Genomic DNA, 288358 nt, shown 5'->3' with positions numbered 1-288358 from the left:
ACTCACAGTGTGATTCTAGACAAGCACCACTATCCCTAGGAGTTTACCAAAACTCATTCACTACTCTGGAAGGGGTAAGGGTACTGCACACAATCTATATATTTCAGTACTGCACTTTAGTGTCAAAGCCTGACTCATTTTATCAATGCATAAGCAAAGACTGGCTTCTAATGCTACTAAAACTTTATAACATGACAGGTTTTAAAACAGTTATCTGTCAGCAAATACACGATGTTACCAAATGCTTCTCTCACAATCCTTACCCAAATGCACACAGACTCACAGTGTGATTCTAGACAAGCAACACTATCCCTAGGAGTTTACCAAAACACATTTGTTAATCAACGAGTACCACATTTTAGTGTAGAAACATGACTCATTTTGCAAATTCATAAACAATGACTGGTTTCTAATTCTACCAAAATATAAAAACAGCACAGTTATCTGTCTGCAAACACATGAAAAACACAAATGCTTATCACAGAATGGTTTCTACATGCACACACACTGTCAATAAGATTGTAGACAAAAAAAAGTACTCCTTGCACTTTAGAAGGAGAAATACATTAGTCTGATTAAAATCAAAATAGAGCACATACATCCCCTCGCAATTAAATAACTCACCTTTCAAGTTGTTTTGTAGATTAGGAAGTATATCAGTCACACAACAGATATTCTTATACAGAATCTCTGCACTGTGCACCTGTCAGCAAAACCAAAGAATGGCAAAGTTTCCCTCTCATTTTGCACACATATACATGTAAACATCAAATCACATTCCTTCCCACATTAATTCAAAAGCTAACACACATTTCTATTGGTTAAACATTTCAACCCTTTCCAAATGACATAAATTTGAACCCTACCCCCAATCTGCCTTCTGCCTGTTACCATAGAAACAGGTCATGGAACACTGAACTGAGCACACAGGTCACAAGCTCAGCTCACAATGTTGCTAATCAAAACAGCAAGTGCGCTTGACTTTTCAACATATCAGCTTATCATATATAATGTTCCTTTCAATCAGTTTTTGTTAACCAATAAGAATCATGCGTTTAAAAAACAGAAACATGCACCCTACCTTTCAGTGTAGAAGGTTGTCAAACAACCAATGATTTCTTGTCTTTTTTCAAAACTGCATCTTAGCCACCATTTTAGAAAAATCTTACTTTTCAAACTGCCATTTCATTTACATAGACCATCTGAGTGCATCCAGACCTCCCTTCAAGAGGCTTAGAGTGTGGATTGTGGGACACAGCTATATTTTCTGGAGCCAAAGGTATGCGGAAAACAAAGGCATTCACAAAGACCTAGGTTTGCCTGTTAGAGCTCTCCCTAGAGGGAGGACTAGGGCTGCGAGCTACTACAGAGCAGCATCGAGTCTCTGCCTTTTCAGCGCTATTAATTGTGATTTTTAGATCGTGTTTGTGATTGATGCACTTTTTTACTCAAAGGGGGGGTTTTTATTCCTAGAATTAAGTGGGAATTGTTTTGAGGTACTCTGACACCCCTACACACGCTACTCTCTTCGCTGACAGCCTCGCCCAGCCGTTTTTTACTCCCGGTTGAGGCGGCGGCGGGCGCCATCTTGGGTGTGGGCAGGGGCTGCGCTCTAGTCGCGCCGGCCTCCCGCCCTCCCAGATTATTTTAGTAGGGTTCTGTCAGCTGCTCGCTGCCTGTTAGAGCTCTCCCTAGAGGGAGGACTAGGGCTGCGAGCTACTACAGAGCAGCATCGAGTCTCTGCCTTTTCAGCGCTATTAATTGTGATTTTTAGATCGTGTTTGTGATTGATGCACTTTTTTACTCAAAGGGGGGGTTTTTATTCCTAGAATTAATTGGGAATTGTTTTGAGGTACTCTGACACCCCTACACACGCTACTCTCTTCGCTGACAGCCTCGCCCAGCCGTTTTTTACTCCCGGTTGAGGCGGCGGCGGGCGCCATCTTGGGTGTGGGCAGGGGCTGCGCTCTAGTCGCGCCGGCCTCCCGCCCTCCCAGATTATTTTAGTAGGGTTCTGTCAGCTGCTCGCTGCCTGTTAGAGCTCTCCCTAGAGGGAGGACTAGGGCTGCGAGCTACTACAGAGCAGCATCGAGTCTCTGCCTTTTCAGCGCTATTAATTGTGATTTTTAGATCGTGTTTGTGATTGATGCACTTTTTTACTCAAAGGGGGGGTTTTTATTCCTAGAATTAAGTGGGAATTGTTTTGAGGTACTCTGACACCCCTACACACGCTACTCTCTTCGCTGACAGCCTCGCCCAGCCGTTTTTTACTCCCGGTTGAGGCGGCGGCGGGCGCCATCTTGGGTGTGGGCAGGGGCTGCGCTCTAGTCGCGCCGGCCTCCCGCCCTCCTCATCACCTATAATATGTGTGTAGGGTTCAGACGGCGCAGCGGGCTGGCGCAGCGGGCGCGCCGGACGCGCGCCGAAGCCGCGCCTAAGCCAAGCCCGTCTGCGCCCGTCCGCGGCCGACCGTGGCCAGGGGCCCAGACCCCTACATCTCGGGCGTGCCGCGGGCAGTCCTACACAAGTAAGAGACTGCGAGACCTTTGTCCCGATTCACTCACGATCTGTCGCCACCTGATGGAGCCACTTGACCTGGGTCCATGCCCTCATTGTACTTTCAGAGGGAGGTGTCTTTCGCCTGCCGTCCCTGACCCTGAAGCGATTATTGCTAAAGGGGGGCTCCTAAATTGTAGATCCTTCACCAAACATTCCCTTCAGCTGTGGGATCTCTTACTAGATGAGGACCTGCATATATTATTCTTAACCGAAACCTGGTTGGGAGAACACTCGGATCCAGATATAGTGGATACCATTCCGCCAGGTTATACCCTCCATAGAGTGGATAGAGAAAAGGGAAGGGGAGGTGGCATTGCCATCATTGTCAGACAACCTTTTGAGTGTGTTCTAAAACCAGTAAAAATTGATAACTGCGAAGCTGGTGAATTTAACATCAAGTTGACCCAACACGAGGCAATTACGGGCATCCTAATTTACAGACCTCCTGGCTCTCTGGGCAACTTCCGAAGTAGTTTACTGGAAGGGGCTACTCAATCTGCGATCAAACACAATAAAGTGTTGGTGTTGGGTGATCTGAACTTACATCTAGAGGATCCCCTACAAAAGGAGGCAGAGGACGTCCGTCTAGTCCTACAAGAACTACAGCTGGACTTGATAAGTGTTGCAGCCACACATCAGAGGGGTCATTGTTTGGACCCTATCTTCGCGAGCTGGGACTTGATAAAGGCACTTACACCGTGTCAGCTCCCTTGGACAGACCACTTCTTGGTCCCTTTCCAATGTTTTTACCAACCAGCTAGGGCCATTGAGAATGGGTTGGGAAATATTATGAGGCGGAAATGGAGACAATACTCTCAAGAAAACTTCATATGCGCCATTCAGAAAGCGCAACTACCGCATGCTATGGACAGTGATCAGGCGAATAATGAATTGAATCAGCTTGTGATTGCAACCTTGGATGAGATAGCCCCCATGAGTAAAGGTAAAGCAAGGGAAGGCAGACAACGTACTGCCCCATGGTTTACTCCAGAACTCCAGCAAATCAAGTCTAATTGTAAAAAACTTGAAAGGAGCTGGAGAAGGAACCCGAGCGAACAAGGTAAAAACAGTTATAGCTTAGCACACAAAAGCTACCAGTATGCGGTGCGTAGAGCTAAAGCTAAATATTTCCAGACACGCATTGAGGCGGCCGAGAGCTCCTCACGCAAACTGTTTAAAATATACAAAGAAATATCTTTAGTCTCCAGCTCTAACACCCCCCTACGGGCCACCGTGGAGGGATGCAATAGAGTCGCTAACTTTTTTTCTAACAAAGTTAAAGCTATTTATGCCTCCTTCACCCAACAACCAGATAAGGGCATAGATTTTATAGCAGGCAGCTCGCCTGTGGCCCTTGACGCCTCGCTGCAAACTTTCGAAGTTCCCGCCGCTGACAGGCTAATAAAGATCTGTCGCAGTGTGAAGTCCGGTTCCCCTAATGACCCGGCACCGGCCTGGGTCATCTCAGAGGGTCTGGCAGCCCTGGAACCATACATCAGGCATGTCTTACAGACCTCCTTTTCCACGCAGCGAGTCCCTGAGGAGTGGAAGAAGGCCATAGTACTGCCAATAAGGAAAAAACTGAATGTAAGCATGGAAGTACTGGAAAACCTAAGACCAATCTCCTTATTGCCGTATGTGGCGAAAGTGGCTGAGAAGGTGGTCAATGCTCAGCTTACTGAGCACCTGGAGAGAGGGAACTTACTACATCCCTCACAATCTGGTTTTAGGGCAGGCTACTCTACGGAGACAGCGCTCTTACGGGCCTCTGAGACTTTAAGAGCTGGTGCGGATGCAGGACACACAATGGCCCTGATCATGCTCGACCTCAGCGCGGCTTTTGACACCGTAGCTCATTCCATCCTGCTACGGTGTCTGAGCGAAGCTGGGGTAGTGGGCCCTGCGCTGTACTGGTTACAGTCGTTTCTCACTGAAAGATGTTTCCAGGTACAGCAAGGGACATGTCGCTCGGTCGAGATGCCACTAGATCAGGGAGTGCCTCAGGGCTCAGCATTGAGCCCTACTCTTTTTAATCTCTACATGGCCCCCCTGGCGAAGGTTGTACAATCATTTGGGGTAGAATTGGTGTCTTACGCCGACGACACCCAGCTGCTGATTTCCCTTTCACAGGACACCGCCAATACCCCCACCAACTTTAAGTCCTGTATGCAGGCACTAGCGGAGTGGATGGACTCCCACTGCCTAAAACTCAATGGCTCTAAGACTGAGGTGTTGGTGGTGGGGGGAAAAAGCGAAAATTGGTCAGCCGAGTGGTGGCCTCCATGCCTTGGCCCTACCCCCATACCTTGTGAGGAGGCCAAGAATCTAGGAGTTTGGATGAATTCCTCTCTCTCCTATGATGGCCACATAAGGCGTCTTGTGGGCAAATGTTTTGGAGTACTAAAGACTCTAAACAAAACCTTAGACCTCCTACCCATAGCGGCCAGAAGGACATTGACGCAGGCACTGGTGACCTCTCGGATGGACTATGGAAACGTATTGTTCCTAGGGGCCACCGAGGGCTGCCTGGGTCGCCTGCAAGTTATCCAGAATTCCGCCGCTAGATTGGTGCTAAGAAGACCTAGGAGGGCTAACTCTCAAATGGCACTGGATGCGCTTCACTGGCTGCCGGTGAAGAAACGTGTGCGGTTCAAGTGCCTCCTCGTCTGTCATCGAATTGTCTGGGGCAGGTCGCTCGCCTACCTTAGGGATCTAGTCAGTCGCTACGAACCTACAAGGACCCTCCGGTCGGAGGGTGCCGGGCTGCTGACAGTCCCCAGGATAAGGAAGGCTAGAATGGGCGGTCGATCTTTTGCGTGCCAAGCAGCTCAACACTGGAACAAACTTCCTCCTGCTCTGAGGCTGGAGAGCAGTGAAGCACTGTTCAGGGCTAAGCTTAAAACACATCTATACACTGGGTAGGACACAGGCTCTGATGGTGATCGCTGGGAGCTCTAGCGCGGGGACACGCCGAGATGGCGTTACTGAGCGCTCTATAAGCTTTAATAATAAAATGTAGACATTAAATGGATTGGACAGAGAGGGTTAAAGTGGCACCAAGTGATGCCATTGGTAAAATCCTTTATGCATATCCAACACCCTGACCTCATAATAGTGCACTGTGGTGGCAATGACCTAGGCACTTTGACTGGGGTAGGTCTGGAAATGCTTATGAAAGACACCTTTGCAGAATTGATTTCACTTTTTCCCAAAACTGCCTTTGTGTATTCTAACATATGCCAAAGGCAGAAATGGAACTGGCCCAATCATTTTTGTCCACAGATTGAGAAAGCTAGGAAACATGTGAATAAATCTGTTTCTGCTTTTCTCAGAGACTATAGAATGGGGTCCATTTACAATAACAATCTGCGCTTTCATATGCAAGAGATGTATAGGAGAGATGGAGTACACTTTACTGATGAAGGAAACAGAGTCTTCCTCAACAATTTTAGACTCTGTATAGGTACTTACTTATAAGTACCAAGAACTCTCAATGAACACAACGGCTCTTTTTAGAGCTACTCAAGAACGAAACCTTAAGCTTGATGTTTATCTCCAAAACATTTCAGTTTTTTTTCCCTTGGATCCGCGCACCCAACGCGCTAGGAACCGCGCACCCAACGCGAGAGAAAACGTGCACCCAAAGCGTTAGGATGCGCGACTCCTAATTTTACCGTAAAAAAAAAAATAGCCCCTATCACTAATTTTTATTATCCCCGGGGACCCCATCCCACCGGGGTTTATTAAAAATCGTTGGGGACCGTGGGGGGAGCCCCAACCCCCCCACGGTCCCAGCCGGCTCCTCGCATCCTTCAGGAGCCGGCATTGCTTTTCCACATGGGGAGCTGCTGACATGCAGCTCCCCGTGTGGAAAAGCAATATCGTTTGGATTTTGAAAGAGAGAGCAGGTTTCCCTGCTCCCTCTTTCAAAATCCTAACGAAATTTGCTATGGGAGGGCGGGAGACTCCCGCCCTCTCATAGCAAACAACAGTGTCCTGGGGTGGGCACCCCAGGACACCGTAGGAGCCGGCCCTGGGGATGGCGGTCCCCAGGGCCCTCAAGGGCTCCAGGAGGGAGGCCACGCAGCCCCCCTCCCTCAAACAAGAAAGACTGGGAGCCTGAGTCTGCTCTCTCCAGCCCCAGCAACACAGCTGGGGCTGGAGAGAGCTTCACTGCACATGAGTGTTTGGCCGACCCGAGACAGCCAGCCAAACCCTCATGCACATTGAAAGGAGTGCCCACCACCGGCAGTGTCGTTCCCTGGCTCTACCCCAAGACTGGTCCAGGGGATTTAAATAAAACGATAGTAAAGCAGGCTTAGTTAAAACCCATTTTCTTATTGTTTTGTTTGGTGGTGGTGGTGGGGGGGTGGGGCTCCTCCACCCTAATGGAGCGGCCGCCGCTGCCTATTACTATAGGAAATAGATTTTTTCGTTTGCTAGTAACTTTGATGCTGTATGACGAATATTCACAAAACCGTTCACAAGAAAAGTTCATCTACCGCAACTCCTTCCAAGAACATTTTGAGGTGATTTTGGGAGTGCCCCTGAGGCTCCGGGGCACTCCCAAACTGAACTATTGGGGGATTCCTTCTGATCCCTCCTTACGAAGGCGCTCTATTCTGGGGGCATTTCGAGGCCTGACTTTAAGATGGTGCCCGCCCCTTGACTTCGTTCTTCCCGCAGTTTTCTCTGGTTCTCTGGTGGCTGCTTCTCCCAGACATCCAGCTTCCTGCTGATTGCGCCTTGATAATCATCGAAACAATAACCCCATCCACACCTGGGTTTTTGATCGGACTGCGGTTCCTCATCTCTCCAAATCCCTCGTTTGATTTCGACATTCTCAGATTAAACCTGATCGTTATCCTGACAGCGGAGTCCGAGCATTATGGCCGCTGCTTGGTGGAGCTGCCTAGACAGCTATAGAGGAGATCGTCCTGGGTTCACCCCCTCGGCCGTCACCTACCCAGCCGGATATTGGGCACAGTTTCTCCCCGTCTCCCTGTTATGTCTCCTTCTTCCCCCTCCCTCCGACGAATTACCATAACATTGCTTTTTTATCCTATGTTTGATTATGCTCTTGAAACAGGTGTAACTTGTAACTCCTTGATCCTCATGTAAAGCGCTCTTGATACCTCCGGGTCTAGCTAGCGCTATATAAAACTTTTTAAATAAATAAAATGATCTGTCAGGCTTAGGCTTGAGAAAATACAGGTTTCCCAAAACACAATTGCTCTATGCAATTCCCATGGGGAATTTTAGACACCGCTGTAGCCAAAACATCTGAACAGAATTACATCAAATTAGGCAGAATGCTAGATCTTTACCCCGAAAGTGTGCATTTTGTGATTTTGTGAAAATCCATTCAATAGTTGTTTGGAAATGAAGGTTCAAAATGTATGGATTTCTGGATCGTTAGGCTGAAATTCAAAAATGCAAGCCCTTTGATTGGTTGAGGGGGATTTTTCAGATGAGAGCTATGATTGGCTGTAAAGAAAGGTTGTGGCGGCCAATACAGGACTCAAGGATTTGGTCCCCTACTTTGAAAAGGTTTTGGGAAAAGGCCATAAGGTGGCAGGCTAGGGATACCTTGGACCCTAGATTTTGTGGGGGAAGGGACCCTGAGCCAAAATTCCCCAAAACAATTTGGGGTGGCGCCAGAATCCCCCAGGAGTCTCAAGCGACTCCCAAGGAACTGAGAAAATGAATTACAAAAAAGCATGCAGGGTACGTGTCCTTGGTGGGTTGGCCGCCCAAGGTGGCGGTGATGATGCTTGGCCAGAACCTGCAGCCAAATCCATGACGTGCACGGCCAAAGGCCATGTGGGTCGAGGCTTTCGCCACCCGCCTGGGCTGGGTATGGTAATAAGATATTACTTTACATTAGAGAAACTCTAGAATTCTCTGAAAAACTAAAGGTTATAGGAATGTTATAGTTAGGTATAGTAATATTATCTTACTTTGCATTTACAAAAACTCACAAATTCACTAAAAAACAAAGGTTAAAGTGACGTTATAGAGAAGCAAAGATGTCGGTTAAAACCTAACATTTAAACAAAAAAACACTGAAATTCATGTCATAGCTCACCGAGCTAACTAGAACTTTTGCCTAAACCATGCTCTGCTTATGACCTCACAGATTGCATTACTCATGACATGTTCATTTACATAATTGATGACATCACTAATAACATATCATATGACATCATTGATGAGAACTCTGGCCATGGTGGGGGCTGACATCTCACCAATGAACGACCTTTGGCCAGTCCCTGAAATCCATTCCCTCCCTCCACGAGTGACCGTCCCTTCACCACACAAGGCCTTCAACAAGGTGAAGGCGGTGTGTGGTAGGGTTTGGTTAGGGTCTGGCATCTCAGAAAAGAGCTCTATACAGGACGATGGCTGTACTTGGTAGAGTTAGTTTTTTTTTTAGCTGTGAGTAGTAGGGTTTGGTGAGGGACTGGCCAGTCCACAAAAGACCTCTGGACGAGGTGACGACTGTAGGTGGTAGAATTTAGTTTTTTTTTGTCCTATGGGACGCCCACAGGACCACACTGAGGCCACGCTGAGTACCATGAGTGACCCACAAGTCCATGATGAAACTTTCTATTTAAAAAAAATAAAATTGGCACAAGGGACAGTTGATCAGGTTATGCCCACCCTACCCTCTTACATCCCGATTTGTTCAAACTTTCAGGACTTGGTAACCAAGTCCTGTAATGACCTCTGCAACATTTTTGCTCCATTGCAGCCAGCCAATCACATTGGTCAGCCCTAAGGGACCAGCCAACCAAATCACGTTTTTGTCTGTGTGGACCCACGGACATTGCGCTGGAGTACCTCCGGAGTACTGCATCCCTAGATATCTATACATTTTTAACCTTAATTTCTCAAAAACTGTAGAACGTGCTTACACCAAATCCTAAAAAGTGCGCTTTCTGGGTAACGATCTAGCTTTTTGCCAAATTTGACATAATTCCATTCAGCTATTCTGGCTGTAGGTATATCTAAATTCCTTGAACATGAAGTTTGATTTTAACCCCTTCGATACTCATGATGGAGCGGTTCCGTCATGAGCATCGGTTGGGCTGTGCTTATGACGGAACCACTCCGTCATGAGCGCAGCCCCTGAGGGAAGCACTGGTGCTCCCCCGGGGCCTCGATCTTGCCCCCACAGAGGGGGATGGCAGTGGAAGAGTTTCCGCTGCCACCCCGACCCCCCCACGCTTCCCCATGACATCAGCGCGCACCGACGTCATCAGGAAGCGCTGGACGCGCTGGAAATCATTTCTTTCCAGCGCGTCCAGAGGAGGAGGTAGGTGTTTTGTCTCCGGTCGGGCGGGGTGGCCAAATCAGGATGCCTTGAGGCATCAGGGGAGAGGAAAGAATATTTCCTCTCCCCTGATGTTTCAATGCAGGGCATTCCTGCTTCACGATCGCGCACAGGAATGCCCCACTGGACACCAGGGATGTTTTTTTTTGGAAAAGGAAGCGACCCCATGGGCAAGGGTCGCTTCCTATGGGGGCCATTTTAAATGAAGACTTTTCTGCCCCCCATGGGGACAGATCGGACATTTTTTCGGCTGTTTCTGGACCCAGGGGGGGGCAGAAAAGCCCACTAGACCCAGGGATTAGCTTTGTAATTTAAATGGAAGCGACCCCTTGGGCAAGGGTCGCTTTCAGGGGGGCAATTTTCTTTGATTGGATATTCTGCCTCCCCTGGGGGCAGATTGCCCCATTTATTTGGCCTTTTTGCCCCCGGGGGCTCCCACAAATCTGGAAGAGATGAAGAAGTTCTTGGGTTAAACTTTTTTGATGGGCCTGCTAAGGAAGCCATCAATGTCTTCGTATTGGTCTACTAGTCCCTTGATGGCACCTGCTATTTTTCCGGCAGTCATGAGTTGTGATAGGTATTTGCTTCTGCTTTGGATGATGCATTTTGTCAATAATGGTTTAGCGTTGCCACAAGATCACCCTGATTGTGACCGTCTTTTTAAGATTCGGCCTGTCATTGATCACTTTGTTGATCGATTTTCTGAGATCTATGCTCCAGGGAAAGAAATTGCAGTGGATAAGTCTTTGGTGTTGTTCAAGGGCCTCTTGGTTTTTAGGCAATACATTCCTAGTAAGAAGGCACGCTATGGAATTAAGATGTATATGCTGTGTGACAGTAGGAATGGATATGTCTCTAATTTCACGGTGTACACCGGTAAGGAATCCAGGATTAATCCCCCTGGTTGTCCGTCCACTTTTGGAGTGACTGAGAAAATTGTGTGGGAACTTGGTAGAGGATTTTTTAACAAAGGCCACCATTTATATGTACATAACTTCTACACTGGTGTGCAGTTGTTGAATTGGCCAAAGTGGACACTGTTGCTTGTGGCACAATCCGCTCTAACCGTAAAGGTTTCCCAAAAGAACTTGTTTGTCAAAAGCTTGTGCGGGGACAGTGCAGTGCGTTTCGTTGTGAGGAGCTTCTAGCTGTGAAGTTTTCAGACAGGAGAGATGTCTACATGCCGACTACCATCCATGATGAAAGCACTGCACCTGTGACTGTTTGGGGTCAGGTTGCTGAAGCGCGCAAACCTGTGTGCATTTTAGACTATAATAGGCACATGGGTGGTGTTGACAGAGTAGATCAGAGGTTGGAACCTTACGCTGCTCTTCGTAAGGCTTTTATTTGGTACAAGAAGTTGGCTATCCATCCTTTCCACTTGGCAACCTTTAATGCTTTTGTTGTGTTCCAGGATTCTTGTCCTGAGTCAAACATGACTTTTGTTAAGTTTCAGGAGTCTGTAATAGGCAGGAGTCTGTAATTGCCTGTTTTAGTGGAACAGGCAAGTGTTCCTAGAGTTAGAGTGGTGGAGGATGTTGCTAGATTGAAAGATCGTCACTTTCCTGATCACATTCCTCCCACACCCTCAAAAGACTTTTCCAGTAGGAGATGTAGAGTCTGTTGGCGAGATGTACACGGAAGGAGACTTGTTTGTACTGCCCCGAGTGTCCTTCTAACCCTGGGCTGTGTGTGCCTGCTTGTTTTCGAATGTACCTCACGCAAAATAATTTTTGGGAGCATCCATGAGTGGTAAAGTGTACTGCCTGTCCTCTATTGTTTAATATTTTTTGTTCAGTTTCTAGGTTGGCATTTGTGTAGTGTATTTAGTTTCAGTGTTTGTGTTAGTAGATTTGTATCTGTTTGCAATTTGTTTGTGTTTTCTTATTTATATTAAAAAAAATCCTAAATGTGATGGCGGTGTGCGTGGAGTGGCGCTTGTCTGGCGGTGTGCGTGGACTGGCGCTTAGCTGGCGGTGTGCGTTGACTGGTGCTTGGCTTGCGGTGTGCGTGGATTGGCACTTGGCTGGCGGTGTACGTGGATTGGCGCTTGCTGGTGTTGTGCGTGGACTGACACTTGGCTGGCGGTGTGCGTGGACTTACGCTTGGCTGATGGTGTGCGTGGACTGGCGCTTGGCTGGCGTGCATGGACTGGCGCTTGGCTGGCGGTGTGCGTGGACTGGCGCTTGGCTGGTGGTGTGCGTGGATTGGTGCTTGGCTGGTGGTGTGCGTGGACTGGCGCTTGGCTGATGGTGTGCATGGACTGCTGCTTGGCCGGCAGTGTGCGTGAACTTGCACTTGGCTGGTGGTGTGCGTGGACTTGCGCTCGGCTAGCGGAGTGTGAGTAGTGACTTGCTGCTGGTCACTACACACACTGCTAGCTGAGCACCACTCCACGCAATCCATCAGCTTGTGTGGTTGCTGTGTCAGGAATGTAGGCATGTGAAAGTAATGGGCCCTTGAATGGTGCTTGCTGCTGGTGTGAGTGTTGTAATGTGATGGGCCCGCGGGTGCCAGTGTGAATGGTTTTGTATGTGTCACACGTATGAAAGGTGTATGAATGGCCTGTAAAGAGGTTGGGGCCTTGTCGTGGCTTTACAGTTCATGAGCTGTGAGTCAATGGTTCAGTTTCTCATCCTTTCAATTAACAGTGCATTTCATTTTTGTGAAATCACTTGCTAATACAATTGTACATACTGAACCATCACTCACCTTCATGCCAAATTCAACCAGTATGTGTGTGTGCTTGAGGATTAGATGGCTGTGCAGTAATATCTTTTATTTTTGTCTTTCTGAAGTAGGGTGTACCTTGTCCCTTTTTGTGAATGTTGTAATGTGTTGGTTTCGTGCCTGGTGGTGTGTATGGTCTTGTGTGTATCACGTATGAAAGGTGTGTGAATGGCCTGTAAAGCGGTTGGTGCCTTGCCGTGGCTTTACAGCTCACCAGCTGCGAGTCACTGGTTCGGTTTTTTGTCCATTTAATTATTGACAGTGCATTTCATTTTTGTGAAATCTCTTGTTAATAAAATTTTATATACTGAACCATCACTCGCCTTCGTGCCAAATCCAACCAGTATGTGTATGTGTTTGAGGAATAGATGGCTGTGCAGGAATCCGTGTCTTTTTAGTCTCTCTGCCAAGGTGTACATTCCATCTAAGAATAACCTACCAACTGTAGATATTGTTGTAAACCCATGGGAGTACATGGTGATGTCGCTCTTGTGAATTCCAACAAGTTATTTTATCCACAATGTCCTGCAAACCTCAAAATGTCTGTCATATTTTCTTTGCAATATTTTGCCAAAATTCTCACGCTGCAGAAATAAACAACTAATTATGTCAAAACGATCTGGTTTTGCAAGGGGGGGTCACCTGTGTTTTTGGCCCGTGCTTGGCGGCCATCTATAGACACCTACCAAACCCACACATTTCTGAACAGTAGATACCCGGGGGCTTCCAGGGAGGTATGGCTTGTGTGTATCCCCCAAAGTTTCCTTACCCAGAGTCCCCTGCAAACCTCAATTTTAGCTGAATAAATCACTTTTTTCACACATTTTTGTGTGGGAAAGTGTGGCATCACCGGGCTCACACAAATTTCCTACCACCCAGCGTTCCCCCAGGTCTCCTAATAAAAATGTTGCCTCACTTGTGTGGGAGGCCCAAGTACTCGAGACAGGCAAGGGCCCAAAACTTAATGAGGTGACATCAAAATTGCCTATCTCAAAACCACCTGGTTTTGCAAGGGGGGTCACCTGGGTTATTGGCCCCGTGCTCGGCGGCCATCTATGGAAACCTACGAAACCCACACATTTCTGAAAACTAGTAAGGGTGGGCGGAATTTGAAAAAGTGCCTTTCGCAAACTGTCGCGAAACGGCAAAAAATCTCCACGAACACGCGAAATTTCGCGTGCTCGCGGAGATTTTGTGCTGATTAATGCGTTACTGAATTTGACATTCAACTCGGGCACCTGCTTTATTTATATCTCTAAGTGCTTCCTGTTGAGGTTTAATTTTTGTGACAGGAGCATCGTGCCAGAAGGAATCCTGCCCTGCATATTTATCCAAGAAGATGCCACCGTTTTGTGCAATACCTCTACTCAACTGGAGTACTTTCTACTGGCTAATCAGTAAGTGCTACCTTGATGGGTAAATGTATAGTGCTTTTTTTTAAACTACAGCTGCGTAAAGGGCCAGAAGAGTTGTCCAGCGACCATGTGTGTCTGTAACTTTTGCCACCACGCCGATGGGCGCCGGGGTCCCTCGAGTGAGCTGTCCATCATAGTGGGGAAAGGGCGGGAAGACGTTGCACACCGCTGGTGTGTGGGTTCGGGCCAAACGGCGAGGCTTCTATGCAGTTCACATGCCTCTTGTTTATTACGGGTCAGAGACCGACCAGCGCAGCAGATGAGGAGACAGAACCTCCTGGTGTCAGGAACTACACGGGGATTGCTCTTGAGAAACTCATGGATGCACAGACCTCCATCAAGGATTACAGCAAATTGTTGACAGTAGATAAGGGGAGAAGCACACCTGCCTAGCCTCCACCGTGCTCACGAATCTTTTGTGCTGATTAATGCGTTACTGAATTTGACCTTCAACTCGGGCACGTGCTTTATTTATATCTGTAAGTGCTTCCTGTTGAGGTTTAAGTTTTGTGACATGAGCATCGTGCCAGAAGGAATCCTGCCCTGCATATTTTACAAGAAGATGCCACCGTTTTGTGCAATACTCAACTGGAGTACTTTCTACTGGCTAATCAGTAAGTGCTACCTCGGTGGGTAAATGTATAGTGCTTTTCCTATACTACAGCTGCGTAAAGGGCCAGAAGAGTTGTCCAGCGACCATGAGTGTCTGTAACTTTTGCCACCGCGCCGATGGGCGCCGGGGTCCCTCGAGTGAGCTGTCCATCATAGTGGGGAAAGGGCGGGAAGACGTTGCACACCGCTGATGTGTGGGCTGGGGCCAGCGGCGGGGCTTCTATGCAGTTCACATGCCTCTTGTTTATTAAGGGTCAGAGACTGACCAGTGCAGCAGATGAGGAGACAGAACCTCCTGGTGTCAGGAACTACACAGGGATTGCGCTCGAGAAACTCATGGATGCACAGACCTCCATCAAGGATTACAGCAAATTGTTGACGGTAGATATGGGGGAGAAAGCACACCTGCCTAGCCTCCACCGTGCTCACGAATCTTTTGTGCTGATTAATGCGTTACTGAATTTGACCTTCAACTCGGGCACCTGCTTTATTTAAATCTGTAAGTGCTTCCTGAGGTTTAAAATGACAGGAGCATTGTGCCAGAATGAATCCTTCCCTGCATATTTCCGTCCCCCCGCGGGTCGCGGAAGTTTCGACATTTCCGCACGAAGGCCCAAGTACCCGCGACAGGCAAGGGCCCAAAACGTAGTGAGGCGACATCAAAATTGCCTATCTCAAAACCACCTGGTTTTGCAAGGGGGTCACCTGGGTTTTTGGCCCAGAGCTCGGCGGGCAGATATGGAAACCTACCAAACCCACACATTTCTGAAAACTAGACACCTGGGGGCTTCCAGGGAGGTATGGCATGGGTGGATCCCCCAACGTTTCCTTACCCCGAATCCCCTGCAAACCTCAATTTTAGCTGAAAAAAATCACTTTTTTCACACATTTTTGGGTGGGAAAGTGTGGCATCACCGGGCGCACACAAATTTCCTACCACCCAGCGTTCCCGATAAAAATGGTGCCTCATTTGTGTGGGAGGCCCAAGTACCCGCGACAGGGAAGGGCCCAAAACATTTTTTGATAGGCAATGTTGATGTTGCCTCAAAACGTTTTGTGTCCTTGCCTGTCGCGGGTACTTGGGCCTCTCACACAAGTGAGGCACCATTTTTATCGGGAGACCTGGGGGAATGCTGGGTGGTAGGAAATTTGTGTAACCCGGTGATGCCACACTTTCCCACAGAAAAATGTGTGAAAAAAGTGATTTTTTCAGCTAAAATTGAGGTTTGCAGGGAATTCTGGGTAAGGAAACTTTGGGGGATCCATGCAAGCCATACCTCCCTGGAAGGGGGGGGAGGCTTAGCAGCGAAGGGGTTAACCCAGCCACCAACTGCAAGTCTTCTTTCTTTACTCAAAGAGCCTCCACACTCCCACTTTTCTTTTTCTAAAATCTTAGATTTCGCTCAATCATAGATTAATTTGAGATAAACAATGGGTAATTCTTTCTCTGCCAAGTGGGATTAAGTTTCATGCGAAGTAACCTTCCCTTTAACATATGAAAGGGTGTGAAGCCAGAAGTGATTTGAGCAGTGTAAGAAGTTGGCCTGGCTTATGCTGTCCACTAGTTATAGTGGGCAACTTGCACCAGTCCAAACAACCCCTTATTGAGGATAGGTTAAATACAACCTTTATTGAAAGCTATCCTAGTGGTAGCTATGGAGAGCAGCCTTCAGGCTAAGTCTTGAAGGAATGCAAAGCAGCTTGTTTTACCAGTCTATAATCTCTTGAATGGCTAAATGAAAGGCAACCACACCAGATATATATATAAAATATATGTATTTATTACTAAACACACCCTACTAGTCTCTTTATGAGGCTAGAGGTCTAAACACATAAGTTACACTTCAAATATTACAGTAAAATAGCACATATACACGTTAGGCCCTAGGGGCGAGCTAAACCATATACTAAAATAGTGGTCTAAGAACCACGACTTTTCTAGACACAAGGCCTAGAGCCTGTAGAATCGCTGGGACCCCAAAGAACCACCCAAGGTAGTGACAGTCGCGAGCTCCCGTTAGCTTCTATGGGGAAAGTCGCGGTTAGATTTTTAAAGATTAGGGACACTTACAGATGAGCTAGGACCAAACCCTTTTGGACTTAGGAAGTTCTAGGGTCAACACCCACGGGAGCACCGAAGTACTCGAGTTACCTCACCCAGGGAAGCCCGGTGCATAGGTGTCAAATGGTGTTGGGTTTCAATGGAAGATGGCGAAGAAGTACTGCTGCCGGGAAGATGTGAAGTGTCCGAAGAGATCCAAGCCTGGATCAAAGATGAGAAGAACCTGAAAGCAGAGGGCACAGAGTCTGGGTCACTAGCCAGTGACCAGGGGCACGATAGACGAATGCCCACCAATGTCGGGTGATTTCAGGTGAAGGAGGTGAAGCTTGACTCTTCAGCCACGAGGACCATGAGGTGTCGAGGACAACCAGGAGCTGGATTTGAGCTGTCGCACAAAGGATGTCAAGTGCTGCAGTGTCGGTGCCCGGATTGGACACAACAAGCCTTGGCAACAGCAACCCACGCAGAAAGGAGAAAGATGCTTTGGTGCAGACCAGCAAGGTCTGAGGGACTCCACCAGCAAGGAGGAGTGAGGGCACGTCTGGAGCAACCAGGGAAGCCCAAAGAAAGTCAGAGTTACCTTCACAGGGACCCACCAGTCGATGGACCAGGGATCGCAAAGGGACCTCAAGAGGAATCACAAAATGGTGGCCCACGGGTCACTTGAGGTGACTAGGCAAACAATCTGATGTGTATCCTCTGCTCGGGGTGTGGGCTACAAGTAACCCAAAGCACGACTTGAAAAGACGTCAAGAAGTCAATGCACTTGCAAATGTGCACGGTGACCAGGAGTTCCGATTCCACGTTACTCACGAGGGCTGCGTTTCTCAGCTTTGCTGGGGACTTGGGTCGGCCTTTGAGAAGTCTGGAAATCCTCTTCCTGGGCTGCAGATACTTTAGAGTCCGGCGGGAGCTTCGGAGATGCAAACCGGCAATTGCTTCGTTGGTGCCTTCCAAGCAGGGGAGTCACTCCTTGACCCCAAGGGAGATTTCTTCAGTCCTCTAATCTTGAGTAGAGCGTCAAAGTTCCAGGATTCAGTTGCAGAGTTTCGTCCAGGGATATCTAAAGTCCTGTTGCCAGGGGTTCCTTACTTATACCTAAGAAAGGGGTTGGACTAACTCAGGGGACCCACCTATGGAGGGTTTGGAAAGAGGGGTGGCTACACCCATTTCCTTTGTCCAGTTTCGCACCAGAGCAGGGGCTGGTAGCCCTTGCAGCCGGTTTGAACTGGACTATGCACAGGGCCACCAAATGTGCCCCCAGTGCAGACTTCAAAGCACTCTTGGAGTGCTCCCACCCAGCCCCAATACACTAAAGCCTGTCTGGGAGGTGGTTACACCTCCCTGTGACAGGAAACCTATTGTCCAGGCCTCCCCTGCTGGAGTTTCGTCCAGCAACAGGAGGGCAGACTCGTGTCTGTGGCTGCAGCATCCATTTTGTGATGCCAGGGCTCTGTTAACCTGGTATCGGGTATACCGGTGCTGTCATGTCTCTCGCTCTAGAAGGGTGGGATCATATTCCCACACCAGGCATTGATGTGGGGGTATGATTCCAAGGTGTTTGACACCAAACATGACATGTTTCCGTGCAGCCAGTCCAATGTTAGCATTAACTGTTTTAGTCATAATGCTCTTAAGAGTATATGGGCAGGCTGCACTACTGACAACCCTGGTGGATAGATTACAAAGGCTGCAGAGGGGCTCAGCTCATGCCTGGGCACCCTCTCACATATAACCAAGCACCCTGCCCTCAGGATTGATAAGGCCTGCCATAAGGGTGACTGATAGGTTTCTATGTGCAGTGATAGGTGAGATATAGTGAACCTATATCTCTGTAAGGGGTGCATGCACCACCTTACCCAGGCTGCAGTAGCATACCTGTGGTGTCATTTTGGAGGGCTTTCCAGGGTTGACATAATACAAGCTTTAGCCCCTGGTAGGCCTCTGGGGTACCTATGCCCTGGGTACATAGTATACCATATAGTAGGGACTTATAAGGGCACCTCAGAATCCAATCTGTGGTGTACCTAAGGTACTAGGAATCAATTTAGAGATCAAGCAGCTAGGCTGGGGTCCTGAAAAGCAGGGCCGCAGCCAGACTAAGGTCTAAATACAGTGAAACACCAGCAAAAAGTGGGGGTAACCATAAGAGGCAGATCCTACTCTCCTACAAGCAGAACAGTAGCAAGGCCAATTATTTTCCGCCACAAATCTCTAAACATCGCACCTATTCGCCTAGTCAGCCTGATCAGCTTTAACCACAACTCTGTTAACTCTTTCCACTTTCCATAGAACCATTCATGTGTGGCACATACAAGGCTGTCTGATGTGCTGATGTACACCACAGTAGAGGTCACGAATTGCGGACACAAAGTCGATGTGAAATAGCAGAGTAGTTTATTCCATAACATGAAGCTCCTGTCACTGCACAAACCAGTAAGCTGTTACTCATACTGCTATTTTCATCCCTTCGCGCAACATTCTACAGCAGCCCTTTCCAACAGCGAACATAGGAGAGGGGAGAAAAAGAACATACCATTCTTGAATGAATAAACCAAGAATACCACACACCTACCTCCCTAACCCAATGAATAAAAAAAACTAAACAACATGAGAAAGTTATACAAATAATAATACAGAAATAAAAAGCAAATGTATAAGTAATAAAGTATGCACATTCTGCATTGTAGGAATAGTACCTGCAAAATAAAGAGATAATGCCTATCTTTTTGACAGCAAAACCACGCAATTGAAATTCCAAATTCTTCCATCATCTACGTTTACTGCCCCTTTAAAGATTTTGACTGCCTTGCAAGGTTCACTAGAGAGGAAGAGCTACCAAAATATCTTGGCAGCTTCACTTTAACCATATCTCTCACTCTGCCATCCATTTGTTTGACTGCTTTACAGAGATCACACCTTGCTTTTCTGTCTATCTGAATGTGTGATTCTCTCACCCTGCTTTCTTTCATCAGATCAGCTATCACAGGATGAGACTCCTGATATGCATTCCCCCTTGGTGGGCACACCATGGTATGCGGATTGCATTTTCTAAATTGTACAAATGGGCTTAAACCTGTGGTGGTTTGAAATGTATATATATATTCTTCCACTCTGCACCTTTTCTCATCTATCCAATTTACCCCTTTGAGTTTGGCTATCTGAATAGTCTCTTGTAAAGTTATTTTAAACCTTTCACCTATGCCATTTGACTCAGGGTGGTACAAGCCACATTTCTTGTGCCTTTTTCCTCATGAATCCAAGAACTCTTCCATGACCTTAGAGGTAAATTGCACACAATTATCTGTAAGTTTTTGCTTTTGGTTGCCCTCTCTAGCAAATACTTAAGTAAGGAACTTCACAACAGAGGTTGTGGTAACTTCAGTTGCGACCATAATTTCAGGCCACGCTAGAAAGCTTCTCAATCAATACAAGTAAATATTTACAGACAGAACCACAATGTATTGGTCCCAGTATGTCTAAAGCAACCTCCTCCCGAACTTCCTTAGGTATTTCACGGCAAACCATGGGAGGTGTTCTTATTTAATAACACTTGTCTACCAATTTGCATTCCACACACTCTCTAACCATTCTCTCAACTAACAGATCCATCCCCGGCCACCAATAAACAGTTCTAAGCCTCTCCTTGGTTTTATATATCCTTCATGGGCCAATTTTATGAGATGCTCCCTTAATCCTAACGGTAGTACTAATTTGCAACCTTTTAACAGAATATCATTGGCAACAGGTAACTCTCCAGAAACTTTAACAAAGCCTTTATATTTTTCTGCATGGGCCCAGGTACCCAACCCTGACAAAACACCATCATGTACTCCTTTCAGAATCTCATCTGTCTCCAATCCTTCCAACCATTCATCTTCAGAAATGCATCCATCAGTAACAGCGCATACTAAAATGTTATCTTCCATCGATCACGCTTCTGTTATTAACTCTGAATCTTGTAAATCACTTTGCAAGCTTTTTTTTTTTAGTTCTGTTTATTATTTTTTTTCCAAACAAACCATACATGAGTGTCATGTGCACTTAAAACATTTGGCACATTATCAGTACATCTATTTCACAACGTCCAAGAGCAATGGAGTACACACCGTTGTTTAGGAGAGTACAATAAAGTATTTACATAGACATCGAGGAGTATCTTACAGTTGGTCAAAGCATCACACATATCCACATTTAGGTAAGTATTACCATATGCTCACAACACAGTCCTTACAGGAGGAGCCACCATCCTGCCGCCCCTGATACAGTCCAATCCGGGGCGCACCCGGACAGCCGAAACCTGATAAATTGCATTATAATCAACACAAAACCATAGCACCACCACCCTCAAGTGAATCCAACCCCACTGATGTTGTGTGTGTCTAGAACCTCCCAGGGGAGCAGGCACCTCTTACTCTGTTGCGGGGTCCGCCCGCGGGTGTGCTAACAGATAGCACGTTAGGGGGCCCCATATATCCTTGGGCCTGGAAGTACTCGGTAACAATTCCGCGTATGTAGTGAGTTGTTCCTGACAATACACTAAGTCGTCAATCCAGACTTTGAACTTGGGCGCTCGCCCCCTTTCCTAGTGGCACTCCACGCGCCTTTTTGCCAGAAGTAACGCAAGGGCCACATATTTGCGATGCACCGCCTAAAGCGGTTTAACATATCCTAGTAGGGCCAATAGGGTTGTGGGCTCGATATGAGTATCCACCATCAAGTCCAGGGCTTCAAAAACATGTTTCCAATAATCATGTACTCCCGGGCATTCCCAGGCTAAATGCAAAAAATCTGCACGCGGTGCCCGACACCTGTCACACCTCTCTGTATCCCTCAGATTATACCTATGCATCCGGGCCGGGGTGTAGTACAATCTATGTAGGAATTTGTAATGTATTATACGTAGCCTACTGCTAGCCGATACCTGCGCTGTCTGCAATGAGCAGTATTCCCATTGTTCATCTGACAGTTCAAAGCCCAATTCCATGTCCCAGCGCGTTCTAGCTAGTGCAGACAGCTCCTTTCTTTGTTTGTGCACTGTGCGGTATATCAGTGATACTAGTCATTTGGCTGTCGCGCTTTTAAGAGTCAGTTGTAGCGGAGCAAGTACTGGGGGCTCAGCCGGGAAGCCCGGAGTGAGGGAACGGATGCCCTGTCTGAGACGTGTATATATAAACACATCAAGCGGGTCTGCTGTAAGCTCTGAAAAACATGCTCAATCTTTCGAAACAGGCCTTCATGAAACAAATCCCCCAAGTTTTAACGTGCGTACGCTCCACGAACTTATGAAATACTGTTTCTTGAAGCAAGGGCATGTTGGGATGATATGCGAGAGGCAGCAGCGGAGAATAGAGCAGGGGGGCATCCAACATACGACCTATGCGTTGCCACGCTGCAACAGTGCAGGTATCAGTAGTCGGCGTCGTTTCCCTGACAGTAGATACGTCATACAGTGCACCCTCAAGCGTATCAATTCGGACTTAAGTGTTTTTAAAAAGTAGTTCCCTGGATAAAATGGTATATTTAAAAACAGATAAAGTAATTAGGGCAGTATCACCATTTTAATTAGGGACGCTCGCCTCGCCATAGAGAGAGGGAGTGTGATCCAGCGGGAGACACAATCCGTTATGCGCGTCAGGGCCGTTCCGTAATTGAGGCTCATTAGCTCATCCCTATCCCTCGTAACACGAACGCCCAAATACCGCAATTCGTCCTCACAACACTCCAAGGGATAATCCAGTGGGAAGCGGACCGCTGCAGCCGTCAGAGGGAAAATACAGGACTTACCCTAATTGATTTGGATCCCGGAAAGTTTCCCAAAAACAATGAACTCCCTGAGGATTGGGTTTAAATTGTGCTGCGGATCGCGAATGTATAGAGTAATATCATCCGCATATAAGGATATTAATATTTGCCTCATATTGCACCGCAGTGCTTTATCTTTATGATGTTGCCGCAGTTTCACCGCTAATGGTTCAACCGCAAACGCGAAAAGTAAGGGGGATAGAAGGCATCCCTGCCGGGTGCCCCTTGTGACCGGGAACGCCTGGGATATGCAACCATTTATGAGCACCTTAGCAACTGGCGAACAGTACAGTAGTTTGATCCAGCAGAGAAAGAGTGGGGGAAAGCCCATGCGCAACATCACCCCAAAGATATAGTCCCACTCAATTGAGTCAAAAGCCTTTGTGGCATCTAGAAATACAGCCGCCAAAGGCAATTCAGAAGAGACATTATTTAGTGCAGTGAAGAGGGTTCTTAAATTGTGGGAATCAGCTAGTCCGGGCACAAAGCCAGACTGATCAGGAAGAATTAGGTTTTCCAGCAGTAGGCTGAGTCGGTTGGCTATAAGTTTGGCCAGTATTTTTACATCACAATTAAGAAGTGACAATGGCCTGTAAGAGTCGCACTGATGAGGTGCTTTCCCTGGCTTTAAAAGCAAAATGATTAGGGCCGCTCTCAAGGAGGGGAGGTAGGTGTCCGGTGTCTAAGGCATCTTCATAGACTACACGAAGTATGGGGGCCATCTTATCTATATAAGTTTTGTAAAACTCTATGGGAAAGCCGTCTTTGCCAGTAGCCTTCCCCAACTGCAGGTGCGTGCATAATTGCATCTCTTACCTCATCAAGCTCAAACGGCTCAGTTTGGTGCCAGTCCAGAGCGCGCCCTGTATCTCCAAATCATCACGGGGTTGGGCTGGGGCACAGTCACTGCTCCCTCCCCCACACCCCCAACAACTGCAATATGGCCCACCTTAAGGCACAGATGGAGGTTTCCGGACTGCCTCGCCACCAGGCTGCCCCCAAATCACCCCACCACGGCAGCGGCAAAGGAGGCCGGGCCCAGGCCAGGCACGCGATGAGTCAGAGCAGCTGGGCCAACGCTGAGTCAGAGCTGCTGGGCCGACGCAGCCGCCACAGCAGGCAGGAGCAGGCTCCGATCATCCAGACACCCCCCGGGATGGGAGAGGCGGAACCACACACCGTCCAGTGTCCTGTCCCAAGGCGGGCAAGGCAAGCAACTACCCGCCAAAGCCCTCAGGGCGTCCGCGGTGCAGGGCAGGCAGCGTCTCTCACCTCCGCTCCTCAGCAATGCCGCGGCAGTCACAGCAGCTCCCAGCCAAGAAGCAGGCGGGGCCCTCCTCATTTACTCCGCAGTCATCACTCGTGGGGACAAGGGCATCAGCTCTGGCCCCTCCGCCAAGTCTGTGTCGCGAGGCCTGGGCACCTTGTGTACAGCATCGGTCTCGCGTAGTTCTTAAGGCCGAGTTAGGGCACCACGCCTCTCCGTCCCCCGCTCCGGCTGGATCTTCACGGCGTGACAGCAGGAGCAAGAGTGGCTCAAAACAGCTGATCTTTTCAGCGAGTCTCCAGCAAGTCTATCGCTTCACCAGGCCACAAATTAAAACAGCCATCGGGTCCTCTGAGCAGGATAAATGAAGGATATGCACGCAGGGCTGCAGGAGCCTCACAACAGTGCGGCCATTTTGTGTGTGCGCCACCTAGCGCACCCCATCACTTTGCAAACTTGACAAGCAATCAGGAGATTTATTTTCCACACCAGGAATATACTTTACCACAAATTGAAAATCTTGTAGTCCAACAATCCATTTACAAATGCGGGAAGACAGACAATCTAACCCTTTCTTGCAAAAAGTTTTTGGGAGCGGTTTGTGGTCTGACTGTACTACAAAACGAGCACTCCACAAAAATTGATTGACATTTTTGAGGCTCCAAAACACAGCTAGGGCTTCCTTTTCTATGGCAGAATACTGTGATTACACCCCTTTAAGAGATCTAGAAGCAAATGCAATGGTTACTTTTTTCTATCTTGCAATTGTTTCAGCAGACACCCAAGACCTTTGTCACTGACATCTGTTATTATACAAAACAGAAAACCTGGTTTAAAATTCTTCAAAGATTGTGCTGACGATAACGCTCGTTTGATGTCATCAAACTCCTCTTGACAAGAAGTCCACTTAAAATGACTACCTTTCTTAAGTAGCCCCCTGATGGCACAAGAATGAGTAGTGAAATTTGGAACATAGCGAGCATAGAATTCTGCCATCTCCAGAAAAGCTTGCACCTCTTCCTTTTTCGTGGGTTGCACCAGTTGCCCAATTTGTTTTTTGTTTTTGTAAACAGATTTTATTAATTAATATCCAAGCATGTAGGAGTAATACAATGGGATTCTAGAGCTTACATCGTGTTTTTGACAACAATTATCGATAATCATGTCTGACGGTCGCACATTACCAGGTGCAGATTCTCACCATGTGTGGTCCCTTCACAACATGGTAACAGTATATATTGGTCAAATCAGAGTTCTGATGGGAGCTATGCTCTACATCCCTGTGGTGGGAGATCGACTGTCCGTTCCAGTACGAACTCGCAAGAATCACAGCAAACAATAAAATAACGAAACCCCCTCTTTCCCCCCCTATTCAACTCCTCCCCAACCCTCCCATCATGCAAGGCATCAGGCACAATAATTCCAGTAGGAAGGAATCCAAAAAGGGGAAGCCGCTATGCAACATATGCTTTCAATCCCCCAGACTAAGTGTCCAGAGAGGACAACGTTTCAACCCCCACACACAGTTCTACTCATTCAAGAGGTGGTTTGTTATCATCAGTCGGGTGCTTAAGCAACTCTACTAACGCCACCCATGCTCTCGCCGTGTCTAGCATATTTTCATTGACTATTCTCTGGGCCATTTGCAGTCTAAGAATCCCCTTCACAATTTGTCCATTTTAGAAATTCCCGCAGTCACCTCGAGACACTAGGGGCACTGGCGCCTTCCAGTGACTGGTAATTTCTCGTTTTGCGAGGACTAACCCCGGATCTATAAATTTGCTGGTAACTTTATTCCGGGCAGTGTGAGGAAACCAGTGTAGTAGGCAATATCCCAGGGTCAGTGTGCTGTCTCTTTCCGTTATGTCGCCTAGCTTAGTCGATACCTCCCTCCAGAACCCCTCTAGTAATGGACACTCCCAGAACATATGTAAAAATTTGGCATTTTCTAATTTACCCCACGGACAGGCTGACCGGACCCCAAAATACTCATTAATCTTGTGCGGGGTGAGATATGCTCTGTGGAGGACCAAAAAATGGACATTTCTGGAACTTTTCCATGCTCTGTCTACTAGTGCCTCCCATGGCTTCTCATCTATGGGCATCCGGAGGTCTGTCTCCCATTTAAGATGCAGGCTCTCCAAGGGACTTCTTATCTCCTGGGTGAGCCGCCTATAAAGGCAATTGACTGCTTTGATCGTCCTGGCCACTGATACTACATACTGGCATGGTAAAGAGATCGGCGGTTCTACCACCCCCGTCTTCCAATGCTTACGGATGGCTGCCGTCAGAGCGGCATGTAAGAGAAAGTCCCTCCTGGGAAGCTCGAACGCTCTAATAAATCATTAAAGGGTATCAGGGTATTGTCTTCGTAGAGGTCTCCGATAGTGGAGATCTCCGCCTCTTCCCAGATCCGTAGTCCCTGCCAGTCTCCCCCATGGGGTAGTGCCTTGCAAACCAGCAGCGGAATCTCAGGCGCATATGGGGGTCCCTGCTGGACTCTCTTACCAGCCCGGTTCCAGCATTGGCGCATTGCCCACAGGTCCCCCGGAGCTTCTCTTTCGCTAAAGGGGAGCCGCAGCAGCACACGAGAGAGCTGTCCCAGATCCGGATCTGTACCCCCATGACCCTCCCTATTGCGAAGCCTTCCCGCCATCCATTTTGTGAACCACTGCAGTTGAGCTGCGTGGTAGTATGCCTCAAAATCAGGCACTGCAAAGCCCCCCTCCCGTCTAGGTGTCATGTTGGTGGCGAGCGCTACTCTGCGTCTCCCAGAGCCCCATAAAAATCCTGTGATCATGGTGTTAAGTTGGGTAAAGAATTTTCGCTGGATCCATAGTGGTAACGAGCCAAAATAATAGAGCAAGCACGGTAGTGTGACCATCTTTAGCAGTGCCACCCGTCCTGCCACTGAGAGCGGGAAAGTCCCCCAGAATTCAAAGTTACTCTTGGTGGCTCGTATCGCTCGTCCGACGTTACCTTCCAATAAGTTGGCGGGTGTGTGATAAATACGTCCTCCCAGATAAGTCAGACATCTGCTTTCCCATATTACATCTAACGCATCCGGTGAGTCATTCCTTCCACTTAAAACAGGGAAAAGGCACGTCTTGTTCCAGTTGACCTTGAGGCCCGCCACTCTCCCCAACCTGGCCAGTAGGTCCTTGGCACCTTGCAGATCTTCTGCAGAGTTGGCGAGGAACATTAGAAGATCATCTTCATATAATGCAATAAATTTGGATTGGCCCACCCCGTCTAGTCCCCGGTAATACCGCCCCGACCGCGCATGAACAGCCAGAGGTTCCACTGCCAGCGCAAACAAGAGGGGAGGCAGCGGACATCCCTGTCTCATTCCTCTGCCCACAACGCAGGCCTCTGAGATCACACCTCCCATGCGCACTATGGCAGTGGAGCTCTTATACAGTATTGCTGTACAGGCCACAAATCCTTCTCCTAGCCCAAAGGCCCTCAAAACTCTAAAAAGATATGGCCATTCAAGGCTGTCGAAGGCCTTCTCGATGTCAATCGATAAGATGCATGCCTAATCGTTGACACAAGTGGGGGCGTCCAGCAGCCGGAGCAGTCGTCTTATATTCATGGACGTGTTCCAGGATGGAATAAAACCCGCTTGATCTATGTGCACAAGCGCCGTCATGTGAATCATCAGGCGGCTAGCTAAGATGTGGCTTAATATCTTATAATCTAGGTTGAGCATGGCGAGGGGACGGTATGCAGTGCGATCCCAGGCTGGCTTATCCGGTTTTAGGAGCGGTATAATTACTGCTTCCCTCGTTGTTCCGGCAAACACCCATCTTGCTTCGATGAATTGTAAAGGGCCATCAAGCGGGGAGCCAAGGCATCCACATATGTGGAGTAGAACTCGATCGGGAGCCCGTCCGTACCAGGGGTTTTGTTTCTGGCCATGTGTTTTATGGCCCCCCTGATCTCACCTAGTTCTATATCCTGGCCTAGGGTCTCCGCCGCGTCTGCATCAATTTGAGGAAGTTCAATACCATCTAAAAATCCCTCGCCTTCTAACACCATTGGGTCCAGTTGACTCTGGTACAGGGTAGTAAAGTATTCCAAAAACTGTGTATTGATATCCTGTTGTCCATAATGAGTCACACCATCCCTCCGCCTTAACTCTAGGATCGTTGTCCCTCTGCACGCTGGATTGGCCAGCCAAGCCAGTAACGCCCCAGACTTGTCCCTCTCAGCGTGGGCCCGGGCCACATAGGCCTTGCGGTCAAAGCATCTCAGCCGTTCCACCTGTACCGTGAGCGTTTCGCTGGCTTCCAGTAGATCTGCTTGCCTGTCCACTCTTCCCGGTCTATCTCTTTCCACCTCCCGGAGCCGTTGTTCCGCTTTCTGTACATCACTTCGGAGGACCCTCCGTATGCCCTCTGCTTCGCCAATACAACGACCGCTTCTGACAACTTTGAAAGCATCTCAAACAAGAAGGGGGAAAGGAGGGGCTTTTACAATAATAAACTAACTAAATACTATTGCAGGTCCAGCATACATGCCCAACAATCAATACTAACAAAAGGGTATGCAGTTCCTAATAATAACGTTTTGTGTGTTAGAATCACTAGGTCCCAAGGTGATGGTGTGAAAACGGTCTGGTTAAGCGGAGTAAAAGGTACTCCTTCTGGAAATGAAGACCCTCACACACCCAACAAGCGGGTGTCTTGCTTCATCACCGGGTCTTTGCTCCTTATCGGGCCGGCGGTGCAATGCCCGATCAGGCACCCCAAGGGGGCCTTCCTGTCGGAGATCTTTATTTCCAAACGCCGGTGAGTGAGGTGTGTGGGGAAAACGGTTAGTTGATATAACTGGTGTAGGTGCAAGTGGAGTGAAAGGTAAGTGTACTAAAACAGGGTAGGTGATCCACTTCAAACAAATTTAATAAAGTATGGTCAACACCCTGATTAAAAACAATCTGCACATCTCTCACCATTAGGTGTATGAGTGATATGTGCTACAAATAAAAAAGGTCAACATGTTTCTTGCCTGGGTTTTAATTAAATGGCAATTCTTCAGGACCAATATATACGGCTACCTGCACCTTTTTGGTGGTGGCCACAACCTCTAAGAGGTGTCAATGGTAGCCACACGTACAGCACCCTAAAAACGTGTGGTGCCGTGTAAATCAAGAACACACAACCTGTGAAGAAAAACACACAATTTTAAAAAACATTGTTATTGTAGGTCGGTTCGAGGCATCTGGTTCAGTTAAGGCAACAAGTGATGTCAAACATGAAACCGTGGCATGCGTCGAATGTGAGCAGATATTAAAAGGACTTTATCGAGGCAAACAGCAGCTTCTTATAGGAGGACTTAATCTACACTTCTTAGAAAACATGATACTATTGGTTATATACAAAACTCACCCCATTAGGCTGTGGAGACAATGTGGTCAGGGTAGGAACACACTAATTGTTAGTGTCCTAAAAAGGAGGAAGATAAATAAAAACAAAAACAAACAGCAAATGCGTCAGATAAATCCGCGTTAAGTGCACTCAAAATCAGATGGAGAACCCATATGGTGATATATCTCATGGGGAACAACAGCGTATAAAGTTGTTTGATGCGTATAAAGATATATATTAAACAAACTACCGGAAGCACACTGGCAGAAGCTTGCCACAGTTATCACATACACTTGAACATGTTGAAACAGTGCCAGCCAAGTGCTAATAACGTGGGTGAAATCCCTGTCAGTGCTACTTATATAGCAACCCCCATGCATGGGACTTGAACGTGGCAGAACTGGTCTTCGCGTGTGTCAAGGAGGCATACAGCGGTTGTAGCAGCCAGTTATTCATCAGACTTGCACAAGAAATTGGTGATGGGAAAGTAGAGCTGGACTAATCTCAGCGCGAGACACGAGAGCGCTGGTGAGACCGCCGTCAACAAAGACTGTAAATGCTGTGTACGATCAGTCTCACCTATGAAGCGTGGTAAAAACTAGGCTCAATGAGCCGCATACCAACTCCCTCAATCATGCAGTAATTGACGAGTGAAACGAACAAAATATACTCACGGTTGCGTCGAACTAACGTTACCGTAAACCTATGACCCCGCCAGCCGCTCAAGTCTGGTGAAGGTCCGGTAGGGAGGCTCACAGATATGCGAGCCGTTCAGCGTGTTTCGTCACTACGTATCGGGCGGTAACCGGTGTGGGGGGCGTGGCTACGTCCCAGCAGCTAGACCACCACCCGTTACGCCTCTACAGGATGTCCGAGACGCTGAAAGCGATACTCTGGGGATTTTTAATACAGGAAGGCCTCCCCATTCCTCGGCGAGCATGACACGTGAGGGCGGGGACCCCATTAACCAATACGGTGGTCCCCTAAAAGATTATCGAAGAATGTTGATTGATATGATGTTATCATGTGAGCGTAGGGATGATGCGTGCTAACAATAAACAGACATTGCACCCAACAATAAGGTCTAATGATGTCTAACTGTGCGCTGCAGTGCTCAGTAAGTATTCTGCGCAACATAATCTGATGGAGCGCAGAGTGGAATTCGCACCCAGTGTTGGCAACCCTAATATTCGGGACAGGGCTTGCGGCCCCTAAATATGAATATTAATATCATTCTTTATTGTATGACCACTGACCGACTCAAAAAAGTCAAAAACAACCAAAATCAAGGGCAAGCTCAGCAATGGTTGTTAAAAATATCATAATGGCCTCAAAGAGTATGCATTATGTTGTGCAGAGGAAAGGCTCGTCGAGCATGGATATATATAGAGTAACATGTCAAGAAAAACTCGTCTAGGTCAAGTTAGACTACTCCACGGAATGTCCTCATTCAGGCCAGTTGTATCAGCTGTCAATCTCAGGACCCAACGTTGTTCAAGTCTGAAGAGGGCAATTTTTGACATGTGGGGGTTAGATTCCAGGACCACCCATTTGAAAGAGGTGGGTGCATGACGTACCAAGTTGTAGTGGGTCGTCATTTTAGTATTGGTCTTGGCGCATCTGAAATTACTTTTGTGTTACAGCATACGCGTTTTAACTGCACGTGTGGTCATACCTATGTATGGTAAGCCACACGGGCACGTCATCAAATAAATGCAATTTGTTGAGTTGCAATTTGTATGCTTATTGATCTGCCATGTCTCGTCATTGGGGAGTACCAATTCTTTACTGATTTGTGTCTGAGGACACATCGAGCACATCCCACAGGGGTAATGACCCTTAACTGGGGGTAGGTTCCATAGTAGTCTCTGAGACCCAGTAGCTGGTTTCTTAGGCCTAGTGTGTATTAGAAGGTCCTTAAGGTTGCTCGTGCGTTTAAACGCAAACCTGGGGACTTCCAAATCTAGATCTCCAGTGTTGAGAATACCCCAGTGCTTTTTAATGATCGCCTTAATCCTGTTCGAATCAGGGGTGAAGGTGGTAACACAGGTTAAGGATTGATCAAGTTCTTTAGTGTTAACTTCCAACAGACTCTCTCTGTTGTTATTTCTCGCTCGTTTGCGAGCACGAGACACAACCTGTGAGGGGTAGTCGCGCTTGATTAAGTCATTCATAAGCGTTAAGGACTCTTTCTGATAATCAGCCACAGAACTGCAGTTCCTTCTGATTCGTAAAAACTGACCAAAAGGTAAATTTTCTCTTAACGCTTTGGGATGGTAACTGCTGAATAAGAGAAGGCTGTTTCTGTCTGTGGGCTTGCGATACAGACTCGTGGAGATTGTACCCCCTTCCAGGCGGATGAGTAGGTCCAAGAAAGGTACTTCTGTATCAGAGATGGTATGGGTGAATCTCAAATAGGGATTGAGAGTGTTGATCCACGTACAGAATTCTGTGCAATTCGTATAGTCTCCCTTCCACAGAACCAGGATGTCGTCGATGAACCTTTTCCAGAGCAGTACATTCGCAGAGTAGGGGTTGGAGGGATGATGTATCACCCTACTCTCGAAGGCTGACATGTACATGCATGCCAGACTCGGCGCGAATGTACTGCCCATGGAAGTGCCCTGGGTTTGGTGGTACAGTTGTTTGTTGTACTCAAAGAAGTTTTGTGTCAAAGCCAGGCTTGCACATTCCATGATAAATGATACTGGTGTATTGGAGCTAATCTCACTGCTGCTTAATGCATCCTCGATAACTTGGAGGGTTGCTTGTTGGGGTATGTTGGTATACAATGCCTCGACATCTAGTGTCAGCAAGAGATTTATTTCCTGTGGGTATTGGAACCCTTCCAGAAGTCGGAGAATATCAGAGGTATCCTGGATGTAGGATGGGGTTGCTTTGACCAGGGGCTGGATAAAATGGTCAACAAATTGTGATAATGGTTCCAGAATAGAACCTATACCAGAAACAATCGGACGTCCTGGAACAGGGGATATTCCCTTGTGAATTTTAGGCAGACAGTAAAAGAAGGGGATCACTGGTTCTTTAGCTATAAGAAAATTAGCTTATTTTTTAGTAATCCACCCTTCTAACTCAGCCGTAGAGACCATTGAGCCTATGGTTCGAGTAAGGCGTGGGGTGGGGTCTTCTTGGATGGGTGTGTAATATCTAGTGTTGGTAAGTTGCCTACGGCATTCAATGTCGTAGTCAACTGCAGACATGATAACCGTCGCCCCACCCTTATCAGCTTGTTTTATGACGATGGTGTTATCGTTTGCCAGGTCTCTTATGGCTGCCTTCTCACTCGTGGATAAGTTCTGAAAAGGTATGGGACCAATAACTGCATTGAGATCCTTCAAGACTGCCTTTTCAAAGGTCAGTACTTCCGGTGGAACCATGCTCCTTGTGGGCGTGAAGGTAGAAGGCCTATGGAGGCCAGAATCTTCGTGATTGGGTGGTGGATGATCTTGAAAGAATGCCTTTAACCTGATTTTGCGGAAAAGGTTCTGGATCTCACACGTGTCACGGAATCTATCTGTTTTGGGTGTGGGGACAAACCCCAGCCCTTTCTGGAGCACACTCACTTCCACTGGGTTGAGTGGTCTAGAGGACAGATTCAGCATCAGTCTCTCTTGTCCCTGGTTTGGCTCCTGGTTTCCACTGTCCTCGGCGGTTGTTCCTGCCATTGGACTCTTTTTTGTTGTCGCCCTCTTCTGCGCCCTCTTCCTCTGCCCCAGCCTCTGTCTAAAAAAGGTTGTTCGTTCCTGGGTTGGAAAAAGGGCGGAGGGGGGCCTTGGTGGTACATCGTATATTGCCAGAAGGGGGGTGGTCCCTGAAAAGGAGGCATATTGTATGCTGGGTAGCCTGATTGCTGGAAAGGTCTAGTCTTCCTATTGTTGTTATTCCAACTACCTGTACTTGAGTCACTGTTGGTTGAGGAACCTCGTCTAGAAGGTCCTGAGTTTTCATCTGATGAGTAACTAGTGACTGTGGACGTATAATCTGCCTTCAAGTAGGGATATACCTTTTCTTGCGAAAACTTCTTGATGTCTTTTTGAAGTTTAGTTATTTTCTGCTTCATCAGATATTCCCTATTTTCAGCAAGTTCGGCGTTGATCTCAGCTAATTTGGTCTTGTATGTGGTTGTTTGAATAATGACTTTAATAGCTCCCTCTGCTGTTTGGATCTTAATTAATAAAGCATCTGCTATTCTTTTTGCTGTATTTATTATAAGAATAAGCCAGTCCCTGGTGCATTTCCATGCTACCAGGGACCACTCCTTCTTAAATAGTGCATCTTCCAAAAACAGGCGAGGAAAATTGTTTACAATGAGTCCATTGGGAGCTATGTTTGCCCTTAAATATTCCGTCATCATGGCTCCATGGAGTGTTACTTTAAGCCACTCATGTTTGAGGTTAGACAGTGATGTCCAATCTTCTGTATGGCTCCCAGAGGCAGCACTGCCATCGGCAGCCAACAGTGATGGTGTTCTAAGAATTGCTGCTGCTGCTTCATCATCGAAGCTCAGCCCTTGAAACTCCGCTTAACCAGACCGTTTTCACACCATCACCTTGGGACCTAGTGATTCTAACACACAAAACGTTATTATTAGGAACTGCATACCCTTTTGTTAGTATTGATTGTTGGGCATGTATGCTGGACCTGCAATAGTATTTAGTTAGTTTATTATTGTAAAAGCCCCTCCTTTTCCCCCTTCTTGTTTGAGAGTCATTGCACGGGTCCGTCCCGTGGGAAATTTAGGATACCAAGCAGCTGAATGTATCTGCGTGGACCATTTTATTAGTAGGCAGAACTAAATCGTGTCCTTGTCTTCTTTTTTAATAATATCGGTCCTTTCGGACCCTACCCCGCAGTTTGCAGATGGAGGACTTTCAAGGGCTGAGCTTCGATGATGAAGCAGCAGCAGCAATTCTTAGAACACCATCACTGTTGGCTGCCGATGGCAGTGCTGCCTCTGGGAGCCATACAGAAGATTGGACATCACTGTCTAACCTCAAACATGAGTGGCTTAAAGTAACACTCCATGGAGCCATGATGACGGAATATTTAAGGGCAAACATAGCTCCCAATGGACTCATTGTAAACAATTTTCCTCGCCTGTTTTTGGAAGATGCACTATTTAAGAAGGAGTGGTCCCTGGTAGCATGGAAATGCACCAGGGACTGGCTTATTCTTATAATAAATACAGCAAAAAGAATAGCAGATGCTTTATTAATTAAGATCCAAACAGCAGAGGGAGCTATTAAAGTCATTATTCAAACAACCACATACAAGACCAAATTAGCTGAGATCAACGCCGAACTTGCTGAAAATAGGGAATATCTGATGAAGCAGAAAATAACTAAACTTCAAAAAGACATCAAGAAGTTTTCGCAAGAAAAGGTATATCCCTACTTGAAGGCAGATTATACGTCCACAGTCACTAGTTACTCATCAGATGAAAACTCAGGACCTTCTAGACGAGGTTCCTCAACCAACAGTGACTCAAGTACAGGTAGTTGGAATAACAACAATAGGAAGACTAGACCTTTCCAGCAATCAGGCTACCCAGCATACAATATGCCTCCTTTTCAGGGACCACCCCCCTTCTGGCAATATCCGATGTACCACCAAGGCCCCCCTCCGCCCTTTTTCCAACCCAGGAACGAACAACCTTTTTTAGACAGAGGCTGGGGCAGAGGAAGAGGGCGCAGAAGAGGGCGACAACAAAAAAGAGTCCAATGGCAGGAACAACCGCCGTGGACAGTGGAAACCAGGAGCCAAACCAGGGACAAGAGAGACTGATGCTGAATCTGTCCTCTAGACCACTCAACCCAGTGGAAGTGAGTGTGCTCCAGAAAGGGCTGGGGTTTGTCCCCACACCCAAAACAGATAGATTCCGTGACACGTGTGAGATCCAGAACCTTTTCCGCAAAATCAGGTTAAAGGCATTCTTTCAAGATCATCCACCACCCAATCACGAAGATTCTGGCCTCCATAGGCCTTCTACCTTCACGCCCACAAGGAGCATGGTTCCACCGGAAGTACTGACCTTTGAAAAGGCAGTCTTGAAGGATCTCAATGCAGTTATTGGTCCCATACCTTTTCAGAACTTATCCACGAGTGAGAAGGCAGCCATAAGAGACCTGTCAAACGATAACACCATCGTCATAAAACAAGCTGATAAGGGTGGGGCGACGGTTATCATGTCTGCAGTTGACTACGACATTGAATGCCGTAGGCAACTTACCAACACTAGATATTACACACCCATCCAAGAAGACCCCACCCCACGCCTTACTCGAACCATAGGCTCAATGGTCTCTACGGCTGAGTTAGAAGGGTGGATTACTAAAAAAGAAGCTAATTTTCTTATAGCTAAAGAACCAGTGATCCCCTTCTTTTACTGTCTGCCTAAAATTCACAAGGGAATATCCCTTGTTCCAGGACGTCCGATTGTTTCTGGTATAGGTTCTATTCTGGAACCATTATCACAATTTGTTGACCATTTTATCCAGCCCCTGGTCAAAGCAACCCCATCCTACATCCAGGATACCTCTGATATTCTCCGACTTCTGGAAGGGTTCCAATACCCACAGGAAATAAATCTCTTGCTGACACTAGATGTCGAGGCGTTGTATACCAACATACCCCAACAAGCAACCCTCCAAGTTATCGAGGATGCATTAAGCAGCAGTGAGATTAGCTCCAATACACCAGTATCATTTATCATGGAATGTGCAAGCCTGGCTTTGACACAAAACTTCTTCGAGTACAACAAACAACTGTACCACCAAACCCAGGGCACTTCCATGGGCAGTACATTCGCGCCGAGTCTGGCATGCATGTACATGTCAGCCTTCGAGAGTAGGGTGATACATCATCCCTCCAACCCCTACTCTGCGAATGTACTGCTCTGGAAAAGGTTCATCGACGACATCCTGGTTCTGTGGAAGGGAGACTATACGAATTGCACAGAATTCTGTACGTGGATCAACACTCTCAATCCCTATTTGAGATTCACCCATACCATCTCTGATACAGAAGTACCTTTCTTGGACCTACTCATCCGCCTGGAAGGGGGTACAATCTCCATGAGTCTGTATCGCAAGCCCACAGACAGAAACAGCCTTCTCTTATTCAGCAGTTACCATCCCAAAGCGTTAAGAGAAAATTTACCTTTTGGTCAGTTTTTACGAATCAGAAGGAACTGCAGTTCTGTGGCTGATTATCAGAAAGAGTCCTTAACGCTTATGAATGACTTAATCAAGCGCGACTACCCCTCACAGGTTGTGTCTCGTGCTCGCAAACGAGCGAGAAATAACAACAGAGAGAGTCTGTTGGAAGTTAACACTAAAGAACTTGATCAATCCTTAACCTGTGTTACCACCTTCACCCCTGATTCGAACAGGATTAAGGCGATCATTAAAAAGCACTGGGGTATTCTCAACACTGGAGATCTAGATTTGGAAGTCCCCAGGTTTGCGTTTAAACGCACGAGCAACCTTAAGGACCTTCTAATACACACTAGGCCTAAGAAACCAGCTACTGGGTCTCAGAGACTACTATGGAACCTACCCCCAGTTAAGGGTCATTACCCCTGTGGGATGTGCTCGATGTGTCCTCAGACACAAATCAGTAAAGAATTGGTACTCCCCAATGACGTGACATGGCAGATCAATAAGCATACAAATTGCAACTCAACAAATTGCATTTATTTGATGACGTGCCCGTGTGGCTTACCATACATAGGTATGACCACACGTGCAGTTAAAACGCGTATGCTGGAACACAAAAGTAATTTCAGATGCGCCAAGACCAATACTAAAATGACGACCCACTACAACTTGGTACGTCATGCACCCACCTCTTTCAAATGGGTGGTCCTGGAATCTAACCCCCACATGTCAAAAATTGCCCTCTTCAGACTTGAACAACGTTGGGTCCTGAGATTGACAGCTGATACAACTGGCCTGAATGAGGACATTCCGTGGAGTAGTCTAACTTGACCTAGACGAGTTTTTCTTGACATGTTACTCTATATATATCCATGCTCGACGAGCCTTTCCTCTGCACAACATAATGCATACTCTTTGAGGCCATTATGATATTTTTAACAACCATTGCTGAGCTTGCCCTTCATTTTGGTTGTTTTTGACTTTTTTGAGTCGGTCAGTGGTCATACAATAAAGAATGATATTAATATTCATATTTAGGGGCCGCAAGCCCTGTCCCGAATATTAGGGTTGCCAACACTGGGTGCGAATTCCACTCTGCGCTCCATCAGATTATGTTGCGCAGAATACTTACTGAGCACTGCAGCGCACAGTTAGACATCATTAGACCTTATTGTTGGGTGCAATGTCTGTTTATTGTTAGCACGCATCATCCCTACGCTCACATGATAACATCATATCAATCAACATTCTTCGATAATCTTTTAGGGGACCACCGTATTGGTTAATGGGGTCCCCGCCCTCACGTGTCATGCTCGCCGAGGAATGGGGAGGCCTTCCTGTATTAAAAATCCCCAGAGTATCGCTTTCAGCGTCTTGGACATCCTGTAGAGGCGTAACGGGTGGTGGTCTAGCTGCTGGGACGTAGCCACGCCCCCCACACCGGTTACCGCCCGATACGTAGTGACGAAACACGCTGAACGGCTCGCATATCTGTGAGCCTCCCTACCGGACCTTCACCAGACTTGAGCGGCTGGCGGGGTCATAGGTTTACGGTAACGTTAGTTCGACGCAACCGTGAGTATATTTTGTTCGTTTCACTCGTCAATTACTGCATGATTGAGGGAGTTGGTATGCGGCTCATTGAGCCTAGTTTTTACCACGCTTCATAGGTGAGACTGATCGTACACAGCATTTACAGTCTTTGTTGACGGCGGTCTCACCAGCGCTCTCGTGTCTCGCGCTGAGATTAGTCCAGCTCTACTTTCCCATCACCAATTTCTTGTGCAAGTCTGATGAATAACTGGCTGCTACAACCGCTGTATGCCTCCTTGACACACGCGAAGACCAGTTCTGCCACGTTCAAGTCCCATGCATGGGGGTTGCTATATAAGTAGCACTGACAGGGATTTCACCCACGTTATTAGCACTTGGCTGGCACTGTTTCAACATGTTCAAGTGTATGTGATAACTGTGGCAAGCTTCTGCCAGTGTGCTTCCGGTAGTTTGTTTTATATATATCTTTATACGCATCAAACAACTTTATACGCTGTTGTTCCCCATGAGATATATCACCATATGGGTTCTCCATCTGATTTTGAGTGCACTTAACGCGGATTTATCTGACGCATTTGCTGTTTGTTTTTGTTTTTATTTATCTTCCTCCTTTTTAGGACACTAACAATTAGTGTGTTCCTACCCTGACCACATTGTCTCCACAGCCTAATGGGGTGAGTTTTGTATATAACCAATAGTATCATGTTTTCTAAGAAGTGTAGATTAAGTCCTCCTATAAGAAGCTGCTGTTTGCCTCGATAAAGTCCTTTTAATATCTGCTCACATTCGACGCATGCCACGGTTTCATGTTTGACATCACTTGTTGCCTTAACTGAACCAGATGCCTCGAACCGACCTACAATAACAATGTTTTTTAAAATTGTGTGTTTTTCTTCACAGGTTGTGTGTTCTTGATTTACACGGCACCACACGTTTTTAGGGTGCTGTACGTGTGGCTACCATTGACACCTCTTAGAGGTTGTGGCCACCACCAAAAAGGTGCAGGTAGCCGTATATATTGGTCCTGAAGAATTGCCATTTAATTAAAACCCAGGCAAGAAACATGTTGACCTTTTTTATTTGTAGCACATATCACTCATACACCTAATGGTGAGAGATGTGCAGATTGTTTTTAATCAGGGTGTTGACCATACTTTATTAAATTTGTTTGAGTGGATCACCTACCCTGTTTTAGTACACTTACCTTTCACTCCACTTGCACCTACACCAGTTATATCAACTAACCGTTTTCCCCACACACCTCACTCACCGGCGTTTGGAAATAAAGATCTCCGACAGGAAGGCCCCCTTGGGGTGCCTGATCGGGCATTGCACCGCCGGCCCGATAAGGAGCAAAGACCCGGTGATGAAGCAAGACACCCGCTTGTTGGGTGTGTGAGGGTCTTCATTTCCAGAAGGAGTACCTTTTACTCCGCTTAACCAGACCGTTTTCACACCATCACCTTGGGACCTAGTGATTCTAACACACAAAACGTTATTATTAGGAACTGCATACCCTTTTGTTAGTATTAACTTTGAAAGCATCCCATTCAATGTGGGGTTTGGTAGCCGTGTTAGTATTATTCTGGAAATCCTCCTCTATAGCAGTGCCTATTGCGGTTCGAAATATCTGATCCTCTAACACCTCCAGTCGGAGACGCCAGCTAGAAATTGTAGGTCTAGTCCGCACCCAGTTCAAGGATACTAGTAGGGGGTTGTGATCAGATATCGTCCTAGCTAAATACTCACTCAAAGTGATCCCTACATGTACGTCAGGGGAGCAGAGAATGGAATCGAACATGTAGCTCATGTAGAGCTGAAAAATAAGAGTAGTCCCTCTCCATTGGATGATGGGCTCTCCAAGTGTCTGTCAGCCCCCAATGTCGCTGCCAATCCCGCCAGGGCTCTGCAACCCTGTGCGTAAGAGCGTCAGGGAGTGGTGGGTGTGAGCGGTCCAGATTGACATCAGTAATGCTATTGAAATCCCCTCCCAGGAGTACTGATCCAGTCAGAACCTGCGCTAGTGTTTGTGACAGCTGAGCTAAGAATGCAGGTTGGTCAACGTTAGGGGCGTATATACTCCCTATAGTTATATCCTGGCCATCTAGGCGTCCCAGCACCACCACAAACCTGCCCTCTGGGTCTATTATTTGTCTGACACATTGAAAGGGGACTCCCGCCCGCACCCATATTAGGGTCCCCCTAGCAAAAGCTGAGTACGTGGTGTGGAACACCTGCCCTCTCCAGCGGCGCTGTAGTGCTGTCCCTTCCTTCTGCGTTAGGTAGGTTACTAGTAATAATGTAATTTGCACCCTTCTTCTTACCAGATAAGCATGGATTTTGTGCCGTCGGCTCATGGTGTGCATCCCCCTAACATTCCAGGTTATGCATTTGATACCTACAGTGGAACCCATAGTACAATCTCCAGTCCCTCTCCGTGTAACTCTCCCATAGCGACATGCCTGGCCCCGAACCAATTTCCCCCAACAATAAAAACAACCCCCCAGGACAGCTTTACACAAACAGGTCTCCATCCAAACTAAGGCACTCAAACAGTGAATCATGGAAGTGGCAGAACGTGTTCCGATACCATTGGTTCAGAACCTCCCACAGACATATAACACTCGGCAGGCCCCAATAATGCAAGTGTGTCCACCGGCAGTTCTCAATCTGGGCCTCTAGACACCAAGGGCCAACATTTATCAACAGGCGATCCTCTGCACATACGACCTGTTGTCTGGTCAGCCGAACATGCCATCCGCTGTTTGTGGTGTAACGTCCGAGAGCTCAGTGTCTGAGAGCCCATGTACACAGCTTGATCTCAAGCTCCCAGATCTGTCCCGTTTAGGGTCCATAGTATTGCTGGTCGGGCTTGCAGCTCCATGACTAATTTCTGCCACTGCTTGCACCACTCTATCTCATTCCTGGCGCCTTCCAGCAGGCCAAGGGGCCCTCTGAGGAGGCGAAGAAGAGGTTGATTGCCGTCGGGGTGAATCTAAGTGTCGAGAGCGTGTTCCATTACGGCGTCGAGTTTCTAGCCAGTCCCAAGCTTCTTGCGGGGTAAGAAAGAAATGTGTCTCCACATCTGCAGTCACTCTAAGGTGAGCCGGGAACAACATGGCATAGGGGAGATGAAGCTGGCGTAACTTTCGCTTAACAGCCAGGAATGAAGATCTCTGCCGTTGCACCTCCCTAGTGTAGTCCGGGAAGCTCATCACCCTGCTGTTTCCGATCTGTAGGAACTGCTTTTCGCGGGTTCGCTGTAGGAGGAAGTCTCGATCCCGATAATGTAGCAACCGCACCACCAGCAGGTGGGGCGGGGCACCAGGTTTAGGTGGCCTGGCCGGGACCCTATGGGCACGCTCTAGAGCATAGAAGGGGGAGAGGCCCTCTGGGGCCACCTCCTCTTTTAGCCAAGCCTCCAAGAACTGGACAGCATCTGCCCCCTCCTCACGTTCCGGAACCCCTACTATGCACAGATTATTTCTTCGTGAGCGCCCCTCACTGTCCTCAGCCCTCACTTCCAACACTTTGATCCTGGTTTCCACCGCTTTCAGGGCATATCGTAGGGTGACGTTTCCGGAATGTCCTTCATGGTGTTCTCATTGGCAGTCAGGGTGAGATCCATCCCTATGGCGTCCATATTCATCTCCAGCGCTTCTCTCGAGGAGGTGATGGCCTGCATGATGTCGGCCAGGGTAGGGTCCTCGGGTGTTCTCTCTGCTCACCCACCAGACGCACTTTCATCTTCGTCAGTGGGTTGCTCCGGCTCGTCCACCCGCAGGACCTCAAATCCCTTTTTTCTAGACACTCTTCCCATCATGAGGCTTGTTGGAAGAAGTAGTGGGATGGCGCAGGAGTCTCGTAAACCCTAAACCCCCGAGCCAGGGTATGGTTGGTCGTTCGACAATGGGTGCAATACCGTCAGTTCTCTAGCACCCGTCGACGCCCCACGGTAAGCGTAATCACACCTCTGTACAGAGGGCGGTGGAGAAGCCTCTCGCACACGGACCGGAGGGATATCTTTGATACGTAGGGTCTCTAGGCGGTCACCTCAGGTCTCGCAGGGATATGTTCCGTGGCGTTGGCCAAGTCAGCAGCGTAGGTCTAATGCCATGCAGGGGTTGAGCAACATGCCAGCAGCACAGTGTCACCCTTTAATCGCCTCCCTTCAACAGTTATCTGTGTATGAGGCTTGGGCAAGGGCCAAAGCACTCAGATTAGCAGTCGCCAGCCTCCAGGGTGTTGCTTAACTTGCACCCCAGGTAGTCCAATGCGCCCCTCGGTCTCCTCTGATTGCAGGGTGTTTCTACGCCACGATCAGCCTTCCGCTCTAGCAGGGAGCGAGGTGTTTCACCCAGGGCCTCTCACCGGCACGGGCAAGTTCTGGGCTCCACGTGTTCCACCACCTCGGTTTGCCGTAGGTCCGCGTTCTCCCTGGTCTCTTACATTCACTATTGTTGAGGCTCTCAGCCCGCTCCGATCCCCCGCCGTCACTTAGGCATCCCTGAATCCAGGTTCTATGGGCAGTTTACAAAGTGCCTTTTCGGGGGGAGCAAGCTCTTCTCAAACACCACTCCAGATCGGCAGTTGACAGCACTAACGCATCCCGCCAGGAGCTCCCCGCGCCGCCATCTTAGAGTCAGGCTTCTTCTGCAGGGCGCGCTTGAAGCCTCACCTCGCCTCTGCTCACACTGTTTATCTGTGTTGCGGGTGGGTTCCCGTAATTTGCTAAGCCCCACACACCGCTCCGCCGATCAGTAGGCGCACCCAACGCATCGGCCTCCTTCACCAGCGGGGGTTTCTGTTGCAAGTCGCGGCTGCCATTTTGTCCGCAATCCAGCCGGAGTGCGAGCAGGGAAGAAAGTTGCTGCGTTCTCCGCACCACAGCTTCCCAGCGCCTCTGGAGTGTGCCCAGAGGGGCACCAGGTATTCCGCCACAAGTTATGGTGCCAGGGGCCACCCCAGCTTATCAGGAGTAATTGCGGTGGAGGGAGGCCACGAAGGAGCTCCGCGGTCCGCTGCTCCCTACATCGGCGTCAAGCCATGCCCCGTTGCACCAGTTGCCCAATGATGTCAACTAATTCATCCAAGGGTTTGACAACTTTTTTGCTAATGATGTGTACCAAGTAAGTTTTTTCTAAACAACAAAATGTGCACTTCCCAGACTTGCGAGTAATCTCTTCAGAACGGAAAATATACAAGACCTCTATGATTTTAATCATATTTTCCTCCAAAGAATCAGTGAAAACAAGGACATAGTCCTGGAAAAATCATATTACTGAAACTCCTTCCAACAACCTGGTCGTAAGTCTCTGGAATGCAGACACTGACTAAACAGCATCTTGTTAAACCTATAAACACCAAATGGCATTATGAATGGCGTTAAGTCTTTGGACTTATCCCACAACTCCACTTGATGGTAGGCAGAGCTAAGATATAACGTCGTAAAAGAATACTTGGCTTTTCCAAGTACACTAATCATTTCTTTAATGTTTGGTAACAGGAATCTGTTCTCAATAATGTCTTAGTTCAATGGGTGAAGATCGGCACACAATCTGATGTTGCCTGAACTCTTGGAAGCAATCATCACAGGGGCAATCCATGGGGAGGACTCAACAGTTTCTATGAGCCCCTCTTCCTGTAACCTTTTCAACTATATCTCAACAGCCCCCTGCAAACTAAATGGAATATTCCTTATTTTACAAGTGACAGGTACTGCATCCTCTTTTAGATGGATCTGATACTTGTGCCCTTTAACTCACCCCACTTTAACAGAGAAAACATCCAGATACTCCTTAAAGAGAATTTTACCAAACGTGTAAACTGTCCTTATTTGCACCTGGGGATTAACATTTGATGGGCCCAACTTAACACTGTGTCCCCCTTCGCAGGCACATACACCTTGCCAAAGGTTGATTTTCCACAAAATGTTATGTGGGCATCAAAATACCCCACTAACTCAGTGGGTTTTCTACCATAACTGTAAGAGGTCACATTCAGGTCAGATAACTGAACTTTTCTTTCAAAATCTTCAGAAAATCCAGAGTGAGAAATAAAAGATAATTTTGCACCAGAATCCATCATCAAAATGAACAGCACTCGCACAGTTGGTAGCATACTAGCAATCAGTCATACCTATGCCTTTTTTCGGGATACACATTTAATGTTCTTAGTACATCCCTCACATCTGCTAGGCACAAGTTAAATAGCATGTTGGTGAGTATGCATCCCTATTTTAGTGCCTTCTTGTTAAAGATTTAATCCAACACTACAATTTCTGTTGTTAGTCGTACCCTTCCCCGTGTTTCTGTGTAACGTAAAATGATAGCGGTCAACATAGGCAACGGGAGTTCCTATTTTCGAAATTTTCACCATAATCCCACTGTGTCTATGCTATTGATACCTGTTTTCAAATCATTGAAGGTGGCATTCAGAGGATTCATTTTGGGAACAGTTGATTTCCACATTCTTTCTGAAAGAACATTTAATATAGCCGTATGTCCCCTCGTAGCGGGCTATACCAGCCACTAAAGGCTCACTCCAGTATTGGACGAGGGCCTTTAACAGTGGAGTGGGATTTAAATGGTACAGAGGGCTATAAGGCTATTAGAACATTCTGCCACTAGAGGGCTGAATGTTCTAACAAATAAATCAAAGGCATCTCGGAGCCCGAGGGAGTTTAAATCCCCTTGGGCTCTGAGAGGCCTTTGTAAAACAACATTGGAAGGTTGCTTTGCGGGCTTTTACCGGCCCGTAGGAGCTTGGAGCACTCCATTGTATTCAATGGAGTGCTCCACATTCCAATGTTCTAATAATGTAGAATAAACCCTGTGTTATTGGCCTAATGTTCCGCTTCAGCTGGGGGATTTTAGAGAAATATTTTTCCTCATATGTCTAACAGGGCAATCATATGGTAATTAGCTGGCGAGGAGTAAGAGCTTTTTTTGTGAATTGCCATTAATATAGAGCCCCTCCAACTACCAGGGACAATGTTATTTTTGCAGGGAGTTACAATATAGAAGTGTTAAGAACTCTGCCCATAAAGATGGAGTTGCCTTAAATATTACTCGTGGGAGACCATTCGGACCCGGTCTCTGTCGGTTTTAATAGAAGGCAGGATCGTCTTTAGATGTAAAGACCATTATACCTTTTTTATAGGTGGTATGCCAGGCAGAGCAGGCTGGTCTGTTGGGATGCCTGAGCAATATAGTGATGTATGTAAGGTGTCCATTCTGACATAGCTATGCTGTTAATTCCCATTCTTTTATTCTGTAACAGCAGTTGGTCAACATTGTCTCCCACGCCTACACGGATCATCTGACTTGCAGATTTCATATAAATGAACCCAGATAAATTTGATTGAATTCTGTTTTTCCTCCTAAAGGCTTTTTCTGTAGGGGACACAAATCAGCCTTATTTCGTTAGTGATCGTTTCCTTAATTCTTCCATTCTTCCTCTTCTGTGCTAGTTAATTACATCGTATTTTTCAGTGATATTGTCGCTAATGAACTAGATCTTCTTTCCTTCCCCATCAGCTTTGTTTATATTGTGGCGTGATTACAGAGAGAGCACTGCAGTAGATGAATAAATGCCCACCATGCTGCACTGGAAGAGGGTAGTGTTCCTCTGCTCATACTTTTTTCCCCTCCTCCATTACATCTTTTAAAAGGGCATATAATCGCATTCACTCTTTTTACAGATTTGGTGTCAGTAGGGCTTCCCAGCATAACTAGGGTATTGTGTGACACCAGTTTGAATTTAAGTGGGCTGAGGAAAGTGGTCACTTCCTAGCAGTGCTCCACAGTATCAACGAATTCTACCCTTGTAAGGTTGTACTCTAATACCACCTGTCGCTGTGGTGATAGAAGGGTGTAACTTAGTGGTTGATTGTGTTTTACACTCTATTTTAATGTCCGAAAACCCAAGTTATGCAGGGCTGTTATATAGGCTGTGGCCCTAGTTTTCGTCTGCCCCGGGTACGCAAGTGGAAGGGTATTCCAGAAGAAGTCACCTTCTGCTCTCTCCACAGCTGTTTCTTTTGAGACCAAGGGGCTTAGGGCCTGATGTATCAAGCCAAATTGCGATCTCTGCGAATTTCACCGTTTGCGATCTCAAAATTGTAGTGTGCAATGTAGGGAAGAAAAAACCCACTTGCAAAATAAGGAATGCAAAATTTGCGATGCCCTATTTGGGGCACGCATTTAGAGGATCGCAATTTGCGATTTCCTAAATGCTATTCTAGTAGCCATTGTAAATTGCGATATTGCTTTAAGGAATCGCAAATTACCACCAACTTCAAGTTGGTGGTAATTTGCGATTTTCTAGAAAAATGCACCTTTTAGCATTTTTCAAAGTGCCATGTGGCTCACATGCATGCCCTTAGGGCATGTATGTGCGCCACATGTTCACACATGCAAATTTCAGGGGTGCAACAGGGTGTCCTTTTGGAACCCTTGCATCCTTGAAACTGCATGCGCAATTTGCAAGTACCTATTGGGTACTCGCAAATTGCTCATGCAATTCGCATTCATTCCTATGGGCCTCTTGGCCCATAGAAATGAATGGGAAGCCATTCCTTATTTGCGACTCACAATTTGAGTCGCAAATAAGGAATGCGTAGAATGGCAAAGTATTAGCAGATTCCTACGTACATTGCATTATGCGAGTCTATATTAGAGAATTGGTCAAATTCTCTATTATAGACTCGCAAAATGTAATGTTGATACATCTGGCCCTCTATACGATGCCGGTCGGACTGGCTTCCGCAGTGCTGTCGGAGGCGTACGGACCACTGCGGTCATGTAGGAAGTGGTCGCTCCACCCACCGGATTGAAATGGAAGCATATGCACAGAAATTCGACCACTGGGGTCCAAACTGATAGCCTTCCGACCGACGAACTCCAAGCTGAGGGCTTTCTGACTGCTGCAGTTGGAGGAGATGCCTGCATGCATTGTTATACAGCGAACATTAGTTTGCAGTCTTGGTGGCCCAATTGGCCCGCAGCCATGGAGGCCGGACGGTCGGTCCGTACGGTATTGTAATGAGGTCCCAAATTTGCAGTAAAGTCACTTGTCAGAATCCACATGCTTTGGGGGTACTCTGCTTTCAGCACACCAAGCAGGTTAGGGAGGGAATTCAATGTTTTAAACATATTCTTAGAGAGGAATTTGAGTCTGCCCCTTACTCATGATTGGATAGATTTCTTCACTGTGGGACTGGTCTGTAGGGCACTTTGTCACTCTGATACTGCCAGATATGCTGGCTTTAAAGGGCGAGTCCTGTGTGAACCATGTTATTTAAAATTCTGTCATGGCCCATGGGACCAAAACAACGACCTACGGACCAGCCCTTTCAAACCTGCTCGTCTGGCAGTGACAGTGTCCAACAGGCCAGTCTAACACTGGGTTTCTTGTTTTTAATTTTCTTCTCCTGATTCTATGGCTTTTCTCCTTATTCTTTTATTTGTTCCACAAAAATTCTATACAACTGAGCTTTCTCAGGTATTACCCTGAGAATGTGGAACTCTCTGCACCCTGAAATCACATTGAACCCCTCAGCTCCATCATCATCATTCAAAAATGCAGTTAAAGTGTTTTTAATGAATACATTTCTACTCTTGAACCCACAGACTCTGTGCTCCAGACCCCATTAAGGTACAGAAGCTACATCCATGTGTATCACTCGCTTGTCATAATTTTGTTTTGTTGATTTGTCGGCTTGGACCTTGGACCTTGAGGTGGTCTCGTTCCTCCACATCGGGAGCAGCCACATCTTGTATCGTTGTTGAGTTTTTTGCTGTTTGCCTTACTTGCTTCTTTTTTTCATGACCATTTGTAAAGCGCTCTGATACCCTCAAGGGTCATGTTGGCGCTATATAAAGCTTTATAAATTAATAAATAAATAAAATAAAATAAATGTTTCATTTATCCTTCTGGGACTTGGAATTGCGTATATTTTGCAAATGAGCAGGCTTTTGATGCAATGATCAGAGGTTTGCATGAGGTGTAATTTGATTATCAGGTGTGGGTTCAGTTCCTCCTTCAGTACCCATGTTAATGAAACTTTGTTATGTATGTAAATTTATGGTCTTACCCAGTGCTTAATTTGAGACGGTGGTTTCCAGTGCTTTTAATTGCTGGAACCTGCACTTATGACAGCTACTACATGGTGGTGTTGTTTGTGCAATTTAAAGATGAGCAGAAAAGCAATTGTTTGTTAATTCAATATACATTAAAAACAACTAATACCTGCCACCCAAGCCATTCTTAAAGCTTTGGCGGCCTTGAACAGTCTGAATTGTCACACTTGTAGCAGTGTGATGGTTAGTAGTTGTGTAAGTACAGTGTGTGGTGCAAACTGCGGTGGCATCCTGGCGAGGGCCCGGCACCTATTTGTTTTACAAATTAAGGGACATATTTATCAAGCCTTTTTCCCGTTCGCAAATGGTCCGATTCTCAGAATCGACCCGTTTCTGAACGGGAAAAAGTCTTTGGGGATGTATCATCCCAAAAGGCCATTGCAAAATAGGGAATCGCAAAATTTGCGATTCCCTATTTTGAGAATGCATTTCAGGAATCGCAAATTTCAGGAATCGCAAATTGCAATTCCTTAAATACAATTCTGGAAGAACCCAAGTTGTGCAAATTTGCCTTAAGAAATCGCAAATTACCACCAACTTGAAGTTGGTGGTAATTTGCAATTTCCTAGAAAAATTCACTTTTTTGCATTTTTCAAAGTGTCATGTGGCGCGCATGTGCGCCACATGTGCACACATGCATATTTCAGGGGTGCAACAGGGTGTCCTTTTGACAGCCTTGCACCTTTAAAATTGCATTCGCAATTTGTGAGTACCTAATGGGTACTAGCAAATTACGAATGTCTTTCCATTCATTCCTATGGGCCTTTAGGCCCATAGGAATGAATGGGAAGGTATTCTTTAATTGGGAATCGCAATTTGCGATTTGCAATTAAGGAATGCATAGGAATTGCAATTAGTATTGCGAAACCTACATACATTTAATTTTGCGAGTCATTAATAGCGATTCGCTAAAATTTGCCATTAAGGACGCGCAAAATATTTTTTAATACATATGCCCCCAAGCACTGGTCTTCTCACAGTGTGCCTTGATCTGCAATGTTTGACAGTAGATTCATAATGTTCACGAAAGCCCACTTAGGGGCTGTCACTCCTGGCCCAGGTTAGTTGGAGGCAAATTATGTCCAAGAATCAATTGTTATCACTGAGTGCTCTTGAGCTTCTGTCTTACCAGGAGTAGTAATTTCAGGAAGGTAACTCCCAGCACCATTGCTTGAATGATTTTAAATTTCTCCTCTGCTGCTTCGGCCTATTGTATTTTATCGTTAATTTAGTTTAATTCACAGTGGCCAGAGGCGGATGTTATGGGCCGGATTTGTTTGTAGGTCCTAATGGGAAGCTGACCTGGTGAGACAGGTGCGGGGTTTTGCATCTTCAAAGTTGTTTTATGTACTTTAGCGAAAGTGCCTAATATGGGAGAATTCAGTGTTGCCATGTCAGTTGGACTGCTGTTTTGACACTTGATATGTTCATGGAGCTGATCAGTTTGTTCCATTTGGGTGTGTTGTTGATTTTTCCTACTCCAGGTGCCTTATTTGGTACGTTATTAGGAATCTTCTCGAACAGTAATCCTTTCTACCATGCAAACTTCAGGCTACTTTGTAAATAGTCAACTAATATGATACCAACATCAAACTAATAAGCAAGACTGAAAAAGGCCCAATGATATCCTAAAGTCATCCATGGACCACAAGGTGCTTTAATTCTGTGCTGATTCAGGATTGCACACCTGAGCTGGTTTATCACTTACATAACAGGACGTACACTGCCCACCCCACTGTTATTATATTATCCATTCCCAGCCACCAGTAGTGTGATCAAATGCATCTTTCAATCATAAACATTTCCAATTGTCCTTCATGGGCTATCGAAAACATCTTGCTTCTTAAACTGTCAGGTGAAACAATTTTGTCAACAAGCATGATTACTTCTTCCCCACATACGACCTCTTCAGGCCGCCCCATTGTTCAAATATTTGAGTGCACATTGGAAAATCTTGTCTTTCATGCTTTCATCAACCCATTCATCAGAAGATGAGGCCTCTTGGGCATCTTTACATACATCAATCTCAGAAAGCACAACTTCTCTTTCATCATTTTCATTTTTATTGCATATCAAAAGGACAACTGAGACATAGGATCTGCATGCACATTATTTCTCCCTTGATCAGACTTTATACCATACTGAGATGACTGAAGTTTGGCAGCAAGTCTCGCTGAACATGCTGCCATGGTTCTTCCACTCTCTGGATCTAGTAAATTAACAAGGGGCTTATGGTCTGCGTAAAGTACACACTTTGTCCCCCCAGAAATATGTTGTGTATTCGGCTGCACAGCGCAATCTTTGATGCGGATACTCACACGCCCCGCAAACCAGGATTTAAGGTACTCTGTACATCGGTTCTAACTGGTACTTTGTAGCCAGCCCATGCTCCATTGCGGTTGACCTGAGCTTGTGACTTTGTCCTGGTCCAGCACCACCAGATATCCACAGTTGGTATATTGTGCTTTTGAGCACTATTTTTACTGAAACCTTTAAAATTGAAAAACTTAATATCTCCGGTTCTATTGATTGGGTTTTTGTCGTTTTGGTACTATTTTATTTATTAACAATGACTCTATTTTTCTTACCTGGTGTGGGATCGTTTTGTGGTGTGTTTTCTCTGTGTTAACGTTTGAAGTGTTGCACAAATACTTTACACATTGACTGATTTAAGCCTGACTGCTCTGTGCCAACCTTCCTGAGGGTTTGCTTATGATAGAGCAGGAAAATGTAGATTAAAATAAGTGTCCTAATTTGCACAATATATTAACATGAGAATGCTTAATGAGTGAATAAAACAAAATGCGATCTTTTCTTAAACGTGCAAATTAACGTGTAGCATGTTTTTTTTTATAAGTAAGCACTAATTTCTATCGTAATTACATTGTCAAGTCAGACTAGACCTCATTTATTTCTCTAACCATTTCTTTACTTTCATTTAACTTTCTTCTTCAATAGATACTGAACTGTGCTGTATTACATAAATAATTCATGTTTGACTTCATTAAGCATGTCATCTTTGTAAAATGTGCTGACTTTAAAACTGTATTTCTTTCCTTCCTAAGCTACATGTTCTCTTCCTATTTAGTTAGATTTTAGCTGCCACATATTCACTATAATGAATGCAAAGCAGTATGTTAAAACAATGGTACCTACATGAAAACGAGGATTTCATGACTTAATTCAGTAAAGTTACCACTAGAATCTTTCTGCTTTAGCATAGTTTGTTGTCACACATGGAGTTTTGAATAGCTAACAGTTTAGACTACAGGGTTCTCGTGGGAACTCAGAGTGTATCTAACGCACATGAATGTTAGCAACTAAGTAGACATTATGTAGATAATATCTTGCAGAATTCGTACGTTTACCGTGGGAGTGAAGAAAGAAGCAGCAGACCATCGAATGATCCTTTTCCATTGGTTTGAGATGACCCACCACAGGCATGGATGGATACATGTGTTTTTGCATTTAATCTACATGTTCCTAGTTAGATTTACAACACTTCTTCCTTAGAATACGTTCTGAGAGTTTTATGCAGCCCAGGTTGTTCCAGGCTATTTGTTCTACGATCAATCTTTTCCTTAGCTCTTTGCTCTATTCACTGTGAGCTGCTGCTGACAGTAATTTCTGTCACCTACTGCTTTGTGGGTGTTTATTTTTTTTAACAGTGCTAGCTACTTCTGTGACTACTTTCCTAGTTTAGTTATGAATAGTTGTTACTGCCATTGTTTGCTGATGCTATTTGGAAGAGTAGACTCGAACGCGTTTCCAGAATTACTCTTCATGATGAGTTCAACTACAATCGGATTATTTTCAAAGCTCCTCTATATCTCGCTCTTTTCTATGGATTCTGATAGGTTAGGATCCGCTAGATTGGAATAGGGACTTAGTTAATATTTCCTTTATGGAACATGCTGTCATTTTTCTTGTCTGCCTCTAACCAGAACTTTCTTGATTTTTTGGTAAACTGATTTATGTAATTGCTAATTTGAATAAAGATACCAAAAGGAAAATACTAAACTCTTAATGATGGATAAATGTTTTTGAACTAAATTAAAACTCTTATTATTGACTGTACATAATAAATAGTGTTTATTGAGAAGGTGTTGACTTATGCTGCATTTCTAAAACGGTGGCAAAGATCCAGTCGACCTGAAGAAAAACAAGGCTTGCTGTTGGAAACTTATTAAGATCGGCACAACGGAAACGTGAGACTCAGAATAGTGCGAGGGTGAAAAAGGAAAAAAAGGCCCCCGCAGATTAAAAGAAACAAATAAGAGATGACTGAAAAGCTGATCAATTTGGAGAATGCCATTTAATAATTAACAAGTTTGGTTTCCTGTGTATCCAACAAGTGATTTTTAAGGTCCAATGCCAGGCAATCGAGACATGAGTAATTAGGGATTCACCGCTGATAATATAAGGGTGACCATTCAAAAACAAATTCAATCAAGGGGATCATTTATTTGAATGGAGATAAAGGAGGTGAACTAATGCGTAATTGATAAGGAGCCAAGGAAAATAGTCCACAGTGACTCATAGATACATTTTTTTTTTTTTTTAAACCTTTATTACAATTTCAGAGAAATACAAGTATGGGCCTACAACCAACAGGCCGGCCGCTAAAAATGCAGTGTAGCCCTAGGCACAGCTGAACATTCAGATCGATGAAGCAACAAAAAAGGGAGTCACTGGAGAGTTAATCATCGCAGTCGGCCGCAGCCGCAGTCCATAAACAAACAAAAAAGGTTTCATATTTTTAGGAAACGAAAAACAACAAACACACAAGGCAGAGGAAATTAATAGCAGTAGCATGTGCCCCTCGTATCGAGGGAGTAATCCAACCCGGGGAAACAGAGGGGGGGGGCAAGGCCGAAGAAATCGAATTCGCGTGTCGCAGGAGCATACAGGAATGCGCGGGCTAGGGAGACAGAGCGGCATCTATCTCACGCGTCTGAGGCGGGGCGCATATACCTCCACAATAGGAGTTCCAGGGACCCCACACCTTAATCCACTTCCCAGGCTTGCCTCTCGCCACATACACCGTTTTCTCTCTGAACATACACCAGTCCATGTGTTCTTTCCACTCGGAGACCGTGGGTGGCCTCTGGGAGCCCCACAATTGTGCAATGTCACGCTTCGCTACCATATAGCCCAGAGTCACCCATTGCGTCTGCGTCACATTGTAATCAGTCGGCTCCCAGACATTCAGCAAACATCTTCGTGCCTCCGGCAACAAGGCAACATGCGTGACTTCTTCTAACACAGCATGCACTCTGCACCAAAACCGAGTCACCTCCGGACACTCCCACAGGATATGGAGGAAACTCTCCAGGAGTCCACAGCCTCGCTTACACAAACCATCCACCGAATACCCCATACTCATCAGAGCAGGGCCCGTGACGTACACTCTATGGAGTATTTTAAGCTGGACGAACCGCAACCGGGCCGGGATAGCCACCTCTTTCGGGGAGGCCACCGCCGATACCCAATCCTCGTCATCCAGTTCTAAGCCGTCGGCAATCCATGTCTCCCGCAATGAAGCCAGCAAACCCATCCGATCATTAATAAGCTTCTTATAAATCAGCGAAATTGTGCTATCCGGCACATAGCCGTCCAATATCCTGTCCTCCAACGGGGAATGCTCCGGAATAGCCGCCACGTCCGAAAACACGGAACACAAGGCATGATGGACCTGAGCATACCGATAGTATTCCCTATCATTCAACTGGTATTCAGTTTTCAGCATGTCGAATGTCTTAAATTTCCCTTTCATCCAGAGATCCCCCACCGTGCTGATACCAATCGTATCCCACTTATCAAAGCCTTTCGTAGTATACAGATAACCCAAACGCTGGGACGCATACAATGGCGTGGCCCGAGTCAAACGATCCCTCCACCCCATCGCCGCATTTGCTGCATGCCACACCTGTACCGCGACCCGCGTCGGGCCCGTCAACCGCGCATCAAGGGACCCCGAGTATAGCGCTCGATTATAGTCTCCGCCCGGCAATAGCAATTTGTCCATCTCAAAAGCCGGGTTCAAAGCAGGGCCATACATCCCGTGATTGACGGCAGCCAACTGGGAGGCCCAGTAATATCGCTTAATGTCAGGGAGGGCGACCCCCCCATCATACCACGGTAGAGTTAGTTTGGCAAGAGCAATCCGCGGCCGCCCATCCCAAAACAATCGACGCTGGAGACACTCCACCTCCCGAAAATAACGGGCCGGCACTACGTCCATGGTGTTCTGCAGGGCGTACAAAAAGCGTGGCAGCGACATCATTTTGAACAGTGCTGCCCGGCCAAGTGGCGAGAGCGGCAACCGCCGCCAACCCGCCACATCCGCCCTTAGGCGCTGAAGGGGGGGGGAGAAGATTCCGTTCGTAGCGGGCCACCGGGTCCAGTGTTATAAAAATTCCCAAATACGTAAATCCCGACGGCGCAATCTGGATAGGGCACCCCCGCGGAAGGGGGGGGGCCTCCCCGGAAAGAACGTATACACAGGACTTAGCCCAGTTGATGACCAATCCGGAATTGCGACCAAAGGAGCTCAAAACATCCACCAACACAATGAGCGATTTGCGCGGTGATGCAAGATACAAAAGGATATCGTCCGCGTATAGGGAGACCCGATCCTCGTATTCAGGCGTCCATCTAAGGCCACGCATCGAGGGTTCCCACCGCAACCACTCCGCAAGGGGCTCCAGACAAAGCGCAAAAAGAAGAGGCGACAGTGGACATCCCTGTCGGGTGCCCCTACCCAAAACAAAGGGAGCCGACACACGTCCGTTGACCACCACCTGTGCCAGTGGATTGTCATAAAGCAATTTCACCCAACCGATAAAACCCGGGCCAAAACCAAACTTCGCCAATGCTGCCCAGATGTACGGCCATTCCAAGGTATCAAACGCCATGGTAGCGTCCAAGGACGCCAAAATGGCCGGCTCACAAATGAATGGAGCGCGAGCAAGGACGCCATGCAATCGCCGCAGGTTCAAAGCGGTATTGCGGTGGGGTATAAAGCCGGATTGATCCTGATGAATCAGGTCGCCCACAACCCGGATCAGACGATTGGCCAGTACCTTGGCGAGGATTTTGGGCTCCGCGTTTAACAAGGAGATGGGCCTGTAAGAAGTACACCGATCCCGCGGCTTCCCCTCCTTATGGATAACCACAATAGTAGCAAGACGTTGGTCAGGGGGGAGGGAGCCCGCCGCCTTAGCCTCAAGGAGCATGTTTCGGAGATAAGGCGCAATCACATCTGGGCGCAACTTGTATAATTCGATGGGAAGTCCGTTAGGACCCATGGCCTTACCCGAGGCAATAGAGCGAATGGCCAAAGCAATCTCATCTGGCGACAGGGCCGCATCCATCAATACTTTATCCTCATCAGAGAGGGAAGGCAGAGCGATGTCTCGAAGCAGCAGTCGAGAGTATTCCTCCGAGCGCTCTGAGACCGGAGAGTAGACCCCATGAAAATACTCCGCGAAGCAATCAACTATATCACCGTGGTCCGTCACACACACACCGTCCACCCTCTCAACCTCCGGTACCACTCGACTCGCTCTCTCCTTCTTATCCAACCAAGCAATCAACTTCCCGGCCTTATCACCCATATCATACAAACGCCCCTGTTGCTCCCTGCTCATACTCCTAGCAGATTCAGTAACCAGCGCCTTATAGTCGGCCTGCTTAAGCTCCAACACATGCAATCTATCATCCGTAACACCTTGCTCCAAATCACTCTCCAACTCAGTGATCTCATCTTCTAGCCGAACAACCTCCTGCGCAGCGCATTTTTTGGTGTAGGAAATGAGAGATAGGGCCTGGCCCCGGAGCACCGTCTTAAAGGCCTCCCAAAGGGAGATGGCGGAAGACACCGACCCCACGTTGTCATTAAAGTAGTGCTCCAGAGACTTAACCAGGTCTGCACGAATCATGGGGTTTCGTAGGTACCAGGGGTTGATCGGCGCCACCCTCCCCTCCGCCCCCAGGGCGATATCTAGGTGTAACAAGAGGGGGGAGTGATCTGATATACCGCGTGCCAAATGGAGCACCTCCCCGATCATCCCAGCTTGGGCCGCAGGCACTAGCATATAATCAAGCCTCGAAAGACTACCATGGGCCCCGGAATGGAAGGTATACTGCGCCTGTCCAGGGTGTTTCAACCGCCAGCAATCTATCAGTCCCAGGGTATCCAGAAAGCCCCCCAGCCAGTTCTGGGCCCGAGGGAGGTCCCTAGGGGGGTATCGATCCTCAACTCCGGAAACCACAGCGTTAAAGTCCCCCCCAGGACCAACACCCCCCCCGGAAGCCCAAGCAGCAGGCGTCCCAAATCGGCATAGGTGGCCGTCTGCAGGCCCGGCGGCACATAGACAGTGACCAGCGTAATCAACCTACCCTCCCACCTCCCCACCAGTGCAGTGTAGCGCCCTCTGTCGTCGTGGAGCACCTCATCCACCACCAACGGGAGAGAGGTCCTGACTAAAATGCCCACTCCCCTCGAGCCAGAGGTGAAACCAGAATGGGCCAGAAGGCGATACCCTCGTCTGTTCATGGCATGGAAAGAGTTCCCTATGAGGTGCGTTTCCTGCAGGAACACAATGTCAGGCGAAATACGTTTCAAGAACTGCAGGACTACCCCCCGCTTTATCCTGTCCCCCAGCCCATTCACATTCCAGGAAAGAAGTTTCAGCCCCCTACCCCCCATCCCTCCCAACACAAAACATCCCTCTCCCGGGGAGCACAATCATAGTAGCACAACATGAAATATTACCCCGCCTTGTAAAACAAACAAACAACCCCCAACCCCACCCCATCAACCCCAACAAAACTCCCCCCTCCCTGCACCCCTGCGTGAGCCCGAACAGCCCCCCCAACCTGCAGTGTGCCTGTCGCCCCAATATAAAGTTCACTACAGAAAGGACAAAAAAGAACCCCCAGAAGGAGGAAAGGGCCCCAGCAAGCCCCCCGCAACCTCCAAACACCACGGGGCAAAGTGTCACAAACTGGAGTCCAGTGCAGCCACAGGTGCAAAACGTTACCAGTGCAGTCCAGCGCCAAAATCACTGTTCCATTCCTACTCCGTCAGACCCTCTCCGCTCTCCGTCATCCGACCCTCCGGCTCCCGACTCTTGGGCAGGGCATCCAGCCACTCTCCCACCGCCTCCGGCCGGTCGAAGAAGTGTGAGCGACCATCTAGCTCATAGATACATTTATTGATTTTAACACTTTGTCCTGAAGAAAGGAGGGGGGAGGTAACCCAACTGCAGACCACAGAAAAGCCACGTCGACAACTTGTGCTATATAATTTGACAATTTGTGATATACAATTTTTGTTAGTATTGATATATTGTGATATTGTCTGCTTTGTATTGTCAGGGGATAGTTAGTAATGGAATGCTTATTCGTACGTAAATAATGAATTCTTGTTAATACATAAACATAGAAAAGAACCAATATTGTTCTGATATAAGCAGAGAAGGTTGTGTTTTAAAATGATATGATGATCTGTGTACTATGAACAATGTTTTAAATTACTCATTTTGATGAGCTTTTAGATTATTTGGGACATATCATTGTACTTTAATGTAATGAAAAGAGAAATTTTTGCATCAAACAGGTTTCAGTGCATAGGTAGTGATGTGTAAGATAGATGTATGAGTGCTTCCGTATAAAAAGGTGAATATATTGGTGTGACAATATGTGTGCATTTTACAAGCGGGATCTATTATTGTTGATGAGTATACAACCCTGTCCCTTTTGTTAGAAGGGTACCTCTCTCATAATTGTTGTGTTGTATTGACCACCTTTGTAGGTCATGAGTTGAACTGATTTAAATAAAAGTACTGTGAATAATGTATTTGTAATTGACAATGAAAATCCGTAAGATAGTAGCCTAATTTTGATTGGTTTATTGAGAATCAATGTATATGGAACAAAACAATAATATTTCAATTGAAATTTCTTGTCTCTCGTATTTAAAAAAATAAATGTTTTAAAGAATTTAAGAGTTTAGTAAGAGGGGGTGTTACTATTCCAGTCCAGGATGGTGAAGAGGCACCTCCTGAGGGTACACCTGCACAGTTTTTTACAACTGAGCATGTGTTGCACATTTGTTCTTGGCTTCGCCAACGGAGTAGAATCGCTGAGAAAGAAGGTGCATTGAGCTTTCCTAGATATGGGACATTTGATACCAATAATCTTGATAATGTGAAAGGAAAACTGCACAAGATGAAGCCACCACCGAGACCTACTGAATATGAAGTTCATAATGCACGGGAAAAAGTTGTAAGGGAAAAGGAGAGGGAAAATACTAGAGAAGGACAAAAAGAGCAGTGTAACATTATATGGATGCTCGATGGGATGAAGAACAGTGCAGATGGAGAACTATACTATATCCAGCTATTATTAAATGACCAGCTAAGAAGGGAAGTGAAAAAGAATGCCAAAATAAAGATGGGGATAAGACAGATACAGGTTTGGGGCACGAGATTTTAGTACAGCTGAGAGAGCTGGGCATCATCCCTTGCAGGAGGTAAACAGGAATCAGCTGGGCTGGAGTTCCAGCATGGGGCGACCTAAAAAGCGTCAATGAAATGCTCCTCTGTCTAACAAAGGAGTGATGTTGACTCCAATAGAATATTGCAAGATTGATGAGGGTCACTTCACCTGTCCCCTTGTCCTGAGGAAGATCGACATGGCTGAGGTATTAAAGTCCCTTGGTTGCCGATAAGCCGGATCGAAACGTCAACGCTATCCCCCACCGCACCAGGACCAATTTCCCCTTCCCCATTACCCCTGTTTACAGCCTTAAGGAAACTCTCCTTACAACTTTAGAAAATATAATTCAAATGAATAATTTGCATGTGGTCAGGTTGCATCTAACTGTTTATTGGATATCAGTTCTGTACAGTCTTGTAAATATATGCCCTTTACTTTTCTACACACTTTGAGCTCTCTTGAATCCTTTATATACGCTTGAGCACTCTTTCTTACACGTTCCCTAGAACATTCTCCTGCCTTCTTGATCCTCTAGTGATTGTTCCTTTAAATGACTAAATAAATATATTGTAATAATACCTAGTGGTTTTTCTGTACATTTGTTTGTTTTAATTATTTTCACGATTTACAGACGTTTGTGAGCTGATTAATGTAAGCTCAAATAAGTTGATAATTCTGCTAAACTAACTCTTCCTTGAATAACTGGTCCAGGACCATTGTTTCTTTATGATATGTTACAAAGAGAACAGGTCACTCTGTATGATGTTGATAGCAGACAACACAATCTTACCCAGAGAATGTCTACTACTGCTAGAGCCTTTTTCAAATTTGCTCTGTCAATCTCACACAGTCTATCAGCAGCTTCCTGCTGTGAAACTTTCCACAACCCGTTGTGTATTGCATACAGAAAGCGCTTTTGATGTGTTTCTCTAGGACCTAGTGAAAATCCTGTTGACCCATGACATCAGAAAGAAGGGACGAGTGCTGTTTCAGTTCAGACAATGTTGAATGTTTTAGCCACTGTAGGCACAACTTTCCAATGCTGTACGTTGTTACCACTCCTGCATTTTAGGTCTACACTTAATGTGACTCTGGCCTACTTACCCGAAACCTTTTGTGTTGTCAATAAAACTTGCCTTACATCCAGTAGTGAGATCCGTTAGTGACTAACAGCCACACTAACCATCCCTCTTGATTGGAATGTGAAGAATTGTATGTCCCATTCCTAAGCATGTTGTCCAATATTTCCTCCGTGTAATTTGTGAATTGTTACCAATTCTCAAAAAGTGCAAATGTGGGAATATTTGGTGTATTGAAATCCTTTATCTTGGTTAGGCCAAGACAGGACGTTTGTTGCACAGTTTTATTTAGGAAAATAAGTTGCTGTGTTATAATGCATGCTCTAAATAAAGTTTTGTTTCCCTGAACCTGCCAATCTTTTGTGCCCCATTTAAAGCAATAGTGTCTCTCCTAAAGACATACCCTTGTGTCTGCAATTGGTAAATAAAAGATGCAGAATAAATCATCATTGTATCAGTGAGCACAATTTTCTTCGCTGGAGAAGATGTTCATTTGTAAGAATATGACTCTGGGTCTGCTGAATCGTGACCAGACAAATATGCAAATTTTAGTGCAAATGTTTTCGAGCTACTCTGTGGTGGAGTAGGGCAGTGTTCCCATTGTGTGCAATTAAATACTACATGAGGAGTTCTTGCTTTATGTAAATAATGGTGACAATAATGGTGGAAACAGAACATTTCATCATAAGTAGATGTGCCATCATACAGTTCTTCACTTTTGAAAACAGTATAATTCTCTAAATCAGCAGGCATTTCATGTACTGTGTGAATGTCCCAATCATCAGAGATAGTTCCAGGAGTAATAACATCATTCAAAGATGTACGAAATACATAAGGTATTTGTAAAGTGGCAGTCGGTCCAAATATATCATATGCTAATTTATCCAAAACAATTCCATTGGGAACTGAAACAGCTGAAATGTTCACCGGGGAAAGGTCTCTTTGTCCTTTGTGTGATGAGGAATGGGGTTTCTAAACCAGCAGAGCGTTCTGGGAGATAGTGTCTGTTCAGAAGTAAGAAAAAGACTGCCATAAAACCAATCCAAAGGAAGAGGAAAAGTAACAAAATTGTAATCTGCATGTATATTAATGGAGGGACAAAGTATGTCTTTTTTAGACAAATATCAAATTCATGTGTTCCCCTTTGTGAAGGTGGATCTGGGTCGCACGAATCCAAAGAGAAGTCCTCAAAGTCGAGAAAGTAACCAGAGATTATTTGTTTAAAGATGGGAGACTAGTGTAGCTGTGTAGAACTGGTAGATGACTCTAATGGTGGTACGTTGCTGTAGAAACCATCATTGTCTGCTGGCAAAATTGAAATCTGTGTTTCTGTTCTTGATGATTGTATGGCATTTGTTGATGTAACAGGAAGATGTGCTACTTCGGTGTTAGTTGTCCCCAGCCGGGAAGAAGAAGCTTAATGACCAGTCAAAGTTTGTGTTGGGACTTCCTGTAGGGTAGTGAGAGGAGGCAGGTAACTACCCAGAAGCCCTCGAGGCCCACTATTTAGGACCGGCCACATGATGGGTTTTGATGAGGTTGATAGATACAAATCTCTTGTGTTTTCTACCAGCAAGAGGCAGTAAAAGTACAGTTCTGGTACTTTCAACAACTGGGACAGGCCTAAATTCCTTCTTGTCCACAATTTTCTCCCAGACCAGATCACCAATCTTTGGAATCCAACCAGGAGTTGCTGGTGTTTCCTTTACTTCACCAGTGGTCGATCGTTTTTTTTAACGTTGCTCTGAGCCTCTCTTAACTTGTTTGGGTCCTGTAAAACATCCAAACATTCACTGAAATCAATAGGCATTCTCCCACCACTGTACTGGAGCTGTCAAGGTCTGGAACCCACATCTTAACCCCAAACAGGCTCTCATAGGTTTTCCAACTACCCAGGGATTTTCTAGGCAGATTGTTTAAGGCTCTCTGACCCCCATACAAGTGGTAAATCCAAATGTGACCTGAACCTAGTATTCTGGCTGTTAAAGACTGCTTTAAGTCCAGGTTCTTTCTCTCCACTACCACATTGCACTCAGGATGATAGGGGGAGGAGTACTGGACAGTCAAACCCAATTTTCCCATGGTGTCTCTGTAAGCCCTGGAGGCGAACACTGGACCCTGGTCCGATTAGAATGTGGCTACTCCATATGTCCCAATAAAGACTTTCAAATCCTTTATAACAGTTTGAGTGTCAGTCAATTGCTGTGGCCATACCCATAGGAATCAAAGCAGGAATCCACTGCTACCATGATGTACCTGTAAGTGAGAGTAAGGGTCCGCCGTGGTCCAAATAGACACAAGTCAAAGGATTGTCAGAGATCAGTATAGGTGTCAGTGGTGGACGAGCTATGGTGGAAACTTTCATCTGTTGGCAAACGCCACATATATAAACAAAATCCTTGGTCTGTTTGTTTACTTTTTTATTTTATTTTACAGAGTTTTATATAGCGCAAACTTCACCCGAATCAGGTATCAGAGCGCTTTACATAGCACCAGTTGCATTACATGAGGACACGTTCATTTATTTTTTGTTAGGCACGGGAAGATTGAGTGATTGCCGAGACTCGTACCCAGTTACCCAGATTCGAGGGCAACCGCCCTAGCCGTTAGGCCAACTCCTCTCCCAAGTTTAGACCTGGTCACCAATAGCGTTGCTTCAATAGTGAAATTGTAGCCATCACCCCTGAGTGAGCAGATGCTAGACCCTCATGTGCTATGAGAATCAATCCTAACCTAAGATCTGAATTAGGTATTACTCTATACCCCACTACAGGAATATGAGCAAATGGAAGTTCTGTGCACTTAACTGGTATGAGTATTTACTTGGAAAGCCTTTCGACAAGAAGGTACCATCGCGCGCAGCACTGACAGCTGTCCTGATGTCTCCATCTACCCTCATACTAGAATGAGTAATTGTAGTGACTGCAGCAGTTGGCAGTATTGCTTTTGCGGTTTCGTCAGCCATTGAATTTCCTGCAACGTGTATTCCTACACACTGATGACTCAGCATGTGAATCACATGAGTCCGTCGCAAACATGCTTTCAGTTTGACCTCTTGTCCCCAAATCATCTTGTGCTTTATCGTGTACCGTTTGGAATCTCTGAATCCCTTCTGGCTTCAGTAGTGTAAGTACTCATCATAAGACTGGACACAATAATAGGAATCACACACAATGAGTGTGGGGAATCCAGGATCTGTATTTTCAAGTGCCAGGACTAGAACTTTCAATTCAGCCAGCTGTGAAGTGCAATCACCAAGTGACTGTGTATGTTTTATGAGGATGGAATTCTCCATCCTTCATTCTACACTTAACCGCTGCGCAAGTGGCACAGTATTGGTGTTTTGTCCATACTGCAGGCTGAGCAGAGCCATCAGTGTAGATTATGTGATCATACTGATCTAGAGGCATACCTTCCTGGGGCAGAGGACATTTGTGTTCATATTGGAGATATGCTTGTGTTAGTAATGTAGAGTCAAATATGTAATCTACATCTGTTGCTGTGAGAGAGTTGGCCCAGTGTATCCATCTCTGATGTAAAACTTTCACGTTTGGAACGCTGACCTTTGTAACAGCTTCTAAGGCCTGGAACGGGAGTCACAATAATTATTTGTTTTCCCTGAGGCAATGATCTTTCTTTCACGGCTGCAGTCTGTACCGCCGTCAGGATCTTTTCTGTTGGTGTAAAACGCATTTCTGCACTTGTATATAAATGCAAGTTATATATGCAATAGGTACAATTTCTCATTCGATGAACGTGATATAGGTGTTTCCTGATTCACCCGCAATTATGCGGATCACCAGATTTGTGGTGTTAACACGTGTGTGTAAGTGTTCTGAAGCTAACATGTCAGCTTATACTGAACATAAAATCTGTGTGTGTTCAGATGTACATTGTGATGTTGAGAAGTATGTATGAATAAGGTCGTAGAATGGTTTTACCCATTGTGTATGATTTGGTATGTAAGTTCTTCCAAAATTCAGGGAACCGAATATTGATTGGAGTTTCGTCAATGTGTTCAGTGGTTGTAACAGTGCATACTTCCCTAGGAAATCTGTTTTAAGACTTCTGCTTTTACTTGACAGCTTGTATCCTGAGAACAGGCCACTTAAATAGGCCATTTTTGATTTTCTGAATTTACATTTGTAGCACACGTGAGCAAATCCCAAACCTTTGTGATCTACTCTAGCCAAGTGAGTTGACAGGTCATCATCCATCAAGTATATGTCATTGACATAGGACAATTCCTGATCATCGAATTCTTGTAACAGTTCCGTTTCACAGGCTGAAAAGAATCCTGGACTATACTTACACCCTTGTGGCAATCTCTTACAGAACTGTTTTTGGGAACCTAGAGCTCTGAATGTGGTCAAGAACCTGCTTTAAGGAGCTATATTTTTGCAGAAAAATCCATTTGATATGTCTAATATGGTTTTGTATTTTTTATGTACTATATTGGTCATTAGTGCCGCGCTATGCATGTTTTGTACTGCAAATCTGCACCTAGCAGTGTTCAAGTGTCTATAATATAAGACTAAACAATATGAATGGTCTGGGTTAAATACTAGAAACAAAAGATTATTCATTAGTGAGGTGCCACTTTCTATTACAGCTTGGTATTCAAGTTGTGTGAGTATTTCTCCAACTTGTTTATTAGACTCATGTTTAATGGGGTATTGTCCTTGGTATAATGTGATAAGGGGGTCCGTTATCCCAACCCACATGGTTGCAGTATAATGCTGGAGCTTGTTCTAAAGCCAACTCCTTGGAGTAAGTATGTTTAACTGATTCTGGAACGAGATCGGAAAAAAGTAGTAAGATTTCTGTATCTCCTCATGGGCACTCCATAACAATTCTTTTCAGTTAAAGAGAATGTCACAGCTGAATGACAAGTTCTCTCAAAAGAGAACATTTATGCTAAGTGGTATATCCTACTACATCTGGAGTTGCAATTCATATGGTTGACTGAGAACACTCAGTCTCTGGTCTTGTGTTTCTACCTGGACATAGTCACTGTTAGACCTGGCATCTTTGGCGTGGTTTCCACAGACGTTTTGCCTCTACAACCTGTATTTTTGACCTTGTGCTGGATTTCGTTTTTGCTGGTTTAGATGCTTTGGGCACTTTGCCACTGCTGATCAGTATCAAAGTGCAAGTGCTCCCTTGGTAAATTGTTATATTGATTGGTTATCCCTGATTGGTATATTTGTTTCACCTGTCAGCCCCTAGTAAAGTGCACTGAGTGTGCCAGGGCTGGTGATTCAAATGCTACTAGTGGGCCTGCAGCACTGATTGTGCCACCCACAGGAGTAGCCCTAAAATGGTGTCACAGGCCTGCCACCGCAGTGCCTGGGTGCAGTGCTAACTGCCATGCTGACCTGGCCAGTTTCCACACTGGCCAGGCCTAACCCTTCCCTTTCTGTACACATTGGGCACCCCTATTGAAGGCCCTATGTACCCCCTGGGCAGGGTGCAGTGTATGTGAAAGGTAGAGCATGTATTGGTGTAGGTGACATGCTCTGGTAGTGAATTATAGCCATTTTCGTTTTTCACTATTGAAAGGCTATCTTGCCCATAGGCTATAATGGGGAATGCTGAGTATAATGTTTACCTGCATATCTTCCCATAGGAGCAATATAGAAAGCTAAAGTCTGGTATCCCTGAACTCAGAATTTAATAACACATCTTTTAGGAAGGATGGTTTTTAAATCCTGTGTGTGGAAACAGCACTTTTAGAAGGTGTCTGTTTTCCTTTTCTGCCCTTTCTGTGTGCCTTGGCCTGTTTGTGAATTGACTGTCTGGTTTGTGAGTGACAGGGACAGGGGTGGATCTCAGAGGCTGAATGAGTCAGCCCAGGGCTGAATAGGGAAATTCCCCTGTAGATGGGTGGGAGGAGTAGCACCTGGGCCTGAATAGGGCTGTGCCTGCCTTCCACAATGCTGGCTCCACCCCCTGCTGGGCGGATGACGACCCTGCCCCTCTCTCTCTCAAAGGAAAGAAGAAACCAAGTAAACAGAGTGCTCCAGGACTGGCCAGAACTGGTTCTGACTAGGCCAAGGCCCCTCTGCCTTCAGAGGACAAAGGATTTTGGGGTATAAGTATTGGGACCCAGACTACAGAACATTAGATCATCCTGGAATCAAGAAGGAACCTCTGCCAAGGAGAAAGCTGGAAGACTGAAGAGGAAGGACTGTCCTGCTGTGTGCTTGTGGGCTGACCTGCAGTTGCTTTGCTGCCAAGGAGAGGTAAAGGACTTTGTTGTTGCTGTGTCCCCTTGCTTGAAGAGATCTCCAAGGGTCTGAGGAGAGCTGGCCTCCTGTTAAGAAGTCCCAAGAACAAAAGGACTTCACCCCCAGCTTCCCCCCTGAACTCTGCTGAGTGAGTTCTGCCCTTCCTAGAGTGCTTGATCCAATTGTGGGGCCTCTGGAAGTTGTGTCTGCTGTTTGGGGAGCTGGACAAGAAGAAAAGAAGAAGATCTGCAAGTTTCATGCATCGCTCGCTTGCGGAGCGCATCGTCGACAGTGCGAGAAAGTTCCCGTCGCCGCGAAGATCGTCGCAGCGCCTGTTGCTGCTGCAAGAGCCGACGCATTGTTCACTTGCGGAGCGCATCGCCCCGATGCGGGAAGATTCTTGTCACTGCGAGTATCATCGCAGAGCCTGTCGTCGCTGGGTGAGATCGTCGCACCGCTTGCTTGCGGACCGCAACACGTCGCTGCGAACATCGTCGCAGAGCCATCGCATCGAGGGGCTGTGAGAGAAGATCGACGCTGCGCCGCGAATCACCGCCGCACGTGAGATTGTCGCCGTCCCGAAGATCGTCGCATTGTGCCTGTGCGAGACGCTTCCTACCGAACCTGTGCACCGGAATCCATACAAGGTATCGCCTCCCTCCCCATACAGACCGGAATCGTCGCAACACATCTGCTGCGTGCAGCGGGGCTGTCGCATCGCCTCCCCAGAGTCTCAGGAGTGACGCATCACTTGTTTTTCAACCCTGCAGCTTCCATTTGGAACTTTTGTCGCATCTACAGGTACTTTGGGCTAAACATGACGCTACTGTGGATTATTTTGACGCAAACCCTAGAACTCTTTAAAAATCATATTCTTGAACTGTGTATGTTGGATTTTTGTCATTTTGGTCTTGTTTAGCTTAGATTAAATACTTCTATTTTTCTAAACTGGTGTGGAGTCCATTTGTGATGTTTTCACTGTGTTACTGTGAGTGTTGATACAAATACTTTACGCATTGCCTTTGATAAGCCTGTCTGCTTGACCCACAGTAATTGGTGTACATCACTAGTTTAAGTGCAGACTACTACGCAACCACATACTGTTTTTTTTATTCTATTTTTGAGTAACTCTTCAAAGCATCATGTCTCAGCATGGGAAGGCAACAAGTGAGCCAGCAGAATTGGAGTTTTGCATTGAGGATCTGTATTTATACAAAGGAGCTCAAACAATTCTGCAGAGATCGTGGTTGCCCTGTGAAAAGCAGCTCTAGAAAGGATGAGTTGCAGAGAGCCTTGAAGGCCAGGTGGGAAGCCCAAGATGGAAATGATGCAAGTAGAGGGGATGGTTTTGAACCCCACGATTTGCCTGTGAGCAACCCAGGCTCAAGGCCTGGCAGCACCCATTCCAGTAGGGGTCTCACTCCAGAAGAGTTAGAGGAGAATCAAAGAGTGAGAAACCATGAATTGGAGATCATGAGAATGAAGATGAAGCAATTAGAAGTAGAGAAAGTAGAGAAAGAAAAGGCGGCGGAGGAGAGCAAGAATTCCCATGCCTTGGAGGAGAAGAAATTGCTTCTGGCTCATGAGTTGAGCATGAGAGAACTGGATATCAAGGCCAAGCAGGCGGAGTCCGGTTCAAATGGTGGCAGCGCACAGCCAGTGCATGGGGGTAAAGTATATATCCCCAAGGATTTGGTACAGAATTATAATAGGAGTGAGAATATCTATGCCTGGTTTACCTTGTATGAGATTGCTTTGAGAATGAATGGTGTGCCTGAACAGCATTGGGGGGCGGGCCTGTGGAAACATTTTGAGGCTTCCGGAGGAGTGCTCTAGAGCCCTTAGAATTAGCAGATACCATGACCTATCCCAATATGAAGGAGGCCCTATGTCTCAGGTATGGACTTACTCCAGAACAGTATAGACTGCAGTTTAGGAACTCCAAGAAGAAAGAGTCTGAGACATGGATGGAGTGTGTGAATCTGTACTCACGTGCACTGGAAGGTTGGATGAAGGGCAGCAAAGTAACTGATTATAAGGGGTTGTTGCATTTAATTAGTTGGGAGCACTTAAGTAGTCTATGTGTTCCAGAGCTGTGCCAGCATCTTTTAGACAGCAAGCTGACGGACCCCATTGAGCTTGCTAAGGAGGCGGACCGCTGGACCAGTACCAGGGTCCACAGAGGAATTGTGGGTACCACAGCCAAAGGTGGGAAGGATCCCCAGCAGAAGAGTGGGGGGGACAAGGGTAACCAAAAGGAGTTCTCTCAAGGGCCCCAAAACAGTTCCCAGGGAAAGGAGTCCCAACCCCCCAAACCTAGACCAACCTGGCCCACTAGGGGCAGGCGGGACAACAGGGGTCCCCCTACCTGCTATCACTGCAATGAGGTGGGACACATTGCCCCTAGTTGCCCCAAGAAACCTCCAGCACCCACTGGTGCTCCTAAACCGGGTTTAGTGAGTGTAGCTTTGAGGGAGGATTTAATTTCTAGTGAAGGGGAGGGACCAGCAGTTATGACCCTTGTCTCTTTAGGAGACCAAGAGATGGTCCAGGAAACCAACCTGCCCGATAACACTAATAAATACGGGCAGTGAGTGACCATCAATGGGAGGAGGGTGGAGGCTCTGAGAGACACAGGAGCCAGTGTGACATCCGTGAGGTGTCAGTGGGTGTCTGAAGAGCAGGTCATTCCCAATGTGCTTCACCCAGTAGTTGCAGCTGACAACTTGGTGCGCCTCTGTAAGGTGGCGCAAGTTCCCTTTCAGTGGAGGGGGATCTCAGGTCTCTTGAAGGTTGTTGTGAGTCCATCCATGCCTGAAGACTGTCTGCTAGGTAATGACCTGGAGAGTTCCCCATGGAAGGAGGCGGAACGCCAGGCTCACATGGAGATGTTGGGTTTGCCTGAGTGGATCTGTGTGACCACTCGGTCTATGGCAGCCAGTAGGGGTGATTCAGCAGACCTGGAGCCTGAAACAGTGGCCCAGGAACCTGCCCAGAGAAGAAGCAGCAGAGGGCGTGGGAAACCAGCCCCCACCGTTCCCACGGTCCAGGAAGGAGCTGAACCTGAGGGGGATGCCCTGGAACCTACAGGGGAACAGGTGGCCGACCTGGGGGATCTACCTGAGCTGATCCATTGGCAGCAAGAGGGTGGTCCCTCCAGGGAGGAATTCTGCAAGGCGCAGAGGGAATGCCCTTCTCTCATTGGTGTGCAGCAGCAGGCTGCAGACCAGGCAGCAGGTGGAGAGTCCAAGGATCATCTCATTTACTGGGAAGATGGGTTACTTTATAGTGAGCCTAAGGTCGCTGAGCCCGGTGCAGCCCGTGTGCTGGTGGTACCCGAGCACTTCAGGGCCTTCCTAATGGGTCTGGCACATGACGTGCCTCTCGCAGGACATCTGGGGCAAGACAAGACCTTCCAAAGGCTTGTCACCCACTTCTTCTGGCCCCAGATGAAGAAGCACATTGGTACATTCTGTAGGACTTGCCAGACTTGTCAGGCAAGTGGCAGGAGCAGAGGAAAGTGCAAGGCACCCCTCCAACCCTTTCCGGTGGTGAGCACTCCTTTTGAGCGGGTGGGCATCGACATTGTGGGGCCACTGGACCCCAAGACAGCCTTAGGCAACAGGTTCATCCTGGTGTTGGTGGACCATGCCACCCGGTACCCGGAAGCTGTCCCTCTCAGGACAATCACAGCACCCGTGGTGGGCCGTGCATTGATAGGGATCTTTACCCGTGTGGGGTTCCCCAGAGAGGTGGTCTCCGACCGGGGTACCAACTTCATTTCTAGGTACATGAAGTCTCTGTGGGAGGAGTGCGGGGTAACTTATAAGTTCACCACTCCTTACCACCCTCAAGGAAACGGGTTGGTTGAAAGGTTCAATCGAACTCTGAAAGGTATGATTATGGGCCTTGCGGAGCCCATGATACGAAAGTGGGACGTCTTTTTACCATGCCTGTTGTTTGCCTACAGGGAGGTGCCTCAGAAGTCCTCAGGGTTCAGTCCCTTTGAGCTTCTGTATGGCCAACCTGTTAGAGGACCTCTCACTCTGGTGAAGGAGGGGTGGGAGAAATCCGCCAGGAAAACCCCCCAGGATGTGTTCAGCTATATGCTGGCCTTCCGCAACCAGACACTGCGCTTCAGGAAGCTCGCCCAAGAGAACCTAGAAGCCAGCCAGGAAGAAATGAAAAGGTGGTACGACCAGAATACCACTCTGGTCAAATTTCAACCTGGGCAGAAAGTGTAGGTGATGGCGCCAGTGGAGCCTTGTGCACTCCGAGACAAGTGGACTGGGCCATATGAGGTGGTGGAGCGCAAGAGCGAAGTAACCTACCTGGTTAACTGACAGACTCATAGGCAGCCCCTGAGGGTCTTACATGTGAACCGCCTCAAACCCCACTTCGAGAGGTCTGATGTAACCATGCTCCTGGCTACAGATGCTGGAATGGAAGAGGACAGTGACCCTCTTCCTGACCTCCTGGCAGCCAAGGAGCAAGACGGGTCAGTGGATGGTGTGGTCCTCTCGCCCACCCTGACCCTAGAACAGCAGAGGGACTGTCGCCAGGTGCTGGGTCAGTTTTCCTCCCTGTTCTCCCTGACCCCAGGTGTCACCAACTGGTGCGCCCATGATGTGGACACTGGAGATAGTCTACCTGTAAAGCAGAAATTCTACAGGGTAGCTGACAAGGTCAGGGCCAGCATCAAGGAAGAAGTTTCCAAGATGTTGGTGCTAGGGGTAATTGAGCCCTCCAGCAGCCACTGGGCTAGCCCAGTGGTCTTAGTCCCAAAAGCTGCTGCGCCCGGTGCCACCCCAGAACTCCGGTTTTGTGTGGACTACCGTGGGCTCAATGCGGTCACCAAGACTGACGCGCACCCCATCCCCAGAGCTGATGAGCTCGTGGATCGGTTGGGAGTTGCCCAGTACCTCAGCATGTTTGATTTAACATCTGGGTACTGGCAGATTGCCTTAACTGAGGGGGCCAAGGAGAGGTCTGCGTTTTCAACGCCAGAGGGGCACTTCCAGTTCCGAGTTATGCCCTTTGAGTTGAAGAACGCCCCTGCCACATTCCAGAGACTGGTCAACCAGGTACTGTCCGGGCTGGAGGAATTCAGCGCCACCTACCTGGATGACATTGCTGTGTTCAGCTCCACGTGGGAGGAACACTTGCAGCTCCTCTGTAAAGTGTTGAAGGCTCTGCAAAGGGCAGGCCTCACTATCAAGGCCAGTAAGTGCCAGATAGGGCAGGGTTCTGTGGTGTACTTGGCACACCAGGTAGGGAGTGGCCAGGTGGCGCCCCTTCAAGCGAAGAATGATACCATCCTGGCTTGGGAGCCCCCCAAGACCCAGACAGAGGTGAGAGCCTTCCTAGGACTCACCGGGTATTATCGCCGATTTGTCGAGGGATATGGCACCATTGTTGCCCCCTTGACAGAGCTGACTTCAAGGAAGCAGCCCAGGAGAGTGAATTGGACCGATGCCTGTCAAACTGCTTTTGATGTCCTGAAGACTGTCATGTGCATGGCACCTGGTGCTCAAGGTGCCTGTCTTCTCCAGTGAGTTTGTAGTGCAGACAGACGCTTGGAGCAACCTGTAGCCTTCATTAGTAGGAGGCTACTTCCCAGGGAACAGAGGTGGAGTGCGATTGAAAGGGAAGCTTTTGCTGTGGTCTGGGCTCTGAAGAAGCTGAGGCCCTACTTGTTTGGGACTCACTTCCAGGTTCAGACAGACCACAGTCCCCTCAGATGGTTAATGCAGATGAGGGGTGAGAACCTAAAACTGTTGAGGTGGTCCATCTCCCTACAGGGAATGGACTTTACGGTGGAACACCGTCCCGGTACAGAACACCCCAACGCTGATGGTCTGTCCAGGTTTTTCCGCCTTAGCGATGAGAACTCCCAAGAGGGTGGGTAGTTCTCCCCACTTTCAGCTAGAGGGGACACGTGTTAGACCTGGCATCTTTGGCGTGGTTTCCCCTGACTTTTTGCCTCTACCTCCTGTATTTTTGACGCTGTGCTGGATTTCGTTTTTCCTAGTTAAGATGCTTTGGGCACTTTGCCACTGCTGATCAGTGTCAAAGTGCAAGTGCTCCCTAGGTAAATTGTTATATTGATTGGTTATCCCTGATTGGTATATTTGTTTCACCTCTCAGCCCCTAGTAAAGTGCACTGAGTGTGCCAGGGCTGGTGATTCAAATGCTACTAGTGGGCCTGAAGCACTGATTGTGCCACCCAGTGGAGAAGTGTGGCTCAATGGTTAGAGCAGCAGACCCTGATGCAGATATCTGGCCCAGGACCAGGGTTCAATTCCCGCCTCGGCGGGTCTTGGGCTCAATTTCCTCAGACCTGATCATTCTCGCCTCGGTGCCTACTCTAATCATGGGTCCCACTCTGCAACTCTGGGCAATAGCTTGCTTAATCTCCACAACGGCCCCAACAGCGCTGGGGATGCCTGGCTTCACCTTGGGGGTGCCCAGGAGTGGACATTTCACAGGGAAAGCCAGGAAGGGTTCCACAGCGGTATGAGTACAAGCGCCAGGACGCCCCATCGCTGGGGCAGCAGTGCACTATACAAGTACAAAATTTCATTTCATTTCATTTTCATTTCAGAGGAGTAGCCCTAAAATGGTGTTGCAGGCCTGCCACCACAGTGCAGTGCTAACTGCCATGCTGACCTGACCAGTGTCCACACTGGCCAGGCCTAACCCTTCCCTTTCTGTACACATTGGACACCCCTATTGAAGGCCCTAGGTACCCCCCTGGGCAGGGTGCAGTGTATGTGAAAGGTAGAGCATGTATTGGTATAGGTGACATGCTCTGGTAGTGAATTACAGCCATTTTCATTTTTCCCTATTGAAAGGCTATCTTGCCCATAGGCTATAATGGGGAATGCTGAGTATAATGTTTACCTGCATATCTTCCCATAGGAGCAATATAGAAAGCTAAAGTCTGGTATCCCTGAACTCAGAATTTAATAACACATCTTTTAGGAAGGATGGTTTTTAAATCCTGTGTGTGAAAACAGCACTTTTAGAAGGTGTCTGTTTTCCTTTTCTGCCCTTTCTGTGTGCCTTGGCCTGTTTGTGAATTGACTGTCTGGCTTGTGAGTGACAGGGACAGGGGTCTCTCCCAGAGGCTGAATGAGTCAGCCCAGGGCTGAATAGGGAAATTCCCCTGTAGATGGGTGGGAGGAGTAGCACCTGGGCCTGAATAGGGCTGTGCCTGCCTTCCACAATGCTGGCTCCACCCCCTGCTGGGTGGCTGACGACCCTGCTCCTTTCTCTCAAAGGAAAGAAGAGACCAAGTAAACAGAGTGTTCCAGGACTGGCCAGAACTGGTTCTGACTAGGTCAAGGCCCCTCTGCCTTCAGAGGACAAATGATTTTGGGGTATAAGTATTGGGACCCAGACTACAGAAAATTAGATCATCCTGGAATCAAGAAGGAACCTCTGCCAAGGAGAAAGCTGGAAGACTGAAGAGGAAGGACTGTCCTGCTGTGTGTTTGTGGGCTGACCTGCAGTTGCTTTGCTGCCAAGGAGAGGAAAAGGACTTTGCTGTTGCTGTGTCCCCTTGCTTGAAGAGATCTCCAAGGGTCTGAGGAGAGCTGGCCTCCTGTTAAGAAGTCCCAGGAACAAAAGGACTTCACCCCCAGCTTCCCCCCTGAACTCTGCTGAGTGAGTTCTGCCCTTCCTAGAGTGCTTGATCCAATTGTGGGGCCTCTGGAAGTTGTGTCTGCTGTTTGGGGAGCTGGACAAGAAGAAAAGAAGAAGATCTGCAAGTTACACGCATCGCTCGCTTGCGGAACGCATCGTCGACAGTGCGAGAAGGTTCTCGTCACCGCGAAGATCGTCGCAGCACCTGTTGCTTCTGCAAGAGCCAACGCATCGTTCGCCTGCGGAGCGCATCGGCCCGTTGCGGGAAGATTCCTGTCGCTGCGAGTATCATCGCAAAGCCTGTCGTCGCTGGGTGTGATCGTCGCACCGCTTGCTTGCGGACCGCATCACGTCACTGCGAACATCGTCGCAAAGCCATTGCATTGAAGGGCTGTGAGAGCAGACGATCGACGCTGCGCCGTGAATCACCGCCGCACCTGAGATTGTCGCCGTCCCGAAGATCGTCGCATCGTGCCTGTGCGAGACGCTTCCTACCGAACCTGCGCACCAGAATCCATACAAGGTATGGCCTCCCTCCCCATACAGACCGGATTCATCGCAACACGTCCGCTGCATGCAGCGGGGCTGTCGCATCGCCTCCCCAGGGCCTCAGGAGTGACGCATCACTTGTTTTTCAACGCTGCAGCTTCCATTTGGAACTTTTGTCGCATCTACAGGTACTTTGTGCTAAAGATGACGCAACTGTGGATTATTTTGACGCAAACCCTAGAACTCTTTAAAAATCATATTCTTGAACTGTGTTTGTTGGATTTTTGTCATTTGGTCTTGTTTAGCTTAGATTAAATACTTCTATTTTTCTAAATTGGTGTGGAGTCCATTTGTGATGTTTTCACTGTGTTACTGTGAGTGTTGATACAAATACTTTACACATTGCCTTTGATAAGCCTGTCTGCTCGTGCCAAGCTACCAAGGGGGTGAACAGGGGTTATCTAAAGAGTGTATCCCCTTACCCTGACTAGAAGCAAGGGTCCCTATTTGGACAGTGGTACCTACCTCTGCAAACTAGAGGCCCCCAGATCTAACAGTCACTCATTACTACTGCAGCCAGACACTCCATAAGATTCCGGCGAACTATTGTGACTTCTGCCGCCCTGTCCACCATGGTCAGAGCCCACTTTCCGTTCAGAAGCAGTGTCCTCAATATCCGTGTTTTACTTGACTTTGATGCCAGCTACTATCTTCTTTTCGAATGTAGGCTTGTACTGTTTAGGTTTGTCTTCCTTTTTTATTATGAAGTCAGATGAGTGATGAGAATCCTTCTTCTGTTTCACGTATTCCTCAGATCTGCGCTCTGATTATCCTCCTCTCTCTGAGCGTCTCTCGGATAACTCCTGTAAGTAACGAGAAGAACATGTATCAGTATACTGATACCTATCCAGCATTTTAGTTGTCTCATGGTTGTGCAGATTTTATCACTTGTCTGAAGACTCCTGTTGAGGAGATCCGCTCCATATTTTAGTCTTTTCTTTATTTTTGTTATTATCCCACTTCTTCTTAGAAGACTCAGGTGCCTGCTTTGAGTTATCCTTTTCAGTATTATCCTTAATCTGTGGTTTACTTGGTCTGGCTACCAAGATATCTCTACCTATTGTTACACAGGTTTCCTCAATAATTTTAGGTAGTTTGCACTCCTGGTCTCCCGGAGCAACCTTCGCAATTTGCTGGTGATAACGCTAAATAATTCAAAAGATACTACATGACAAATTTGCTGATTTTAGCCATGAATGTGCAAATTACATGTGCTGAATGATGTCACTCAGCAGTTGAGACAAGTGAAGTTCAAGCACCATAAAAGCTTGTTGGGAAGTGTTAGAAAAAAAGAGAATTTCATTACTAACTGATTATAAAGCTTATTTATAGGTTTTCATATCAATATTACCTTGGAACAATGATGTTTTATTATTCATTTAGTGATGAAACTAATTATTCTAATGGTGTGGCCTAAGCATTTCTATTGTCATACATTGAAATACATCATGAATAGATTGTGGTGCAATTATGCAATAAATTATGCAATAAAATTAGTTAGGAAACTGAAATTTACAATTGTGATAGTAGAGATCACAATGATTCTAGAAAGCAAGAAACAATATTAGTTCAATGATTTTTAAGAATCATTTACATGTATGGATCTTGAAAATTATGGCAGTAGGCCATAGTTAACAGCAATCAACTTAATGTAATCATATATTGGTGAAGCATTACTATGTTTCTTTTACTGTCAAATGATGATTTAATTTATTGTATTTGATTTTAATTGAGTTTAATTCATTTAAAGCTGACATGCATTTTAAGGCATTTTAAACATGTTCTTTTCTAAAGCTGCGTTTTGTACCTTAGCCCAGTATAATGGTCCCTTTACATTTCTGCAAATGTTACCTTATTTGTTCTGTGTATCATATTACGTTTAAAGGACATTCTTTTGGAGTTCACTGTAAAATAGTCCAGTGAGAAAGTGAACCATAACCCGATGTCATGGAGTGATACAAAGTAAACTTCTTACCATTGACAAACCTGTGAGGCCGGGAAAGCCAGTGCTTTCTCAGGATCAGCATGGGAAAGTATGCAGGAATAACCAAATTGTATTTAGTGTTTTCATACGTAAACTAATCATACAATGGACTGACTAGTGGAGTGATACTACATCACCAAAGCGTCATAAAGACTAAAAAAGAAGAAACGCCATAGGAGGGACACCACCAGTTGCCATACCGAGAGGATTGAATGCTTTCCTATGATTTTAGAAACCATCCTTAATCTCATATTTCTGACTGCCTTTTGCTGACACTGCTGCCAGAAGCAGTAAGCTGGAATCCTTCTTAGCCAAACTCCTTGATTTTGCCTTATTTACCCTTTTTCGCTCATGCTTATGGACTCGTCCTTAGTGGACTTTAATTTGGTTCCTTTTTGCTTTAAAACCTTTGGATGCTTTTAGAGAAATGAACTACCCTTTTGCCTTTAATAGTGGTAGGAATCTGTGACCATGTTTCTGATGATTTTTTTTAAGCAAAACCTTCTTTGGATTCACATCTGTGACTAAATATGTAGTCTTGTATTACATGCTGTAATATTCCTGACTGAAATGCTTAAGAGATTGCATATTTGTATTGATTTCGGATCATTAATACAACATCCAAACTATCAAAATTGTCTCAGACTATTATTATGTTCTGATGTTCTTTCATTGAACTGTGCTATTTTCCATTTAAATGAAATGCATTGTAGGGAGAATCAGCTAATCTTTTCAGAATATCAAGTTCTGCCAATTGTATTCTGTGTTGCTGTAGCAGAGCACCTAATGTGCATAAGTTTAGTTAGACTTAACTGCTTTAGGAGGTTAGGTTTCACCATTGCGATACTTTATTTCTATAGCATGTTCCTGTGAGTGATGTATTTGAACCTGGTCTCAAACTTTTGAGTTAGTCACCAATTATTGGTCCTCATTGGAAGGCTAACATTGTGTTTTGCACACCCTAATTCCCATCCCTCCTATCGGCGGAGAAAGATCCATCAGAGGACCATTCGCCTCTGTGGTAAGGGTAATGCTGCGATCCTTTCAACTGTAGATGGTCCAGTATGGTTAGAAGGATAAGTAAGTAAGTAGCGGAAGTTAGAGACTAAATTAAAAACTATTATAATTCTTCACAGGATCACTGGCATATAGCCAATGCTTCTCCTTCCCTTATTATATTGCTTAGTATGATTGAGGATACTGGGGCAAAATTGTCCAGCCCCAAATCCAGGGCAAGGGCTGACCCGTACTCATTCTGAACCTGTTTAGGCACCTCTGGCTAAAAAGCTAATGAGGGTCTACTGTGTGTTCTGGTATATACTGCAGCAAGTCTGGGTCCAAAGTGGCGCAGTCTTCTATTGGGGGAGCCATCCCTGTTGGCAAGCATATTGTGAGAATTCTATGTTTTTCTTGGCGTCCCGTATGGGGAAACACTGCTTCAACTGATTTGTTTTTTGTGCAATCCAGAACGGAATCTCTTCCTGTCTGATGGGAACCTTACCCATGACTGCATTGATGATCACTGGACTAATTCCAGTCCTAGCCAACTGTGGTTGTGCAGTTTTAACAGCCTTTGCTGGATTTATTGTCATTGTTCGCATCACTTATTGTGTCAAACATCTATATATTCAGACCAGTCCTGTGTACAGTGTACGTAGCTCTGCTGCTGTCAGATTTGCCATATCTGGGTAGGGTGTGTAACTGGCTAAGACTGACCATGTCACTCCCTCATTGCTGAGGGAATCTAGTCTGACATTGTTTCTTAAATGTGGTAGGACGCTTTCAAACCAACTTTGGCGTTCTTGAAATGCTAATGATATTTTTAGTGCTTCATAAGCTGTGTAGTTGTTAGGAACTGCAGCTATCGTATAAGCATAAAAAATCTTGATTGCACATTTACTGCTGGGAAAGTGACCCATGGATAAAATACCTCTGTCTTGTATACTTCGTGGGCCTCTGCCACGAAGGTCACATATCCACCCGTAGGGGAGATCCCATGTTGTTGTAACATCTGTGTGAATATATGTCTGTAGTTCACCGGTATGTTAACTGGTACTGCATTAGCCATTTGAATAGGTGTAATCAGAGAGGGTACCTCTGTGGGGTGATCCCTTTTAAAGGTTCAGGCTTCAACAACTTACAGCCAATACATAGGGTTTCTGTACTCAGCTGAAAAGGATTTTTTCCTGACATCACAAACGTCTCCAGTAGGTTGGTGGTTAGGAGCTGTGGGTACATAAAAGAAAACTACTCGGGCGATCCATTAGTTAAGAACCGAAGCTAGAACGTTGGCAGCGCTATGTCATACGGTTCACATTTTTCAGTAAAACTGTGCATTTGTTGGACAACATTAACATCAAAACCTGTGCAAGACTGATTTTCCGCACACCATCAGGATATATTGGCCTACGTTCTGCTAGTTTACAGTGCACAATCTTTACCCCTAACCTGGTAGGATGACAGGTGAAATGTACAACCACATAACATGACAACTCTGAGTCCCCATACAAATCGCGGAAACAGATCTAGTATCCCTTCTTTTGGAAGCTTTTGCATACCCAAAGAGTTCCACATGAAAAACACAGCATGGCGTTTCAATATTTATTGTCGCAATATGATTCTTGTGTAGAATACGTGCACTGCAATTATTGATAGAAGAAAACAATGCAAAGTAATCAGCATCACAAGAATGGTAAAGAAAATTAACAATTCAACCATTGTGCTGTGTATAGATTATATACGTGCATATGAGTACTATTATATTTTGTGCTCCTAACTAGCGCTTCCTATCCTAGTATGTCTGGGACCGGTGAATCTGCCAGAATCCCTGTAGGGGGCTCTAACTCCCCCATTACCTGTGGGTAAGTGTCATCAGAGAGCCTGTCCTGGTGGAGAGCTGGGAATCATCCCTTGGTGGAGTCCTGGGCATCATCCCTTGCAGGAGGTAAACAGGAATCAGCTGGGCTGGAATTTCGGCATTGGGCAACCTCAACAGTGTCAGCAAAATACTCCTGTGTCTAACAAAGGAGTGATGTTGTTTATATTATAAACTTCACTCATGTAATCATGCCGAAACCCCAGTCAGGCCGCTATTGTTGATTCTTTCATGATAGCTCTGTCGCTGTGTGGACATTATCAAATAACAGCATTTTGTGCAGTGGACTTAGGGTCAGATGTATCAAACCTTTTTGCGTTCGCAAACGGGTAGATTTGCAGAATCTGTCCGTTTCCAAGTGCAAAAATTACTTTTCCAATGTAGCAAACCTAATTTTGTGATTCGTGAACCTGTTACCAAATCCCAAAATGGGTTTGCAATTCGGTATTAGGAAGGAGTGTGTTTAGGGCATCCATTCCTAATACGGAATCGCATCAGTATGTATGAATGTTTTGTGACCGAAATTGCAGTCACAAAACAGTCGCATATTATCACCTACTTCAAGTAGGTAGTAACCCATTTGCAAATGGGAAGGGGTCCCCAGAGGAAACCTTCCCCTTTGTGAATGTTTGGAAAACCATTTCTAAGAGCAGGCAGTGGTCCCATGGACCACTGCCTGCTTTTAAAAAAATGAAAAGAAAACTTTAAATTTTTCGTTTTGTAAAGCATCTCCTTTTCCTTTAAGGAAAACTGGCTGCTTTACAAAAAAATAAAAAAAGACTGCTTTATTTAAAAGCAATCATGGACATGGTGGTCTGCTGAGCTCAGCAGGCCACCATCCCTGTGATTTTTGCAATTCCAAGGGGGTCGCAAATTGCGACCTACCTCATTAGTATTCATGAGGTAGGTCATTTGTGACCCCCTAGGAATTGCAAAAGGTGTACTATACACCTTCATACATTGCATTTTGCAATTCCCTAAATGCAAAGCCTTGTGATTCGCAATTAGAGAATCCCAAAATACTACTTTCATGCATCTGGCCCTTAGCCCTTGTACTGAATGTTCACGGCACTCGGTAATATGCCTATGAAGAAGTAAACATTTAACTAAAGCCATTTCCGAAAATGTTATCCCTCACAGGCACACATGCAAATGTATGTCAAATGTCAGCATTTAAGAAAAGATGGCAACTTTAAAGCATGTCCAACAAACCAATAGAAAAGGGTCTAATGGAAAAGTTTTTTATGACCTGCCCAAGTCCTAATCCCCTATTCAAACTCAATAAACACACAAAAAGAGAACTGCGGGTCAAACAAAAGAAGCACGTAAATAGATGAACACAAATGCCAATAACCAATTGTGATACCACCGATGTGGTGCAGTGCAAAAAGTAAATAGGTGAAAAAAAATTTAAAAGGTTGTGTGGAGAGACAAACTACTCTGCAAGATACCACCCTTCTCACACCTAATAAAAACGGTGCAGAAAGAACACTAGCAGTAAACCCAAGTGACTGCTATCTTTAGGTCAATTTTGCACTGCACCACGTAGGATTTTTCCATTATTGACATGAGCATACCTTCTCTTTCTTTTGGTATGGTCCCGCTAAGGCATTTACTCTGAGCAACTGAGCTTGCCAGCGAAGCAGTCCTTTTTGATCAAGGGACAGACTTTCTATTTCTGGCGGATGACCAAATGATGATATTGATCATTAGAGCTTGACTGACTCATATCCTTGCTCTACTTTGAGAGGTAGATTGATGGAAATCCTTGCTCTGCTCTTAATGCCTATGTGGTATCACAATTGGTTATTGGCATTTGTGTTCATCTCTTTACGTGCTTCTTTTGTTTGACCCCCAGTTCTCTTTTTGTGTGTTTATTAACTTTAAAGCATGAGCATGTAAAATGGTGGTGTACCTACTTGGGCCTAATGTGACCACATGACACCCATTCCTTGGACGAAAGGTGAATAAAAGCTTCCTGAAATACACGCTAAAAAAGATACAGTCATGAAAACCTACAATCCTAAAAAGCATTGTGCTCGTTAATATGTGACCACATGACAACAGTAAGCCTGTAATCACATACCTGTGCCTAGGCTTTGTACCCTAGCTTGTCTTATTGCATAAGCGTAAATCATGTTTTGTTTTTCAAAAACCTCCAAATGGACCTAGAATTCCTTGGTTCCTGATCGAATGAGTCTATTGATATTTTTAAGACAAGTGATTTTCTTTTTTCTGTTATCATTGTATATGCACATTCACTATTACGCAAAAAAGCACTCCTTTAAACTTGGAATAAAGTATTTTGCTTTATATACTCTAGGAACTGTGGAATGTGTCTATAAACATTTGTATTGAATTACGAATGCAGCATTGAAGATGAAGTGAGTTTGTCATGTTAACCCTTACCCTCCCTCCACCGTGAAAAAAATGAAAAGTACAGATCACTACTGCCTTACAGCAGACATAACTAAAAGCACATTTGATCCATATCTTGGAAAGTATCATGCAGATTTGTCAAGTGTGAAACAGCTATGGGGGAGAGGGTGGAGATAGGTCCCAAAAGTTGTGCATTTTATTCAACATCTTAATGGTACAACCACACAGAGTTTTTTGATCTGAGTTAAAGGATACACTTTGGTGTGTGTGGCATAGATGTAAATTAACCTAAATGGCACTTGTAGGGCAAGTGACATTATTCATCCTTTGACCCCAAATGATATTATATGATAAACTTTTTGTCTCACACTTGAGGACTAAAAAGCTTCCTCTTTGTTGCTGGAGGATTAGAGCAATAATTAATACCATAAAGGTAGAAAGTAAACAAGGCTTTTAAGCCCTGTGTACATTCTATTGCTGTTCCTGCCGTCGTGACCTTTGACACAAGAAATAACAAGGGCACTCCTGGGGTACCGAGGCCCAGGTCTTTGATTTATTAATTTGTTTATTTATTTAATAATGTATTTATGCTCTCCATGCCACTTGAGTCAAGTTAGCCTGGTTGATGAGGGGTGAAATCCCGAAACTGGTCCTAGGATGCTTGTTTTCCAGTCCAGGGAGAACCTGGCCTGGTAGTTCGGGCTGGATTGTTCCCTTGCGGTATGGGGTCAAGACTGATTTGCATATGGCTGGGTTTAAACTGGAATGGCATGGGGAGCAAATAAATTGGATTTAGGCCCAGATCTCTCTATTGGGGTTAATATTTGACATTGTTCAACATTCTGTCCATCAATCGTTCTTTTTGCATTTGTCACCCCGAGTGGGACGGCTATGCCCAGACATGGGTTCCGTGCTCTCCATGCCACTGGAGTCGAGCTAGCCTGGCTGATGAGGGGTGAAAGTCTGAAACCGGTCCTAGGACGCTTGTTTTCCAGTCCAGGGAGACCCTGGCCTGGCAGCTCAGGCTGGACTGTTCCCATGGGGGACAGGGTCAAGACTGATTTGCATATGGCTGGATTTAAACCGAGGTGGCATGGGGAAGAAAGAAGTGATGGATTTAGACCCAGATTTCTGTACTGGGGCGAATGTTTGACATTGTTCAACATTTTGTCCACCAATTGTTCTTTTTGCATTTGTCACCCTGAGTGGAATGGGTATGCCCAGACTTGGGTCTCGTGCTCTCCATGCCACTGGAGTCAAGGTAGCCTGGCTGATGAGGAGTGAAACCCCGAAAGCGGTCCTAGGATGCTTGTTTTCCAGTCCAGGGAGAACCTGGCATGGCAGTTTTGGCTGGACTGTTCCCATGGGGAACAGCGTCAAGACTGATTTGCATATGCCTGGGTTTAAACTGGAATGGTATGGGGATCAAAAAAACAATGGCTTTAGGCCCAGATCTCTGTACTGGGGTGAACGTTTGACATTGTTCAACATTCTGTCCATCAGTTGTTCTTTTTGCATTTGTCACCCCAAGTTAGCCTGGCTGATGAGGAGTGAAACCCTGAAACCGGTTCTAGGATTCTTGTTTTCCAGTCCAGGGAGAACCTGGCATGGCAGTTCAGGCTTGACTGCTCCCATGGGGAACAGGGTCAAGACTGATTTGCATATGGCTGGGTTTAAACTGGAATGGCCTGGGGAGTAAAACACAATGGATTTAGGCCCAGATCTCTGTACTTGGGTGAATGTTTGACAGTGTTTAACATTCTATCCATCAATTGTTCTTTTTGCATTTGTCACCCCGAGTGGGTCCCGTGCTCTCCATGACACTGGAGTTAAGCTAGCCTGGCTGATGACTGGTGAAACCCTGATACTGGTCCTAGGATGCTTGTTTTCCAGTCCAGGGAGAACCTGGCCCTTGCAGTTTGGGCTGGACTGTTCCCATGGGGAACAGGCCCACAACTGATTTGTATATGGCTGGGTTTAAACTGAAATGGCATGGGGAGCAAAATAGCAATGGATTCAGGCCCAGATTTCTGAACTGGGGTAAATGTTTGACATTGTTCAACATTCTGTCCATCAACTGTTTTTTTTTGTATTTATATGGTGTGGGCATTAACCAAAGGTGGTAGAGTGCTTTACAGGAGAAATATTTTGTTACAAGGAAGTTAGTGATGGTTTAAAATAGACAATGCAGCTATAAGTAATTACAAAGGTTAAAGTACAACAAGGTAGATTATTACAGAAAACAGAATGTACAAAAGCCATAAGAAGGTTAAGGTAGCATACAGAGTTTACAAAAGGTATGTATAGCCTTAAAAAGGTTTATGTAGTATACAGCCGTAAAAAGGGTGAGGTAGTATAGAAGTCTGTGCCAAGAGTCGATTACAGTGTTTTAGCTAAAATACCCTTGGAAGAGAAGGGTTTTCAGGTCCGTTTTGAAAGTCTTTAGCAAAATAGTTGTGCGCAAATTTGGTGGTTGTGAATTCCAGATTCTAGTTGCACTTCCTGTTAAGGAGTTTGCCATCATTCATTCCCTTTTAAGGGGCAGAGGTTCAAGGAGCATTGCTTTGGCGTTTCCCGATCGCCTTGAGCCCCCTGATAGGTTGAATATATCTGCCACGTAAAGGGGAGTGGATGTGTGCAGGGCTTTATGAGTGATGCGGCAAGTTTATAGATAGCCCCTGGTTCAATTGGCAACCATCGGAGAGTGATCAGCAGAGGAGTAATGTGGTCATTTCTTTTGGCTCCATAGATAAACCGGGCTGCAGAGTGAAGTAAATCGTATTCAGGGGTTTGAGATGGGTTTTGGGGAGACCAGTCAGGAGGGAGTTACAATAGTCTATACTGGAGGGCACCAGTGTATGAGCAAGAGATTTAAGATCTTGTTATGGAATGTAACTGCAGATTCCCCACAGAAAACATAGTTGATAGCGAGCGCTATAGCCCATGGTGCTTATTTGAGAATGTAGGTTGATGCTTTTGTCTAGGATGACTCCTAGAGACTTGATACTGTTAAGAATGATGGTGTTGTGTGTGTCCATCCAGGATTGCAGTCGAGGTGTTAATTCTGAAGGGGAGATAAGGAGAAATTCAGTTTTAGAAGGGTTTAGCTGTAGGTTATGAGAGGTCATCCAGTTGTGAACAGAGTTTAGGGTGATGGCGAGAAGCAGGATATCGTTGTGTGAGAGGTCCTTTAGATGCAGCTGCGTATTATCTGCGTAATGGTGATGAAAGATCCCTGACTTCCGAGTAAGGAAATCAAGTGGCTCGATGTATAGGTTGAATAGGGTTGGGGGAAGGGTAGACCCTTGGGGGAACCCTTGGCCCTCCACCAAGTTGGGGAGAGATGGTCATCAGTTTTCACTTGCTTTGATGGAAATTCCTGCTTCCAGCTATCCGCAATTGATGTTTATGCAGTGTAGCTTTGCCCCGTAGTATTTATAATATGTCAACCCGCTAATCTACCCTGCATCCATTTCAATGGAGACATCTTAAAATGTTGTAGCTTCTGATATTTGTATTCATATTTTGCCCATCCCTCAATTCCTCAGGCACACATCAATGAGCTTTACCTGATCAATGAAACCGTTCTTCAGTGCGCAAGTCCAATACCTTTTTGCCAAGAAATTTACTCAAATGTGGGACAAGTATTAGAGACTCTTTCCCCCAAGGCATCAGGTGTATTTAATCTAATTAGCATATTTATTAATCTTTCATGCAGCACAGGGCAGCAAGCAAAATTGCTACTCTGCGTTGCTTGAAAGAAAGAGAGCAGAAATCACCATATTTACAAAGGTATGAAGCATTTCTGCTTTGTCCTTGCACTGATGCACTGTGGGCTGCCTAGCGCAGCAAAAGCATCCTTGCACTGTGGTGCGAGGGTGCCTACATTGTGCAGGAAGGGGTACCTTACTACACAAAAACGATCCTTAAAGGCATTTTCCTCTTTCTATGTTTGATGGGAATGCATCACGCATTGAAAGTAGAAGTAACAAGGAAAAATAAAGATATCTCTCCTAATTATGCCTCACTGGGGAATGCATAGCATTTTGACCCATTCCCAGGTTTGCTAGTTTCAGTAAATCTGGTTATGCGGCACAATCAATGGGTGAATGCACGGGTACACCCATGCACCACCAATGGTACGCCTCCCAGTTTGAAATGTAACACAATGCACTGCTGCGTTAAACAAACGTGGAAGCCACTGCGCAAATCTCCCCTTGCGTGGCTTTGTCAATATTACTGAAGCCTTTGCGTTGTCCTTGCATCGGTTTGTGAGATGCAAGGATGACGTCAAGGCTTTATACATCTGAGCCAAAGAGGGTCTGTTAACCTACAGCAAAACGTGCGTATCATCAAAAGCGCTTCGATGACTCGTCAGGGGTAGTAAGCGCTATATAAATGCAATTACAATACAATACAATCAACGCACGTAGGACACAACAAAAGCACACAATCTCCCCTCTTCTAAAGAGTTATTTAAAGATATTTGTTTCGGAAATAATTAAGCTTTGAAAAACTGTCGACATGCAGGATTGTCGAAATACAGATTTGGTGCTCCAGTCTGCATATGTCAGCCTAGCTAGGCCAAGTTCTGATAATACTCTTCCATACTTTGGCGCCGGGCCTGTGAATCCCGCCATCCTCACTGAAGGGGACGTGTGGCGGCATGGCAGCTTTCAAGGTTTGGAGCTCTGCCCCTCCATCTGCTCCTGCACGCCGCCCAGACGAAGGAGGGTTTTTTTTTTTTTACACCAAGGCTTGTTTTCTTTTTCCTTTAGTCCTCTAATAGCAGACCGCTCTGTTTCATCCAGTTCCTTACATTGCGTACAAGCCTATACACTGTTTACTGCACGCAGACCGGTTCAGAATTGGAACAAGGTGAGCTCGGTGGCCAAGAAAGAACTTCCTAGACCTAGAGTGTGTGTGATTCCTGCTGTGCTCTCTTACAGAGCCCACCTGGACACGTGCCTGTTACATTCTAGTCTGATCTGTCTACGGTTTAATATTTCACATATTTTACTGCTCTGCTTGCAGCTGGCGGTGGACTTTAGGTTGTGCTCTACTGTGATTCTTGTGGTGGTGTTTAACATATTAGTGTTGTTTTCCGTAAATCATGACATTTGGAGCTAAAGGTTTATTCAATGTCCATGACGGTTAAATTCCTCTGTTGAGGGCATTAACAACTGTTAATTGTCAAATCCCAAACTATGGCTCTAAATCGATTTGCTGCTCTAGTCCAGTTTATGATGGAGGCTAAAACAGATGTGCACAGTGTAATATGCTATTTATTCCATTGTTCTATGGGGGAGAGACCATGCCTTGCGAGAAGCGAAGCCTTGAAAAGGTCATGATGCTCTGCTCCTCTCCTCCCTCAGCAATGATAACATACATATATTGTGGAAAATTGTACAGTGCTTGCAAGATATGCAGATTTTGAACACCTTAGAAGAGTGCAAGACCCAGCAGTGTAGCGTGGGTTGCCAGCCCACGAAGCAACATTTTAAAAGTAAGTATCGCGCCCCCTAACCCGTGAACCGTTAGGTCAGGAAGCGCTAATTGTCCACGGGTTAGGGGCACAATACTTTCTTTTTAAAAATGTCACCCCCTAAGAATTTTGCGCCCAGGTCAACAACTCCTGTGGACCCCGCACGCTATGCCACTGCCAAGACCCACAACGTTTGGTGCTTGTTGTTAATTTGTACAACACTGCAGTATCCATTTGGCCCTACACATCACAAAAGACGTACTGCTTGTCCTAGGGAAAATGGTCGAACATTCACTCTTCTCTACTTTGTGGTGTGAGTTATCCGGCCCTGGCCCAGTCTCCCAGTTCCACTTGTATTTTGTGACCTCTAATTCATGATCTTTCTATTGATTATGCTTCTTCCTTCTACTGGCGCAATCTGAATGTCTATTGTCCCTGGGGTCTCTCCATGGTCCCCATAGCCTCTACATTATCTTCATGTTGTCTATATTGGTAAAAGGGTCTCTAAGGTGCCCCTGTGGTCTCTACATTATCTGCGTGTTCTCTATATTGTGCCCATCGTCTCTATATTGTGCCCGCGGTCTCTTTATTATTCCCATGGACTCTAGGGTGCGTCAAATCTTCCAGGCTGTACAATTGCTTCAGTGGCTCATTAGGATAGTAATCACTATATAAATATTAATGCCAACGCGTACCATGTTCACATCAAGCCATGCTCACGGCTCACATACCACCCCAGGAGGAAGATCCCTTTCAGAATGATCCAATCTATCTTCATCCATCCAGAGATGTGCTGTAGCTCTTCCATCAAAGTGCTTGAACAATCCTTCTCATGATGTCATACTGTAATGAATTTCAGTGTTTGGAGTTCGGTAGATTCTAGTCTCCACCTGGCCTGTGGAGCACGGCACATTCAAGATTTGACGAGATTGAGCCCGCATTTTCTCTGAAGCTTCCCAGACTGCTCAGATTATAGAAGGTGAGGAGAGGGAGGTCACTATATTGTGGTCAAAATGAAGACCTACAGAAACATTGCTTCTACAATATTAACTATCACTACATCGTGAAGGTAAGTAGATGCAGAGGTAAAAATAGTAAATCTTTACTTTCCCTATATATGATTGCCTTTTTGACTAAGGCCTTCATTATGAGTGGTCCGGTAATTGGGCTGGATTTTTCCCACCCCCAGAGTTACAGACACCAGGGATGAGACATTCTGGCCCATTACAAGTTGGATCCTAAAGGTTCACTAACAAATGAGGAATTACAGGGAGATTGATAATTCCAGGTCTGATTTTCCTGGTGATTTCGCTTTTTGGGAGGGACTTTCTCCCCAGGATTGTGTGTGCTTTCCAGCACTATGGTAAAAAGCAGTCGAAATATCCGGGTGAAAGTTAAAAGATCTGCGGTGTTCCTACGGCTCTAATAATTCCTTTGCAGCCAGCAGCTGCTGTTTCAAGCCCAGCGGAATTAAAAGGCCAGTGTAATGAGGGCTATAGTGGGAGTTGATACTGGTGATGGAATAATTTTTTGCAGCTCGCTATTTTTCCCCCAGAGTTTTATATAGCGCGAACTTGGCCCCAAGGTATCAGGTGGGCACCAGTTGCATTACGGAAGGACACATTCATTTTTGTTAGGCACGGGGATATTAAGTGATTTGCCCAGAATCACAGGATGTTGAGTGTCCCTGCTGAGACTCGAACCCGGTTCCCCAGCTTTGAGGTCGACTGCTCTAGCCCTAAGGCCACATCCCATATTGTGCTATATTATACAGCCATTAAAAAATGTCACAAAGGGTAAAGGAAAAATTAAATCCCAAACTTTTACAGACTTGTTGACCAAATGGCATTTTCTTCATGTAGAGGCTCTATGCCTCTAGGAAAATCAGACAGGCCGGAGTGGTTGAGGAAGAGTCAGTACCACGTCAGCAATCTGTTTTGCGATTTGCAAGTCAATCCCTGCATCTCTGGAAGGAAAAGAAGCAGCCATGAGGGGACTGAAGAACTCTTCCACCTCTGTCAGCGACTCACACTGGGCCTGGCTGAGACACACTGGCAGGAGAGGAGCGGTAGAGAAACAGGCCCAGTCAGATCCTAACTGTACTGGATCCAACGCGGGGCTAAACCATTGCAGCATTGTTGTCTGTGCCACCAAGCCCACACCTTGTATACGCTTCACATCTACAGAAACTGAACAGAAGGACACAGGCTGTAATTCACCCTGAACGCTCGTCAGAGGAGTCCAAATGAGTCCTCTTGTACAGCATCCAAGGCGATTCTGGCCTTTCAGCAGGTGTCGATGTAAGAGCAGCACTTGTACTTGGCTCAGTCCAACTCCCAGCAGCCCAGCGAGCAGGCGCGCGCGCCAGGAACCCCATCCAAACCCTCCTCTGTGGAATGCAACGGAGCCACCGCGCGACCCGTCTCTCCCTCTCGCGCCAGCTTGCTTCTAAGCCGAACTCTTGCAGCCTTGTGGCTCTGCCATTCCATGTACAGACGTCTGCGTCCCTCCGCCCAAGCTTTACAAATATGGGTGCCTTTGTGGAATATTAATGAGGAAAATCCACCCGAACCCTAGTCCGAAAAGAAGAAGCAGCAGTCTCCAGAAAAAGAGGACAGTAAAGTGAATAAAGCCAGTTGCCTGTGACACTTATGAAAACGTGAGTGAAAAAACGAAGATATGAAATATTTAAGAATCTGAATTTGGCACCAATATTTGCTTAAATATGAAAAGTATCAAAGTTGTCAAGCTCTGAAGTAAATGCAAATATTACTCAACATACCGAATATTCCCGGTATTTTCCAAGGCAGGGTGATCCGAACCGGTACTAAAGGCAATAAACACTAGCTGGTTCTGTATTCCGTAACATTGGGAAGAGCTAAGATGAGGCTGCAAGTGCAAAGCAGCTGAGCCTCTGAATACATGGGGCTACATTCAGACTTATGCAAATATGCGGACTGTGTCGGATCATTTCACTTCATTTGGGAATGCCATTCGCGGGTGCGCGAATGTGCAACCAACCCCCTGCTTAATCATTGCACACAATAGGGCGGAGTTGTGGAATGGTCTGGTCCAACAGCAGAAAATCCATCATTCAAAAGGGATGCACTACCTTGTGTACTCACAGAGCCCATTTTTAACAACCTCAAGTCCAGACAGCCAAGAGAAAGAGCAAATGAGCACGTCCTCCCCACACATCCACAGATCTTTGCTTTGTGTAAGGTTCCCTTGATGCCTTGCACCGCCTCAGAGATCTTTGGTAACATCTATAGTGTGATAAGTTCCAGCGACTCACGCTACCTACTACATCTACAAGGAGGTAACAGCCAGCGAACCACCCCACTCCAGATCGGGTATCAATTTTCTTCCTTGCCCGAAAAAAATATAAAAAATAAAAATAGAGGCCCAAGCTGGGGTGGTTGGAATGGTGGGGGCAGCGGGGATCGAGTGGAGGTGAAAAGCAGTGTGGAGTCAGTTGTGAAAGAGACAAAGCAGCACACAAGGAAAAGCAACTCTGTGGGAGATGAAACAAGCATTGGCATAGCCAATAGGTCTCGCCTTTGGGACCTTATAAGTGTTTAGCCATGCAACAGTTGCATAACTAAATACTTATAAGGTCCCAAAAGCGAGACCTATTGGCTATGCTAAGCGGCCTCGAAAGTGATCGCGGTCAAACATCAAAGCGAAAGTAAAAGTAATCGCGGCAAAGCGCTGTGCGCGCGCCGCGCACATGCACTGTAGCTCTAGGCTGGCCTGGTAGCACTTTTTGGAGCCCTCTCAATAAGTCTCGCCAGACCAGGGCATGCGCTGGGTCAGGCGAGACCTAAAAAGCAAATGATGGCGAAAGTAACATTGAGCAAGGGGGAGATTGGCGGCGGGAAAAAGCACACAAGACGGAGCTTGCAGCATACAAAGGAGATAGTAGCTGAAAGAGCGCTTAATATGGTGGACAAAAGCACAAGAGGGCGAGAGCTGGAAAACACATGCACTCTCAAGCAGTGCTAAGCCTAAAAGAAAAAAGTAGTTCCCTAAAAGTGAACACTGGAAGGACATCCAGTCCTTAATTTGTGCCAGTGATTTCCGGTGCTCAGCACTGGCACTTAATTGTCAACACTGGTGCTTGTGACAGTCTTCCACAAGGTGACACTGTCTGGCTAATTTAGAGATGACCACAACAGTCAATTATTCAATATTCACTGAAAATGACTGTTTCCTGCCTCCCAAGCCATTCTTAAAGCTTTGGGGACCTGGAATAGTCTGAATTGTCATACTTGTAGGAGTGTGATGGTTAGTAGTTGTGTTGGCAGCGCTGGCAGGGGCAATATGTGGTGCAAGCTGCAGTGGCCCCGTGACGAGAGCCCTGGAACTTATTTTTTTTTTGTTTACAAATTAAGCTCTGCATAGGCCGGACAATCAGAGAGACGGCGAAGAGGCTGTGTTCCAGAAGAGGGACAAACACAAGATGGTCAAGCTGGAACAAGGAAAGCCATCAAACAAGAAGCAAGAAAATGAGAGTGCCAATCAAGCCAATCAATGGTAAGCAATGGGTGGGCTGTAAGCTGGTCTAAACTCTTGGTAAGCTCACAATAGATCTTTTGCTTCACTGTCTGGTAGACTTGATGTAAACATTCTGGGGTTAAAAGTAGAAGAACTGTTGCCACTACCTCGGCGAGAGTGGAGGAACAATGGTCACTTAGCCACAATCATGCATCTCTGGGCAGAAAAAGGAATAACAATTGCCACTCTCACACACCACTATAAATCCCTTGGTGGAGAGTGGCAAAACCATTGCCACTCACAGCTACTACCATACATTTCTAGATGGAGAGCTTAACATCAATTTTCCCACTAAGCCACCACCGTAAAATCCCTGGAAGAAGAGTGAAAGACCATTGCAACTCAGTCACCAAAGAAAATTCCAGCATGGACAGCAGAAGATCAGTTGGCACCCACAGCCACTACCGTAAATCTCTGAGCAGAAAGTGGTAGAAAAACTGCCACTTATTGTTCCCACGATAAATTCCTGGGAGGACAGGTAGAGGGAGGAAGAACAACTGCTGCTCGTCGTCTCAAACCTAGTAAAATTTATGTTTGATAAAAGGAAACGTGCTGTTGTCTTTGTTCCTCTTATCTTCACACAGCGAACCAGAGAGACGTCATCTGTTCTGGTGTATTTTATGCCTTTTCCTAGGTCAAACATTGAAATGCCATTTCGTGTTAATCTTTCCATTTTTTAAGGCCTTCCTTTTTAGTTCTGGTTATAGACAGCTTTAGTTATTTCTAAGACCTCATATTACCAATCCATATGTGCTAAGTACAGATTGGCAGTACTACAGAAAGACTTCTATTTAGGCCTGTTCCCTTCAGCCACGAGTTTTCTTGAAATTTTTTATTGACATTTCAATTATAAAACAGGACATGTTCAGCAAAAAAAATATAATCATTCTTAAAATACAAAATATATGTGGGAAGATAAATCGAATTTAAAAAAAAGGGAGAACAAAGAACATTCAAGTATGTCAGTCACATGCATATGAAAACAATCATCTTAACATATCTTTAAATATATCAAATAACACTTAAGTGAATGAATCTTTCAGGATAGATATATTCCTAAATATATATGAGGTAACAACGTGATAATTGTCAGAGTTCTAGAAAAGGGCACCAAATACAATCACATTTTTGCAAGTTATCATTTAGGTTATACATCTTTTTCTCAAATGTTGCCACTTTCTAATACCCAAAAGAAAATAGCCCATCCATACTTAATGAACTAACCCTCCACAGGACAAAGAAAATACTTGGTTTTCTATATAACCCTCATCCACCAGTGCTACCCCTTGGTGGCATGCTTCCTCCTAGAGTTTCTCCCGATCCGCGGTGGAACGGGGCATGCTGCGACCCACGAGTTACGTGGGAGCAATTAAAGATATATTCTAAATGATCAAAGAAATGATGGTTCATGCCACCAAGGGGTAACCCTGGTGGGTGAAGATAATATAAAAATACCAAGTGTTTTCTTTGTCCTGTGGAGGGTTAGTTCTTTAAGTATGGACGGGTTGTTTTATTTTGGTATATGTCAGTAGGAGGACGAACCCTTTTGAGACATTCCTCTTATCTCCCCCCCTTTGCGTTGAGATAGCTTTGTACATATCTTCAGCCAAGGATTGAATTGTTGGAAGTATATTTGTCTTCTAAAACATAATATATAGACTTTAGCAAGACCAAGGACTGTGGAAAGCATTTATAAGTGATGTATAGACATGGGTGGGTGCATCCGAAATATCATGCAAAAGTGACACTCGTGCCAATAAGAACAAGCTAATGGGAGAACAGTCACTAAAATATTTCTCAATGTGAAACTAAAAGGTAAGAATTGTTTGACATTTTCACAAAATATGAACACTGTCAAAATCAGATTCCTGGCATCTCCAACAGAGGGACTCAGTGCTAAGTTTGGCTAAATAGAACTTAGAAGGTGTCCAGTGCCAATGATGAAGTATTTTAAAATAACTAATTTTAAGACGAGAATATCTAAGTCCCATGTTGTAATTTTTCAACAAGGCCAAAGCATTTTCTGGAAAGTTACATTGTCCCATTTGTATTCCCAACAGGTTTTAGAGATGGGTGATCAAGTAGACATTTAGTTAGACTGCTGACACAAAATAATGGGCAGATTTAATTCAAAGTCAGTGTGTTTTTATGTACTTACTGACATGATGACATTTTGATTGCTGATTTATGCCTTTTCTTCTTTAGAAGTCTGTCTTGTTTGACTTTGTGACAGGCTAAGGCTATTCATTTATAACCTTTGCATGTTCATTTGTTTTACTTTGCTGTCAATATAACATGTTGTTAAATTACCTTTTTTTTGTTCAGTTAGTAAAGGTGTGCAGGCACAAAGGCTTTATTACTAATGTGCCAAAAATATTGGCCTATTGTCAAAAGCACCTACAAAACCAACCTATATTTTGTGGTTCTGGCTTTTCAAGTTCATCCCTTACAAAGCAAACTTGATTTTCGCATTTCTTTTGTAACACTCCTTCAGGGTACAGCTTAATTCTGCTAAGAAAGTCACTTGAAAAACGATGGGGGGGGGGGGGTTCTACAAGCTTCTGTATTATTAAAGCCCAATATGTGGCTGCACCACTTTATTTTTGTTTCTAGGAACAATGGAGGCAACACACACGTAGTTGCCCAACTATTATCAAACACTTTCCTTAATAAAAAGCAACACTTATTGACTTTACCGAAACGTGTTTTCCTTTGCTTCTGACTGTTTTCAGGATTGAGGTAAGCCTTATAGTTGTAAGGATGCTCTCGAATAAGTCTCACAGTTAGCCTGGCATAAACCCAACTCCTTCTAATCTAGCCATCTCCACGAGTAGATGTTTTGGCACAGTATATCCTTTACTGGCCCTATCCATCAAAAGTTTTATGTTCCTGAACTGTGTATGTTTATCTCATATCTTTCTGAGGTCTACATATTCTTCCTGTGATAGTCTGATAGGCAAGATCCATGTCCATTGACCTTGGTCCAAGGATCTCACTCCTCCCTCCAGTTCTCCAGCAGCTCAACTACTGGTATTTCTCCTTCCCTGACTGCCACTGTAATTTTCTTCTTTACGTGTTCCCCCCCATATTTTTCCGCCATTATCCCTGACCCCTCCCGTCCCACTGCTGATCATCCCTTGCCCCTCCCCTTCAAATGGCGACCGCTGCGGGGGAACGCACGTGAGTCCTCAGACCTTGGTCCAAGGATCTCACTCCTCCCTCCAGCTCCCCAGCAGCTCAGCGGGGCTCTGTGCCGCCTCGCGCCCAACCAGCCCTCCTGTGCAGGGTTCGAGCCTGCCTGCCCTCTGCTCTTGCTATTCCGCTTCTGACCCAGTTCTGGTTTTATTTTACTCGTATTTCTCCTTCCCTGAATGCCACTGTAATTTCTGGTTTTATTTTACTCGTATTTCCCTCTCCCTGACTGCCACTGTAATTGACTTCTTTACGTGTTCGCCCCCCCATATTTTTCCCCACCGTTATCCCTGACCCCTCCCGCCCCGCAACTGATCGTCCCTCCCTCCTCCCCTTCAAATGGCGACCGCTGCGGGCCCTAAGGCAAGCCCGTCTGCGACCATCCGCACCTGGACTGCGCCAGAACCCCTGGCCCCTGCGAACGCCACGGCGCCCGTCTCCGCTACGACTCCAGCACCCTCCACGCACTCAACGCCGGACGAGCACGCACCTGCTACCTGGCCTCCCGAGGCGCACCCAAGGTCCCTTCTCCTGCTGGAACTGCAGCTTCACCAGCATCTGACCCGCCAAACCACCTACCAAAGAACCCAACTACCTCAGATGCATCCTGCTCAACACCCTTTCCGCCCGCAAACACGCCGTTGAACTCTGGGACCCGCTCGACTTAACCTCCCCAGACGTCACCTTCCTGACCTGGATGAACCCCTCCTCGGCACCCAACATCACCATAGCCATCCCGGACGGCTACAAGATCAAAGATCACTCGCAGGGACCGCACCAACGGAATAGGAGGAGGAATCGCCATCGTCCACAGGAACACTCTCAGAGTCTCGACCAACACCGACGACACCCTCAGCACCGCCGAGCACCAACCAACCCCAACACCACCCTCAGAGGAACCCTCGTCTACAGACCCCCCGGACCCTGACCACAGTTCAGCGACTCCATCGCCGACTGCGTCAGCACTCACGCCCTCGCCTCCATGGACTACATCCTCCTCGGGGACCTGAACTTCCACCTCGAGAACAACAACAACGCCAACTGCATCACCCTGATCGACACCCTCGCCAACCTCGGACTCAGACAACTCGTCACAACACCTACCCATTCCGCCGGCCACATGCTTGACCCCATCTTCTCCGCAAGCTCCCACGTCACCTTCAGCCACACCACCGAACTCCACTGGACCGACCATCGCTGCATCCACTTCACCTTCCGGACCCCCCGCCATGCACCACCGCACCCAACAGATGCCCAGCCGCTACCAGAGCAAAGTCGCCGAAGACCAGCTAACCACCACCCTCGCCCAAAGCCCACCTGCTGACCCCACCGACCCCGACACCGCTGCCCGCAACCTCAGACAGTGGATCGATGACTGCGCCAACACCCTCGCCTGCTCAAAAAACCCTCCAAATGCCACACCAGCAAGAAAGCCAGCTGGTTCACTGAAGACCTCCAGGCCTCCAAGCAAACCTGCCGAAAGCTAGAGAAGAACTGGCTCCATGAACGAACACCAGACAGCTACGCAGCCCACAAGAACGCCACCCGCAGACACCATCACCTCATCAGTTCCACCAAAAGGGCCTCCTTCAAAGACCGCCTCGACAACAACGCACACAACAGCAAAGAGCTCTTGAACATCATGAAGGAATTCTCCAACCCCAGCTCCAACACCAACAACATCCCACCTTCGCAAGACCTGTGTGACTCGCTCGCCATCTTCTTCCATCCCAAGATCGCAGACATCCACGACAGCTTCAACACCACGACCGCCCAGAGCACCACGGAGACACCCGCCCCCACGACCACCACCTGCACCAACCGCCTGCTCTCCTGGACCAACATCAACGACGACGACACCATCAAGATCATGAACACCATCCACTCCGGATCGCCGTCAGACCCTTGCCCACACCACATCTTCAACAAAGCCAGCACCGCCATTGCACCCCATCTCCGGAAAGCCATCAACATCTCCTTCAAGACAGCAACCTTCCGGGAGAGCTGAAAGCATGCCGAGATCAACGCCATACTCAAGAAACCCAAGGTGGACCCCAAGGACCTCAAGAACTTCCGGCCCATCTCCCTGCTCCCGTTCCCGGCGAAGGTCATCGAGAAGACCGTCAACAAACAACTGACCCTCTACCTCGAGGAGAACAACATCCTGGACCCATCCCAGTCCAGGTTCCGCAGCAACCACAGCACCGAAACTGCCCTCATCGCCACCCCCGATGACATCAGGACCCTACTAGGCAACGGAGAAACCGCGGCCCTCATCCTCCTGGACCTGTCAGCCGCCTGCTACACAGTCTGCCACTGCACACTACGAACACGCCTCCACAACGCCGGGATCCAAGAAAAGGCCCTGGACTGGACCACCTCCTTCCTCTCTGGCAGAACACAGAGCGTCCACCTCCCCCCTTCCGCTCCGAAGCCACCGAGATCATCTGCGGCGTACACCAGGGCTCATCCCTCAGCCCAACGCTGTTCAACATCTACATGGCACCGCTCGCCCACGTCGCCTGACTACATGACCTCAACATCATTTCCTACGACGATGACACCCAACTGATCCTCTCCCTCACCAAGGACCCCCACACCGCCGAAACCAACCTCCATGAAGGAATGATGGCTGTCGCCGAATGGATGAGGAACAGCCAAGTGAAGCTGAACTCAGACAAGATGGAGGTCCTCATCCTCGGATCCACCCCTTCGGCCTGGGACGACTCCTGGTGGCCGACCACACTGGGAACAGATCCCACAACCCACCTTCCACGCACGCAAGCTAGGGATCATCCTCGACTCCACCCTCTCCATGACTAAGCAGGTCAAGGCCGTCTCTTCCTCCTGCTACAACACCCTCCGCATGCTCCGCAAGATCTACAAGTGGATCCCCACCGAAACGAGAAGAACGGTCACCCAGGCCCTCGTCAGCAGCAGGTTGGACTACGAAAACACACTCTACGCAGGAGCCGCGGCAAAACTCCTGAAAAGGCTTCAACGCATCCAGAACGCCTCTGCATGCCTGATCCTCGACATCCCTCGCCGTAGCCACATCACACCCCACCTGAAAGACCTTCACTGGCTCTCCGTCAGCAAGTGGATAACTTTCAAGCTCCTCACCCACGCACACAAGACACTCCACAACACCGGACTAGCGTACCTCAACGGACGACTCAACTTCTACACCCCCACCTGCCAGCTACGCTCCACCGACCTCGCCCTCACCACAGTCCCCCTCATCTGAAGAGCAACCACCGGCGGCAGATCATTCTCCCACCTCACCGCAAAGACCTGGAACACCCTACCCATCCACTTATGGCAGACCCAAGACCTGCTGACCTTCAGAAGACTTCTCAAGACCTGGCTTTTCGAGCAGTAGCAGTATTTCCCTTCCCCAGCTCCTTGAGACCCTCACGGGTATGTAGTGCGCTTTACAAATGCGATGATTGATTGATTGATTGATTGGGAGCACTTATATTCTCATTATGAGTGGCCAGCAGTGCTATCCCCAGGAGGGATACTGTTGTGGGGCATTTCAACTGTGTCTATGCCTCCGGGCCTAGAGTTACCTGGTCTACAGATACCCGACCTGGTAACTCCAGACTCAGAGACACCAGACAGAGAACTGTCTTCAGAGCTGTTGTAGCAGCAGGCAGCTGCAGTGCTCACCCACAATGCTTCTGGGGAGCGGCAAACAATAAGTCTAGTTTAAGGCTGCCCTGCTGTACCTTCTCCTTTCTATGGTGCCTTGTTCTCGCCCGATTAGGATTCCCCGCCCCATTTACAACCATGCAGTAGGTTGTAAATGGGAGTGGAGAAGGGCCCATTAAGGTGGCCAGACCCGGAAATTGATTTGTAAAAGTATCTGGTAAAACTAGACCATTACATTTTTCCATATTCCTTCCTCATGAACTTCTAAATGCAAGATATAGGTGTGAGGATACTGGCTGAAATTGGAGATACTAGGTAGTGGATATAGAAAGATAGACAATGTGTCGTCTATCCACTCTTATGCTGTGTTTTCTGATATGTGTATAGCCAACATGTTTCAGCCTTATCCTTGCATATATGGGTCAAAAGGGCCTTCGTCAGGGCTTTAATGTATGCTCCCAGTCTAACACACTCAGTCCATGCTGCTAGATGAGGCAAAGACTGTCATACGTTAGTTTTCTTTGATGAATAGAAGCCCACGGCGTGGGTTAACAAGGTGTCTTGGCCATGGCGAGAGGGCACATCCATGTAATCACACTCTCATCGAGGGATGGTGCCGGTCTGTGCACCCATCAGTCTCTCATCCAGCTGGATGGAGCATGCCACAATCTTAGAGGGTGAGGCGGCCCTTCCAGATATCTCTGATACCTTTGGAAGGGTCTAAGCAGTAGATACACTTTAAATCCTCCAAGCTTCTCTGCTCATCTATCATAGCCACCGGTATAAGGCCCTGATTCACAAAGAACCTCCGCACTCGGGCAGAGGCTCCACAGTCATGGCTGGATCTCTGCACTCGCGGTGGGATCTCTGCAATGCAAAACTGTAATGCAGAGATACTGCCACGTGCCCGGAGATCTCGATACAACTGTGGAGCATCTCCCCTCAGTACGGAAGCTCTTTTTGAACCAGGATCTAAGACAATACTGTTTGATAAAATAATCTATGTCAGGGACCCTGTAGTAAAAACTTTATTTCGGTCAATCAGACCTTAAAAACATAAATTGTTACAGATTCTGTATTCATCATTCACTAATTTCATCAGGATAACTCTTTAAAACATAGTTGTTATATATATATGTGTAATAACATTTCTAAAAAGAGTCAGAGCCAGAATAAAAAAAAACAATATCCATCGTGGCTTCCTACACTACCATTCAACAGAAAAAAGTGCAAACGTGCATGTGCAGAGATTATAGCAAGTTATATAGACATAATTCATGGTAATCCCTAAAAGACACATTAAGACGTAATTAAATTTTACATATATAGTAAAATATTTTTTAAAGAAGGGACTACACAATGCGGGTTCCTGGGTAGAGGGGCATACAATGCACTGGCCCACGCAGGGTTCTCCACCGGGGCGCGGGGAGTGGCCATTCTAATTAGGAAATGCCCGCCATTTAGAATTGAGCGCACATTGACAGACCCCAATCAATCAAGGGTTTGTAAAGCGCACTACTCACCCGTGAGGGTCTCAAGGCGCTAGGGGAGGGGGCAGATCCGGATCAGTCGCCACCTCAGATCATTCAAAGAACCAGGTCTTGAGGTCCTTCCTGTAGGTTCGCAGGGTTGGGGAGTGTCTGATGTGCACAGGAGCTCATTCCAGGTCTTGGCTGCGATGTAGGAGAAGGCTTTCCCGCCTGTTCTAGTTCTGTGGATGCGGGAGACTTCTGCCAGGGCGAGGTCAGCGGAGCGGAGGATCCTTTTGGGTACGTGGAAGGAGACTCTCTTGTTGAGGTATTTGGGTCCGTTGTTGTTGAGGGATTTGTAGGCGTGGGTGAGGGGTTTGAAGGTGACCCTCTTCTCGACGGGGAACCAGTGAAGCTCTCGCAGGTGTTGGGTCATGTGTTTGTGATGCGGAGTCCCGAGGATGAGTCTGGCGGCGGCGTTCTGGATCGCCTGGAGTCTGTGTAGTAGACCTCTGTTGATTCCGGCGTATAAGGCGTTGCCGTAGTCCAATCTGCTGGTAAAGAGTGTGTGGGTGACGGTCTTTCTGCAGTAAGGGGGATCCATTTGAGGGTCTTGTGGAGGATGCGCAGGCAGTTGAAGCTGGTGGAAGCGACGGCGTTGATCTGGCGGTTCATGGAGAGGGAGTAGTCGAGGATGATGCCGAGGTTTCGTGTGTGGTCTGTAGGGATGGGAAGGTGCCCGAGGGCTGGGGGCCACCAAGTGGTGTCCCAGGCGGACGTGCAGGGTCCGAATATGAGGACCTCGGTCTTCATAGAGTTGAGCTTCAGACAGCTGTCCTTCAAACTGGCTGCCACATTGTTCATTCTTTCCTGGAAGCAGAGTCTGGTGTCTTCGGGTTTCTTCGTGAGTGAGAGGATGAGCTGGGTGTCATCGGCGTAGGATACAATGCTGAGCCCTGCTGTCTTAAAATGGCAGCGAGGGGGGCCATGTAGATGTTGAAGAGCGTGGGACTGAGCGAAGAACCCTGGGGTACTCCGCAGATAACGGTGGGTTTGGAGATGAAGGGAGGGAGTCTGATCCTCTTGGTTCTGCCGGCGAGAACGGAATGACTCCTTGTATCCCCGCGTCGTGAAGTCTGGCTGCGAGTGTGCGGTGGGAGACGGTGTTGAATGCTGCGGAGAGGTCTAGAAGGATGAAGGCCGCAGTGTGTACTGGTCGAGTAGCATGCAGATGTCGTCGGTGGCGACGAGAAGGGCGGTCTCGGTGCTGTGGTTGCTGCGGAATCCAGACTGGGAGGTGTTAAGTATGGAGTGCTCTTTGATGAAGGCCATCAGCTGGGTGTTCACGAGTCTCTCGGTGACCTTGGCTGCAAAAGGGAGGAGAGAGATGGGCCGGTAGTTTTTCAGGTCAGTTGGGTCGGCCGTGGGTTTCTTGAGGGGTGATTTAACCTCTGCCCATTTCCAGTTTTCTGGGAAGATGCTGGACATGAAGGATGCGTTGATGGTCAGTCTGAGTTCGGGTGCGATGGCGGCGGCGGCCCTGTGGAATATGTGCGGTGGGCAGGGGTCCGTTGGGGTACCTGAGTTGGTTTTCTTCATGGTCGCGGTGATGTGTTTGATGGTGGCAGGATTCCAGGTCATGATTGTTGGTTTATCGGCGGCGTAAGGAGGAGAGGTGGTGGCCTGCGTCTGTTTGCTGAAGTTGTCATAGAGGGCCTTGATCTTCAGATGGAAGTATGAGCTGAGTTTGTCGCAGAGTTCCTGGTATGGTGTGATGTCGGTGGCTTCGCTTGGGGGTTTAGTGAACTGCTGAATGAAGTTGAACAGTTCCTGAATGAAGTTGAACAGTTCCTTGGTGTTGGTCGCGTTGGTCTGGACTTTGTCTCTAATGAAGGTCCGTTTGGTGTCTCTTATGCGCTGGTGGTATTCCTTCAGGGCGCTCCTGTGGTTGGTCCGCGCTTCTGGGGTTTTCAGGTATCGCCAGGTTTTCTCTAGGCGTCTGCAGGAGCGTCTGGCTTCATATAGTTCAGTGGTGAACCAGGCGGCCTTCAGAGGGTGTTGTTTGGTGGTGTGGCGGAGGGGTGCGAGTTTGTTGGCGCAGCGGGAGATCCAGCAGTGAAGTCCTGTGGCTGCGGAGTTGGTGTCGTTGTTGCGCTGGGGGGGGTCTTGGAGGAAGGTGGTGATGAGGCGTTCCTCTGTGACCTTGCTCAAGATCCTACGTGGTGGTTGCGGAGCAGCCTTGGGTGCGGTGGTGGCGTGGAAAGTGAAGTGGATGCAGTGGTGGTCTGTCCAGGAGGGCTGGGTGGTGTGACTGACCCGGATGTTTGTTCCTCCCGCAAAGATTGGGTTGAGGGTGTGTCCCGCTCTGTGTGTGGTCGTGTTGACCAGCTGCTTCAGTCCGAGGTTGGCGAGTAGAGTGATGGAGTCGGGGTCGTTGAGGTTGTCGAGGTGGAAGTTCAGGTCCCTGAGTAGAATGTAGTCCGTGGAGGTGATGGCATGGGGTGTGGTGAGCTCGGCGATGGTGGTAGTGGGCTGTGTGCGAGGTCCTGGTGGTCTGTAGATGAGCGTGCCACTTAGCATGGTTTTGGGGCTGGTCTTGATCTGGAAGTTGAGGTGTTCAGTGTTGGAGTGGTGGTCGTTTGCGCTGGATGTGGCGAGGTGGAGGGGGGTCTTGTGTGCGATGGCGAGTCCCCCTCCAGTGCGGTGGGGGCAGTCCTTTCTCTGGATCTTGTATCCGTCGGGGATGGCCGTGGCGATGTCGGGCTGGAGATGGCGTTGGTCAAGGTTTCCGTGAAAAAGGCGACGTCGGGTGAGAGGGTGTCAAACAGGTCCCAGATTTCTATGGCGTGTCGGTGCAGGGAGCGTACCTTGAGGAGGATGCACGTCAGGGTTTTGTTGGTGAGTGCATTGAGCGGGCCTTCGGTGTTCGTGCGTTCGTTGTTGATGGTGAAGGATCTGCGGCAGGCTTTGCATGAGAACTGACCATGGGTGGTGTTCGGTGAGGATCTTGTGCAGCCGGTGGGTCTTCCGGGGTTGAGTGCATAGAGGGAGGTAGAGTCGCAGCGGTGGGACCTGAGAGAGCCAGGATTCCTGGTGCTGGTAGTGGTCGGGTCGCGGACGGGCTTGCCTTAGGCGCGCCTTCGGCGCACCAGTGGCGCGACTGCACAGCGGCCGCCATTAAGTAGGGGAGGGGGGCGGCTGTGTCGGTGGGCAGGGCTTTGCAGTGGAAAAACAGCAAGCAGGTATGAGGGAACACCTGAAAAAGAAAGGAAACTGGAACAGGACCCTAATGAATAAAATAAAAGTACACCTTAAATTAACAGAATTACACCTAGCAGGAACAGAAAATAACACACAGTAGGGACGCTAAGAATTATGAGGACAACCGGGAGAAATACAGTGAAAATTCAGAGTTACCAGGCGGGAGCGCGATTGCTTCAGGCAGCGACGTGCAGCTGGCGTGAACCCTGGCAAGACAGGAGGCTCTGAGCAGAAATGAGCCTGCGCTGAGTGCGGAGCTGCTGGGGAGAGTGCTGTCCTGGACCAGAGGTCTAGGATTCACACACGCTCCCCCGCAGCGGCCGTCAATTAAGTAGGGAAGGGGGGCGAGACTGGAGTGGGGTAGGCGGGTGGCTGTGTCAGTGGGCAGGGCTTTGCAGCGGAAAAACAGTGAGCAGGTCTGGGGGAAACACCTGAAAAAGGAAGGAAACTGGAACAGGACCCTAATGAATAAAACAGATCAGAAGTACACCTTAAATAAACAGAATTACACCTAGTAGGAACAGAAAATAACACGCAGTGAGGACACTAAGAAGTATGAGGACAACCGGGAGAAATACAGTGAAAATATAGCGTCACCAGGCAGGAGCACAATCGCCTCAGGCAGCGACGTGCAGCTGGCACGAGCCCTGGTTAGACAGGAGGCTCTGAGCAGAAATGAGACTTTGCTGAGCTGCTCGGGAGAGTGCTGTACTGGACCGGAGGTCTAGGATTCACACGCGCTCCCCCGCAGCGGGCTGCCATTAATTAGGGGAGGGGGGCGGGACCGGAGGAGGGGAGGCGGGTGGCTGTGTCATTGGGCGGGGCTTTGCGGCAGAAAAACAGAGAGCAGGTATGGGGAAACACCTGAAAAAGGAAGGAAACTGGAACAGGACCCTAATGAATAAAACAGAAGTACACCTTAAATAAACAGAATTACACCTAGCAGGAACAGAAAATAAAACGCAGTGGGGACGCTAAGAATTATGAGTCACCAGGCGGGAGCGCGATTGCCTCAGGCAGCGACGTGCAGCTAGCGTGAACCCTGGCAAGACAGGAGTCTCTGAGCAGAAATGACCCTGCGCTGAGTGCGGAGCTGCTGGGGAGAGTGCTGTCCTGGACAGGAGGCCAATGGATCATATATAGCGGTCAAAGGTATTTGGATCAGAATGGACATCACTTTCATTTGTGTATATGCACCCCCAGACTACAGAGGCAGACGCTAGAGAAACTCGCCGCTATTCTTCTGGAAGCGGGCTCCGGCACTCACCTTATTGGGGGAGACGTCATTGATGTAATGGACCCCTTATCTGACCATTCTACAATTTCAATCGGAGGCCCCAGGGAGACACAACTTAAGTGTTTTGCAGACACACTGGCACTAACTGATGTATGGCACAGACAACACACTCAGACCAAAGCTTACTCCTTCTATTCAGGCGCTCACAAAGCCTTCTTGAGGATAGACTATATTCTAGCCCCAGCAGGTGAACTAGCAGAGGTGCAAAAAATAGAATACTTGGCGAGAGGTCTCTCGGACCACTCACCCTTATGGCTCACAGTGGGCTTCCATACAACGCGCTCGGCCGGGGAGTGGAAGCTCAATGCCTGGGACTTAAAAGACCCCGACGTTGCCAAAGAAATTCGGGTAGATTTGAAACTTTACTTTCGAGAAAATGTGGGATCCGTACACTATGGAAAGCATATAAACCCATTCCACGGGATAGAGCCCAGAATATTATAGCCTATAAGAAGCGGAAAGAATATGAGGAGATTATGGGACTTGAATCCCAACTCCTGCGAACCGAAACACAAGCCCTCACGAGAGAAGACCCCTCCCTGTTAAGGAGAATACACGTCCTCCGGCGGGAATACTCTGCCCTCGCCAAGAAAGACGTGCAGCATGTGATACAAGCCATGCACCAGCACCTATGTGACGCTGGAGACAAAACAGGCAGGTTGCTCGCATGGCTCAGTAAAAAAGAGTTGGATAGTAGATGGGTGGCCCAGATACAGACAGATGATGGTCAAACCCACACAATGCCCACCGAAATAGCCAATGCCTTTGCCGGGTAGTACGAGGCCTTTTGCGCCAAACGTCCTCTGGCAGAACCATTGCAAATAAAGGCCTACCTCGAGAACATAGAGTTCCCTAAATTAGCGATGATGGATACACCGACACTGGAGAAGGACATTACACTTGAAAAAATCGGGGAAGCCATAGGACAATTGAAAACCGGAAAAGTTCCGGGTCTGAATGGGTTACCACCTGAACATTTTAAGCAAAACACAGCACTATTTAGCCCTCACCTGCTTAATCTGTTTTTAGAGTTCTTCCCAAAGACCTGCGAACAGCCACAATTGTGGTAATACCCAAGAAGGATAGACCGCATCAGAAATGTAGCTCATATCGACCCATCTCCCTTATTAACATAGAAACAAAAATATTAGTTAGAATACTAGCCAACAGACTCACCAGAGTAATTTCCAACCTCATTCACCAGGACCAGTCGGGTTTTATGCCAAAGAGATCGACACGACTTAACCTTTGGAGGCTACATACCTGGTTGGAGGTCGCGAATACCAGAGCACACCCCCACCTCATCCTGTCACTCGATGCTGAAAAAGCATTTGACACCGTCCACTGGCCCTTTCTTTCTCATGTCCGCCCTGGAGGAGTTCGGATTTGCCCCAATATTTAGGCAATGGATAACTATTATCTATGAAAGACCCCTGGCCAGGACACGGGTCAATTGAGTAATTTCACCGGAATTTCGAATAGAACGCGGGACACGTCAGGGGTGTCCTCTGTCCCCCCTCCTCTTTGCTCTGGTGTTGGAGCCTCTTGCGTGTGTCATCCGAACTCATCCACACATAACAGGCTTCCGGAGGGGAGGAAATGAGTCCTTAGATGAGCGTATATCAATATATGCTGATGACATCCTTCTGTATGTCACAAACCCTGAAGAGACACTCCCGAGTATCATGACCAGTTTCGAGGGCTACGGTGCACATGCAGGATATAGAATTAACTTAGAGAAATCTTGTCTTTATCCGGTGGGCCAGGGTGAAGGGTCATATGGACACATTAGGCAGCTTCAGATAGCACCCAACGGCATAAAATATCTTGGAATTTATGCCACCACAGATAAAGCAGAAGCTCTAAATCGCAACCTTTACAGAGTACTCAAAGATTTTAGCACAGATGTAGAAAGATGGAAATCTTTGCCATTAACACTGCTGGGGAGAGCGGCGCTTTACAAAATGATAGTCCTCCCAAAACTCCTCTATGTCCTTCAAAATACATATCAACCAGTGCCAGAAGAGGCATTCATCAAAATTGATGACATACTGAGGACATTCCTATGGGACGGGAAACACCCCAGGATAGCACTTGCAACACTACAGCGCAATCAATACAATGGGGGCATACCCCTACCAGATATCAGAGCCTACTACTGGGCGGCTCACTTGATTGTGGTAAATGACTGGGAGCATATGCCGGGAGACCACCCCACATATGCACTGGAACGCACTCAATTTGAAAAGCGCCCACACATACACTACCTCCACGGAGGGAAGGGCACAGCAAAAGTTTAATGGCCACACGAGTGGTGATAATAGCATGGAAAAAAGCGGAAAGGCAAATGAAGTGGAATAACCGAGTTACAAGGGAAACCCATCTCTGAGTGGGGGGGGGGGGGGACTTAAAGAATTCACAAAGCTGACTGGATTTGGGAAATGGGACCTGCTGGGGATCTCACAATTAAAGGACATATTGGACCGTACTGAGTTTGCAGCATTTTCCATATTCCAGACAGAATATGACTTGCACCAGACACAATACTATAAATACTTGCAGTTAGAGCATGCCTGGAGGGCACAGTGCATAGACATAGACAATCTCCCGGAGTATGCCCCTTGGAGGGACGGCTCTTAATGGGCGAAATTATGGAAAAGGCAGTCTCCTGGACGTACCGACCCATAATAAATAATAAACCAGATTCTCTATTGAAATTAAGAGCAAAATGGGAGATAGAATCAGGCGAGATTGACGACCTGGACTGGGAAATTGCGCTGATGTACCCCCTGGAGGTGGCTATCAAGTCCCGCCTTAGACTGATTCAATTTAAATATCTGCATGGGACATATTATGATAGAGCTCGACTACATCTTATAGGGAGGGCTAACACACTCAACTGCCTTCGATGAAACTTGGCCAATGGCACTTATTTCCACACAATATGGGGATGCCAACACATACAGAACTACTGACAATCCTACCGAAGGAGTTAGAAGACATAACAGAAGATAAGATACCCCTGAACCCAAAGTTTATTTTGCTGGGGAAACATACAGAAGTTGATCTCCCCAAACACAAGCTAACGCTGCTTAATTTAGGACTAGTAGTGGCCAAAAGAGACTTGGCACGCAAATGGGGAACAGCACAAAGCCCCTCAGTTGATGAATGGAGGAGGGGAATGGACATGTATATGTCAGGGGAGAAAATGACATACATAGCCCGAGGTTGTCCCAAAAAGTTCCAGAAAATGTGTTAACCATGGATACAACATTATGGCCTCCTGATGGATAACTCACAGTGAGCCACTGGGGTCATGTGGTGACTGGGGGGCGAGGATGAGGGTCCTGAGAGACAGGGGAACTGAGTTACCAACTCTGAAAACGTATTTGTTACTGTCATATATATTAACCCCTTCAGCGCGGCGCGGATTCCCGCGCCACGCTGAAGGTTCGTTGCGCGGGCGGGCTCATGACGGAACGGTTCCGTCATGAGCACAGCCCAACCGACGCTCATGACGGAACCGTTCCGTCATGAGCGCCGAAGGGGTTAATGCCGTTGAATAACAATGTTACTGCTATGCTGAACAAGACCTTGCTTTTTGGAAATCTCCACTGTATCTGTACTGAAATCAAGAAAATGGCAATACAAATATTTCCCCCCCAAAAAAGGGGCTATATCCATTAAGAATCATTTGAATAAAAGATAAAAACTAAATCGATATGACCCAAGCCTGCTGTTTCTATGTAGCAGTACTTGGTATACTTTAAAACAATGCAGATTGCTATTGGCTGGCCGGAATTAGGGGGACACACTAGCGCAGATGGGGACGGTATATGGTTTCAATCTTGCCTTCCTTCTGATTCCCCACATATGGCTTAGGAACTTAGCAGTCACACAAGCAAAGAGGGGTATTGCATCTGTTTTTAAAATGTGAAGTGCCTTGCTATGCTCCCTAGTGCTCAGTTATTTACATATGGGAGCAAGCCATCTGTTCCTAGGGACTAAGTATGCCGGGCAACCAAAGAAGACATGACCTGCAGGCTCTCTAGGGGCATGGCAACATGGACAGCTCTTACTGGCCATGCTATTACCTGGCCAAGAAGTGTGAATGTGTTCAAAGGAAAAGTGCCATAGCTAAATTGGATATAGAGCTGCCTGTCAGCCGGGATCTGTATCAGATCTAGGAAGCTCACCATTGATCGTTGTGGTTTAAAATCTGGAAATCTCCCTGTTAGCCTTCCTATGTAGCCATTCCTGATCTCATTTTCAAATACCCAGTCCCAGTACATAGATTGTAGTTGCTTTTTCGTGGGGAGGTCATTGGGGTGAATCCAGCTTTCTTGTATCCCAATGTTTTTTAGTAAGTTATTAATGTTCCTTATCCAGCCAATCTTCTTATGTATCTCTGAAGTGCATTCTTCCTCCCAGGCTAAGGCATATGGGTGCAGACCGGGAGTTGAATACAGTCTCCGCCAGAACAAAAGGGGACGTAGTTTGGCCAAATCTTTTATGGATTTCACAACCATGTCGAGTTTCACAGGAAGTAATGGTGTGCTCTGTGGGAGAGAGACCAGGTTCCTCAAGTATTTTTTCTCAGTTATAGTGAGGTCATCCGTTTTCTCAAACCCCCACAACTCGGCCCTATAGAGAGCACTGTTTACTGCTTTGGATTTATAGATGTGTAGGGCTTGAGCAACCGGTTTTGTGTAGGATCCTGATTGTTCCTTCCCCAAGGCTCCTACTATCTGTCTAAACTTTAGATTGGTCTTAGTCAGGAGGGGCATCCAGGACATTCCCTCGGCCAATTTTACACCCAAGTATTCAAAGCCACGCACCCGCTCCAATCTGGCACAATTCAAAGTAAAACAACCTCTAAAGGCTCTATGTGGGTTAAGCATCATTAGTTTCATCTTGCTGGTATCTATTTCTAGCCCCTCTCATCACAAAACCCTTTAAAACTGTTTCATAGCGTCTGCAGTCCAATGGGTGTTTTTAGAGACAAGTAGCGTGTCGTCCTCAAAAAGGAGCGTTGTGATCTTCCTGTTCCCCAGGGAAGGAGCATCGGCTGGTGTTCTAGCTAGAAAATCCACAACCTGGTTTATATATTATGAGAACAGTGTTGGGCCACCACACAACCCTGGTGAACCCCCCTGTTTACAGTAATACGATCAGACACTTGGCCCTGGCTGCCACAGCGTACTCAAGCAGAATTGTCTTCATGAAGTCGGACAATCAGTGCCAGGATCTCCCCGTGTCTTTCAGCACTTCCCAGAGTTTTTCACGCGGCACAAGATCGAATGCTGACTTCAAATCTACGACCCAAATTCTGTTCCCTCATTTCAGGTATTTTTGCTTACATTCTGTGCAAAGCCTGACATTTGTGATGGTATCAACTGCGCTGTAGCATCGCTGCTCCAAAATGTTCCAGAAACGACCCTCTGGTGTTGATCCTCCCTGAAGATTCCATGACAGCCTGTGGCTCTCTTACTGGGAGTCGGGAATAGCTACTTAGAAGAAACGTGAGTGATTAAATGTGTTCTAGGCTGACTTTCTTGCCCATTTCCCTCCTGGCCCATCAATCATAACCGTGGCCACCTCAGCCTTTGGCTTTGGCAACCTGGCAGACAGAATCATCCGAAGCGAGCCCTTCTCTATTGACTTCCTCTATATTATCAGCTATGGGGGCTCGGGATTGGTGGTACCAATGCCTTATAAAATGGAAATAGTAAAACTCGGAGCCTGGTGCTGTGAAACATCTGTCGTTCATAGGGATGCATGGCTGCTTACCTTCCCAGACTAAACTTGCAAGCCGTGATTGGAAGGTGGAGAAAAAGCTATTGTTAAGGAGGATGAGAGATTAACAAACAGGCATAACAGTGGGAGGATCACCGCTATTTTAGTTCGTTCCCAGCAATAGAAATTTGGAGCTAAATCCAGATGTCTATTCATCAGACTACCCATCATTAAGACATGGACTGTATGTGTATTGTCAACCCCTGCTATTTCACAGACTCCTCGTACCAGAGAATTGGATATTCCAGGTCAGTTCATTTGGTGCAGGGGTTGCAAGGAAGAGTTCTGATTTCCGGCAATTATGTACATTCCAGCTACTCTCAATATTTCCAAAATTATGGGGGACAGGTTTACCACCAGTTGTCTGCCAAATAGCAGAATGTCAGCATACATAAAGACAAGGAGTTTGCCTGCTTTGAAACTAGTCCCCATTGCATAAGCCTCTCACATAGCCACCAAGCTAACGACTCCACGTCTGACATAAATACCATAGGAAAGGAAGGGCATCGGCTGCCTGATTCTTCGGCCAATTTTGAATGCTGTCCTGATGAGCAGTGTACAGCAGTGCGAATAGTTTTAACATAAATGCGCCAATCCAGAGTTTGCAGAGTGTGTTCATCAAATATGGTCCTGCAGACGAACCAAGTGGCATATTTACAAAGAAGTGGTGCAACACAACGCAGCAAGGAAAGTTGGTTTGCTGCGTTGCACTGTGTTGCGTCACCTGGAAAGAGCAGACATGCAACATTTCTTTAAGAATTGCGCAGCTCTGCTTTCTCCATGTGCTGGCAGTGGCGGTGGAGCATTGCACTACTGCCTGGCGCAGAGCTAGCAAATGGAAAATGAAACAATGTTCCAGCATTTTTTTATTTTTCGTTTTCCGGCTCTGAACCAGTATGTGCAGGGAGGGGCTGGGCATGAGAGGGGGGGAGGAGTGCTTGTGCACTCCTACATGCTCATATGTGTTTGGCCGGTCGTCTCAGGCCGACCAAATCACACATGCGCACTTTGGGTGCATTCAGCAGCCCAGCTAGAGAAACCCCACAGACTCCCTGACCTGAGCAGAGTGTCATTCCAGCCCGCTCAGGCCAATCCCTGCGCTTCTCTGCTGCACAGGGATTGGATGGGAGTCTGTGCCAGGGGCTGCTGTGACCAGGAAGTGGACAGCAGGAGCAATGCGACGAGGGAGGCGGCTGGTTGCTTCAGGTAAGTTCTTTTTTTTATTATTACTAACAAGTCCCCCAGCGCTCTTCCCCACCCGAGTTCCCCCCACCCGCCTCACCACCCTTTGTTAGTGTGTGGCCGCCACTGTGTGCTGGTGCACTTTGGGCTGCCAAGGGCCCATGCAGGCAACCTAGTGCCTTAGTGCAAATCTGTCTGGATTGTGGTCATGATAGTTTTTGTACAGGAATGACTTTGACAGTACATATGCAAAGAGCACATTTCAAGGAGAAATAAAGATATTGCTCCTTGTAACACCATCCTCAGGCAGGAGCACCATTTTGGCACAAACCCATGTTTACATCTCTATTTAAATATAGGTTTGTTTCAGAATCCATGGGTGGATGCATGGGAACACCCATGCACCACACATAAAACGCTAACCTTATGCGAAGTAACACAAGGCAGCGCAATACACTGCATTGCTTTACTTTTTCTTGCAAAGCCATGCAAATAGACATTTGGTTTGCTTTGTGAATATCAAAAAGGATTTTGTGTCATTGCTGCGTCACAAACGTGATGAAACCCAGATGCAAAATATTTGTATATCTGGCCCAGATAACTCATTAGCATTCAAGAAGACTCAAGCCACTTCCAGCTCTATATTCAAATGGTTTGATATTACAAATAATGTTCTCAGGTTGTCTGTCAAGGCCCTGTAGGACATAACACCAGATTGACTGGGAGAAAAATGGCCCTCATGAGTAGCATCAGGTGCCTGACAATCACTTTCGTTAGAATTTTATTATCTACAATTAATAAAGAGGGGGCAATAGGACTGACATTCATGGCACCTTTGGCCTGTTTAGGGATGGCTGTGATCACCACTTGGACTTCATGCCACATATATTTGCAGTTGGAGGTGGCCAAATGCCTGTGGGCAGGGTGGGGAGTGGGCAGGAAAGTGCCCCCGTAAAATAAAAACACTGTAATCACTGTATTTAGAGTGGGTCGGTGTTTACCCTGGCAGTGAAATGTTCACAAATCCTTCTCGGAGTTTGCTGTATGCCTTAAAGACCTCTCCCATGAAGCTATCTGTACCTGGGGCCTTTACACAGGCCAGACCCTTAATGGCAGTTTAATCGTGTCTACCAGGACTGGATTGCCCATCACCCATTTACTGTGGTCTCCATCCATGCCAGTACAACCCAGTTTGTGTCCTGTTCAGTGTGTGTGGTAAGCATGACCATCAGGGAATTTTATAGTTGTGCAAAACAAGCAGTAATTCAGCTAACATACCACTATTGTCACTGAACACTTCTCCAATCTCCCATCTCATCTGAGTAATTGATCCGTGGTTTCAGCATCTTTTCTGGTCTTACACCTTCAGAGCACTATCTGATTAGTGCATGCCTACCTAGAAACTCCACCTCTCCAGCCACCATTTCAAGGAACCTTTCTAATAAGGGCTTTCTACCAGCTAGCCAGACGTTTTCCACTGTCCTATGCTGCTGCTCTTCTACTCTCTAAATATCTTCCCCTGTTTATTCTAGCTGACTGCATATGTCTTTCCAGATTTCTGTTTTGCTGAAGGTACTACCCTTTTGTAAGCTTTGAATGCATCCCAACTGTGATGTATTTGGGAACAGATCAGCCATTAATAAAAAATAAAATAAAAACTCGGAGTGGCTGAGCACACCTCACCATGGAACATTAGGCCAAGCAGGGCTTCAGACAGTACTGTACATCTGTCGTCCATGTAGTGATCTCTTGTGAAACCAGCCAATAATCTATATATGTGACATTGAGTCATGGACAGAGTGAAAAACCCTGTCCTGTGCTACGTCTAGCAGTCATACATTATCCAGGTATAACAAATCCATGGCTTGCAGTATAACCTTCACTGCCTGCTTCATGTGTCCAGCTCCAGATCTAACCTTACGGGTTAAAGTACTTCACATCCCACACTTTAGCTGTTCATTCACATCTGTGAAGTTCTGCCAGGCTTCCTGTGCCCCTGTGATGGAGGATGAATATATGTTAATGGTGGAGCCTTGGTAATGTAAGGGACTCCTCTCTCTTGAAAGCTTCAGGTCATTGTCCCTAACTTGATAGTTTAGCAACTAGGTTGTTATTGGCTGTGCAGTGGGGTTCTGGGCGGTGGACTTGCGGCTAAGAAGAGGTGGGCTCTTTCAATCAAGAACATATATGTAAAACTGGTTCATTTGAAGATTTCTTTCCGGATCTTCTAAATATACAACGCAGGCCTTCCCATGATGGTATATTCAGGCAGTCCCACAATTTTGACATTGTTGCTGTGTGACCATGCTTAAAAATATTCATTCTTGGAGGATATTATAGCAAATGTTTTCATTCTAAGCAGCTTCTCATTTGATGTTGCAAGCTCTCCAGTTTGCCTGTCTATTATTTCTGTTTAAAAGATCCAGTCTGGCTGTGACTATATCAATTTTTCAGTCTATTGATTTGAGACTCACTTTCAAATCCATGAGTATTGGCCTTCGTGCCCCCTTCTCCCCCATAACCAGTCAGACTATTATCCCTGCCCACACGCTCCTCCAATGCTCTGGTTACTGCAGTATGGGTTCTTCAGCTGTTCAAATGATAGTTTATCTTCCCTCTGGTCTCCATGCCCTATTATTTTCATCGGTGTAGTCTTGGACCTATTGGTGTACCTGTGCCTTAGGTTAGCCCACTGCCTAGACCTGTGGGGATTTGTGATTGGCTTCCATCTTTCCAGGGACCTGGATTATTTGTTCTCAGACGGGGGTGGGCAGAGCTATCTGCAGCCCTAACAGATTAGCAAGTCAGAGTTCTCAGTTGTGTATATGCGACCCCCCAACTTCTGCCCAGAATTGATCTTCTCCCTTGGAAAGTGGTATCACTAGACGTGGGCCAGACTCGGCTACCTTGTCCCACATTGACTGCGCACCACTGCCTGTCAGGCTGGCGCCTTCCAAGCAGGCACCAGGATCTTCCTGTCACCTCAATGCTGGCACTGAAGCACAGCACTCTGTTTAATGGATTTGGCTCACAGCACCGGTGTTAGTGGATGGTTTAGTACCCCAGGCGCAAATCGCTTTTGAGAAGTAGATCACTCCCTACCTGGGTTTTCATAACCCCATCGACAATGCTCTTTGCTAATTCTCAAAACACACCTTTGAAATGGCAATGAGCTGCTGAAATATTTTTAGTTCCATCTTCAGAAAGACGCTCCTGTATGACTGTAGACCAAAGGTACCTAGTCATTCGACTCGTCGGGACGTTACAACATATACTTTTTTTGAGGCTGTACACGTGTACATGTCTCAGAGTATTGAACTTAGTGGGTTAAAGCACCTCATTTCGGGATGTTTGACTAGCAAATTACGGGTTTGATCCCAAATGCATCTTTCATTTCTCCTGAGACTGAATAAGTGAGTGCCAAGCAGTTGCCAATATTACCGCCTGTTAGTTATTCTGGCAGGAATTCTAAATTAGAATAAAATAATGGATATTTGCATCCCATATCCAGCAGATCTCAGATGGAGTGACTGAGCTATGTCTATTCCACCATCAGGCCAGCAGGCCTAAAGAAAAGGCTAAAAGGGTAGTTTTCTTGAGATACCTTTGCAATGGAAGGTGTTCTATCATGCAAAGGATACAAATGTTCCTTCAAGATCCAGAACACATATGCCCCTGACACATATGCCCCTGACGGTCAATGCACTGCAAAGAGGTAACTTCTACAGAAACAGAAATAGCGCCTTTTAATAGCATATGTGATAATAACAACAGCCAGGCTTTCAATTCTGTTCTGAAGCCACAAAACGTAACTGTCAGATCCAATAAAATATCAATGTTGTTTTTAAATCCTGCAATGTGCATTAGAAAATGTACATTTCTTACAAATTTCTCTAAAATTCCTTTCAAAAGAATGAGCATATTCTCTATAATGGTTGTTCCTCAATGTATATTCTAATTATAGACATTTTCCTGACCTGGGAAGAGAAATGGTACACCGAATAGGGCAAAAGAGAGGCGCCAGTTTGTCACAGTAACACTGGAACAAGTAGTGCACAACATAGTTTTTTCATTATGCAATGCTTTTGCAAAGGTTATCTTTTATATAAATATCAGAATTATATTTCTTTTGACAAACCTTAGTTTGACCACAGAATAAGGTTTCAAAAGCATTTGGCTAACAAAGGAAACTATCTTCAAGAGGCAGGACACAGCGTAGACGCCAGCCAGGAGTAACCACACAGCGCATACGTTAAAGCACATTTTACATTTGCCTTACAATGTACTCTGAAAAGCTGCTCATACAGGCATTTGCTTTAGGCAGAAGAGTTATGCCTCAGGTTAAACTTATAGGTTTAGGCTTCATATAGCTGAGTTACCTCTCAGCCTATCTCTAAGGTAAGGCGCAAGACATCTGAGCTCTCCCTCAGGTGACAAGGCTTCGTCACCAAAGGAGAAAGGCCACAACCCATAATTTCTATTTGATTTGTTCTAATATTGCTCCCGGCCCTGCATTTAGGGCACCCACTAACACCCACTAATTACACTTAAAATCGAACAACCAGGATATAAGTTGAGTTGAATTGTTACTTATAAAGTTCAACAAACTTCCTAAAGCATTTTGGTGCTGGTCTAACAAAATCATAAAAGATCTGAAAACAATCCATAATTTATATGGATTTTAAAAGTCTTCCTCAACATAGAATTGTCCTATGTTATGTGAAGGCAAAGATGGAGTGCATCCCAAGTAGAGTAAACAAGAATAGAGAAGAAATATCCCTATCTAAAGAACCCCCAACTGAGTCTTTCTAAATTGATGGCCTGATGGCAGGAGGGAAGAGCCAAAATGAAGGCATCACTCCGACTTGGAAGCAAACTCATAAGCAGCAGTGGGCCTGTTTCATAGCAGGCTCTATGTTCAAAGAATGGTGCATAATAATTGGCTAATCAGCAAATTCAAATACTGCTTGGGAGCCAATATATGTCTTTAATTAATGGGCTATTTTGAGGATTTATGGCGACAAAGATTCTTTTTTTAGAGGTAATGCAAGAGTGTTGTCAGTCAAGATCTGAAGTGTGTCCTTCAAATGGGAACATAAAAAAAAAGATTAGCTAAGTGCCATCTGATTGAAGATTACTAACATATATATTTTTAACACACTTGTTTTTTTTTAAACACTAAATTGGGCAGATTTTCTAAACCTTTGCACAGGGCAAAGTGATGCAAAGCTTAGAAATGGGATTTACTTTCCAGTGCAAAACTCTATTTCCGCTGGTGAGTACCCTTAAAGTTATGCAGAGTAGAGCTCGTGCAGCTTTGCATCAAGGTGGTATTCCATGGATGTCCCATACGAGCTCCCATGTTTTTTTACACAATGCCTTATCTGCTAACAATGGTAATCAGATCCTTGGGTAAAAAAATAACGCTATCGCAAGGCAGGCTCTAAAAAAAGGAGAATTTTGTACATTTCTCCAAACTTATCCTACATTCCTACATTGCATGTGTGTTCCACTATCTGCACACACATAGTGAGAGAAAAGTTCTAAAGTACACCTCAACATAATATTTTGACCTGGAAGGGTAAACTATGCAAGATAGCACATGCACATTTGCACTATGGTGCAAAGATGGGTTTGTGGTGCTAGGCAGCCAGTTTGTGCCCAGGTGCTCTGAAAGAGAGGAAGAGTACCATATCTTTGTATATTGGTTCTGTCCTGCTGTCTCCCTTCCATGCACAGCAGTGCATCAACTTTGGTTGCTGTGCTGCATGAAGACTTAAAAGTGGCCCCTAAATCACTTTGCACATTTTGCAGCACCCCATCTTAAACTGTGGGCAATACAATTTTAAAATAATGATGTGTATATTCACAGTGCTTTCTGTAACAGGGTGGACCATTGGTGTTTCAAAAGCCCCCGCATCCCCATGGTGCAGGGGTCCCTAAACCTCCACGGAGCCACTTCTGGCACTGTGCACGGGCAAAGGGCCCCTGGCCTGAGAGCTCCTGACTGGGTCCGACGCATAGTTGGCCCCCTCCATGTATTGTGCAGTTTCGTTACACCCCTGGGTGGGACATCATAGCACTATAAATACACATCACTATTCCCCAGAGCACCAACCTGGATTCAGTCCTGTGACAGTCTGGTTTCACACTGAGACATTGTCAGTGATCGCATTAACCAACTGAGATGCAATAAAAGAAAAGAACGCATTTCCCATGATTACTTTAAATGCGTTATATTTTATATATATTTATCTGAACATGAGTGGCCAACAAAATAGGTGTTTTCTTTGCAATTTTGTTATAGCTCAAATCTACGGATGTATGACGTTACAACGCACACTATTACAACGCATGCACTTACAACGCATTTTTTACAACGCATAATCCATTACAACGCATGACATTACAACGCATGACACTACAACGCATTTTTAAAAAATACCTTTACAACGCACTACCATTACAACGCATACTACCTTTACAACGCATACCATTACAACGCATAATATTAAATTACATTTAAGGTAAGTATTAGATAGTATAGGGGTAAAAATTACTATTCTAACTCCAGGGGGTGCAACAGTAGGGTAAGTGTTGGATAGTGTAGGGGTAAAAATTACTATTCTAACTCCAGGGGGTGCATCAGTAGGGTAAGTGTTGGATAGTGTAGGGGTAAAAATTACTATTCTAACTCCAGGGGGTGCATCAGTAGGGTAAGTGTTGGATAGTGTAGGGGTAAAAATTACTATTCTAACTCCAGGGGGTGCATCAGTAGGGTAAGTGTTGGATAGTATAGGGGTAAAAATTACTATTCTAACTCCAGGGGGTGCATCAGTAGGGTAAGTGTTGGATAGTATAGGGGTAAAAATTACTATTCTAACTCCAGGTGGTGCATCAGTAGGGTAAGTGTTGGATAGTATAGGGGTAAAAATTACTATTCTAACTCCAGGGGGTGCATCAGTAGGGTAAGTGTTGGATAGTATAGGGGTAAAAATTACTATTCTAACTCCAGGGGGTGCAACAGTAGGGTAAGTGTTGGATAGTGTAGGGGTAAAAATTACTATTCTAACTCCAGGGGGTGCATCAGTAGGGTAAGTGTTGGATAGTATAGGGGTAAAAATTACTATTCTAACTCCAGGGGGTGCATCAGTAGGGTAAGTGTTGGATAGTATAGGGGTAAAAATTACTATTCTAACTCCAGGTGGTGCATCAGTAGGGTAAGTGTTGGATAGTATAGGGGTAAAAATTACTATTCTAACTCCAGGGGGTGCATCAGTAGGGTAAGTGTTGGATAGTATAGGGGTAAAAATTACTATTCTAACTCCAGGGGGTGCATCAGTAGGGTAAGTGTTGGATAGTATAGGGGTAAAAATTACTATTCTAACTCCAGGGGGTGCATCAGTAGGGTAAGTGTTGGATAGTATAGGGGTAAAAATTACTATTCTAACTCCAGGGGGTGCATCAGTAGGGTAAGTGTTGGATAGTATAGGGGTAAAAATTACTATTCTAACTCCAGGTGGTGCATCAGTAGGGTAAGTGTTGGATAGTATAGGGGTAAAAATTACTATTCTAACTCCAGGGGGTGCATCAGTAGGGTAAGTGTTGGATAGTATAGGGGTAAAAATTACTATTCTAACTCCAGGGGGTGCATCAGTAGTGTAAGTGTTGGATAGTATAGGGGTAAAAATTACTATTCTAACTCCAGGGGGTGCATCAGTAGGGTAAGTGTTGGATAGTATAGTGTAATATTATGTGTTGTAATGGTATGCGTTGTAATGGTAGTATGCGTTGTAATGGAATGCGTTGTAAAGGTAGTTTTTAAAAATGCGTTGTAGTGTCATGCGTTGTAATATCATGCGTTGTAATGGATTATGCGTTGTAAAAAATGCGTTGTAATGGTAGTGCGTTGTAAAAGTTGCGTTGTAAAGGTTGTTCCCCCAAATCTACATCTACAAGTTGCAGAATTTGTTGTTATTTTTCCGCCACCTCTCTGGCCTCGGCTCCACTGCACTCACAGTGGCAGTTGACATACTTTATTTATGCACTTCACCTTCTTGAGGACCTGTGAGTTACTTTGTATGAGGCTTTCAATGAGGCCTAATCACCAGCACAGACCAACCTACCTCAGCTGATGACGTGTGTGTCCTGGGAGATGCAGGGGCCCCGGTTAGGTCTCAATGGGGGCAGGGGGCTGAAGCCCTTTTTAGCCCATTGGGCGTTGCACATCTGAGCCCAAACTTCTGTGGCACAGCTCCTCTGTGTGATTTCTAAAAGGCCGTTGGGAGGTCCCCACCAGGTGCTGGTCTCTGCTCACTGAATTTCCCATTCTTCCACTTGTACTCAGTGCTTTTAAAACGAAATGTCAAAGTACCTGTACCTGTTAGAGCTTGAAAAGGGCCAGTACTCCCCCATTAAATGTATTGCAACACTACTGAGAAGTGCAGGGACTCTTCCTTTCAAATTAAAAAGTGCAGGCACTCAGTACTGGAAGAACTGCCTCTACGGGAGTCACATGCCACTGCCTCTCTGTTTGCTCAAGGTAGTTCGAGCACTCCCAGCTCATTACGAGTGCAGCAGGCAGGCCTCAGGCTCAAATGTTTCCCCTGCCACCGCTGGATCTCCGAGGCTTCACAGTGCCAATTGCTGTAGGGTCTATGTTCGCTTCTGTTCGCCCGAGTCTCGCAAGCTCGGCCTTGAGCTTTGATGGTAATGGCATCAAATGTTCAGGCTGCAAAGTGCAGGTATGGCAGATGGATGTCATTGGATAGTGAGGTCAGGCGCAGAACTGTGGTGTTAGTGGATCGTTTCGACTGTTAGCCCAGGGCCTGAAGCACCAGGCTGATATCTTGTCACTAGGTGAATTGCCTCCATTTCAATTGTATAAGGATTAACTGTACATATTATCTGTTGTTATCATGCTTTTTAAAAAAAAGTATTTTCTTATTCAAAATACCCGCACTGCCTCCTCATTAAATCAGAAGCCCATGTCCAACTAAATGAGAGACTAACGTGCATTGAAAACCAACTAGAAAAAGTATTACATGGTTTTAACCACATCACAATAAACCTACACACATATCCGAATTCTGCCCATCACCCCCATCCCTTCCCTACATGCAACAGCAGACAACTCCTAAGATGAGACACAGCCACACTGCTGGACCACAAAGCCTCTAAACAACAAGGCTCAGAGGCCCAAAAGGATGAGCTATACAATGTCTTTGAGCGAGTTGATGGAGCTAGCCAAATCCTACAACCTGGCATCTAATAGGATTAACCCCTCCTCTAAGATCCAGGTAATCACAGGACTAGGAGGAAATCCCATACCAACAAGAATGACCAGACCACCAGCACACCTCGTCAATATCCCCTTGCCTTCCTCCCCTCAAGTTCTTAAGAACTACAGTGAGACCAAATGTATGCTCATAAACTGCAGATCTGCAACCAAGCATGCAGCAGAACTAGCAGAAGGAATCCTAAACCAAGACATTGATATAGCATTCATCACTGAAACATGGCTAAAAGAATCCTAATACCCAATCATGGACCTGCTAGTCCCACCTGGGTTCTCAATCATCACGAAAGTCAGGAAGGACCGCCAAGGTGGAGGCATCGCCATTATCCACAAGAACAACATCAACATGGAAGAAGGAGACACATTCACCTACAACACATTTAAATTTCTCAGCACCACCATAAGGATGAAAGACAACATTACAAGGAACGTTTACCTACTCTACCATCCACTCTTCTTTGGTGAACACCTAACAGATCTGATAACCCACTGCTTACTTTCACACACCAACAACATCATCCTAAGGGACCTCAACCTTCACCAGAACAATGAAAGCAAAACTGTACTCCAGCTACCTTAAACAACCTCTTAATCAGTAAGAGCATCTCCCAGGATTGCAATGGTCAAACCCACATCAAAGTCTCAACCATAGACGCTATCATAGGTCATGAAGAAATACTAACTATTGACAAAATCCTCCACGTTGACTGGGTTGTCCGCCACATTATTTTGTTTCACATCGACAAAGTGCTTCCCCACACAACTCACAAGCAAAAAACCCTCCAATGGTCAAGAAACTTAAGGCAAGTTCCTCCAGAGGACATTGAAAAAAGAATGTTGTCACTTCTACCCCCTCATCTGAGAACTTTTCAACAACTGAACTCACCAGTCACTACAACTCAATTATATCTTCTATCCTGGACCAAGTATCCCCTCTGAAACTAAAAAAAGTGCGTAATACTCCATGGAGATCCTATTCAACAAAGACCTCAGCTTGGAAAAAAAGACAGCTCAGAGCACCTGAAAGACTCTGCCAAACTAATCCTACCTCAGCCCATCTTGACCAGCTCAGGAGGGAAAGCAGGAAATATAGAAAACACAACATGAATGAAAAAGCCTCCTTTTTTTTCACTGCAATGCTCTAGATCAGGACAAAAACCACCCCAAAGAGCTCTTCAACGTCATCAATCAATAAACCTTCAAACCTGCCTCCCAAAAAAACAGATATTGCGAGAAGGGTGTGACAAATTCGCCAAATTCTCCAACAATAAGATATTATTTTTTTTTCACAGAGTTTTATATAGGGTGAACTTGACCCGAATCGGGTATCAGAGGGCTTTACATAGCACCAGTTGCATGACATGAGGTCACATTCATTTTTTTGTTAGGCACGGGGAGATGAAGTGATTTGCCCAGAATCACAGGATGCTCAGCGTCATTGACGAGACTCGAACCCAGTTCCCCAGATTCTAGGTCAACTGCCCTAGCCGCTGGGCCAACTCCTCTCCCCACGTGACTCCATGTGGCATGTGACTCCAGTAGAAGCAGTTCTTTAAATGGACAGGTACTGTCCAGTACTGAGTACCTGCACTTTTTAATTTGAAAGGAAGAGTCCCTGCACTTCTCAGTACTGTTGCAATACATTTAATGGGAGATTACTGGCCCTTTTCAAGCGCTAACAGGTACTCAGAAGAGTGAGTACCTGCACTTTGACATTTCCATTTAAAGCGCTGAGTACAAGTGGAAGAATGGGAGGGAAATTCAGTGAGCAGATCACGAAGATCGAGCTCTCCCTTGACGATCACAACCAGTCTTCCAAGGAGAACCCCCCCTTTCAGAAATGAAGATAATAACCATGACTCCCCTACACAGCTACCCTAGTAACGGTCACTCTACAGGACAACAAGGGATCCAATCAAATCCAAGGGATCCACTCCACTTCCAGAAACTGTAAGGTATTCAACCCACTCTCAGACTTATCTTCTCTGTTGGCAATGTCCAAACCCTCCTTCCACCTAGTGGACCTCTCCTGGCCTCTCTGGAAAAAACTTAATCACGCACCAACCCCACTCTGGACTAAGATTATAAACAGCTCCTTGATGACTGGAGTGATGCCTCACTATCTCAAACTCAGTCAAGTCACGCCACTACTGAAAAATCCAGAAGTAGACCCTGGTGACCTCAATAACTTCAGAATTGTTTCCAATCTACCCTTCCTAGCCAACACTCTAGAGAAATGTGTTCTCTCACAACTTAACCAACACATCGAAAACCACAAACTCCTGGAACCTCACCAATTGGGCTTCAGAAAAAGAGGCAGCACAGAAACAGCTATTTTGAATATAGTAGATGACCTACACAAATTCCTGGACTCAGTTTGATGCTGCCTGCTTAAACTTCTAGGCCTATCAGTGGCCTTCGACACTGTTGACCGCAAGCTCCTCATGTATTCTCTCCAAAAAAGGATTGGTGTGGATGGGGTGGACATACGCTGGTTCACATCTTTCCATCAAAACCGCTTTCAACTAAAATAAGTATTCAGACTTCTGATACACCGGCAATAACCCTGAGTGCCCCTCAAGGCTCTGTCCCTTCACCCCCTCTGTTCAATATCTACATGGAACCCCTCACCGTCATCCTTAACCAAGCAAACATCCACTTCCATCTATACACAGATCACATCCAGCTCTACACGGACATTTCCTCACTAGACAACAACACTGGCTAAATGACACCCTCAAAAAATTTCAACACTGGCTATCTCGCCACACCTAAAACTCAACCAATATAAGACAGAAATTCTCCTTATTTCAAAGACAGATCAGCCCCCAGATGCTAGACTCGTTAAACGCCATAGACACTCTGAACTACAATATAACCCTAGCTGACGCCATCAAAGCTCTAGGAATTACATGGAACCCCAACCTGATCATGAAAGACTGCATAAAGAATAGTGGTAAGAATGCCTTCTACAATCTCAAACTTCTGAACAAAATCAAACCCTACATACCACCGAACAATCTCAAATCTGCCACACAAGCACTGGTGCTGTCTAGATTGGACTATGGGAACACAGGCTTGGCTAAATCCCACCGTGTACCCCCTTACAACCATTCTGAGTGCAGCAGCCAGAATGGTCACAGGAATAAATAAATATGAGCATATCTCCCTTTCCCTGAAAGAGCTGAATTGGTTCTCGATTGAAACTCGTTGCAGCTTCAGAACTGCCTGCCTTACTCACAACATTTTTCACACTGGGTAACCTGCTTACCTTGCCGCAAAACTCAAAAAGGCAAGTCAGACGAAATACCTCAGAAGCTCAAACACCCTACTCTTCATTCCACCCAAAGCCCACAAACAAAAATCACTGCCATGGTCTTTCTCGGGCAATGCCCCTAAAATCTGGAACTCGATACCAGTACATGTCAGGATGAACTCCTCCTTCCTGTGCTTCAAGACAAAGCTAAAGGATCTCCTCCTCATCCAGCATCTCAACTAGTGGATCATCAATCGCCCATCATTACAGATTCTTCATCCCCACTCTCCCTATCCCTCCTCCCTCTCCCTCCTCCCTCATGCTCAACCACTTTGATCCAGCGGCGCACCAATAACATACACTCCGATATCAAATATTCTCCTGGGCCCATCAATGACTTTTCCGCTAAAATTTCCTTGGTTAACCCCTATGGTTTGTTGCTGATCACTGATCAATAAGTTCTTTCCATTTGGTTGATGAACCAAATTAGTTGGAACTAGTTGATGGTGATGATGCACATAATATTTCTCACAAATAGTTCATCTATAATAATGATCACAGACTCGGGAAGTTTTCAAAACCTTTATCTAAAGTTTAAATTGTGAGTGAACCATTCAAATACACGATGGACACCATCAATCATTAGGAAGGAAGAATCAGTCAAATCATATATTCTTGCAATTTAAATAGATTGACGTTGCTTAGAAGGGAGAGGATAGAGACAGCAGTACATCAGGATATATACGAATGTACAGTTACCACAGATGGTGTGAAGACCAACCCTATGGCCAAAGGGCTGGTAAGGGTCCCCTGGGAAAGAATAGGCGACAAAGACTTCAGGACAGGTATTAGGACAGGATAGTGGACCTCTCTAGAACCAACGACTCGCCGCACCCGTTCTGACACTCTCTTCCTCCTCAAGATTCTTCTGTGATCTTCTTTTTTTATAATTATTGGCTTAAGGTAAGTATTTCTCTAGTCAAATCTTCTTCAGCATCTCACAGCATCAGCATCATCAATAACTCCAACAGCATCTCCCATCTCAGCATTCTCTCAGGATCACACACTCCTAACTAACTAAACTACCTTAGTGATACCTTTTGGGATTCATGTACCACCCCCTAAAGTTGCAATATCGCAAAATTATGATTTCTGATTGGACAGGCAAGAGGCGTTTGGTCATCACACCATGATCGCATAGCACTTTCTTTGTTCCCAAGCCAACCCCTTTATTAATATTCATTTTATTTTATTCCCACCCACGTTTATCCACAATTGAAACATTTTTGATAATAATATTCATGTGTCTTTGACTACTGTGCTTCTGACATCCTTTTCCCAGGGTTTAGCGGTCGATGGACTTGGATGTGGTCCAATCATGGGATTATTCTTCCAGGGGAAGTAGAGGTCACTCATGCGCAGTCGGGTTTGCTCATTTACTCGGATTGCGGCAAGAAGGCCCAAGATACGAACTAATAAAAGGCCAAAAGAAATAATATTAATTCCAGAAATAAATGATTTCACTGTATACCAAATACATCTACTCTATTCCCCTTTATTTATTTAATACTTCCCTGCATTAGCTCTTAGTAAATAAAGCGTTTTCTAGATAGCAAAGCAGGTGCAAGGTATGTGGATCTTGAAGGCACCATGTTAGTGCGTTCTGCTCATGCGCCGGAATTGCCCTCCAAAGCTTATGAGTCATCACATTACGTAGGTGCCGGTAACGCATGCGAAGTAAGGTTTTATCCTGTTAGAGCCGCGCTTTTAGTCCGCTATCCGTATTGATGGTTAGTAAACAAGTAGGCAAGCTTCCCTATCTTATTCATGTAATTGTATTGAGCAAAGATTAATCAACAGACATAATTAATAATTTCATGTTAATAAATTAATAAGTGAAACGAGTGAATTGAATCCGAGCAAGTCTCGCAAAAATGAGTCCTTGCTCCATCAACTTCAAACACTTCCCCGAAGTGTTGGGACAAGTAGGCTCAACCCCCTGTAGCACTAATCCTTTGGCTGCCAGATTACAGTACCACATTAAGGATCAGAGAAGAGCATTGTCTGTAGTTAAGGTAATCTTTGCATCCACCTGCTAATGCTGTTTGAACTTGTATTTACGGTTCATTAATAGAAAGCCTTTATTATAAGGGTGAGCGCTCTATGGAAATGTTGTGAGTTCAGACTGCACTACTGAGAGTGGTACCAGGATAAAAATGTGAATGTACGTTTGCAAAGTTTAACAATATGAGGCTTAGTATAATGCTTTCAGGATGCTCTCTGATTAGATGTAAATATATGCAAAGGTTTTAAAGCAAGATTGATGATTATTTGCTTTCAAAATAAAATCTTCATAACAAAATGCAACGAGAAGCAAAATGTTTTGCTAAACTACTGTGATATTTTAGGTACCATTTCTTTAAATCATCATTTGGTAAAATGTGTTGATGAATGCTAGTATTTCCCAAAAATATTCATAATGGAAAATCAGTTTTACCAGTTACAAGAAAATGATAGGAAATATGACAATAAACAAGCATTTGCAAAGCCAATAGGTATGACATTGATGGCCAGCCTTTTGGTTTGTCAATGCGTGTATTGATTTGACATGATTTTTGGACAACTTTATCGTTGTGGGAACTGCTGGGTCCTCCTCATTATATCAAACATTCTTCTGGTCTAAAAAAACACACATTGCCACAGTAGTGTCTGGCATTGAACAAAACTACTTTGCGTGCAGATATACTCCTTGTGAAAGAGCACAATGCTGTCACTCACAGTTAAACCAGCTGGTAGATGGAGAGAGAGAGAGAGACAGGATGTTAATAAAAACAAAGGTTCTAGGTTAACGCCAGACGAAAATAGGGGCCCAATTACTAAAGAAAGTCACAAAAGTGCACCATGGTATATGTCCTTGCATTGGTGCAGATTTACGGCTTTTATAAATTCACAACAATTTAGAGGAATAGGTGAGGAAATTGTACTCTTAGAAAATATTTATGAACTGCATTTTAGCCCGAGTAAATTTGCATGTGTAGATTTGCTCATGCGAAAATCTGTTGAGCAGTAACAAGTTCACTTTCCCACCAACCACTTTTTTTCCCTGGAAAAAGTTTTACTGCTGCCCTTGTTAAAAAGGCATTCCAGCCATGGGTAATTATTGCTTACCGCTACCTGCAACCCCTGGATGTAGACTGGCTGAAAGGTGGTCAAATAAATGAATTGCTAGAATTCAAACCCTATTATAGTATGAACTCTGGCATAATAAAAGAGGCTTTTATCAGAGCTCTTATATAATGATATTGCTGCCATAACTTGCTGCCGTACTACATGGCACCAAAAGGACAAGTGGATTTTGTTACAGGGCAAGAAGATTTATGAAGCAACCTGTCCCATGGACTTGTAGATATTTTATTAAATTCCACATCCCTGTTACATTATGCAATGTTAGTCAGAGTTTGTACAGCATCACATTTGGTGAAAGAAACCATTTATGGTGGCTTGCTGACATTATTTGTACATCCACCAAATCCTCACCCAGGTACCTTGCCTAGAAAATTCTCTAATGATCTTCTCAAATACGATTTGTTCATCCATTGTTGTTGAAACAACTCTGTCTAGTTTATAAGGCAGTCATATTAATTTTAAACGGCTTCGATAAATTGCATCTTTCTGATGTCTTCCCGTGGTTTAATCTAATGCTAGGACTACATGGATATTGTGCAATCTTTCTCTTTTTCTGAAAGCTTGTGATACCTCCAACAAGAAAGTCTCTGATTTGTTTTCTTCCATACAAAAGTGGCGTTGAACACAAGGATTACTCTAATATTCTTCCAAGCCTGGATCCCAAGCCTTTGCAACTTTATGACAAGACAGGGCATTAATATGAATTCCAGTATGTGGATCACAGTGCCAGCATGATTCTTCTATTAACCTCTTGAGTGCCCCGCCCTTTCCACGCCCTGTGCCGGGCGTTTCATTAGCGGGCGGGGTTCATGACGAGATAGTCTCGTCATGGGCACAGCGCAACCGCGCTCCATGACGAGACTATCTCGTCATGGGCACTGAAGGGGTTAAAACCCCGCCTAGTGTCCATCTTGGCCGCTGGACTGAAAAGTAGGGTTCGTGTTGGACTAGCTGACACTGAAGGACACATTTACTATTATTTCATGCAGCAAGGTGCAGCAAGGGAACTTGCTGCGCTGTGTTGCGTGAAAGGGAGAGATCAGAAATTACATAATTACAAAGATGTGGAGTATCTCTGCTCTCTACTTGCGCTGATACACTGGGTGCTGCCTAGTGCCAGTGCAGGCAGTCTAGCACCATACAGAAAGGGCGCCTGTGTTATGAGTAAGATTGTTTTTCTGCAGTACGGGACACCTGCCTGCACAAAAGCAATGCTTAGAGCAGTGATACTCAAATTACAGCCCGGGGGCTGCTTGCTGCCCTCTTGACCTTTAAGTGTGGTCCCCTTGGTGAACAGCAGCACCAGCTGCTGTTTATTTGCTAGTACTAATATTTAGAAAAAGATGTTAAATAAATGGGCAAGCATTTAATAACCTGCAAATAAATGCTTGCCCGGTTATTTAACATAATTTTGAACCTCTTTACGCAATCCATGACCCACCCAGACCCCCTCCCGCCACCCTGCTTGCATCAGTGCGGCCCTCGGGCACTAGAACAAACTGTACTTTGTGGCCCCTGGGAAAATTATTGCAAGTACCCATGGCTTAGAGGCATATTCCTCTTCCTAGGTGTGATGCGGAATGCATCACACATAAAAAGGAAGTAACAAGGAGAAATACAAATATTTCTCCTTGTTATGCATCACTGGTGAAGTTGTAGCATTTTGATGTATTCCAGGTTTTCTAGCTTCAGTAAATCTGTGATTGTGCCAAACTCCACGTGTGGATGCATGGGAATGCACAAGCGTCACCCATGGAACTCCTCCCAGCTTGAAATGTAACGCGGCGCAAGCCACTGCATTGCATTACATTTCTTTACACAGTCCCGCAAGACAGTGAAAATTGCTCCTTGCTTGGCTTTGTAAATATTACTGAAGCTTTTGCATTATCCTTGAGTTATGGATCTCAAGGGCTTGATAAATCTGGAGCAGAGGTTTTACACTAGTAGAGCCCACAGTGAGATTGTGGGCTTTCTTATGAACCCAAAGGAAATATCAGTGAAAGGGTGAATGGCTCACGAGTCTCAGAGAAAAGTTATATTTGTATCGTTAACTTATTTTTAGTTACACTTTTTAATACTATACCCTTGATCTCATTCTGCCAAAGGCCAAAGACCGGCTGGATGCATAATAAAGGAGTAATCTGTGACTCTATGTTCTGCTCCTTGAAAGCTTAGACATCTCCGTCCACCTACAAGGAGATAGACTCCAAGAACCAGTCTAATGAGATATCGTATCTGATAAATTCATCTGGAATGTCACTGTTGTCATCTTCCTTATTATTTCTACTCTGCCAGGGCTCTCAGACTACCTTACCCGGTAGACCGCATTTGGCTGAAAATTGCAAATGCATAATGCATAAAATTATAGGGCACCCCGCCCCGATAACGAATAATCAAGATGTTATTAAGTCCTGTAGCATAACTAAGTAACAGAACAATGGTTATCGTTGCTAAAGTACAAAACTGTAGAGCATTTGACCTCAGTGAACCTGATTCGTTGCATCATTGCATTGAGGAGGTCTCTGGGACACCTTATCCAAGTTTTCATCTCCTTATCGAATGCTGTGTGTGTTTTGACCTTTGCGAGTTCTTCTTGCAGTTTGCTCTAGACAGTGGCAAACAAGGTGGCAGATTTGCACCATACAGACTTGTTCCTATTAATGTCAGAACCGGTAGTGAGACACTGTTGGCTCAACCAAAAACACTGGTTCTATGTATCTTGAACCATGAATTGTTCTGTGGATCATGCACCATATCATGAATTATTTAATTGGATTTTTAAGGAATCTGAGATGATTGTACAGTTTTGTAAGCTTGTTGATTGTGAGCAGCTGGCTGGTTACTATGCCGCTCACACCTTGACATGTTGTAGTCATGGTCTTCCGTCAAAGTGGCCATTTAAATGAAATGATGCTTGGGCTCATTTCTTCTGGCTCCATGAATGGTCTGTGGCCCATTAGGGGCTGCACCACTTGTGGTTCAATGACTCAGGAGGTGAACCTGCCCAGGCTAGGTTCTTAGGTTGTTCAGTGAATGAACTGGAGAGAGATTTATGTCTGTTTATTGAGGTCGTGCACAGTAGCGGCCCCTGTCTTGATAAAGTGGTGAGGCGGAGGGTAAAGAGGGACGGACAGATGACGAGACAGATAAAGAAAAAAACACTTACCTGCTGCACCGCGCTCCTCTTCACTGCAGGCACAAGCTCCCAGAGTCCACTGCGGCCAATCCTGGCTCTGCTTTCATGCTGCTGGCAGCAGGAGAGCAGCATCAGGATTGGCCTGAGCGACCTCCATATGCACTCCCAGTTAGACTGGGAACCTGTGCATGCTCTCTCCAACCCAGCAATACAGCCCGGATTGGAGAGACCTTATGTGCGCATGATGGTTTGGCTGTCCAGAGATGGCTTGACAAACCATCATGCGTCCTGATAGCAGTGCGAAACAGTCCCCCTAGGGCAGTGATACTCTAAGCACGGCCCTCCTGGCCTTTACATGCGGCCCCCTGAGCAGCAGCACGTTTACTTGACTCAACACTAATATTTAAAAAATGATAAATATACAGCCTGCACTTATTTACAGTTTCATTGCAGTTAAACAAAAGGAAGGAACTAGGCCTTTAATTTTAGGAAAACCTTCATTTTTAAAGATAAGAAAACATGTATAAATACGAAAGTCTTTTCAAAATTCAAAAGTGCATTTCATTGACCTATAGAACCATTTCACCTTAGTAAATCAAATTATAGCAGTGCATTCAGAAGTATTTTTATAAAGTGATGGTTTTTAAACATGAATTTAGAAATGTTCATGGCCCCCACCCTGACAGCAATGTCATTAGTGATTACATCCAAGCACAGAAGGTGGTTTTGTTCAGCACGTATCCTGAAGTCATGTATCTAGAGGTCCTCTTATATATGATAATGATGAAAAAGGAGGGAAATTGAAATAAAACAATTGCCCCGGGTCACACAATTTGGTCAAGTTGAGAACTCTGGGTCCATCCCAGGTTTTCTGGTTTCACATTGTGCAATTGAGTTCAACCAGTAGATATATGTGCTTCACTCCCCCTACACCCACTTTACCCCTTCCCCTCCCCCCAGACATCAATTTCCCGGGAAAATGTTTGCGAGTACCCATGCCCTAGTGTCTGTCATCCCCCTGGTCCAGCCCCAAAGACTCGGCTTCGAGAGCAAACATAAAACGATAATAAACCAGGGTTTATTTTCACCTTATTTTTCATTTTTTTTGCTGCTGGTAGGGGGTGTGGGGGGCGACGCTCCTCCGCTATAGCGGAGGAGCCGCCGCTGTTTGTGCATCTTCTTCCTGTAACCTAAGGATTCAATAGGAGACTACACGAAACACAAAGCAGTTACGCAATGAATAAGCATGTATCTTGATGGAATGAATGTCATTGGACCCGCGATTTATAGGGCACTTTGGGCCATATGTAGGTAAGACGTGTTTTGCGATTCTCAAATTGCGATTTTTAGGGAATCGCAATTAGAGAATCGCAAAACGCAATGTAGGCAGGATTAGCAAAATATTTTGCGATTCCCACCTATTCCTTATTTGCGAATCGCAAATTGAGATTCGCAAATAAGGAATACCTTGCCATTCATTCCTATGGGCTAGAAGGCCCATAGGAATGAATAGGAAGACATTCTCAATTTGCGATTCTCAATTAGAGAATCGCAAATTGAGAATGCAATTTCAAGGTTGCATAGGACACCCTTTTGCACCTCTGAAATAAACATGTGTGCACATGTGGTGCACATGCATGCGCTAAAGGCATGTATGTGCGCCACATGGCACTTTGAAAAATGCAAAAAAGTGCATTTTTCAAAGAAGTCGCAAATTACCACCAACCTGAAGTTGGTGGTAATTTGCGATTGCTTAAGCCAAAATTGCACAACTTGGGTGCTTCCTACATTGCATTTAAGGAATCGCAATTTGGGATTCCTTAAATGCATTTGCAAAATAAGGAATCGCTAATTTTGCGATTCCTTATTTTGCGTGTGGGTTTTTGTGTGCTACATAGCACACTGCCCAAATTGCGATCGCAAACGCTGAAATTCTGCGAATTTCAGCATTTGCGATCGCAATTTGGCTTCCTACATATGGCCCCACATCTCCATCCTCACCAAAAATGGTCGTCCCTCTGTCAGTCCAGATAGGCCACTGGGACTTGATGGTGGGGTGGCATGATTAAACCACTGAACAGTATGGTTAAGACAGCACATGCTCTGGTAGTGTGGTTCCCTCTTGCCAAGCCCCTGATGCCATTCCTTTCCGTCGCTAGGACTTGGCTGCATATGGCGACCTAACCAGCTCCAAAGAGATCCATACAGTTCCTTTCGGTCCGGTTTCAAGGGCACTATTGGCATTCTAGGCATGCGTGGAGCAATGACTGCACCGGGAGACCCAGGGAGAAGCAGCAGTGGTTATTTCTGGAGTAAGAATGTTTGGCATTCCAGGGAGTAACATTTTTCTGACTCTGATTAGAGAAATTATGCTTTATTTCAAGGTTTTAGGGGAAATTTGATGCGCTGTATAGTATTGGTGGGGCCCCTCGAGGCTGCATTCTTGGAGAATAAATCAGACGTATGTCTGAAAACTCTCAATTAGTGGAGTTGTTAAATAAGATGGATCTATCTCTTTAGATAAGAAGAACTGGACACAAACAAGTCTTGGGCTGTAGCTACAGAGGAGGCGCGCGCCAAGAGAAGATATCAGGCGTGTACGATCAGACGCAAGCTGCATTAGATAAACGCCTTACATTTCCGTTTGGGCTCGCGTAAGACACAATCAATTTCATTTCGTGGTCAATTCTAAAGTAATGTTAAATATGTTCTAGGAGGTAGGGCTTGGCCACGCTCAATGTGGCCACGCTCCAGAGGGGAGCCTGCTGCTGCCGGCGGCCCCTGCTGCTCCTTGTAATGGTTCTAAGGTCTTAGAACACATGGCAGCGCGAGCGCACTAAAGAATACACAGGAGCCGGTACCGTTACGTTACTCACGCGGCTCCCGACTAACTCGCCGAGGCCACGCCCCTTTATTATTCACTCGCTAGCGTCTGACGTCACGCGTCAGCGCTAGCGCACCTCGGCAGCGCGGAAGGCTAGAACGCCTCGCGCGTGCCGAACATTACACTCCTTCCAACCTTTATAAACATTAAGCAAAACATTAAAGCAAAACGATGGATCTGTTACCAGTCCTCCAGTCCTTACGGGTCACACCATATAGTCCGCCAGCTGGGATGACGGTGCCGGGTTCTTCCTCAGGTTGTAGCGGGACGGGCCGCCTCTGGAAGGGACCACCTCGGGGGTTCTGCGCCTTGGGGTGTTCGGCTCTACCCGGGCTGGGGAGCTGCCAGGCGGGTTACCCACTGGGGTGGCTGGGACGGGCTGGGAACCCTCATCCTCGCTCCGACCGTCCTCCGCTTCCTGGTCTCCTCTCGGCTGGTCGGGATCTGGCCCCTCGGGCTCGGCCCCGGGACGTGGTGGTGTTCCTGGGTGAACTTTTTTAAAGAAGGACACATCTCGCGTGACTGTTTCCGCACCTCTTTGAGCAGTCACCATCGTGCCTGTCCGGCGGGTGACCACCCATGGGTGAGGTTCAAAAGGAAGTCTGAACTTGCTGCCTGGGTAGCGGTCCCTCACATACACTCGATCCTGCTGTTGTATCCTGGACTCCTTCGCTCCTCTTCGCAGGCTGGCGTGGTCGTTCGAGCGCCTCCGGTTGGCTAATGTCTTTTCGTTGGTGGCTTGTGCCGGAACCCAAGTATGGTGGTGTGGGATCGTGTCACTTACGATTCTCCCCATGGTGGCTGTTCCTGGCGCTGCCTCGGTCGTGACATGGGGGGTCAAACGGTATTCGCGCAGGAAACTGTAGATCGCTCTCTCCAGTGGAGATCCCTCAGCCATGGCGATGCGAATGGTTTTATTAAGTGTCCTCATAAACCTCTCTACCTCTCCATTGGCCTGGGGCCACCGTGGTGTTATCTTGCGGTGAGTGATCCCCCAGCTCTTGAGATACTCTGCGAACTCCTGTCCTTGGAAAGGCGGCCCGTTGTCGGTCTTGACCACCCCGAATATGCCGTGAGTGGCGATGGTTTTTCCGAATTTCGCAATCACCTCCGTGGCTGTCTGGCTCCCCACGATTTCGACCTCTGGGTATTTGGTGAAGTCGTCAATGATGACCAACGCATACCGCCCATCGGGGAGATGTCCGAAGTCGGCACTCACGCACTCCCAAGGTCGCTGAGGATTGTCTTCGGTCGCCACTGGGTGCGGGCGCTCCGGCGGTCCTGCGGCTTGGCACCACGTGCAGGTTCTCACCGTCTGTTCCACCATCGCATCCATGCCTGGGAACCATACTTTGGCTCGGAGCCTACCCTTTGTCTTTACTACTCCTTGGTGTCCCCGGTGGGCGAGGTCCACCGCTTGTTGAGCGAGGCTGGCCGACATGATTAGTCTTGGACCCCGCAGGAGACATCCTTGAGCGTCAACGGACAGCTCACTTTTCACCTTTAGGAACGACTCTAGTGTCAGCTTGGCTTTGGGTGTCCGTCTGTTGAGCGAGGCTTGAATTGCCCTCCAATCCCCCGATCTGACGGCCTCCGCTGCTGCTCTCACGCATTCATCGCCTTCTGAAGCTTCTATTATTGCGGCCAGGCTCATTGGAAGGGGTCGTGACCGCTCCGTCACATACCGGACATACTCCTCCGTATCCTCGGCTTCCTCCTTCTCCTCTGACGTGGCTTTCCGCGGGTGTCGTGACAGGTAGTCCGCTGGGTTCGTGGCCCCTGGTTTGTACTCCACCCGGTAGTCGTACCCTTGCAGTTGGAGTATCCATTTTTCAATCCGGGGCGGCGGCTTCGAGGACGACCCTTGGAACAGAGGAATGAGCGGCTTGTGGTCGGTTGTCACCGTGAAATGATGTCCATACACGTACACATGAAAATACCGGCATGCCCAGTGGATGGCGATGGCTTCTCGCTCGATTTGAGAGTACCGCTGCTCTGTTTCGGTCAGGGACCGGCTGGCGTAGGCGATGGGGGCCCATTCCTCATTGTCCTGGCGTTGTGTCAGGACCGCTCCCAGCCCGAACGGGCTCGCGTCGACTGCCACGTTGGTGGGCTTTGCCGGGTCGAAGTATGACAGGGTAGTGTCCGCGGATAGGGCTGCCTTCGTCGCTTGGAACGCCTGTTCCTGTTCCAGGCCCCACTGCCACGTGGTGGACGACTTGGTCAGCTCCCGGAGGGGTTTGGTGAGGTTGGAGAGGTCCGGAATGAAGCGGCCGCAGAAGTTGACCATGCCCAGGAAACTCCGGGCCTCCGATATGTTCGTCGGAGCTGGGGCATCTTGGACATCCTTCACCTTCTCCGGGTCTGGGGCCACCCCTTGGTCCGAGAAGGTATATCCGAAGAAACTGATCTTATTCTGCAGGAATTGACACTTTTCCCGGTGCAGGGTCAGGCCTGACTCCTGAATCCTCTTGAGGACCCCTCTCAATCGCTGGTGGTGCTCCTCTATGGTTGACGCGTATATGAGCAGGTCGTCACTCACGTTGAGCACACCGGGGAGCCCACTGAGCACCTCTCTGATGGTATTTTGGAATACCTCGGCGGCACTCGAAATGCCGAAGTTTAGGCGCCGATATCGTCTGAGGCCCACATGGGTGGAAAAAGTAGTGATGTACCTCGAGTCCGGATGAAGTGGTAGCTGGTGGTAGCCTGACCGTAGGTCCATCTTTGAAAACCATCTGGCCCCGTTCAGCTCTCCCAGGATGTCATCAATAGTGGGCGTCAGGTGTCGCTCTCGCTTGACCGCAGCATTGGGGAGGCGCATGTCCACACAGATGCGGACTTGTCCTGGCTGCTTCGGCTTCCTGGCGATGACGATCGGGGATACCCACGGGGTTGGCCCACTGACCTTTTCGATGATGCCTTGTCTCTCCAGGGCCTCTAGCTCCTCCTCCACCTTCTGCCGCAGGTGGAAAGCAATCCGCCGGTGCCTCAGCGCCACTGGCTGGACCGACGGGTCGATGTGTAAGGATACTTCCTTTCCTTTCAGGCATCCGATGCCTTTGAAGACTTCTCCAAACTCTTCCAGGATGGTGTCCAGTTCTTCCTCCAGAACCGCCATGGCAAACGATATTAAACTCAACTCTTCGGCCGATTGCCCGCTCAGCAGCATCCCGCTGCCCTCTTCCGTGACATAGACGGTGGTTTTGATGCTCCTCTCGCCATGTTGAAGCTCTGTTTGGAAGCACCCGATGAGGGGAATGGGCGTCTTCTGGCCGTATGCGAACACCCTAATCTTCGCCTCTCTCAGCGGGGGTTTGGCTCGCAGTTGGTGGTAGACGTTGGCGGCCATCAGCTCGATGGAGGCCCCAGTGTCGATTGTCGCCTTTACCTCTTGTTGTTGGACTAGTATGCGACATTTCGGAAGTCTGCGCTTCTTCGTCCGTGGTTGGTGGATTGCAAACACATAATGGACCGGGTACTCCCCGGTGTCGTCGTCCATGTCTTCACTGTCTGCCTCTTCGCGTACCGCATGGGCCGCCTCCTTCTTGGCTCTGGTGGACCGGCACACCGCCGCAAAGTGGTTCAGCCACCCACAGGCGCCGCACTTTTTCCCTCTGGCCGGGCAGTCTTGCATGCGGTGGGGTTGCCCGCCACAGTACCCACAGTCTTTCTTCTTTGCCTCCGGCTGTCGTTTTCCTCCGGCTTGCCTCCCTTTTGGCCGCACTACGTTCACCGTTTCCGCCACTTGCACTTGTTCCGTCTTCACAGGGCGATGTAGGGCTGCCTCCATGTGCGAGGCTCTCGCTTGCGATAGCTCCTTCGACCGCCCGAGGGTGAGGATGTCCGCCAGGGGCTTTCCTTCTTCCTGGAGGACCGTGACGCGAAGCTTAGACGAGTAACACCCCTGTATGATCTGCCCTCGGATCTCTTCCTGTTCGTCGCGGAACCCACACGTGCTGGCTAGCTCCTTCAGCCGGCCATGGAACGCATCCAGAGATTCGTCTGCCTCTTGTTTGGCCTGACGGAAGATGAACCTTTCATAGTCCCTGTTCGCCATGGGCTCAAAGTGGGCGTTGAGCGCGTTCAGCAGTGTGTGGTACGTTTTCGGCGTGGCTTCCACGAGAGTTTTGTAGATGCGGTGGATGTCTTTGCCTCCTAGGTGGAGCAGCAGTGCTCTGCGCCTTTCCCTCGCGATGCCAGCCCCTTCGAAGTAAAATTGCAGGCGGTCTGTCCAATCCTTCCAGCGCGGGGCGAGGGATGACGGGGCACCATCGACGACAAACGGCTCAATGGCGGGGATCGACGCCATCTTGGCACGTGCGCAGCACGCGGTGGAGGCTAGCTTCCTCTCTTCTGCGTCGACGCCACCAGGCGTGCACTCCCTCCGAGCGTTGCGTGTTGGCCCTCCTCGCGCTGCTGCACCAACTGGTGGGCGCGCCTACCTCCAAGCGTCGTACGCGGGATCCTCAGGCGCTTCTGGTTCGAGGCGATCACCCCTGGCATGGGCCTGGATCAGGAGGAGGACGCGGCCGTCGTCAAACACCTCGTGGGGGCAGGTGCGGCATCACCTGGGCGAGACATACCCCTTCCAGGCTGTGGATTGGGGCACCAGGGCACACCCAGCGTCACCTCCGAAGTCAGGATGGATCCTCCGGGCATCTGCAGTGTCCCCCACCAGGCCTCACAGTAGGCTCAGGCAGGGCACCATGAGGGGAGCAGCATACATAGGCTCAGGCACCATGGGATGACAAGGTGTGCAATGTGGGGCACCCAAAATAGCACAACAGGGCTCAATTGACCCCTCGTCGCCAGTGTAATGGTTCTAAGGTCTTAGAACACATGGCAGCGCGAGCGCGCTAAAGAATACACAGGAGCCGGTACCGTTACGTTACTCACGCGGCTCCCGACTAACTCGCCGAGGCCACGCCCCTTTATTATTCACTCGCTAGCGTCTGACGTCACGCGTCAGCGCTAGCGCACCTCGGCAGCGCGGAAGGCTAGAACGCCTCGCGCGTGCCGAACATTACACTCCTGACGAGATCGTGGCACGGAAATCTTATCTTTAGGTGAACGAAACGGAGTGATTCTCATTCAGGTGTGACACCCTCTGACTGCGGGACACACCCTTCCTCTTCCCACGAGACCACAGAGTGAGCGGGGCTGGAGACAAACAATCTTTCAACCTAGGCGTGACTATGGTCCAGTGTGGCTCCCCACCCTCTCGGCTTCAAGGCCTGTACCCCTGCTGATATTTCGATCTCCTGTGTGGGGGATGTGAGCTGGTTCTTACCTTCAGCTTTCATTGTGAGAACTGAGCAACGGGGGTGGGATGCCTGCATCCTGGAAATAAGGGGGCCAGTGATGATGACCAGAAGATAAAATGGCTACCCCGAGGTGTCTCTGCAGACAACAGTGATGACACGAAGTTCCACAGCGAATGCCTGCTGACATGCAGTTCCCCACACATTATTGTGAATCCAGCGCTGATGACAGGTGGTGACAAATGCAAAAACAACCGTTGATGGACAGAATACAGAACAATGTCATACATTCACCCCAGTACAGAGATCTGGGCCTAAATCCATCGTTTTTTTGATCACCATGCCATTCCAGTTTGAACCGAGTCATATGCAAATCAGTCTTGACTCTGTACCTCATGGGAACAGTCCAGCCCGAACTGCCAAGCCAGGTCCTCTCTGGACTGGAAACAAGCATCCTAGGACCGGTTTCGGGGTTTCACCCCTCTTCAGCCAGGATAGCTTGATTCCAGTGGCATGGATGGCACGGGACCCACGTCTGGGCATACCCGTCCCACTCGGGGTGACAAATGCAAAAACAACAGTTGATGGACAGAATGCAGAACCATGTCATACATTCACCTCACTACAGATATCTGGGCCTAAATCCATCGTTTTTTTCCTCACCATGCCAGTCCAGTTTGAACCCATAAACTGGGGTGGCATCGTGAGCAAAAGAATGATGGATTTAACACAGATCTCCTGACTGGGGGTGAATATTTTGATTTGTTCTGCATTCCGTCCATCAATTGTGCGTCCTTTGCTGATGACAGGTGGCCAGGCACTTTGACAGCCTCCCAGCGCTGTTCCACTAGGCGGTGTCCAAAGTACCGATGGAGTCCTCTGAGTAGCTGCATTCAGGGGACTGCCTTGTCATGTCTATGAACTTTCCTTCCACTGATGTCCTTTTTACAGTCTGCTGCTGCTTGCTGCCCTTTGTCTCTCACCACAATCCAAGTAATATTTGTGACATGCTGATGTCTACTGCCTTCAGCCCCCTACCATCCTAGAGCTGCACTCAACACTATTCTGAGGCACCGCAATCTGTGAGTACTACACACTGTGATATCTTTACAAGCCCATCCCTACACCTGCTCTGCTCTATGTGCTAGTCGGCAAAAAAGTGATAGAAGGAATGCTTGAATTGATCTCAGCCACTGGTAATTACTCATGCTGCATCCCAATCCAGGGTTTCTTTGCACACGGTGCGACCTCAGTTTAGACCCAGCTATATGCAAATCAGTCTTGACCCTCCTTCATTCTGAACAGTCCAGCCCAAACTGCCAAGTCAGGTCCTCCCTGAACTGGAACACAAGCCACCCAGGACCGGTTTTGCTCTAGTTATGGGCTCATCAGCCTGATACAGCTTGGTTCCAGTGACACAGGGTGCATGTTTTTTTTTATTTGTTGTGGTGCCTTGACCTCCCTTCTGGCATTGTGTGTGTCACTTCCTGTCACATGGCACTTACTTAACTCGGTTGTCTAGTCCCAAGAATGTTGTGTGTGTGTGCATCAATAAACACAGACCTATTGTAATTCGTAGCCAGTTACTTACAGCCCACTAGTGACTTTTAACCATGCTGTTCTTACCTTCCACACCCAGCCGACCACCTTGATGAAAACAGCCCTTTATCCAACTTACACCGAGTAGAAGGTAACTAAGTTTCTAATTCTGGAATGATTCTCACGGGGCTCATGTGGGCATAGGTGCCTGGTGGTGTTTTGAAATCTCATTTTATGTTGGTTGACGTTGTCAAGTACTTGTGGTGGAGGAAATGGTTGCATGTTCCAAGCTTACTATCCCCAACCACGTGTGGCTGAACTAGGCGGTCTTAACCATGACCGCATCTTAACCACGCATGTTTTTACCATGCATGCCTCTGAAACAAATTTGGTTGTAAAGACATATTTGGTAAAGGCATGTGTGGTTAAGGTGCAGCCCAAACGCTGATCTTTGCTCTAAAACCTAGCCACCTGTCCTGACCCACAGCCCTAGCCCTAAAAGCACCCCAGCCCCCTCTACCGTAAATCCTAAAAGTGGTCGCCAGTTCAAAATATGAAGCCCACCCCAGCCACTCTGCGCCCAGAGCCCTAAAACCCAGCCCCCACATTTGATTTCGAACCCACCCCGCCTCTAATCCCTAAATCCTTCACCCCTGAACTCAATCCTGACACCCTCCTCTCTGACCTGAGCCTGAAAATATTCACCTTATAACCAAAAAACACTCCTGCCCCCGCCATGAGCCCTAAAACTGCTCCCCACCTGCGACCTCCCGACCCTGAAACCTTAGTCCTTCACCCCAGAACTCGAGCCTGACCCCCCTCTCTGCCCTGAGTCCTAAAACCTTAAAATTATAACCAAACACACCCCAGGCCCCCGCCTTAGGCTGTAAAAAAATCCCCGTCCCAACTATCCAGCCCCCCACCCTGTGCCCTAAAAACAACCTCCCAGTCAAAAAAAAAAATCGTACTCACCAAGTTGCTCGTCCCGGCAGGAGCTCACTTCTGACTCTCCACCCAGATCGCCTTTCCCATGTACAAGAGCGCTAACTACCATGGACGTGTAAACCGCGCATATGCATGGTAAAGGCATATGCGTGTTTTAGACGTCGGTGGTTACGCCTGCGTTGTTCAGCCACGTGTTGATCTGAGTGTGTGGTTTAGGCTGTTTCCCGGAAGAAACAGTGCACATTTTGGTACTGTGTAATTGGCAGAGGAAAGTTCTGCTGAGGTCTCGTAGATGAAACCTAGGTCTTTTTGTAGATAGACACTTTTTTCCCATTCACCTCCGTACACTTTCTAGTGTCATTTCGCAGATGAGACAGTGGGCGCTGTGGCAATCTCAGTCAGCGCTTTATCTGTTTAGAACACTGGCGGGAGCAGGTCTAGATAATGATTTCATATCAAAAGTGATACACCTCTATTTGGCATCCTCTGCTAAAATTGACTATGTTGGTTTCCCATCTAAGGTTGCTGCTGTACTGAGAGGAACGAGCAGTGGCAGCTGGTAGGTAACGGTGGCGGGAGGGCAGGGGGTTAGAAAAAAGAAAAAAGACTGACCTGCTCATCACCAGTAACAAGCTGCAGCCTCTTCTTCATCCTCGATGTTCTGCTGGCTCCTGGCAGCACCCAGGCTCCCCAAAGCCAATCACAACAATGACAGCAGCCTCGTGATTGGTCTGAGTGCTGTGGTGTGGCTCCCAGATGGGGACTGACAGCCTGTGCATGTTCTTCACCCAGGCTGTGCATGTTCTTCACCCAGGCTGTGCATAACAGCCCAGTGGAGAACATGCAAAGTGTGCATGACTGTTTGGGCGGGCTAAGATGGCCACCAAATGTCATGCGCACTTCATGTAGCAGCAACCACTCCTCCTCCTTCGATTTCATGGGAGCCCGGCCATGCCCCACAGTAACTTGGAAAGAGGAATCTAAAAATAAAATGATAGTAACTTCTGCTATTATCATATTATTTTTTGTTTTACTCTGCTCCGAGAGCAATGGGGAGACACTCCTCCTCCTTAGCGGAGGAGCCGTCACTGGGGATGAGGCAAGGATGCCACCTTTCGTATGGTGATCACAACTCTTCAAATGGCTTATTTTTCCAGCAGGCATTTCTAAACCTCTGTTGTATACTGATGATGTGTTACTCACTCTGAGTGACTCAAGTTCCTCTATTCCCAATCTATCTACTCCCCAAGACGATATTTCTCCTTTTCAGGTTATAAAATCCATTGGAGCAGGAGTTAACCTTTTTCCTTTACGATTCAAGTGGCAACTGTACGCTTTGATTTCAAACATACCAAATTACCTAAAATAATTGGACTTATCTCTAAACAGCAATGACGATCTACATCTGCTGCTGAACAAAATGGACAGAAACTTCTTGAGCTGCTAAATTATGTTATTATTCCTCTGGGGTAGGGTCAGGTGGTGAAACTGTTGCGAATGGTAATTGCCAGCTGATATAACTATGTACTGGCAGTAGCTGCTGGCAGGCAATGAGGGTGGGGGGCGGGGGGAGGGCGGGGGTAGGGGTGGTTGGAAGAGCATGGGACAAAATAGAATAGGGAAGAAAAAAAACTCTTTTGCCATCTGCGTTTTTCCTCTGCTTCTATGGGGGTCCTGGAACCAGGAAGCATCCACGCTTCCCACAGCACATCACAGCACTGCAACAGCACTGAGATTGTCTCCCCTAAGCCAATCAGAAAGCTGCAATGCAGTGCTGTGATTGGTCTGAGCACCTTGGATCGGTGCTCAGATGGGGACTGGGCTTTTCAAATAACAATGGGGTTTGCCCTAATCCTCCTGCCACATCTGTGCAAAGAACATCTAACAAGATGGTGACAGGGGTCCTTTCCATGTTCCCCACCAGGCTGTGTAATGCAGCCTGGTGGGGAACATACAAAATGCGCATGACTGTTTGGTCGGGCCAAGATGGCTGACCAAACCGTCATGCACACTTAGAGTGTGCAAACCACTCCTCCCCCTGTGCCTCCTGCCCCGCCCTGGCCTATCCCAACCCCGAACCTGGAAAAAAATCATTCAATTATAACTATGTTATTATCGTTTTATTTTTCCTGCTCAAAGAGCAGTGGGGCGATGCTCCTCCACCTTAGCGGAGGAGCCACCAGGGTATGTTGTCTATCCCTGGACCCCTCAAAGGTATGGTTAACTCTCTAAAACTCTTTATACAGACAGGGAGAAAAACACTTCTTAAAAGGACCCGCTGACACACTGCTAAGTCATTGATTGGTTTGCACCTGACAAACATTGAATTGTACAATTTGGCGCATCACTAATCACAACTTAATATACCTAGTCACTGAATGCCAATAACAACTACTCTGGATGTCTATAGAATGCATCACACTGGGCAGCTTTGAGGGGCATAGCATTCTGTATCACGTAAAAGCCCCTCCTCCTATATCTTGCCCTACATCCTGTCATCCAATCCATATGAATGGTGTGGATTACTGATTAGATATGACAGGATATACAGTTATTCATGTGGGTGAGTCTCTGTTGCATAATGCAGGCTTCACAATAGGGCGCAAACCTTTCACATGGCATGAGTGGTGCTCCTGGGGTTTAAATAAACTAAAATACCTCTTTCATGAAGGAAAGGTGAAATCTATCCGCACCTTCTCCTCAAAATGTGTTATTCCCATTTCCAAGCATTGGTGCCCCTGTCATCTGAACATTGTGTCAGGGGCAGTCTAAGGCTTCTTGCCACTGGGTCACACCTTCCATTCTCAAATACATTGTAAAGTGGGGTCAACATAAAAGGCTGCTATCGGCCCAATAAAGTGTCTTACTGTACTTTTTCCAAATACCTGAGGAACATTGGACTAACCATCTACAAACACTTGACACAGCATGAGGTAAACCAGGCTCAAATTCACTTTTTAAAGATTTTACATAGCTGGTAATGGAAACCAACTAAAATAAAAAGAACACGATTCTACATGTATGGCTTGTGTTGTAGGTCTCGGCTCTGTGACCTATTACATGTTCTCTGGTCCTGGCCTGACATAACTCTTTATTGGACTGTGATATGGCAGGCGCTGTCTTCCTCCAGTGGCTGTCCTTTATTGTACTCGTAAACTTGTAATATTACATGATGTATCCGACACTGATGGCATGATCTCTCAGGCATGGGTAGCGGCCATTGTAGCTAAGATTTGAATTCTGAAGCATGGAAGGTCCCAAGACATACCCTCGCTTGGAGAGCGGTAATCTGATATGTTTCGTGTGGCACTGTATGAACATGTCACGCACAGATGCACGCTCAATTAGTTTTAGCGGACCAACTGTGGAGCCCTTGCTTTGAATCTATCTAGGAATTTCCACATATTACTCATCTTTAAAAAGGAATGGATAAAAGCTACCATTAAGTACTGATGTCACATGGTTGTGGAGAACAGTTCAATCGTTGTTATTATCCTCTAGGAAGAAAGTTAGCGAACTCCTAGATTGCCGTGGCACGTTTCCTTTCTTATATCTAGGTTCTCTGTTCATTCAACACCCTCATAGGCAGGTGCGATATAATTGTAATTGTGTCCTTTAATCATTGCTTTTTCAAAAGTGATCAATATTTGTTGTTATCCATGAAACCTATGCATTATGCCACTGACGGTTAAAGATAACTCAATTTACTCCCTTTTGGGATGTGGTTCTTTCCTTTTGCCAATAAAACCTCTCCATTGCCCCCTCCAGCCTCCTCCCTATCTTGATGCCATTGCACGTGTGAAAATAAAAATAAAAGTACGCACATTTTTATTTGAGGGCCACATCTCGAGTTGATGTCCTGGAGCGGTTCTGATGAAAGCTATGAATATGCTGAACTGCCTGAAAGTGTGTGAAATGTGTCAAAAGTTATTTTCTTAATATACTTGGCTACTTAAAATTTGCCAGATCTTGTTACGAAGCCACCTGAAGTATCAGTAACACTTTGATCACAAATTCATAGTAAAACAGTTAATATGTTCCATTTAAAAATACAGATATGAGTTCCAATGCATGTGCACTGGCAGTACCTAAAAAAAACGCCAGGGGCGCCTGTCACCGGCATTCCCTGTGAATTAATAGCTGAGCGCGCACGGAGCACGCGGATCAGGCCGCCATGTTCCAGCCAGGAGACGCGCGTCACCTGAAATCCCCGGCTTGGCCCGCGCCACGTACCCACAGCCTCTCTATTACTAATATCGTTAAGATCCTTTTACTGGCGTCGCAATAATAAGCGCAGGCGGGGACGCGGTGATTAATGCGGGCTTGATGGATGAAACCCCCTGTCACCATTTAATACCGGTAACAATACATTCATTAACCAGGATTAGTTTCAGACATAAGCTGGCTATACCCCTGCCTATTACTCACTCAGTTCATTAACAGGACAGCATTAGTTCTGGTACCTTTGAGCTGGAATGCGCACTGCATACAAATTACGCCAAAATACTATGTTTCGTGAAATTTGAAGACTGTTTTAACAATAAAAAAGAATCATAGGAAATAAAAAAAATGACTACAATGCTCTCAGTCCAAACCTATTGTGATTTGAGCTACATTTCTGTCTGATTTTTTTTCTACTCGCAGAAAGAAGAGGCTGTTAATCCGCCGAAGCAAAGAGCATTATTGGAGCACAAATCCCCTGCCAAGGCCCTCTTGGTACCTGCACAATTCCTTAAAACGCTTCTTCATTAGAGAAAGAGCTTCTGGCCATGGCTCAGAGAGGCTTTCTCCTACGGGGCCCCGGTTCACTCCCAGCTCACACTAGCATTGATTTAAAAGTTATTCACTCCCACATGTAAATTTAGAACCTGTTTCCTAGCTATCTATGTCTTCATCTTGAGGGCAAAGGTGCAGGAATTTTATTAGATTTTCATACCATCCCTCCAATTATTTTTACAGTCTGAGCCCTTAGTGTGAGCCCTTAGTGTTTGTATACTGGGTGGAAAACTGTTTAGAAATGAAATGTTGGGAATGGAAATAGCCACTGAATACCTGTGTGTGTGGGAAGTTGGGAGGGGGACAGATATGAGACTGAGAAATTATCTGGTGACGGACAGATTTGTGCATTGTTTTGAAATGCAGGGGCACTGTGTAAATACCTATAGCACTGACTATTGTGGGTTGTAGCCACCACACAATGAAGCTCTTTGGCCTGCGCTAAAGCAACGATGTTGTAAAACTGGCACCTGCTATTAAATACAACATTCACTTTGTTTGGTTATTACACAGCACTAATTACAACCAGAGTTGTCATGTTTATCAGCTACACGAGTGAGTATCTCATCCAATCCAAGTTTGTGTTTTCAATTTGGGAGTTGCAGTCCTGTTTATCCTTTATAAACCCAGGATAACAAGTACTGGAATGTAATGTTGATTCCTAAACTGGATGACATAATCACACACAAACATGTGGAACCTGAGAGCCCTGTTAACCACTTGCTTTGTCATCGTGTAAAAAAAAGTGTAATCTGCCAGCGGTGGAACAGGTTGTGGGAAAGACCTTATTCTTACACTTGAACTGAGTCCAAGGCCGGCTCCCACGAAGAAGTCCCACCTGTGACTTGGTGCTGTATGCTGACACCAAGACACAAGCACTGAGCACACATTCAGAGCGCTTTGTCTAGAGGACAGCAGCCTGGCAGATGGACAGAACTCTACTATCAACGCATCATCACATTGACAGTTAATTCGTAACATTTATTGAACAATATAAATAGAAAGAATTACAAAAAAACACCAATACTGTTTTCTGTAAAGCGTCATACGGAGAAACGTTTTGTTCTCGATAAATTGATATATAAATAAATATAATTTTATAAATAAATTTAAGCGCAGCATACATTTTTGCAAGATTCATTATTATCACAAGTTATAGGCAAAGCCAAAAAACATCACGACCTTTGTTTAGCTTTTCAGATAACTTCCGTAAGGTTTTCAAAAAAAGGTTTGCACCTTGGCTCACTATTAATCATAGCATAGCGGGTTCAAAGACACCTGCCCCCTTAACCCGCAAAACAATTTTATGCTGTTCTATTCATTGGTTTTGTAAAGCGCCTGGATACCTGACATCGGGCTTCCCAACGCTATTGGTCTGGTTGGAGTGAGGGAATTAACAGATTAAAAATAACTAAAATGAATTAAGGGAATAGATAAGTCGTCAGCTTCTTTCTGAAACTCATGAGGTTTTCATTCATTCTTAGACTAATAGGCAAGGAGTTCCAAAGCTTAGGTGCAAGATATGTAAAAGACCAAACTCCACTCCTCGCTCCCTTGATTCTGGTGACAACAAGAAAGAAAAAAAATCTGTGGAATGGGGAAGGAAACAAAAAGCAGACGAATAATAATGTCAGTTACAGACAGGTGCTAGATAGGACAAGATAGTGAGTGCTCGTCCAGGGATAGCTCCAATAAGGAGTGAGGGCCCTCACACACCCCAAGGGGTTTAGTGCTTCATCATAGGGTAGCTCCTCGTTGGGCCGGCGCTGCAATGCCCAATGGGCCCCGTAGGGGGGCTCTTTGCCAGAGGTCTTCTCGGTTTGCCGTCTTGAAGCTAAATGTTGTTATTTGAGTAGAAATGGGATTGTGTGGTTTAAAAATGGCTCCTGTATTCTCTAGAGAAAGTTTATTCGAGGAGTACCTGTGCCATGAGTGAAAACAGATGGGAGTCGTAGACTGGGGAAGGAGGATTAAACCTGTCTCAGTTCTAAGGTTTTTGTCAGTTGTGCAAGGGTTCGACATGTTTCATGCCTTATTCAATCCGCAAGGATCTAGGCATTTCTTCAGGACTTTTTTATCCTCATCTACTCTGAGGGGGGCAAGTGATGATTAGCCAAAGGGAGCAAAGAGTCACTTCCCCGCAAGTCAGGATTCAATAGTAATGCTAATGTGTGGTGAAAACAAGAGGTACAATTATACTTTCTGGTTAGTAAGCCGCAGGACGTGGCCTGGTTCACACTGGAAAAGAAACCATGAGGTCATAGAAAGGGAAGTAGGCACATGAGCACCTAAGCATGATAAGATGAAATAGGCAAGTAAGCACCTTGATAGATTAAAAACATACATTGGTCATGGTAAAGTATTGTCATAAAGAGATTTTTGTTTTAAAAATCTGGACGATCCACATATGAATACGTAATTACATAACCAACACGTGCATCAGCATTGTGAGTGTGTGGCGAGGCCACATGGTAATGCTTCTGTCACGGGGCAGTGTAACCTGGGGAGTCAATGTACACCCCGTGACTCTGTACCTCAGCATGTGTCCTATGCAGTCTCTACCACCAGTGAACTCAACTAAATAGGGGGGTATGATCGGCCCCAATATAGACAGGCCGGGATGCTCGTTGGCGTTGCGAGAAAGATCAATCTGCAAATGTGAATGTTGGATATGTAAAAGTTTAGTTTGGAATGCAGCGAGTGGCTGGTAGGGGCCCCCTATGGTTGGGAGACATTATGCATCTCTGGACTGGCAACATGTGTGACATTGAAAATGAAAGGTTCTGACAACGTAGCGGATGTTCGCAAGAAACGGGTAGTCCATGTCAAGGCCGCTGGGGCCCGTGGTAGGGGCAGACTATGCCCGCAGTATAGGTGTAAGTGCTACAGCCACACCTGGTAGAAGAGGCTAATTCGTTCCGATGTGGTGAAAGGAGTGGCTAGTGATAGTAAGTGGTGGCCTGCATGCTGGAAATGGACCCACGTGCTCGTGATGTATTAGACCGGTCGGGTACAGTAACCATACATTGTAGGTGTGCAGGTCAAAGGACTTGGCATAGGCCCATGACGTCTCGTTATTCGCTGGGTAAAATTAACCCGCGGGTAGAATTATGGTAGTAATGCATTGTGTGTCTGGCCGCAGAGCATGGTGCTCAGTAGGCATGGTTGCGGTCAGATCATGCCGGCGTAGTGCCGTCCACGCCGGGACAGGCCCAGGGGCCACACACTCTGGCGGAGTCAGCCTGAAACACACTACTTATAGTTCCCATGTTCTTCACTCACTACGCACTAACAATTCAGAAAATTGTAGGCACCCTATGAATGCCTTGAGTGAAGAAATACGATGTTCCCGTTGTGATTTCATCTTCTCGCCTGTTTTTAAAGTTCCTGAATGTCCTGATACTCCCTTCTTTTTAAAAATGTTTTTATTGAACTGCAGATCTGTCTCTAAACATACCTCTGAACTTGCTATGCTGTTGGAAGACCTAAAACCTGACGTTCTCTTCCTCACAGAGACATGGCTCCATACCGAGTCAGGCCCCACTCTTGTGCAAACCATCCCCCATTCCACTGAAACCCCCCAGACTATGTGACGCCACGGCACACTGCAACACTCTGGCAGACTTTTTTCACAAAAAGATCCAAACGATTTATCAGGCTTTTCCACCCTCTCACTCCACTAGCACTATAATTGTTCCTGCGGAACCGTTGGTAAAACCCCATATTCTCTTAGAACAATTCCCCCCTCTTGACTTGACCCTGCTGGGTCCCATTATGGCCCACATAAAATCGGGCTCTCCTACTGATCCTGCTCCTCCCCAGGCACTCACTTTGGTATCCAATACTATTTGCCCTATAATCTTGGACCTGGTTAATTCTTCCATCTCCAGTGGTTCAGTCCCATCAGCATGGAAATGTGCGATGGTCAAAGCCCTGCTGAAAAAACCTAACCTGGATCAGGACAATCTGGCTAACTATCGCCCTATTTCCCTTTTGCCGTGGGTAAGTAAGATTCTGGAAACGCATGTAAATAACACTCTGGTAGCCTTTCTAGAAAACAATAATCTACTTCACCCCTCTCAGACTGGGTTCCGTCCCCAAATGGGTACTGAGACGGCCCTTCTTGCAGTGACTGAGGAATCGAGAAGTATCTTAGACCTAGGGGGTTCTGCAGCCATTATCCTTCTCGACCTCAGCGCTGCATTTGATACTGTCAATCATTCTATATTGTGCGCCAGACTCATGAACTTGGGAGTGTCTGGTATAGCAGAACAGTGGCTGCGATCTTTTCTTACTGGCCGCTCTTTTAGGGTCTTTGAGGGAGATGTTGCCTCCAATCAGTACCCCCTCAACTGCGAGGTCCCTCAGGGCTCCGCATTGAGTCCCACCTGAAACCTCTGGCAGAAATTTTCCATCCATTCGGCATTAAAATTGTTTCCTATGCAGATGATACCCAGCTTGTGGTAGCTCTTAACCACCCGGAAGGGTCATCTAGCACTCTAGCCGGTTGTCTAGAGGAAGTTGCCAAGTGGATGGAACAATCATGCCTTAAGCTTAATGGGAATAAGACGGAGATCATGCTGCGCAATTCTCCTGTTTTTAAATCGGCCTCCTTATGGCCAGTCTGCCTAGGGCCGGCTCCAACCCCTAAAGATCAAATTAAGAGCCTAGGAATCTGGATTGATCATTCGCTCTCACTTAGTCACCAGGCAACTAAACTCTCAGCTACTTGTTTCGGACTTCTAAGGATGCTTCATAAGGTCCTTCCCCTTTTGCCCTTCCACGCCAGAAGGATCATGGTTCAGGCACTGATCCTTTCTCGCCTGGATTATGGCAATGCTTTATATCTGGGAGCACCTCAATACACCATCAATAAGCTCCAAGTAATACAAAACTGTGCGGCCCGCAGACTTCTTCAGGTTCCTCGTTGGAGTTCGGCAAAACAAGCATTAAAAAGCCTTCACTGGCTGCCGATCAGACAAAGGATCCAGTTTAAGGCAATGTGTCTGTCCCATATGGCCTTCTGGAGGAAGGGCCCCCCCATTCTTCAGTCACTTATTACCGCCTATCATCCGAAGAAGGATCTTCGGTCATCTGGATCCTTCCTTGCTCTTCAACCCAGAATAAAAAGATCCAGATGTGGTGGCCGCTCCTTTTCATATAATGGTGCCATTGGGTGGAATGCTCTCCCACTCCAACTACTACTTCTATTCTTTCACAGGTTATTGAAAACCTGGTTGTTTTAAGTCTCCCCTCTGCCTCTGCTCTTTGCTTGTTGGTCCGCAGCGCTGGGAGGCCCATGGGTAGCTAACGCGCTTTATAAATCCCATTTCATTCATTCATTCATTTCATTCATTTATATTCAGAGAAATAAAAAGCGCTGGAGAGGCGGATGGCAAGTGTGCTCAAAAGAGAACTATAAGGCCCATGATGCGCTGCAGTACATTAATTCAAGGTGGACCATGTTGGACCATGTTGTACTCGAACCTGGCACTGCTCTTTAGCAGAGACCTGGAGTACTATGGTTCAAATGGAGCGGGATGTGTGCAGATATGGAAGTGGACCAACCGCAAACAGTTACTAACATTATGTTGTGCTCCAGTGTAGTAGGAGTCGATGCAGGGGCACTTTCGCACCCTGTGATATAGAGGATTTAGTTATGGTTCAAAGACTGATGTTAGTGAGGCGAGCTGCAAGCATGATCACAAAGGAACTACAAGGCCTGTGATGCACCTGCCGGATTGGCGGAGCGCTGCATGAGTGCAGTCACCGAAAGCGGATTATGCATTGGTCCAGGTGAAAAAAGGTGGACCGTGCTCGAGACTCGCGCCGCTTACTAACAACAAACCTTCGTAGATGCGGCAGGGGCGGTGGTGTGCAATATTAGAGGTAGACCTACTGCAGGTAGGGGATTTGCGCTGCGTTGTGCATGACAGTTAAAGAAGTATAAGTGGGTGGCCCTGTCTCGCCGTGTAATGCAGTAGGCGACCGGCGCTGATGGTGAAGGCAGAAGGCTGTATATACACAAAGTACATATGCGTGGGACACTTACTTTAGTCCTCGAGGTTCCTAGTATGGGACCTACCCATGGCCAGCTGTCTCCGGATGTCGGAGTTGGAAAGCCGGGAAGACATATGAAGGAGAGGAAGGCTAGAATTTGGCGGTGGCCATCTTGTCTCATAGAAGAAGGTAGGGGCCATCTTTGAATGGAGTGCCAGTGAGGATGACAGATCGACCCAAAGGGGTTAAGGGGGGATGATGATGTATGTGAAGAGGGGGAAGTCATGTATGCCACATGGGGGTTACCTGCAGGGGCGAGGGTAAAAAGGAGAATAATTTGGATAGATTCCTTTGTGATGCTTCTGTAGTGGAGAAACTGCATTGACCCATACTGGTACTTTCTGTTGACAGTAGTCCGCCCCAAGTTGAATGGGCTGGCTATAAGTCGTTAAAACCTATTGGTACACTTTCAGGTTTTTACTACTCCGGTCAGTCCCCAGCTAAAGATGGAAGTTCTTACTACCAGGGTAGGGTGGAGAACTAAAGGATGCTGGTATGTATATCTGTCTGGGTAGGCTACGTAGTTATGACACACGTGGATGAAGGAGCGTGTGGGAAGTAGGGAGGGTGTATGTAACATGTATCCATATGTGTTATCAGAGCTGCACCTTTTGGCCGTGCTACAAAGGTGGAAGGGTGTGTCAACGGATGACCTCACATGTGTCACTGATGCAAGCTAATCCGACCAACATGGACTGTACTTCATATGCACAAAACTGCTTCTTCCCACTAGACTCAAATTCACTTCCAGGCCATCTATCCATCCATCCATCAAGCCCACCCGCCCACCCCACTCATCCATCCGTCCATCCCACCCACCCCACTCATCCATCCATCCATCCCACCCCACTCATCTATCCATCCCAGCCTCCCACCCACCCATCCATCCATCATCCCACATGTGCACAACCAAATTTGGGCCAGGCAATTAAAATATTTTCCTCCTAATTAGTTTAGAAAAACACACCGTGATCCACTGTAAAATGCTCCTACATTGCACTTGGTATCAAAACGACATTTCTATTTCACTGAGCTCTTTCCACCTGTTCATGACACACACTCCCACATCATCAGCACTTCTGTTCCTGTGAGACCAGGTTTCATTCCATTTAGAACATGGTATACAACTAATCAGTAGACCAAACCTTCCTCTTGAGACCTAGAATGAGCCATTGTGTGGTAAGCCCACAGTATGCCCTGCACCAAAACCAATTGAACCTCATACCACAAACAATTGAAAACCTTTTTCACAATCTTGTTAAACTGTTCCATTAACCCGTAGCTTTGTAGGTAATCAAACATGTCCCAATATGTCTTATTACATTTATCCAGATTAATGTTCGCAGCTTTTCATCTATGCAGTTCCTCCATACATATTTTTTATATTCCCCCTCTATTTGATCACATGTTTGGTGTATCTTGTTGCCACTATTTCAAGAGACCATGGGGAACATGCATCAAGCTTATTACCGGTCGCAAATGGGCCGATTCGCAGAATCGGCCACTTGGCGACTGGTAATTAGCCATTTGGGATGCATCAAGCTCAAACCCATTCGCAAAATAGGTAATTGCAAAATTTGCGATTACCTATTTTGCGAATGCAGTTAGGGAATCACAATTTGAGATTCCCTAAATGCAATGCAGGAGGCAATCTCAGATTGTGACTTTGCATTAAGGAATCGCAAATTACCATCAACTTCAAGTTGGTGGTAATTTGCAATTCCTTAGAAAAGTACAAAAAAATGCCTTTTTCTAAGTGCCATGTGGCGCACACACAAATTCCCTTGGGGCATGTGTATGTGCCCCATGTTCAAAACATGCCAATTTTGGGGTGCATCAGTGTGGCCTTTTGGCCCCCAGCACCCTTGAAATTGCATTCGCAGTTTGCGATTACATATTTGGTAATCGCAAATTGTGAATGGTTTCCCATTCATTCCTATGGGCCTATAGGCCCATAGGAATGAATGGGAAACCAGTCCCTATTAGTGTAGCGCAATTTGTGATTCGCTTATAGGAAATGTGTAGGAATCGCTATTTTGTTAGCGAAACCTACATGTTAATGTTAAATGTTATGTTAAATAACTTATATAGCGCATGAATCACCCCCAAGGGGGTCTCTCGGCGCTTGCGGAGCAGCGAAAGGTAAGCGGAAAGGTGTTATTCCAAAAAGAGGGTAGTTTTCAGGATCTTTCTGAATTTAAGGTAGTCAGGGCATTGTCTTAGGGGTAGGGGGAGTTGGTTCCATGTTAAAGGCGCCTGATAGGAGAAGTTTTTGCCTCCTGTCCGTGTTCTTTTTTTCCTGGGGATAAAAGCAGGGATTTAGAGCGGGATCTCAAGTCTCGTCTGGGGGTATATTGATGGAGCCTCTCCTCCAGGTAAGGGGGACCAGGGCCTCACAGTGCCTTGTGCGTCAGGCAGCAAAACTTAAACTTCACTTGTTTCCGCACAGGCAGCCAGTGAAGTTGTTGAAGCAATGGGAGGGAGGCTGACCTGTAGGGTGCATTGGCAACTAAACGTGCTGCGGTGTTTTGTACCACTTGCAAACGGCTAAGGGCGGTCTCATTGGCGGCGATCAGAAGGGCGTTGCAGTAGTCCAATTTGCTCAGTACCAGGGCCTGTACAAGAGTTTTACGAAAGGGGTCAGGAAGGTAGGGGAGGGCTTTCCTCAGAAGGCCCAGAGCCTGAAAGCATGTGCTGACATGCATAGGCAATTGCGATTCCTTTATAATCGCTATTAAGGAATAGCAAATGCTGGCCTTGATGCATGTGCCCCCACGTGACTACCTGATTTAGTGCTTCATTACCTGAGACCTAAACTACTGCGAGTAGAAGGGAGTTCTAAACTGTCCTACTACTTTATACAAACAAAACAACACCAACGACGGACCAAGGTTAAGCACTTCAATTCCTAAGTCTAAAATGGTTTGTTTTTTTCTAGTTTGGTGCAACAACTTCCAACATCTGTCGTTGTTAGATGTTCAATAATCCAAGAGATTTCACACAAAGGGAGGTGCACTCAGAGTTAAGTCCCAATAAACAAATATATTCCAAAACAAAAAATGTTTTCTTCTTTTATTTTAGAGACAGCAAACAGCCAACGCATTTCATTCCATTTGCCACAGGAACTTCTTCAGGGCTATAGTCAGTAGATGTATGTAAATCCTTCAATAAGACATAAATGCAGTAGAGTGCTCAATATTCAGTGCGGGCGGCATGATAACCGGTCGCTGCCGGTTATCATGCCGCCCGTCATGTCGGGATCCTTTTGATCCTTAAACATTTATATGTGCTGTTGCCTTTCCGAGGGACTATATCCTTATTCTTAACACTTGATTCCCTCGTGGGGCTTCAACCACACCTTCAACATTGAGGACTTTGTTTTTTATATTCTATGCGCCAACCTGAATATTGAGCACTCTACTGCATTTATGTCTTATTGAAGGATTTACATACATCTACTGACTATAGCCCAGAAGAAGTTCCTGTGGCAAAGGGAACAAAACGCGTTGGCTGTTTGCAGTCTCTAAAATAATAGAAGAAAAAAATTGTTTTGGAATATATTTGTTTATTGGGAGTTAACTCTGAGTGCACCTTCCTTTGTGTGAAATGTCCTACTACTTTATCTCAAGTGGGGCCACTCAAACATGTGTTCTTGCACATCTGTACAAGTATTTACCCATGTCAGCGTCCAAATTTCCAGCTCTCAGTATTTCTATTTCTATTTAGGGGGTTTTGTAAAGCGCTTGGTGACGCCCAGCGGCGTGTCCCCGCGCTGAGGAGCAGATACTTACTGGAACCTACAGAAGTGGAATACCTTACTGTTCGAATAGTGCAGTTTTAAGCTTGGCTCTAAAGATTAGTTCTGATGGTTCTAGTCACAATGCTATGGGTAGTGTGTTCCATCTAGAAGCTGCAAGGTACCTAAAGGATCTTCCGCCCATCCGTGCTCTAGACACCTTGGGGATAGCCAGGAGTCCTGAGCCGGAAGATCTCAGGGAGCGGGACGGCTCATAAGACGTCAGCAGTCCTTTCAAAGGGAGAGGAGACCTCCCATTGATGATCCGATGGCACGTGCATAGTGCTTTGAATTCTACCCTGCTTCTGATCGGGAGTCAATGCAAAGACCGGAGGGCCGCTGAAGATGCGGCTCTTCTGGGTAGTCTGAGCACTAGTCGGGCAGCGGCATTCTGTAAGACCTGTAGGCGGCTCAAATTCTTCTCCAAGGTCCCTAAATAGAGAAGATTGCCATAGTCCATCTTTGATGTGACTAGTGCATGCACCAGGGTTTGACGGGCTCTTATAGGTAAAAACTTCAATGCCTTCCTGAGACTTTTGAGGGTCCCGAAGCATGATCCGACCACCCGATTGATCTGGGGGCCAAAGGTCAGGTCAGTATCGAACCAGATGCCCAAGTTTTTTGCTTTCTGGCACGGAATGGGTATTGGACCTAGGCATGGTGGCCACCATGCCGACGTCCATGCCGATCGGCCTCCCCCCACGACCAGCACCTCGGTCTTGCCTCCGTTAAGCTTGAGACAATTGGCGGACATCCAGGCAGCTAGATCTTGCATGCAAGCTCTGAAGATGTCCGCCGAAAGATCGGGTGCGCGCGACAGGGAGATGACCAACTGCGTGTCGTCGGCATAAGACACCATTCGGAGGCTGTGACTCTCTACTAAGGTGGCAATCGGGGCAACATAGAGATTAAAAAGTGTTGGACTCAGGGACGAGCCCTGCGGCACCCCCTGGTCCAAAGCGATTCGCTCAGAGTAATGGTCACCTTGCCTCACTTGGAAGCCTCGGCCTGCAAGAAATGAATAAATCCATTTCAGCGCTGCCCCTCTCACCCCACCTTTGTTCAGACACTGTAGCAAGATGGAATGTGCTACAGTGTCGAACGCCGCGCTGAGGTCTAAGAGGATTAAAGCCATGGTTTGTCCCTCGTCAGCACCTTGCCTGAGGGTTTCGGTAGCCCTGAGAAGGGCAGACTCCGTGGAATGACGGGGCCGAAACCCAAATTGGGTAGGGTGAAGAAGGTTGCTTTCCTCCACATATTTCATTAGCTGTTTGTTTACCACCTTCTCCGTTACCTTAGAGAAATAAGGCAGCAGAGAAATGGGGCGTAAATTGTCCAGCTTCTCAAAGCTAATGTTGGTCTTCTTGCGGAGGGGAAGCACCACAGCCTGTTTCCAATCCTCAGGTATAGAACTGGATCGAAAGGAGACATCTAGCAGGTGCCTGATGTAGGGTTCAAGTGTCTCCAGACTGTCACTCAACCTTTTTGGGGATGCGGGATCTCGAGGGGAGCTAGATTTGACAGATCTGCAAATTTTAACTAAATCCTCCGGTAAGGGGATAGTAAAATGGAGTAGCAGATTTTGATCGGCTTCATCTCCTGCTGAGTCTGCAGGCTCTTCCGCTACAGGTGGTATATCGGGAAAAGCAGAATAAATCTTAGACACTTTGTCTCCGAAGTAGTTAGCAATGCGATTGCATGCTGCTACTGAGTGGTCATCATCTTGAGTAAAGGTTTTTGGGGTGGATAGGGACTTATATATGCTGAACAGTTCCCTGGCGGAATTTTCTGCCCCGTGGATTCTGTCTGCATAGTATGTGGCTTTCTCTATCCGGATTTTGTTATGATAGGTTCGTCTCTTTATGAGATAGGCCTCTTTCATCCGATCATCGTATGCCACTCTCCATTGTCTTTCTGCTCGTTTACAGTCCCTTTTGGCGCAGCGCAGCACCTCGCTGAACCAGGCAGCAGTTCTTTGTCTGTGGACACCTTTGGTTGACCGGCCCAATGGGGCTGTGCAGTCCAGAGCAGCCGTGATGCGGTCATTGAGCAATTTATTTGCCATTGCCACGTCATTGCCTCCTGGGGGCCCTTCCGCAGTAAGAGCCTTATTAAACTCTAGCAGGGAGAATCTTGCCCACCTACGTCGAGGGTAGTTGAGAGGGGTGGGAGCGCTAGCTTTATGCTTGGGCAAGTGAATAATGAATGGAACAAAAAAGTGATCTGTCCAGGGCAGGGGCACTGGGGGAGCAACTAAGACATCCCCCCAATTGGCAAATATAGGGTCTAGCAGATGCCCACGATTATGTGTTGGAAGCTGCCCCTTTAGCTCTAGCTGTAGGGTGTGAAGTTCTTCCCGGAACTCCACCGCTCCTTTGTCTAGTGAGTCTTGCAGGTGTATATTTAAGTCTCCCAACAACAAAAACTTGTCCCTCCTTATCGCTGTTTCTGTGACCCACTCTAAAAGATTGCCTTTAAATCTGGACATAGGTCCCGGTGAGCGATAAACTAGCAGACCCTTTACAGTCATGCTCCCGTCGATTGTTATGGTGAAAACACCCGCTTCACATCCTGCCAAATTAACTAGTTCTAGTTTGCAGGCCCATTGCTGTTTAAAGGCGATCGCAATTCCGCCTCCTCTGCCTACCGGTCTGTCCAGGCGCACCATCTGATAGTCATCTGGTAAGGCCTGAATGATATCGGGATCAGAGTTGGCATCAAGCCAAGTTTCTGTAATAAACAGCAGATCAGGATGTTTATCAATGAGAAGGTCATATACATCGTGTTTATGACAGCCAAGCGACCTCACATTAATGAGGCCGCAGGACAGCGAGGAATTGCTAGCCCTGGTGTCTGCTAGCGCTGTGCTGAAGCGGAATTGGCAGTGACTACACCCTTCATTCTCCCCTACCCTTACGCTGTGGTGACCAGGAGTGCACACATTAGAGGAAAAACTTACTAATTCACTCCTGCTCCAGGTAAATCTACAATCCGGGCCAGGGGTTGGGGCCCTGGGCCGTGTCCGGTCGCGGACGGGCGCAGACGGGCTTGGCTTAGGCGCGGCTTCGGCACGCATCCGGCGCGCCCGCTGCGCCAGCCCGCTGCGCCGTCTGGCCGGGATACACATTATATAGGGTGTGAGGAGGGTGGGAGGGTGGCGCGACTAGAGCGCACCCCCAGCCCTACCTAAAATGGCGCCCACCGCCGCCAACAGCAAATCACACAAGACGGCTGGGCGAGGCAGAGAAAAGGAAAATCAGCGTGTTGGAGAGATGTTAGTATGCCTAGATAAATTCCCCAGTTAAAAATTCAATTTAGAAACCCCCAAGTAAAATTCATAAAAACGATCTCTATGCAGCTTTAAAACACAGTTTCACTAGTAAATATGCTAGCAAGTAGGTTCCAGATAAAAACGCTCGCAGCCCTAGTGTCTCTCGCTAGGGAGAGCTCTAAATAGGCAGCGAGGGCTTCAATGAGCAGCTCTAAATAGCCTGGGAGGGCGGGAGGGCGGCGCGACTAGAGCGCACCCCCAGCCCTACCTAAAATGGCGCCCACCGCCGCCAACAGCAAATCACACAAGACGGCTGGGCGAGGCAGAGAAAAAGAAAATCAGCGTGTTGGAGCGATGTTAGTATGCCTAGATAAATTCCCCAGTTAAAAATTCAATTTAGAAACCCCCAAGTAAAATTCATAAAAACGATCTCTATGCAGCTTTAAAACACAGTTTCACTAGTAAATATGCCAGCAAGTAGGTTCCAGATAAAAACGCTCGCAGCCCTAGTGTCTCTCGCTAGGGAGAGCTCTAAATAGGCAGCGAGGGCTTCAATGAGCAGCTCTAAATAGCCTGGGAGGGCGGGAGGGCGGCGTGACTAGAGCGCACCCCCAGCCCTACCTAAAATGGCACCCACCGCCGCCAACAGCAAATCACACAAGATGGCTGGGCGAGGCAGAGAAAAGGAAAATCAGCGTGTTGGAGAGATGTTAGTATGCCTAGATAAATTCCCCAGTTAAAAATTCAATTTAGAAACCCCCAAGTAAAATTCATAAAAACGATCTCTATGCAGCTTTAAAACACAGTTTCACTAGTAAATATGCCAGCAAGTAGGTTCCAGATAAAAACGCTCGCAGCCCTAGTGTCTCTCGCTAGGGAGAGCTCTAAATAGTGTAAACCGCATTTTGCTTCTCCTGCACTAACTGATTCCATTAAGCAGAGTTTCTTCCCCCATGTCTTCTTTGTATTTCTTCCAATTTTCTCCTTTCTCCTTCATCCCAGGCAGTGCAGGCTCCAATTCCCAAGATTTAAGCTATGTGCAAAGAGCTTCAAGCACTTTTTTTGAAGATGGTCCACATGCCTACAAAGGTTACACCATTAAATCACTCTTGTGCTCTGTGTCCCATCATTTACGAGCTACTGAAGAACCACAGGGTCTGCTCGCAAAAAAAAGACACATTACTGCAGGAAATGTTTGATTTATTTTTTAAGAAAAGTAGAAAAAAGATAATTGCAAGGGATCACAAACTGGATGTGTTGCTGAAAACATCTCTTCCATCAGTGAGGAAGCAAGCCCTCACCCATTCTACAGAAAGGTCCCCTTCAGTTGCCCAAAACAGGTTATTGTACCAACACCCAGTACAGTAAAGATAGAGAGTTGCTTGACGACCTTTCTGCGGGGACCTAATGACTAGTTACCATCATATCCAGCTCTCTAGGTTCATAGAAGGGCCTGTTTAGGAAGAGCTATGGGATAAATACTTCAACCACCAGCTGTACTGTAGAATGAAGTCTGCTTCTTCTGTTGGGCACTTTAGCACCAGTACATTGCACTGAGAGGCTAACCACACCATGTACTATGGAGTTAGTATTTAAGATGTTCTAAGAGAATGATGTAATTAGTGTTCCACTGCGTAAATTATGTTCTCTGCAGTTGCTTCGTACAGGGTGAACTTTCTGTTGTACTTCTTCTAAACAGAAGTCCTACTGCTCACCTTCATTCCTATGGTACTACTTTTCACTGGTGATGACTTATGCAGGTGCGGTGGCACAACCCAACATTTCTTTAAATTGATCTGGATGCCCGTCCATGCTCTCTTCCTTCATTGAATGCAGTAGGAGAGCATTATTTCGACTTGTCCACTTTGCGTCTGCCAGCTACAAATTTCTACTTGTGTTTCCTTCCTCAAGCAGCCTGGTTTTAGGCAACAGACCTTCAGTTTTGTCTTACACTTGCCTGATACATGTTATTGTCAGGTACCTGTGAAGGCGCGGAGGCACATTACGTGTTTACTGAGTAGTCACATTCAAAACACATTGTCGCACTAGCCTACCTGTGCATTCAGTTTTTATTTTGGGTAGTGGCACATTTCTGTGTGGAGCATGCTCTTTGCCAGCTTTGGGTTTTCTTATCTCTGATGTGTGTAATGATATAATATGTACTGTGATGCAATGGAATGTTTGGGATGGAAGGTGGAAAGGAGAAGAGAATATATATAGGACGGTTGGTGAGTGCTGAAGGGATGAGCACTTAAGTCTGCTGCCCTGAATAAAGATCAGAAGAGACTGAGCTGACTACGACTTGTTAATTGAAGTTACCACACAAGTGACAAGCGGAAAACATCTTCACATTTTAAAGAGCACCTTTGTTTTGTTTTCCTTTTTTTCTTTTTACTCAAATAAAATTTCAAGTGAAGGAACATGTAGGGAGGCAACAATAAATACATGATACAGAGATATATAATGATGAAGAAAATATAGAAATGTTTCAAGCATAATTTTTGGGAGACCTTTACTATTTGACATATCATGTCAACAAAGCATAGCACAAATATAGTAAAAATAGAGAAGAAGAGGTAAATATTTTTTAAAGGCTACATGCAAAAAGCACACAGATGAACAAGCAAAAGATCTGTTGCTCAACCTTGTAGGGTATGATGTGGAGGATTTGATAGTGACATTTCCTGAGCAAGAAAAGACTACGTATAGAGGTCTCAATAAATATGTGAATGACAGGTTTGATCCGCAAAGGAATTTGGATTTTGAAAGGTATATTTTTAGTGTAGCCTTTCAAAAAGAAGATGAATCCATGAATGAATACATGCCAAGATTAAGGAAGCTGGTCACTTTCTGTGAATTTGAGAAGTTTAACAATCAAGAAACGATAAGAATAAGGATAATTCAAGGATGCTGGTCTGTAAAATTCAGGAAAAAGCTATTGGAGAAAATATACGACTTACAGACAATTTTACACATGGTTAGAACAGAGACACAAGCACAAAAGCATCCTACCAATAAGTAACAAAGCAAATTGAAAACTTTACAGCAAGTTTGACAAATGTCAAAAAAGGATACTGCTACGGAGAAAGCAGATGTGCAAAATAAGGAAAAGAAGTCATGCTATAGATGTGGATTGCACATCCTGCACTTAAAAGGTTGCCCTGTACTAGGTCACCAGTGTAGAGAATGCAGAAGATTTAATCATTTTGCAAATGTATGCAGATTTAAAAGAGACAAAAAAAGAAACCTGGAATAAAAAGGAAGGTTGGAACAGACAAAATCTACCTAACACTAAAAAGAAGGTAGGGAATATTAAATATCTACGGCAAATTCAAAGTGTTGACCATGATTATGAGGACGAAAAAGCTGAAAGTCTGAGAGATTTTGCATGATGTCAGAAGAAAGTGAATTAAAACAAATTAACATGATCAGAAGAGGAGATATAAAATGGCAATATCTGTGGATATCATGGTTGGCTCTCAAAAATTTCTTTTGTGCTAGACAGTGGAGCGACGTTAAACATTATGTGTTTTACTGAATATCAAAAAATGGAAAAACGCCAGTTTCTAAGTCTATCACAGGTCAGTGTTTTCCACTGGGGGGAAGCATCCAGTTTTATGTTCAGGAAAGTTTGAGGAAATTTTGCACTGTGGAGAGACATTCAGCACAGAGGAGATACGTGTCTTGTAAGGTGAAGTTCCTGGCCTGTGTTTGTTACGCAACGTCACTGCTCAGATTATGGGTCTACTAGCAATGACTTGTAATGTCATGATAGATCATCCTGTGCTTAGGGAGTATCCAGAATTATTTGCAGGACTAGGAAAGCTGAAAGATAAGATAGTTACTTTGCATATCAATGAAGCTGTGAAATCTATAGCGCCAGTTCACCTAAGAGTTCCAATACATTTACAAATGAAAGTAGAAAAAGAGATAAATTCACTTCTTCAGCAAGATATTATTGAACCAGTGTCACCATGGATATCTCTGATTGTAGTAGTTGCAAAAAAAGATACAGACGATACCAGAATTTGTGTAGATATGCATGTGCCCAATACAGCGATTGAAAGAGAGAGGCATCTGTGACCACACTTAAATTACATGACTTGTAGTATCTGTGGTGCGACTAACTTTCCAAAATTGGATCGTTATCAGGGGTACCAACAATTGGAAATTGATGATCAGTCTCAATACATAACAATATTTGTCAACACATTTAGCGTTATTTAGGTACAAAAGGTTATATTTTGGCAGTTGCTCTGTTGCTGAAAATTTTCAGGAAACCATAACGAATATAATGAGGCCAGTAAGGAATGCTATGAACTACAGTGATGATATCTTGCTATTCGGAAAAACACAAGAAGAACATGATCCGGTGTTAAATGAAGTATGTCAACAACTTGTAAGAGCAGGATTAACACTCAACCTAGGAAAATGTGAAATAAATAAATCTGAATTAACATTCTATGGCTATATATTTTCAAGCGAAGGGGTGAGACCTGACCCAAAAAAAGTGTCACCTTTAAATTCGATGTGTCTGAACTACGTTCAATCTTGGGAGTGGCCAGCTATTGTTCGCAGAACATTAAAAACGATGCCACTACAAGTTCACCTCTTAGAGAATTAACAAAAAAAGAGTGAACATTTATTTGGGGTATGGATTGTGAGCATGCTGTTAAGCAGATAAAAGACAATATATCATCTGCAGCTAATTTAAAGTATTTTTATCCACAATTGTGCACTAAAGTAGTGGTGGATGCTAGTCCTGTGGGACCTGGTGCAATGTTGGTGCAACATAAACCTGGCAGAGAGAACCCCCGGTATGTGATTTCACATGCCAGTAAAGCCAGTCTGATATTAAATGAAGATACAGTCTCAAAAGAAAGTCTTGCTGTTGTCTTTGCTTCTGAGAATTACCATTACCTCATATGTAGGAAGTGATTTCTTATAATAACAGATCATCAAGCACTAATTGCAATTTTTGGGAATCCAAAAAGTGAATGCCATCACAAATTGAAAGATGGCGAATGAGACTGATAAATTCGATTTTAAGATCATTCACAAGCCAGGAAAAGAGTACAATACAACAGAGTATTTATCAAGGCACCCCACTAACCTAGAGATAAAACAACAATTGGAAGCAGAGGAGTACATATGTTAAATTATCAAGTCTACTGTGCCGGGCATTTTATCTGGAAAAGAATTTGTTGAAATTACTGAGAAGGATGAAACAATCAAAGAAGTAAAAGAAATATACTTGAAAACAAATGGAGATTGCTAAATAGGACAACACGATTTCAAACAAATATAAAAAAGAATGACATTTGGGCATTTAAGAATATACTCTCATAGTTATCAATAGCAGCCTTTGGAGTGCTCGAAGAAGGAATAAAATAATTATTCCTACAAGTTTAAAAAGACGTGTGATTGATCTGGCACATGAAAGCCGTATAGGTGTGTCAGCAACAAAGAATATATTGAGAGAGACAATGTGATTTCCAAGGCTGAATAGTCAAGTAGAGGAACCTGTACGAACATGTCATTTATGCCAATGCACTACAAAAGAAAGAGCAATGGAAAAACTACACATGTCCAGATTACCGGATGCTGTATGGTCCAGTGTGGCAGCAGATTTACATTATTTGCTAGCATTAATTGATGAATACTCTTGTTTTCCAATTGTAAAAGTAGCATTGCCAATGTCAACATCATCTGTACTTCCTATTCTTGATTACAGTTTTTCTACCTGGGGAATACCAGATATGTTGAAATCAGATAATAGACCACCTATCAGTGCAAATGATTTTGAAAATGTCATGAATTACCTAAGAATAACTCATAGAAGGGTTAGGCTGATGTGGCCACAAGCTAATGGAATGGTGGAAAGGTTAATGGGTACCATTAAAAAAGCAGTGCAGAGGGCAGAATTACCTCAAATTTCAATAAATCAGTCATTATGCCAAGTTTTGCAAGACTATAGAAATACTCCTCATGGTTCCATAGGATAATGTCCTTCTGAGTTGATGTTCGGTCAGTCAAGGCAAACACGTTTGCCACATCTTCCATCAGCCCCACCAAAAGATCACACAGAGATATTGGAAAGAGATAGGTAAGCGAAAAAAAAACTTAAACACTATGGTGCAAGCAAAAAAAGTCTTCGAGATCAAGATTATAATGTAGGAGATTTAGTATTAGTAAAACAACAACAAATAAGAAAGTCACACAGTAGATTTCATCCAGCTCCTTTGGAAGTGACGGAAGTACATGGAACTGCAGTTACTTCAAAAGGGGATAGCAGAATAATAACAAGAAATAAGGCTTTTTTCAAGAAATTTGATCCTAAAGGTAATGAACAAAGAAATGTACAATTGTATAATCAACACAAGAAGCAATTAATTAAGAAATCTGAGAGGGTTTCACAACAACCTGATCGCCTAATAGAACATTGTTGAACATCAATATATGATATATGAACAGTATGGTTTTCTTCTATGTTTTATTTATTTTTTCTGCTTTTTCTCTATTTTTTTCAGTTTTTTTCTGTATTTTCTTTTTTTTTTTAAAAAGAGGGGAGGGAGAGAAATGTAATGATGTCATATGTACTGTGATGCAATGGAATGTTTGGGCTGGAAGGTGGAAGGGAGAATAGGACAGTCGGTGAGAGCCCTGGTGGGAAGAGCACGTACGCGTGATGCCCTGAATAAAGGTAAGAATAGACTGAGCTGAATATGATTCATTAATTGAAGTTAATCAAAGTTACCACAATGTGAACTTGCATCGACTTGGAATGTGTCTACTTGTGTTTTACACTGCATAAATATGAAGACATGAAGCAACTCTAGGCCCATAATATCTATGGGTGGCATAACCCTTCCCTTTCTGGAGGTTCCAGGTCTCTGATTGGGAAATGGGGAACTAGGGATTTGAGGCCTATATTGATTCTGTAGGTGTGGCCATTTTCACAATAACAAATGTCCTTTTTTTAAACAATGTTTATGGCAGGAAGGTCAGAATGTTCTGAAATGTTAATCCAGGGGGGAAGTTTCTGTAAGAGATAACGAGAGTGATACACTATGGGCCATACGTAGGTAAATTACATTTACCGATTCTTAAATACCGAATTTTACCGATTCGGTATTTATGAATCGGTAAATGTAATGTAGGGAAAAAAATACCGAATCGGTAAGTGTCGGTATTTTAGAATCGGTATTTACCGATTCGGTAATGGTAACTTGTTTCCCATTGATTCCTATGGGCCAGGAGGCCCATAGGAATCAATGGGAAGCCAGTTACCATTACCGAATCGGTAAATACCGATTCGGTAATGGGGGGAGGCATCATCATGGGTGGCAGGGTGTCACATTGACACCCTGTTGCACCCCTGATTCGTCCATGTGTGCACATGTGGCGCACATACATGCCCTAGGGGCATGTATGTCTGCCACATTGCACACTTCACAGTGCACAAAAATGCATTTTTACACCTATTCGTCATTTACCACCAACTTTTAGTTGGTGGTAAATAACGAATCCCCACACCCACCACACAGTCCCCCTACATCTCATTTCTGTATTCGGTATTTACCGAATCGGTAAAATTACCGATTCGGTAATTTTACTGATTCGGTAAATTACCGAATACAGAAATGATCCCCCTACATAGCAAAAGCCTAAATACCGGTCGGTAACGGTATATTTACCGAAAATCGGCCGTTACCGACCGGTATTGGGCTACCTACATGAGGCCCTAAATGAGAATGTCACAGTACTGAAGATGTTCGGTACAGGATTTAATCCTAACAAGAATGTAGACTAAAAAGGCACAAATTCCGCCTGTGTGCTCAGATTCCAGGTAACCTGGTGGATCTTTTTGTAGCAGCTTTGAGAACTTTAGCAGCTACCTCAAATTAAGGGAACTGCAAAGAAGAGGTGAGTAGAGACTAAATAGAAGAAAATATCAATAGTAAAAAAGTACAAGGATGATCACTCTCTAAAGAGTATCTCATTGGAAAACGTTGTGACTTTAGAGGCTAGAGGGATTGAGAATGTCACAATTTATATGAAAAAAATAGCAGAGGTTACTCGAAGTAGTGGTTTGGGGAGGTTTCTAGTGTTAGTGTGGGTAAACAGAAGAAAGAGACTAAAAAAGAAAATAAGAAATAAGAAACAGTTGGCAAGAATGTTGGGTGTTTTAGTTGTGGCAGTAAATTCCTTCTCTGTATTTCAAAAACGTGTTTTAAGTACAAAAGGGAAACTCATTTTGCCTGGGTGTGCAAGTCCGAAGGGAAAGAAGAAGGCAATCAATTTTGTCAGTATCAAGTATTCAAAGTAATATGCCAAGAGGTATTTAGATGGAATATCGAAAACAAAAATATTGCGGGACAAAATACTGTGGCAAGAATATTGAGGGCAAAAATATTGTGCAGCTAAGTTTCTATAGATAAGCATAGTTTTGCTATATATAACTCCATATATATGCACCTTAACAATATATATACATATATATCTTCAAGGTACGTAGAGCTGGAGTTAATAGGAAAGCTACACTCACCTATTTGTAGTTTACTTCACAATATTTTGGTCCTCAATATTTTTGACACGATATCCTGTCCACACAATATTTTGTTTCCGATATTCTGTCAGTGATCCATGCTCAAAATCCTGATTTGACTTAAAATGAACTTTATTAAAAGGCGAGCCTGGGCAGTGTGATCTGGCAGCCAGTGGGGAGCAAAAGCAACTGTTCACCGGTGAACCTCAAACCTAAAGCTCTAAATAAAAGATACACTCCACCAATTTTAGTAGAATGTATATTACATATATAACATACATTAGTGCAAACTATGCAGAGAACTAAGAATATTATAGTCACAAAGATTATACAAAATATATATCTACTACACATTCTGGAAAATCTACTGGCTTTATCTCCTGTGACAGGAGGACGAAGTTGGAATTCCAGATGTTGGGCCTGTAAGTTCATCGTTGAAAGCCCCGAGATAGAGACATAAAGTGCACTACAATCCAGGTTGTCAAGAGACTCTTACAAATTATCATCTGTCAACTCGTATTTAAATTGTATTATCCTATATTTACTCCACATCTATTATCATGTATTTGAACTGATGACTACCCAACACGAACAATTTTGCAAGCCCTTGAACATTTTGACTAACCCTTCCTTATGCAATGTGTTTTTTCTTCATCGTCACTGAATGCAAAATAACCATGCAACATTGGCTCATTTATAATAATTTGTTACAAAAATTCAAAAGGTAAAATACAGATATTGTAAAGTGCAGATGCATAAGGTCATTGCCATAAAGGCTTTCATAAATAGGGCAATACAGAATAATAAGCAAAATCTAAAATATTCTTAGTCCCACATGTGCAGCAAAATCAAAATAAATCAGAAGGCACCTCTAGTAGTATTGGAAAGCCTTCTGGCTCACCCTCAAATTTGAGGGTTTATAGTGAATCTTCTCACAGACTAACATGAAAAGTGCCAATTCATAATGGTGTGAACAAAGAAATTGCAATTCTAACAAATCCGAGCATTGAAATGAAGAGCGTCATAAAGTGGTAAGGCTGTAAGTGCTAACCCACTACAGATTATTAGTTCAGCCCCATCTATGCTAATATTATCAGGAGATGTCAGAACAAACTAGTAATAAAATAATTGTGAACTATTGTGAATTAATGTAATACTGCAAACAACTAGAAGAAAACTTTGAAGAAAGTTACATTACTGAGCCTTCTTCGAGAGCAATGTCATTTGGAAATAAACAAACTTGACTTGCTTGTGTATGTGCAGCAGAAATTATAAACAGCGACAGTGCAGAGTGAGACATCCATTTTAAACAAGATGGTGTTGAGGCCTAGCTCAGGCCTAGGTTGCATAAGCCTAGAAAATGGCAATAACATCATAAAAGTGTAGAGTGTAGATTACTACACACTGTTAATAATACTCAATTCTTTTAATGCGCAATAACTTCAACAGATGTTTCATTGTGTTTTGTCTCTTCAGTAGTTCTGCCACAATGCCCTGCCTCAAGATTCTCGTATGAGTCCTTACTCTCATTTGTTCGGAGATTACCATGGTCTTAATAATGTCTCTCTCATAACATTTACTCTTTCATTAAAATTGGCATTAGGTCACGAGCATTTGCATCTGTATAATATTGTTTTTGTAAAGTGGTCTTTCACCTATGTTCAGGTAAGATTTGCACTATATAAACCTCTTTAATAAACACATTTTAAAAATGGTAAAGAATGGCGTTATAAGAATATTCGGTCTTCTAATTGTTCTTGCTGGTTTGAGAAGTAAGGTTTTGGAGCCATTTGTAGTACTAACACACAAGGGACACCCAAGAATATCTAGAGACTTGGGGTAGTCAAATAGATAAGTGAATAGTGGTTCCTTATATAAAAATGTATGTAATAAGACCGCTCTACACGCGATTTTGGCAAGCGCGCTTCGCACTTTGGGGAGAGTCCCTGCCTGGGGCACCCGAGAAGCACGCAGCACTTTCTGCCCGGCCCCTGGACCTCGCAACATAACTCGGAGCCGGTCACGAAAGGTGTGAGACTGCTCTACAATGATTTTGGCAAGGGTACTTCGCACTTTGGGGAGAGTCCCTGCCTGGGGCACCCAAGAAGCACGCAGCACTTTCTGCCCAGCCCCTGGACCTCGCAACATAACTCGGAGCCGCGGACGCAGCACGGGCGAAGACCGGGCCAAGACGGGCCCGTCTTAGCCCGTCAGAGACTGTCTGAGGCCAGGACCGGGAAATCCCTCTAACCCGGGCTACTGTTAAGCGGACTGTGGAGGCTCCTGTGTGAGTAAGATCTTACCTTTTCCATTGGGGTGTTAAAGATAACTAAAAAGATGAGTAAAAGGAAAATGAGACACACAGTTGGATCTGCAGCCCGAATGATAAATACAAAGTTAAAACCAGTGGGTCAAACATCTTTACTGACTTATCTGACTGGTGCAATGGGTGCCATTGAAGATCAAATTAACACGGTGGAGGAGACCATTACAAAAGGGAGGCGGGGGGCCCAAATGGAAGGCATAGCACATTCGTATCCACTGAATCTTTCTACCACCCCCATAAATGAGAACCATACTGTCCAAGGTAATAAAAACGGGTGCATACAGGAGATTTCCGATCACCTAGAGGTGAGCGAGTTAGAGGAGGATCCCCAACAACCATCTAAACGTATTAAAAACCCAACCATGGGTAGCATATCAGTTATTGAACCCGTAGGGGAAAGTCAGGTAAACCGGTCCAAAAAATCAACAACCAAGAAAAGGAAAGTTACTGGCAAACAATAAGTGACTAAAACACCAGCACGTAGAAATATGGGCAGCACAGGAAAATCCACTCTGAATATGCTAGCCGAGGGACAAACCCGAGCATTCGAAAAAATATTTTTAAAAGCGGACGATGTGTATACCTACATGGTCTCGGCCATGGGGAAGTTAACAGACAGAGTGGCGAATTTATAGGGGTGTTTAAAAGGAAGTAATAAAAAAATAACAAGAGGCGTAAATATGCAAGGCGATGGTGTCTCATTAAACTCGGACACAGGGACCCTCCCAACTGGTGCCATTGATATCAGACCCACAGCTATTCCGGACTCAGATAACCTACAGGTTGTATCTAGACCCTCACCCCAAAAACCTACTACTACTGGAACTGGTCAGCAAGTAAACAATGGTCCAAGTAAGTATGAGCTGGAAATAATAATTCTCACACCAGCCTTGGGCCTCTGTCGACAAGGACGGGGTTTTCATTAGGGTCCACAGTGGGTGCTTGCCTTGATTTACCGCCGGCAGCAACACCTCACATAGTAATCTTAGCTAACGTCCCTGTAATACACACACAGGAAGAAGAACTATGAGAGGAGCTTCGAAACAAACCTTTGCACTGGTTAGGTACCCACACTGATCTTAGTAATGCATTATATAATAAATTTAAGATGGCTAGACGGGTTAAGTGGGTAGGGAAGGACCAAAAAATCCTCCAGGGAGATTGTATAGTTTTGATGTTTAGCGATCCCAGGCTAGTGCGCATAATCCTTAACAGGATAGGGAATTTATCTTTTAACCACAGTGAAATGAATGTATTACCATTAGGGGCTTTTTACCCTCCTCAACCTAGGCACCCCCCAAAGATCCAAACTAGGTACCCCTGTAATGAAATAATAAAACCATGGGTTATCCCACTTCAAAATCGATTTGATCTGCTAGGGTCAATGGAAGACCTAGATTGACCAAGTGCACAGTATGGGGGGGGGGGTGAAAGTAGGGAGGAAGGGTTATCTAGACAAAATAATACCCTGGGAGTACAGGGAAGCGGTTGCACTACCCCAAATGATAAGGCAAGAGATTGCATGGTGTACCAAGACGTTCGAACAGAGAGTGAGGAAAGCCATGGAGAGGTATTTAAAACCAACGATAACAGCAATAATAGATTAGTTAAAACATTAACTTTGACTACAACAGGGGATAACCTAGGAAAAATTATGTCTACCAGTGTTATAGGGGAAGGGCAGTGAAAGGACAAAAATTGTAAAGTGTGTAAAATACTGTCTTGGAACGTTGCAGGACTTTTATCCAAGGTGAGAGACTCTCATTGGCTAACTTTTATAGAAGACTTCCCTATAATTTGCCTCCAAGAAACCTGGGTAACCCAAGATATACACATCTATGGCTTTAAAACATTCAATACTCCAGCTAGCCTTAGCAGGCAGGGGCGAAATAAAGGGGGTTTATGCACTTATGTGTCCAATACGACGGGGGTGACGAATGTGAAGATTGTAACGAGACTGAGTTTTATCAGATATTCTCAGTGAGTCTGGGGGGAGAAAAGGGTACATTGCTAATACACTTTTATAATAATATCACCAAAATTCAGATAGCAAAGGTCTTAGGGGACCTTTGCCAAATGTTGAACCATATAGAAGAACTAATGTCTGAGGACATGTGTATTATATGGGTAGGTGACCTTAACTTTATTTTATGCCAACATAGCAAACAGGGTATCTGTGGCCTAGGCAAGGACAATGAAGACACTTTGACCCATTTTGCTCACACAACTGCGTGGGATCTGTTGAATGAAATAGTGGTCCGCTTTGATTTGGAGTATGCAAATGAATTGTGTACGCCTCCTGTACCCTTTGAACCAACATTTTTATTTGGAGGGGCTGTAATTCGATCATTGACTTTGCTTTGATGTCAAACAGGTATTCTTGTAATGTCTGTATTTGTAAAACCTGTGAAATACTAATGAGCGACCATTATCCGATTAATCTGGATCTCTTTGTAGAAGGGATTGCTAGAACTTCTAACAAGAAAGATATGAATTATAATTTCAACATTAATCTCGCTAGTACAAATGGATACTCCTTAAACTGGACTAAAGTGGACCCAGTGGTCTTTCTTAAAACACTGGTTAATAAGTCACGTGAGGACTTCGAAATCTGTCTTTCCCAGACGAGGGATGAAGTTCAAATTTGTGATGCCTTCCTTAAAATAACAGGGGCAGCACAAAAACTACTAACCAGTGAACAGAGACAGGGGTCACATAAGACACGGGGCTGGTTTGACAGGGCATGCAGTAAGGCACATGCCCACTTGAAAAATGTCCTTCAAAGTGAAACCAGAAGCAGGGAGGAACATGGACAGGCAAGAACCTGTTACCGACTAGCAATAAAAAAGCGTAAGTTGCAACTGAAAAAGGAAGCCTGGCAGGCCCTGCACCAGGCAAGTGTAAATAAGGACAATATTGGCTTCTGGAGAGCGGTAAATGCCCCCTTTTTTGTAAATAGGGAGACTGATGTCATAGATATAGCAATTACCGAGGATAAATGGGTTGAATTTTTTACGGGTCTTTATAATGACGGAACTATGGATCATAGCAAGATAGCCACTGTGGTAGGGGGGAGAGTAGCTAATGTACAACCTACAGCTCTTCCTCTAGATATTGATATCTCATACGAGGAAGTCAGTAGGGCCATAACCGAGAGTGCCTCAGGGAACGCACCAGGATCGAATGGCGTCCCAGTGGACGTTTATTAGTTGAACATTGGTCTATGAGCCCCGCTTTTAGCTAATGTTGTAACAAGTTGTAATCGCTATAGGTTTATCCCCACATGGTCAGATGCAATCGTGATCCCTATATTTAAAAAGGGAGATAGAAATGATCCAAGCTGCTACCGTCCAATTTCTTTATTGGACTCCCTAATGAAAGTTGCTGGGAGGGTTATCTTAAATAAATGACAAACCTGGGCAGAAGACACTGGTGTATTATCAAATTTCCAATACGGCTTTCGAGCAGGTGTGGGCACGATAGAGCAGGGACTTAATTTAGCTTTAATTATTGGCAAATATTCATTAGCAAAGGAAGCTAACCTTTTTTTGACGTTCGTTGACTTAAGTTCAGCCTTCGATTGCGTAAAGCACGACAAATTATGGAGAATCCTCACAGACACGAATGTTGACCCTCCCTTGTTATCATTTATCAGGGAATTGTATAGGGAAGCAGGGGCGAGGATTCGATATGGGCTAAAGGGAGAATGCACAACTAAATTTTTTATAAAAAAAGGGGTGAGACAAGGTTGTATACTCGCCGCTTTTCTTTTTTCTCTATACATTAATAGCATAGGACAATATTTGACTGATCGTCGACAGGATTATCCAATTATTCATAATACCCCAGTCCCTATTTTATTGTATGCGGATGACGCAGTTATCATGGCACGCACACGGATAGGTCTTCAACGGACGGTCGCTAATTTAGTTACCTATATGCAAGATAGGGGTTTGAAAGTAAATATTAGCAAGACCTATACTATGAGCTATAGTACAAAAAAGAGTAAAACATGCGGCATTTTCATTGAGAAGAAAAAAATAGAAAGCACGGATAGATTCTCGTATCTGGGAATCAACTTTGACAGGACTGGTTCGTGGAAAGCGGCCATGAAAGCTAGGAAACTGACTTTTTCAAGAGCTATAGGTGCAGTTATTAATTTTTCAAAAGAATTGGGTGCCAGACCGGTCTCGGAGCTATTAGACATTTATAAATCCAAATGCATATCTACTGTGACATATGGTGCGGGCATCTGGGGCCTAGCAGATGGCGAACATATATATTGCTGCGAAAATGCTTTTATTCGCTATCTTTTGGCGGTCCCTAGTTCTACTGCCACTTTTAGCTATCATAGGGAACTTGGTCTGACATACATTTCTGATATTATTAAAACAAATCCACTCCTATTGTGGTATAAGGTGTGGGTATCCATGGAAACATGTTTCAATAGAGATGTAATTCTGGACTGCCTTAAACTGGATGGGGCGGCAAAAATACCTTGGATCAGTTATGTAATAAAAATGTCGTACGACATTGGTCATCCTGAATATTTTGATTCCCCTAACGGCCTGGAAACAATATCGAGAAAAATGTTAAAATTAAATTGCTTACACCACCTAGAAAATAAGCGTTGGCTTCTTGAGAAAGGGAAAAATCACTTGATGACGACATGTTTAGGTATACAACCTTACTTAATAGAGGTACAGAGTAGCTTTTGTCGTATGCTTCTATCCGGTTTTCGCTGTGGGTCCTTTTACAGAATGGTTACCTTCCCTGACATAAAGTTTTGGTCGCGAAATTTGTCGTTATGTCCTTGTGATGACATTTCAACACAATCCACATTACATTGTATTCTTTTTTGTAAATATTATGTCCTACCAAGGAAAAGGTTTTTAATTCCTATTCTGAAGATGTTGGGTCTAAGACATTGTAGATTAGCACTTTTGAGGCTACAATTCTTAGAAAATGAAAAGATTATTATGGCCACCTCTTCTTTTTTAAATGCGATTATCAAATACAGGAACACAATGTAAAGCCTGTTTAGAGTAACTCTAATTTTTTTTTTTTTTTTACGGATTGTCTTAACAAACTGGTAATTTTATCATACCATGTGAATCACATATGTGTTTGTTATCCTGTACTGTGCCTTTATGGTTTTTTATTGTACAAAAATCGAATAAAGGTGAGTTATATTTAATAAGTGAAATCAAATAGCAGTTTTATTAAAGACATCCTGCTATTTTTTTTTACCAAATCTGTATTAAAACAGTTGGATGCAATTATAACTGTGCATTTTTATATTAGGGAGCACTCTTCACTTACATAACTGCCATTTGGGCTTTAGACCTGTAGCTTCATAATGACTTTCTGTGGCCGGCTCTAGATAGAACATTTGAACTTCATGTAAGGGTGACGCATAGATAGTGCAGTAAGTGATAAATCGCAAGTTACTATGCCATTGACGGTTACTGAACTGAACTGAGGTTCCAAAGTTGCCATGTAGTAAGTTGGTGCTCCATCTTTCAGGCCGTTTCGAGTCAAAAGTGGCTCTCCCAAGTACGCAGATTTAATTTGGACTATATCTGAAAGTATCCAGTGGTCAGGTTTGTGGAGGTGGTTACAACTAACCATATAGTAGAGCTTTTCCAAGTAAATTTTTAACAAAAATGGTTATTTATGTTTTATTTATATATTTATTTATTTATTAGGTGCATGAAACATCCCGAGGAGATCTCTAGGAGCCTTGGCGGCAGTGGATATTACACTGTACGATAGTAAGGTTATAGGGTGAATAACCACGTTTTCAAGAGTTTTGTAAAGAGAGTCAGATCAGAACAGGCACGGATGGACAAGGGCAGCTGATGCCAGTGATGAAGGGCCAGGAAGGAGAAGGAGCGACTCATATTGAGAGGAAATAGTAACAGTCAATGGACATCAACTATTGGCTAGGGAATCACAAGCCTTTTTCGAAGAAGACAGGAATAGGTTTGTACCATCTCAGAAGTAATAGGCTGGTTGAGAGGTTTTATAGGGTGGTGAAGGAGCACCTTCAGTTGGCTACTGTTAATGGTGTGGCATGGAAAGGAGCTCTCATGGACATGCTTGGGCTGGTCGCACCACATCTTATGTCAGCACTGGGGTGCCACTGTTTGTCCTTTAGAGAGGAAGGGCAGTGGGTACAATTCTTGACTAGGAATGGGTGGGAAGAAAGGCCTGTCCTGCCAAACTGTGAGAAATCAGTGATGTCAGAAGAGTGGTGCAGGGAGAGCATACATGTGAGTCGGAAGAGGTGTGAAGGTGGACGTTGGTGACTGGGTAAGGATCAAATAGCTTGGACATAGAATGATGGGAGCTGTTTGTCTAAGCCTTTGAAGATTGTGAATGCGAAGAATACTGTTGGCTTGTTGGAAAATGGAAAGATGTTGAGTAATAGCAAATTATTGGTTATGCTGACTAGTGTGAAGGTGAAGGTGCAGTAGGTTTTGGGACTGTTGACGTGTTCAAGGGAGGAAGTGACCATGATGGTGCTGATGGCGCTGCCCAATGTTCACGCCAAATTGCCAGTATAAAATATTTGTGGTTACTGTGCATTCAAAAAGAATGGTCAAAAACCTTTTTGGTTATAAATGACTATGCTACAAATTGCTTCTGAAAAAAAATCCACTAGTCCCTGCCTGTTTTGTACTGCCCTGTTTTGTCTTATCAACTTTCATGTGTGTACATACATTTATCTCTAGTGGGCTGTGGTTGGTAGGTTGGGGAAAATGTTGGGTTGTTGTAAGAGAATGTGGAATTGTGCAACTATGGTTGCATTTTGCCTTGATTATGCTAATTATAGTTGCTGCTGTGTGAACCTCTCTGCTGTAGTTCTTCTACAAAGAAGCGGTGCTGCTTATCTTCGCTCGTCCTGTGTTTCTTTTCAGTAATCTTCCATGAAAATACTTTGTCTAAGAGCTCAGCAAGGTCACCTTATAACTTAGCCTTCAATTCAACCGACCATCTGAACTAGTGTTGCCACACACCGAATCGTAGATACCTACACCTTTTATACAATACACTGAACTGGTTCTCCCAAGCCTAACGAGAACTATGCAGAGTATGCAGTTCAAGCTACGTCACTATTCTTCGTACCCTTGTCTGGAAATAATGACTCAATTTGTGGTAGTTTAGCCTGTACTAATAAGGGAGATCTTAATCATACTGATAACAAGGCTCACCCAGAAATTCGAGTTTGGTAACTAGTTGTGTTTAGTTCAGGTGTCACTTTCTTCCAGGATGCTTCGATTGACAAGATGAATGCAAATATATCAACCTTAGCTCGTTTCCCCTGCCTGGATGACTTCAGGACTGAGGTTGGAACCCACAGCTAAGGTTCCAATACCAGTTCGTCCGACATCTGTGTAAACATTTTCGGCCACAACAAGGATACCCACAGCCCATTTCTAGTATCTTTGGCAGACGCCTTTGACCTGTCAAGCCAGTCCATCTGCTAAACCAGGTGTGTGCATGAAGCTGAGGTTGATAAGTGGAGGCACAATCCCAAACGCTGAGAATGCGGGTACTGAAGAGATAGAGTTTGCATCCAAATAAGATCTACTTTGTGCACCGGCCAATTCGCTTCAGCTATATTCCATTGAGACAGTAGGCCACTTGCTGAGAGACATTAGGCCACTTTCTGGAGAACAAGAACGTTTATGAGAGCCCCTCTTGTTTCCCTGAAAACACATTCACTGCCTTGGAAGGCTTAGGTCCCTAAGCAGGTGTGGGAGATCTTGAGGTAATCTAATTTTGAGCCAGATAGTTTAGGACACTGGGACATATATACAGGGTTCCAAAGGGCAAGTGATCGTTTTCATTGGGAATCCATTAACTCAGTATGAGGTCATGGAAGCTACAGGAAGTCAATGAAGTTCTATGTAATCATATAAGCTCTATGCTATGGTGAGAGTTCTACAATCTGTTTGAATCTTAAGTACTCATTAAACTCCCTCACATCCTGGGAGCTCTATGAGCCCATGCGTGCTCTGTGACTTCTTGTGAGCTCTCGGACCTCATGCGAGCTTTATGACTTCACAGGAGTTTATGGCCTTGTGTCCTGCTTAGTTATCTCATGGCAGCCCTAAAACATCTTGGCAGTCTATGACATCCTGCAAGCCCTACGAACTAATGCCCTGTTTATGACTTCATCTGATATCTATGATCTCCTGGAGGTCATGTCCTCAAGACATATGTTGGTCTTGAAGGGAGCTCTGCTGCCCTAAGAGAGCTCGAAGACCTCACGGAGTGCTTCAATATCCAGAGAGATCTGTGAACCCATGAAGCACGTGACTCATGTCATCTCTTTGACATTGCATGAGTTCTGTGACCTCAGGGGAGTTATTTGTCCTTATGCAAACCCTATGACCCGGTGCATGCCCTTTGTCCTCGTGAAAACGTGATGATGGGGTCTTGGGTGCTGTGTGACCTCAATGGAGCCCTATATGTTCCTGGGAGCTCTAAGGCCTCTTGGTAGCTAATTCTCCTCAATTGAGCCCTGTAACCCTTATGGAAGCGGTGTCATGTGACCATATGGGAGAAGAATACTATGTTTAATGCCACCTGAATGAATCTTTACTATTGTACTGGATATGAATGGGTGGGCATTAAGCAAGTCTGACCCCTCCCATTACCACGGTGTAACCACTCGCCACCCCTTACACCCACCCCCGCCCCACCCTACCCCACCCCACCTCTTCGAGCATACCTGTATCTTCTTTATTTCCACACTCAACCATGTTACAGGGGGACAGGCATCGCTCCCGCTGGTGTGGGCTCGACAAGTTCAAGTGCTCAAAAGGGCAGCTCTCGTGGCTGCTTCCAGCGCGGATCTAATGGTAATCTAAATTAGTTATTGGAAATAATTACCGACGCTTTATTGTGCCAAGTTTAGCAGAGCCCTGGAGAGCAGTCACGCTCAGACGGTGCCATGCAGCTAAAAGCTTTGATGTCCCATTAATATTCAAGGAGTCTCCTTCCTTTCCGCCTCGGATAGTAGCTGCTGGATGTCTGTGTGTGTGCGCACGTGTCTGTGTCTGTGTATGCTTTTGTGTTCCTGACAGTGCTGTTGTGTTGGTTGCAGGCATACTCCGTACATGCCGCGTGTACAGAGATGTGACGGAAAGGCCTGGAGAGTTTCTCTGCATGAAGCGCCTCAGATACGGTCTGGCATTCTACCCAACCCCTTGCCCCATTACCCGCCCCCCAAAGGGATGCCCTGGTTCTGGGCTCCCTGCCCACGAGAGCACAGCTCTCAGAAATGACTCGCCCGTTGGCTGGGCCCTGTCTCAGCATCCCTTTTTTTCCGTTGCCTGGAAACCTGCTCCCCGCCTCAGCTCTTTGATCTCTCTCTCTCTAGAGGACTTCTAGGTTTTAGAGGCCAACCGGCCGCCCAATCCTTAATTCTTCCGGTGCCAAAAGGTCTGGACCACCGCAGGGCGCCCCAGATTCTCGCTAAACCTCCCACTTAACGAGGAGGGGAAACGTGTAGCATACGAATGCTCGCATCTTTATTAGTCCATGGAATGAAAGACCTCGCACTATCCCAAGCCGCCAATTATAAGGGGAGGGTCAGTGGCGTAAAGCAAAATTATGGGACCCCCCTGCCGAATGTGAAGATGGGCCACTTTAGTCTCCCATCTCTCACAGATAGTCATTGGCCTGGGGCTGACTGGGAACCCCCTGAAGGGACGAGTTGGAGCCCCATGCCAGGGGCTCACATTACAACCCAGGGGAGGGTATTGTACCTGTAGATGGCATCCACGCATAATTTCAACTGCAAATAAAAACAATGTGGATTAAACACATTTTCATAAAAATCTAACCTTGGGTCCTGTCAATAGGCTCAGATTATCAGCCTACCAAAATACAAACATGACATGTACCACAAATGTGGTAGGAACTCACAGTAGTCAATTAGCCAATGTCATTATTTTTAAAAGTGGATTTTAGGGGTATTTTCGCGCGTAACATTTTTGTCGTCAACATTTCTGTAGGTTATATTCTGGTGTTGAAATTATGATCTAGAAGAATGGTCCCCGACTGCTAAGAAAATTAAATAATATTAAATGATTAATAAAGTGTATCTAAATAAAGAATTAACGTACGATTGGGAAGTTTAGAAACTTCTTTAAATGTGAAGGAATTTGAGATTAGCAGCTTAAAAAAAGTCAGTGTCTTCACATTGATTCATAGGAGCAGTGCATCAAACAAAATGTAGTATAGTTGAAGAGTGACTTCAATTGACTTTAGAAAGTTCCAACCAGCCCATTCAAATATATATATCTACTTTATATTTGTTTGTGAATTAAAATAAAACTATTTAATCATTTGCATATTTGTTTGATGAATGCTTGTTTCTGAATTTTGTATACATTTTTTTGAAGGTCAATTTATTGAAAATGCTTAGGCCGGGGTCCTGGCTTCCAGAAATTACTCAGTGGTGGGGTCCTTGGATTGTAATAATCATTCAGTGGGTGACCCTGAGTTTCATTAATGATTTCAGAAGTCAAAGGGATAAGAACCACTGGTCTACCATCCAAAATGCAGTAGCTTTGGCATGCAGTTATATTTACTGTCTTTGACCAACAATTGCTTTTATTGAAATGGGAATATTTTCCAGGGCAGGTTGATACTTCCAAAGCAAGGCTTTGGCTGGGTGAAGATTCCCAATCAGTGGTGTGCAAAATGTGCAATTTTTTCCAAGAACAAATTACATAAAATATATTTCTTTGGCATCTGAGTAGATTTTCTCTCCAAGGATATACCTCACACAGTAACACGAGATACCAGTTGAAGACAGGTTTCAGGAGAAAATATCTCATAGTGAGTAATTTTCTACTCAAAGCAGCTCCCCGAAAATAAAAATCATGCAGAATTTTGCATTATAGAAAATGTAAAAACATTAACACTTCTTGTATAAATCAACATCCAAGAATTACAAGTGATTATACTGGCGAAATAAAAACAACTGTTTCCAGGATGGTTCTCATGTTGCCACCATTCTAATACCTTTAACTCCACTTGACTCTACCTTTCCACATATCTAAAGGAAACCCTTCATCCCTTTTTACCTTGTCATTTTTCTATATTTGAACTCTTGTGAAGTGCTATGATGCTCACCAGGGCATTGCCAGCACTGTATGCAGCTTATAAACAAAATCAGGTAAACATTATATAACAAGAGAGTCGGCTTGGCTATCTGCAGTGGCGTCAGAAGGTGGCAGTGTCGTACCGAAACTTGAGGGGGCCCCCTGCAAAGTACACCCCCCCACCTCCTCCCTGGCCCTCCACTTTCCACTTTGATGAAGGAGCCCCCTGGACCTCGGCCCAACCCGCACCACGGGGACTGCAGGGGCTTATGTTACACCACTGGAATGTGGGTAACCAGAAATTGACATCCAGTATTGGCAAAGACAATAGGTCTGGCTTATACCACAAGGTATTTGAGACATCCATCTTTGCAGTTACTCATCCATCTGTCCATGCACCCTGTTGTTGTTCTACACCCAGTTTACTGGGGGTTTATTTTCTAGGGCCCAAAAGGAACGTCAGCGTTTTCGAAGACATGTAATGGTTTGCTGTAAGTGTGAGAGAGGTGCTAGAGTATTTTTAATTTGAAACTACTAGTCTGTGAGGGGTGTGCAAGTAGTTTTGGTTGTACATGACTGCTAATCTGAGAGGGGTGCCTGGTTGCTTCTCTTACTGTGTGACTTCTAATTTGTGAGGAGTGAAAAAGTGCTGTTCGTTGTGTGATTGCTAGTTTGTGAGTGGTATGAAAGTGCTGTTGTTATTATGAGACTGAGCATGTGAGTGGGCTCTGTATGCACTAACAGTACATCAGACTGTAACTCCGAGAGGAGTGAGTGATGTTTGCAGTGTGTGACCAATAGTCTGTGAGGAATGTGAGTGTGCTTATGGTAATGTGAGACTGCTATTCTAATAGGTCTCAGTAGCAGCTCGCATGTGGTGTGGCAGGGGATGTCGGGTCGCGCGAGGATGCACAAAACATAAAAAATAACTTACCTTCCCGCCAAGCTCCGTGTCTCTCTGTCCCATGCTCTCCTCAAGAATCAGGAAGCACAGCCAATCACAAAGTTGCAATGCAGCGTTGTGATTGGTAGGCACCCAGGCTCCCCTGACCAATCAGAACGCTGCAGTGCAGCATTGTGATTGGTTTTGAGCATCCTGGTTTGACGCTCAACCAGGGAATGGGGGCCTGGGCATGTTCTGTACGCAGGCTGAAATGCAGCCTGCATGGAGAATGGGGAAAGTGTGCATGACTGGTTTGGGCGACCCCTGATGGCCGGCCAAACAGTCATTGCATACTTAGGGTCTGCAAACCACTCCTCCCGTGCCCTGCACCGAGAGCAGAGCAGCCCCGCCCGCCCGCCTGTTAGCAAAGCAGCACAAAAATATAATGATAATAACTTAAAGTTATTATCATATTATGTTTCCTCTTCTCGCACTGCTGGAAAGCAGTGGGGTGACGATCGAGCCGCCACTGCTAGGTCTGTGAGTGCTTTCGTTAATGCAAACTGCTATTGTGAGATGTGGCGCAAACTCTGTAAGGGGTGTGAGAGTGTCTCTGATAGTGTGCAGCTGCTTGTCTGTGAGAGTTGTGAGAGTGCTGTTGGTATTTAGGGTGCTTTGGGGTGTGTGGTTTTCAACCAAAAGATCTTTACTAGTTCCCTGTGTTTTCAGTGAAGTGGTGGCTGAACAATGCTTTGTACTCTTGATACAATGCTGCAGAAATGATTTCGAAGCAGTATTCCCTTCTACGGTTTGCGTTTGGGGCTTGGTGGTCTGCTATCCCTAAGGAGACTGTCTATTAATTAATAGACTGTCCTTGAATTTACTTTTGAGAACCCTTTTCTAGTGACTGCTGGCACAGAACCCCCTTCAACCAGTCCACCTTGCAATGAACATAGAACTCCACATCATGCCTGCAACTGGTTGTGTTTACTGTCTTCACCAAGAACAAATTACACAAGTGAAGTCTTGAAAGATTCCCTCTGGACCGTTTTGTGCTCTGTTTCCTCCAGCCTCATATGAACAGATTCACAACGAAAAATTGAAAGCTATGTGAGAGACAGCACCTATATGATTACTTTATTTGAAGGAATAGACTTTGATCCTGAGTCGGACCTATTGGATGTAGAGTCCTTCTATATGAATATTACTCAGATAGAGAGCTTAGAGATTATTCACAAAACCATTCAAAAACGTCCTTTATTCAGTAAGGTACCTACAGATTTTATTTATTCACTATTGCATTGACATCAAACAATTTCTATCACCAACAATGCCATTGGACTTCAACGGGAGCCATTTTTTCTCCGAACCAGGCAAATCTTTACGTAAACCATTTAGATCAAGAAGAGTGTTCCCACAGACACCAACCCATACAAGACTTCGATAAAAGGCTAGAAGAGGTATATTGATGATATCTTTATGATTTGGAATGATTCAACTGAGAGATTAAGATCCTTTATAGAATACCTGAGTAACACCCAAGGAAATCTTAAATTCTCCTATAGTTTTGACCGATACATCATACCCTTCCTGTATCTCCTAATCAAGCATAATCTGAATATAAGTATAACATCATCGTACAGAAAACCTACGGCGAGAAACACTCTTCTTCAATACAAACGTTTTTTTCCTCGGGCCCTAAGAGAAAGACTACGTTTTGCCCAATTATTGAGAGCCTATTCCAACTGCACCCACAGAATTTACCACTTGAGAGAATCAGGTGTTCTATCTGCTAAACTGATAGAGGCTACCCTAGGCATAAAGTCAGAACTGCCACAAACAGGTCTTGGTAAAGCCCCAGAGAGAATCTTTTACAGCCAAATGTCAAACAGTAGTCCTCTGATCAACTTGCTTGTCTGACCACTTTCTGCCTTGATACCAGCAAAATTGTCAAAATCCATCAGAAACATTTGCACATTTTGAAACACATCGATTTCACATTCGCCTATCCACTGTTTTTATTTAAAAGAGGTAGAAATATTAAAGATCATGTCGTACATACGAACAGTACAACAAACAAGCCTGGTTACAGCATTATAGAGAGATGGGGCATGGACGGTGTTAAAGGCCACCTTAAATGCACTAATTGTGTGGTTTGCCAGTTTACTCATCATACCAAGCTTTTCACTCCTGGTAGTGTGCATTTTGGGATCAAGTTTCCCACTAATTATCTTTCTGAGAATGTGGTCTATTTCCTCTGATGTCCATGTGAACTCATTTATGTGGCACAGACATCGCAACAAATGAAAGTGAGAATTGGTCAACACAGAAGGCGCATCAGATGTCAAATACTAAATGCTCCATTGGTGGCTCAGTTCATCCAACATGAACATACTGCTGATGATACTAAATGGCAGGTGATTGAAAAAGCAACGCCTTCTCCACGAGGTGGAGATATGTCCTACGCATAAAGCGTCTGGAGTGTAAATGGATAGACAAATGGAATATAATCACTGATGGACTTAATACAATGGAACAATGGCGTGCCTTTATATCCTTAATGGACAATTAGTGAACTATTCAAGAGAATGATCTTTGGTGTACTATTGGGTATGTGTAACATGTTCTCTGTTAACATGGTCCTTGCAGATGGTTGAAGCACATACACTGTTGCATATTCATATCATTGACGTGCATAATCTATCTTATGCATTGAGCATGGAAGTTAATTAGGCTGCATATATGTGCAGAGTTTGCAAATTGTATGTAATGTTTTTGATGATTACCGTTTATTATTAATTCTCTTAGGCGTATTTTTGAAATATGTTTGTAATTGTGTTTTGGAAGTATGTCTCGGTTTCCTTGACATCATGTGCATCATTGCCTAAACCTGAACTCAAAACCTTACAATTCTTTGGACCTGCTTTCCTTCAGCATATTGCACACGCAGCCTTCCTTTACCGTGATGAGTAACGCACCTGCATAAATTTAGAATGCACACGCTCCTTGCCTCCATTTCATGAGCCAACATATTAACCATTGGTGCCCTCGCGCCAGTTGCTATCACACCATGTCAATGGCGTTCTATTATGGCCTTGCTCTTTCTCCAATCCGGGACTTTTGTTGGTGGACTGATCCAGGATCTCCCTATACCAATTACGAACTGCAGAACCCATAAGGCCGTCCCTTTACTTATGGTGTAAGAAAATGTTACAAGTGTGTCATTTTAATTTCATCTATATTTAATAATAGTTTTTTGGGCACTTCAGATACACAGTTTACCTCCTTACTCCAATATTCTCTACGGATCCCTTCCAGCAATTTCCCATTCTCACCTTATGCTTTTTCACTTTATAGATCCTTTAGTAACCCATAGTCCTGATGAGACCCTTGGATTCATATTAGGATAGAAACATCATCAAAACTTAACACAAACAAACTTGGTTGCCTTTTCATGATCTACATGTATAGAGGCACCTTGAGGCCTGTTTAATGGACTGAAGTTTGGAAGTTGCTTGTATTCAAACATAACTTTAAGTATTGCTCACTCACGGATTTGGTTGTGGTTATTGCACAAGGGTTCACTTTGCACTGATAATTGAAAACACCACATGGACAATAGGTTCATGTTGTAAAGAAACAATAGTCACAAAATGGAAATTGCTTGTTGTCATAGATTTTTCTTAGATGAAGTATATTAACTACAGTACAATTTGATGTTTTATACTCACAATCATTATCAAATGAGTTTTGTGTGGGCAGTTGTGTAACAATTTCAATTCATTACAGAGGTTTACGTGGACGTTTGGGTTGCCCTTTTATTTGATGAAAAATAAACCACAATGATTTCTAGCAGTTGCCCTCTCTGGCTGACATTGGTCCTCCTGCACAAAATCCAGATCCATTCAAACTCCCTGTATGTGTGCACAGTTTGGACCTGATTCACACTTTGTAATACATTTTCTACTTTCAATGTTGGACGCTCACATTGGAGAATTTCCCTACATCAAATACAAATATTGGAAATCAACGAGGTATCCTTTGAGCAATCTCTGTGCTAACTATATGTAAGGTAGCAGGGGATAAGAGTTGAGGCACTACCTCAGATGTTGTACTGTTATGTTGTGTATGTAACAATAAAAATAAATTAAAAACATGTTTTCTACTTTCATTGTTCACAAACTCCGAGTGTATAAATACTACAAAAGTGTAAGTTATATCCCTACACCCCTACAGAAACGCAATTGGCTTACTCTTGTTTGGGTGGGTAATGTCCCTCCCTAAACCCCTCCTTGACCCTCCCTAAGCCCTTCTAACTCCTCCCTAATCCCATCCACTTAAGTAGTAAGTCTGGCTTTTTTCCACATACTGCTCTGTATCCCTCCCACATTTATTACTTAAATTATTCTAACATGTGCAGAGACTCTGTATTTGGGACGGAGACCTACGCACATATAAGTAAAGACAAAACCTACACATTGTAGTAGTACGTTTTGTAGTAGTACAAAATGTAGTACAAAATGCAGTTTGTGAATCTGGCCCTAGTGTGCACGTGCAACAAAGTGCCTATCATAAGCAGACTGCTTGGGGAGCTTGAGGGAAGCAGCTATGTTGTCACCATGCAGGATCACTTTATTGTACATGCACTTGTGCATACACTAAAGAGCACCATAGTTGGACACTAAATAGACCAGAATAGCACAGTATTGACCCCAACCAATGCTGTCGTTTTCAATTGGTATAATACACCAGTATCACATTTGACCATCAAGGTAGGGAGGCTGACTAGTGTAAGACTAACTCAGAGAGACAGTTTGTCTGCAAAACACAATAATGTCTAGCCAATGCTTTTGTTTTTAAAAATTAAAACCATTTTAATTTCCACAAACATTCTAAAAATAAAATTATAAATGCGCACAATGAAAACCAGACCTCCCTGGCCCATCTTAAACTAAAGCTCTATTTATCAAAGTCTCTGTGTGTTAAACAATGTACAGCCCTTTCCCACGGTGTTTGTTACATTGTTCCCAATGTGTCCTACTGTATTTGTCACAGAGTGCGCAATGTAAATCCCTTTCCTATTGCATTTTTCAGAGATTTAAAAATGAAAAGAATCATACCTATTGCATTTGTCAGTGGGTTCACAATGCAACTCCCCGCCCCTAATAGTATTTGTCAAGTGTTTATGACATGCAAAAGCCTTCCTATTGTATTTGACTTGGTGTCTGTGTTAACAGTGTCTGGATCAGTTATAGGCAATAGAATCCTTTCATATGCAAGGTAACACAATTGTGATTACATGAGCTGTGGCAAACAGCAAAAGTGGCTTTTAGACAAACCTAAAAACTCTAACCATAACAAATCTTCTTCACACCAATGACCCAGTGAAATTACCTAACAGCAGACTCACCATTTTCTCTAATGTGGACATATCTGAGATTGGTCCAAGACCAGGACCTTACATCAGCCTGTCAAGAAAGAGGTGCTGCAACGCAACATGATGAGTGTAGAAACGCGTCGTCCTCTTCTGCCTTTTGAAAAAAAAAAAAAAAACTGCTACACTGATCCAGCGGGCTTGTGTGGATTCTTTTCCGACTGGGATCGACTTTGTGTGAAATATATATATATATATATATATATATATATATATATATATATATATAATATATATATATATATTCCAAGAAAAGCGATTTTCGGTGAAGAAATCACACAAGCCCACTCGGTCAGCTGTAGCAGTTTATTCACGGTACAGCAGGTAAGGACGACGCGTTTCGACCACGTCCGTGGTCTTGGTCACACATATATATATATATATATATATATATATATATATATATATATATATATATATATAATTAAAAAGAAATGTAGAGAGTAGAGAATAGACTTTTTACCCGGAGAAAATAAGAATACAGAGTAAGGAAGAGAGAAGAAGACAAAAATATAGGGTTATAGGGTATGATAAGAGTGGTAAGAAAAGAATTCAAGGATCGCGAAGAAAACCTATATATAATACGTTCATGAGAAGCTGTTTGAATCATTGCTACCATCCATTCTTCTTACGTAGGAGGACTAGACGATTTCCAATGTCGTAGGATGCAGATTTTAGCTGTGGAAAGTGCAGTATGCAAAAGGCGACATTGCGGGTGCGTAATGGTAGCAAGACTTCTAAAATCATGTAATAAAATAATAGAAGGGGTAAGAGGAGTGCTAAGAGAAGAGATCAAGTCCTTCAGAGTGTTCCCTACATATGCCCAAAACTTCTGCATGGAAGGGCAGTCACAGAGTATATGAGGGAGATCACAATTAACAACAGAACACCTCCAACATTTAGAGTGTGGTAAAAGCCCTGCTCTTTGTAATTTTAGAAGTGTCCAGTGCCAATCGTATAAAGTCATAAAAAGGCAGAACTTTAAACGAGCCTCTCCGGTACCCTTGTCAAGGGCTTCTAGCATATCCGACCAGTCATCTTCTTCAATAATGATGCGTAAACGCTGCTGCCATTTCTCTTGAGTAGCTTTAAGAAGCGGTTGTGAGTATAGGTGATGAATCAAGACGCCATACAGACCTGATAATACCCCTTTATGCCGACCCCAAGTATGAAGGTAATCTAAAATGGGTGAAGAGTTCAGAGACCAGGGAGGAGAACCGAGACATCGTTTGAGGCAGCACCGCAGCTGTAAGTCATGCGTGAGCTGGTGTGGCGGGAGACCAAACTCTTCACTAAGTAAATTAAAGGATTTTAGTTCTCTTGATTTCCAACTAGACCATTGGAGTGCATGACCATTTATACGGATACTTTCATTACCCCAAAGTGGGGCTTTATAGTACAGGCAATGGGCAACTCAGAGGATACGATGTGCACGTTGCCATATCTGACAAGTAGCTTGCATCACTGAATGCAGGGGAGAGGAACGTGGAAGTTGGGATCCATAAAGGAAATCTAGGCCATCGCTTCGATTAAGTAAAGAGTGTTCCATTTCAAACACTGTGATGGATCAGTTGTACCCAGAATTAAGTAAACTAGCTGCGAGAGATGTAAAGCTAAAGAGTAATGTTCTAAGGATGGTAATCCTAAACCATCGTAAGAGTGGCGAGCCAATAATTTAAGAAGCAGCTAGACGAGGCCTTGTGGATCCCCAGACAAACGATCGGATTTGGGCATCTACCCTGCGAAGTGTAGATAAGGGAACAAGAAGTGGGAGCATATCAAGTATATAGCAAAAGCGAGGTATGGTAACTATCCTCACGGCCTGTACCCTTCCCCACATAGAAAACCCAAGCGAGACCATTTTGCAAAATCAGTTTCCATTTGTGTTATAAGTGGTGTGATATTGTCTGTGATCATACTTGATAAGCCTTTATTGACCAAAACTCCCAAATATTTTGACAATTTAGTGGTACCAGGAGAAATCAGCAGAGCCTCACTTTTATCCCAGTTCACTTTGTAACCAGAGTGGGTCGCAAAACCATCAATGATCTTAAGTGAAGCTGGTAACGAGTGAGGGAGATTTTTAATGTGAGTAGAATATCATCAGCATACAAGTATAGTTTAGAAGTACCTCCTGTTATATGTATACCTTGAACGTGAGGTGAATGCCAAAGGAGTGAGGCAAGAGGCTCGATCGCTAGTAAGACTAAAAGAGGGGAAGAGGGCAACCTTGGCGGGTACCTCGCTGAATTGGAAAGGGATAGGATAGAAACCCACCACAATTGACTTGGGTTGTCGGAGTGTCATATAATAGACAAACTTTAGAGAGGAATTGATCACCTAGGCCAAAGCGTTTCATAGCTGCAAAAAGGTATTTCCAGTCAATGCGGTCGAATGCTTTTTCTGCATCGAGTGAAAGGGCCACAGCATTTTTCATCATCTTATATGCAGACCATAAAGTGTGAGCCAGAGTCCGGAGATGATTCCTGGAAGAATGACCTGGGACAAAACCAACCTGTGAATGATGTATGACAGAGGGAATAACTTTATGTAGACGTGCCGCTAAAATACTTGCTAAAATTTTGACATCACTATTTATGAGGGAGATAGGTCGGTAACTACTACAGGCAAGCAGTTCCTTACTGGGTTTGGGAATAACAGCGATCAACGTTTTGTTGGAAATAGGAACAAGTGACTGCGTTTGAACTGCCTCTTGAAAGGCAGTAAATAAAGTATCAACCGTTTCTGCCCCGGTCCATTTGTAAAATTCCGCAGGGAAATCGCCTTCTCCTGGAGATATGTGATAAGGTAGTTTAGTGATGGCTGCAGCAATTTCTTCTTTGCTAATGTCACCACCAAGCAGGGCTCTACCTTCATCTGTGAGGCAAGGGAGGTTGATATCCGCTAAATATGAAACTAGTTGGTTCCTCAGTTACTGATCTTTCTGGGGTATAGAGTTTTTTTACATAAGGATGCAAAAGTGTATACAATATCCTGTGGTCTCGTAAGAATCTCATTCCTTTCTGAATGTAAAGCAGGAATGGCCAAAGCTGCCTCACACTGTTTTAATTGTGCTGCCAGCAGACGACCTGCTTTTTCTCCCTGCTCATATTGTCTATCCTGTAGACGTTGAAAAGCATACTCAGCTTTGGAGGTGTATAAGTTATTAAGCTCTAATTTAGCAGGTTCAAGTTTTTGACGGTTGGGTAATGTGGGATGAGATGTGTATAAATGTGTGAGGGAAGTAATTTGAGTCTCTAATTCAGTACAACGTAGGGAGGCAGACTTATTAGTTTCTGCTGCATCTCTGATCAACTGACCACAAATAGTTGCTTTAGCGGCTGCCCAAACAATTCTGCCAGCAGTAACAGATGACTTGTTGATAGTTAAGTCATCAGAAACGTGCAAACGGAGTAGAAGTTTGCCTTTGGAAGAGGGATACCTTTGGATAGTCATAAGCCATGGTTAATGGCCTGGGGAATCTAAACCGATTTCTAGAGTAATAAGGATAGGGGCATGGTCTGATAGTGCGGCCTCGAGAATGCAGGATTCAGTAGTGATTGAAACCACTGAATGCGAGATGAGAAATTAGTCCAGCCTAGATTGTGTACCATGGGTAGAGGAGAAAAAGGTATACTCCTGATCAGAAGGATGGCAAAGACGCCAATGGTCCACTAATCCATGATCTGATGTTATGTCACTCAACAAGGTTGGGTCTCCCTCATTACACCTATCCAGGGGACCCATTCTGTCAGTTATAGGTTCTCGGGTAAGATTCCAGTCACTGCCAATAATATACCCAGATGCACTAATTTCTACCAGCAAACGATTCAGACTGAAAAAGAGAGTGCGTTTGGCTCATGTTGAAGCATAAACCAAGCCCACACAGAGGATCCTATTTCCTACTTTCAGTTTTGCAAAAATAAATCTACCGTCTGTTTCAGTCCAAGTCTTGATTATTGTAAAAGGTAAGGATTTGTGAAGAAGGATAGCTACACACACTTTCGTGGATGATTCTCGCGAGGAGGAAGGTGTGTCGTAAGCCCACAGTGAATGACTTTTCCCTCCCAATCTCGTTGAAACTTAGAGGATTCTAGAGCGTTCAAGTAGGTTTCTTGCAAAAGAGCAATGTCAGTTTTTTTGTTTGTAGGTAGGAAAGTATTTTCTCACGCTTAATAAAGTGTGTAAGACCATGAACATTCCACAATATAATGCGTAGTGGATGGGAAGCAGAGGAAATTTTCACAGCCATGTGTAGGTTAGTGGAGAAGATAACAGGTTGGGTAAAGGGAATGAAGAACAGGAAAAAAATCAATGTGGGGGAGATAAAGACTGACAAAAGTAAAGAAAAAAGTTCTGGGTAAAAGAGGAGAATTTAGTTGCTTAGGAATATAGAAGAAAATTATCAAAGAGACCCAAATAGAAAAATTAAAATAACACAAGGACTAGGGAGAAAGGAGAAGACAGGAGTGAGTGTAAAATATACTGCAAAGGGAAAAGTTGCAGTATAAGGGAGGAAGAACTGTGGTCTGTGGGTCCTGGCTTGCGGGCTTTGCACACCGGGGAGCCCCCCACAGCAAGAGGCGTAAAAAGAGTGAATGGGTATGGCAGGTAGCGAACAGTATAAGATGAATTTGAAAATTATGGAAATTTGTGAATAATCAAATATTAAAATAAACGATACAATATAAGAAGATAAAGGAGAGAAAAGAGAGGTTAGGAAGGGTAATGAAAGAAGTAAGTATTAAATACAACAATTATAAGACTAAATGACAATTAAATAGGATAACAATGAAATAATTAAATATTGTAACAGTTAAATCTAATCAGAATTAATTAATATAAGGTACAACATATCCAAGCAATTCATACAATTGTTGAGCAAATGTTATTTAAATATAAACTGAAAGAAAAGTAAGGACAGATGAAAAAGGGTATGAGCACTAATGAAAGAAAAGAAGAACAAAGAAAATCCGCTTCCAAGTAGTTTGCCCCAGAAAAATCTGAAGTAAGGAAGAAAAACTGCAGCGTTTGAAATTTGAGGTATAGCCCAAATTAAGAACAATTAAACAACATCTAAATAACATTTAACAACAGTGTAAACCTTAGTCTAGTTGAAGAACAAAATATCTAAAGAATAAAATAAGTATACATCACGATGACAAAATGATAGCAAAAATACTTATGAGAAATAGGGAGAAGAGGGAGAGTATGAAAGAAAAATATAAAAAGTATTATAAAGAATACAATGCATAACCTTCAGGCATTCATTCATGTGTGTAGTCCATTTCTTCATGGAGAGTATGTAGAAGGATTGTAACAATAATAACAGTGCCATCAGATAAAAGGTTTATAACACAATGTGAATCAGCACAAGTAAACTGCACCATACATAAATACTAGAAGAAGAAAGAGGAAAAATGGGTGAAAAATGTATTAAAATGGATTAGAAAGTATAGTACAGAGTTTTTACAGTAAGTAATGTCGGGACTTCAACAGGTAGTAGGACATGTCTCTCTTATCTGTTCTTCAAGATATCAACAGTAAAGTAGTAGAGCAAGTTCAAGGAACAGCGTCATCAAGTGAAGGAGGAGGCTTATGTGGGGAGTGTGATTTGTCTCTGTCTCTCTCTTGCATAAGAGCAGCTACTGCTTTTAGAACTTGAGCACGGTCACCAAACGAGCGTATATTTCTATTTGGGTCTCTTACCCTGCTTTGAGAATGACCTGGGTTACGCTGGATGTCAGGGATCTTTTTGGTTGTTGATGAAAATGCAGATTGGGCCTCAGGTAGGGAATCAGTATATTACAAATGCTGGGGAGAAACACTGTCCAGGAAGCGTCAAAGGTCATCTGGATTGAAGAAGTCCTTGGATATGCCATCCTTGGTGATTCGCAGCCGTGCTGGTTCAAAAGGCCATATTTAATGTCTAACTGACATAGGCGAGGCCGAAAAGAGAGAAAAGCTTTGCGACGGTCATTTGTTTCTCTGGAAAAGTCTGCAAATACTCGAATCTCATGACTGTCAAAAATATATGGACCATGCGTACATGCTGCTAAGATTAACTGCCGAGCTTGTTCGTGCCGCAGAAAACTTACAATTAGTGTACGTGGCTGCATGTTCTTCTCCCCTTTAGGGGGACGGATACGATGTGCTCTCTGCATTTCTAATGGTGGGTCGACAGTGAGGCTTGTAATTTTTGGAAGAGCTGCTTTAAGAAAGGATTTAGCATCTGATGCTTCTATTTCGGTGATTTTTATCTTCCAATTCGATCACTTTGCTTCTTAGGAAGAGAAGTTTGTGGTCTCTGTCTGGTATATTTTGAAGACAATTCTCAACTGTAGTTACATGATCAGTGAGACCATCAAGCTGCTTTTGGAATCCTGCAATATCAGCACGTATGAATTTAGTCTCTGTCGTAATAGCAGAGATACAAGACTCCATTACATCCAACCGTCATCCAAAAGCAGTAATCTCTTGGAGTATTCGTTCCATAGTAGAGTCTGGTTCAGACGCCATCATAGAGTTAGGTGACTTTTAAGCTGCTGGGGCAGTGTTGCAGGTTTCTGAGGCAGACAGACTCTGGCTTAATATCTCAAAATAAGAGGGTTGTTTAGAAGATTTACTAGCCAGTTTTCCAGAAGGTATTCCAGGCCGTTGCTGTGCAAAAGTCGTACACTGGTAACTTGCTTCTTTACAGCTAGGTAGACCTCTTAAATAATGCTGTTCGTACCAAGATAAAGGTGTCACAACTTTGTCATTTATTTGATAGTGACTCACACAAAACGCCTTAAAGCAGTATCAGGAGGCAAAAGCAGTACTTGTAAGTCAGTATTACTAAAAGCACAGGCTCTTTTTTTTCCCCAGTAGTAAGTATGTTGGTTCATTGACCTAAGGTTGCTTCAAGCATTCCAGGCACCTGATAACAGAATATACAACACTCCCCTCAAACCGATATCAGGCAACAAAGAGTAGTTCAGATTTATAAAGCTTCCTGTGATATGAAGACCTCGGCACACTATTTTTTTGATAAAAATAGTTAAAAGGCGGTCAGAGGCATCACTCCTGAGCATCCCAGACTAATTGCAACAATGTAGCTGGTAGTGCGTATACTTTCCTCACAGCTAACAGTAACAGAAACGAAGGCGAACCTGATTGAAGTCAGGAATGCAAGACACCATTAAACAACTTTGCATCGTCGATAGAAGAAAGTAATTTGCCAAGACCAATCGGAATTCTCCAAAGCCGCACATCACCTCAGGAGCGCTTTTCCCACGCTTCACAGAGCAGCCCGCCGCGCGAGCTCTGAAAACAGTTGACAGTATTTGCAGCTGGAAGCATCCTCCGCTATGACAGACGGAACATCATGACCCCCGGGCTCTCTGAATTGCAGACAGCCACCTTCCAACTGTCTTCTGGTCCTCAGAAAGGACTCACCACCATTCGGGGCTCCCCACGACACAGAGCTCCAGATTCAAGCGGCCATCTTGTCGTGCAGCCGGATGCGCTCCAAAGATATAAGTGTTGATGGAGCACTTGTGTTTAGTAGGTTATTTATGGTCCTGCTATTGGGTTGCACTGAGAAAGATCCAAGCAGTGTATCCTCTGATCTACGTCATCGAAGTATCTGAAGAAACAACAGTGCCCAACAGTAACAAACACAAAAGCTCTCAGCCGGTCCTTCGAGGCCGTTGCACTGAGACACATTCAGCTGCTTGCGAGAGAGTTCAGTACTGCTACAGGGGCCACACGGGCCCTATCTTACACAGTACCTTCAGCATGTGGGGCAGCGGGGTGCAGACGCACTGCTGCCATTGACAACCTTGGGGTCGGGGCTCCCGGTGCTGCTGTCTCCTTTCTCGGCTGAGTGCAGGTCTGTGGCGAGCCGCGCTTAGCCATCCTCGTGTGGTGCTGATTATAGGAAGCAGTTGCAGTGTTTTCACTCTGTTGAGGGCGTAGGTGGGGTAGGATGTTGTTCCGGCAATGTTCAGCAACAGGAATGCAGCAATCAAGTGTGAGGTGCTGCCACAGTCCGACTTTCGCCATAGTTCGGTGATGAAGTGCGGGTCCTTTGGTGGTTACAAAACATGGAGAGCTGGACTCCACTGTTGATTGAGGAAAGCGCTGGTCTTTACGATGGATCGCCGAGCTTTTTTTGGCAGGAATTTCTTCTGGCTGCGTGTAAACTCCTGATTGTTGCAGGGCTCAGCTGCCGGACTCATAGATGGCAGTAGTGTAGACAGCAATTAAGTCTTTCATGGCCCTGAGACTTTGTGAACAGGAGGGAAGTCATCAAGCCATTGGAGTTACTTAAGCATCTTTGAGAGGGTGTAGACAGGGAGGCCAGTTATTCTCACTGTCAGGCAGAAGGCAGCAGGCCATCACAACAGAGCAAGCATCAACGTGGCAGTCCCTCCTACAGCATAGCAATCAGCAGTCAGTGTACCAGCACAGCAGAGCAGTTAGCAAAGTGTCAGTCTCTCCTACAAGCAGCTCCTCTTTCTGGTTGAGTGCCCTCAGGTTCCAAATGTGAACTGATTTTGGGGGTGTCAGGGGTCCAGTTCTTATACCCAAATGTGCTTTTGTAGTGGGATAGACATCAACGAGGCCGTGAAGATTACAAGGTCCCTGCCTTTCCACCCTTGGCTCCAGACACACTATAGGGGGGTATGCAGCTATTTGTGTGGGGACAGGTGTGGAAATATGGATTTTTCTGGTCAGTTATGTCCCCTATCTTGGACCCCAACGGTTCTATGTGCATGTTACAAGTACATGTATGTTCCCTCCAGTTCCAGTTATGAAGACGCAAATACATGTGCGTCCACCGTCAACATGCCCTCTGTCAGATCCGCCATGAATAGGCCGGATATTCCATTCCTAAATATGAAAGGCCACCGGCTTTATATGGTTCACTTATGCCATTTTACAGTCCAGGCAAGTAGGCCCTGATTCTGTCATCAAACTCCTCTTGCCTTCTGCCTCTGAAAGCTCCAGTCTGAGCCTGCATCTGTGACCATGAACTTTGTCTCATTCTCTGCGTGGCTCACGAAGCCTGACATCAGCCTATTCTCTGCCAAGAACTGTATTTCACCTTCGAATTATCTGCTTCCCCCTCAGCCGATGCATTCCTGCCTAGTAGTTTAAGTAAACATTCTTCCAGTTACCGAGCAAAAGGCCCGGCTTCTCTGTCCTCATGCAAGTAATTCATAGTCCTGTTACCATGGAATATTCCTACCCCCTCGCATTCAGTGTAGACACTTAGACGCTTGTACACGCACGCACAGTCAGTATAGAATAGATTCTGTCCGAGAGTCCTTCTTTCGTGGATAACATAGTTCTTTAAACATAGGATGTTAGATATGATTTGGGATTAGGTTGACTTGACCCCCCAGACTTTTTGTCTCCACATGTAGAGCTAAATGTCAAGTCCCCTTCACCCCCTAGATACACGTCAATTACACGTCATACTGCTGCGCGCGCATCTATGCCAAGTATAATCTTATAGATCCACCTATATGTGACATCATAACCAATTATGTTCCTTTTCACTCCTTATTACACCCATTTTTGGTTACGCAGATAAATCGTCAATTTCCTTATCAATTGTTACGCCTACTGCATTCGCTTCATTGTAATGTATGATCTATAAAAGTCATTTCATGTCAATAATGTATGTACTTCACTTCCTGAACCTCCGTGGTGATGGAACTTGAAGCAACCGATTATAATCGATCATTGGAATAAAGCCCATTCCGAACCTCTAATACCACGGATTCTGCCTCTCATTTTACTGAGCTATTTTATTATGTTTCTGTATCAAATTAAGTCCAGGTAAAGGAATTTTATTTACCACATGTATGGCGCCCGAATAGGGACACTTTCTCATCTCACGCGCCGGCGGTGAGTTGCAGGCCCGGTCTCCTGCCACAGCTGGACGGACAATAACGCGTACCAGCAGGATTTCCTGTATCTCCCTCCGGTCAAGCGGGGGCGACTGAGACTGCGATCAACACCCAGACGAGGCGGTGAGAAGTGCGAAGTATCCCGACCAGAGCCTAGCTGAGAGAGCAAGATCCGAGGTATACAGAGACCCACCAGTTCGAAGTCAAGTCCAGTTTCCGACGAGTCGAGTCGAGTCCAGTCCGGTTCAAGTTCAAGTTTCCGAGGCCTTCCGTTTCCGAAGCTACCCGGTGAGTACCATTACTGGGGAGGCATTTCTGACGTGCACATAGGTTGTGCCGGTCAAGACGGGTTTGGGTACACAAATCCGGTCTGCACTGTTTTAGCAGTGTATCTGTACTGTTTAGCAGTATATCAAGTATTCCGAAGTATCTAGTTATTGTCAAGAATTATGCTTGGTGATTAGTTATGCAGACGATCATCATTGTTGTTTCAGTTAAAGGTTTAATGTTTAATGTTTAATGTGTTTAAAAACGTCCTGCATATTGTGGTATGAATGGTTGTTCATTATTGTGCTTTTGTATTAAGTGTGTTCAAGATTAAGTATCGGATCAGTTGCCAATATGCCGCTCTTTTCGAAATTAAGACAGATCACTACTAGAAAAGGGGTTCTCGAAGAAGCCGTCCCTATTCCTCCTAGGGATACTCCAGGGCACTTCATGTATCACAAACATGGCTTAGACGCTATATTATTTCTTGATTTATGGGTAGACTACACCAAGGGATTACCAGAAAGTCAGAGGTGGCCCACAGCGGGAACCTGGGATGCAGAGTGCATCATGAAAGTCGAGGAAGAGTTATGGAAAAGGAAAGTCAGACAGTCACAGAAAGACGCCGTTGAGTTATGGCGTAAAGAATCTCATAGACGCACAGAAAAAGCACGTAGACAGGAAGAAAAGAATAAAGAGAGTTCAAATAAAGTTCGAGAAAATCTATTAATTGAGGAAGGTATCCGAGTGAAATCAGAACAAGTAGACAGACAAAGAAATGCCCTTATGAATGGTATGTATCCCCTTCTAGCCGAAGGATTACCTAAGGCTACTCCAGAAATACCGAAAGACTTGCCACCCCCATTGTTCCCAATAAAGGTACATCCTAAGGGGCATCCTAGAACCGCAGAAGACGTTTTTCTTTCCTCATATTTAGATGACGCAGCTCCCGAGTATGCTAATTCCGCCCCACATAGACCGCATACCAGGGAGGTCCAACGCCAAGATCCAGTACCCGTATCCCTACAGCAACAGATCGAGTCACAAGTTCCGGCAAGCACATCTGTTTCTACATCTGTTCCTACAGCTACTTCTATAGCTGTGTCCACACCTGTAGTTGCTGTGTCACGTTCAACGAATCCTTTCACACCCGACACCCCAGATGGGGCCACGGGAGGTGCTACCAATATTTTTTCTACGCCACCCAGAATAAATAAACTTACTTTTCAAGAGTCAGCACATTCACGTACACCCAAACTCATAAGTGCCCGTACGCTGAAGGAACTTCTTATAGATTGCAGATATGACCCTGTGCCCGGTAAAGAGGACGAAATGACCCTGGCATCATTGCGTATCAGACGAGCCGCAGTGTATTTAGGGAAGTTACCAGGAATGACTGCGCATCTAGATAAAATATATCATTTTGTCCAAACAGGGCGAGATCCAGAATGTATTAACAGAGCTATGGAATACCAGAAAGTAGAGATACAGGGGGAACTGTTACGTTTCCTCATAAATTGTGTGATCAGAAATCAAGACCGACCGGGGGTAGACCCGGAAGCAATGAAAATTCTTACCAGATGGAGCCAGAATATATCAGAAGGGAGACATGATAAGCAAAATTGTATAATAGCCATGTGCCGAAAGATCCGTAAAGAAATAGAACGCCTACACGAAGAAAGATTAGCGGTAGACGAGTTCGAACAAAGCGAGGAAGAAGGGTCAGGACTGCCCACAGGACAGTCAGACACCATAGCCTATGTAGGAAGAGGAAGATCTTGTAATAGTAATAGATGTCTTACTGACTCGATACGTCCGATATGTCCAGATAATAACAGGAATTTCCAAATACCTATAATTAATATAAGGTCTAACGAGTATTCGTTCCAAACCGCCGACAAACTACTCCGAGAACGAAGGGGTTATCATTTTCTCGATTCTATGGATGAACAAGATTTAGCCAGGGCAGCTGTCCATTGGGTGGACAGTCCGGGAAAATATAGTGATGAAACAGTAGTACGCACATTTTTGAATCTCACCCCAGATGAACAGAGGTTAGCTGGGATTTATATGATTCAACAACTCATTATACTATATCGGAGTCAGCATTCGGACCCTGGTCCCTTACCTGACATATTGACTGAATTGCTTATGAATAAATGGAGAGGTGCAGGTACTAAATTAATTAAAGAAATTCTAGAATCAAGAAGGCAGTATATTCTTTTTGTATGCGCAGAGCATGTCTCATTGCCCGTCAAGGAAAGAACCACGTATCACATGGATACACAGAATCCCTTACGAGAAGTACACCCAATAAAAGGCGAGGACAACGAGTTTAAGCGCGTATTTGTATATACGCCCATATCGAAAATAGAATTGTTACAAATGAAGAAAGTGGTACCCAGTCATGACAAAGATCCAGCGGGTTTTCACCGAGAAATTAAAGACATGTTACTCATGGGAGAGTATACCTATCCCGACATCATGACAATATTAAAGGTATTGATGCCTGCTGGCATTTATGAGAAACTCAAGGAAAAAGAGTGGGAGGTAGGAGACCAAAAGATAGAATGGTCAGTGTTAGAAGCGGAAGAAAAGGCCCGAACTGCAGGAGCAGGACTGGGGGATAAAACTAAAGCACTACCAGGTTTATTAGTACAGGTACTGCCACGTTTATTAACTACGAAAAAGGAAGATTGGGGTACAATTTCAGCCTGTAAGCAGAAGCAAGATGAAGACACTAGTGATTACTATGCCCGATTTGAAAAATGTTTTGGTATAAATAGTGGCATAAAAGCAAGTAGCGAATCATACCCACATCTGTTTGTGACAAAATTAGTAGAAAATGCCCTGCCCCCAGTAAAGAATAGAGTATTAAAATTCGAGAGTACCTGGCAAGGTAACACTCCATCACAAATGTTACAGTACCATCACAATAGAATTAGAGAGGAACAAGAACATGAACACAGACGCATGAAAGACACGAAAATGAAAATGCTAGTTTCCCAGACAGTTCCAGCTGAAGGACATAAAAAGGGTATGACACATTCCGATTCAGCAGGACCTGTAAAAGGGACATGCAATTATTGTAAAAAGCCAGGTCATTACGTACACGACTGTCCAGTTTTAAAACATAATATCGCCATAGGTAAAACACAAGAAAGATCACGGCCACTCAGACAAGATCAGAATGAACAAGGAGCTCCGCAGCATGCACAGGCCATGCCAGCCGCACAACAGCCAATACAGTTTGTGCCAGCTGCACCACCGTTGCCTGTTGCTGCCACACAGACAACAACACGACAAATGTATCAGACCGCACAGTATGAATATCCTGAGTATCAGCGTTACGCATGAACTAGCCTAGAGAGGGAAGTTGACTTACCCCTTATCGAGATCCCTGTAGATCAAGAAGGACCTTATGTACATAGTGAATTATTAGGCCAAGATAGAAAATTTTTACTCGATACAGGGGCAAGTCGAACAACTATAAAACGTAGTGAAGTTCCAGGGGCACCCCTCTCAGGCTCTCAGAATATTTCCCTTGGTTTTTCAGGAAAACCTATTGTTAATGAAGTATCACAGCCTCTTCCACTTACGATAGGACCTCTGACCCGAACTACAGATTTATTGCTTACAAAATCATGTCCAGAAAACTTGTTAGGAATAAAAACCCTGAAAGCTCTAGGAGCCATAATATGTTGTTCTCCGGAAGGAGTAAGGTTGTTTTTACGTGATTTTAAAGGTCACTATGTGTCTAGAGACATGGATCCCCGACTGCAGACTTTACCTACACATCTATGGGCACAAGGCCCTACTGATGTTGGTTGCATGAATATTACACCATATCGAGTCACATTAAAGGCAGGAGTGGTGCTACCACGAATGCGACAATACAAGTTACCACCAGATGCTGTAGTGGCTTTACTACAAATCATTGACGAGCTCATTGCCCAAGGAGTAGTTGTAGAAACAGACTCCAATGTATGTAATTCACCGATAATTCCGATTCTTAAACGAACAGATCCTACGGCCCCGCCAGTATATCGATTGGTTATTGATCTGCGCGAGTTAAACAAATGCATTGTGCCACAATTTCCTGTGGTCCCAGATATCTCGTCATTACTGACAGCTATTGATTCCGAAGCGACATTCTTTACTGTAATTGATCTCAAGAATGCCTTTTTTAGCGTCCCAATAGATCCGGAAAGCCAATATTTGTTCGGATTTAGTTTAAATGGACGTAGCTTTAAATTCTCACGCGCACCTCAAGGATTTACAGAAAGCCCCAGCATCTATAGCCAAGCACTGAAACGAGAACTAGATAGTATCCACATGCCAGTTAACACTGCTCTGCTCCAATACGTCGATGATCTGCTGATCACCGCGAGAAGCGAACCCGAATGTGAGAAAGCATCACTGACAGTTTTACAATTTCTGGCCGAAAAGGGACACAAAGTATCCCCTTCTAAGCTGCAATTCTGTGTCCAGCGAGTTGTTTATCTTGGACACTCGCTGTCCAAGGAGGGAAGGCAGCTTACACCCGACCGCATTCAGTTAATAGCTAACATGCCAATACCCAAGACACAAAAGGAAGTACGAGCTTTCATAGGCCTCACTTCATATTGTAGGCAGTGGATCCCTCAGTACGCATTTCTAGCAAAACCACTCATTCAGTTAACCACACAGGAGGCAGCCACATCGACTGTTCTCCCTTGGACTCAGGAACACACACAAGCTTTTGAAAGCCTAAAGAAAGCTTTATGTCAAGCACCTGTCTTAGCAACACCATGTTACAGAAAACAGTTTACACTCTTTGTTACAGAACGCGAAGGTACTGCCTTGTCAGTACTCACACAGGAACAAGCAGGAGCACACAAACCATGTGCTTATTTTTCTAGTACATTAGATCCCGTAGCTCAGGCTTTGCCTGCATGCCTGAAATCAGTAGCAGCGACAGCTCTAGCAATCAGACAAAGCGATGCCATAGTGTTAGGACATCCATTGACAGTACAAGTACCACACGCAGTAGAGGTTCTTGTAAATAGAACGCAAACACAACACTTGACTATAGCGCGACTTACAGGGTACGAACTTACATTGTTTCAGCCACATATAGAAATCAGACGCTGTAACACATTGAATCCTGCCACACTTTTGCCAGTAACCGGAACAGACCCACTAGCTCATGACTGTATTGAAGTTATTACTATAACGACAAAACCCAGACAAGACTTAACCGATGTCCCATTGTCAGATCCAGACCTGACATTGTATGTAGATGGTTCATGTATGAGAACAAGTACAGGAGAGTTAGTGGCCGCTTACGCAGTCACAACAGATACTGAAGTCATTGAAACTAATCGTATAAATACTTTGTCAGCTCAAGCCGCAGAGCTTATCGCTCTGACACAAGCCTGTATTCAAGCCACGAATAAAAAAGCCAACATATACACTGATTCACGTTATGCATTCGGAGTTGTACATGACTTCGGCGTGCTGTGGCGAGAGAGAGGTTATTTAACTTCCCACGGTGCCCACATTCAGCACGGACCCCTCATTCATGCCTTATTAGATGCAATACATCTACCCACTGCAATATCAATTATGAAATGTAAGGCTCATACGAAGGTTACTGATATCATTTCCCAAGGCAATGATCTAGCCGACAGAACAGCTAAACAGACTGCTCAAACTCAAACCCCCGACATGACAAAGACAATAGTCCCGACACCGACACATTGTATGACAGTCAAAGATCCTACTCTTGACGTAATTGACATACAGACACATGCTACACCAGACGAAATAAAGAAATGGACTGAATTAGGAGGGATCCAAACGGACCAAGGATGGATGATGAAGGAAAAGTCTGTATGGTTCCTTCCTGATTCAATGGTCCAAGTTATAATTAACACTATACATAGTCCAGCGCATCTAGGAGAAAAAGCTATGCTAGACAGCATTCAACACATTTGGTTCAATAAACATTTACGAGCAGCAGCCAAACAAAAGGTCCGTACCTGTATGATCTGTTGTCAGTTTAACCCAGGAAAAAGCGTTCCCGTAGAACAGGGTGGATTTCATCCTCCTAATCACCCTTTTGAAGCCCTCCAGATGGACTATATCCAGATGGAACGATGTCGAGGATTCAAATATGTTCTCGTAGTTGTCTGCGCTCTGTCCCGTTGGACAGAGGCATACCCGGTTTCAGATTACACTGCCCCGACTACTGCCAAACAGTTGGTTCGAGAATTCTTCCCACGATACGGTTTACCACGTGTTGTCTACTCAGATAACGGCCAGCCGTTCTCATCCGAATTAATGAAACATGTTTCACTTCTGTTAGGATATCAGTGGAAATTCCACTGTGTCCGACACCCCGAGGCAGCAGGTCTCGTAGAAAGACATAATCAGATCCTGAAAATTAGATTGTCCAAAATATGCAGAGAGAAAGGTGTCGACTGGGTAGTAGCGTTACCAGTTGCACTCTTTTACATGAGAATGGTAGCACACTCTCGAACAGGGCTATCCCCGTATGAGGTGATCTTCGGCAGACCACCAAATATGTGGGGGACGCCTATACCACGCAAAATAACTGATATTGACTGTAATATGCTGACAGATTACTTGGCTTCCTTGATGTCTGCACTACAATCTTGTCGTTCACAGGTAGCTGCAGCCTTTCCCGACAACACTGAGGTGAAACCCCATGATGTAGTTCCGGGTGATCTCGTATGTGTGAGAAATTTCGACCGAAAGACTCAGCTGGAGCCCAGGTGGAAGACACCCCAGTTGGTCCTGCTGACCACAAGGACAGCCGTGAAGATCGAGGGCCGCAAGGGCTGGATTCATTCAAGTCATATCAAGAAATTTCATGGACTATCCTCGGATATAGACATTGTGCCCTGCACTCCCTCACAGACTGATTCAAAACTTCCTTTGGTTGAAAAGACTGAAACCGAACTCTATAAAGTAAAATTGAGGCCTAGAACGTCAGACAATTTGATTGTTTAAGTCCTCTCCAAGGTGAAGCGGTTGAATTTGTCTCTGACATGTATCCTCTAGACCTGAATCATGGACAGTCGCGAAAAATGTTGAAACGACAGGCGTATTGTAAATCACTGCGTAGCCATTGCATAGTGACATTATTAATTTTGTTTTTCTTGAGTCTTTTAATAATTACTGCAAGTATATTGTTGCACATATATTACCCTATTTCTAGACATATTTACAATGTTACCGCAGAACATTCTTTTAGTGACCTACCGCCGCATGAATTGTCTTATAGACTTGCGCTGCGCAATAACACTTTCATTAGTATGTTACATCATTCCCATCAGACTAGTAATGCTACTAATTGTTGGGTGTGTGGCCGGCTCCCTCCCTATCAGAATTATGAAGGAGTCCTGCCTTTCTTTCCACATCCGTTTACACATAATGGATCCTGTGGAGCATGGTTTAGTTTAATCAATTCCATAGATTCAGACACAGCAGTTTACCAAGATCATTGGGTATGGGGAAATCTGAACCTAGTTTTACTCAAGGTCTGCTACCCTGACAAGGAGGGTCGCCCCAAGAGAACAGGAACTGATCTAGAAAATGAAGTATATGGATTAGGTAATTTTACACCTAATCTCATGATTCTAAATGTCGTATCCGAAGTTGAACTAGTCTTACCCACCATGTCAGTATTCCCAGCGAAGGGTGAATTGTGTGTAAGAAAGGTTGGTTCCATACATATGGGCCATAGTAAATGCACTACTATAGTAGAATTCAGTGATCAAGGCAAATCTTCATTTAGAGCTTCTCGCCACTCCTACTTTATATGTGGTCAGACTGCATATATGCGTCTACCTCTAGATTGGGATGGTACCTGCTACATTGCATTTCTTTTGCCACCTGTTTTCCTAGCTCCTCCTGATTATTACAGAAATATTCATTTAGTACACAACAGAGAGCGGAGAGATCTCCCAATTGTCGATTACACTGAAACAGCATGGGAAAAATACACAGATTTCAATAAAGGCATCTTTCCCTATATAGGTACTGTTACTAATAGTAAGCTGATACGTAGATTAACTAGAACCCTTAAAGCAGTAGTGAATGAAACTATTTCCGCCCTAGGCAATTTAACAGAAGAGCAGTCTGCTATGCGGATTGTTGTGCTTCAAAATCGTCTTGTCCTTGACGTCATCCTGGCTGATAGGGGCGGAGCTTGTAGGGTCATCGGATCAAGCTGCTGCGTATTCATACCAGAAAATTCGCCATCTGTATATAAAGCCATCACTCGCCTTCATAAGATTGTAAACCAGATACACCAGAACCCAGGCACTTGGACTTGGTCCAGTTGGTTTTGGAGTGTGATATCAGCCTGGGGATGGAGAGTTCTATCCTTCCTAGGTATTGGCCTTCTCATACTATTCAGTTGCTGTCTATGTCTACAATGTGGACCAGCGATCTGTGGTCTGTGTGCCACATCGTGTATTCCACCACCAAGATTTCATTTGTCACGGAAGAAGAAAGAAGAACAAATGATGCTATATGAACAGATCAATGGATTAATGAAGATTGATATCTCTTGACGGGCAAGTAGGGGACAAGGAGGGAATGTGGAAATATGGATTTTTCTGGTCAGTTATGTCCCCTATCTTGGACCCCAACGGTTCTATGTGCATGTTACAAGTACATGTATGTTCCCTCCAGTTCCAGTTATGAAGACGCAAATACATGTGCGTCCACCGTCAACATGCCCTCTGTCAGATCCGCCATGAATAGGCCGGATATTCCATTCCTAAATATGAAAGGCCACCGGCTTTATATGGTTCACTTATGCCATTTTACAGTCCAGGCAAGTAGGCCCTGATTCTGTCATCAAACTCCTCTTGCCTTCTGCCTCTGAAAGCTCCAGTCTGAGCCTGCATCTGTGACCATGAACTTTGTCTCATTCTCTGCGTGGCTCACGAAGCCTGACATCAGCCTATTCTCTGCCAAGAACTGTATTTCACCTTCGAATTATCTGCTTCCCCCTCAGCCGATGCATTCCTGCCTAGTAGTTTAAGTAAACATTCTTCCAGTTACCGAGCAAAAGGCCCGGCTTCTCTGTCCTCATGCAAGTAATTCATAGTCCTGTTACCATGGAATATTCCTACCCCCTCGCATTCAGTGTAGACACTTAGACGCTTGTACACGCACGCACAGTCAGTATAGAATAGATTCTGTCCGAGAGTCCTTCTTTCGTGGATAACATAGTTCTTTAAACATAGGATGTTAGATATGATTTGGGATTAGGTTGACTTGACCCCCCAGACTTTTTGTCTCCACATGTAGAGCTAAATGTCAAGTCCCCTTCACCCCCTAGATACACGTCAATTACACGTCATACTGCTGCGCGCGCATCTATGCCAAGTATAATCTTATAGATCCACCTATATGTGACATCATAACCAATTATGTTCCTTTTCACTCCTTATTACACCCATTTTTGGTTACGCAGATAAATCGTCAATTTCCTTATCAATTGTTACGCCTACTGCATTCGCTTCATTGTAATGTATGATCTATAAAAGTCATTTCATGTCAATAATGTATGTACTTCACTTCCTGAACCTCCGTGGTGATGGAACTTGAAGCAACCGATTATAATCGATCATTGGAATAAAGCCCATTCCGAACCTCTAATACCACGGATTCTGCCTCTCATTTTACTGAGCTATTTTATTATGTTTCTGTATCAAATTAAGTCCAGGTAAAGGAATTTTATTTACCACACAGGCCCAACCCTATTCAGATACAAGTGTCAGCTTCTCCTCCCAATCTACCTCAGGAAGGTCCATCAGACTGTGATGGGTAATCAGGATGCAAATGTTTTGCCCCAGCTCTCTTTGAGTGACTGTCTAGAGGGAATGCACAAAGCCCAGCTGTCACTTAACCCAGATATGTATTCAGAGACATGCAGCAGCACAGAATATTTAAAGCAAGAAAATGCCAACTTTATTAAGAGTAGCATACTAACTTACAATTTAAAATCCGACATCACCATAAGTTATGATTTTGAATTATGAGTCTAGAGACACCAAACTCCAAATCTCTATATTTTCCTAATTGGAAATTACACTTAAAAGATGTGTTAAGGCAATCCCAATGTCAACCTATGGGAGAGATAGGCCTTCCTGTAGTGAAAAAGGAATTTAGCAGTTGTTCACTACCTGGACATCTAAAACTCAAAAGTACAATTCCTACCTTTTAAATACACTTATCCCTGTCCATGGGGCTGCAGAGGGCCTAACTTAGGGGTGATTATATGTAATAAAAGGGAAAGTGTGGGCCTGGTAAGTAGGTTAACCTGACAGGTCGAAATGGCAGTTTAAAACTGCACACACAGAGTCTGCAGTGGCAGTCCTGAGACATGTTTAAAGGGCTACTAAAGTGGGTGGCACAATCAGTGCTGCAGGCTCACGAGTAGCATTTTATTTACAGGCCTTGGGCACATACAGTGCACTTTACAAGGGACTTATAAGTAAATTAAGTATGCTAGTTATGGGTAAGCCAATGTTACCGTGTTTTGCGTACAGAGCATATGCAATTTAGCTGTGGTTAGCAGTGGTTAGCAGTGGTAAAGTGTCCAGAATCCTAGAACCAGCAAAAATTTGGTCAGAAAAAGAGGAGGAGAAAGTCAAAAAGTTTGGGGTGACCCTGCAGAAAGTGCCATTTCCACAAGCAGCGAGGAGGTGAATACTTCTGTGTGGAGCACTTCTGTGGGGAGCACCATTGCTACAGGGAGCACCTGAGAAGGGGTTCAGGAGGTGTTCTTGCATGAAAGAGATACTGGCTTGAAAGGAATGCTGCGATGAACTGAAGCAGGAGGCGTGTAACACAGCCTGCTGCAATCCAAAGAAGCATCTGCACTGCCTTGGCCTTGTGGTGAGGCCTTCAGACCCTGTGGCTCATGTGCCGTGTCTCGAAGCTAAAGCGCTTGTGAGCGACAGAGCATTCATGGAGATCGCCATAGTATTATATAGTCTTCCCTTACTAAAACAAAGTCTGTCACGAAGGGGCACTTGAAGAACTCAAACTGCACTTCTGTAGTTACCTCAACCAAGACCAAAGCGCCAAAACCAAAGTGCTACAACAAGATTGCACTCTGCATTTAGCCGTTTTTCACAACCTCCTCTGGAGCATTGGCTTGGATGGGGTTTACACTTTATTAGAGTGTGCGCGGCTAAAGAAGAACCATTGACGAGAACCTACAAGAATCTGAGCAGCCCTGCAAAGTACCACGCATCAGGAGTTCAACTAAAGCATTTTAGTGTTGGTGTCCGCATCACCGCACTTAAGTGCTAATGTCATGCATTAACTATGTAAATCAAAAAGGAGAGGGGGGGACAAGGAGCTTATTAGAAAGAGGTCCTGAACCAATGCTCCCAAAATCAGTACAAAATCACAATGGATGGTTTCAGTTCCTATAGGTAGAGGGAGATACAGCCAACAGTTATGTGCTGTAACAAGAAGAGGGGATGTCTCCTGGGATAGGTGAGTATGCAAAGAGAAAGAAAGGTACTCCTTTGTTTGGTACGTAGTGCCCTCACACACCCTTTCGAGTGTATAGCATCATCATCGGGCAAAGTTGCTCCTCGTGGGGGTGGCGCTGCAGTCCCTCACGGGCCCCTAGGGGCTCTCTGGCGGAGATCTTTTAGGAGTTGCCGCAGTTGTGATTGAGGGTGTGTGGGAAGGAAGTGCTAGTGAGTGTAGGTTAAAATGGGTCAGGAGGCCCTGACAACTTTATTCGTAGGACCCCTGATCCAGAATAAAAATCCACGGGGATGGAGATGCACGTTTGTGCCGTTAGGAGAGGGGAAACAAGACCAAATAGATTCCCACTTCTCTCAACCCGTGTAGTGTGTAATAAAGTGCAGATTTAAAAGGGGGTCGACATGTTTCGCGCTATAATTTGGTCCCTAAAGGATCCCAGAGCGCTTCATCAGGACCAGGTGGAGAATAGAGAACGGGAATCAGGAAAAAACACCCTGTATTCCTTAATATATCCTAGTTAAGGTATATGACAATTATAGTCTTAGGACCGGTTTTTATACTGATGTCCTTAATCACAGCCTAAAAAAGGAGACAATAAAGGGGGGGGGGAGGGAAGAAAAAGAAAAAACAAGAAGAGCCCTGTGACATATTAGTTACATATGGTACTGTAGAAAAAGCTCAAAGTCACATGTGCACAGTCTGTGCCCAGGTGCCAGATGCATGAAACTAGTGAAGCGCCGGTGCGTCTTCGGTGAAACATGCATCGCTAAAAAAAGATGCTGTGGGGTGCATTCTACCTGAATATCAGAGAGCGGCAGTGTACTAAGTGTTCAACTGTGGCGAAGTTACACAAGGTGAACTATGCCGCATCGGAGTGATAGTGACTGACTGGTTCCGAATGGTGATGGTTTGCTGAAGGGGTGATGGATACCTACCACCTAGTGCAATATCATGGCAAACGGTGAACAACAGTATGGTCACTTAAAGCGAAAAGAGGGAGTGACGCTAGTCAAAATCTAGACCCCTGCAGATATAGAGATGGAGACGGCATGCCTGGAGAACGAGAACTAGCGTAAATGCAATTAAAAGTACTGGGTTAGCGTCAGGAAAACGGTATTCACAGTAACCAGTGTGGAATAAGACAGTTATACAAATGCAGTCGTAATTAACACACATAGACAGAAAGCATACCCTCCCTGGATTGGAGAAGGGCTCCGTCGGATGTACCACGGGGTGAGGCTATGAACAACAAATAAATGAAGGACCACATTACAGGAAGAGACACCAGCGGTGTCGTTAGAAACAAAGACAGCGTCCTATGTAAAGAGGAAGGGTTACTTACTCAGGATACAGCCTCACGTCACCGGAAACCTACCCGTCCAGCGGTACTGCCGGTAGCATACTGAGCCGGGAAGCGGATCTCCATATATACCGATCTCAGCGCGGTTGAAGGCTGAGACGGTGACGTCATCACGCTGCATGAGGGGAGCTAGTCAGTCTGTTTAAGAGAAGGGGCGGCCATATTGGAATGGTCAATGGAAGTAACGAGTGTTGGAGTAACTCTGTGTAACCTTATAGTGGTACTATGCCTAATCCAGTAAAAACTCGACCGGGGGTGAGTTTCCTGAAACCCAAACAACAAGTGACTGTATACCCTGTTATAGGGGATCGGTCAAAATAGCGTGAGGGGCGGGTCCAAGTAGAGGTCAAAAATAGGGGGGGAGCCCATGTTCCGTATCTGAGTACGAAGCTAATGAGTCTGTTTAGAAAAGGGGGCGGCCATGGTGGAGTGGTAAAAGGAAGATACAAGCGTTAGAGTAACACTGTGTATCCTGAATGTAGTTCAATGCCGATTCGAGTGATATCCAAATCCAAATGAGTATCTAACCTATTATAAGGGATCGGTCAAAGATAGCGTGAGGGGCGGGACCAAGTGGCGGTCAAAAAGAGGGGGGGGGGGAGGTTCATGTTCTGTATCGGAGTACGAAGTATTCGTACTATAGAGGTAGTCGCCAGTGCAGACAGGTATGACATAATTTCCTGACCCCTATTCCATAAGTTCTAAGATAGTGTGTAAACGCCAGGGATTACCTAAGTATGGCACTAGGATGGGAAAAATGCGTAATGATCCACATGTTAGGATAGGGTGGGGATCCCACAGAAGGTGTGCTTTTGTACAGTACCTATAGAGGTATTGTGGGATGTAGTGCATGATTCTTTGTGAGATGCAAGATAATTGGCATTCTTTGCTAATAGCTATGGTTGATAGTATGATTCATAGTCTCAAGAGAATGTTACACTGAGATGTGTGTGCTTCGTAAGGTTCTTAATATATCAATCCAGAGTGTCAGGGATTAATGTGATAGGTCTACCCAGGGTATATCTTCGTTCAGTCCACATTTGTTACTCCTGAGTTTGAACACCCATCGTTGTTCCTGTTTGAATAGTGTGGTGGCTGTCCACTGGGAGTTGGATTCGATGATAGTCCAATGCAAACTTTCTGGAGGGTGGTTCTTTTCCAGAAAGTGGCTTTGCAATCTTGTGGCTGTACGTTTGCGACGGATGGTGCTCTTATGCTCCCCGATTCGGACCTTCACTGGTCTGGTAGTCATGCCAATGTACTGAGAGCCACAGGGACAGGTAATCAAGTACACGCAGTTCTTAGTGTTGCAGTTCGTGTGCCGTGTCTGTTTCCAGAGCCTGGGAAGTCCCAAGTCGAGTTCCTTGGTGGCGTTTGTCTGGGGGCATGCTGCACATGAGCCACATGGATAATGCCCAACCACTGGAGGTAAGTTCCATAGTGTGGGTTGAATCTGAATAGTTTTCTTAGGACGTGTGTGCACTAGCATGTCCCTAAGATTCTGGGTTCTTTTGAAAGAAAAGAGTGGTTTTGGACCTGGTTGGAACTGTCCAGTTTCAAGGATCTTCCAATTCTTCTTGATGATTTTCTGAATCTTATTTGAGTTGGGTGTGTAAGATGTGACACACGTTAGAATGTCTGTGGTGGGTTTTTCTTTTATTTCTAGTAGGGCTTCTCTGTCATTGTTCCTAGCTCGTTTGCGGGCTTGTTTCACGATTCTCTTTGGATACTCTCTTTTGATCAGACTCTCAGTTAAAGTGTCCGCCTCTCTTTCATATTCTGTGATAGTATTACAGTTGCGTCGTAATCGAAGAAACTGGCCCACCGGTAAGTTGTTTCTTAAAGACTTCGGGTGGTGGCTTTGGAACAGGAGGAGACTGTTCCTGTCAGTCGGTTTCTTGTAGTTAGTGGTCATAAGAGACCCGTCTTTCAAAGATATGAGAAGGTCTAGGAAAGGAATGGACTCCGATGACAGAGTGCCTACAAAATTTAGGAATGGGTTAAGGGTGTTGATCCATGTGAAGAAAGCACAACACCTCTCTTCGTCTCCTTTCCAGAAGATGATGATGTCGTCGATGTACCTTCGCCATAATAGAATGTTGTTGTTGTAAGGGTTGGTGTCTGTCAGGATATGTTCTTCTTCGAAGTCCGCCATGTACAGACAGGCCAGACTCGGCGCGAAGGTGCTCCCCATGCTGGTGCCCTGGACCTGATGGTAAAGTTGTTCTTCAAAAGCAAAGTAATTCTCTTTCAATGCTATAGTAGCGCAGTCACAGATGAAAGTGACAGGTGTCTCGGATGGCCATGGGTTCACGTTACGGAGAACCTTGTCCAAGACTGTGAGTGTAGCATCTTGGGGAATGTTCGTATATAAAGCCTCCACGTCTAAGGTGACTAAGAGGGTAATCGATTCTGGTGTTCCAAATTGTTCAATAAGGTTCAGAACTTCTGTTGTGTCTCTCAAGTAGGTAGAGGTCTTAATTACCAAAGGGCGTAAGAATACATCGCAGAATTTGCTAAGTGGTTCTAACAGTGAATCGATCCCAGATACAATTGGCCTTCCAGGTGGGGGGGTAATCCCCTTGTGAATTTTAGGTAGACAATAGAAGTACGGAGTGCGGGGGTACTTGTTCATAAGGAATGAAGCCTCATCCTTGGTTATCCACCCTTCTGCCTCCGCTTCCAAAGTCAAGTGCTGTATCTTGGTGGAGAGACGTGTAGTCGGGTCTTCTTCAATTGGTTCATAATACCTAGTGTCGGAAAGTTGTCGTAGGCATTCCTCATCGTAGGTAACCTTATCCTGAATGACTATGGCACCTCCTTTGTCCGCTGGCTTCAGAACGATGGTTCTGTCCTCTGTCAGGTTTTTTAGAAGAAGTCTTTCTTCTTTGGAAAGATTGTTGAAGGGGCGGGTAGTGGTTATGTTCTCCACCTCTTTCAAAACAGCCTGTTCAAAAGTCAGTACCTCATGCAAGGTCATTGCTGCGGTGGGAGTAAATCTAGATTTATTCTTGAGACCTGAGCCGACAGGTGTAGTCTCTGGTTTGTCTTGAAAAAATGCTTTTAGGCGCACCTTGCGAAAGAATTGGTGGAGTTCTTGATGTAAGATAAAGTCGTCTTCCTTAGGTGTTGGTACAAATCCTAGGCCTTTTTCCAGAAGGCTATTTTCACCTTCAGTGATGGGTCTCGAGGATAAGTTCACCACTAGGGTCTTGTTGTCTTGCTTCGTAAGACCATCGGTTCCGGATCCTGCCAGTGGACGGTCTTGTTTCCTCCTCTTCTTTTGCCTCTGCCTCTGCCCCTCCCTCTGTTGAAAAAAGGGGGGGGGAGGATTCTGGTATTGCTGGTAGTTATGTATCGGGTTTTGTCCCATGGGGCCGTTCCATATGGGTTGGGGACCCATCCATGGTCCTTGATACATTGGTGTAGGGAACGGATGTGTAGGGAAGCCATGAAACAGTGGTGGTGGTGGAGGCTGGTGCCTGTAGCCGCCTCTTGGTTTCTGATGTCTATTCTCATAGTTGGATTCATTGCTTGAAGAGCCAGAGCTTCCAGAATAGTTGCTGCTCGTGTCTTCTGTTGAGGTGTCGATGTTCGGAAAGACATAGTCATCTTTGGTATATGGGTAGATTTTTTCTTTGTCAAACCTCTTGACATCTTTTTGTAACTGATTGATTTTTTGTTTCGTGAGATATTCTTTGTGTTCATTCATTTCCAGATTTATTTCAGAGAGTTTTGATTTGTATGCTGTGATAGAGATGCCAGTCTTCAATCTATTCTCAGACAGGTTGATCTGGACAAGTAACTCGTCAGACAGGCGCTTTGCTGTATTGATGATCAATATCAGCCAGTCACGTGTGCACTTCCAGGATATTCTTGACCATTCACGCCGGAACGTCAGATCTTCCAGGAATATCCTTGGGGCCAAAGTTATCAGAAGGCCATTGGGGGCGATGTTTGCTCTAAGATATTCCGTCATGATTGTTCCATGTAAGGCTGTTTTAATCTGGAGTTTGCGCAGATTTTGAAGCGACCTCCAGTCATCATTGCCACTACCCGAAGGTGCACTTCCATCTTCTGCTAGTAATGATGGTGCTCTCAGGATCTCAGCTACCATGTCGTCATCAAAGCTAAGGCCTGGGTTGTCCATCGTGTCCCAAAGATGTATGATGTCAGTCACGGCCGTCAAAATAGACCAATGGTAGAAGGAGGGGGGGGGAGGGAAAAAGTATGTATGCAAAAGTTAGAGAATAGAGGGTTTAGTTGTCCCACGGCCAACAGCCGTACTAATTGTAAATCAAAAAGGAGAGGGGGGGACAAGGAGCTTATTAGAAAGAGGTCCTGAACCAATGCTCCCAAAATCAGTACAAAATCACAATGGATGGTTTCAGTTCCTATAGGTAGAGGGAGATACAGCCAACAGTTATGTGCTGTAACAAGAAGAGGGGATGTCTCCTGGGATAGGTGAGTATGCAAAGAGAAAGAAAGGTACTCCTTTGTTTGGTACGTAGTGCCCTCACACACCCTTTCGAGTATATAGCATCATCATCGGGCAAAGTTGCTCCTCGTGGGGGTGGCGCTGCAGTCCCTCACGGGCCCCTAGGGGCTCTCTGGCGGAGATCTTTTAGGAGTTGCCACAGTTGTGATTGAGGGTGTGTGGGAAGGAAGTGCTAGTGAGTGTAGGTTAAAATGGGTCAGGAGGCCCTGACAACTTTATTCGTAGGACCCCTGATCCAAAATAAAAATCCACGGGGATGGAGATGCACGTTTGTGCCGTTAGGAGAGGGGAAACAAGACCAAATAGATTCCCACTTCTCTCAACCCGTGTAGTGTGTAATAAAGTGCAGATTTAAAAGGGGGTCGACATGTTTCGCGCTATAATTTGGTCCCTAAAGGATCCCAGAGCGCTTCATCAGGACCAGGTGGAGAATAGAGAACGGGAATCAGGAAAAAACACCCTGTATTCCTTAATATATCCTAGTTAAGGTATATGACAATTATAGTCTTAGGACCCGTTTTTATACTGATGTCCTTAATCACAGCCTAAAAAAGGAGACAAAAAAGGGGGGGGGGGAGGGAAGAAAAAGAAAAAACAAGAAGAGCCCTGTGACATATTAGTTACATATGGTACTGTAGAAAAAGCTCAAAGTCACATGTGCACAGTCTGTGCCCAGGTGCCAGATGCATGAAACTAGTGAAGCGCCGGTGCGTCTTCGGTGAAACATGCATCGCTAAAAAAGATGCTATGGGGTGCATTCTACCTGAATATCAGAGAGCGGCAGTGTACTAAGTGTTCAACTGTGGCGAAGTTACACAAGGTGAACTATGCCGCATCGGAGTGATAGTGACTGACTGGTTCCGAATGGTGATGGTTTGCTGAAGGGGTGATGGATACCTACCACCTAGTGCAATATCATGGCAAACGGTGAACACACAGTATGGTCACTTAAAGCGAAAAGAGGGAGTGACGCTAGTCAAAATCTAGACCCCTGCAGAAATAGAGATGGAGACGGCATGCCTGTAGAACGAGAACTAGCGTAAATGCAATTAAAAGTACTGGGTTAGCGTCAGGAAAACGGTATTCACAGTAACCAGTGTGGAATAAGACAGTTATACAAATGCAGTCGTAATTAACACACATAGACAGAAAGCATACCCTCCCTGGATTGGAGAAGGGCTCCGTCGGATGTACCAAGGGGTGAGGCTATGAACAACAAATAAATGAAGGACCACATTACAGGAAGAGACACCAGCGATGTCGTTAGAAACAAAGACAGCGTCCTATGTAAAGAGGAAGGGTTACTTACTCAGGATACAGCCTCACGTCACCGGAAACCTACCCGTCCAGCGGTACTGCCGGTAGCATACTGAGCCGGGAAGCGGATCTCCATATATACCGATCTCAGCGCGGTTGAAGGCTGAGACGGTGACGTCATCACGCTGCGTGAGGGGAGCTAGTCAGTCTGTTTAAGAGAAGGGGCGGCCATATTGGAATGGTCAATGGAAGTAACGAGTGTTGGAGTAACTCTGTGTAACCTTATAGTGGTACTATGCCTAATCCAGTAAAAACTCGACCGGGGGTGAGTTTCCTGAAACCCAAACAACAAGTGACTGTATACCCTGTTATAGGGGATCGGTCAAAATAGCGTGAGGGGCGGGTCCAAGTAGGGGTCAAAAATAGGGGGGGAGCCCATGTTCCGTATCTGAGTACGAAGCTAATGAGTCTGTTAAGAAAAGGGGGCGGCCATGGTGGAGTGGTAAAAGGAAGATACAAGCGTTAGAGTAACACTGTGTATCCTGAATGTAGTTCAATGCCGATTCGAGTGATATCCAAACCCAAATGAGTATCTAACCTATTATAAGGGATCGGTCAAAGATAGCGTGAGGGACGGGACCAAGTGGCGGTCAAAAAGAGGGGGGGGGGGAGGTTCATGTTCTGTATCTGAGTACGAAGTATTCGTACTATAGAGGTAGTCGCCAGTGCAGACAGGTATGACATAATTTCCTGACCCCTATTCCATAAGTTCTAAGATAGTGTGTAAACGCCTGGGATTACCTAAGTATGGCACTAGGATGGGAAAAATGCGTAATGATCCACATGTTAGGATAGGGTGGGGATCCCACAGAAGGTGTGCTTTTGTACAGTACCTATAGAGGTATTGTGGGATGTAGTGCATGATTCTTTGTGAGATGCAAGATAATTGGCATTCTTTGCTAATAGCTATGGTTGATAGTATGATTCATAGTCTCAAGAGAATGTTACACTGAGATGTGTGTGCTTCGTAAGGTTCTTAATATATCAATCCAGAGTGTCAGGGATTACTGTGATAGGTCTACCCAGGGTATATCTTCGTTCAGTCCACATTTGTTACTCCTGAGTTTGAACACCCATCGTTGTTCCTGTTTGAATAGTGTGGTGGCTGTCCACTGGGAGTTGGATTCGATGATAGTCCAATGCAAACTTTCTGGAGGGTGGTTCTTTTCCAGAAAGTGGCTTTGCAATCTTGTGGCTGTACGTTTGCGACGGATGGTGCTCTTATGCTCCCCGATTCGGACCTTCACTGGTCTGGTAGTCATGCCAATGTACTGAGAGCCACAGGGACAGGTAATCAAGTACACGCAGTTCTTAGTGTTGCAGTTCGTGTGCCGTGTCTGTTTCCAGAGCCTGGGAAGTCCCAAGTCGAGTTCCTTGGTGGCGTTTGTCTGGGGGCATGCTGCACATGAGCCACATGGATAATGCCCAACCACTGGAGGTAAGTTCCATAGTGTGGGTTGAATCTGAATAGTTTTCTTAGGACGTGTGTGCACTAGCATGTCCCTAAGATTCTGGGTTCTTTTGAAAGAAAAGAGTGGTTTTGGACCTGGTTGGAACTGTCCAGTTTCAAGGATCTTCCAATTCTTCTTGATGATTTTCTGAATCTTATTTGAGTTGGGTGTGTAAGATGTGACACACGTTAGAATGTCTGTGGTGGGTTTTTCTTTTATTTCTAGTAGGGCTTCTCTGTGATTGTTCCTAGCTCGTTTGCGGGCTTGTTTCACGATTCTCTTTGGATACTCTCTTTTGATCAGACTCTCAGTTAGAGTGTCCGCCTCTCTTTCATATTCTGTGATAGTATTACAGTTGCGTCGTAATCGAAGAAACTGGCCCACCGGTAAGTTGTTTCTTAAAGACTTCGGGTGGTGGCTTTGGAACAGGAGGAGACTGTTCCTGTCAGTCGGTTTCTTGTAGTTAGTGGTCATAAGAGACCCGTCTTTCATAATATGAGAAGGTCTAGGAAAGGAATGGACTCCGATGACAGAGTGCCTACAAAATTTAGGAATGGGTTAAGGGTGTTGATCCATGTGAAGAAAGCACGACACCTCTCTTCGTCTCCTTTCCAGAAGATGATGATGTCGTCGATGTACCTTCGCCATAATAGAATGTTGTTGTTGTAAGGGTTGGTGTCTGTCAGGATATGTTCTTCTTCGAAGTCCGCCATGTACAGACAGGCCAGACTCGGCGCGAAGGTGCTCCCCATGCTGGTGCCCTGGACCTGATGGTAAAGTTGTTCTTCAAAAGCAAAGTAATTCTCTTTCAATGCTAGAGTAGCGCAGTCACAGATGAAAGTGACAGGTGTCTCGGGAGGATTCTGGTATTGCTGGTAGTTATGTATCGGGTTTTGTCCCATGGGGCCGTTCCATATGGGTTGGGGACCACTTAGCAAATTCTGCGATGTATTCTTACGCCCTTTGGTAATTAAGACCTCTACCTACTTGAGAGACACAACAGAAGTTCTGAACCTTATTGAACAATTTGGAACACCAGAATCGATTACCCTCTTAGTCACCTTAGACGTGGAGGCTTTATATACGAACATTCCCCAAGATGCTACACTCACAGTCTTGGACAAGGTTCTCCGTAACGTGAACCCATGGCCATCCGAGACACCTGTCACTTTCATCTGTGACTGAGCTACTATAGCATTGAAAGAGAATTACTTTGCTTTTGAAGAACAACTTTACCATCAGGTCCAGGGCACCAGCATGGGGAGCACCTTCGCGCTGAGTCTGGCCTGTCTGTACATGGCGGACTTCGAAGAAGAACATATCCTGACAGACACCAACCCTTACAACAACAACATTCTATTATGGCGAAGGTACATCGACGACATCATCATCTTCTGGAAAGGAGACGAAGAGAGGTGTCGTGCTTTCTTCACATGGATCAACACCCTTAACCCATTCCTAAATTTTGTAGGCACTCTGTCATCGGAGTCCATTCCTTTCCTAGACCTTCTCATATTATGAAAGACGGGTCTCTTATGACCACTAACTACAAGAAACCGACTGACAGGAACAGTCTCCTCCTGTTGCAAAGCCACCACCCGAAGTCTTTAAGAAACAACTTACCGGTGGGCCAGTTTCTTCGATTACGACGCAACTGTAATACTATCACAGAATATGAAAGAGAGGCGGACACTCTAACTGAGAGTCTGATCAAAAGAGAGTATCCAAAGAGAATCGTGAAACAAGCCCGCAAACGAGCTAGGAACAATCACAGAGAAGCCCTACTAGAAATAAAAGAAAAACCCACCACAGACATTCTAACGTGTGTCACATCTTACACACCCAACTCAAATAAGATTCAGAAAATCATCAAGAAGAATTGGAAGATCCTTGAAACTGGACAGTTCCAACCAGGTCCAAAACCACTCTTTTCTTTCAAAAGAACCCAGAATCTTAGGGACATGCTAGTGCACACACGTCCTAAGAAAACTATTCAGATTCAACCCACACTATGGAACTTACCTCCAGTGGTTGGGCATTATCCATGTGGCTCATGTTCAGCATGCCCCCAGACAAACGCCACCAAGGAACTCGACTTGGGACTTCCCAGGCTCTGGAAACAGACACGGCACACGAACTGCAACACTAAGAACTGCGTGTAGTTGATTACCTGTCCCTGTGGCTCTCAGTACATTGGCATGACTACCAGACCAGTGAAGGTCCGAATCGGGGAGCATAAGAGCACCATCCGTCGCAAACGTACAGCCACAAGATTGCAAAGCCACTTTCTGGAAAAGAACCACCCTCCAGAAAGTTTGCATTGGACTATCATCGAATCCAACTCCCAGTGGACAGCCACCACACTATTCAAACAGGAACAACGATGGGTGTTCAAACTCAGGAGTAACAAATGTGGACTGAACGAAGATATACCCTGGGTAGACCTATCACATTAATCCCTGACACTCTGGATTGATATATTAAGAACCTTACGAAGCACACACATCTCAGTGTAACATTCTCTTGAGACTATGAATCATACTATCAACCATAGCTATTAGCAAAGAATGCCAATTATCTTGCATCTCACAAAGAATCATGCACTACATCCCACAATACCTCTATAGGTACTGTACAAAAGCACACCTTCTGTGGGATCCCCACCCTATCCTAACATGTGGATCATTACGCATTTTTCCCATCCTAGTGCCATACTTAGGTAATCCCAGGCGTTTACACACTATCTTAGAACTTATGGAATAGGGGTCAGGAAATTATGTCATACCTGTCTGCACTGGCGACTACCTCTATAGTACGAATACTTCGTACTCAGATACAGAACATGAACCTCCCCCCCCCCTCTTTTTGACCGCCACTTGGTCCCGCCCCTCACGCTATCTTTGACCGATCCCTTATAATAGGTTAGATACTCATTTGGGTTTGGATATCACTCGAATCGGCATTGAACTACATTCAGGATACACAGTGTTACTCTAACGCTTGTATCTTCCTTTTACCACTCCACCATGGCCGCCCCCTTTTCTTAACAGACTCATTAGCTTCGTACTCAGATACGGAACATGGGCTCCCCCCCTATTTTTGACCCCTACTTGCACCCGCCCCTCACGCTATTTTGACCGATCCCCTATAACAGGGTATACAGTCACGTGTTGTTTGGGTTTCAGGAAACTCACCCCCGGTCGAGTTTTTACTGGATTAGGCATAGTACCACTATAAGGTTACACAGAGTTACTCCAACACTCGTTACTTCCATTGACCATTCCAATATGGCCGCCCCTTCTCTTAAACAGACTGACTAGCTCCCCTCACGCAGCGTGATGACGTCACCGTCTCAGCCTTCAACCGCGCTGAGATCGGTATATATGGAGATCCGCTTCCCGGCTCAGTATGCTACCGGCAGTACCGCTGGACGGGTAGGTTTCCGGTGACGTGAGGCTGTATCCTGAGTAAGTAACCCTTCCTCTTTACATAGGACGCTGTCTTTGTTTCTAACGACACCGCTGGTGTCTCTTCCTGTAATGTGGTCCTTCATTTATTTGTTGTTCATAGCCTCACCCCGTGGTACATCCGACGGAGCCCTTCTCCAATCCAGGGAGGGTATGCTTTCTGTCTATGTGTGTTAATTACGACTGCATTTGTATAACTGTCTTATTCCACACTGGTTACTGTGAATACCGTTTTCCTGACGCTAACCCAGTACTTTTAATTGCATTTACGCTAGTTATCGTTCTCCAGGCATGCCGTCTCCATCTCTATTTCTGCAGGGGTCTAGATTTTGACTAGCGTCACTCCCTCTTTTCGCTTTAAGTGACCATACTGTTGTTCACCGTTTGCCATGATATTGCACTAGGTGGTAGGTATCCATCACCCCTTCAGCAAACCATCACCATTCGGAACCAGTCAGTCACTATCACTCCGATGCGGCATAGTTCACCTTGTGTAACTTCGCCACAGTTGAACACTTAGTACACTGCCGCTCTCTGATATTCAGGTAGAATGCACCCCACAGCATCTTTTTTTAGCGATGCATGTTTCACCGAAGACGCACCGGCGCTTCACTAGTTTCATGCATCTGGCACCTGGGCACAGACTGTGCACATGTGACTTTGAGCTTTTTCTACAGTACCATATGTAACTAATATGTCACAGGGCTCTTCTTGTTTTTTCTTTTTCTTCCCTCCCCCCCCCCCCCCCTTTTTTGTCTCCTTTTTTAGGCTGTGATTAAGGACATCAGTATAAAAACGGGTCCTAAGACTATAATTGTCATATACCTTAGCTAGGATATATTAAGGAATACAGGGTGTTTTTTCCTGATTCCCGTTCTCTATTCTCCACCTGGTCCTGATGAAGTGCTCTGGGATCCTTTAGGGACCAAATTATAGCGCGAAACATGTCGACCCTCTTTTAAATCTGCACTTTATTACACACTACACGGGTTGAGAGAAGTGGGAATCTATTTGGTCTTGTTTCCCCTCTCCTAACGGCACAAACGTGCATCTCCATCCCCGTGGATTTTTATTCTGGATCAGGGGTCCTACGAATAAAGTTGTCAGGGCCTCCTGACCCATTTTAACCTACACTCACTAGCACTTCCTTCCCACACACCCTCAATCACAACTGCGGCAACTCCTAAAAGATCTCCGCCAGAGAGCCCCTAGGGGCCCGTGAGGGACTGCAGCGCCACCCCCACGAGGAGCAACTTTGCCCGATGATGATGCTATACACTCGAAAGGGTGTGTGAGGGCACTACGTACCAAACAAAGGAGTACCTTTCTTTCTCTTTGCATCTCACCTATCCCAGGAGACATACCCTCTTCTTGTTACAGCACATAACTGTTGGCTGTATCTCCCTCTACCTATAGGAACTGAAACCATCCATTGTGATTTTATGCATTAACTATGTCCTATATGCGTGACAAGGCGCTACAGACATCTCTGTGGGGTATGGTAAATAAAGCAGCTGTTTGTACTGAGGCAACTTAGGCCCTGGTTGAGAACTGACTCGTTGGGGATTGGGGGACGGGGCAATCATGGTATATATCTGTGGTACAGCCTTAAATCATTTCCATCTTGAGTCCATGTAGCTTACGCAGACTGAGGGACATCCTGCTGTCAAGGGTGTTATAAGCAGTTCTGAAAAGCTAAATATATAAACTCTATTTTTTGAGCAGCATATGGGTTTCATCTGCACTGGTAAAGAGATCAGAGCCGAAGTACTGGATGAAGTGTGCCAAGGGGCTCTCAAAAGATGAAATGGGTTGTCCATGGCTTGTGTGATAGAATTTCTGAATTCAAAGGGAAGTTAATAAACTGCAGACATATGATTTAATCAAGGGTATTAATAGCTCTCCCTTGAATGTGATCTTGAGGAGGTCCTTAAGGATGATTTGCCACCTGCAAACAACATACACAAGCAAACGGTGCCATTCCCAGAGCTGCACAAAAAGCGCCTATAATAACGATGGAAATCGCTGTACAAATACAAATAACATAACAAGCAGAGACCTTGCAGTGCCATCCTCGAACTAAGCAGAGACACTGCATTATAATTGTAAAGGTAAGCACATACACCAGAATATCCTGGTCACACCTACTGAAATTCGGCAATAATATTACAAAAATCTCGTGTATTGCACTACCACTGCTGAAAGGAGTACAACTTTCCAGTATCCGAAAGAATGTGCCACATCACCACAAAAAGCAGAACAATACTGCACCATTGTTAAAGCAAGCACAAGTACTGTATGTAGCGTCACTGTTGTGTTGTGTCACCAGTGTTTGTGAACCACAATTATCAAGCTGTGTTTTTGGTTTCCTGGGGGCATCAATACACTTATCGAGAGTAGGTACTGACTATACATAGGTGAGGTACCAGAATGTATTGCAACCCGCACTTGCATCACCATTCGGGGCCTTCTGTCCTGTCTGGTCTTCTGTCTGAGCTTCAGTCTCAATGCATTTCCGTAGAACCCACTTTAAGACAACAGTAAAGTAAAGTTGCATTTTTATTAGTAAACCAGCTGTTTTCATCATATAACCCTCTATGGGGCAACGTTTACATGCAGTACCGCTTATTTCATCATGAATTACATAGTGCCTGTTTTCAACAGGTTACTGATATACTGTTCATGGATAAACACACAAGAGAAGTAAGTTTTCACTTTTTTTAAACAAATAAGGTGCTCTTCTACCATATGTTGTCTCATAAGACAGACCTCATATATGACACTGGCTAACATTTTTAGGTTTCGCCTTGGACAGCTTTCATGCGCTGTCAGCGAAACATTTTGTTAACAAAAAAAGCTTTAAAACTGCCTTAGAGTTTGCCTGTTACTTACAATTACTTACCACTGGTTAGCTTTGATGTCACTTTCGTTTCCTTGCTTCTTATTGGTCATCACTGCCTGCTTGCCTCTTACTTCCTGCTGAGTTTTCACATGTTTGTCACTGCCATGGAGCAAGGACCAACTACAGCTTCCGGTCTGCGGCCCGTGTTTTCCACTGGCCGCACGGCCCTACTGGTACTTTTTTTAACAGTTTTTTACATGCCCTATATAAGAGAGCATGGGGCATATTTACAAGGCATTAACGCCACCAGAACGTCATTTTTTCCGACGTTCTGCTGGGGTTAACTCCTTCGCCTTATTTACAAGTCGGTGTTAAGCCACTTAATGTGGCTTGACTCTTCCTTATAAATAATGCCCCTATTCACGCTGCACTTAGCATGAAAGGGGCATTCAATGGTTGTTGCAGTGGGTGTTCCGCTGCAACACCTGTAGCTTTTTGATGCTGCCTCATTTTTACAAGGTAAGGGGCAGCGCCAAAAGTACAGCCAGGGAATACCTTGTCTTAAGCAGGGGATACGAGGAGAAATGTTCTATTTTTCCTCATATCTTGCTCTTTCCACATGTACTGCATTCTGCAGCACACATGGAAAGAGCAAATTGCCTGTAAAGATTGTTTATGTGCAGGAAGGTGTTCTTCCTGCACATAAACAATCACCCTGGCAACACATGCACCCTAGCAATATGGCGCTATGGTGCTTGCGCTGATGCTAAGCAGCTTTTTTAGTGCCAGAGCTAGGGGTAACGCAGATGTGACCTAGATCCTGCTCAGTGGCGCATGTGTTCCCCAAACTCCACTGGCTGCCTAGAAAAGCATATTCAGTTCAATGTGCCTGGGCGTTCGTTGAGATCTGCTGACCTTGCGCTGGTCTGCACCCCTCGAGTCTGGAGAGCGAGGGCCGGGGGGCGCTCGTTCCGCTGTATTGCGGCGAAACTTTGGAACTCGCTCCCGGCTCATATTAGAGCTACTCCGAACGATCTGGCATTTCGAAAGGCCGTAAAGACATGGCTTTTTCCTACCTTTGCTGTTTAATCACTCTGTTGCTCTCCCAGGCTCTTGTCTTCCGTCTCTGGTTGCGCTGGGACGCCTCGTCGCTGAGGCAGCCATGCGCATTACAAATCCGAAATAAATAAATACATTCTTGTGAATACAACGCTTCCCTGCATTTTGAAACTGTCAGAGCGTGGAGTTACCAATTTTGTCGAAACACCACACTCCGTCAGTTTCTTGAACATATGCCCCTACATGTCTCCAGTCCCTCCTTTCTTCCACTGTCGTGCTTTTGGATTTTGACGGACCATGGCTAGGTACTGGCTGCCGACCTTGGTGCTGGAAACCAGGGTTCGAGCCTCGGGGTCGCATCCACATCCTGTGATTCTGGGCAAATCACTTAATCTCCCCGTGCCTGAATATGTAATGTAAATACGGTGCTCATGTACAGCGCTCCAATACCTTCGGGTCGAGTTCGCGCTATATAAAAGATGCAAGAGAAAAAAAACGCTCTTACCTGCACGGGCCGCAGCTGCTCTCCAGCCCCACACCTCCCTCTTGACGGACCATGACTAGGTGCTGGCTGCCGACCTTGGTGCTGGAAACCAGGGTTCGAGCCTCGGGGTCGCATCCACATCCTGTGATTCTGGGCAAATCACTTAATCTCCCCGTGCCTGAATATGTACTGTAAATACGGTGCTCATGTACAGCGCTCCAATACCTTCGGGTCGAGTTCGCGCTATATAAAAGATGCAAGAGAAAAAAAACGCTCTTACCTGCACGGGCCGCAGCTGCTCTCCAGCCCCACACCTCCCTCTTGACGGACCATGACTAGGTGCTGGCTGCCGACCTTGGTGCTGGAAACCAGGGTTCGAGCCTCGGGGTCGCGTCCACATCCTGGGATTCTGGGCAAATCACTTAATCTCCCCGTGCCTGAATATGTAATGTAAGTACGGTTCTCATGTACAGCGCTCCAATACCTTCGGGTCGAGTTCGCGCTATATAAAAGATGCAAGAAAAAAAAAACGCTCTTACCTGCACGGGCCGCAGCTGCTCTCCAGCCCCAAACCTCTCTCTTGTTGCCTGCGCCCTTGCACCTCCCTGTCATCCTTTGTGTGGCAGCTCCCTGCCTCCTCTCATACTCCTCCCTTGTGTTGCTTGACTGCCTAAATACCCCGTGCTCTTTTGCGTTGCTGTTTACTCCCCCACACCGTCCCTGTGTTGCTTGCCCATGCGACGTCATTCCCATGGTGTTGCTGACCCCATCAATAGTTCCCCCTGCCCCTCCAACCCTCTAGTTCCCCACAAAAAACATTAAGCAAAGCCAAACAGCTCTTGTAGATGTAAGTGCTATTTGGCTTTGTTTATTGTTTTTTAGACGTATTGCGCAGAAGCGCAAAATCCTGTGCAACATGGCTTAAAGAAAACAAGCATTTACAATGCAATGGTCTCGGCATTGGTAAAGTTAGAGCTATTGGCATTGCTCATGACATTATTTTTGTTTATGTTTTTGTTTTTAAAACATTTAACCCCTTCGGTGCTCATGACGGAACGGTTCCGTCATGAGCCACGGTTGAGCTGTGCTCATGACGGAACCGTTCCGTCATGACCACGCCCGCGCAAGATTCCGTCAGCACAGCGGCGGAATCTGCGCAGCATGGAAGGGGTTAAAGAAATGGCATTGTTATTTACAATGTCAATAGCTTAATCACTCTCAAATGCAAGACCTATTGCATTTGCACCCACACACAGAGCCACCTACACACACACTGATTAAGCTATTGACATTGTAAACAACAATGCCGTTTCTCTACATGTTTTAAAAACAAAAACATAAACAAAAATAATGTCATGAGCAATGGCAATAGCTCTAACTTTACCAATGCCGAGACCATTGCATTGTAAATGCTTGTTTAAGTGAGTGAGGGAAGCACACGGAGGGTTGATTGTTGGAGCGTAAGCAACATGGAAGGTGCTCGTGGGAGGAAATGACAAAGAGGGTGGGGGTGGGGAGGACCTATACAGAGGGCGTAGGGAACCGACACAGAGGGCAGGGGAAGCAACAAGGAGTGTGGTGGAATAAGTATCCAGAGGGGGAGGGGAGGACAAAAGCACATGGGCGAGAGAGAGAGAAACATGGAGTGGGGCAGAAGGGTCCTGGGGGAGAAATACACGAGGGAGAGAGCTGGAAAAAGCACATGCACTCATGGAGTGCTTAACCAAAAAGAAAGCGCTAGCGCTTGGAAAGTAAGCAGTGGAAGGACACAAGTAATGTGCCCTTTCTCCAGGGGTGGGATAAACACAACAGGGAGGAGGAGGAAAGCCCACAAAAGTTAACAAATAAAAAGCAAGTGAGTGAGAGGGACAATAAGTCCAACCAATGGTAAGAAGTGGGCAGGCTTCTAGGCTCAATGTAAGCTGGCAATAGATCTTGCGCTGTCTGGTAGGCAAGACCTACAAAAGGGTACTGAAATTAAGCTCACACTCTAAATGTAAAGCAAGCGGGCAAAATAATATAGAAGGATTTTACAAAAGGCATTTCTACACAACTCTTTTACTAGCAAACTTTAGTCGAGGTGTTTTTTTATTGTTAAAGGCTGTTCAAATAGCCTATAAATGCATAGTGTGCTTGGCGCTAGATACAGACATGCTTCACAGATAACTGAGTGATTAACCCAAATGTGCTCCTGGTGGACAATGTTCCCAAGTAAAACCAGAAGAGGCTGGTACAAAATGATGGCGTGTTGTGCTAACCTGTGCTGCTTCAGTTATTTTGGAGGAATAAGGCACACTATCACTACTTTCACTCCTGAAGCCTTTCCACAAAATGTCTTATGAGCTGCCAATCCATTGTGGTTCCGCAAACAATAAGCAATATGCTCAATGGCTGTTCACAAACAGCCTACGTACGGCACTGCCAGAGCATTCATGCATGTAATACATGTTCACGTAGGTGTGCCCACTCCAAGACGGCCTTCCTCAACGTATGATCTTAGAAGGCACAAGGAAAGGAGTAAATTGTAAGCCAGAGAAGGCAGTTTCTGATCGTCCAGTCTAGGCGCACCCAATATACCTTTGCTCTTACCGTGCTTGAATGTTGCTATGCACATTTCAAATTTCACCCATTTGTTAGAGGTGGAAACGAAAAAGAAAGAATTTAGAGAATTCTTGGTGGAGAGCCAGGAGCCTGTTAATGTCCGTAGATCCATGTTCCTTCGTTCACATGGACGATGGGAACCAAAGAAGAACTAATCATTTGGTGGCACTGTTATTCACAGAGAACCTTGGTAGTGCTGCTGCTGCATTCACCCTCTTGCCCATCCCACAACAGATGGGCTCATTTTGTGAGAACGGGGATCCACATTTTGTGCAATATGGGCCCAGCACTTCTTTAGAGAATTGGACTTGATATCTCCTGAAATTGGTGATCTCGTGTTGCGTATGGCATTGCAAGTAAATTTATGTGTTCCATTTTCACAAAAATATACACATGCAGAGGTATTCACCCCAAGATTTCCTGTCTGCCCACCCCTCATCGGCACTTTCCAATAAGCGCACTGCGGATGTCTCCCAGTTAATTTGCCTTGCAAACAAGCAAGTCTTAATAGCCATTTCTTCCACAGTAAGGATTTTGCATTACACTAGGATTAGAGGCGCTAAAAGCAAAGCACTAAAATGGACAAATCAATTAAGCCAGTCTTAGGGGCTAGATGAGATTTTGTGCACTTTTATTTTAATTTCTTATCTACAGCAGAAACAAAAGCATAAATATGTATCTAGGGAGGAATTGTGGCCTACAGTACATAGCTGCCGACTTCAAAACTGGGGAACCAGTTTCGAATCCCGGCTTTGGCTCATCATTATTGGACTCTGGGCAGAGAACTTTATCTCCCCATGCCTTAAAAACGTGAAACTACTCAGATTCTCTAGTAAAGCAAAGTGCTCTAATGTCATTAGGCCAAGTCGGTGCGATGTAAAACAGCAACAACAAAAAAATAATAATAATTAATTGTCCAGTATACATTAGTGTTCATGATCAAAGAATAATGTACTTTTTGCTAAAACGAATCTAAGTTTTATTTGTGGCCATTCCTGTTGAGCAGCAACAAAGGGTTTGCCCTGTATACTGCTGCAGAACAGCATTTTTCGATGTTACACTATCTCCGAAGAAAAAAACGGATGTCGATTGGATCAAAAAATACAATCAAATACCAGTAACCGATTAAAAAATAAAACTGGTATTAATATAATTTTCTTCACGGGAGTTCGTTAAATTGCCAAACACCTCTATGCTTCCATTAAATGCAGGAAAAATAATTTGAAACTGTCAACTGAACGGTCCACTAGGGTTATGCGAGAACACCTCATGTTTACAAATAAAGAATGGAAAAGGGCAGTCAAAAAGCATAACATGTAGTTTCGTTTTTAAATGTAATGTTATAGCCCTCAAAGCAGAAACAAACCCTTTATATTTCTTTACAACCAGGAACATTTTCAGTCTTTTTTCTAAGTTTGTGTTCAAATTTTAGAAGATGCCAAACGCAGAAAGACGACTAACACAACTGTTGCGGATTTCCTGCATATTCTACAGAATGCACAATGGCACTTTTCAGGGAACACTAATAAAAGGAGCACCAAAAAGCACAGAAATACTGCAAATATAAATAACCAGAGCTCCAAATCAAATGTTTCGTACGGTAATGAGGAGAGACCTAGAGGGAAAAAGAATGGGGCTCATACTTAAAACAATGACACACCTAGTAGCTCAGCATAATTTGGCAGTGTTTGATCTCCAGATTATTCCTTGGTACAATATATTCGAAATCAGGTTGGTGGTCTCAGCGCGGCTACTGGAGCATGTGCCATGTATATTTAGATGTTGTGCGCTCCTCAAAGAAAACCTCTGGAGGCCCAACTATTTCTCTAACTTTTAAGTAAATAAGCTATGGCAAAAGTGGTGCACGCACACCAAAGCACCAGGCCAGACACACTGAGAAGGCTCACCTTGTTTAGGGGGTGGTGGTGATAGGCTGGGGGTACCTGTGGATTCCTAACCCTCCACCACTCACGCGACTCTTTGGCCTCTGCTCCCTGCTCTTCTCTCTTGCCAGAGGGTTGACCAGCCCCCATGAGGGCAGGAGAGCAGGACTGGGCCGGCACTGCGGGAGGTGAGGGATAATTTAATCTTGGGCATTCCTCCCCGGAACTGCAGGCTCGACAGGACGATATAGACATTGCTGAACTGACAACGTGGACTTTGCAGAGGACCAGCTCCGCGGCCAACTGCTGCTTCCGTTTGTGCACGCACCTTTCCTCCTGCCTCGAGCCCGAGAGTCGGACCTCCCTGGGTGCCACGTAGTGCGGCCCCTACGCATGATGGCAGCGGGGTTCCAGGCGGGCACCTGTTCACCCCAAGAGGCACTCGAGTTTCTGTGCCCTCCCAGTCTGGTTCCCGTGATCTTACGTGCAAGGGCCCCAGGAGGGGCAACAGCTACTGAAACTTGTGAGGTGTCAGGTGGGCCGGTGCAGGGAGCAGGCAGAAAAGGAACAAGTAAATCCTCAGCATCAGCACCAACGAGCTCTAGATACAAGTCCTTTGCTCCGTCGTGACAGTGAGGCAGCTTTCAAACTTTGAGCAGCTGCCTTTCTCAGAGTTGACCCAATCTCTGAAAACCCGCCATGCCTAAAGGAGGCAGCCGTCGGGCCTTGTAATCAGCGTCAGCCATACTGGCCCATATTGGGCATTTGTTCCGGCGCAGTAGCATGACGTGGTGTTTGTAAGCAGTGTCGGACATGTTGACACACACAGGGCATTACTGCACAGTAATGCAGCCCATCCGCGCACAACACAGAGCAGGGGAGCGTTATTTCTCCTTTAAACTCTGGGGCAGCAGACGTAGAGAGTCAGTAGGGTTGGGGCACTGCTGGATGTTTACTGGAGCCGAGCTGAGCGTCAGCAGAATGTGTATGGACCTGAGGGCACGAGCAGGCGGGAAGGTGAGATGTTAGCTGGCAGCAATGAAGCGTGACTGCAAGCATGAGTGACCTCCCAGCACAGAGGAAGACAATCCGTGAGAGCACAGAAGGACCCGAAAACAGCAACAGGACGAGACACGCCAAGTATGCAGTGTCACGATTAACAATGAGTAACACTCAAAAGCCTCAGTAAATTACTTCTAGGTCAAGAGGGCAAGAATAGGTGTGGCCGCAGATGGAAGAGCAGCTTTGATTCAAAACCGAGAAGTTTCATTGAGTTTATTGCAAGCAAAGAACAAGCCGAGGGCACCGGAAGACACCACCGCCTTTCTCCGAGGCACAGCAGAAATGCCTCGGAGAAAGGGAGCGTCCTTTTCGGATTCGGGGGCGTGTTTTGCTGTTGTCTCCTCCCTGAGACTTTTCGCCCAAAACACGCCCCCCGATCCGAAAAGGACGGGGCATGATTGGAGTGACGGGACCTCTTCTCCAATGGCTGGCCAGCATTTACTAGGCCAGCCAATGGAGAACAGGGGAGAAGAGGGGCGGGTTCAAGCCCCTCTTCTCCCAAGTCATTATCTCTCGCGAGCGAGACTGCGCAAGCGCAGCCATCGCTAGCCGAGACCTAAAAAAAGTGCTATGATGCGGTCAATGCGGGCAGCATCATGGAGCTTTTTTTTTACTTTAAGCCATGTTGCACAGCAGCCCGCACTGCTGTGCAACATATCTAAACAACATTGAGCACGCCAATAGATCTTGCATAGGCGAAACATACTGCCTTTGCTAATGCTTGTTGATAACGCCTGTTTTCAATAGGTCATTGATCTGCTTCTTTTGCAAAAATAAAATCAATATGTTTGATTCTAATGATATGAATGATTCTGTACATCACAGTCTGGTGTATATAATGAGTGCATTATCCATCATATGTGTTAAACATGCATTTTCTCCACAATCTTCATTTATACAGTACATACACCTCCGGATGAAGAGTAGTAGAAGCTGGAAATGCGCTCAGACACAAAAAGAGACCAATTCAGTGGTTTCCTTGTATCGGATTGCAAGGGGAAAAATAACAAACTATTAAAGTTCTGTGCTAAATTAAAGCCTCACTAATCTGAATTAATACTAGTATTTAAAAAGATAAAGGCTAAAACGTAGACAAACACATCAAATCAACAACTTGTCAAATATCATCAATACAAGCAGCATATATATACAGAAGAACCTAATAAAACGAAGCCAGCAATGGACATTGACCGAAAGAGAAGCACAGATCTCTGCAGCCAGCCTCCACTCAATGAGCTATGCCATGGAGCTGCACAATGGCGGGGCGTCTCAATGTCATCAATTAGTTGTGCTAGGGGTGTCGGATGCCATAATTTAAACCCCCATAAGCTACCGTGGAATATACTGTGGTGGGGAAAGATGCCAAATGACGCCAGACCCTTGTGGTGTTGCGGAGATTTAGAAGCCTTGTTAATAACAAATCAAGTTACTGACATTTCATCTCAGACACTTTGCTGCAGTTTCGAGGCCCTTTTAGAGTTTTTCTTTGCTCAAAAGGGGGTACCTCCTCATATGTATCTCCTTACTTGGACTTCTTCCTTGGTTTTACTCTGGAGAAACTATAACTCAAACTGTCACACATTTGGTAGAAGAATGTCACTCACACATACATGGAAACCATATAGATGTCACACATAAGCAATCTCATAATGTACACAGTCAATATTCAATATTTCTGAGTTGAAACATCATAAAGGCTTGCTAAATCTCAATATTATGTAGGTTAAATGAGCACAACTAGAAAGCATTTGTGTTTAATTGATCTAGTGGTGTTAACACACGTTTGTTCCTACCAGATCCTTACTATATTCTCTATATCCTTACTATATTTAGACGCAGCCCTATCCTATCTTTACACATGACTCTTAGAGCATAACTCAAGTGAAAAATGTTGTGAAAAAAATCACTTTTCTTTCCCACCATTTACCTGTGAACCAGACCTGCATCTGTGGGGACTCTGTTTGAGCTGCTCTTTTCGGCTTTTTCTTAAGTGATCGAATACGTTCAAATTTGGAAATTGCTGAAAATAGAAAAATCCTATTTTGCCACACTCATCAATTTTTAATTGTCGGTTGTTCACAAACATTCCAGATTACATTTATTATTCAAGTATTTTTGCCTTAAACTGGTATTTTTTTTTTCTTTTGCGAGACGTTTACAATTGCATAAAATAAAATCTACATTATAAGTCTATGTTCAGCTAGCCACGGCTGCTGTGGTCACTCATATGTTTGTGCAAGGTAGAAACCTATGGTAACTAAAGCAGACTTACTTTTGTGCCCCGTTGGAGCGTAACAAAACTCAGATAGTTTGAAAAGTAATTCAATTCTACAAGAGAAACAAGCATTGGCTAAGCCAATAGGTCAGGTTATTTCAATTTTTTTTACCAAAAGCATCTATGACATTTGTTTATGTCTAAGTCATTATTTCTCTTACACATACAAAACAGCGTCAAACGTGCATTTCTTTGCTACCCACAGGCAAACACTTGAGGACATTGTGGTAGTGGCAGAAGGGGTAGTGATGGTAGAAGTGCTCATGGTGGTAGTGGTGATGATGATAACAGTGGTCATACTAATGTTGATAGTAGTCGTGATGGTTATAGTGCTGTTGAAGGTGGTAATACTGTCAGTGGTAGTAGTATCAATCAATCAAACAGCATTTGTAAAGCGCAACACTGTCACCTCTAGGTATCTGGGTGCTGTGTCTCAGAGGAAGAGCCAGGTCTTGAGTCTCTTTCTGAAGTCTGCAGCGAGGGGGCGCTGTAGAGATGGTGTATAGTAGAGATGGTGTTGGTGATAGTAGAGAGAGTAGTTGTGATGGTGGTTATAGAGATGGTAATGTTGGTATCTGTGGAAATGGTGATGTGATAGTGGTGATAATGATAGTGGTACTAATTGTGGTAGTTGTGGTGGTGGTGGTAGTGATGGTGAGGGTAGGACTAATGGGAGTAATAGCGGTGATGATGGTGATGATCTTGTTGATGGTTTTGTATTGCTGTGAATTTAATACTGATGTTTGTGATTGTGGTCGTGATAGTGTTAGTATTGGTGAGTGTGGTGATGCTGGGGGTGGAGGTGCTGTAGTGCAGGATAGCTGGTAATGTACTTGAGCACAAGACTAGAACAGCAGTTGATGGAAGTGTGCTGAGAGCATAAAGGAACAGCCGGAGGTACTACTGGACTGGAATGAGGAGCATTTAGAGACATATGCAGGTACATATAAGAAATGAAATGGATCAATGTGTTTTGCGAGCTGGTTCCTGTAGGAACAACTGGAATTTAGTGCTGGAGTTAGGTGCTTTGAGGGCTGCATGCAGGTTCTCATTCTATCACTCTCATGAGGGTGAAGCTGCCAGCTAGATCAGTTCTGGTTTCACTTCCAGCTAAATCTTCGGATTCTACTCCAGGAGCTCCATTGCCAGGGGCACAGCTTCAGGGGAGATGTCTTAATTAATGTATTTTCAGATAAATAGTTGGGTGCGGGTGCTTTCAGTTGGGTGTGGTGAGGTGGCTGTCGGATTTCACCTGGGATTTTTGCATACACACACCGTCAAAAACACATAGCCACTCACTCATCTCTGTTTTAAAAGCCCTAAAACAAAATTATTTTACAGACTGTTGTGCTTCTCTAATTTAGTACTCCTATTAATCCGTATTCCTCTCCCTTTCCACTGCCTCTTAAGCCCAACTCATGTGTCCTGCTTGTCATATAATGTATTTTAACATTAAATGCCAGCGTTATGGTTCGGAAGTCTGATGCACACCCACTCAAAGTCTTACTGACCAAGCTACGCACCTGCCTATTGCTTCATTGTGGCGAGTGTCAAAATAAGTGCATTATCATCTGAGCTTTTAAATCAGATGTGTGCAGTGTAGAACATAGACGCCAGCAACTGCAATAACTCTGGCGCAGTCGGCATAGATAACAGTGGTGTTGGGGTGGGGGTGGGGGTGGGGCGGGGAAGGTGGGCCGGGTGGGGGTGATGCTGCGAGCATATGGTAAGTGGTTTAATTTCTATGTTTATTTAATTGTACCTATTCCGTCATCTGTCGACTTCCCCCCACCCCACCCGCCCCACCGCTCTTACCTGTGCCGGCCGCGCCTGCAATAACTGCAAGTAGTCATAAAGAAAAGCAATAAAAGAGTAGACTGGATATTTCAGGGGATGGAAGCACCTATAGTGTCACCAGGCAAATCCAATTTGATGTGGTCTAAAATATATTTTATGACCACTATCTACAAAGAACACATTTGTAAAGAAATGGCCTGGCTGTGGTTGGAAAACAAACATTGCAAATAATAGCTGGGTGTCAGGACCTCTTAGGTCACAGATTTGAACATTTAGAATAAATCAGGAGACCGCTGTGTACATAGACAGATTGTAGTGTTGTTTATTGTTGCACCAGTGCACGCAGCTTAGCCTCTCATCACAGTAAATAAAAGGTTCACTACTTCATCCATGTTTTCTTTTTAAAACGTGCTGACCAGTGCTATTGGAATATGTCCCTTGGCTGGGATCGAATTACAAAGGTTCAGTTAAAAGATAACCATCCTAATTCCTTACAACACAAAAACACCTAAAGATTCCCATATGTTACTGTGTAATTAGCAGTAAAAACATACATTACCTGCTATGCATGAATATTTCGAATAACTCAAGAGATAGAAACATCACCTGCAATGCAAGGTCTGTTGCAATGTTTATTGTCTTACCTACACAGGAAATCAAGCCTTTCATCATTGTAAAGAAAAGCTTCTGTATATTTATAAATCTGGTTTTGAAAATACTGTCTTAAATATTTCATGTGAAGGTAGACCTGGTGGTCTGTAGCAATCCCAATTTAAATAATAAAATAACAACTATTATTCACTAACCTGGCAGATTCCCAATGTGTCATAGGCATGTTGCTGCCAGAAGACGGCTCTTGCTTTGAGCTGCACTGAAAGCGAAACCAGAATTGGTATTGCAGCAACATGCTTATGTAATGATGTATACATGTTGGGTGGGGCTTCGGCACCGCGCTCCTCAGAGCACCAATAAGTAGGGGTATATGTTACCAACAAGAGTTATATAAAAAAGAGTAGATGACACGTTTTAAGTGCGATAACGCGCCCATACAGGCACATCAGAACACAATGTAAAAATCGTAAATGAAAAAACAGTCGTAGCTGGGACCAAACCGAAAACAGGTTCCCATCCTGACAGATTACAGCAAAGAAAATAATGACAAAACCTTATTTCATTCAGTTGATAAGTGATTTCATTATTTGCCATGCATAAACTCTCTAGTGACAGCTGCAAACATATTCATCACAAGTGTGATTTTTATTGTTTCACAGAGGCGAGCAGTGCAGACATTTGTTCCACTAAATAAAAATATCCCTAATATTAGGTACCCTGTGTTTTTAGGTCGAGCCTAGCGGCAGCGCGCATGCTCTACAAGGCATGCTGTAATAGAGTATGCTGTGAAAGCCCCGCCCACTCTCCTCCCATATTTTTTATTGGCTGGTGTCATTGTCCTTGGTAAATGCTGGCTTCCGATTCATTATGAGGCTTGTTAGTCCCTCCTTGTTACCGCCTTGTCGCCATTTGCTACCGCCCATAAGGACTGGACCTTTTATTTGGCACGGTACACAGACTGCTTTATCTAGTGAGTGAGCACTATTTTTTTTATTGACACTGGTGGGGACAAAGGCGGCTGCTTTATTTTGTTGTATTTGCATGTTGAGCTCAGCGCCCTCTTCAGGGATATCGCACTCTATTTTCTTTTTATTTCAAACTATAAGAGTGAGCGCGGTGCCCGCTACAGGGACACCATGCTTGGTTTATTTAATTATTTTTTTTAATTTAATACTGTGCGCGGTGCCCGCTTCAGGGACACCATGCTCGGTTTCATTATTTCTTTATTAACTTTAGTAATGAGCGTGGCGCCCGCTTCACGGACACCACACTCTGCAATGCAATAGGAGTTGCTTTTGGTATTGAACACAAGACAAAAGTTCCCAAATTAAAGCATATAAGCTAAAAAAAGGCTTCTTACTGGGCTTATTGAGTCCTAAGAGTAATAAATCTTATTAGATAAATCTTTTTTATCAGTGAGACCCACTGTCTATGAACATCTTTAAATGACTCTTATTTGCAATGACACAGTACAATATATGGTTTTAAGAACAATATATGGTTTTAAGAACATACTATTAGTACAATCACAGTTAAAACATCAGTTTATTATGTGAAACAAATATATATCATATTGCATATTCGGTAAAGTACTATATGTGGCCTCCCTCCCACTATAGGTTACAATCTAATAATAAAAAAACAAGAAATTAAAAAGATTAATTAAAAAACAGTCAATTAAAAAACAGTCGACGCGGCATTTCGGTGTTTGATTCAATGTTTTCACCTTCTTCAGGACAAAGAATTTTCATAAAATCTAAACATAAAAAGTATAAAAAGTATGTGTCAAACATAAATCAAGAAACCTAACATGTACTGTGTCTGTTCTAGAGCCAGAGTATCTATATCTCCTTAATTGTTTACACCAATTCGACATTTGGTTATTATTATAGAAAAGTTTTATTATTGCACATTACCCCTGGTTCTTGTAATACAAGGCATTGACATTATACCACAGAATTTCATGCAACTGAAAGTTGATCTGATCTTCAAATACTATTGTTTCATATAATCAATATTTAAAAATAAAATGTACTAGATAGCAATACTAAAATTACTTATTTTGTTAATCGGACTTCTTTTTATACCTTAATTGTGCGACAGATTATGATTGTTCAATTGCATAATCTTGTTGATGCACCTTTTTTCAACACCTTTATAGTCTCAATGTATGGTGCTCTAAATAATAATAAAAAAAGAAGTATATACAGAATGTTCTCAATCTATATTCATTCAACATCTCCCCTTAACTTTTAATAAAAGTGCTTATACCTATGAAAATGTGGTTGCTTGGCTCGATATCCGTTGACGCCAGCGTATTTTAATTTAAGGTGGAGAAATTTTATCAATCTCAAATCCTTAATATAGAGGATTCTATAAGAGAAAAAAAGAAGAAGAAAGCAAAAATGTGTGTTTATAGATCTGTCTAATTTTTTTATGGGCTATATTGGTATGCGATGTATATTAAATAAACCTCACCTATTCGAGTGGCAAAGCAGGCACTTTATTATTTTGAGATTTACTTATATAGGTATGTACTCCTCATCATACCGTGTTTGAGCTCTGAAACAACAAAATTGATTTAAGGTCATAGCCTATCGTGCGTATAAGCTTTTGATATTGTAAATGGCAATGCCTTATAAGGCATTGCCATTTACAATGCCAATAGCTCAAAAACTCCCAGTTGCGAGACCTATTGCATTGTAAATGCTTGTTTAACATGTTAACTTGAAATAAATGTGTGCAAGTAAAGATAGGCAGGGACGTCAGTTGTGTAGAGGGCCAGGGCCCGGGTTGATTGGGCCGTGGACTAGACATCACACACACACACACCTTCACTGTCTGGGCATCACCACGTGTGGTCCACTGCCCGTTTATTTATCCCTTTCAGCCGTGCCTGGCTTCGAGAGTGTGTGCTTGAGCATTTCGTTGGTAGAGGTCGGGTGGCACTTTGCATCCCTCCTCCCGTTAGTTCCTAGCCATGTCTCTCATTCTGGGATTCTCCATTCAGCTTGCGGTTGCCCCACACGTCGTTTTTGCGTACCTTGCTAGGTTCAGGTTCTGGTCTTAAGCAGTACGGTGGTGTGGACCTGCTCCTGGCCCTCTTGGTGCCCTCCAAAACCTTGCTGTCTTCTCTCTTGAGTGGCTGGCTCCCGGATAGACACAGGAGAGCATCCTGCAATTTCTTTGTTCGACTTTCTGTGTTTGGGGTTGGGGTAATTAGACCCGGCAACTCGCCTCCCTCAAGACTCCAGTCCTCTTCGGAGGCTTCGGAGACGGGCTGATGAATGTCAGCCATGCCTGGTCCTGCTTCTCCGTGGGCCCTTTTGAACCAGGATACGTGCCTGGCAGTGATTACCCCTTGGCTCAAAGCTGTGACTATGGTCCCTTGTATCTGGTTGATTTGCCATAGATTCCTTTTGAAAGGTGTCCTTAACTTGTGCACAGGGTGGCATTCATTAATGAACACTATGTCCCCTACCTTGAAGGTTGGTGCACGGGCCCTTGATATTGACTGGTTTTAGAGTTGGTCCTCCGGCGATTCTCCTGAATGGCCTTCCCATCTAAAATGTCCGACCACTAGTGGCCGCTGGTGGAGATGGTCTCCCAGGTGGGTCACTTTAGCAGGAGAACTATGGGTGCACGTCCATTTGTACTGTAAGGGGTTTGCCAGTATGGCATCCGGAACTTTTGGAGGCATGCTTCGAGGTCCTCTAATTGATCTACCCCTATCCTTGAGGTCTTGTTGCGGGCTCTCATTAAGTGCTCCACTTCTCCGTTGGCTTGGGGCTACACTAGTGTGATATTTCTGTGGCACACCCCAAGGCTTTGGAGGCAGTTGTCGAAATCTAGGCCATAGAACGGAGGTCCGTTGTCAGTTTTAATTACATCAGGCAGTCGGAACAGTGTGAACGTTTTCAGAGCACCGGGAGCACTGCCTTGAATGCTGTAGACTGCGTTACCTCCACCACTGGGTATTTGGAGCAGTCATCCATAATGACTTTAGTGAATCTCCCTTTGGGGAAGCTTCCAAAGTCCATGCTGAGATGTGTCTGCAGTCATTAAGGACTGCCCTTTGTGGCTTGCGCTGGTACCCCTCTGGTGATTTGGCATGGGACACAATTGCTGACTACCTCATCCACTAGCTTGTCCATCCTGAAAAGCCAAACTTTTTCCCTAGCCTGGCCTTGGACTTTCCCCGGGTGTCCTTGGTGTGCTATGTCAACCACTGAGGACCACAGTTTCTGAGGAACTACAATCCTGGCCCTTCTTTGGTGTAGCTAAGCTTGTGGCGGACGTGCCATAGCTGAGTGAGGACAGCTTTGTCTTGTGTGTTTAACCCCCTATCCCCATCCAGGAAATGTCCCCACTTTTGGTCGTGAAGGGCGTCCACCTCCGTTGAAGACAGGAGTCCGTGCTGGCTGCCGTCCAGATGTCCTGGGATGTCACCACCCTGGGGCAGGTCGCTTGCATAACCATACTGACAAATTCTTCTACCCATTCATCTTCATCCTTGTTGTCTTTTCTTTCCAACTGCGGTTGTCTTGACAGGAAGTCCACAGGGTTATGTGCTCCGGACTTGTACCCCACAATTAAGTTGTACATCTGCAGCTGGACTGCCCATCACTCAATCCTGGGTGGCAGGCTTCGTGGCATTCCAGAGAAGAGGGGGACAAGCAGCTTACGGTTCATGACGACTCAGAAGCAACGACTGCATAGGTAAAGATGAAAATGGTGGCAACCCCACCGGATAGCCAGGCCCTCCCTTTTGATCTGTGCGTCCCTGTGAGTGCTCTGCTGGCATATGCAATGGGGACCCCCGTCTTGTGACTTGCCTCCTGCACTGCCCTTAGCTCTACGGGGCTGGCGTTGACCACCAAATCCATGTTTCATCCAGGGTCATAGTATGCCATTTTGGCTTCCTGTGCCTGGTCAGTCCATTCCATTTGTTGTCTATCTTTGTAAAGTCTCCTAGGGGTTCCGACAGGGTTGCCAAGTTTGGGATAAATGGGCCATAGTGGGGCCGGCGGGTAAAAGTACGGAGATGTCGCGCCCCATGTAGAGCGTCCCTGTCTGCTGTTTCGCCTGGGGTGGTGAGCAGGAGTTACAGGCTCTCGGTGGGAGACAGGCGGGCTTCAGGCAGCTCAAAGACAGCAAGGGACGTGGATGGCCCTTCTCGTTGCCAGTGTAATGGGCCGGGTGGGCTGTGACCAGAGAGCACAGACTCGCACCAGGCACACACCTTCACTGTCTGGGCGTGGCCAAGAGTGGTCCACTGCCCGTTTATTTATCCCCGCTTTGCCTCCAGGGTGTGTGCTTGAACCTTTCGTCAGTAGGGGCCACCTAGAAGATAAATGAAATAAAGTAATACATATTGGACTATCAGCTCTGGTACTGAAGGGGGCTAGTTTATAGGTGACTGCACACATGTACACAAGCAGAATGCGATGACTCACAGTGAGGAAAGCCGTGACAGAAAGGGGGGGTCGCCCACTGGCTCATGCTGTGTATTGTGGTCGGCAGAAGCAACACGTGAATGACAATTGAACAGACTAATATGTGGGTATCAATGGGCCAAAGCCTTCCGTGTATGTCTATGTGCAGGGCCGGCTTTAGCTTTGGTGGCGCCCGGTGCGGCAATCATTTTTGGCACCCCCACCCTCATGACTTCTTCTTTGTATTCTCTCACTACCACGGGGCAAAAGTGCCCCTCATCTCTCCAATTATAAGTTATTGCTAAACACAGCATACCCCCTGAGGTCAGCGCCCCCCTCCACAGATCAGCGCCCAGTGCAGCCGCACCAGTCGCACTGCCCTAAAGCCGGCCTTGTCTATGTGTATGTTATGTACGTATTAGTTTTCAGATTTTGTTTTTAAAACAAAAGGTCTCGGCTAACGCCAGACCTCAAAAATGAAATGTTAAAAATCTCGCTTTTTTCCTAAGTAAAAATCTTGTTGTTTTCGACGTGTTCCACTTAAAAATGACCACTCGTTCTATTAATTATAATAATTAGCATAATAATTAGGAGAAAAGCAGAGAAAGGGATCAAGGGGGGAAGAGAGGCTCACATGAGGATAACAGGAAGTGGGAAGATGGAGCTAGGAGCGTGGGATGAAAGAAGGGAGGAAAAAGCAGCAGAATAGACGAAAGGGAGGAAGTGGAAGCATGGAAGCGTGCAGTGTGGGATAGAGAAATCTTGCAAGGAAATGAAGGATATGAAGGAATGAGAGAAGAAAAGAAAGAAATTAAGGCGACATAAGGAAAATAAGTGGAAGAGAAAGACAGAAGGGGACATGGAAATTGAAAAGGAAGGATGGAAAGAATAAAGGAAGGAATGAAGCAAAAAATTGAGGAAAGAAAGGAGAAAGAACAGGCAAAGGGATCGAAGGAAAAAGAACGGTAGGAGTTAAAGGATAAAGTAGGAAGATAAAGAACAGACATTGTATGAATGAAGAAAGAACGAAGGACGAAGAGTAAAGGAGATTGCAAGGAGGGAAAGAAGGAAGGGTGAGCGAAGATATAGAGTCGAAAAAAATAACTTAAAGGATGAAGTACATAACGATCTAAAAGAATTGACAGAATAATTTCCAATGTGCTTTCTAATAACGGTTCGGTTTGTAGTAAATGACGGGACCACCAGTTTACAAACTGCCTTCATACCAAGAGGCCTTGCGACCCGTAGGCGCGGCTCCAGTGGAAGAGACATGCAGAAAGTAAGTATAAGTACTCTGTAATTTTTACATTTGCAATGAGACTGTATCCGTGAACAGATGTCACAGGTGAGATTCAGGACAAACGCACCTTTGTGCCGTGCAGCGCCAACCTAAAAACACATCAACCTGTGTCCAATCCGTTCGCGTCTAATCATGGAAGTTAGAACTGCTCCCCTCCAGGGGACTGAGACAATGAGCAGCCTTTATAATTGAATAATAATATGTAACCCATCTGTAAAAAAAAACACCTTGGCCGAAGGAACTGGTGTAAGTACATTAATTATATTTCTAACGAGCTGGGCGCGCGCCACGTTTCTTATACCCTGAAGATGGAGCTCGGCTGCGCGCGAGGCCTGTGATTAGCTCTGGGCATGTGCTGGCTCAGCAGCGCAGCTGATCCCGGGATGGAAGTGGCCAGGTGAGCCCTCCAGGGGGCGCCGCCTCTTATGGGCTATGGCCAGGCAAGCCTCCAGCGGGCCGCTCTTTCCACTCAGGCCCACAAGGGCGCAACAGTGGGCAGAACCTGGCTCCTGCCAGGGTACTGGGATAGCACAGGTGCCACTGGAGAGAACAACATACTGAATGCGAAACTCCAAAGAGATAAACACTTTTAAAGCCCATCAAATACAAGACACTGAACAGATTTTTACATGATCATCGCTTGCCTGTTGAAATATTAATTCACAGTTCTGTAAATGACAGGTCCTCGGATCCAACTTTTTCAATCCCTCGTGGAAGTCTTAGGGCGCGTCATTTAACCTCTAAAAATACAGTGTGGCTCGGGACTCGCAGACTTGCTTGGAAAGTTCATGGCCACGATAATAGCAAAACTGGGGCAGGTGGCGAGAGGTGAATTGACCATGAGGGAAAATATGATAATGTGTGACAGCTGGCACTTATTGAAGCATACAGTCGCACATACATGTGAGATAACATGGGCTTTAAACCAGCAGCTGTCTTGTATAGTCTGGTATGCATGAAGGTATTGTATTGTATTGTAATTGCATTTATATAGTGCTTACTACTCCTGACGAGACGCCAAAGCGCTTTTTTGGCGGGTAACACGCTACTCCGGAACCCATAAAAGGATTAGTGTAGAGGAATAATGAGGACATAGACAGAAGCAGGTCAGGAGTGTGGTATTCATACAGAACCTACAGCAACAAAGTATACATGTGGCAGTCATGATATAATTAAATAAATAAATACTCGGGTTTGTAGAGTGCGGCTAATGACGCGTGAGTGTATCCACGTGCTGTTCCTTGGCCTGGGGAGATTAAGGGCCTTCTTACGAGTATGGCAGTCCCTGGACTGCTGTACACGGGGGCGCAATCCACCCATCGTATTACAATTGGGGTGGTCAGAAGGCCAGCAGACTGCTACGACACCGCTGGCATACTGGATCCCACTGTGCTGGCGGTGTGTGCAGACGTGAGGAATGGAGGCGATGCTGATCCCAGCACTGCCGTCCATGATACGACAAGCCTTTTCATGGCGATGATCCTGCCTGAAAACGCTGTTGGAAGGGCAAGAAGAGGGCCCCCAGGCAAAACTGCCCATGGGGATGCAGAGGGCACATGACGTGGTGCCTCGACAAGTGCATGGTTGTGTGTGCACTGTGTGACATGCACAACATGATGCATGCCACACCCAGGACAGACAAGCAGTTGTCGATGTCGCGCGGTGCCATGCTGTGTAGGCTCTACTAAGAGCTTCACATACCGCCACCATTAGACCAGCACTGCACCACCCACCTGCTCTTGATTGAAGTCGTAATCCGGCGGGTGCGTGCTCCACAGGCATGGGGGACTTCCTGGGACCTCCACGTTAACAGTCCCAGATGAAGATCGTCAAACTCGTAATAAGCCCCTAAGTGATTTGCCCAGAATCATAGGATATTGAGCCAATGCCAAGACTCGAACCTGGATCCCCAGTTCCAGAATCGGCAACTCTGGCTGTTATGCCACATTCTCTCATATTGAACAAATAATCCAATTATATGAACCATTTGGGGCCTGGTGTCAAGAAACAAGAAGATGATGCAAGCCAAAGATTTTGACCCTCTTTTTATATCTCTTTGATCCCTAGACTCTGATCAGTACCCCTGAGCTTGCAAAGCAGTGAGTACTGACATTCGTCTCACTTACTTACTGTGGGGCATTGCACACGATGGATCTGCCTGAAGACTTCTCAAACTAGGCAGAGATACTAGCAGGGTTATTTGTTAGATGGAACCCCTATTTGGTTGTGAGAAGTCAATGAACATGACAAGACTTTATCTACAACATTTAATTATATACGTTAGCCAATTGTAGTGCTATGCAGTTTTTTAGGTCTCGCCTGCGAACGCAGCGCTGCTGTCCGCCAGCGAGATCTATTGTTGCTGACTTGCCTCGGAAGTGGGACAGGAGATGGGCACGCGCAAGGCTTTTGGTGGATTTGAGCCGGTGTACGCGCACGTGAACACGCACGTGCACACACGCGATGTGCACATCTCCTGTCCCGCTTCCGATGACATGCCAGCCCCGTTGGAGCGGCCCGCTGCAAGATGGGGCAGCTCAGAAATGCAAAAGTACACTTTGCACCAACAATAGCCCACACGGAGCCCCCCCAGCCCTTCTTCACTCACCGGGCTGCTCTTCTGGGGGGGGGGGCACCTCCTCGCTGCTGCAGCACTTTTGTTGTGGGGCTTCCCTGCACTCCTGGGAGCCCCGCGCTGCTGTGGTCATCCTCGGCCACCGCATTCTTCAACCGGGCCCCTCCTGGGACCCGGGGCTTCTCTTCACTCTGGACGCCACCGCGGGGCTCTCCCTTCAACATGGGAGCCCCGCGTTAGCACGGCACGCCAGTTTCTGTTTTTGCCGGAGCAGGCCCCGCCCACGTCCCGGGCAAGGGCGCCTGACTTCCGGCTTGTTTTAAGTGCATCTACTGTTGTTACTGCTGGATCTGTAGTGTGTTGAAAGCATGCAACGTTTCACTCCCGTGAATGAGGCCTGATGACGAGTGCAGTGGAAATTTTCCATCCCCTGTGCAAATACCTATTTACACGGTCAAAAGGACACGTTTATCGGAGTTTACAACCCCCAAAAATTACCGGGTGTAATCAAGTCCACATACCTGGGAGAGCATGTTGGAATTTACTTGTGGCGGACAAGTCCTGGTAAATAAAAGCCAAGCGGGTTTTTGGTGCGGAAAGCACCAACATCCTCAGAATATGGCACATGTTTAGAGCTGAACTCATAGTGGATGCTATTTATCACACTTTTTGTTTTAATCACACTTTTTATACATGTCCTGATTTGGTACATTTTTTGCTTTCATTTAAGCCTACAGGAGCCATGGCTGGAGCAAGGGGGCTTTAGTTACAGTTTTTGTCTATTCCACTGGTTGTACATCTCGCTAAAGTGTGTTTTGGGCCAAGTCCCTAACCCTGTGGCTCCCTAAATAAATATCCAGGCTGCCAGACCTGCCGATGACGGGCCAAAGGCAAGCCCGCCTATGCCTTGACCAAAGCAGACATGCTATTCCGTCGGCCTCCGAGATGAGCACACCTCCATTCGCAGGCTGGATTTCTTCAACACATGCGAGTAGATGAAGCCACCTCTTACCTTTTGCGCCATCTAACATGTTGGGTCCTCTGGCCTGTATCTGTCTACTGCTGCTGCTCCTCTCCCACGACTGTTCTCGGTAAGTCTCCTGACTGGTCAGTTGTCCACCCTTCCACCGCTCCAGCTCAGATTATCCTCCCAACAGACACCAAATTCTTTGCTGGTCCCTTTCCAAACATTACCTGGACACCTGGAGTTTTTTACATCAACACATCCTGCTCCTCACAAAAACATGGCTTCTCAATGTCACAGTCTCTGATGCCGCAACTGCCATTACAGCAAGTTCTCGATGTGCAGGGCAGAATGGTGCTGGTGAGGCCGATGCCTGGCTGCTATCACTCGCACCTGCATTGAGTGCACCATGCAGTCCAAACCTTAGCTTGTCTCATGGGGGCATGATGCCCTCTCCAAGATTTATCTCTACTTACTGGAGTTGTAGTGTACAAACCTCATGGGAAATTTCGCACATGACCTCTTGAGTTTATTGGCATATAGCATCCTTAAATCCTTATAAATGACGTCTATTCTTGCTCTTTGGGGACCTTAAGCTGCTTTTGAATTCCACCCCCGACGGTGAGGCTGCCAGCTGTTGTAAAGTAGCCACCATTTTTGACGGCCATCTACTGTGTAAGGCCTGACGCCTAAAATACACCGTCTTCTTGATCAGGTCTTTTCTTGTTTTGTTTTTGGGTGCCATTCCGAGAACACACCTCCTTCCCTAGGTGGGTCGTTTCATAGTAACTTTTCCAGTCTTTTTCCACAGCCATTAAGAGCACGACAGCCCCAGTTACCAATGTCCTTTAGACCATGGGGCAAAGTCAATTCAAGCACCCTTTCCTCCATCTCACGGGAATCGCCCCACAGTTTACCTACATATAACTCATCTTCAGCTTGTGCTTGAAATAAGTAGTTGGCTACAGCCCTTATTAAACTTGCCCCAGCTAAAACAAACCTTAATTCTTCATACTATCTGCTACTTAGGCCCCTGTTATACTGAGGTACTGATCACCAAGGCGCCTGTTATACTGAGGTACTGTTCACCAAAGAGAATTAAAACAAGCATTTGCAATGCAGTAGGTCTCTCATTTTAGAAACTTTGAGCTATTGGTATTGTAAATGACAATGCCTTTTATTATTGCAGGTTTTTTAAACACATAAATAAAAGGCATTGTCATTTACAATGCCAATAGCTCAAAATCTTGCAATTGCGAGACCTATTGCATTGCAAATGCTTGTTATTTTAGTATTTGATTGGGACATTTTTAAGAGCTTTGAGGAATTAAGATACTTATCAATTTGAATAGCATATGCTGTGACATAAATTAATTTTGTAAATCTGTGTTATTGTTTTATAGACGAGTGTCTTAATAAACATATCTTATCAACTATCTTATTTAGCAAAAATGGCAGGTAATTATAGCAGTCATTACATCATTAGCACTTGCAAATAACAACAATAAAAATGAGAAGAAAATAACTAACATTCCATAAAATTCAGTCTAAGAGAATGATCAATTAGGTGTTCAACCAAAATATCAGTTTTTGATATAGTATACACTTATATGGCCTTCACAACATCTACCAGCAATGTGTCATCAAGGCAAGTATAAATGGAGCTAAAAAAATTAAATCTAAACATCTCTACTCAATCTTACCTTTACGAAAGGTTGGTTGTTAGTATTCTGGAGTCGAAATTTATGAAATTTTAGTTTACTGCCCTGAATATTTGGAAATTACTCTCCCTTTACTATTTCTGTCTTTGTGAGAGAAATTGCCCCAGATCAACATACCTACTGTATCTCTCTATGCACGAGCACATCGAGTTGATAAAACATGGAGAGGAACACAGTGGGAATGGATAGTCTTGTGAAAGATGGACTACATTGTGTATATCAGAAACTGATAATGTGGCACAAAGCCATGAGTAAAATGTAGCACTGTGCTGTCGTCTATTAGTATTCATACACAGAAAGGCTAGGACCAATCCGAGGCATCCATTGTAGGGTGGACCGGATTGATGAGTACACTTTAAAAACAACACATGTGACAGTATCCCTATAACGCTGCATCTATTATGTAACATCGATATACACTAGGCACAAAAATGAATTATATTATAAGTAGCGGGGTAGAGAACATAGAGAAGTAGTATACAAAAAGGGGGGGACGGACGGCCTTTTCCCACTCAAATAGGAGTGGGGAGGTCCAGCATAAAAGGTAAGCCCAAATACTGTATTAGAAAGTGGATTTATGCTGTTCCTCTGTAGTAGGTTTTAGCAGAGTCCCGAGTAACTCGGTCCCACTATTCCCTGAATAGGTCATAGGTGGGAATCCATATGTTGGATTCAAATGCCCTCACACACCCTTTCAGGTGTCATGCTTCATCATATGGGCTGCTCCTCGTTGGGTCGGCGGTGCAATACCCTACGGGCTCCCTATAATAGGGGCACTTTATCGGAGATCTTTTATCCAACAGCCGTTTGGTGAAGTGCGGGTGTGGGGACAGACCTGTGTAGATGTGGTGTAGTGATTAAAATAGGATTGGGAGTACCTAGAAGGACACGTTTTATTCTGGGGGTCTCCTACCCTAAGTAAAAACAGTGAACAAGGCACTCGCCCGAGTATTATGTCTTGCGTGGTGGAGTCCTTGTTAGAGCGTGTGGGTCAACATGTTTCTCGCTGTGAGTTCAATCAACTTGCGATTCTTCAGGACCAAGGTAAGTGAACTATCTACATCTAAGGTTTGTGGCAAAAAGTATTGCTCATGACATTGGTGTCTATTGCTAAATGTACCTGTTTGCAACCTGGAACTACCTGTTGTGGGAGACAAAAGTGTAGAGGTACCATTCACAATGATGTAGTACATCACAAGCATAGACATAGTTTCATCGTGACTCAAAAACCTTATATTATACGTGAGGTGAACGCGAATGCGTTTAGAGGACATCTAAAAGACAATAGGCAAAAGACAAGTGGTGAATCTCCACAGTGAGCTATAGTGACTGTTGGCCCCTGTGGAAAAACATTGTTTTAGCAGAAACACATATTCCTGGACTCACCCAATTGGTATGGTCCCCAGACATCAACAGTACCCGATGGATTCACGCACAAGGCATTGCTCCTGTGTGTGACGGACTGGTAAGTGGAAAGAAAACAATATATGCACTGCATACAAACTGTCTCTGTGTTACTGTGATCAACATCTCATCCACTTAACATCATTAGGCATCTAACCAACTACGGACTCGTCATCCTTTTAGCACGGTGTAGGAGTTCTAGGCCTACCAGTGTCTATGTGGTGATCTATCCGATGTATGGCACATCTCATCATTTTACAATAAAGAACGGAGTTGATTGCCATGGTCTAATAACGGTTTGCTCAATGTTGTTGGGTTAAGAAATTGGTTGATCACTCAAGGTTCCCTTATATAACCTGTATGGTGAATGTTAGAAGCTGTGCTCAAACGGATATAGTTGGTCAAGAACCATTGCAAAGCGCCAGAGTCATAATGGTGTGTATCTATTCCCCAACTAAGTTGTCAAAACAAATGGGATGTGATCTTCGCGGGGTCCCGTTGTGTTGGGTAGGGAGCTCCCGCGGAGCAGTTTATAAACATGGCTTGTTGGGTGCTGTAAGAAGAGACTACGAATCCGGTTAGGGTTGACAATGGTGGTGCTGTTGATAACTGCTGTATCTTGGAAGTACCCATGGAAATAATAGAGTTACTCGTATATCGGTGTAGTCGTTATGAGATTACTAACATCCATGACCAAGGGAGTGCGATTAAGTAAAAGAAAAGGAAAAAGGAACGTGTGCCCATGCTCGGTTCAGAAGGGTTATAACGAGCTAGGGCTGTCCATGTGTGGTGTGGAAGCGTCGCTCATAGGCATAAGTGTTAGGAAAGGTTCTAACTAATGTGTATAGAGTAAGTTGCTGCCGGGGTGCAAAGATTATGTCCTGCTTACACAGCCGTTTTCCTGGAATGAGTGCCTAAGATCTATCACAGATTAATCCAAACTGTGCTGTCCGCATAACGCGAGTGAATCGCGTGATTAGTCACAGTGAAACCCCCAGCCCCATCGCTACTTAGTACTCAAGGTTGTGGCGTTGTGCGCATACTTCTCGACCTGCCCAATCCAACGGGTCCGGGAGGTGGCTAAACCCCCATTCACTCGGGGTTTTAACCCATCACGGCTGTCACGTAGCCAATCGAGTGAGTCCCTGATCACGTGACCAATCGAGTGGTTTCCTGGGTGTATTTCCGGTCCAGGGACGGTGGCCATTTCTAAGTGGTGTATGTGAGTGGCTCTCAAACGGGGAAAGAAGATTGATTTATTAACTAATTTACATCAGTTTGTATGAAGCCGGTATTAAAGAACCGGTGTGTATGTAGTAGGTTACTTCAGTGTTGTCACCCATTAAGATATGTATTCATACAATATTACGCTATATAGCAGTTGGATGCTCATTAAAGGAAATTTTGAAGGAAAAAGTAGTAGGCAGACATTGTGAGATGGTGTGTGAGCCTCATAGTAGCACAGTCGGATAAAAGGCACAGGCAATAAATCCTAATCGGTACACAGGGTGATAAGTATCGTAAAGGGGGATGCATTAATGCACTCAGTTTTTGGTGGTACGTTGGATATCATACAATGTAGTAACTCATGTGTGTACATGTTAGCGTTTAGGTTTGTATAGCGCTCCATGGTATATCTTCATTGAGCTCTTTGTCATGTGTAGAAAAACGGTGTATCCATCTTTGTTCTTTGGCAAATAGATTGCTCTTAGATATGGTGGGGGATGCTTCTAGGATTACCCATCTTATGGAGTCTGGTGAGTGTGACTTTTCGAGGTAGTGTGCACACATCTTGGTGTTATTTCTGTGGCAGCGAAAGCTGCTACGATGTTCCGAAACTTGCAATTTGATAGGGCGTGTTGTCATACCCACATAGTAGAGGTCACATGGGCATGTGAGTAATTATAGCAATTAGCAGTATTGCAATTAGTGTGGGAACGCATTTCCCATACAAAGGTTCCATTGAGTGTGATGGTCTTGTGGACAGAGGTGAAATTGCACGCAGTTCAGGAGTCACAGGGGTAATGGCCAGTGACTGCTGGCAATTGCCAAAGTGTGCCCTCTTCGTTAGTGACTTTAGATTTGGGTCTAGTGTGGATGAGCATGTCTTTAAGATTTCTTGAACGCTTAAATGCAAAGCGTGGTTGGTCGAAGTTCAGGGACCCTGTGGTAAGTATGCTCCAATGCTTTTTTAACATTCTGGTTAGCTGGTTTGACGCTGGAGTAAAGGTCGTGACACAGGTCAGTTTTTTTTGTCTCATTTTGCTATTTGTGCTCTAACGGGCTTTCCCTGTTGTTGTTGCGCGCTCTTTTTCTGGAAAGGGCAATGTTCCTAGGGGGGTAATTTCTTGCAGTGAGGTTCTTAGCAAGGGCCGCTGATTTGGCTTTGTAATCATCCACTGAGCTAAAATTTCTCCGTACTCTTAAAAACTGACCGAATGGTAAGTTTTTCTTGAGTGATTTGGGATGATGACTACTAAAGAGTAGGAGGCTGCTGCGGTTGGTGCTTTTTTTGTACATTGTTGTAGTCAGTTGACCCCCCTCAATTTTGATGGTGAGGTCTAGAAATGGTATCTGGGTGGAAGATGCTGAGATTGTGAAATTCAAGTAAGGATTAAGGTTGTTAATCCACCTGAAAAAGTTGTTATACGTCTCACTGTTCCCCTTCCAGAAGATCAGGATATCATCAATGAAGCGCTTCCATAAAAGTATGTTATTTTGATATGGGTTGGACTCATGATGGATATGTCGTAGTTCAAATCTGCCATGTAGAGGCAGGCCAAGCTAGGTGCAAAGGTACTTCCCATGGAAGTACCCTGTGTCTGGTGGTAGAGTTGGCCCTTAAACTCAAAAAAGTTTTCCATCAAGGCCAGTGTTGCGCACTCCATGATAAAGCTCGGGGTGTGGGTGACTCCCAAGTAATTGCATTGAGATCCTCCTCAATCACATCTAGAGTGGCCCTTTGTGGCATGTTGGTGTAAAGGGCTTCCACGTCTAGAGTGATGAGGAAGTCGATCTCATCAGATTGTGGGAACTGGGCAAATAAGCGTAATACATCCGTTGTGTCCTGGAGGTAGGAGGGTATCAGTTTTACCAACGGTTGCAGAAAGTGATCACAAAATTGTGATAGTGGTTCCAGAACAGAATCGATTCCCGATACAATAGGTCTACCTGGCACTGGACTCACTCCCTTGTGAATTTTGGGTAAATTGTAGAAATGGGGGGTCTTAGGGTCTTTCTTAATAAGGAAGGAGGCCTCCTTCTTACTCAGCCAACCTTGGATTTCTGCCGAATCCACTATACCCGTGATGGTTGTAGTGAGTCTCTCAGTGGGGTGCTTTCTAATCGGGGTGTAATATTTGCAGTCACTCAATTGTCTGAGGCACTCTGTGTCATAGTTATATGTTGCCATTATCACTGTGGCCCCGCCCTTGTTGGCCTGTTTTATTGTAATCGATGGGTCATTGGCTATTGATTCTATAGCCTGGGTCTCTTTTTTAGACAGGTTGTTAAATGGTCTAGTGGTAGTCAATGCTTTTACATCTTTGAGAACAGCCTGCTCGTAGGTTAAAACCTCACTTGGTATCATCCCATTGTGGGGAGTGAAGGTGGACGGATTGTGTAGTAGAATCAGTTTCCTCCTTGCTATCTTTGCCGTCAAAGAATGCTTTCAGTCGTACCTTATGGAAGAACTGATGTAGTTCACATGTTTGTCTGAAGTAATCCACCTTGGGTGTGGGGACAAAACCCAGACCTTTCTGGAGGACCTCCTCTTCCGTTTCGGTCAGAGTCCTGGGTGACAGATTGACTACTAGGTTTATTTCTTGGTGTTGGTGGTGTGGCTCCTGGTTTCGTAGACCCGCTGTTGTACCCTCTTTTCCAGCTGATTCCCTCTTCTTCGCCCTCGCCCTCTGCCCCAACCTCTGCCTAAAAAGTGCTGGCTCATGCCTTGGGCTGCAAAATGAGGTGGGCCTGGTGGGAACATGGGGTACTGCCAAAAGGCAGGTCCCTGATTGTGGGGTGGTGGGTAGGTATTGTAACCTTGTCTTCCTACTCTTCCCCTTTGTTGGTTGGGCTTCCAGTTTTCGACATTGGAATCGCTGTTGGTGGAGGAATCTCTCCTGGTGGAGTTAGAACTAGAGTCAGATAAGTAGCCCGTCCCTGGTGGTACAAAGTCCACCTTGAGGTATGGGTAAACTTTCTCTTTGTCAAAGCGTTTGATATCTTTTTGGAGTTTTGTGACCTTCTGCTTCATTAGATACTCCTTATGTTCTGCGATCTCATTATTTAATTCAGTGAGTTTGGTTTTGAAGCTAGGGCCAGAGGCCGCGTTCTTCAATGCACTCTTGGCAGTTAAAAAAACATTGGAGCATACTTAACACAGGGTCCCTGAACTTCGACCAACCACGCTTTGCATTTAAGCGTTCAAGAAATCTTAAAGACATGCTCATCCACACTAGACCCAAATCTAAAGCCACCAACAAACAGGGCACACTTTGGCAATTGCCAGCAGTCACTGGCCATTATCCCTGTGGCTCCTGCACTGCATGCAATTTCACCTCTGTCCACAAGACCATCACACTCAATAAAACCTTTGTATGGGAAATGCGTTCCCACACTAATTGCAATACTGCTAATTGCACATACTTACTCACATGCCCATGTGACCTCTACTATGTGGGTATGACAACACGCCCTATCAAATTGCGAGTTTCGGAACATCGTAGCATCTTTCGCTGCCACAAAAATAACACCAAGATGTGTGCACACTACCTCGAAAAGTCACACTCACCAGACTCCATAAAATGGGTAATCCTAGAAGCATCCCCCAACATATCTAAGAGCAAATCTATTTGCCAAAGAACAAAGATGGCTACACCGTTTTTCTACACATGACAAAGGGCTCAATGAAGATATACCATGGAGCGCTATACAGACCTAAACGCTAACATGTACACACATTAGTTACTACATTGTATGATATCCAACGTACCACCAAAAACTGAGTGCATTAATGCATCCCTCTTAACGATACTTATCACCCTGTGTACCTATTAGGATTTATTGCCTGTGCCTTTTATCCGCCTGTGCTACTATGAGGCTCACACTCCATCTCACAATGTCTGTCTACTACTTTTTCCTTCAAAATTTCTTTTAATGAGCATCCAACTGCTATATAGCGTAATATTGTATTAATACATATCTTAATGGGTGACAATACTGAAGTAACTTACTACATACACACCGGTTCTTTAATAGCGGCTTCATACGAACTGATGTCAAATTAGTTAATAAATCAATCTTCTTTCCCCGTTTGAGAGCCACTCGCATACACCACTTAGAAATTGCCGCCGTCCCCGGACTGGAAATACACTCAGGAAACCACTCGATTGGTCACGTGATCAGGGACTCACTCGATTGGCTACGTGACAGCCGTGATGGGTTAAAACCCCGAGTGAATGGGGGTTTAGCCACCTCCAGGTCGAGAAGTATGCACACAACTCCACAACCGTGAGTACTAAGTAGCGATGGGGCTGGGGGTTTCACTGTGACTAATCATGCGATTCACTCGAGTTATGCGGACAGCACAGTTTGGATTAATCTGTGATAGATCTTAGGCACTCATTCCAGGCAAACGGCTGTGTAAGCAGGACATACTCTTTCCGCCCGGCAGCAACTTACTCTGTACACATTAGTTAGAACCTTTCCTAACACTTATGCCTACGAGCGACGCTTCCACACCACCCACGGACAGCCCTAGCTCGTTATAACCCTTCTGAACCGAGCATGGGCACAAGTTCCTTTTTCCTTTTCTTCTTTTTCTTTTACTTAATCGCACTCCCTTGGGCATGGATGTTAGTAATCTCATAACGACTACACCGATATACGAGTAACTCTATTATTTACATGGGCACTACCAAGATACAGCAGTTATTAACAGCAACACCATTGTCAACCCTATCGGGATCCGTAGTCTCTTCTTACAGCACCCAACAAGCCCTGTTTATAAACGACTCCGCAGGAGCTCCCTACCCAACACAACGGGACCCCGCGAAGATCACATCCCATTTGTTTTGACAACTTATTTGGGGAATAGATACACACCATTATGACTCTGGCGCTTTGCAATGGTTCTTGACTAACTATATCCGTTTGAGCACAGCTTCTAACATTCACCATACAGGTTATATAAGGGAAGCTTGAGTGATCAACCAATTTCTTAACCCAACAACATTGAGCAAACCGTTATTAGACCATGGCAATCAACTCCATACTTACTTTTTAAAAAAACTTTTATTTAACATTTTCCATCATAAGAGCAACACATTATATCTTCGAAAGGAAACCAAGTGCCAAATCAAAGCACATGACGCATAAAATTATAACAGCAAGTTGCCAAGTTCCAATAAGAGCATCAAAAAGAACAAAGCACATCAATTACAACGAAGATGGAAGGCAGCATCTTAGGACATCATTTCATACATAGCACAACTGAAAGGGTTCACCTGATCATCAGTTCCTCATACTGTCCGTCAGAGATCATATAGGGCGCATTATTCGGAGAGTCAAATGTGGAAGGGCAAGCAAATGGAACAAAAGCACTACACATTTACCAAAGTAAATCTGTCAAGACTTATATATTGAGCTAACCTTTTTCTGGGGAGGAGGCAGGTGGGTCGTCAATGCTGTGTGTTAAGAGTTAGCTCAGGAGAGGGACCCAAATATCCTTAGGTCTGGAAGACAGTGGGAGTGCCTCTGCATACGTTGTCAAGTGCCCTTGGCAGTAGATTAAATCCCTCAGCCACTCCTTGAATTTAGGGGCTCTTCCTCTACCCCACCGACAAGCCACACTCCGCTTAGCTAATAATAAGGATATAGCAATAAAGGCACGATAAGTCTTAGGAAGCTGTTAAGCGTTACCCAGGAGCGCCAATAGGGTATCCCCCACCACCACGACTCCTAGCATCTGCCCAAGTGCCTCAAAGATTAGTGCCCAGTACTCCTGTATTTTAGGGCATTCCCATGCTAAGTGAAGAAACCCTGCTTTCGGTTGTTCGCATCTCTCACAGCGGTCATAATCTTCCAGTTTGAGATTATACTTTTGAGCAGGCATATAATAGAGACGTTGCAAAAATGTATAGTGTATAACACGCAAGCAACAGCTGGAAGAGATTTCGCAGTTTGAAGGCAGCAGTGTTCCCACTGTTCTTCTGTTATCTCCCTACCAAGTTCCGTGCTCCAGTGTATACGAGCTGTGCTGGGTGAGCCAATAGGTTGCGTTCATATACTACGGTAGAGTTGAGACACAAGATGTTTACCATCATTGGACCCCAACATCTGGTGAAGAGGGGGGAAGCTAGTGGCCTCTCGGGGGAAGTTCATAATAATAGAGCGAACATCTTGACGCAGCCGGATGTATAAGAAAGTGTCTAGTGGCGAAGGAGGGGCTGTAGGAAATAGTTGATCTAACATGCGGAAGAGGCCATTATGAAAGAGGTCTCCCCATGTAGTGATTTTGGCACGCACACACATTTGCTGAAACCCACGTTCCTGCAACAGGGGCATACCGGGATGATACGAAATGGGGAGTCTTGAGGAATACAGCATAGGGGAGCCGAGTAGATCTCTTATACAGTGTCATGCATCCGCCGTAGCGGTAACAGTGGTGGGAGGCAAATCTCGGGTGCGTTGGGTGCATGTATGAGGCCATCCAGAGGGATGGGATCAGCCAACCAGTACTCCACGGCTACCAGCGGCATATGAATGGGAGGGCGAATCCAAAAGTAAGCATAGTGTGCTTGTGCACTAAGATAATAGAGTTCAAAATCAGGGATATCGAAGCCACCCTGTGCATACGGTTTCGTGAGAATGGACCACTTAAGCTGAGCTTGTTTGCCACCCCAGAATAATCGAAGCAATTCAGTACGAAGGGCTTTAAAAAAGTGACACCCTGGATCATAGGGTATGTTCATAAACAGATACAAGAACTGCAGAAGCACCACTATCTTTATCAGAGAAGCGCGACCCGCAAGCGAGAGCGGTAGGGAGATCCATTTAGGTGACATTATTAGTAAGGCGATGTATAGCTGTACCATAGTTAAGTCTCAGGAGCTCCTCTCTATCTCTTGAGAGCTGTATCCCTAGGTACCGAAGGTCAGAATCGCACCAAGCTAAGGGATAGTCCAGAGCGAAGCGGGAGACTGCATCCGTCAAGGGAAACAACTGCGATTTCTCCCAATTAATGTGCACTCCAGAGAGCCTACCAAATACTATAAATTCCCACAGCAAAGGATTGATGTTCTGCTAAGGGTCCCTCACATATAAAGTAATATCATCCGCATGGAGGAAAATCTGTATTTGGCGCAAGCAGCAGCGAAAATCCTTATCTTGATGAACTTGCCGCAACCGAGAAGCTAATGGCTCTATGGCTAAGGCAGGGGAGAGAGCGGGCACCCCTGTCTGGTACCCCTCGATATGGTAAAGGGATCCGACATGTGACCATTAATCAACACTTTAGCTGTGGGTTGGTTACACAGTAACCGTACCCAGGAAAAGAAACAGAGGGGGGAAACCCATCCGACGTAACACCGCAAAAAGGTAGTCCCATTCGACAGAATCAAATGCTTTAGTAGCATCTAGGAACACCGCTGCCAGTGGGAACTCAGGTGCGACCGTCTGGAGTAAAGAAAAAAGGGTACACAAATTATGGGTGTTGGCACGCCCAGGGATGAAACCCGACTGATCCGGGAGCACCGGTGGATCGAGTAGTAATGCTATCCGATTTGCCATTACCTTTGCTAAACTTTTGGCATCACAATTTATGAGTGACAAAGGCCGATAGGAATTACAGGAGTCCGGGGATTTGCCAGGCTTCAGGAGCGATGTAATGAGTGCCTCTCTCATTGACGGTGGGAGTACACCGACCTCCAAAGATTCTTCATAAACTTCTTTAAGCACTGGGGCCATGATATCAATATTGCTTTTTTAAAATTCGATCGGCATGCCATCTAGGCCAGGCGTTTTACCAGACTGCATCTTCATTATCGCTTCTCTGATTTCATCCACCTCAAACGGGGTGTTAAAAACTCATGGTGCGTGTCACTAAGTCAACCCAATGCCACATCGCCTAAAAATCTCTCCATGTCCAAAGCGCTGTCTCTTTGAGTAGTGTATAGCGTCTTGTAATGGGAGATAAATGCGTTCAGAATGTCAGGAGTATCCCGGTGGTGGGCCCCCCCATATTCTTGGATCTCTAAAATATAATTGGTAAAGTGGGAATGGCGGATTATTTCTGCCAGCGCGTGCCCAGCCTCACTCCCTCACCTTATCTGCGATGGCCTCATAATCCGATAATTTTGCTCTGAATTCCTTCTGCACTTGCCCTGTTTCCCCCACCTCCATGCGAGCTTCGAGTGTCTTGAGCTCTTTTCCAAGGGCCTCAATGGATATCTCGGAGAACCCCAAAACTCTTAGATATACAAACCCCCCTAATCGTTACTTGAAAGGCTTCCCAGATCACTTCAACACTATCAACTGATCCTTTATTTCTCTGAAAAAAGTCCCGAATTTCCTCACCCAGCTCTTGACGGAAAACAGTATCGAGCAATTCCGCAGGCTGAAGCCTCCAACTGGGCCTAGGTCTGTCATACCCTGGCGGGTGAAGGACCAAGACCACTGGGCAATGATCTGAACGTGTTCTAGCAGGGTGAGTGATATTCCGAATGGCCGGCCCCAGGCCCCTCGTAACCAGAAAGTAGTCCAGTCTAGCCCATGTGGCAGCGTAAGTTGTGTAATGTGTGCCTGCTTTGATCTGAGGATGAATGTGACGCCACGCGTCAATTAGCCCCCCTTCCATCGTTATGCCCTGCATAACCTCCAGCTCTTGAGTGTAGTGATGAGGCACCTGATTGGATCTATCCAACGCTGGATTAAGGGCCACATTAAAATCGCCACCCCAAATAATGTGAGTTGACCCTATATTCACAATCCTACCCCAGAGGGTCGAAAAGAATTCAGGAGTATCAGTGTTGGGTCCATAACAACTAACCAGCGTAACAGTGTCCAATCGACCCCAAGCAGGCACATATCGCCCCTGAGGATCAACATCAGAGCCAGCCAGTGTAAAAGAGTGTGCTTTTTCACTAGTATGGCTGTACCTCGGCCTATGAGGAGTATGACGAGAAAATCCAATATGCCGCCCATTTACCAGCAAACGTGTTTGAAAGTCTAGGATTTACATGGGTTTCTTGAAGCATAGCAACGGTTACGCGATGCGGGTCTAGATAGGCCTATATTTGCCCCCTCTTCCGCGAATCTCCCAACCCTCTAATGTTCCAAGACATAAATCGCAGCTGTGATGCCTCTATCTGCTCACCCATTGCACCCTATATTTTCATTCTGATAATTGCGAACATGCATACCTTGCTGCAAACTACTATAAAAGGAGTGACAACTGCCGATGGAGATCTGTAAAGTGCTCATGGCGAATTCAGCAATAAAACTGGACCCTCCCAACCCCACCCACTGAAGCATCCCAAACATGCCAGGCATAGTTCCCTCCCCCTCCCAAGTACCCGCAGAACAAGACTATGTATTCAACTTAATCAGTCTATAGGTAGAAAAAGATAACCAGGGGGTTCTCCCGCCGGGAAACTCTTTTAAGTGGCACACAGACACCTCTTGCCGAGCAGGGTCAGCCTTACGGCCTTTTGCCCCCCACTGGGCCCAAGGGTGCCCGGCGCCCTCCAAGTCTTTTTTCCCATACGATGACAAAGGGTGCAGCTACATACGTATCACCACCAAAGAAAGGAACATATCACTGCTGGTGTCAGTTAATTCAGTTCAAAGTGAATGTAGTTGGACCGAAGAAAAAATAAACCTAATCATAACACAGAGCATCTATCAGTCATTGGGCGGTGTAGCCGACCGTGGCGAGTCCTCTGATGTGGGTACCGCATTCTTAGGCAGCTTAAGGCGCTTAAAAAATTCTTCCGCATGCTGAGGCTTCATGAAGAATGTCTGTTTGCCTTGGTACGTAACACGGAGCCGCACAGGGTAGAAGAGAGCATACTCTATTTGAGCTTGCCTTAACTTCTGTTTCACCGGTAGGAATTTGCGTCTTCCTGCACTGTGGGCGTGAAGTCTGGATAGATAGTGAAAGGGACTCCTTCAAAGTACAGCTGCTTCTTCTCCCTTGCAATCCGAAGGGCCGAGTCTCTATCCCTATAATTTAGGAGGCGAGCAATGATGGGTCGGAGTGTACTACCCGGTGGGGGTTTCGGGCCAAGCGAGCGATGGGCCCTCTCCACAGCAAATTGCGGGGAGAGAAGGTCCACCCCAACCACCTCCAGCAACAAGCGTTCGATGTAGGCCTCCATCTTACCTGTATTGGTGCTCTCAGGAATGCCCAAAACGCAAATGTTATTCCTCCAGCTTCTCGTTTCCATGTCCTCATTCTTTGCAGCTATAAGTTTGAGCAATTTGTCCATTTGCGATACAGAAGTATGGGTGCGAGTCGTGACGTACTCAACATATGATATTCGTTGCTCAGTCTCCTTTAGCCGCACCTCATGGCCGTCAATCCTGTGAGCTATGGCATCCATGCGTGTAGTTAGCGAGTCTATCTGCCCCGCTAAACCAGCGAACCCTTGTCTGACTTCTTGTAAGAGCGCCTTCAGGTCTTCGCCCCATGCAGGAGGCGCGTCCAGCTGCGACGCATCAGACCCCTCCTTAGCCTCTGCTGTTTGTTGTCGGGCCCCATTCTTAGCGTCAAAAGTAAGACGTGATTGGCGTGCGTCTGTCTTCCCCATACTGGGCAGTGAAGCTTGCGTCAAAGGCAGTAAGAGCCCAGAGAGCGAGGGGGGAGGGCAACTCAAAGGAGAGCTCCCACCAATCCTCCAACAATACGTTGATGCTATGCAGGCTGTCTAATCTTATCCCCCAGTCGCCGGTAAAGATCCAGTGCATAGGTGCCAATTGACACCTCAATGATGGGATGCGCCGTGGCTGAATACAGCAGAATCTTTGCACAGGCCGCTCAGCTGCAAGCACACTCTCGTGGTGTGAACAATTCCGCCAGGTAGGACTGCCTGTCGTCTTGTAGCTGCGCGTTAGCAAGATTCACTCCCCTTCCAGGCTTGCACTACCAAAGCTGAGCAGATTGAGCCCACAGTAGAATCCCAAGGCCAGTGAGCCAGACACGCAGCATCACCCCAGCCACATCACTGACTCTGCCGGTCCATCCGCAGAGCACGAGGAGGGCGCTCCTCACAGCAGGACAGCGCTCGCACAGATCTGGACTCCGCAGCACAGGCGAAGAGCTGTGACGAGTACTTAGGGGGAAATGCGCCAGCTTAAATGTGCCGCAAAGATAATCTCACAGGTATGGAGCCAGTCGCTGAGTCGCCTCCTCCACGCCACATATGGCTGATCCGCCATCCGCACTGCCCCCGCAGTCGATAAAGACTCACCACCTTGGTGCCCGGATTCAGCAATGCAGGGCGAAGACACCACCTCCGCCGCTCCACGACTCTGTCATAAGGCAGCAGGCACCAGGAGAACACGCCGTCAGCAAGGTACTGCAGCAAGTCAGCTGCTCTGCACCTCCGGCCCACACATCACGTGGCTGCCCCGGGACTCACGTAGGCAGTCGAGCCCCGCAGGAGCTCCAGGCCATCCAGATCGGGAACACGGTACTAGAAGCAACCGCTGCCAACACTGCAGGCAGCGTCCGATGTCGGGCCAAATCGCCAGGTAGCCGCTCTACCAGTTAGGCATCCCGATGCGTGTTAGCTTAGGGCGGTGTACTGCGATGGGACAGGATCAGTGAAGGATATGTGCGCCGGGCAGCGGGAGCCTCACACAAAGGCGGCCATTCCGCTAGTGCGCCACCTAGTGCCCCCCCAACTCTGTACTTTATTGTAAAATTCTGAAATGTGTCATACATCGGATAGACCACCACATAGATACTGGTAGGCCTAGAACTCCTACACCGTGCTAAAAGGATGACGGGTCCGTTGTTGGTTAGATGCCTAATGATGTTAAGTGGATGAGATGTCGATCACAGTAACACAGAGACAGTTTATATGCAGTGCATACATTGTTTTCTTTCCCCTTACCAGACCATCACACACAGGAGCAATGCCTTGTGCGTGAATCCATCGGGTACTGTTGATGCCTGGGGACCATACCAATTGCGTGAGTCCAGGAATATGTGTTTCTGCTAAAACAATGTTTTTCCACAGGGGCCAACAGTCACTACAGCTCACTGTGGAGATTCACCACTTGTCTTTTACCTATTGTCTTTTAGATGTCCTCTAAACGCATTCGCGTTCACCTCACGTAAAATATAAGGTTTTTGAGTCACGATGAAACTATGTCTATGCTTGTGATGTACTACATCATCGTGAATGATACCTTTACACTTTTGTCTCCCACAATAGGTAGTTCCAGGTTGCAAACAGGTACATTTAGCAATAGACACCAATGTCATGAGCAATACTTTATGCCACAAACCTTAGATGTATCTAGTTCATTTACCTTGGTCCTAATGAATCGCAAGTTGATTGAACTCACAGCGAGAAACATGTTGACCCACATGCTCTAACAAGGACACCACCATGCGAGACATAATACTCGGGCGAGTGCCTTGTTCACTGTTTTTACTTTGGGTAGGAGACCCCCAGAATAAAACTTGTCCTTCTAGGTACTCCCAATCCTATTTTAATCACTACACCACATCTACACAGGTCTGTCCCCACATCCGCACTTCACCAAACGGCTGTTGGATAAAAGAACTTCGATAAAGTGCCCCTATTATAGGGGGCCCGTAGGGTATTGCACCGCCGACCCAACGAGGAGCAGCCCATATGATGAAGCATGACACCTGAAAGAGTGTGTGAGGGCATTTGAATCCAACATATGGATTCCCACCTATGACCTATCCAGGGAATAGTGGGGCCGAGTTGATCGGGACTCTGCTAAAACCTATTACAGAGGAACAGCATAAATCCACTTTCTAACATAGAAAAGTACTCTTGATGTGCTATGAGCCAGTCGTAGAGGAACATAACAGTATCAAAATATATGTCCCAATGCTTTCAGCCACTACACACTGAATGGTCATTAATGTAACAATGGCGGTGCAGTACAAGTGATCTTAAAGCCTTTATAGCGGCAGAATGCAAAGCATGGGGAAATAACAGTAGAATGAAATGTCATAATAATATTTCCATCTAGTTAACACATTTTTGTAAAATTCAATTCACATTGATTTAGTTTGGATTTTATTGTCTGACTATATGGAATTGTTGCTATGGACTACAGTTCCCATAATGCCTCTCAATGACTACAATGGGCTTCTGTACAAAAGTTGTAAATGAAAACAGACTCACATACCGCGAGCAAGATTTGTAGTCGAAATGTGTCAGTGTGGGGATGAGATGCGGTTGTTTGCTTGAAATAAAGTGCCTGGATTTGAAATTCCCTGGATTGCTACATGTTCTAATTTTTAAGAGGAATATATATGTATAAATATATATCAATATATATATTACAGAGTGGCTATAGCCCCTTTGGCTAAAGTTACGGTTGTTAGGGCTAAAAATTCCTCAGATTTTTCACCATCTAAAACTTTGCTCCTGTTTGAAGAATCACAGCTTTTCATACCTATTGCTTTTTCTACATTGGTGGAGGATGGAAAGTTGTATATTGATTGGTGTAGGGGGAGAAAAGATAAAAGGGGAGTCCCACAATATGTTTTGGTATCAATGCATTTTTCATAGACTTTGTACTCACATGTAAGGGCCAAATGCCCAGGCAGATTTCCATTAACTTTGTCAGGATTACGCATTATGGTGTAATTTCTGCAAAATTTTGCAGTACTCAATGGGAGATGATAAGGCATTATGTAATTGGCTAATGAAAGCCTTTACAAAAGCTAAAGGCAGTCATATTGTTTTTAGGTACACTTGGCTGTTATGCGTTACACCATTAGATATAGGTAAGTACTATTTTTGATATTTTTCCCCTACTTATTACCACTTTGCTAAAGTGGTAATAGGTAGGAAAAAGTAGTTATAAATTTCTATATGTTATTTTAAAAATTGTACAGGGTACCGAGGTACTTTAAACAAAAGTGCCGTAAACCGGCCGTAGCACAAGGAGAGATGGGAGGTTCTCTTAATCCCTGCACCACGTGGCAGGCACCTCAAGGTACCTGCCACACGGTGCAGTTATTAACAGCTCGAGGCCACAGGGAGAAAGGGGCCCTGCTAGGAGCCCCAGAGTCGCTTTCTGACAGGTTTTCCATGTTGGAAAGCCCAAAATGGAAAGCCTGTCAGAAACCGACATCGTAATCGCGATGGCAGAAACACCGTCATATAGAGATTACGTGCTGGTTCCGACTGTCTGAAGGGCTCCTTGAACCTGTTAGAAGCCAGTCGGAATGACCAGCTGGTTTCAATTCTAATCGTCTAGATTGAAATTAGGCGGTCGAAATTGAAACCGGTAATGTTGGTTGGAAAGCCTCTGACCTGTGGTCGGAGGCTTTAAGACCAACATCAAAATCAGGCCCAAAGGCTACCACGGTGCATTTCCAATTTTTAACATATTTAAATCTTTTCAAAAAAGTCTATGGAGTACCTCCATAATACATACAAATTACTGCCCTACTTAAATTTCTTTTTTACAAAATATGCACAGTTCTCACTAAACTGCTGGAAACATTTATAGAAAATTATAAATACAGTTATCTATTATCACTTTCAAAAAGTAAACAATAAAACCTTACACCTACCTATAAAACCAACAATGCAGCAAACGTGCTGTAAACGAAATGGCTGCTTTTTACATTTAGTAAGGACGGACATCAGCCAATGAAATACTGCTTTCTTTTCGGCATGTACAGCGGTATACCGCAACACAATATATTGCTAAGTATTTTAACACTGTTACCTTTAACAATACTTAGACCATTTAGGCCTACTATAAAAAATGAGCATTTAGAGCTTATAATCTATTTCCACTCTACTTTACGCTAATCCACTGTATGCCACTCCACTCTACCACACTCCACTCTATGCCACCACAATCTAAAACAGTGCACTGTATGATATTACACTAAACGCCACTCCGTTCTACAATGTTGCAGTGTAAGCTCTACAGTATACAACCCTTTCGTATATGCTACTTGAATTCTACAACACTACACTCTATGCTATTCCACTGAATGCCACGCCACTCTATGCCACTTCAGCATAAACCTCTCTACTGTACTCTATTCCAAGGTAGGCCAATCCATTCCATGCCACTTGAGAATACGCCACTCCACTCTACTGTACACTAGTCCAATGTATGTCATGCCACTCTACGGCACTCCACTCTATGCCAGTATAATCTTTGACATTCTGCTCTACTCAACTCCATTCTACGACCCTCTAGTGTATGCCACCTCACTGTACCACCCTCCACTGTATGCTACTCCACTCTACGCTAATCCACTGTACACAACTTCACTATGTTACACTACACTCTAAGACATTCCACTCTATGACACTCCATTTTATGACACTCCATTCTATGCCACTCCATTCTATGCCACTCCATTCTATGCTACTCTACTGTATGCAATTCCAACCATTCTGCACCAGTACACTGTACCTCACTCTACTGTAGGCCATTCCACTGCATGCCATTTGATTCTGATGCCACTTCAATATACACTACTACACTCTACAACACCATACTGACCTATTCACCGCTACACAACTCCACTTTAGAACACTCCACTGTATGCTATTCCAATACACGTCACCTAACTCTACCTCACTCCACTTTACATCACTCCACTGTATGCCACGCCACTTTTCCTCACTCCATTCTGCTCCACTCCACTCTACTGTCCACTATTCGACTGTACTCAACTGTATTCTATTCCACTCCACTATATGCCACTCCACTGTACCCCACTCCACTCTACACAAATCCACTATACATTAGTTCACTCTACGCATCTGCACTCTACACAACTACACTTTATGCTATTCTACTGTACCCCACTCAAATCTACCCAACTCCACTCTACGCCACTCAACTGTATGGTATCCCACTGTACACTACTGCACTCTAAGCCACTACTTTGTAAGCTACTCCACTACATGCTATTTGATTCTAATACATTCCACTATATGCTAGTCTACTCTATGCAACTCTACTCTACACCACTCCACTGTACACCACTTCCCTGTACACTACTTCACTCTACGCCAATCCACTCTATGCTATTTCAGTGTGTGGCATACCGCTGTACACTACTACATTCTATGCCACTCCATTTTACACCACCCCACTCCACCACCCCATTCTATGCAATTCCACTGTACTACACTATACTCTACCTTATTCCACTGTAGACCACTCTACTCTACGCAACTATGCTGTATGCCACTCCACTCTGCGCTATTCCACTGTATGCCACTCCCCTCTACCCCAATCCACTGTACGCAATTTCACTGTATTGCACTCCACTGTAGTCTAATACTCAGTAGGTCACTCCAGTTTACAACACTTCAGTCCAACACACTCCACTCTATGCTATGGTCTTGTTCGTCACTCCACTGTTTGCTACTAGTATCTGTGCTATTCCACTATATGCCACTCCACTGTACATCATTCTAGAGCATGCCAATCTCCTATATGCTATTCCAGTGTCTGCCAGTACACTCTCAGGCACTCCACTCTTCCGCCACTAGACTATACACTGTTTCACTCTACACCTCTGCACTCTATGCCACTCCACTGATGCCACTCCACTCTACACTGTTCAGAACCCACAGGATATTGTGGCATAGATTTGCAAATTTTGTGCCACAAAAGTTGATATTTTGTTGCATTATTGTGGCACTTTATTTTGCGCAGATTTCCATCACAAAATCTACATTTTTCTCCCACTTCTTCTTGTCAGCAAAAGTCACCCTGTAGCACAGCACAGAGTGCCTTGTGCCACAAGGAGCATGAAGAAATCCACAGTATTGTACAGATGAGGGCCAGGGATACCAAGCTGCTCTCTACAGCCCCATAAGGTCCCAATACAGCAGGTTCTCTCCACCGCCCCTCCTTGCCCACCCTACTAACTGCAGTCTTCCTTCAATGCAATGCTACGAGCAGCTGGATTTGCTGAGTGTATGCTTGCATGTGAAGTTCACACTTGCTGCTGTAGGTGTTACCATCAGTATCACACACCGGATAGGCGTAGGGTACACACTCCATGGGGCACACACATCTCCCTATCTCTACATCACAGATGGTGCCAAACTTGCATTGTTCACAGCGGTCTGAAACTTACACCTCTGACACCCACACAGTAATGCGCTAGGAAGAAGTAGGCAACTATTATGGAGGTACGTTGCCATGTAGTGAAGTGTGCGCATAAAGCCAATAAAATTGTATTGCTGGAAACCTCTTTTACAGCCAAAACTATCAATATTGCGCTCATCATGCTAGTCAGCTGATTTTGCGCTTATTTCATGTGAAATTAAATGAAATGAAAAATTATATTTATATAGCACGTAACTACCCGGAGGCCTCGTCGCGCTTCAGCAGATTACTATGACGAGCTCCAAGGTATATTAACACGCTTTTGCAAACAAATACGTTTTTAGGGCTTTCCTGAATGCCAGCCTATTGTTGATCTGCCTAATACTCAAAGGAAGGGAATTCCATAGTTTGGCGGCAGTGTGTGAGAAGGAGCGGCCGCCCCAACGAGCTTTGATAACCTTTGTTGTAGTTGGTAGGTGCAGTGAGCCGGAGCGGAGGGCTCTGGGAGGGACGTAAGGCACTACAAAGGGGAACAAGATGGCAGGGCCTGCTCGATGAAAAGATTTGTGCACAATGCACATAGCCTTAAATTGAGCTCTGGCAGTCATTGGAAGCCAATGAAGCTCCTTTAGGGCTTTCTTGGCTGATTGCCAACGGGGAATATTAAACAATAGCCGGGCGGCACAGTTTTGGGTGACTTGGAGCCTTTTGGTCACCGCTGCAGGGGCGCCTAAATATAAGGCGTTCCCGTAGTCCAGGCGAGAGAGAATCAGGGCCTGAACCATCACTCTCCTCGCCTGGAAAGGGAGCAGAGGAAGAACCTTGCGGAGCATTTTCATTAACCCAGCACAAGTTGAGGCAGTTTTGGTAGCTTGGACCGAGAAGTCAAGCGCCCTGTCAAGCCAAATTCCAAGGCTCTCTATCTGGGGCTTAGGGAGGGGAGGAGTGCCGAGGCATGTAGGCCAAATGGAGGCCAAGGTGTTCGGTGAAGAGTTACCTAATAACATGATCTCCGTCTTCTCCCCATTAAGTTTAAGACAAGAGGAGTGCATCCACTCAGCAACAGCCTCTAGACACGGGCCCAGGGTGTTAGACGACCCCTCCAAGTGGTCCAAAGAGACCACCAGTTGGGTGTCGTTTGCGTAGGTGACAATACGCACACCGAAGGGCTGGATTATATTTGCTAGAGGTTGCATATAAACATAAAAAAGAGTGGGGCTCAGGGACGAGCCCTGCGGGACCCCACAACTAAGTGGTTGCTTGGCAGAAATCATCTCACCCTCGAACACCTGAAAAGAACGCTCGTCCAGGAAGGAGGTCAGCCATTCCAGGGGCGCGCCCGACACACCCATGCCTTTCAAACGATGTAATAGGATGGCATGGTTAACAGTGTCGAACGCGGCGCTGAGGTCGAGTAATATGATGGCTGCTTTTCCTCCCTGGTCCAGCACCACTCTGGTCTCTTCTGTTACTGCTATAAGGGCAGTTTCAGTTCCATGCTGAGGGCGGAAGCCCGTCTGAGAGGCACATAGTAGGCTATTGGATTCTAAATAGTCCACTAAGATGTTATTAATGTGTCTCTCAAGAAGTTTGCTCATCCAAGGAAGTAGGGAGATAGGGCGAAAGTTGGCCAAGTTGTTCTGATCTAAGGTGGGTTTTTTCAGAAGTGCCCTAACCATCGCACACTTCCATTGAACTGGGACAGAATTCGAAGCAATGGAAGCATTGAGGACATCCAGGATGACAGGACGGATGACGTCGATGACTTTAATAGGAGTCTGAGGAGGTGCTGGGTCGTTGGGGGAACCCGAGGTGACTTTAGGGATTATTCCATCCAATGAGGAGGAGTCTTGAAAAGGGAATTTATCATGTGTCGCAAAATGGGGAAATGCTGAAGGGTCTGACTGTTACACTGTACAAAACCACACTGTACCCCACTCCACTTTACCCAACTCCACTTTACAACACACCACTTTATGCTTGTCCACTGTACACCACTCCACTACACGCCACTCCAGTCTTCACTACTCTACAGTGCGACACTCCACTGTACCTCACTCCACTGAATGATATTCCACTGTCTGCAACTCTACTGTATGCCACTCCACTCTACGCTGTTCCACTTTATGCCACTCCAGTCGATACCATCCGCTGTACACCACTTCACTGTATTCTTTTCCACTGTATTCCATGTTACATTATAAATCATTTGTTGATGGTACCATACTCATTTTAGGAATTGTGGTGTGTTTTAAGGTGATTTTACCATGTGAAAAAACTATTTTCTCATGCTTTTCCCGCAGAGGTTTGGAATTTGATCTATAAGCTAAACTGAGAGCATATTTTCTGTAAATTCACATTATCTTTCTCAGTCATGTGAGAATGAAGTCTGACATTCTCAGTAAATATGTTCATCCAACAAGGGCAGAGACTGTCTGTTGATTCCTTTGTGTTCTACTGCAGCTTCCCAGAGTGTTCTAAAGAACAACTAGAGCGCTAACAGTCCTACTTATGACAAACGTATTGCACACCTGAAGCCATCTTGATTGGAATAAAGTGGTAACTCTTAAAACATTTAATTTAAAAAGGAACACAATGAGGGGGTTCATTTTGCCATAGAAATTATGATTAGTGCTGAAGAAAGAAAAATTAGGGCACATTTTGAGTGACTGCTCAAATCCTCTTCTATTTCATTAAAAATTCTGATATGCAGACTGAAACATGCACTTCTAATACCAGCAGCAGACTTCCGTGGTGAGCAGTAGCTTTACTACAGTGATCTAATGAGCAACTAGAGTGCTAACATTCAGAATTTATGGCAAATGTGTGACATATCTGAATACCTTCTTGATGGAATCAAAGTAAAAAACTGTAAGCATTTCCTTCTGAGGGGACTGCAGTAAATGAGGAAATTAGGAAACTTCATAACAAATAAATCTCCCAAGATGGCCACCAGAGACAAAAGAGCCCAAATGCAGAAAAAATATCACCCAGATGTAGCCCACATGTAGTCCAATGACAGAAGTGTGCAAAACACTTATTTTTTGTATATTTGCAGTTTTATATAGTGCAGACTTGTCAGGTATTGGAGTGCTTTACATGAGCATTGGTTACATCACACAAGATCAAATTCATTTTGGTTGCAGACATGGGGAGATTAAGTGATTTGACCAGAATCACAGAATGTTGAGCTGAAGCAGAAACTCCAACCTGGTTCCCCAGTTGCAAAGTCTGCAGCTCTGGAAGTAATACCACATCCTCTCCCCTAAGTGCAACATTTAATCAAGTGGTCAAATGGATAAAAAAACATAAAGATTACAAAAAAATTAAAAGTTCTTTGTCGCTATTTGAAAACTCAGAAAATATGTCCTCATTTTAGTTTTTTAGAGCACTAACCATAATTTTTGCAAATAAGACCCTCTCATATATGTAGTTTCTAAAGGAAATGCTCTAGGTATTACAGTTTTGATTACGTCAAGATGACGTCAGGCGTTCCACACTTTTGTAATAAATATAGAATGTTAGCAATCTAGTTGTTCATTGGGATACTGTTGAGAGGCACAGGCCAGGGGCACAGACTCTGAAAATTGAAGGCAGGTAGGAGAGTGCAAAGGCAACAATTTGACCACACTGGGCAGGCAGGAAGGGCAGTGGCAGCACAACAGACTATGGAGGGCAGTGGAAAGGGGGGCAGGGGCAACAAACCAACAATACAGGACTGGCAAGAGAGGCTGTGGCAATATAATAGACCATTGTGGGCAGCAGGAAGAGGCAGTGGTAGTACAACCATACATGCCTACAGACCCGTTTCAGCCAGGAAATGTCCAATGTTTTTAAGCTCAAATGGGATTTATTTGATCTGTCTTCTGTCTACAATCTCCTCTTTTTCAATTTAACTCAAAGGGGAAAATCAATACCACAGTTTTTTTCAAAATCTCCCTCCTACCAAGTTCAAAATGTTCGCAAGTATGGTACATTGGATCATGGTAGGCAGGAGGAATTGGGGTAGGGACATGGACTCGGATAACAGAGGACAGGAGGGACATGGAGAGGTGCACCAAACTGACCCTACAGGGCAGGCATCAGGGTTTGCAGCAGTACAATATGTATGTACACCACACGTGGCATGCGGAACGGGAGTGCAGCACAACAATCCATAGAAAGCAATAGGGAGGGGACAGGACCATGCACATGGACAACAGAGAACAGAGGGGAAAGAGGCAATGGTAGCTAGCTGAAAATAATGGACAGACAGGAGAGAAAGCTGCAGCATAACAGACCATAAAGGGCAGGAGGGACGGATCAGGGGCATTACAATGGAACAGACAAGCCAGGAGGGAGGGAATAGGGGTCTGCACATGGAAACAGAGGGCTGGGGGCAAGGGGGCAGGAGCAGCAAGATGACCATGGAGGTCATGCAGGATGGGCACTAGAAACAAGACACACCATGGAGAGCAACAGTGAGACTATGATGGCATACACACAGAGCATGGAGGGAAGGTGGGAGGGGGTCAGGGGCAGCTAGCTGACCACACAGGGAAGGTGGGAGGGCCCATGGCAGCACAGAAGCCCATGCATGGCAAGCGGGAGGGTTAGGGGCAGCACAATGGCTATGATGGGCAAGAAGGAGGGTGCAGGGGCATGCACAAAGGACCATGGAGGATAGAAGGGAGGGTCAGGACCTGGGCACAGACAAGAGAGTTCAGGGGAAGGGGCCTCACAACAGACCGCGCGGGGCAGGCAGGAGGAGCAGTTGCAGCACAACTGACCAGGGAGGGCAGAAGGGTGTGGCAGTAAAATGGACCATGGAGGACAGGAGGAAGGGGATAGGGACAGGTTACAGTCATCTGACAATGCTAGGCAGGTGGGAGGGGAGTGGCAGCTCAACAGAACACTCAGAGTAGATAGGAGTGGCAGGTTCATGGAACATGGTGGGCAAAAAGGATGGAGCAGGGGCATGCACAAAGACATCGGAGAGCAGGGGGAAGGAGTATAGGGGCAGCAAGCTAAGCACAGAGGCTAAGCCGGGGGTCAATGAAGGGCCATAGAATTGGGCAATGGAGGGCAAGAGGAGTGGACTGGTACATCATGCTAAATGGAGGGCAGTGGCAGAACATCAGACCATGCATGGCAATAGGGAGGAGGCTAGTCCATGGATTCAGACAACAGAGGATAGGGAGGAGGTGGATGGGGCAGCAAGCTAACTGTTCAGAGAAGGTGGGTATTAGGAACTTTATTGTTTTTAAAATGTGTGTCTGTGCGAACTACTTAAAATATGAACAAGTGTGCAGCATAATTTCACTTTTATTCAGGAAGAAGAGGACGTTTGTGACTGTGACTCCGGGCTCACTTGGCAGAAACACCCCCTGACCCTCCACCCCCATCGCAAAATGTAATGCCCGTGAAAAGGGTAGGTGGACGCAGTGTTATATAGAACATAGTACTGAGAGCACGATTGAAAATGAAAACTAGATATAGTGTATGGTATAAACTATGCACCAAAAAGTGTGATATAAGATGAACCGGGGCATGAAATATAATAATCAATACATTGTGCGCAATGACAGATTCATTGGAGAACGCGAGATAGCACAGGCACTAGCGCGTGCTATGCGATATGCGCCTTGGAGTGTAATATGCACAGGGCAGTGTTGTGTAACCTAACTAGTCTCTAAAGTTCTAATATAAAATATGTGCTGGGGAGTGTAATGTTGCATATGTACTGTGACAAAGATATGGATCCCAGATTGTAATATGTATGGCATAGCACTGTGCGTTATAACATAGGCATCGAGGAAGGCACGTTAGATGGGGCAATATAACCCGTGCGAAGGCAAGTGTGGCATGACATATTGACGGGGTGGTGTTACAGTGCACATGGGCTAGAGAGTTCAGGGGAAGGGGCCTCACAACAGACCGCGCGGGGCAGGCAGGAGGAGCAGTTGCAGCACAACTGACCAGGGAGGGCAGAAGGGTGTGGCAGTAAAATAGACCATGGAGGACAGGAGGAAGGGGATAGGGACAGGTTACAGTCATCTGAAAATGCTAGGCAGGTGGGAGGGGAGTGGCAGCTCAACAGAACACTCAGAGTAGATAGGAGTGGCAGGTTCATGGAACATGGTGGGCAAAAAGGATGGAGCAGGGGCATGCACAAAGACATCGGAGAGCAGGGGGAAGGAGTATAGGGGCAGCAAGCTAAGCACAGAGGCTAAGCCGGGGGTCAATGAAGGGCCATAGAATTGGGCAATGGAGGGAAAGAGGAGTGGACTGGTACATCATGCTAAATGGAGGGCAGTGGCAGCACATCAGACCATGCATGGCAGGAGGGAGGAGGCTAGTCCATGGATTCAGACAACAGAGGATAGGGAGGAGGTGGATGGGGCAGCAAGCTAACTGTTCAGAGAAGGTGGGTATTAGGAACTTTATTGTTTTTAAAATGTGTGTCTGTGCGAACTACTTAAAATATGAACAAGTGTGCAGCATAATTTCACTTTTATTCAGGAAGAAGAGGACGTTTGTGACTGTGACTCCGGGCTCACTTGGCAGAAACACCCCCTGACCCTCCACCCCCATCGCAAAATGTAATGCCCGTGAAAAGGGTAGGTGGACGCAGTGTTATATAGAACATAGTACTGAGAGCACAATTGAAAATGAAAACTAGATATAGTGTATGGTATAAACTATGCACCAAAAAGTGTGATATAAGATGAACCGGGGCGTGAAATATTACATGCAATACATTGTGCGCAATGACAGATTCATTGGAGAATGCGAGATAGCACAGGCACTAGCGCGTGCTATGCGATATGCGCCTTGGAGTGTAATATGCACAGGGCAGTGTTGTGTAACCTAACTAGTCTCTAAAGTTCTAATATAAAATATGTGCTGGGGAGTGTAATGTTACATATGTTCTGTGACAAAGATATGGAGAATTGGGCAATGGAGGGCAAGAGGAGTGGACTGGTACATCATGCTAAATGGAGGGCAGTGGCAGCACATCAGACCATGCATGGCAGGAGGGAGGAGGCTAGTCCATGGATTCAGACAACAGAGGATAGGGAGGAGGTGGATGGGGCAGCAAGCTAACTGTTCAGAGAAGGTGGGTATTAGGAACTTTATTGTTTTTAAAATGTGTGTCTGTGCGAACTACTTAAAATATGAACAAGTGTGCAGCATAATTTCACTTTTATTCAGGAAGAAGAGGACGTTTGTGACTGTGACTCCGGGCTCACTTGGCAGAAACACCCCCTGACCCTCCACCCCCATCGCAAAATGTAATGCCCGTGAAAAGGGTAGGTGGACGCAGTGTTATATAGAACATAGTACTGAGAGCACGATTGAAAATGAAAACTAGATATAGTGTATGGTATAAACTATGCACCAAAAAGTGTGATATAAGATGAACCGGGGCATGAAATATAATAATCAATACATTGTGCGCAATGACAGATTCATTGGAGAACGCGAGATAGCACAGGCACTAGCGCGTGCTATGCGATATGCGCCTTGGAGTGTAATATGCACAGGGCAGTGTTGTGTAACCTAACTAGTCTCTAAAGTTCTAATATAAAATATGTGCTGGGGAGTGTAATGTTGCATATGTACTGTGACAAAGATATGGATCCCAGATTGTAATATGTATGGCATAGCACTGTGCGTTATAACATAGGCATCGAGGAAGGCACGTTAGATGGGGCAATATAACCCGTGCGAAGGCAAGTGTGGCATGACATATTGACGGGGTGGTGTTACAGTGCACATGGGCTAGAGAGTTCAGGGGAAGGGGCCTCACAACAGACCGCGCGGGGCAGGCAGGAGGAGCAGTTGCAGCACAACTGACCAGGGAGGGCAGAAGGGTGTGGCAGTAAAATAGACCATGGAGGACAGGAGGAAGGGGATAGGGACAGGTTACAGTCATCTGAAAATGCTAGGCAGGTGGGAGGGGAGTGGCAGCTCAACAGAACACTCAGAGTAGATAGGAGTGGCAGGTTCATGGAACATGGTGGGCAAAAAGGATGGAGCAGGGGCATGCACAAAGACATCGGAGAGCAGGGGGAAGGAGTATAGGGGCAGCAAGCTAAGCACAGAGGCTAAGCCGGGGGTCAATGAAGGGCCATAGAATTGGGCAATGGAGGGAAAGAGGAGTGGACTGGTACATCATGCTAAATGGAGGGCAGTGGCAGCACATCAGACCATGCATGGCAGGAGGGAGGAGGCTAGTCCATGGATTCAGACAACAGAGGATAGGGAGGAGGTGGATGGGGCAGCAAGCTAACTGTTCAGAGAAGGTGGGTATTAGGAACTTTATTGTTTTTAAAATGTGTGTCTGTGCGAACTACTTAAAATATGAACAAGTGTGCAGCATAATTTCACTTTTATTCAGGAAGAAGAGGACGTTTGTGACTGTGACTCCGGGCTCACTTGGCAGAAACACCCCCTGACCCTCCACCCCCATCGCAAAATGTAATGCCCGTGAAAAGGGTAGGTGGACGCAGTGTTATATAGAACATAGTACTGAGAGCACAATTGAAAATGAAAACTAGATATAGTGTATGGTATAAACTATGCACCAAAAAGTGTGATATAAGATGAACCGGGGCGTGAAATATTACATGCAATACATTGTGCGCAATGACAGATTCATTGGAGAATGCGAGATAGCACAGGCACTAGCGCGTGCTATGCGATATGCGCCTTGGAGTGTAATATGCACAGGGCAGTGTTGTGTAACCTAACTAGTCTCTAAAGTTCTAATATAAAATATGTGCTGGGGAGTGTAATGTTACATATGTTCTGTGACAAAGATATGGATCCCAGATTGTAATATGTATGGCATAGCACTGTGCGTTATAACATAGGCATCGAGGAAGGCACGTTAGATGGGGCAATATAACCCGTGCGAAGGCAAGTGTGGCATGACATATTGACGGGGTGGTGTTACAGTGCACATGGGCTAGAGAGTTCAGGCGAAGGGGCCTCACAACAGACCGCGCGGGGCAGGCAGGAGGAGCAGTTGCAGCACAACTGACCAGGGAGGGCAGAAGGGTGTGGCAGTAAAATAGACCATGGAGGACAGGAGGAAGGGGATAGGGACAGGTTACAGTCATCTGACAATGCTAGGCAGGTGGGAGGGGAGTGGCAGCTCAACAGAACACTCAGAGTAGATAGGAGTGGCATGTTCATGGAACATGGTGGGCAAAAAGGATGGAGCAGGGGCATGCACAAAGACATCGGAGAGCAGGGGGAAGGAGTATAGGGGCAGCAAGCTAAGCACAGAGGCTAAGCCGGGGGTCAATGAAGGGCCATAGAATTGGGCAATGGAGGGCAAGAGGAGTGGACTGGTACATCATGCTAAACGGAGGGCAGTGGCAGCACATCAGACCATGCATGGCAGGAGGGAGGAGGCTAGTCCATGGATTCAGACAACAGAGGATAGGGAGGAGGTGGATGGGGCAGCAAGCTAACTGTTCAGAGAAGGTGGGTATTAGGAACTTTATTGTTTTTAAAATGTGTGTCTGTGCGAACTACTTAAAATATGAACAAGTGTGCAGCATAATTTCACTTTTATTCAGGAAGAAGAGGACGTTTGTGACTGTGACTCCGGGCTCACTTGGCAGAAACACCCCCTGACCCTCCACCCCCATCGCAAAATGTAATGCCCGTGAAAAGGGTAGGTGGACGCAGTGTTATATAGAACATAGTACTGAGAGCACGATTGAAAATGAAAACTAGATATAGTGTATGGTATAAACTATGCACCAAAAAGTGTGATATAAGATGAACCGGGGCGTGAAATATAATATGCAATACATTGTGCGCAATGACAGATTCATTGGAGAACGCGAGATAGCACAGGCACTAGCGCGTGCTATGCGATATGCGCCTTGGAGTGTAATATGCACAGGGCAGTGTTGTGTAACCTAACTAGTCTCTAAAGTTCTAATATAAAATATGTGCTGGGGAGTGTAATGTTGCATATGTACTGTGACAAAGATATGGATCCCAGATTGTAATATGTATGGCATAGCACTGAGCGTTATAACATAGGCATCGAGGAAGGCACGTTAGATGGGGCAATATAACCCGTGCGAAGGCAAGTGTGGCATGACATATTGACGGGGTGGTGTTACAGTGCACATGGGCTAGAGAGTTCAGGGGAAGGGGCCTCACAACAGACCGCGCGGGGCAGGCAGGAGGAGCAGTTGCAGCACAACTGACCAGGGAGGGCAGAAGGGTGTGGCAGTAAAATAGACCATGGAGGACAGGAGGAAGGGGATAGGGACAGGTTACAGTCATCTGAAAATGCTAGGCAGGTGGGAGGGGAGTGGCAGCTCAACAGAACACTCAGAGTAGATAGGAGTGGCAGGTTCATGGAACATGGTGGGCAAAAAGGATGGAGCAGGGGCATGCACAAAGACATCGGAGAGCAGGGGGAAGGAGTATAGGGGCAGCAAGCTAAGCACAGAGGCTAAGCCGGGGGTCAATGAAGGGCCATAGAATTGGGCAATGGAGGGCAAGAGGAGTGGACTGGTACATCATGCTAAATGGAGGGCAGTGGCAGCACATCAGACCATGCATGGCAGGAGGGAGGAGGCTAGTCCATGGATTCAGACAACAGAGGATAGGGAGGAGGTGGATGGGGCAGCAAGCTAACTGTTCAGAGAAGGTGGGTATTAGGAACTTTATTGTTTTTAAAATGTGTGTCTGTGCGAACTACTTAAAATATGAACAAGTGTGCAGCATAATTTCACTTTTATTCAGGAAGAAGAGGACGTTTGTGACTGTGACTCCGGGCTCACTTGGCAGAAACACCCCCTGACCCTCCACCCCCATCGCAAAATGTAATGCCCGTGAAAAGGGTAGGTGGACGCAGTGTTATATAGAACATAGTACTGAGAGCACGATTGAAAATGAAAACTAGATATAGTGTATGGTATAAACTATGCACCAAAAAGTGTGATATAAGATGAACCGGGGCGTGAAATATAATATGCAATACATTGTGCGCAATGACAGATTCATTGGAGAACGCGAGATAGCACAGGCACTAGCGCGTGCTATGCGATATGCGCCTTGGAGTGTAATATGCACAGGGCAGTGTTGTGTAACCTAACTAGTCTCTAAAGTTCTAATATAAAATATGTGCTGGGGAGTGTAATGTTACATATGTTCTGTGACAAAGATATGGATCCCAGATTGTAATATGTATGGCATAGCACTGTGCGTTATAACATAGGCATCGAGGAAGGCACGTTAGATGGGGCAATATAACCCGTGCGAAGGCAAGTGTGGCATGACATATTGACGGGGTGGTGTTACAGTGCACATGGGCTAGAGAGTGTCATAGCATACACACTAGCTGGTGGAATACAACACAGAGGTGTGTGGCACTCGGTGGGCACTGGTGGGTGTAACACAGCATTGGGCTCAGCCAGGAGCACGCTGTGACTCTCAAGTGAGGTTTGTCTACTTTCCAGAGAGTAAAATAAAAAGTATTACACATCCGGCCGTGTATGTGTGTTTTATTAACCGTGAGGGGGGTTTCTTGCATAGTTTGCTCGAATCCGTTTGAATGGCTTTGTGTGCGTATGTATTAAATGTGCCCGTCAATAGCTACCCATGTTTGTATAAATAAATGACAAGGGTGTCTACTTGGAGAGTACCCACCGGCGGGGGCGCCGGGATTAGGCACGGTAGGGCGTCAGACACGTCTGAGCTTCACTAGCGGTGTAAATACATTCCACGTGGATTCATTGTATGCATAGTCGCCTTTTAATGAATATCACGCAAATCATCATGGTGATAGGTACATACGGTTTGTCCAGCATGTCCTAGGTGTTCCTATAAATATATCTTTTTTTAAAATAATAAAAAACAAAGGCCGGCCCCGGGGAATGGGGTCCCCGGGGCCATAAGTGGTCTGAGGAGGGGGACAGTGCAGCCCCCCTCCTAAAGATTTTTTTTTTTAAAAGGCCATTACCCTGGGGTTGGGGTCCCCGGGGCCGATTAAGGCCTTGGGAGGGGGGGCCACGCGGCCCCCTTCCAAATTTACTTTTTTCAACAAAAAAAATTAGGGTGCAGGCCCTGGGGGATGGGGTCCCCAGGGCAAATAAATTAGAAAAAGAAGAGGGGCCACACAGCCCTCCTTCTTAAAAAAATAAAATAAATAAAAGACCGGCATCGTGCTGGATGCCACGCCCCCTCCTTGCAGCACTCTGCGAACGCGCCCCCTGGCCAGTTGTAAGTTGGGGAATTAATTCTGAGGGTCCCTGAGGGCCAGCTAGCCCAACAGGTATCTCCAGTATGCGCCAGGGAGCTGAGTTGCAGACAGGTGTTCTGAGGCGACGCCCCTTTTTACACCTCTATGCAACGCAGCTCTGTGGCGCTTACTGGAGGTACCTAGTGGGCTAGTTTGACCCTAGGGACCCTTAGGATTCAAGGGGACTTAATCTCTCATCTTAGAACGGCCACAGGGCACGTTTATACAGTGGTGAAGGGAGGGGACGGGGCCTGAGGTGAGATGTGCAAACACGCCCTGTGGCGCGTTTTAAGTTGGGGAAATAATTCCCTTTCAATCCTGAGGGACCCTGGGGGCCAACTAGCCCACCAGGTGCTTCTAATAAGCGCCTCTGCTCTGCGTTGCAGAGAGGTGGTGCAGGCCAAGCCCCTTTTTACACCTCTCTGCAATGGTGCTTACTGGACGTACCTAGTGGGCTATTTTGCCCCTAGGGACCCTCAGGATTCAAGGGGACTTAATCTCCCAACTTAAAACGGCCACAGGGCGTATTTACACAGTGGGGAAGGGAGGGGACAGGGCCTGAGGTGATGTGTGCAAACACGCCCTATGGCCCGTTTTAAGTTGGGGAAATAATTCCCCTTCAATCCTGGGGGCCCCTGGGGGCTAACTAGCCCACCAGGTGCTTCCAGTAAGCGCCCCTGAGCTGCGTTGCAGAGAGGTGGTCCAGACCGTGCCACTTTTTACATCTCTCTGCAACGGAGCTCTGTGGCACTTACTGGAGGTACCTAGTGGGCTCGTTGGACCCTAGGGACCCTCAGGATTCAAATGAACTTAATTTCCCAACTAAAAATGGCCACAGGGCGTGTTTACACAGTGGTGAAGGGAGGGGACGGGGCCCGAGTTAACGTGTGCAAACACGCCCTGTGGAGCGTTTTATGTTGGGGAAATAATTCCCCTTCAATCCTGAGGGACCCTGGGGGCCAACTAGCCCACCAGGTGCTTCCAGTAAGCGCCACTGCGCTGCGTTGCAGAGAGGTGGTCTAGGCCGTGCCCCTTTTTACATCTCTCTGCAACGCAGCTCTGTGGCGCTTACTGGGGGTACCTAGTGGTCTAGTTTGACCCTAGGGACCCTCAGGATTCAAGGGGACTTAATCTCCCAACTTAAAATGGCCACAGGGTGTGTTTACACAATGGGGAAGGGAGGGGACTTGGCCTGAGGTGACGTGTTCAAACATGCCCCTGTGGCGCGTTTCAAGAGGTAGTTTTAATCCCCTGCCCTATTATATACTAGGGGCTTACAGAGGAGGTCTTGCTAATCACAGGTGGTCCCCAACGCATAGTGTTCCCTAGTGTATGTAGGTGTTTTCACTGTATTCTGAGTGTCTTTTAACATAGCACTGGCTCTAGGACTGGTTAGTCAGACTCAGTTACCACCAGTATCCATCTGAAAAAGTTGAGGGTACAGGATGATTTTGCAACAAGGCTTCTTTCTGCTCTTCTGTGTGTTCTTTCTGCACGTTATCCTTCTTCCTGCACTTTTCTTCGTCTTTGAGGACTTCTGTTGCTTCTTTCTGCATTTCTTTTTTTTCTTTCTGTGCGTTATTTCTTCTTTCTTCACATGTCCTATCTCTGTAGGCATAGTTAGAAATTAGCATTTTAAAAACCTTTGAAATTCACTGACAAAACCATAGGTTTCAGGCACGTTATAGTAAGGAATTAGCATTTAAAAAACCTTAAAGATTCACTGAAAAAACCATAGGTTTCAGGGGCGTTATAGTTAGCTGGACTTTTTACTCGTACAAAACCATTGAAATTCCCCGGTTATAGTTAGTTCAGCTAACTATAACTCGCACGCCCGTAATGCACTGCTGATGACGTCACATATTACATCACTCATGACATGGTCAGTGACATCACTGATGACATCTCAAATGACATCACTGATGACATCATCCGTGTTATAGAGTGGCAGACCTCCTCTCCCACTAATATAACCTTTGATACACACATTCAAAAATAGAAACTAAAATTTTCAAAACAATGGACATACCAATACCAGACACAACAACCTATTCAGTAATTCTAAGATCCACACATACATCCACTCATTTACCAACAGTCCTATACAGTCACTCATACATGTACTCACTCATCATATGTACTCATACACCTATACATCCTGTTTCACAACGCCACTCATCCATAGAGTTACTCACACACATAGTCACTCATGCTAATAAAGAATCAAACATCCATTTACTTGCATATACAGTTATACACACACCACCACACTTACTTCTACAGAAACTTACACATACTTAGTCTTTTAAACAATCACTTATAGAAACACATACTTATTTATACAGGAACTCTTCCAATCTCTCACTCTCACATATACTCACTTATATACACTAAGTCACATATACTAGTTTAAAACATATGTAGTTACTCATAAAGACACTATTGAGACAGTCATTCACTCACTAACACACCCATGCACACACTCATCCACCCATACAGTCCTGCACACATGCTGTCTTCAACACATACAAACAGTGAGTCACTCATTCATGCACCTATGCACTACGTAATACCCCCCACCGAACCATACAGACACTCAGACACTCATACTGATACTCAAAAAACCAACTAATAACCTATATAGACACTCATGTAGCTACACACCAACCCATGCAGCCACTTATACACAAAGTGAGAGACTGATACAGTAATTAACATATTTAAACATTACTCACTAAGCCATGTATTCACTAAGATACACTTAATCAGTCAGTTATACAATCAATTTTTCAAGAACAAATCATCGATTTAGACACTTATATACCCATTTATTCTTCCATCGACCTTGAGATATACATATATAAAACATATGTAATTTTCAGAAAAACACACATTCACTGGATGATGTCATCAGTGATGTCATTTGAGATGTAATCAGTGATGTCATGAGTGATGTCACTGACCATGTCATGAGTGATGTAATATGTGACGCCATCAGCAGTGCATTGCGGGCGCGTGAGTTATAGTTAGCTGAACTAACTATAACAGGGGAATTTCAATGGTTTTGTACGAGTGAAAAGTCCAGCTAACTATAACGCCCCTGAAACCTATGGTTTTTCAGTGAAAATATATATATATATATTTCTCCTCCGTGCTGGAGTAACTGCCACCACTGCACCAGATCAGAGGGTGTGTCGTCGAACGCGGACTACCCTAAAAAAAGTCGGCATAACATTGCAAATGCCTTTAAAAAACCAGGGAGGACGACGCCGTGTACTGGTTCAATTTCTTTTAATGTCCGTCAGCCGGTTGAGCGCGTTTCGCCTGACCTGCAGGCTTGATCACCAACAATCGTTACAGAATAGAACCAACCATTTTACATGTTTGTGCTCGCGAGGTGTCACGTGATGTGACAACAGACTCAGTGTATTGGAAGAAAGACTTGTAGTTTCTGTAAATACATTGCGGCTACACTCTAAAGAATTCATCGACAAAACTACAAAATTAGAAGATGCTGTCACATGATAGTGTAGAATATATAGCGCTAATCAGATGTATTAATATTTCGAGCAACATAGTAATGATTACAGATTAATATCTTATTAAAAGACTCCCAAATTTCTCTATATCCACACTCGCTTCTGGGTAAACTTGTCCAGAAAAAAACGGCAACTTCATTCAGGAAAGCACGATCCTTTAAACAAATATTAGTTACCAATATGATAACTATGTTTTACAGGAATAGAAACCTGAGCATCAATGCGATTGTGCGCTCTAGCTTGCTCAATTGAATGAGATTCTTTATTTATAAGATTGACAGTCACGATAATTAAGGTGGCCGTTTCTACACTGCATATTAATGAGAGTGTGGATATAGAGAAATTTGCGAGTCTTTTAATAAGATATTAATCTGTAATCATTACTATGTTGCTCGAAATATTAATACATCTGATTAGCGCTATATTCTACACTATCATGTGACAGCATCTTCTAATTTTGTAGTTTTGTCGATGAATTCTTTAGAGTGTAGCCGCAACGTATTTACAGAAACTACAAGTCTTTCTTCCAATACACTGAGTCTGTAGTCACATCACGTGACACCTCGCGAGCACAAACATGTAAAATGGTTGGTTCTATCCTGTAACGATTGTTGGTGATCAAGCCTGCACGTCAGGCGAAACGCGTTCAACCGGCTGACGGACATTAAAAGAAATTGAACCAGTACACGGCGTCGTCATCCCTGGTTTTTTCAAGGTATTTGCAATATATATATATATATATTTATATATCCAATTCTCACAAGTCGGCGCTGGAAGCAACCAAACAATCGCCTTTCCCTTGCCTCTTGCGATGGCGGTCCGTGGAGAGGAAGCGAACCTCAGAACATTCAACTCATGCTGATTTTCCCGTTCATGAGAAACCAAGACAGCAACCACGGACACTTTTGATCAAAATGCGCTATTTAATTGTGCAAAAAATGGCCACTCGACGCGTTTCGGGACAAATCCCTTGATCACGAGTGTGGCAGTCCTCTCATCACATTGTTTAAATAAAGTACATTGAATACAAACATGTAAACACAAAAAACAGACTGTGTGAGTTAGAGTTGACTCACTCCCTATTTTTACACTCGCCATCTTGGAATGGTCAAGGAGTGTGGCTAAAAGCCTAAACACGGTAAATCTCCTGAATATGCTGTCATTGTACGAATCACTAACGATCCAGCATTAAAACCCTCTCAGGTGTTAAAATAAATACAGCGATATCAACAGCCTCATACAAAGCACATTTCCGTGCCAAAAATACTGTGAATTGTACCCAAGTGGGTCAAAAATTAAATGCTGCAACAAATATACGTCGAGGGTGACGCTGGATCTCTAGGAAAATTGTTTCGTGACATGCATAATAACTTTACAGTATCAAAATACAACCCAAGTGGGTAAAGACTAATGACCCAATCCTGACCAAAAAGATACTCAATCATATTGGTGGCAACAATCCACCATTACTTTAGTTTTTTAAATTCTTCCAAGAGTCAATCAGTTTCTGTGAAAAAAGGAAAAGAATGAAGAACATTCTTGTTACTAAAAAATCTCTAAGACAAACATACTAATAACTACCACAATAGGACACATCATAGAAAATTGGATATGTACAATAAAATCATGAAGCATATTATACCGGATGGAAAGACGATCAAATAATCATTCTACAAAACATCTGTAAACATTGCAGGACAAAACAAGGTAAAAGCTACCCCAAATGGACTTCCATTTCCTCATCACAATTGTGCCCGTTAGGCACTAAGGTTTTATATTGAATGATAAGCTTTGATTCAAGGCGTCTAAGGTCTTGTACCCTATTCCCGCCCCTCTCATTAAGTCTGACTGAATCAAGTACACAGAAACTGAGTAATGAATTATTCTGTTTATGTGTGCTCTGAAAATGTCTCGCCATGGGGTATTGTTTGTCGCCGTTTTTGATTGCACGAAGATGTTCTAATACCCTTTTCGTCGCTTTATGAATTGTGCTCCCAATGTACGCTTTGTTACATGGGCAGAAGAGGGCATATACTGCAAATTCTGTGTTACACGATGTGTGTTTAGTGATTTTGAATGGTCTACAATCAGCTGTTAAAACACATTCTTTCATGTGACGACTATTCCTACACGCCTTGCAATTACGACAAGGATAGAACCCTTGGATCCCCAAACTCTTGTTTTCCGTTGGTACCACTGCTCTACATAGAGTATCTTTTAGAGATCTGGCTTTTCGAAAAGTAATCTGTGGTAAAGTTCCGATGTTATTTGTGAGGTCATTGTCTGTATGTAAAACGGGCCAGAATTTAATGATGCTTTTTCTAACCTCATGTGCCTGTTTACTGTAGGTAGTGATGAATCTGATTTCAGAATCCTCACTAATTTCTTGTGTTTCTTTTTCAATAAGTAATGAGGCTCTAGTTCTTTCTTGGACTTTGACTTTGGCTTTCTTAATCACAGTGTTCGAATAACCTCTCTCTAGGAATCTCTTTGTCATGACACTAACCTCCCTTTCGAAGCTTTCGACCGTGCTGCAGTTGCGTTTGGCACGGAGGAATTCTCCGAACGGGATACTGTCAATCAAAGATTGTGGATGGCAGCTTTTAGCATGGAGAACACTGTTCCCTGCCGTTGTTTTTCTAAAGAGAGAACTCTCCAATTTGTTGTTGTGTATTGTCAGTGTGAGATCCAGAAATTCTAACTTGGTGTTGGACCATTGACTAGTAAACTGTAGATTGAAATTATTAATGTTGAGTGTTTCAACAAAGTTATTTGCCTCTTCTTCACTGCCCTTCCATACACAAAGACGTCGTCAATATAACGAACCCACAATGCTATTTTAGAGCCAAAGAATTCTGATTTCCTCAAAATGAGTTCCTCCCAGTACCCCAAAAAGAGACCCGCGAAGCAAGGAGCAAAGCAAGTCCCCATTGAGGTACCGAGAGTCTGCCTGTAGATCTGATTATCAAAGATGAAAAAATTTTGTTTCAGACAGATAGACATGATTTCAATGATCATTTCGGTGTGGTAAAAATATGAGACTGATCTCTCCTTCAGGAAATGCCTGCATGCCTGGAGCCCTAGGTCATGCGGTATGCATGTATACAGGCTCATAACATCTAATGATAATAAAGAAAATTCTTCATGCCATTCAAAATTGTCGATTTGTCTCAAAAAATCTCCCGTATCCTTGACATAGGATGGCAATGTTTTAACGAAGGGCTGGAGAAAGAAATCAGGTACCTGGATGCATTTTCCATGCAACTTCCCCTGGAGGACACAATCGGCCTTCCAGGAGGATTTTGCATGTTTTTATGAATTTTAGGGAGCAAATATAATGCCGGGAGTTTTGGATATTTACAGAGCAGGAAACCGTATTCATTCTGATCAATGAGTCCTTTCTCTTTCCAATCAGAAAGGCATTGATGAAATGCTCTGATAGAATTCTCGTACTCCATTCTATTGCTCCTCTCGTAGCTGTCTTTGTCTGCCAGCTGTCTAATCCCTTCCTCAATGTACCTCTGTTTCGATAGTAAAACTACATTGCCTCCCTTGTCTGATTTTTTTATGACAATAGTTTTGTCATTCTTAAGATCATCAATTGCTGACATTTGTTTTTTAGAGATGTTTCTCCACCCATAAAATCTCTTTTTGGATAGTTTTGAAAATTCCTGAATTATGCCTTTTTCAAAGACGTCTATTGCCTCATTTTTAATTTGAGGTAAGAAAATTGATTTTGGCTTAAAGCTTGTTTTGGCACTTAGGTTCAAGGGGACATTCTCAGGTATTAAGCCAACAAATGGATCAACGTCAACAGTACTTTCATTAGCTAACATATGCATAGTATGTAGGGTTTCAACATCAGAGATCGTGGTTGAGCTAGGAAAATCTCTCTCTCCGAATGTACAACCTGTGATTTTGGTGGCATACCATTTTTTTATACGGAGTTTGCGAGTGAAATGAAACAGATCAATTCTGCTCTGCGTGTAGTCAAAGTTATTAACAGGACAGAAGGTAAGTCCAAGTGAAAGTAACTCTACCTCCATTGGGCTCAATGTCCTATTTGAGAGGTTGATGACTGTTTGTTCTTTCATTTTTTCTTGATTTGTCCCCTTGTTCTGCTTCCCACAGGGCTCTCGAATTCTGTTGTTACATTTGGCTTTCTTCCGCCTCTGCCTCCTCTTCCACGACCTCGAAACCCAAATGATTTGTTTGCTGGGTTTCTCCCTTTGGCCAATAGACCAAACTCTGTTAAAATGCGTTTTTTTGCCACTAATTCGTCCGACATCATTGAAGATCAACTCTCACTTGCTGGGCTATCACTAGTCAGTCCGTCATTACTAGATTCGTCGGTGAGAGCATTTCTCAAGCCTTGTTTGCCTTTTTCTCCTTTATCTGGCAATGTTTTAGAACGGAGTTGATCATATTTCTTCCCAAAGGTGAAGACTTGTCCTTTTTGATAATCAACAAGATCGCGTTGAAATTTGCGTTGTTTCTTTATCTTGATGTCTTTTTCAATTCTCTCAAGACCTTTGTCTATCTTCTCCATTTCTTTTTCAAATTCATCCTGTTCACACAAGGTTTTCAGTTGTTGTATGGTGTCTTCGATGATTATGTTTTGTTTATCCACATCTTTGTTGGCAAATTTGACAAGCATTTTTAACATATTAACAGAGCATTGATGGTTGTTGTCTGCCCATTCGTTGACTAGCTCTGGATCCGGGTCATTAAATGTGGGGGTTATATAGATGCGGAACCCTCTTGGTATCCTACCAACTTCCACATATTTTTGCAGGGTGGTTGCCTCCCACCACTTATTTTGTTCAATTTTTGACGATTTCCAGAGTTTGTCCCAAAGAATCTTTTTGTTGTTAGGTGCCGCAGTTCCTTCGTTATTCTCAACGGTTACTCCAGATGCTTCATTCATAACACAGTCTTCAAACATTGTGATTAAGAAAGCCAAAGTCAAAGTCCAAGAAAGAACTAGAGCCTCATTACTTATTGAAAAAGAAACACAAGAAATTAGTGAGGATTCTGAAATCAGATTCATCACTACCTACAGTAAACAGGCACATGAGGTTAGAAAAAGCATCATTAAATTCTGGCCCGTTTTACATACAGACAATGACCTCACAAATAACATCGGAACTTTACCACAGATTACTTTTCGAAAAGCCAGATCTCTAAAAGATACTCTATGTAGAGCAGTGGTACCAACGGAAAACAAGAGTTTGGGGATCCAAGGGTTCTATCCTTGTCGTAATTGCAAGGCGTGTAGGAATAGTCGTCACATGAAAGAATGTGTTTTAACAGCTGATTGTAGACCATTCAAAATCACTAAACACACATCGTGTAACACAGAATTTGCAGTATATGCCCTCTTCTGCCCATGTAACAAAGCGTACATTGGGAGCACAATTCATAAAGCGAAGAAAAGGGTATTAGAACATCTTCGTGCAATCAAAAACGGCGACAAACAATACCCCATGGCGAGACATTTTCAGAGCACACATAAACAGAATAATTCATTACTCAGTT

This window comes from Triturus cristatus, chromosome 3_1, assembly GCF_964204655.1.
Source record: "Triturus cristatus chromosome 3_1, aTriCri1.1, whole genome shotgun sequence".
NCBI classification, from domain to species: domain Eukaryota; kingdom Metazoa; phylum Chordata; class Amphibia; order Caudata; family Salamandridae; genus Triturus; species Triturus cristatus.
Note: the sequence above shows the minus strand (reverse complement) of the source record.